We start from the raw sequence: 271,504 nt of genomic DNA, 5'->3' as shown, positions 1-271,504 counted from the left end.
TTTTGTTTCTTTCCTGGTAGACCAAGCTGCACTGCCTTTGGTCATGCCTCTCTTCTCCTACCTTCAGTTTCGTGCTGGTTTTGCCTTCCCAAAGCTCAGTTTTAGCACCCAAATCCTGGCTCAGTCGCAGGCTTGACTGTGTTGCGTTTGGCAAGTCACCTACCCAGACACTCAAAGCTTGATGTTTCCCCTGTAACATAGGGACAATAATTTTTCAGAGCAATTATTAATAGACACATGTGAAGTGCCCACCTCCTGCCAGACACACAGTAAGCTGTTTTCGACCACCTACAGAAAGAAGTGTAAACTTGTCTTGATGTTGGAGGTTCTCCAGCATGTGGCCCTGGCCCATCTCTGGAGTCCTAACTCTCATTCCTTGCCCACATTGTGGATGGATATCCACTCACTGTTCCCTGGAAAGGTCTGTAATTTCCAAACTCAGTACAGTTGGCCATTGAACAACACAGGTTTGAACTGCATGGGTCCATTTCTATGTGGATTTCTGATCTACAGTGGGTCAGCACCCTTACCCCTCTCCTTCACACTGTTCAAGGGTTAACTATACTTTACCTGTGCCTTTCCCCCGGACAGGCATGCTCTCCCCAACATCTCTGATGATGTTTTTCTCCTTTAAGATGGGCTTAAGGGACCCATCTCTCACAGAATGTGCCTTTGGCCACATTTTCTGAGATTCCTCAGATCATTATCTATCCCCAAAAAAAACCTCTAAGTGGCTCAGGAGTGACACTGATTTGAATGATCTCTGTCCAGAGCATTGCCTAGCAAATGCTTGGTACAGCACAGATGACACTAAAATATGGTTAATTTGAATGACTAGTTCTTTCTATGCTAAATATTAGAGTAAGTTGTCTTTGGTTGAGTTATTGATGGATGTTCCTGTGCCCCAAGCTTTGGGGCCCCTTTGGAACATCCTCCTGTTTCCTTCAGCTCTTTCTGATGTTCTCCTCCTCCCCTCCTCATTATAGTCCCAACACTGGGCTGTCCCTGCCCCTTCTTCACACGCTCCCCTGGAGGCTTACCAATCAGAGTGTGGAGGGGTAGTTCAGCTCCTCTGAAGAGTTCTACTGCCAGTCTCTTTAGGGATGTGAATGGGGAGGGACAACATATAACAAAGGACAAAGGTCCTAGAATCTCACAGAGTTCTTACCTTTGTCCTAGACCAGTGCTGTCCAATAGGTCTTTCTGTGATGGTGGAAATGCCCTTTAACTGTCCAATACAGTAACCCCTAGCCACATGTGGCTACTTAAAATGTGGCTAGTACCACTGAGGAATCAAATTTTTACATTTAAATTTAAATAGCCACACGTGGGTAGTGGCTACCATACGGGGACAGTGCGGGACAAGACCTTGAGGAGTGGATACCCCAGTGGGGCTATGTCAATACAATATAATAAATACAGGCCCAGACGTGAGCACAGCATGCACAAGGGCACAAAGAAGGGGGAAACCCAACTTGGGGTGGGGTAAGGTGGGTGAGGGAAGTGTTTCTGGAACTGCCCCTTTCAATGAATTTTGAAGGATGAGTAGGAATTGGCCTGGGAAAGAAGGGCATTTGTCAGAGGGAGCAGCATATGAAAAGGCATTGAAGTGTGGGAATCTACAATGTATCAGTGCAATAAGGAGAAAGGAACAGGAGAGGGCAGGTCAGGGGATGAAGGCACAGAGGTGAGCAGTCCATGTATCTTCATTCCTCTGTTACCACAGGTTTTCTCACTTGGAGCCTCAGTAGGAGCTAAAGTAAGATCAAGGAATACATTGGGCCACATAGTGTCTCCAAGTCACCGTTTTCCCCATCGTCATTGATGAGTGTCTGGTGGAGAGATGTATTAAAAACAATGTAAATACCCTATTACTCCTCAAACTTTCACCCACCAGCTTTAGCATTTATGGATGATTCTCCAGGTAGCCTCATAGTGATTTTCAAAAATTCCTTTAAGTTGTATTAGTTGGCTTTCGACTGTAACAGAACACTCCCCTCTTCTACATTGATTTATTTATAGCCTCATGGACTCCTGGTTGCCTATTTTACTCAGTGGGTTATATATAACCCATTACTGTCATTCTTTATTTTGATGCTCATATGTCCCAGGTTTGGCCATCCAGAGGTGCTCCGAGCTGGCGCCTGTGTCCTTTTGGCAAGGCCTCCTCTTTCCTCGAACACTTGCTGTTTTCTGGCACCAGAAGATGTTCCAGGCCCGCCTTGTACTTTTCCTGCTCCAACCCTGGCATCAGTCATTTTTTTCCAAGAAGTCCTGGTTCTTTGGATTAAGAATGGCACTTAGGAACCAATATTTGGGCACTAGGTATTATAGCCGCTTTCAGAGTTGGCTTTTTTTTATTTGAAAAAGTTTGAGCATCTATTGATGATTTTTTGACTCCATCATTCCTTTAAGAAAGAGTTTTCCCTCATTTTTATTTATTTATATCAGTGTGGAGTTATGGATTTTTATTTTATTCAATGAGTTATGACCTACTATTATAATTCATTTAAAATTATCATGTTAAATGTATATTTTATTGCATTATGTATGTATTAAGCACATAATACACATCTCTGCATATATATATATGTATATATATGGAGAGAAAGAGAGAGAGTTTATATATAGATATATGAGTTCACACAGACACCTTGATAAGCTTGAGGAGGCTCTTTTAATATAGGCTAGAGATAGTAAATGGCTCTCACAGGGGTAGACGATAAGAAAATGACATGGCGGGATGGGATGGATTCCAGAACTCTCTTTAGAGTCAGAACTCACAGCTGACACCTACTTCAGAAGTGGAAGCGACCTTATTTTACAACTCAAAAAAGGGAGGCACAACATCACACTCATCCAGTTCATCAGAAAACATGGAAAGAGTGAGTGCGGTCAAGAGCCCACCGATCCTTCTAATCACAGGCCCTCTCAGGGGGTTCGATGTTTCTGGGATATGATTCTTCATCTACAAAATGGATAAACTGACATATATTTCCCAAGACTGTTGCAAGGTGAGCTTCCCAGTTCCCATTCCATGAACACCTTACTGTGAGTGTTGAAGGGGAAGGGGGGGCACCATCTGAGACTTTTACAGGCAGAATCGTATGGCAGTTAGACTTCAGTTTGAATTCAGGCTCTGCCACTTACTAGCCATGTGACTTGGGTACGTTTATACTTCCCAGAGCTTCAGTCTCCTCATCAGTAAAACACGGATAACAACACCTATTTCATAGCACCTGGCCCTTGATGAATGGCAGTCATCATTATCTCTAATCTTCATAACTACCCTGTGATGAGGGAATTATAGCCCCTCATTGGATAAATACGAAAGTCAAGGCTCAGGGAGGTGAGGTACTTGGCAGGTCTCAGTGGGTGATTATCAGTTTCAGGAAAGCAGGGACCATGACTGCCCTGGCCACCATTATATTTCCAGGGCCCAGAAAAATGCCTGGTGCATGGTAGGAATTTAATAAGTATTTATGAATGAATGAACTGGATCGAACCTGATTGATGCTCTTTGTCCTTCACTGAGCTGCCTCCAGATGAAAAGGCTGAACTTCCTTCAGCCTTGGATTTAGCATATTCTCCTACCTTCTTCATTCTTTTCACCTTTCTCTTGCTCAGTTCTGTTTCTAGTGAGAGCAAATGACAGGAAGAGCATTTGACCAGGAGTTGACAACTTCCTGTGCAACAGTGGGCAAATTGTTCAATCTTTCTGGAACATGGTTCCTCATCTACAAAATGGGTCAACTGATGTAGATCTTCCCCAAGACTGTTGCAAAGATTAAGGGAAATAATTGGTATGAAAGAGCTATGTGGGCTGTTTGATGCTTACACATAGGAGAGGCTAGTGATTTTGCTGTTATTAGCATCATTTCCCCTAGCTTTCTATTTCTCATCCAGACAGTTATTCATTTGGGTCCTTCACCTGGAGGAAAGGGGCTGAGGTTTCTCCTGACACCTAGAAAACTAGAAATATGTCACACATATGTATGACTTGGGACAACTCTCTTCACAAGCCAAGTGAGGATAAAGATTCTAAACACTCAAAGGTAATATAAGGATTCAGGTGATAAATATATGAAATCACTAGGCACAGTGCCTGGAACAAAAGAAATTCTTAAAGAGATTTGACATATTAGTTGTTGACTTCCAGAAATAAAATTAAGTTAATGCATACCAAGAGCCTTTCTATGAGCCAGGTACTGTACAATAGTTCTGAAAGGTAGGTATTGTAATCCTCATTTAGTTCACAAGTTAGGACTTGCCCGAGGTCACATAATTAGAAAATGGCAGAGCTGGTGGGACCAGAAGTGGTTGGCCTTGTCTGACCCCAGAGTGTGAGCTCCTACCAGTGTGCCTTACTCCTGCAGATAAGCTGTCCTGAGCTCAATCCTGAAGCAGGCAGAATGATGTGCATAACTGGGACGTGGTATGTGATTATGAACAATTAACTCAGTGAAGGGAATGACACCCCCTTCAAACATATTCAACCATATAGCAGATGCTTAACACAGTATACACAAAATGTTTGCAAAGAGTTTATAAGATTGCTCAAAAATATATATTCATTTTTCTTTCGTTTACTCAACATTAATTTATTGCTTACCATGGCAAGTGTTAAGAATGTATAAGGCAACATTGTCCCTTGCCTTAAGGAGTTGAGTCTGATTGGAGGAAAAAATAAGCACTTAATTACCATGTATACAAGTACTCTGATATGTGCACAGCAGATGTTCAAACTGTATGCAGCAGGCCCACAACTGTTGGATAACAAAGATGATCCTCAAATGCAGTAGATCAGTAGATGCCTACGTATGGGCAAAGCACTCATTTGAAGTAGTTACAATAAACCTATTCAGAATCTGCTCCATGAACATGTACATAATAGGAGATGTACACACACTAGGTACTCAAATGCATACGACAGGGGCTATACACCATAAATACAATCCATGTATGCAGATGTTTTGTAAGTCCACTGTAGGCTCACAAATGCACAGTGTTTCATATGAGAGGGGCTGATAGGGGATAAATATGCTGTTGCTAAATAGCCAAAGTCAAAATATAAACAGGCTTATTTTGTAGGCGTAAGTACATACCACATGTGTGCACACAATAAAAGAGCATACAGAACAGTGGAAAGTGTTCATGAAAATGCTGACAGTGACTCAAGGTGGGAGATAAGAATGGAAGCCCCATCTTAGAGAGGACTTGATGCATAACCTTGGATGAAATAAATATTTCCTTCCTTCCATTGGGTCTCGGGAGTCTAAAAATCCATAACCCCTAGGGAGTGAGCAGCCTCCTGCCTTCCTTCCCTCAAAGCTCGAGGTATCAGTACCTAGAGCTGGGGGCTCCTTACATCTTGCCCCAAACTGCAGACTAGCAAAAGGGGTCGCTCACTACGGCTCACACGTATAGACCAAGGAGGATAGAATGTTGGGGCGGGGCTCCCTCCAGGGCTGAGGTCATCGAAGGAGGGGGTGTAAGTTTCAGCCTACCGCCCACCAACCCCTGCTCCTCTTCCGGTCTGTCCTCATACCGCGCATGCGCACCACTGGCCTTTAAACGTGCACCGCTGGTCCATCCGGAAAAAGGATCCGGCAAGTTAATTACAATCGTGCTCCTCCGCCGCTGGGAAGAACTATTTGATCTCAGTCTGGGAGCTACTTTTGAGTTGCCGCTTCCAACTAGGGAGCCCACGCCCGCCGATCCTGCTTGGTCCTCACGGGCTGAAGGCTTCCCAGGGCTCGGCCCCACCCCAGACCTACGGGGCTCGGAGGGACACCCCGCGGAGGGATCCGGTTTGTTGTGGTGTGGGAAGGGGGGAGGACGCTGACAAACCAAGATGGCGGCGGCGGCGGCGAAGGCCGCGGCGGCTGGGAGGTAACTGAGGTGGTGAAGGCTGCGGGAGTTGGGGGGCAGCAGCAGAGTTTGGGGGGAACGGAGCCGCATTGAGAGGCGGCGGCAGGAGGGCCGGCCTTTGCCTCTCGGAGCGCCGCACTCAACACGCCCCCTCGGCCCCCGGCGGGCGGCGGCTGCCCCGCTTAGGGCCTAGTCTCCGAGCCGTGCCTCGGTTTCCATCAGCGGCATCCGCCATGAGTCCTTAAGGGCCGCCCGAGCCCCCCCAGTCCTAGGGTCCGCCATGGAGCCGGGGTCTGACGACTTCCTCCCGCCGCCGGAGTGCCCGGTGTTCGAACCTAGCTGGGCCGAGTTCCGAGACCCTCTGGGCTACATCGCGAAAATCAGGCCCATCGCCGAGAAGTCCGGCATCTGCAAGATCCGCCCACCCGCGGTAAGGCTCGGGGTCGGGGGTCCGCGGCGGCGTGGCCGGGGATGAGAAACTAGGGTAGGCGGCGGGGGAGTCTTGGGGCGCGGGGCAGCCGGAGACGTGGAGAAATGGGGTGGCTGGGACCGGGGTGGATGCGGCGCGGGTGGGAGAAAGGATGCGGGGGCCAGGGGTCCTCGTGATGGGAGCCCCCCCCCCCGTGACCTGGGCCCAGAAACCCACACCCACTCCCGGCTCGCCTTTTCGGGATCACCCTGGTCAGGGGCCAGGCAGCGATGCCGAGGCGGCCGGGAGGGTTCACGGGGAGGCACACGCACATCTTTTCGTTGCCCCGGACCCCGCAGGCCAAGGCTGCTCGGAATGAGGCCTTCCTGCCGTCTACTGTCATCACTTCTCCTCGGGCAGGCCGTGTGTCGTAGTGGGAAGATGGCAGGTCTGAAAGGAGGCAGCCCCAAGTTCAAAGCCCCCCTCCGCAGCTTCCCAGCTGTGTGACCTTGGCCAAGTAACATCATCTCCCCAAGCCTGGGAAAGGAGGCCGATGAGTCGTTATTTCAGAAATTCAATTAAACTAGATAGCGTCTCTGTGCGGTAGGCGCTACCCAAGTGGTAATTACTGAGCCTGCGAAGGTGTTTGATGTAGTCATTGGTTTGCTCCTGTGTGAGTTGACTCATGTACACACACCCAGCCAGGCAAAGCCATCCATGATCATATCCCAGCCTGGTAGTCCAGGCAGGAATCGGCCTCCTGGGGGGGGGGGGGGGCTCTGGCTGGCTCCCCTAAGGTGGATTCAGGGAATCGTCGCCTTCTCCTAGTTGACAACACCATCCGGGCCTTTCCTGCACGTCACCCCTCCCCGTACGTGACTTCTATGGCGAGGCCTGGACCAGTCGGTTGGGGGTGGGGTATGGGTCCCTCTCAGAGGATTTCTACTCTGCTGTGTCCCAGGATGTGAGAGGCCCCAGAGGATAGGGTATTCTTGGCCTCGCACACAGAATGGAGCGACGGAAGCCTGCCCCCTTTGGAACATTCGATTCCCAGAGGTCAGCGACAAAGGGCATATCTTTGCTCCTGGGCCTGGCTTCAGGCCAGGAGAAGGCCCCCGAGGGCCGGGCTAGTCTGGCATGGTGGAGAAATGACGATGTGTGTGTTCAGCCAGCCCTCGGGATCCTGAGGGCAGGCATCGAGCTGGTCTGGAATAGGGTGTTTTTGAGTAGGTGTCTCGGGCTGAGACGGGTTGGGAGGTCGCGCTGCCACCTGAGGCGGGCACCACAGGCCTCCTTATTCAGCTCTGGCGTTTTCTGGTGCGGTGCCACAGATCTAGGCTGGTTTCAAATGGATCCTCTGGGAGGTGTTGGGTAAACGCATTTCTTCCTTGTTGGAGCCAGGCCACAGATCTCTGAGGTATCCTTGTCCGTGGCGAGGGAGCGGCCACGAGGAGGGAAAGGTCAGGGAGGCTAGCAGAAAGGAGAAGCGGGAGTGCTGGGCAGCCTGGAGGAGGCAGTGTCTGACGCAGGGGATAGCCGAGGCCTGGATTTCCATTTTTCTGTCTTGGATTGATCTGGGCAGCCAGGCCTTGAGCACGAGTTGTTATCCTTCCTTGGGGGGCAGGGGGGAGAGTAGGAAGGGGCAAAGTGACCTGTCCCTAGTGTGTGTGTGACATGGAGGTGTCCTTTGTCATGTTTCTCTCCTGCACCTCCACAGTGTGCTTCTCTCCAATCCAGGAGACCTACTCGGGTTTTGTTTGTTTGTTTGTTTGTTTGTTTTTGTTTTCCTTCCCCTAGGGCTGCCCCTAGGCTATCTTTAGGCAGCCAAGCCTTCTGGCTGGAATTCGAAGCACTCACTCCAGTGGTGCTTGGGCCCAGGGTGGGAACCTGTGTGCGGGTGGGCGGGCGCTGGGAAGGGACGGTTTGCCTGGGGAGGGCTGATCTGGGCTCTGAATTGCTAGACAGGCAGCCACTGCTTTGGGGGAAGATGGGGTGGAGGAGAGTGTGGGTTCCCAGGGGAGCTTGAAAGGGCATTGCTGACTGCGTCGGGGAGCCAGCCCCTTTAGCGCCATCCTGATGACACTGCCATACGGGTGCTTGGCCCACGGGAGTGGGGGGCTGAAGGCAGAGTGGGGAGCTAGCTCTTAGGTCCCAGGCAAAGCCAGGCAGAGAGGCTTGCTGGGCCTCCCCCACAGCTCCTGCTCTAGAATTTCGGTTCTGCCATTTCCTGTCAGCTTGCTTGGTGGTGCTTTTTCTTATCTAGAACTCACTCCGCAGGAAGAAGGGTGCCTGGAGGGTGGAGGGGTGGGGGGGGTTCTGAGCGCCTTTCTACCTGGGTGACCTCCGTGGAGGGGAATGCCCTGCTGATGGGAAGCGTGAGAACATGGGAGTTTATCTGGGCTTGAGCCCTAACATTTTAGCCTCTTTTTAAATTTTAAAAAATATATATATATTTTATTGATTTTCTTGCAGAGAGGAAGGGAGAGAGAGAGAGAGCTAGAAACATTGATGACAGAGAAACATCGACCAGCTGCCTCTTGCACACCCCCTACCGGGGATGTGCCCGCCACCAATGTACATGCCCTTGGCCGGAATCGAACCCGGGACCTTTCAGTCCGCAGACCGACGCTCTACGGCTGAGCCAAACCGGTTTCGGCCTCTTTTTAAATTTTATTTAGGTACTTTTTTGCCCCTGCTTTACTGAGCCCCAGTGTTTGCTGCCTGCTTGGGGAGTTGGGGAGAGTGTGTGTGGATGCAAGTAGGAGGCCCCTGACCCCTTTTCTGTTCTTTTACTGTCCCTCTCCCCACTTCCATATGGAGGCATGTGTATATGAGTGCTGGTAGGCTGGTGGAGTGCGAAGGTCCTTGGACTGGCAGTCAGAAGACACGGGTTCTAGTCTTGCTTCTACCACAAACGCAGCACGTGATTTTGGAGAAATCCCATTTCTTTGCCATTCCTAAAAGGAGGGCATTGGTCTAGGCTCCTCCGGGTTTTCACCACCCCAGCAGGAGCCAGGGCTTTGGGGAGGAGAGGACAGCATGGGAGGGCATGGGGAGAGGGTTGTCCGCAGCCACTTTTGGGGCAGGACACAGCAAGCCCCAACTTGGCAGGGCAGTTTTATGATCTTTCTCTGGCTTCCCTTTGCCCTGACACCTCCCACACCCAGCCTCTATAGTTGGGCATCCCTGCCCTGACACCCTCTCTCACCCCGGGCTTCCTCCCCTGCCTCTGCCTCTGCCTCTGCCTCTGCCTCTGCCTGGACCCGGCAGGTGTTTGGTAGAGCAGTGTTTTTCAACCTTTTTTGGGCAAAGGCACACTTGTTTCATGAAAAAAATCACGAGGCACACCACCATTAGAAAATGTTAAAAAATTTAACTCTGTGCCTATATTGACTATATATAAAGTAATTCTCTTGAATAGGAATCAAATAAACACAAAGAAAGTATTTTATAATTACTTTATTATGAAATATTAAGTAAACAAAATAGTGAAAAATTATAAAATTCTTGTCTTGTCTGCACCTACGGCACACCAGGCAACATCTGTGCCGTGGAACAGCGGTTGAAAAACGCTGTGGTAGAGGACCCAAGGAACCTTCTAGGTGAGCGAAGCACATTCTTGCTCCCTGTTCCTTGCAGTGCCTGTCTCAGGCCCTTGAAACCGAGAGAACAGACATTAAAGCCCAGACCTTAAATCCTGCCCGAATCAGGGCCGATCTAATCAGGGCTGATCTACCTGCATGTGTCCTCGGTGGCGGCGTCAGCCGGAGAGGTCACACCGCCATGGCACCTTTGAAGAACATTTCCATTTGGAAACCAGTTTAATTTGCCATATTGGCCTTGTGAGGAAGCTGGGGCAAGAGTTCACATTCCTGCCTTACAGATGGGAAAGCACGTACAGGGAAGGAAAGGCCTATAGCTATTAAGTAAGTGGGGCTGGAACATGAACCTAGGTCTTCCGACTGCGAATCCTGTGTGCTTTCTAGTACTTTCAGACGGAGTGGCCTACAGCACGTGCCTAGGGGGTGAAGGGTTCATGTGGATATAGGGACAGTTTGGGGTCAGCTGTTTGGGGCTCCATCTAGTTCTTGAAATCCTAGCACACTATACCGTTAGCAGGGACTGGGAGAAGTTTCCCATGGCCTGTGCATGTATGTGCAAAGTATGAACTTTAGGGGCTACCAAGGCCCTGCTATGAGTTCTGTGTGTGGTGTAGTGGGGTAGGTGCTTGCAGGTTAAAAGGTCTGGGAAGGTGCGAACGGGGTGTTGAGCTGCTTTCGGTGCCCTCTGGTCTTGTTGGAATAACCCAACCCCCTTTCCCCTCTGTGTCCCCTCAGGACTGGCAGCCGCCCTTTGCGGTAGAAGTGGACAACTTCAGATTCACTCCCCGCATCCAGAGGCTGAATGAACTAGAGGTGAGTGGGGTTGGCAGAAGGGATACCTAGCTCTGCCCCTCTTCCCTCATGCCTCCTCTGGCTCAGATATGGCTTTTCTTTTCTCTCCTGGGAAGTTGCACGGCGGAAGCTTTAGGGCTTGGAATATAATCAAGAACATGGGCATTGGGCATTTCTGATCTGGTGGCCCAAAGGCTGGGGATATCCCCCTTCTCATAAGGGTTTGCTACTTCCGAGTTCCCCTGCCAATCCCTTCCCCTACATCAGGGGTCCTCAAACTTTTTAAAGTGGGGGCCAGATCACGGTCCCTCAGAGAGCTGAAGGGCCGGACTATATGAACTACTAATTCCTACTATAACACCTCGGCTGCGCTCACTGCCCAAAAAACCTGGTGGGCAGGATCAGACTCCTCTGCGGGCCGCATGTGGCCCGCGGGCCGTAGTTTGAAGACCCCTGCCCTACATGGTTCAACAGAAGGGAAGTGTGGGGCTGGCTGAGACCCTTTCTTTTTTTTTTTTTTTTTTTTTTTTTAAATATATTTTATTGATTTTGTACAGAGAGGAAGGGAGAGAGAGAGAGAGAGCCAGAAACATCGATGAGAGAGAGTCATCGATCAGCTGCCTCTTGCACACCCCGTACTGGGGATATGCCCGCAACCAAGGTACATGCCCTTGACCGGAATCGAACCTGGGACCCTTCAGTCCCCAAGCCGACGCTCTATCCATTGAGCCAAACCGGTCCCGGCAGGCTGAGACCCTTTCTTGCTTGGACAGCTGAAATGTGGTTTCGTTATCCAACCCATTCACAGCCCCGTGCTTCGTGCTCTCCTTCCATGGTGCTTGATGAGGTGGTGGTTGGGAACAACACAGAAACTTGTCTGTGTGGAGGCTAGAGTGGGTACAGATCGGGGCAGTGGGTCAGGCAGGTAGTCTTTTCCCTCTGCTTTTTGCTCTGTTCAGGAAGTCCAGGCCCTTTGTATGGTAGGTGAGGTTTTCCACTAAGGGCTTGGGACTGTTCAAAGGTAAATGAGAATGGTTGCCCTGAAGCCAGTTCCAGGTAAGATCCTGGAGTCGCCCATGGAGGACAGAGGTGAGAAATATGCTCCCTCCCCTCTCCTTCATTATTGTGTATCCATAGGCCTTATTAAATGTCCTGGGGAGTATTAGTCCCAACTGAATACCCATGACCTAGACCCTTGTTTTCTAGACCATGGTTCCTCAGCCTTGGCTCTATTGACATTTTGGCCCAGGTAACATTTTTTAAAAATATGTTTTTATTGATTTGAGAGAGAGAGAGAGAGAGAGAGAGAGAGAGAGAAACATCGAAGAGAGCGACACATAGATCGGCTGCCTCCTGCACGCCTCCCTCCGGGGAATGAGCCTGCGACTCGGGCATGTGCCCTGAACAGTTGTCAGTTGTCAAACTACGACCTCCTGGTTTATAGATCGACACTCAACCATGCTGGCCGGGCATCTCTTGGTTCTTTAGGCCATTCTGTCTCTGGCGTGCACTCTGACCCTTAAGCTGCCATGGAACAAGTTTCATGGTGCATAAGAAAATGTCAGTTGCTCTTTCGGAGCCTTCATTCTCTGAACATGCCTGGAGCTTAGATGAAATTCTGGAGTTTCCAGAAGGCCTCATTGTTCCTCTCATAAGTCCATCGTTCTGGGGTGAATGGACTGGGCACTTATTTTATTCCCCTTTTAAAATTAAAAGATAGGGATCCGGAGAGTAAAATTGATTTGCTCAAGGCTGTTTGGCACATTAGTAGCAAAGGAAAAGCTGAAAGTTTTATTTGACATTGAGACCTCCCTCCCTTAGTAAATATGACATTGCAGCATTATATAAGATTAAAGTAACATACAGCATATTGATACATTTATATATTCCAATATGATTTCTGATGTAGTGGTGTTTATCACATTACATATTGGAGCAGTGGTTCCCAACCTTTTTTTGGCCATGCCCCACCTAAACATCTCTAAAATCCTGATGCCTGCTCCCCCGCCCCTCCAGTGAACTCCTGCCCTGGCCAGTTTGGCTCAGTGGATAGAGTGTCGGCCTGCAGACCAAAGGGTCCCAGGTTCAATTCTGGTCAAGGGCACATACCTTGGTTGCAGGCCCCTTCCTGGCCCAGGCCCTTGTCGGGACGCATGCAGGAAGCAACCAATCGATGTGTTTCTCTCACATCGATGTTTCTCTCCATCTTTCCCTCTCCCACCCTCCCTAAAAATCAATGGAAAAGTATCCTTAAGTGAGGAGTAACAACAACAGAAAACTCCTATTCACATGGAGGAAGCCTAAAAGGCCATTAACTTGGTCTAAACAAGCTTCCAAAGAAATGGCGTCCATGAAAGAGGAAAAATAAAGGAACGAAAGGGTAGTTGAAGAACTGAGGAAGAAATCACTAAGAAATAGTTTAAAAAGAATAATATGAAATGATATGAAAAAATAGCAAAGTTTCAAAACATAATAGCGAACTGAAATGCATAAGTATATCACAATATATATTTATACCAGAGGCCCATTCACGTAATAGGCCTTCCTTCCTCCGGCTGCCGGCACCTGTGTTCCTCCTGGACCCAGACCTTGGCTCTGGCCACCGCCTTCTCGGAGTGCCGCTCCTATAGCGCGCTCCCCATCATAGCAGGCATCCTGTGCAGCCCGGCCACCCCATGCCTGCATGCATGCTGCCCAGAGGCCCGGAGTGGCAGGGCCACCGCCATGTTTGTCAGGTTAATTTGCATACTCCTGATTGGCTGGTGGCGTTGTGAAGTGATGGTCAATTTGCATATTTCTATTTTATTAGTGTAGATACTCTATATGAGGCCCCTAGAACCATAAGAAATGCAAAAAAAAAATCACTGTTAATAATTCATTCTCGAATTGCCACCCCTTAAAAATCTCCATTGTGTCCCATGTTGGGAACCACTGTATTAGAGTGCTTTAGCATCACACTGGCATTACAGTCTCTTGTAATTTGAGGACGCGGGTTCTCTGTAGAAGAGAGGATGCTACTCCTCCAGCCCTGTCAAGGACATTGAGAAAGAGTGTATGTAAAGCTTTGGCTGACGTGACCCATCCCTCTCCGTTTTGGGACCTGGGGCTTAGCCTATGGACTAGAAGGTGGCAGAGATGAGAGAGTGGTGGGCTCACCAGTGCTTAGAGTTTGAGACCCACTGGGCCCTGGGCAGTGGGCTGCTCTGTCCCCTCCGTCCTCTAAGATGAGGCCGGAAGACAGGAGTCAAGTGAAGGGTCAGCCTCTCTGAGCCATTTCTTTTCCAGGCCCAGACGAGAGTGAAACTGAACTACTTGGACCAGATTGCCAAATTCTGGGAAATCCAGGGCTCCTCCTTGAAGATTCCCAATGTGGAACGGCGGATCTTGGACCTCTACAGCCTCAGCAAAGTAAGAACAGGTTTTTCTCAGACCCCCTCCTTACCCCACACCTCAGTATCCTTGGTGTTCTGGGGCCTCCCTTGGCTTGGATATTGGGTCTCTAGGCTGCAATGGCAGGGGCACAGCCTGGTAACACATAAGCTCTCAGCAGAACTTCTGGGCACCTCTTGCCGCAATTTGAGTCTTCGTGGTGGTGGTAGGAGGAGGGGTAGCCCCCGACGCCGTGAGGGGCTGGAGTTGTCCTCCTCGCCCTTCTTGCGGGCCTGCTCGCTCATGTACATACACACAGCACCTCCACGTCCCTCCCTGCTTGTCCCTGCAGATCGTGGTGGAGGAAGGTGGCTATGAAGCCATTTGCAAGGACCGTCGGTGGGCCCGGGTGGCCCAGCGCCTCAACTACCCACCAGGCAAAAACATTGGCTCCCTGCTACGCTCCCACTATGAACGCATCGTTTACCCCTATGAGATGTACCAGTCTGGAGCCAACCTGGTGGTAAGGATGCCAGGCCGGGGTGGAAGGAGGCTTCCCCCTCAGACCCCGATTGTCACACTTGCTCTTAACGCAACTGGTTCAGTGGACTAGAGACCCGGAAGCTAGACTCCACTCTTTTCCAGCGGCGCCCGTTCTAGCCACACTGCCCAGGGTCAAGGTCCTGGAGTTATCCGCATGGCCAGCCTGCTCTCTGTTATGTGACAAGGTTTTAACAGATAACGGAATTCAGAGGAGGGAGAGATCTTTGGGGCTGGAGAGGTCTGGGCAAAGATGGAGTCTGATTTCGTTGGGGAGATGGTTGTGGGGAGGTGGCTAGAAGGAAGAACGGCATAAGCAAAGAATGAAAAGAATTCCCAGAGGGTATGCTGGTGCCCGTGGTAAACACCAGCGGAGCAGGGCCTCGCACGCGGGTCAGGGAGGTGCAGCCACAGCATCGGCTGCCACTGGGTAAGGGTAGAGGAAAACCTTGCTGTTGAGGGCTGGGACCCCGTGCCCTGACCTCTCCCCCTTCCTTCTCGCCAGCAGTGTAACACACGCCCATTTGATAATGAGGAGAAGGACAAAGAATACAAACCCCACAGCATCCCCCTGCGACAGTCTGTGCAGCCTTCCAAGTTCAACAGCTATGGCCGGCGGGCCAAGAGACTGCAGCCTGACGTGAGTACTTCCTTTCCGGTCAGGGCTCTGGAGCCGAGAGGCCTCTCCTTTCCCCTGGCCACGCCTCTGGTCCCTGTTCCACTGGCCCTTCTCTCAGTTCTCCGGCTCTGAGCAGTCGTGTGTCTCTCTTTGAATTCACTCTTGCTTTTCCCTCCCCTCTCCGCTGAGCTTCTGAGTTGGGGCTCGATCTGTTCAGACAGTATCTTTTCTATTTCTGCCCTTCTTGGTTCTTTGCCTGAGTCACTCCGCTCATAGGGGCAGAGTTTCTTTCTCCTTATATCTGTATCCCAGCTCCAGGCTGAAGCTTATGCCAGGTGTTCTTCTCGGCACTGGGAATACAACAAAGAACCAAGAGACTGTCCCTGGACTCACCAAGGCACATACTTTAGAATCATATTAGTCACTGCCATTTATTGGTAGTGCCAGACACATTAGATTTCTTTTTTTTTTTTTTTAATATATTTTATTGATTTTTTTACAGAGAGGAAGAGAGAGGGACAGAGAGCTAGAAACATCGATGAGAGAGAATCATCGATCAGCTGCCTCTTGCACACCCCCCACTGGGGATGTGCCCGCAACCAAGGTACATGCCCTTGACCGGAATCGAACCTGACACCTTTCAGTCTGCAGGCCGACGCTCTATCCACTGAGCCAAACCCGTTTCGGCTAGATTTCTTTCTTTATGTAATCCCCAAACCTTGTAACTTTAAGGTAGGCGTTAACATTCTCAATTTTAGAGGTGGGGAAGTTGGGGTCCTATGTTAATTCATTTCCAAGAGAGGGCTGAGGAGAGAGCTCAGTTAACCCCTGTCTCCAAAAAGCAGCTCTGAACTCGTGCCCCGGCCTGCCCATGCTTCAGCCCCTGGCATAAGCTCAGATGATCTATCCTCTAAGCCAGCGGTCGCCAACCTTTCAGACCTCATGGACCACTGGTGGTCCGCGGGCCACCAGTTGACGACCGCTGCTCTAAGCTATTGTTCTGTTAGGATGGGGCATTCTTGATTCATTTCCTTCCTCCTTCCAGCCGGAACCCACAGAAGAAGACATCGAAAAGAACCCGGAGCTGAAGAAGCTGCAGATCTATGGGGCAGGCCCCAAGATGATGGGCCTGGGCCTCATGGCCAAGGACAAGACTCTGCGGAAGAAAGGTGAGGCCTCCCAGGGGCAGTGTGAAGGACGGCCTCCCCTGGGAGAGAAGGTAGGGCCTGATTGCTCACATCCGTTCCTCAGAGCTGCTCTGCTCTCTCCCAGATAAGGAAGGGCCTGAGTGTCCCCCGACTGTAGTGGTAAAGGAGGAGTCGGGCGGGGACATGAAGGTGGAGCCGGCCTCACCCAAGACCTACCTGGAGAGCAAGGAGGAGCTGAGTCACAGCCCAGAGCCCTGCACCAAAATGACTATGAGGCTGCGGAGGAACCACAGCAATGCCCAGTTTGTAAGGACCGGCCCTGGCTTCCTAACGCTTTGCTTCTTGTCCCGGCAACAAGCATTTCCCTAACATGGCGCTGGCCCCGGTTGCACCAAGCAGAAGCGCAGGTGTGGTGGGCCCTGCCTTTAATTGGGGAAATAGAGCCAACTCACATGGAACAGGAACCAGTAAAGGTGATCAGATACTGTCAACATGCAGCACAGAAAGGGTCCAGAGGCTAAGCTCATTCCCGTGCGTGAGCCAGTCCCTGCTGACGTCTAGCCTTGTTCCCCAGTGCTGCTCCCTCCCTCTGGTACAGCCACACCAAACCACTCGTAGGCATGTTCGTTTTTCCCCCCCCGACACACCGTGCTGTCTCCTTTCCCATCCGTGGCACATATGCCGGTTCTCCTGCCTGGAAAATGTGCCCCTGCACTCTGCCCGCTGCAGCTGGCTTTCGAGTTTCGGTTTGAGGTGTTGCCTTTTCAGCAAAGTGCCTCCTTATCTCTAGCTGATTGGAGTGCTTCCTCCTCCAGCTCCCACAGTCCCCTCTGTGGGCCGCTCTTGGCAGTTTCTGCACTGCCCTTGAATTTTTTATTTTTGTTGGTTTTTTTGTTTCTTTTTTGCCCTTGAATTTTTATGAACCCGTACCTCTCGGGTACTGCATGCCTCTAGAGGGCAGATGCCACGTCATATGCATCACTGACCTGCAGAGTCTGCCTTACTGGCGAACACACAAGTGTTGATTGAATGAAAAAAGGGGCCGGGGGGATTGAATGAGAAAGGCTCTGCTTTCATTACCTGACCAGTGGATGTGGGGAGGTGGCGCATGCGTACAGTTGAACTCCAGGCTGAGCATGACTGCCTGTACAGGGCCGTGAGGGATCCAGCTAGCGAGCGCTGCAGCTTTTCTATTTTTAGCAAGAGTGGAAGGGGTGGGGGTGGGGAAGACACATCAGCGTGAGAGAGAGACACCAATTGGTTGCCTTCCCCCAACCCTCCCACACACACACACACATATTGAGGCTCCAGCCGATTCCCCTTGACCAGAATCAAACCTAAGACCCTCAGTGCACGGGCCAGTGTTCCCTCCACTGAACCACACCGGCTAGGGTGCAGTGCAGCTTTCTGATGGAGTCTGCCGGACCCGGGGCCCTTCTGGAGGAGTCCGCTGTGTGAAGGCCGGACAGGGCTTAGGTGGCTGAACTGCTGCCTCCCTCCCCCGGCAGATTGAGTCGTATGTATGTCGGATGTGCTCCCGAGGGGATGAGGACGACAAACTGCTGCTGTGTGACGGCTGTGATGACAACTACCACATCTTCTGCCTGCTGCCGCCTCTGCCCGAGATTCCCAAGGGCGTCTGGCGGTGCCCAAAGTGTGTCATGGCGGTAAGGCCCTCCCAGCCGCAGCCCACGCCTGCCTCCTCGGGTAGCTTTGCCTCCCTTCACCTGGCTTTATTGTGAGCAGCGTCCTAGCTGCGCCACAGGCTTCTGATTCGGGTCCCTGGGGAGGGGGCTAGGCTGTGCAGAGCCTTGGGAAAATGAGGAGGTGGGGACAGCTTTCGCTCGTGTCTTCCAGGAGCTCCCAGGCCACGTGGGGAGAGTCCTCATTAGACAGATTGTATGTAATGGCATGTAATCAAATGCTAAATTGTGTGTTAGAAACTCGGAGGCGTAGAACTTCTGAAGAGAGGAAAATGACTAAGGGTAGATGTCAGGATTGACATATGGAAGACGAGCATGAAGCAAAAATTGTTCTTTTGATTTCCAAGCATTTTATTCTTTTGTTCTTTTAGAAAGCGTGGAAAATAGACAAATTACCTATCATTTTCATCACTTAGACACAACCATTGCTAATAGGCTGGTATATTTTCTTCTCGTCTTTTTGCCGTTGCATTGGGGAACTTACTGTATATTTTGATGTTACTTTTAATCATTTTTCTGTATTATTTATTCATAGGTATGATTTGTTTTTCTTATAGGGGGCGCATGATATGGGTATAATATTTGTTTTCCTTCTGTTGTGATAATACAATCAATTTGCAGTAATACAGACTTTCAGTAGAAAAGGTGGGCAGGACTTCTAGACTAGGGAGTAGATGTAAAAAATGCCAAAGCAGGAGTGTATGGGGAGAAGGTACCCAGTGCAAGGGGGGCAGGAAGGAGAGCAGTGAGGGCCAAGCAGCCTACAAGGCCCACCAGGTCTGTTCCACGAGCTTCCTCCCCTCATCCGAATTCTCTGCTCCTCCCATTTCTCTCTGGCTGTCTGGAGAGCAGATGCTGATCGTCTCTCTAGCCTTATCGCAGGGACTCAGCTGAGGTCACAGAGACCAGGTGTGCAAGCTCACGCACATGCACACGTGCACACATGCACACCCAGACGACGGAGGAGGCCAGGGCAGTGCGGAATGAATGGCCTCGGTAGCGGTGGATCCCTGTGGGGAGGAGTTTGGATACCAACAGTATCCCAGGCGGCCAAGATTCTCAGCTCCGCTTGGCTCCGTCAGTGGTTGTGGGCCAGTGGGCCAGACTGACACGTACTCCTCAGAGGCGAGAAGAGTATGTGTCTGGTTCTGGGATACACAGGCCTCTCATCTAAAACCAGGACTAGGTACACAGTGAGGCCGACCGCCATCCAGTCTTCTAAGAAAATCTGAAGGACAGGAACGGTGTAGGTTTTGGCACTGTGAAAGCTAGTGCCTTTGTTTTCCGTCCTCCAAGCTACTAGAATATTCACCGCTCATTTCCCAGGCCTTTAGTTCCAATCTGGGCATTAAAAAAAGCTTTCCTAAACATGCTGTATAAACGTGTATTTTATTTATTTATTTATTTAAAAATATTTATATTGATTTCAGAGAGGAAGGAAGAGTGAGAGACAGGAACATCAGTGATGAGAATCACTGATCGGTTGTCTCCTGCGTGCCCCCCACTGGGGATCGAGCCCGCATGTGCTCTGACTGGGATGTGCTCTGACTGGGAATCGAACCATGACCTCCTGGTTCATAGGTCAACAATCAACCACTGAGCCATGCGGGCCAGGCTAAACCCATATTTTAGCTCGAGAGAGAAAAAATCGTGGCAGAAGACATAGATAGCATATTGAGGTCAGAGCCCATGGTTTAGATAGTAAAGCACTCAAGCAGGAGAGGAGCAGAAGCGCGGCAGTGAGCAGGTGAGGAGTGAGAAGGCTCGTTGAGCTGCGGTGCTAGGAGGAAAGGCGGAGCTGTTCAATGAAGCTGCCGCGGAAGCCTTGGGTGCGGACCCAGGGCTGTTCTCCCTCCCTGCCTCTGCCCTATTCCAGCTCCGATCTGGAGACTTCTCCACCTCTCTGCCCCTCCCTCGGTGACATGCTCTCCTTTGGGTTTCAGGAGTGTAAGCGTCCCCCTGAAGCCTTCGGCTTTGAGCAGGCCACCCGGGAGTACACTCTGCAGAGCTTTGGCGAGATGGCCGACTCCTTTAAAGCCGATTACTTCAACATGCCCGTGCACGTAGGTGACGGAGGACGGGGCCAGTGTCAGGGCTAGGGTCGTGGGTGCTGGCGTGTGACGGCCTTCACTCTCCCGGGCCAGTGGGGCTAGGATATGACGGGCCCCGGTCATTCGCTCCCCCTGCTCCCCAGATGGTACCTACAGAACTCGTGGAGAAGGAGTTCTGGCGGCTGGTGAACAGCATTGAGGAAGACGTGACGGTTGAGTATGGGGCTGACATCCATTCCAAAGAATTTGGCAGCGGTTTCCCTGTCAGCGACAGTAAGCGTCACCTAACCCCTGAGGAGGAGGTGAGTGGATGACTCATGGGTATACGTGAGCTCTGTGAGCTTAGGCACGTCCTTTGGTGTCTTGGAAAGACCCGGTGGCTCTGAGGGGTTTACATGAGATGAGATGTGTGGAAAGATCATAGCCTGGTGACTGGCATGGCATCTCCAGTCATGAGATTGGCTGATTCCTTGTCCGAGGAATGAGGATAGTATCTACATTACACATCTGTTATAAGAATCAGATGGGAAGATGTGTGACATGGGTGCCTGGCTTGTTCATAAAAAGCTCAGGGAGTAGATTGCATGTGCCGAAAAAGATGAGGTCCAGATCCTGCATCAAGGGAGGGTGCCTTTTGCTTCAGAGCAGGGGCTTCTAACTTGTAGGAGAAGACCTATGCTATTTCTTAGATGTTTCCAGAAGGTCTGTAACCTCAAAAGTAGCATTCCCTGGGCTGAAGATCTCAGTTCCTTGTCATCACCCTCATCCCCTTCCCACAAATACTTCACCTGACAGGAGTACGCCACCAGTGGCTGGAACCTGAATGTGATGCCAGTGCTGGAGCAGTCCGTACTGTGCCACATCAACGCAGACATCTCCGGCATGAAGGTGCCCTGGCTCTATGTAGGCATGGTCTTCTCAGCTTTTTGCTGGCACATTGAGGATCACTGGAGCTACTCCATTAACTACCTCCACTGGTGAGTGGGGAGCCGGGGACCCGGGAAAGCAGGCTGGACGCCCTCAGGACCATGGACGTGACCACTCTCTCTATCCCCTTTCCAATCGGATAGGGGTGAACCGAAAACTTGGTATGGGGTACCCTCGCTCGCAGCGGAACACTTAGAGGAGGTGATGAAGAAGCTGACACCTGAGCTGTTTGATAGCCAGCCTGACCTCCTCCACCAGCTTGTCACCCTCATGAACCCCAATACCCTCATGTCCCATGGCGTGCCGGTGAGTGTCCAGGGGTGGGAATGGTGTAGCGATGTCCTCTGTGGTGGTGGTGGTCCTTGTCTGGAATCTCCCCCTCCCCCTTTCTCAGTCCTGTTGTATCTTCATCGGGCTATCGGTCTGACGGTTCTCATAGGACCAAAAATAAAAACGTTCAGATACACAATGTGATGGTGAGCCTTCCGGGCCACGTGTTTGAGGGCAACACCTTAGGGATGGCTTCTTATCACATCTGCATTCCAGCCAGGGCAAGAGGGAAGTGGGAAAAGGACAGGGAAAGATAGGTGTCTTTACTTTTAAGGGCAGGCATAATTTCTATGCATCTCCTGTTAGTCACAACTTAGTCACGTGGCCACATGTAGCTGCAGGGAAAACTGGGAAATGCGATTTTTGTTCTAGATGCTTACATACCAGCTACAATTGGAGGTCGTGTTACTATGAAAGAAGGTGAGAATATCAGGGCACAGCTAGCAGTTCTCTGCCGCACTTTCCATACTGTAGTAGCCCTTGGGGTAGTGGGTAGGTCTTTTTACTTATTTACCAGGTCTGAGGTTCAGTGGTGGCAATTCTTTTGCAATATATGTCTTATCAAATCGATATGTTGTGCACTTTAAACTTACACAATGTTTTATATTGTGTAAAATATAAATTTTTTTTTTATATTTTGTTTTATATCTCAATAAAGCTGGGGTGTAAGGTAACCTTTTTTAAAAAAAGTGGCTAATATCTTTCAACATTAAAAGAAAAAAAAGTTGAACCCAGAGTCCTGGCTTATACTATCCTGTGGGCCTCTCCTCTCCTATCAAACATTTTGCTAGGTGTAAGCCTGGCTTACCTATAAGAGACTATATCCCTGGGAATGTCCAGCATTAATTGGCATCAGCTGGTTTTCTGGTGTGGATCTTAAAACAGCCTGATGAACAGTCCTGTAGGAACAGGGATTGGTACATTCACCACCTTTGCTTTGGGTTTTATCCTATACTCCCTTCTCCCTTCTCTCTTCTCTTCCCCACCCTTACCCACCTTGCCACTTAATCTAATGCGTGGGGTATGGTAGGCAATCAGTATATATTGAATCAACGTCTCCTTGAGATCCCTGGATATCAGTGCAGTAAGTAGGGCTTTGGACTGGGGCAGTGGTTTTCACCCAATTTCTTCTTGCCTTCACCTTGTTTTGATGTACTTCATACCCTTTGAGTAACATTTTTGATTATACATCGGAGTGGTCTTTAACCAAGGATTGAGATATCTAGGGAATTAGAGGAAGCGTTCTACAACAGTTCAGGCAACCTTCCTCTGCTTAGAGGTGGCGTATCCTTTTCCACCTCCACCTCACCCCATGTAAGAGTTACTGGAGTTGAGATGCCCAGTTGATCAAAGGCCTTCCAGTTCTCTTCACAACTAGACATTGGGTCTGACCTTTCCTCAAACCTGGCCTGCTATGTCAAGGACAATTATAAAAGTAGAGGTGGATTCTCCTAAGGATTCAGACAGCCAAGATACATATATAGCTCTGGCCGGTGTTGGTCAGTGGATTGTGTTATCTTCCCTTGCACCAAAAGGTTGCTGATTTGATTCCTGGTCAGAGCACATGCCCGAGTTGTGGACTCGGTCCTGATAGGGTGCACAAGGTAGCCATTTGATGTGTTCGCACATCGATGTTTCTCTCTTTCCCTCTTCTTTCCCCTCTAAAAAAAAAAGTCAATTAAAGAAATCTTTAAAAAAAGATTCATATATAAGTAGCTGTTTATTTCTTACCTCTTTTTTAAAAACTTTATCACAGACCTTTAAGTCTGTGCTTTCTGCTCCCCCAGCATTTTCCTAGCTCATGGCAGTATCCCTCAATCCAAGGCATCTATGGTTTTCCTATTCTCGTATTGGCAGGCTGCAGTGTAGCCAGTTGGAGCTCCCCCAGAGCTATCTTTAGCCTTCCCCCTCCTTCCTCTTTGGTGAGAAAAGGCCATTTCTTTTTATAGATATATATATAGTATAACTATTATTTTCATTATAAAAGAAACATGCCCTCTTCCCAAAAAAAGTGTAAATAGAGAGGCCATCCTTATTTCCTTCACATTTTATGTTTCCATCTTGTTTTTTCTATGTAAATTTTGACATAGCAATAAGTGTGCAGATTTTATACAATAATTTCTTTTGTAAGTTTAATGACCTAGAATGGCACTGTCCAGTTTGGTAGCTCCTAGCCACCTGGTGTTACTGAGCACTGGAAGCATGACTAGTCCTAACTGTAATGTGCTGAAAGTTAAAGCACTCTGGATTTCAAGACTTAGTACAAAACAATATCTCACTAATACCTTTGTATACCAGTTACACATTGAAATGATAATATTGCAACTATATTAAGTTAAATAAAATATATTGAAATTGCATCTGTTTTACTTTTTAATGTGGCTACTAGATAATTTAAAAGAGCATATGTGGCTGGTATTATCTTGGACAGTGCAGGACTAGAACAATTTTTGCTTCCTTACTATAAACTGTTTATAACCACCTTTTTAAAAATAACAAGTCTTGCCCTGGCTGGTATGGCTCAGTTGGTTGGGCCTCATCCAGTTCACCAAAAGGTCACCAGTTCACTTTCTGATCAGGACACATGCCTGGGTTGCAGGCTCATCCGCAGTAGTAGGAGGCAGCCAATCGATGTTACACTCTCACATCGATGTTTCTCTCCCCTTCCCTTCCTCTCTCTCTAAAAATCAATCAATCAATAAAAAATACCATCTTTTTAAAAAATAGCTTTCTTGCCGAAACCGGTTTGGCTCAGTGGATAGAGCGCCGACTTGGGGACTGAAGGGCCCCGGGTTCGATTCCGGTCAAGGGCATGTACCTTGGTTGCGGGCATATCCCCAGTGGGGGGCTGTGCAAGAGGCAGCTTATCAATGACTCTCTCTCATGACTCTCTTTCATTGATGTTTCTAACTCTCTATCTCTCTCCATTCCTCTCTGTAAAAAATCAATAAAATATATTAAAAAATAGCTTTCTTGCAGTACAATTTACCTACCAAAAATTCACACATTTTAAGTGAACATTTGAGCAAATTTACAGAGTTGTGTTACACCATCACCCCAATCCAGTTTTCGAACATTTTTATCACCCCAGAAAGGAACTTCATGCCCATGCCCTTTTTCAGTCTCCATTCTAACCCCTAGTCCCAGACAACCACTGATCTGCCTTCTATTTCTACCGATTTGCCTTTTGTAGACAGTTCATATAAATATAATATGTGGCCTTTTGTGTCTGGCTTTTTTCACTTAGCATAATATTTTCAAAGTTCATATTATGGCCTGTGTCAGAACTTTTCTTTTTATAATGGAACTAGAGGGCCAGTGCATAAAATTCATGCGGGGGGGACCGGGTGCGCGCAGTCCCCACAGCTGGATCTGTGCCCTCTCGTAGTCCAGGACCCTTTGCTCCTTACCTAAGCCGGCAGTCGGACATCCTTAGTGCTGCTGGGAGGGAGGAGAGGCTCCCACCACTGCTGCTGCGCTTGCCAGCCATGGCTAAGCAGTACTTCCCCTGTGGGAGCACACTGACCACCAGGGGGCAGCTCCTGCATCGAATGTCTGCCCCCTGGTGGTCAGTGCATGTCATAGCGACCAGTCTCTCTCTCTCTTTTTTTTTAATATATATTTTATTGATTTTTTACAGAGAGGAAGAGAGAGGGATAGAGAGTTAGAAACATCGATGAGAGAGAATCATCGATCAGCTGCCTCTTGCACACCCCCTACTGGGGATGTGCCTGCAACCAAGGTACATGCCCTTGACCGGAATCGATCCTAGGACCTTTCAGTCCGCAGGCTGACTCTCTATCCACTGAGCCAAACCGGTTTCGGTGCGACCAGTCTTTCTGGTCGTTCCACTGTAACTATCGCTTAGGCTTTTATTTTACAGATAATTTTCCATTATAGGGTATACCATGTTTTGCTTACCATTCAGCAGTTGATGGACATTGCCAAAACGAGAGGGTAGGTTGAGACAAAGAGTCGGGAGCATTAGGTTCTATTTTTGGCTCTGCTATTTGAGACTTCTCTGGGACTCAGTTTTTCACATCTTCATTTTTAAAAAAAATATATTTTATTGATTTCGTACAGAGAGGGAAGGAGAGAGATAGAGAGTTAGAAACATCGATGAGAGAGAGTCATCGATCAGCTGCCTCTTGCACGCTCCCCACCGGGGATATGCCCACAACCAAGGTACATGCCCTTGACTGGAATCAAACCCGGGACCCTTCAGTCCCCAAGCCGACGCTCTATCCATTGAGCCAAACCGGTTTCGGCAGTTTTTCACATCTTTAAAATAGGGCTGGAACTAGATCATTCAACAGATATTGCTAGAACTCCCTCCGGTCATTACCCTGAAGGTAGATAAACCAGTCCCTCCCTATGGGTATGCACAGATGGGTGGAGGTGAGTAACAAGTAGGAATAAAAAGTCGGAGGTGCTACAAAAGAACAACGGACTGGGTCCTTAGGAAGGCGGTCACAAAGGCACAAAAGAAAGACTGGAAGGAAGGGGAAGTTTGCCTGTCTGGCCATGGCTCTCTCACGTGGACATAGGGATTCAAGTGAGGGCTTCTCGGTAGGGTCAGATTGGCATTTTTTGGAAAATTCTAGTGGTTGGTAATGGGGCCCAGTGCTATAATACAGGCAAGAAATGCTAATGTTGCCTCTAAGTAAGGATAGATTTGAGAAGAAAATGTATTGGATGGGGGCGAAGGGGCTTGATGCGATACCTGAATAAACATGTAGGTGTTTTCACTAATGGGTAGATTCAGTATTGTTAGGATATTAATTCTCTCCACGTGAATCTAGAATCCTAGCAGAGGAATCGTTGGATTGAAGATATAAATATCTTAGGTTTTTAATATTAGCAGTTTTGCTTTCTAAAGAGTAGAGGTTATTTGTCCCCACATTGACACTGTACCTATTTCACTTTGTCTTTATCAGCATTGAATATTCATCTTAGAAAACTTTATGAGACTTCTCAGTAAAGATGGTGAATTAAACATAAAGATGGATACTTCCATTCTATACTGAAACTCCACTAAAATAGCACAGAGGGTTTTTATTTCAGGTAAAAAACAAAAACAAAAAAAACAAAAAAAAACAACGTGGAAAAACAAGAGAAGAAGACAATGATAAACAAAATGATTGAAACTAGAAAATGAACTAACCTGATTTATACCTCACAATCCCCCAAAAGTTTAATAATTGACGTCACCAGGTATTCTGGGAATAAAGAGAATGAGGTGAAAATAAGGATTGGTTCATGTCTATATAAGAAGCTGTGATATATCCTTCCATTCTGCGCAACTGGAAATACAACCCTCCTCACTCCAGCAACAGACTCGAAATTTAATTTTGAAGAGGTTAAAATAGATCTCTGGATTGAGATGTTCTATGTACAGTTGAGGGTGGAGGTACAGTGACAATGATAAGTCTTATTGTATACAGCAGGGGTCTTCAAACTACGGCCCGCGGGCCACATGCGGCCCACAGAGGAGTCTGATCCGGCCCGCCAGGTTTTTTGGGCAGTGAGCGCAGCCGAGGTGTTACAGTAGGAATTAGTAGTTCATATAGTCCGGCCCTCCAGCTCTCTGAGGGACCGTGATCTGGCCCCCACTTTAAAAAGTTTGAGGACCCCTGGTATACAGCCTGCATTCCGCAGTTCTCAGCCATAATCCTCTACTTGGCTCTCAGAACACTGCAGTCACACTTTTTGCCTTCAAGAATCTGGCCCAAAAGGAAAGACCTAGAGTTTCCCAAACTACCGTGTTTCCCCGAAAATAAGACATCCTCCGAAAATAAGACCTAGCGCATGGGAAGATAAGACATCCCCTGAAAATAAGACCTAGCGCAACTTTGGGAGAAAAAATTAATATAAGACACTGTCTTATTTTCGGGAAAACAGGGTAAATGGCTCAGCCAGATCACCCTACAATGAAGTTCACAGTTGACAAACTTAACAACTATGTTTTCAGAGTTTCGATTCATTTTTTTTTTCATTTCTTAAATAGAAGTAGCCACAAATTAACGCACAATCAAGGAAACTGTAGAAAACAAAATGGAACCAAATAGGAAAAAAGCAACTTAGAGAAACAGCGTAGGCAGGGAGAAGTAAACTTTAAAAAGGTAAAGAAAATTAACATAATTAGTAACTTTAGGGATGAGGATATATTGCAAACGAAATAAGGACAATTACTATTTTAAAAGAGGATACAGAGAACAAAAAAGAGCTCTTGGAAATTAAAATTATGCTACAAACTGAAAAAATTTTTATTTTATTTTTTTTTCATTTTCAAAACTTGAATGTCAAGAGCAAAACTCTGGCTATTAAATAATAACAAAACAATGCCAATGCAAAACAACAATATGAGAAATCAGAACTATGGACATATTAACATTTTTAGCTACCAAATGAAAGAAAGTCTCTTTTGCTGCTGGCGTATATTTACTCAAGCCCTTGGACTTGGCTGCACAAGACTTTGCAGAAGACTGGAAGCTTACAGACGCTAGCATGAGCAGGAACATGGTTGAAAAGTCGCTTCCACTTCTTGCTTTTCCACAATCTGCTGCACTTAGTCGTTTTCTTCAGATGACCCCATGTTGGCACCTCAGTCCCTTGTGTATCTTTCCGTTTTCTTCTTCCCCTTTGCTGTCATCGGGCAACTCTCAGTCCTTTTGAGTGAAGGGACACAGGAGCTTCTCTCGGTACTTGTGGTGACAGACGTAACACTCTGGCACCTGGATTGGCTACATTGCTCCTTCTCTTGTTGCCTCTTTGGGCCCACGTTGGGCGCCAGAATTCGGGGGCCTGGTGCGGCGGGGGCCAGACGTGGTGGGGATCTCCTTTTTCCGCGTCCTGCACGGAAAGAGAGATGAACAAACCAGTTCTAAGTGGAGGCGGCCAGGGATTGAGAAATATTAGAAATAGAGAAGACACAGAGATAGATTTTAAGCTGGGAGCTGGGTGGGCCACCATACTGTCGGCTGGAGAGGCAGGAAGAAGACGACTGAAAAATAAATTTAAATAAAAAAACATTAGAAGATGAATAGTTAAGGAAATCTCCCAGAAAAAAAAAAAGTAGGAAAAATGTAGAGAGAATTACAGAATTTATTTAGGAGGCTCAATAATTAAATAGTAGGAGTTCTGAAAGGAAAATACAGAAAAACTGAAAGGATCAAACTGTTAATGAAATAATTGAAGAAAATGTCCCTGAACTGAACGACTGAGTTTTTGGAATCAAAGGGCCCACCCAGTACGTGAATGAAAACGGACCCACACCAAAGTATATTTGGTGGATTTTCGTATTAAACACTGGGACCAGAAAAGCCCTACAAGCTTTCTGAGAGAGAAAACAGGTTTAAGTCAAAGCATTAGTGATCAGAATGGCACCAGACTTTTCAAAAGTAACACTGGAATCTAGAAGACTAGAGCCATGCCTTCAAATGATTTTCAATTTAGGATTCTATATGCAATTTTTTAAAAAAAAGCTCTTCCCGTCATTTCTCAGTAAGCTAGAGAAGAGAATGTGCTCCAGCACAGCAAAGGAATAAACCAAAACCTAAGAAAGAGGAAACCTCGGGGTCTGGGAACACAGGTGATCCTTCACAGGAGAGTGATAATCCAGGAAGGACAGCTGGTCCAGACTGGAACAGATCATAAGTCTCCATGAGAGACTACAGAAATGTGAAAACTGATAGCAGAGTTGGACACTTGTCCAAAAGCTAGGGATTAAATTACTGATACATGCGTAGAAAATTCAGCAAATTGAGATGTAGGCTGAGGCATGTCGTTCGGTATTAAAATGCCAGAATAAGAAGAGGTGATGGTTGTTGGCTCTGGGGAGGAGAATGGCAGGGTCTGCTGGTTTTATAACGGACGTCGGAGAACCATTTGAAGCTGCATCTATGACTGATAATAATGAAAAGACCTTGACTAGCTTAATGAAAGGTGACATTTTAAATTTTTTAAAAAACTACTGCTGAGCTTGAAATATTTTGGTGCGTACAATTCTTACTTTTGACTCCAATCTTCCTGTCACCTGTCAACACAAAACCTTGAGAGCCCAGAGACCAATGGTCAGTCCTCCCAGCGGGTGAGGGTCTGGGGAATCTGTTATCAGACTGTGTTTCCCGAGGCTTTCCTTGGTCTCCATAAGGACCCTGCACGGAGATCAGGTTTCTGCAGACCTGTCTCAGTGACTCTGGCCTTCCTTCCTCAGGTTGTCCGCACTAACCAGTGCGCAGGAGAGTTCGTCATTACCTTCCCTCGCGCTTACCACAGTGGCTTCAACCAAGGCTACAATTTTGCCGAGGCCGTCAACTTTTGCACTGCTGACTGGGTGAGTCCAAAGGGTGGTAGGCTGGAAGGGAGCAGCAGGAGGAGGGTTATGGGGAAGCTGAGGCACCGCGGTCTCCACGCTTAGCCAAACTCCACCTTGAACCTGTCCGCAGCTGCCCGCTGGGCGCCAGTGCATTGAGCACTACCGCCGGCTCCGTAGATACTGTGTCTTCTCCCATGAGGAGCTCATATGCAAGATGGCTGCCTGCCCAGAGAAGCTGGACCTGAACCTGGCAGCAGCCGTGCATAAGGAGATGTTCATCATGGTTCAGGAGGAGCGGCGTCTGCGCAAGGCTCTGCTGGAGAAAGTGAGTGGTGGGGAGAGTGCCCCGGAGCAGATACCCTGGCATGGCAGAGTTTTGAACTAGAGGCCTAGTGCATGAAATTCGTGCACTTGGGGGGCCCTCCGTGCCATCTGTGCCCCTTCGCAGTCCCAGAGCCCTAGAAGGACGCCTGACTGATGGTTTAGGCTAGGGGTGTCGAACTCAATCAGAGAAGGGGCCAAAATCTAAAATCCAGCCTAAATCGCGGGCCGAATGGTTTACTGAACAGTCATAAACTGACAATGTCATAAACTGACAGCGGAGTGCAGTGATGACAGCGCAGTGCGGGCCACATTGCAAGGCCTGGCGGGCCGGATTTGGCCCACGGGCCTTGTGTTTGACATGTGTGCTTTAGGCCCTAGCGCTGCTGCAGAGGTGGGAGAGCCTCCCACCACTGCTGCTGCTCTCACCAGCCTTGAGCCTGCCTGGCTCAGGGCTTCTGGCTGAGCAGCACTCCCCCTGGAGCGCACTGACCACCAGGTGGCAGCTCCTGCATTGAGCATCTGCCCCCTGGTGGTCAGTACACGTCATAGTGACTGGTTATTCCACCGCTTGATCGATTTGCATATTAGCCTTTTATTATATAGAATGTTTTTATTGATTTCAGAGAGAGGAAGGAAGAGAGAGAAACAATGATGAGGAAATCATTGATCAGCTGCCTCCTGCATACCCTCTACTGAGGATTGAGCCCACAACCCCGGGCATGTGCCCTGATGGGAGCGGGGGTGGAGGACGCGGGGGGGGGGGGGGGGGGGGATGATTTAAACCAGCAACCTCTCAGTTCATGGGTCAGCACTCAACCAATGAGCCACACCGGCTCAGTGCTTACCTTTGTGAAAGCTGTATAGATTGATGTATATTAAATAACTGAGCCATAGCGGTGCTAGTATAGCTGTTCTTCATTATTATTTAAATAACCCAGCAAGGAAGGCTGGCATATGCTGATTGGCTGGATGACCTTTTCAAGTCACTTAACCTCTCATAGTCTCACTTTCCCACTCTGTGAAATGGAAATAAACACTAAACTTACAAGGTGGTAAAGCATGAGTAAGGTGATTTATGTCAAAGCATCTGTAGTAATAGCATCTGTGGCATTTGCGGTGTAGCAGCTGCTATTATTGGTAATATTAACACATGAAGAAAATGGTTGAAATATGGAACACTTCTTAGGAAATGCCATTTTATTACATTCAGATGGTTTCATAGCTCACGCTGAGGTGAAATCACCAAGTGGAGGGTAGTCCTCCTCGAATAGATTTCTCATAAGCATGTGTCAGTTGTGTGTGTAGATGAGTGTAGTTTAGCTGCCTTCTTAAAGTGCCACACTTCCCAGTTGAATTGTTTGTTTTTTGTCATTGAGTTGTATATTTATATCTTTGTATATTTTGAATATTAATCCTTTATCAGATGTATGGTTTACAAATATTTTCTCTCATTCCGTATGCTGGCTTTTCATTTTGTTTTCTTCTAGGAGTTTTATGGTTTTAGGTCTTCTGTTTATGTCTTTAATCTATTTCAAGTTACTTTTTGTGAGTGGTGTAAGATAGGGTCCAGTTTCATTCTGTTGCATGTGATTATCTACTATTCCCAGCACCATTTATTGAAGAGACTATCCCTTCCCCATTGAACAGTCTGGGCTCCCTTGTCAAAAATATTAGTTGACAGTGTATCTGTAGGGGTTTATTTCAGGGCACTCAATTCTGTTTCATTGATCCATGTGTCTGTTTTTTATGTCAGTACCATGCTGTTTTGATTACTATAGCCTTGTAGTATAGTTCAAAATCAGGAACTGTTACCTCCAGCTTTGTTCTTGTTTCACAAGATTGCTTTGGCTATTTGGCTCTTATATGGTTCCACTTATTCTAAGTGTTAAGATACTTTTCTAAGTCATTAGTTACTTTTATCTTTGTTAATCCTCTTAACAACCTAATGAGGCTCCTACCATTATCTCCATTTTATAAGATAAGGAAACTAAAACTTAATAGGTTTAAATAATTTATTCAAGATAACACAGCTAATAAGTGGCCAAGTGGGATTTGTAATATGCACTGGACATCATATTTTATGTAAAGATTAGGTGCTAAAGAAATAGAAGATTAAAAGCTGTTAAGAATCCAAATGTCCCTTTAAAACCCCTAAAATTGCCCATAATGGCAATTATCTTTCGTTTCCTCCCACAAAGCCAGCTTGTCCTCCATATTTTTGAATGGATTGCTTTTTCTTCATCTGAGCAACAGATGAAGTCATTGCTTATTAGGTTTGGAAGCCATGTTGTTTTAAATAAAAATTATATCTTTAAATAGTGGAGACGGGCACAGGTTTTATTTCTGAGACTTTTGTATGTGCACGCAGTGAGTCCTGCCTGCTAAGCCTTTCTCCTGCCTCCTCCCATGCCGAGCCACCTCTCTGGTGCCTTGGTTACCCCTTTCCTTATGTTCCCCCACCCAAAAGGCCCTTATAGCTGATGCCCATCGCACCCCACTGATCTTCCCCTCGGCCCTCTGGTCCCCCAGCTGTGAGAGTCTAGACTTCACAGAGGCAGGGTGCTTCTCCCCCCCTCCCCCCCCCCCCCCCCCCGCCCCCGGCTCTCGGCATAGCTTGGTTTCCAGCACGGGGCTCAGTGGTGGCTGACATGGGGGCCCTGTTCTGGTTCCATATAATATGCGTGGGTCGCACTGCCCCCAGGGCATCACTGAAGCTGAGCGAGAGGCTTTCGAGCTGCTCCCGGATGATGAGCGCCAGTGCATCAAGTGTAAGACCACGTGCTTCCTATCAGCCCTGGCCTGCTACGACTGCCCCGACGGCCTTGTCTGCCTTTCCCACATCAATGACCTCTGCAAGTGCTCCAGTAGCCGGCAGTACCTGCGGTGAGCCGGGGGGCCTACCTGGAGGAAGGGGGCCGAGGAGGGAGACGCAGAGCGGGGCGCGAGGTGCTCTTCTCTGGCCTCTTCCTCCAGGTATCGCTACACCTTGGATGAGCTCCCTGCCATGCTACATAAGCTGAAGGTTCGGGCTGAGTCCTTTGACACCTGGGCCAACAAAGTGCGAGTGGCCCTGGAGGTGGAGGATGGGCGGAAGCGCAGTGAGTGATGGGGGGGTCGGAGGGACTCCACAGGCAAGTTCTACTCCCTTTTCTTCTGTGCCCGCCCTCTCGCTCTGCCTGCACTCAGTGCCGCCCGCTCCTTGCCGCTCTCACTCTCTCCCCAGGCCTGGAAGAGCTCCGAGCCCTGGAGTCCGAGGCCCGCGAGCGGAGGTTCCCGAGCAGCGAGCTGCTGCAGCGACTCAAGAACTGCCTGAGCGAGGCCGAGGCCTGCGTGTCCCGGGCGCTGGGCCTGGTCAGCGGCCAGGAAGCTGGGTATGGCATGGCATGGCGAGGTGTTGGGCGCGCGTGGCACCTGGGAAAAGAACTTTGAGAAATGGACTCTGAGTGCCACTGGGCAGGCAGCAGCAGGCAACTGACAAGTTCGAGGTGGCCTGGGAGGTGATGGGGCGGGGGATGGGGGGAGAGGGGAGCAGAGAGACCATGCAATTAGAATTGTAGACCGAAGAGGATCTTGGTCCCAAGAAAGCTAGAAATGTTCCTTTTTTTCAACACCTGGGGGGATCTCAGACAGGCCGAGGGGACATGTGGGCAGGGAGGGCCTGTGGGAGGGTTAGGGGGGTCTTGAAGCATAAGCCTGACAGCTCCCAGTGGAAGATGTATTGAAAAGTCCAGCTGCTGAGACCATCAGTGAATTTGTAAGCACCCCCTTCTCAAATATATCCTATATTCCTCTCGTTGTTAACCCTCAGAACAGCCTAGTGAGGGTGGTACTGTTATCTCCACTTTAGAAGCTAAGGCAGCGCGTGTTCTCGTCCTATGAATGCGTTTGTATCTGAGAACCCCCTCCCCCGGGGCAAGCTGAAGCCTGAGAGATCCAGGTGGGGGTTGGAGGACAAGTGTCAGGTCTCCGCACAGACGCGGAAGGAGGGGACGTGAAACCCCACATGTGAAACCTCGCAGTCCCCACAGGGTAGCCGATGTCCAGATGACCTTGGCCGAGCTCCGGGCCTTCCTGGACCAGATGAGCAACCTGCCGTGTGCCATGCACCAGATCGGGGACGTCAGGGTAAGCAGAGGTGGTCTTGGGGTGCCACCGAATGCCCGGGCAGGTTGGGGGGCCTGGGCCGCAGGCCACGCTGGGCCCCCTTAAGCGTCACTGTGGCTGCCTCCTAGAGCTGGGGCGTGAGGGGCAGGCTGCAAAGTCAAGGGCAGGTTTCCTGGTGGAGGTGAAAGAGGACAAGGAGGAAGTACGAGGGTGTTTGTGAGCCTGGGGAGCGGAGTCAAGTTCAGGAAGGCAGAGAGTGGGCTAGAGAGAGCCATGGGCACTGGTGTGAAGGGAGGGGCTTGTGAGAGGGCCAAGCATAAGCGAGCGAGAAGGGGGTCCCGGTGCTGTACCTCAGAGCCCTCTGGGGACTTAAATAAGCAGAGACTCCTCCCCAGCCCTGATTACAAATCTTGGGGCGGAGCCCAGGAATCTGCATTTTAAACAGATCCCCCGAGGGCATTCAAATGGGCAGTGAGTGTCAGGGACCAGTGTCTCGGGGCACGGCGAGGGCAGTGAGCCCAGCCCATGCTAGGTTGTCCTCCCAGCACTACAGGTGGCACCAGCTGAAGGCTGTGCTCCTCCTCTGTGTCCCGCAGAGTGTCCTGGAGCAGGTGGAGGCCTACCAGGCTGAGGTGTGCGAGGCCCTGGCCTCCCTGCCGCCCAGCCCCGCGCTCCTGCAGGCCCTGCTGGAGAGGGGGCGGCAGCTGGGGGTGGAGGTGCCGGAGGCCCAGGAGCTCCAGCAGCAGGTGGAGCAGGCGCGATGGCTGGACGAGGTGAAGCGCACGCTGGCCCCCCCAGCCCGGAGGGGCACCCTGGCTGTCATGCGGGGACTGCTGCTGGCGGGTGCCAGCGTCGCCCCCAGCCCTGCCGTGGATAAGGCCCGGGCCGAGCTGCAGGAGCTGCTGACCATCGCCGAGCGCTGGGAGGAGAAGGCCCACCTCTGCCTGGAGGCCAGGTGAGTGTCCGGTGCTGGGACCAGCCTCGTCCCCCTCTGCCCTTCCCCGCCTTCGAAGTTGTTAGAGAAGCTGAAGGTGATTCCTATGGGTGGCCTTGGGTGCCAGGCTCCTGTGTGGGTGTATTGACTCTCCTTCCCTTTTCGTTCTCTATCTGATTTAAAAGAACAAACCTCCGTATACACATAGAGGCAGATAGTCTTGTGGGGAAGCAGAGGTGGACAGTCGCATGTACGGAGGAGTGCCTCTGCAGGCTGACGGTGCACACGAGCACAAGCACCGACAGGCAGACGGACACACATGGGTAGGAAAACATCACACACAGGGCAGCCTGACAAGACACAGCCCAGGTTGTGTGTGCGGGCCCCGCCGGCAGTGACTGGCAGCTACCCGCAGGCATCATACATGGGGCTCCCGCCGCTGTATCTGGTGCTCAGGCTGGACTTCCGGTCAGACAGACCACCCCTGCCTGAGGCCTCTCTCTTCCCTACCTTCAGGCAGAAGCATCCACCAGCCACACTCGAGGCCATAATCTACGAGGCAGAAAACATCCCTGTTCACCTGCCCAACATCCAGGCTCTCAAGGAGGCTCTTGCTAAGGCCCGGGCCTGGATTGCTGATGTGGATGAGATCCAAGTGAGGACCCTGCCGCCTCCCCCTCCCCCTCCCCCTCCCCCTCCCCCATACATTGGGCAGCGGGTGGGGTCGGCTCAGCCAGAGAGGGGAGCAGCTGGCACTCTGTGAAGAGGCTAAAGGTGCTCAGTGAGCAGCCTGAAGAGGGCTTGCGAGGAGAGAGGAGGCTGATGAGGGTGGGAATGGTGGGAGCAGGGCGAGGAGAAGAGGCAAAGCGTGATAAAAAGCACTGGTGGGCCTGGGGGCGGACTGGATGCGTGGGGGCTGAGCCAGTGGCTGTAGGAGTTTCGAGGGAGAGCCACGTGGGTACAATTGTCTCAGGACGAGCCCTGTTTTATTCTGCCGCCAACTGTGAAGTCCGCTCCGTCTTCCTGGCTCAGGCCGGGCACAGGGCAGCATCCGCAGCTGTGGGCACGCTGAGCTGAGCTCTGTCTCGCCCCTGTCCCAGAACGGTGACCACTACCCCTGCCTGGATGACTTGGAGGGCCTGGTGGCCGTGGGCCGGGACCTGCCCGTGGGCTTGGAGGAGCTGAGGCAGCTGGAGCTGCAGGTGCTGACGGCACACTCCTGGCGGGAGAAGGCCTCCAAGACCTTCCTCAAGAAGAATTCCTGCTACACGCTGCTGGAGGTGAGGGGCCCGCCCCGCTTCCCCGCCTCCGGCCTGGCTGGCGGGAGAAGGACATGGGGGGTTGGGGGAGTTCTGGGGCGGGAAGGGGGTGCAGGGGAAGCCCATCACGCCCCCTCTGCCTGCCTCAGGTGCTCTGCCCATGTGCAGACGCCGGCTCGGACAGCACCAAGCGCAGCCGGTGGATGGAGAAGGAGCTGGGCTTGTACAAGTCCGACACCGAGCTGCTGGGGCTGTCTGCACAGGACCTCAGGGACCCGGGCTCCGTGGTAAGGGGCTGGGGCCGGGTGGGGAGAGCTGGGGGCCACGGGGAGACCACCTGTGCCCTGGGCATAGTTCCCCTAGCTGGGGGGTGTTCATGGCATCAGGCAAGGGAAGGGCTGCTGACCTGCTCTCCCCCGTCCTGGGCCTGGCGCTGCAGATCGTGGCCTTCAAGGAGGGGGAGCAGAAGGAGAAGGAGGGCATCCTGCGGCTGCGACGCGCCAACTCGGCCAAGCCCAGTCCCCTGGCGTCGTCGACCTCGGCCGCCTCGGCCAGCTCCCTCTGCGTGTGCGGGCAGGTGCCAGCCGGGGCGGGCGCCCTGCGGTGTGACTTGTGTCAGGACTGGTTCCACGGGCGGTGCGTGTCGGTACCTCGCCTCCTCAACTCCCTGAGGCCCAGCCCCCCCTCCTCCCCGCTGCTGGCCTGGTGGGAGTGGGACACCAAGTTCTTGTGCCCGCTGTGTATGCGCTCCCGCCGGCCGCGCCTGGAGACCATCCTGGCCCTGCTGGTGGCCCTGCAGAGACTGCCCGTGCGGCTGCCCGAGGGTGAGGCCCTGCAGTGCCTCACGGAGCGGGCCATCAGCTGGCAGGGCCGCGCCAGGCAGGCTCTGGCCTCTGAGGACGTTTCCGCCCTGATGGGACGGCTGACGGACCTGCGCCAGCGGCTACAGGCTGAACCCAGGTCCCCGGAGCCCCCCATCCTCCTCCCTTCAGCCCCTGCCTCTGACCCTCTCAGAGAAGGCAGCGGCAAGGATATGCCTAAGGTGAGCCGCCAGCCCGGCTGTGGTCCCCAGATTCCTTTTGCCAGCCCCGCCCCTACGTGGGCTCCAGCCCTGGGCCTGATCTCTGACCTTCCACCCCCCTTGGCCCGCCCCGTCTGCCCCGTTTTATATTCTGTCCCGATTCCTGGACTGTTCCCTGCTGGCAGCTAGTGTCTGCCCTTCCACTCCAAGAAGGGGGGTGGGGGGGAGGATCCCAAGTGTCGGGTTGTGGGGGAAGAACCGAGTCTGGATCCCCAGTTACCACTCCCCGCTCTCACCCTCCCTGCCAGGCCCAGGGGCTGGAGAACGGAGACAGCGTGACCAGCCCCGAGAAGGTAGCCGCGGGGGAAGGCTCAGGTAAGAGAGGTAGGTGCAGAGGCGGCCAGGCGGGCACTGCACGTCGGCAGGCTGAACCACGCGGTCCTGGGCTCGGTGGTGGCGGGGGGGCGGCGGTCAAGGGCAGCCTCTAACCCAGCCTGTCTCCACACCCACCCAGACCTGGAGCTGCTCTCCTCGCTGTTGCCGCAGCTGACCGGCCCCGTGCTGGAGCTGCCCGAGGCAACCCGGGCCCCCCTGGAGGAGCTCATGCTGGAGGGGGACCTGCTGGAGGTGACCCTGGACGAGAACCACAGCATCTGGCAGCTGCTGCAGGCCGGGCGGCCTCCAGACCTGCAGCGGGTCCGCACGCTTCTGGAGGTGAGGACGGGACTGGGGGCAGGGCCAGGAGGTCAGGCCCGGCAGCCAGGGAGCCCAGGCCTGACCACTGGCCCACACCTCTTTCCGCCCATCTGTGACCACAGCTGGAGAAGGCAGAGCGCCATGGGAGCCGGGGCCGGGGCCGGGCGTTGGAGAGGCGGCGGCGGCGGAAGGTGGATCGGGGTGGGGAGGGTGATGACCCAGCCCGAGAGGAGCTAGAGCCAAAGAGGGTCCGGAGCTCAGGGCCAGAGGCCGAGGAGGCCCAGGAGGAGGAGGAGCTGGAGGAGGAGACGGGGGCTGAGGGTCCTCCCCAACCCCTGCCCGCCACTGGCAGCCCCAGCACCCAAGAGAACCAGAATGGCTTGGAGTCGGCCCCAGGGGCCAGTTCGGGCCCCTCCGCCCCTTTCTCCACTCTGACTCCACGGCTGCCCGTGCCCTGCCCGCAGCAGCCGCCTCAGCAACAGTCGTGACAGTGGCTGAGCCTGGCACAGACCCCGACAGAGACCCCCCTTGGCCTCAAGGATCCTCTTTCTGACCATCAAGCCTGCTTCTTGGGAGGTGGGCGAGTAGGGGGGATGGCCACCCCCCACCCCAGCCCACCCCCGAGTCCCTTGACTTTTATATTCTGACTCCAAGGTATTGTTCAGACCTCAGCTCCTGGGGGCCGGCCCCTGGAGTCCCCCTCCCTGGTAGCCTCTAACCAGCATTCCCAGACACCTGAGGCAGATGGACAGATGGACGGGCAGGGGGACCGGGGGTGGCTGAGGCTGGGCCAGCACCATTCCAGAGACAAGGCCAGTGCATATGCAAACTGGGGGACTCTCCTCTCCCTCACCCCAGTTCCAGCCCTGGCCAGGCCAGGCTACACTAACCTCCCCTCCCCCTCACTCTCCCCTTGCCCTTCCTCACTCTCCCCTCGCCTTCCCCCCCTTCTCCCCCCTCCCCTGACCGACCCACCCAGGAGGAGGAAACCACACAGCTGTGCTCAGAGTCTTTTAACTGATTCGGCGGGAGCCCCCAGGGCTCCGCCATCTGAAGAAAGCTTTTGGTGCTTGTCCTCACAGCCACCGGCCCTTCCCTCCCCTTCCCTCCCCTCCCCTCCCCTCCCCTCCCCTCCCCTCCCCGCCCCGTCTCCTTTCCTCCTCCTGGGTTCCTGTTGTATTGAAACAAGACCGTTGGTGTGTAATTAATTTGTTCAAAAGCAAACAAAAAAGCAAAACACGAAACCTGGTTCCAGCCGAAGCCTATCTTAATTTTATTTTATTATTTTCCTCTCGTTAGAAATAAAACCCTTAGCAACGTTTTTTGGAAACATGTTTCTGAAGTGCGTTTCTCTTCGGAGGGGAGAACAGTGAGTCCTCCATCGCCCGTCAGTGGAGCGGCTGCCGGGCTGGCTGCGGGCTCTGGAACGGAGTTCCACCAGGTTCTCCTTACCTGGAGGCAGGACAGCCCGAGTCTCCCCTCAGCCCCAAGCCAGTGTCCCCACCCCCGCAGGCGGCCCCGCGCCTCTCGCTTAACTCCCGCCGCTGTCTGCCCCCCTGAGCCCCAGAGTGATTTTTTTGGCTTTCTTGAGGTCTTTACGCACCCTAAAGTGTACCTGCTTTCAATGTACAATTCAGTAGATCAGAGGGATGTCGCTAAAGCGCAGATCTCATCGTGTCACTCTACTGCTTAAAACTGTCCGTGATGCTTCCTTGCCCTGAAGACCAAGGTTATATATATATAATCTCATTCTTTCTGGAATGCTTCCTGGCCAATCCATACGCCAGTCAGGGGCCCTGCCCTGCTTTCTCTCCGCCCTCAAGGGTTCCTTCTGCCCTTGAATGGGACTAAAGCTCAGATGTGTGGTCATTTGCAGCCTTGAATGCACTTTTGAGAAAACAGCTTTATTGCAATGTGATTTACGTACTGTGCAGTTCACCCACTTAAACTTGACAGTTCAGTGACTTACATTCCAGTTGTGCAACCGTCATCGCAAGAGATTTTAGAATTGTTTCATCATTCTGAAAAGGAATTCCACACTCCTTGGGCATCCATCCCTCCCCTGGTTTCCCCTTCCTAGGCCACCAGTAATATCTATGGATTTGCCTATTTTGAACATTTTATATAAATGGAATCATACAACATGTGATCCGTTGTGACTCTTCTTTCACTCTGCATGTTCGAGCGGAATCTACTGATGGCGTCTTTATGGGGGGGGGGGGGGCGCCAAGATGTTGTCCTTTTCTGGGCCCCAAAAGTGAAGGTGGTGGGCTGGGTCAGGGATCATCACGGGAGAGTGTTTGCATGTTTATGTGGGGCTTTGCATGCATGTCTTCTTAGGAGAGGCCCCAGCCCCTGTCGTGCAAGACCCAGATCAAATGTGACCCCTTCCAGCCCTGGCCATTTGGCTCAGTTGGCTGAAGCATCATCCTGCACACCAGAAGGTTGCAGGTTCAATCCCCAGTCGGCGCATATAGGAGGCAACCAATTGATTTTTCTCTCTAAGCTTGCATCCCTTTTATAAAGGGGGTCCTTGTCCCTCGAAAGGCAAGAACCACTTTGGTCCTAAATACCCTGTGTCCACTCTGCCCATGAGGATACAGAAGAGGAAGCCGGAGCAGTGGATCAGCCCACGAGCTTCCGGTCAGGCCTGCTTCCACCATGGCTGTTCCTCCTTGGGGGCGGGGCGCTGCACCTAGGGCTTAGAGGCTAAAGATGGATGCCTGCCTAGCCCGGGAGCCCAGCACACTGCCACTCTGGCCCTCCTCGTAGGAATGCTCAGTGGGCTCTCCGCTCCACCTGTCTGCTGATGGAACCTGGTGTGAAAGCACTCTCTTCTGGCAGCTTTGATTGATGGGAGGGCTGGGCTCAGGGCTGCCTCCCTCCATCTAATTGGGGGGCCCTGGGCTGGACAAGTAAGGGAGGCAGGGACCCCTGGACAATTGTGTCCTGGACCCAGTTTGACCCCAGACCCCAGTTCAGGGGAAAAGGCTGCCCTTTTGCCCACCTATATGGGATTGACTCTGAAAAGGGGGTTGGAGGAGATGACTTCAGAAGAGACAGGCGTGAGAGCTGAGACAGGGACCAGAAGTGGCCTGATGGGAGGAAGAGGGCGCCTACAACCTGGGGCAGTTCCTGGCTGGAGCACTACTGAGTATGGGCCCAGTTTCCAGCCTTCCCACCTAACACTGCCCTCGCCTCGGGGTATGCACCCCATGAGCCCTGCAGGAGAGGCCCTAGCCCCCATCGTGCAAGACCCAGATCAAATGTGACCCCTTCCAGCCCTGGCCGTTTGGCTCAGTTGGCTGAAGCATCATCCTGCACACCAAAAGGTTGCGGGTTCGATCCCCAGTCAGGGCACATATAGGAGGCAACCAATTGATGTTTCTCTCTAAAATCAACAAGTGAATCTAAAAGTCGAGTGAATTAAAAATCTGAGGAACAGAATAAACTGGCGAATATAATAGAATCAGGAGCATAGAATGGGAGGGGATTGATAATTCTCAGGGGGAAAGGGGTGTCTGTGTGGGGGGTACGGGAAGAGACTGGACAAAAATCATACACCTATGGATGAGGACAGCGGAGGGGAGGAAAAGGGGAGGTAAGGGCAAAGGGTGGGGTGGGGACCGGGTGGAAAGGAGCTATGGGGGGGGGGGAGGAGAAACAATTGTAATAATCTGAACAATAAAGATTTATAAGAGAGAGAGAGAGAGAGATCACTTATAACGACTCACCCCGAAGCCGCCTCTCAGGCCCAACCAACTCCTACCTTCCCCCTACCTAATGCCTCCACTGTGTCTTGTGGCATCTGAAACACTGGGACTAACAGTTCTGTCTCTCCCATCCCCAAGCTCCCCAAAGTGAGAGCTGCTAAAGGGAAAGCAAGGTCCCCACTTCCAGTCGGGGGCCTGCAGAGTCTTGGCTAAGAAGGGGCAGACCAGCCCTAACCGGTTTGGCTCAGTGGATAGAGGGTCAGCCTGCGGACTGAAGGGTCCCGAGTTCGATTCCGGACAAGGGCATGTACCTTGGTTGCGGGCACATCCCCGGTAGATGGTGTGCAGGAGGCAGCTGTCCCTCTCATTCCTCTCTGTAAAAAAAAAAAAAAAAATCAATAAAAATACTTAAAACAAATAAATAAAAATTAAAAAAGAAGGGGCAGACCAGAGCAATTGGAACCCCACACTGTGCATGTGAACTCTGTTGCATAAAGCTCATTGATAAGGGCGCTGCCCCATGGGAGTGGGGCATAGGGCCTAAAGTCTATGGTCACTGGGGTCCTGGGGTCCTGAGCTTGTTGTGATTGAAGAGGGGTTGGGAGGGAGAAGGACAGAGTCCCTGCTCCTGGGACACTCGGATTTCAGGAAAGGGAAGGGAGCAGCCCTTTGGGAAGCCCTCCTGGGTGCCAGTTTCCACGTGACATATTTGATGAAGTTCCTGTCAGACATGCAGGAAACAGGCTCCTTGAAAAACAGGCCCGGCCCAGGCAGAGCTGGGATTCCCACCAAGTCCCTGTGGACCTACAGCCTGGGCTGCATGACAGAAGGGGGCCACGGTCATCACCCTGCCCTCCAGGAAATCACTCACAGCAGCGCTCGTGCTGCTCTCTGCTGCGGCAGGTGGCTACTCCGGTGCTATGGTCAGGTGGGCCTTGTTAGGCCAAAGTCCGTATTGTTGAATTTGTGCATAACCTCCATGCCGGCCTATCCTCCTTATGTACTGCTGTGTAACAGATTATTCCAGAACCTTAGTGGCACAAGACAATGAGTATCCCACAGTTCCTGTAGGTCACAAATCTCGGCACAACGCAGCTGCGTTTCTATCTCAGGGTTTCTCATTCTGTCATCAACGTGTCAGCTGTGCTGCAGTTGTGTATCTCAAGGCTTGACTGGGAAAGGATCTGCTTCCAGCTTTACCTGGTTCTCCCAGAATTCAGTTCCTTACGGATTGTTGGACGGATAACCTCAGTTCTTTCTAGCTGTTGGTGGGAGGTCACCCTAAGTTTTTTTATAAAGTGGACCTTTCCATAAGGCACCAGAGAGCATGGCTGCTCGCTTCATCAGACCAATCAAGTGAGGAGAGAGAAATAGGAGAAGGGGGAGGGGAAAGTGAATTGTGCATCTAAGCTCTAAACCTAACCCTAATGCTAAACCTAAACTCTAACCCTAATCCTGAGCTCTAACCTCGAATGCTGACCCTAGCTCTAAGCTGTAACCCTAACCCTAAGCTCTAACCTGAACCCTAACGCTAAGCTCTAACCCTAATCCTAACCTAAACTCTAACACTAAACCTAACCTCGAACTCTAACCCTAATGTCTAACCCTAAACCTAAGTTCTAACCCTAACCCAAAGCTCTAACCCAAACCCTAACCCTAACGTCTAACCCTACACCTAACCCTAACCTCTAACCCTAATCTTAACCTTTCTAGGCGCACTGTGGCTGGCCTGCCCCACCTGTTCTACCCCATTGGGCACCTATTTCCCTGGGCCAGGCGCTGTTTCCCTGCAGCACAAGAAACAAGGAAGGGGGAACATGCTCGTTCCACAGAGAAGTGCTGTGCGAGGAAGCACGGGGTGACATGGAGGGCCAAAAACCCACAGGGACCTCACCTGGGCAGTCGTTCTGGATGGCCCAGTCCCTCTGTCCACTCCAGCTCTGCCGCAGCCCCATGGACCCCAGTGGTCCAGGACAGTGGACCGATCGCATTGAAATCCCACCACTTTTGCAATATTCTACTCATTAGAAGCGAGTCACTAGCTCCAGAGCACATTCAAGGGCAGGGGATTGATTACACATGGCTGTGAATACCAGGTGTTGAGCATCACCGGGGGCCAATTTGGAAACTGACTACTATAGTTCATTCTCTGACCCCCCCAGGATTCATGTTCCTGCCACGTGCAAACTGCATCCGCCCCTTCCCAAGGTCAGTCAGTCTCATTCTATTCCAGCACTGCCTCAAAGTCCAGAATCTCAGGGGTGAACAAGGCTCCTTGGGTGTATTCCTTAAGTGTGGCTCCTTCTGTACTATTTTTCTCCATCTGTAGATCTATGAAACTTAGAAAACGTAGCTGTCGCCGGGACCAGTTTGGCTCAGTGGATAGAGCGTCGGCCTGCGGACTGAAAGGTCCCGGGTTCGATCCCGGGCAAGGGCATGTACCTTGGTTGCGGGCACATCCCCAGTGGGGAGTGTGCAAGAGGCAGCTGATCGATGATTCTCTCTCATTGATGTTTCTAACTTTCTATCCCTCTCTCTTCCTCTCTGTGAAAAATCAATAAAATATATTAAAAAAGAAAAAGAAAGAAAACGTAGCTGTCCCCAACACACACGGCGTACAATGATGGGACAGGCACAGGATAGCTGCTATAGGCATTCCAGTTTAAAAGGTGGGAAATGGGAGACACAAAGGAGTCGCTGGTCTATAGCAATTCGGAAACCCCATTTGGCAAATGATGTTCCTTGATTAGGTTTCAAAGCTGGGGATAATTCTCCATGGCTCTTGGCTCTGCTTTCTGGGCTCTTGGTTCCACCCTCGGTATCTTTCTTTCTTTCTTTCTTTCTTTCTTTCTTTCTTTCTTTCTTTCTTTCTTTAATTTATTTTTAAATATATTTTATTGATTTTTTACAGAGAGGAAGGGAGAGAGATAGAGAGCTAGAAACATTGATGAGAAAGAAACATCGACCAGCTGCCTCTTGCACAACCCCTACCGGGGATGTGCCCGCAACCAATGTACATGCCTCTGGCCGGAATCGAACCTGGGACCTTTCAGTCTGCAGACCGACGCTCTACCGCTGAGCCAAACCGGTTTCGGCGTTATCTTTCTTTCTTCAGCCTGCAGGCCGATGCTCTATCCACTGAGCCAAATCGGTTTTGGCTGGTATCTTTCTTTCTTAAATATATTTTTAGTAGAGGCCTGGTGTACAAAATTTGTGCACTCGGCCGGGGGATGGGGGGCGGTCCCTCAGCCTGGCCTGTGCCCTCTCACAGTCTGGGAGCCTCACAATCAATTGCCCTAAAGAGGTAGGCCCTGTCGAAACCGGTTTGGCTCAGTGGATAGAGCGTCAACCTGCGGACTGAAAGGTCCCAGGTTCGATTCCGGTCAAGGGCATGTACCTTGGTTGCGGGCACATCCCCAGAAGGGGGTGTTCCAGAGGCAGCTGATGGATGATTCTCTCTCATCGATGTTTCTAACTCTCTATCCCTCTTTCCTCTCAGTAAACAATCAATAAATTATTAAAAAAAAAAAGAGGTAGGCCCTGCCCACCTGCTACAGCCTGCCCTCCTCCCCCATTGGTCATCCCCATTGATTGCCCTACTGATTGGTGGCCTGAGCCTCTCTCTGCGGGGCAATGGCACCCCACACCCCGGACCAATCACATCGCACCTGCCTTGGATGGCCTGGCCACCAATCAGTAGGGCAATCGATTTGCATATTATGCTTTTATTATTATAGATTGATTTTAGAGAGGAAGGAAAAGTGGGGAGAGAGATAGAAACATTAAAGATGAGAGAGAGCCGAAACCGGCTTGGCTCAGTGGTAGAGTGTAGGTCTGAGGACTGAAAGGTCCCGGGTTCGATTCCAGTCAAGGGCATGTACCTTGGTTGCGGGCACATCCCCAGTGGGGGTGTGCAAGAGGCAGCTGGTCAATGTTTCTCTCTCATCGACATTTCTAGGTATCTCTCTCTCTCCCTTCCTCTCTGTAAAAAATCAATAAAATATATATTTTTTAAAAAGAAAAAGAAAAAGAAATGTCCTTTAAAAAAATGATGATGAGAGAGAATTATTGATAGGCTGCCTCCTGCACGCCCCCTACTGGGGATCAAACCCAAAACCTGGGCTGTATTAAAGGGTCGCTGCATTAAAAAGGTTGAGAACCACTGGTCTAGAAGATCTGCCATCTTCAAAATGTGATTATTATAAAACTCTTAGAAGAAAACATAGTGGTAAGTCTTCATGACTTTGGATTTGGTGAGAGATACTTAAGTATGACACCAAAAGCATAAGCAACAAAAGAAAAAAATAGATATATTGGACTTCATCATAACACTAAACCTAACCTCAAACTCTAACCCTAATGTCTAACTCTAAACCTAACCCTAAACCTAAGCTCTAACCCTAACCCTAAGCCCTAACCCAAACCCTAACCCTAACATCTAACCCTACCCCTAACCCTAACCTCTAACTCTGTCCCTAACCCTAACCTTAACCCTAACCTTAATTCCACCGAGTGCACCAAATTAAAAACTTTGTGTACCAAAAAACATTATCAGGAAAGTAAAAAAAAAAAAAAAAAAAAAAAAAAACAGCCCACAGAATGGATGAAAATATTGCAAATCATGTATTTCATAAGGATTTACAATCCAGAATATATTTTAAAAAACTGCAATTCAATGACAAAAGACTAATAACCCAATTTTAAAGATAGACAAAATATTTGAAAAGACATTTCTCTAAGGAAAATATACAAATGGCCAACAAGAAAATGAAAAATTGCTCAACATCATTAGTTATTAGAAAATAAAAAATCAAAACCACAATGAGATACCACTTCACACCACTAGATGGCAATAACAACCAACACAACACCGAAAAAGATGTGAAAAAACGGGAACCTTTGCACATTGATGATGGGAATTAAAATGGTGCACCCACTGTGTAAACATTTTGGCAGTTTCCCCAAATGTTAAAGAGAAATACCATATGAACCAGCAATTCCACTCCTAGGTATACACCCGAGAGAATTGAAAACAAGTACAGATACTTGTACAGCAATGTTCATTGCAGCATTATCTACAAATAGCCAAAAGGTGGGAACGAGTTCATCAATAGATCAGTAAACAAAATATGGTATATACATATACTGAAATATTCAGCCATTAAAAGGAATAAAGTTCAGACACATGTTACAATGTGTGGATAAACTTTGAAAACATTATTCTAAGTAAAATAATCCAGACACAAGAGGACAAATAATATGATTCCACTTATATGAAATATCTAGAATAGGCAACTTCATATACACTGAGTAGCCAGATTATGATTTCTGAATCTAAAATAATCTGGCCACTCAGTATATATATATTAGAGGCCCGGTGCATGATATTCGTGCATGGGTGGGGTCCAGCCAGCCTGGCCAGGGGGAGGGGACATAGGTGGTTGGCCGGTCTGCCTGCTGGTCGAACTCCTGGTCGAGGGGACAATTTGCATATTAGCCTTTTATTATAGAGGATATACACTGAGTGGCCAGATTATTATGTGTTCAGAGGTCATCATCATCTGGCCACTCAGTGTGTATAGAAAGTAGCTTAAAAGTTACCAGGAGCTGGGGGAGGAGGTTATATACATGTCTGATCAGTGGGTTGCACACCTGTAACTAGTATAATACTGTAACATCAACTGTAATTGAAAAATAAAAATTGAAAAATCTGTGATGGCAAAGAATTGGAAGCAATCTGGATGGCCAGCCTTGGTGAGAAGATAAGAAAATTGAGAAGCTCTCACACTGCGGAGTGCTATGAGATAGTTGAGGTTGATGGAAGATCTACACATAGCCTCTTTTTTTTTTTTTGTCAGATTTTTTTTTCTCTCTTTTTTATTTTAATATATTTTATTGTTTTTTTTTTGCCCCCCTCCCTCCCTCCCACACATCCCCTCCCTCCCCAGAGTTTTGTGTCCATTGGTTGTACTTATATGCATGTATAAAAGTCCTTTGGTTGATCTATTATCTCCCCCAGATCTTCCTCCCCTCCCCGCTGTAATTTGACAGTCTACTTGTTGATATACTGTCTCTATATCTATCTTTTGGTTCATCAGTTTATAATGCTCTTTATTATCCACAAATGAGTGAGGTCATGTGGTGTTTCTCTTTCATTGATTGATAGCCTCTTTAATGTATCTTACAATATAGTGCTGTCATTATTCATGATATCCAAAAAGTGAGAACAGCCCAAATGTCCAAAACTGATCAACAGGTAAATAAAAGGTGGTAAATCCATACAATGGACTATTATTTAGCAATAAAGGGGGTGAAGTACTGACCCATGTGAAACTTGAAAACATTATGCTAAATGAGAGAAGTCATACTCAAAAGACCACATATTGTATGATTCCATTTATATGACTGTCCAGAGTAGGCAAATCTACAGAGACAGAAAGTAGATTAGTGGTTGCCTAGGAAGGCATTAGGGGGTGGGGGGAGACTGGAGGGAAATGGAGAGTGACTGCTAATGGGTACAGGTTTCCTTTTTAGGGTAATGAAAATATTTTATTTTTATTTAAAAATATTTTTAATTAATTTTAGAAAGAGAGGAAAGGAGGAGAGATAGAAATATCGACAGACTGCCTCCCGCATGCCTCCCGCATAACCCTGTGCATGTACCCTGACCAGGAATCAAACTGGGACCTCTTGGTGCATGGGATGACAATCCACTGAGTTATACCACCAGGCAGGTTGATGAAAATATTTTAAACTTAAATTGTGATAATGGTTGAACAATCTGTGAATATGCTAAAAGACACTGAATTGTACACTTTAAATGGGTGACTTCTGGGATATATAAATTGTATTTCAATAAAGCTGTTATATATACTACTAGGGGCCCAGTGCACAAATTCATGCACCTTGAAAGGAACTGTGGGCCCGAGAGGCTGCAGTGGGCACAGGTGCAGGTCTCAGCCCATGACCCAGCCTGGCCCCTCCTGCACAGTGCGCCCCCTCACCCCCCCTCATTTTGGGGCTGGTGCCATCAGTAGGTGCGAGCATTGGTGGCTGCTGCCCCGATCACTCCTCAGGAGCATGGGGAGGTGGAGAAGCCCTCAGGGGCAATCAGGGCCAGCAGCCGCCTCTAATACCCACTGATGGTGCCAAGTGTTCGGGACCAGCACTGGGCACCAGCAGTGGGTGTGAGCGGTGGCTCTGGCGCTGGCTACAGGTGCAAGTGCCGGGTGGGACCGTGGTGTGCAGGAGCAAAGAATTTTCAGTAATCACCAGAGGCTCTCCCCCATGACAGCGACAGTGACCAGCACTCTGCCTTGGTCTGGAGCCCCCACTCACCTGCTCCACCATCCTGCAGTGGCAACACCTACCATGTTCAGCTCACACCCCCTGGTGGTCAGCACACATCATAGCGACTGATTGTTCCATTGTTCAGTCTATTTGCTTATTAGCCTTTTATTATATAGGATGTATGTATATCTCAATAAAGTTGATATACATATAAACATAATGCTGATGTATAAAACATCACCAGTCATCTATCTAAACATGTTGCTGCCTCTTTGGAGAAACAATGATTCCAGGGATGGGACCAGAGAGTTAGGAACGGCTTAAAAATGAGAGAAACATGTCAAAAATACACAGGAGCCAACTAAAAGGATCCCCCAGTGGCCAAATCTGGAACAACTTGAGCAACAAAATAATTAATGGATGTAATAAATTATACCCATAAAATGAAATAAGAATTCATGAGCACATACAGCTATAAACGAATGAATGAATGCGGGAGAATTTAAAGTCTTCATTACAGTCAAAGTCTAACTAATAAAATCTAATAAATGTAGAAGAAATGGTGGAAACAGAAAATCACTATTTGGCAAACACCCACAGTAATAATTGTGTGAAGCATGAATCATCAGTGGGTGCTAAAATTAGTGGGTAATAGCTTGGGGAAAAACAGGATGTTTACTTAGATACTTTGACTCTCTCCTCACAATTTAGTGCATCACAAAGGTAAAAATAGAACTTGACCGTGGCAACACTACGTCACCAAGTGACGAGGGTTAACATAATCATCAATAAAACATATAGACATCATGTAACCTGTTATGATGAACTGAGAAATATGCATTGCACTGCTTCTGTGGTTTCTTGCCCAATATGCATAGCCAAAATGTAAACATGAGAGAGCATCAGAAAAGCCCACTTGAGGGATATTCTACAAAATAACTGACCAGTTCTCTTCAAAAGTATCAAGGTTATGAAAGACGGAAGGACTGAGGAACTGTAACAGATGAGAAGATACTAAGGAGGCATGACAACTAATTGTAATGTGGGATTCTAGGACAGAAAAAGGACATTAGGGGAAAATCTGGTGAAATCTGAATAAATGTGAAGGTGAAATTTTAATAGATTGATTAATAGTATTATATCAATGTTAATTTCTTAGTTTTGATCATTGTGCTATGATTATGTACAACGGTATCATTTGGGGAAGCTGGGTGAAGGGTATATGAGAATTCTTTATATTAGTTTTGTAACTTTTTAAATAATTGATTTCAGAGAGAAACGGAGAGGGAGTGAAAGGGATAGAAACATCAATGATGAGAGAGAATCATTGATCTGCTGCCTCCTGCATGCCCTCTGCTGGAGATCAAGCCTGCAATCCAGGCATGTGCCCCAGACTGGAATCGAACCCGGGACCCTTCAGTCTGCAGGCCGACGCTCTATCCACTGAGCCAAACCAGGTAGGGAATAGTTTTGTAACTTTTTATAAGTCTGAAATCATTACAAAACAAAAGGTTTAAAAAATTTTTTTAAATTAAAAGCACATATTGCTGTGTCACACAAGTAGGAAAGAGAAAATATACAAGATAACAACCTTAGATATATTACAAATACATGCAAACAAAATGTTATATATTTTAATATCAGCTTGATTCCCTGAGAATGGCAAATGGGAAAAAAGGGAATCAACCAACTAGTCAAATGATCATATGAAGAAACCTAATATGGATCCCAGAAGCTTTTTCTGGAGGAAGTGAGATTGGACTTGGACTTTGCAGGAGAGGGGAGGGACTTAGAGGAGTTACGGGTGGTCTGAAGAGGTAATAATGGCAAAATGTGGAAGAGAGTTAGATGGGGCTTGGAGGTAGTGCCAGGAGTCTGCCTTGGTCTAACCAGAAGGAACTGACTGGTCCAGAGGGTTGGGAGTTGAGGCTGGCTGTAGAGCACATGTGTCAAACACAAGGCCCGCGGGCCAAATCCAGCCCGCCAGGCCTTGCAATGTGGCCCGCACCGCGCTGTCATCACTGCACTCCGCTGTCAGTTTATGACATTGTCAGTTTATGACTGTTCAGTAAACCATTCGGCCCGCGATTTAGGCTGGATTTTAGATTTTGGCCCCTTCTCTGATTGAGTTCGACACCCCTACTGTAGAGGGACTCAGGTTGCCTTCGGGGCCAGTCTCCTCTCAGGCTATTTTATCCCCTCCTCTACTACCGGTGCACTGTTGGGATTGAGCCCTTTCCTGGTTTGGGGGCCTAATTCTCTTCTAAGGACCTCCCTGACCCCTGGCATCTGCTGTGCTGTCCTATAATCAGCTCCAGACAGGAGGGTAAGTAAAAGGCTAGGCTTAGGGTCAGACTGGACCAGGGGCTGATGCTTCCATTACTCTCTTTTTCCCCCAACTGTAGTCAGCATCACCATCTGGGCTGCCCTGCTGTGTGACTGGTGTGGTCACCTGGTCAATCTGTGGTTTGGCCTGGGACAACCCTGGTAGCCTCGCTGATTCCAAGGGGAGCCGAAAGGGACCCAGAAGTAGTGGGCACGTTGAGGGTACTCGGGGGGAGGGGAGGAAGAACTACCTACTCAGGGGCTGCTGAACTGTCTGCGTGTAAATCCTGCCTCCATCAATTGCCCACTCTGTGGTTTTTGGCAAATTACTTAATCTCTTACAGTCTCAGTTCCCTCATCTTTATATTGAAGGATAATAGAATAATAGTACTTACCACAGATGGTTATTAAGATAATTAAATGAGATTATACATTTAGTGTCTGGAATAAATTAAATTCTCAATAAACATTAGCTGCCATTATTATTACTACATTAGAGGCCCAGTGCACAAAATCATGCACCAGCGGGGTCCCTTGGCCTGGCTTGCAGGATCGGGCTGAAACTGACTCTCTGACATCCCCTGAGGGGTCCCAGATTGCAAGAGGGTGCAGACCAGGCCAAGGGGCACCACTGGTACATGATTGGAGCCGGGGAGGGATATAGGAGGTTGGCCACCTGGGGAGGGACTGCTGGAGGACTCAAGCGTATGTCCAGATCATCTCGCTCAGTTTGGATTGGCCAGAGCCCAGCAACAAGCTCACCTACCGGTTGGAGCATCTGCCCCCTAGTGGTCAGTACATGTCATAGCAAGCAGTTGAATGGCCTGAACATATTATTAGCATATTACACTTTGATTGAATGGCTGACCAGTCAACAGGGACTTAGCATATTAGGCTTTTATTACATTAGGCTTTTATTACATAGGCCCAGTGCACGGATGCTGCACCAGTGGGTTCCTTGACCTGGCCTGCAGGGGTCGGGCCAAAACTAGCTCTCTGACATTCCCCTGAGCAGTCCTGATTGCAAGAGAGTGGTTTTCGGGTGATATACCCCAAAATCGAGCTCCCTCCTCTCTGGTTCTGGGTGCATCACCTAAGAACTGAAGCTGCCAAATCACCACACCTCGGTAGCTCCTGTGTTGAGCATCTAAACCCTGGTGGTCATTGTGTGTCATAGCTATGAGTTGGACAGTCAAACGGTCACTTAGGCTTTTATATATATATAGATAGATAGATGTTCTCAGTCCTGGTTCTTGGGCTCCCAGAGCTGGAGCAAAACTACCTACAGCTCAGAAGAGATAAGTAGCGCCTAGCAGTGCCTCTGGCTCTGATTTGGAGGAGGTAAGAAGGTACTGTGAGGGTGAGGGAAAGTTAGCAAGCCTTTAATTTGTATAACTAGATAAACTATTTTCACATTTTAATACAAAAATGAGCATCTTCTGTGAATGTACATTTTAGTTTAAGATTTTATCAGGACTTTTCATTAATGACCTCTTCAAAGTCTTGATTCTGCCTAGTAAAGAGAAATGCTTTTTTTTCTCTCTCAAGTAGGTAAAAGGATAAGGATAATTTATGTTTTTTTTCCCCATTAGCCAGAATTTCTATTTCATTCTTAAAACCCTTTAAATCCAGTTGAACATTTTAAGTTTTTAGATGGCTATTCTTTCACCCGGGATATACACAGATGATACTCTAATCCTTTAATATTTTTTTTTATTACAAATGTTCCTTCCCCCCCCCCTCCATTGCTCTCCTCCACAAGGTTCCCACCCCACCCTCTGCCCTTTCCCCACCCCCCATTGTCCTCATCCATAGGTGCACAGTTTATGTTCAGTCTCTTCCCACATCCCCCTCTCCCCTTTTTCCCAAGAATCGTCAGTTCACTCCCCTTCCATACCTCTGATTCTATTATATTCAACAGTTAATATTGTTCCTCAGATTTTTTTTTTAATTTCCTTGGTTTTTAGATTCACTTGTTGATAGTTACATATTTGTTGTTCATAATTTTTATCTTTATTTACTTTCTCTTCTGAAAGAACCCCCTTCAGCAATTCATATAATTCTCGTTTGGTGGTGATGAACTCCTTTAGCTTTTTTTTTTTTTATTAGTGAAGCTCTTTATCTGACCTTTGATTCTGAGTGATAGCTTTGCTGGATAGATTATCTTTGGCTGTAGGTTCTTACTATTCATCACCTTGAATATTTCTTGCCATTCCCGTCTGGCCTGCATGGTTTCTGTTGAGAAATCAGCTGACAATCGTATAGGTGCTCCTTTATAGGTAACTACCTGCTTTGCTCTTGCTGCTTTTAATATTCTCTCTTTGTCTTTTGCTCTTGAAATTTTAATTATGATTTGTCTTGGTGTGATCCTCTTTGGATTCCTTTTGTTTGGAGTTCTGTGTGCTTTGGACTTGTAAGTCTAATTCTTTCACCAGGTGGGGGAAGTTTTCTGTCACTATTTCTTTCAGTGTTTTCGATATCTTGCTCTCTCTCATCTTCTGGGACCCCCATAATTATGATGTTGGTTCGCTTGAAGTTGTCCCAGAGGTTTCTTACATTATCTTCAATTTTCTGGATTCTCTTGCCTTCTAGCTTCTGCAGAGGAGTGTCTTCTGGCTCTTTATGTTCCAAATCTTTGACTTGATTCTTGTGATCTTCCATTCTGTTTTTAGGACTCTGTATAATATTTTTTATTTCAGACAGTGTATTCTTTATCTCTTGTTGATCCCTTATAATTTCTTGTTGATTCCTTATTAATTCTAGTTGATCCCTTTTCATATCCTCATAGGTCTTATCCATCTTTTCTAGGAAATTCTTGAAAAACCTTGTAAGTGTAGATTTGAATTCTATATCCAGTTGCTTTTTGTCCTCCATTTCTTGCGTTTGTGATCTATTTCGTTGTCGCATTTTCGCAGCTTCCCTGATGGGGCGGGGTTTCAGGGTGGAGCCTACAGCTTTGGCTTCCGTCAGCCCCACCCTATGCGGCTCCTGAGTCTCAGGGTCCTTCAGTACTCGCTGCAAGCGCCTCTGAGAGAAAGGTGCCCTCGATTTTCGCCTGCTACCAGTCTAGGCTTTCCCCCAATGAGCCCGGTATTGGGGTTCAGTTCAGTTGGAAGTGGAGTTGGAGATGGCGTTCAGAGCAGTCTGGAGCCCCTGTCTCCTTCGTGCCAGGGCAATCCCGCGGCACAGCCAACCGTCCCTTCTCTGCGCGCAATGTGCGAGCCTCCGGGACCTCCTTTCGCCGCTCCCCCAGGGTTCCGCCTTACAGCCCAGCTCCCTATGGATGAGCCTGGGTCCCCGGGGTCTGGCCTAGAACTGGAGCCCAGCACAGTCGGAGCGTTTATCTCCTTCCTGCTAGGGAAGGCCAGCCAGGCACTCAGCCTCCCTCCTCTCCGGCTCCATCCTCTCCGCGCGCCGCGTGTCTCCGTACCTTAGGCTTTTACAGCTCCTCTGCGCTTCCTTCTGGTTTTCTCCTTGCTTCTCGTTGTAGAATTTCCAGTCAGTCGACTTTCCTGTAGTTCTGGGTAATGTCCATTTTATATTTTAGTTGTATTTTATTGAAATTGTTGTGTGCGGCTGCAGCTAGGTGTTTACCTGTGCAGCCATCTTGGATTCTTCAAGTCTAATCCTTTAATATTTTTATGATCCAAATTATACCACCAACATTATGAAGAAAAACAACACTGAAAACTAACCAAATCAAAGCTGGTCTTTGAAAAGACTAATAAGGGAGAAGACCTCTGAAAAGAATGATTAAGAATGCCCTAACTGGTCTGGCGCAGTGGATAGAGCATTGGCCTGCAGATTGAAAGGTCCCAGGTTTGATTCCAGTCAAGGGTATGTACCTTGGTTGCAGGCACATCCCCAGTAAAGGTGTGCAGGAGGCAGCTGATTGAAGTTTCTCTCTCATCGATGTTTCTAACTCTCTATCCCTCTCCCTTCCTCTCTGTAAAAACATCAATAAAATATATATATTTTAAAAAGAGTGATCAAGAAAAAAAAACAGAGAAAATTTAAAACCCAACATACAGAATGAGAAAGTAGTAATAACTATAGACACTAAATTTTTAGAAAAACAAGTGACTCTTTTTAAAAAACATTTTTAAAATGTTGACATTGTAGGTGTTTTCCCTCCTTTGACCACTTCCACCCTCCCTCCCTTGGCCTTCACTAAACTATTGGCCGTGTCCATGAGATATACATACATGTTCTTTTTAAATCATAGAGGCAATTTCCAAGAAACCGTTCAACATGGGACTATACTTCTTTTTGAGGTACATACCTCTTTTTGAGCTATGAGGGCTTGGTCTTTTCCTCTTGTAGGGATACCAGTTTAGTCTCCTACTTTATCTTCTTTAAAAAATTAAATTTATTGGGGTGACATTGGTTATAAGACTATATTAGCTTCAAGTGTACAATATTATAATAATCTTCTGTATATTGCGCTGTGTGCTCATCACCCAAAGTTTAGTCTTTTTCTGTCACCATATATTTGACCCCCTTTACCCTTTTCAACCTCCCCTGACCCTCTTCGTCTCTGAGAACCTCTCTATTGGTTTTCAAGTTTTATTGTGAAACTAGAGGCCCAGTGCATGAAATTCGTGCGCAGGGGCGGGGGGATGTCCCTCAGCCCAGCCTGCACCCTCTTCAATCTGGGACCCCTCGAGGGATGTCTGTCTGCCTATTTAGGCCCGATCCCATGGACTCACAATCCAGGACTGCTGGCACCCAACTGCTCACCTGCCTGCCTTCCTGATTGCCCCTAACCACTTCCGCCTGCCAGCCTGAAAACCCTCTAATCACTCCCCTGCCAGCCTGATTGATGTCTTAACTGCTCCCCTAACAGCTCGTTTGCCCCCAACTTCTCTCCTCTGCCGGCCTGGTCCCTCCCAACTGCCCTCCTCTGCTGGCCATCTTGTGGTGGCCATCTTGTGTCCACATGGGGGCAGGATCTTTGACCACATGGGGGCAGCCATCTTGTGTGTTGGAGTGATGGTCAATCTGCAAATTACTCTTTTATTAGATAGGATGGGTTGATAAGCCAAGGGCTGCATTTGAAATCCTTCAGGAATGCTGAACAGAGAACACAGATGAATCTTTGGAGAAATGACCACTCAGAGGGGCCTTCAAAATCCTCCACCTGGGAAAACGTCCTGTAGCAACCATTTACTTGATTATAATACTATTTGCAGTATTCATGTGATTTGGTTTTGTACGGATTGATTTTGGACCAATCAGATTTAATAAGGTTCATCTTCTTTATCATATTCAGTATCCTGGTGCAGAAGGTAGAGGAAACTGTACTCCATGGTCACATCATTATCTTTGCTAAGTAGAATGTGTGTGTTATTTGTTTATTCGTACATCCCATTTTCTCATTCTCCAATCCCATTTCCAACCCTCTCCCTCCAGAGGCAGGTATTCTGGTGTGTTTATGGAGATTATCTTTGATTCTATGTATTGTACATAGTATTTGGTTTGAAAACTGTGTTTCTGTTAAAATTTTAAATGCACTGAACAGTTTCTAAAACTTTTATAGCTTAAGGAAGAATAATAAAACGCCCATCTACCAACAATGCTAAGAACTAGAACAAAGTATTTTTGAACCCTCCTATTTCCCTTCATATACCTCTTCCCCTGACCCAGAGGAAACCATTATCCTGACCTTGATGCGCGCCCTCTCTCGCTCGCTCTCTCTCTCTCTCTCTCTTTTTCTTTTGTTGAAAGTTCTGCTTCCTGTGTAAGTATCCCTAAACAATACATGGTTTTGTTTTGAAAACCCAAGTGGCAAGCACACTGCCTCCCCTCTTGCCCCCCCCCCCCCACTGGTTACTGAAGTGACTCCTAGGTGAAGCTGCTCAGGAGAGGAGGAGTGAACAGAACCCCTCAGTCATTGTCTGGCTTCAGCTTCCCGCAGGGTTTACAAGAGCCCCTTCTGGGAAGTCAGGGGGTGAGGTCACGCGAGATTCCAGGGAACTAACATGTGGTTCTCCCCAGTCAGTGCATCATCAGTGGGGCTGTTGTGTGGACCAGAATGAGTTGTCTGGTAACAATATGGGTTGACAGGGAGTGGACCCATCTATCTTCTTCTAATCTCCCCATAACCCACTCTGCCCCCCAAGAGTAGGTGACAGCAGGTCACTTCTGTGGGCTGAAATGCCTGTCTGCTCTGGAGCTAGGCTGCTGCTGTGCTTGGAGGGAGGGCATGCAGGAGCTGTGGCAGCACGTGGTCAAGGTTAGTTAAGTACAGGTGCTGTGAGGCAGGCTCACCTGGGTTAGCATTCTGTCCTCGGGTTAACAGACGACAGGTGGTGTTTTCTCCTTAGCGAAGAGCAGATACTAAAGAATGAATGTCATGGAGTGGGTGACCTAAGACAAGGGAATATACACTTTATTTTTTTCTTTCTCCCTTTCTTGTGTATTCCATATTATCCACACCCCCATCCCTCCCCAAGCCCTGCCATATAGGTATGTCTTTGAATGTGTTTATTTCACAAATATTTATTGAGCATCTACTAAATATTACTATGAACTGTTCTTGGCACCAGGGATACAACAACAGTGAACAAAACGAAAGGCCCTGCTTTGTGGCGCTTACAGTCTACTGGGGAGAGACAGACACTAATCACAATAAATAAATATGAAATATTTCAGGTGGTGATCGGTGTTTGGTAGAAAAACATAAGATAAAAAGTAAGATAAAGGGATAGACAGTGCTGGTGAATGAGACCAAGTTAGATACGCTGGTCAAGGAGGGAATTCTTCTCTAAGGAGATAACATTTGAGAATACTGGATGTGGGTGGGCAAGTCCTCAGATGATCTGGGTAGAAGAATGTTCCAGGCAGTGAGAACAAGTAGGCCAGCGTGGCTGGAGAAGAGTGAGGAATGGAGAGAATGACAGGAAATGAAGTCAGAGAGGGGTCGAGGTCCAGGATGTGTCGAGACTTTGGGGCCATGGTGGGGGCTATGGCTTTTATTCTGAGGAGCTGGGAGCCATGGGAGACTTTTGAGCAGAGGAGGGACATCATCTGATAGGGATTTTAAAAAGAATTTCAGGTAAGAATTAGTACTAGGCAAAGAAAAAACACACGTAACTATTAGGAAAATATAATAAAAAGATACACAACAAAGGATATATAATCAGAGTTACTATGTGGTTTAGATATGAACAATATTTACAATGTCATACTTATGCAAACAGTGATTATTGGTTGAACAAAAATCTTTAAAACAATGGGAGATGCAACCAGAAAGATGAGCAAGCAACAAGAGATTATTAGGAGTGAATTCGAACGTGAAATGTATGGAATGTATAAAAATGAATAATGCGACTGTTGAAACAAAAAACTCAGTGGAAAGATTACACAGCAGATCAGACATAGTTGAAGAGTTAATTGGTAAAAATCTGGAGACATTGCCCAGAATGAAGTACAGGATGATAAGAAGCCAGAAAACATTAAAAAAAAAAAAAAAAAAAAAGATGTCATGAGATATGGAAGATATAATGAAGAGGTAAAAAATATTACTGACTGGATTCTGACAAAGAAAATACATAAATAATGGGAGAGAGAAACATTTGAAGAAATAATGGCTGAGAATTTTCTAGAAATTATGAAAAAATAAATCCGGAGGCATAAAGCAAGTGCAGTTCTAAAGTAGAATAAATGAAAAAGAAATACATGCCTAAACATTTTAGAATGATACTGAAGAGCCCCCTGTATATCAGAGAGAGAGAGAGAGAGAGAGAGAGAGAGAGAGAGAGAGAGAGAGAATATCCTAAAGGTAGCTAGAATATAAGAAAACAAAAACACTTACAAAAACAGCAATTAGACTGGTAGCAGACTTCTAAATACCTATAACACTGTCTTTTAAGATGAGGATAAAATTACATTTACATATAACAAAGACTGGGACAATTTAACACCAAGAGACCTGTACTAAAAGAGCATTTAAACACTGTATTCATAATGAAGGAAAATGACTCCAGAATGATGGTCTGAGATGCGAGAATGTATGCATGTAAATTCAAACACTATGCATATAAAATAATACTAATGATGACGTAGAATTTATGAGGTTAGAAAAAAGAACAAACTCGGGACAAGAGAGAAATGCCTACAGTTGAAGGTTCCTGTGTTCTTGAAGAGGGAGGCTAATATACTGTTTAACTTTAGACCTTATAAATTAAACATGTGTGGTAAAATGTCAAGGATAACCACAAAAAGAATAGGAAAAATGTAAATTCCAAACAGTAGGGAGGAAAAAAATTGAATAAGAAAGCAAACACTATAAATCTTAAAGCTAAAAAAGCGAGCAAAATAAATAAGTAAAAATAAAGCATAGAAAAGATGTTGGTAGGAAACAGAAATAAAAAAGTATGATGGTGCCCTAACCGGTTTGGCTCAGTGGATAGAGCATCGGCCTGTGGACTGAAGGGTCCCAGGTTCGAATCCGATCAAGGGCATGTATCTTGGTTGTGGGCACATCCCCAGTAGGGGTGTGCAGGAGGCAGCTGATTGATGTTAATTGCTCATTGATGCCTCTAACTCTCTATACCTCTCCCTTCCTCTCTGTAAAAAAATCAATACAATTTATATTTTTAAAAAGTATGATGGTAGAAACAAGCCCAGATATATCACAGTAAATGTAAACAGATTAAACTTGCCCATTAAAAAACAGAGATCATCAGATTACCTTTTTTGAAAAAAGGTCCAGCGATATGCCATTCTCAAGAGGTATAATTAAATCATAAGAGCATGAAAATGTTGTAAAGTGAAAGGTTGGAAAATTATATGCCACATAAATCCTAATAAGAAGAAAAGCTTGTGTTGTTATATTAATATAAGGTAAAATAGACTTTAAGGAAAATGCATTATCAAGAATAGAGAGAGTCATTACATATTTATCAGGAATATATAACAATTATTCATTTGAATATTCCAAATAAAATATTCTCAAAATATATAAAAAATTTAAAAAGAACTGCAGGGAGAAATAGACAAATCCACCATCGTAGTTGAATATTAATACACCTCTTACAATTACTGCTATATAGTGACACCAAAAAATCAGTATAGATATAGAAAATTTGAACAATACAACAAGCTTGATAATAGACATATGTGGAACTCTGTAATCAACAATTAGAGAACATACATTCTTATAAAGCACATAGGAAACATTCAAAAATATTGATCACGTACTAAGCCATAATCAAGTCTCAATAAATTTCAGAATTGTTATCACACAGACAACATCCTCTGACCATAATGCAATCAAAATAGATTTCAATAACAAAGAGGTAAAATTTAAAAATCACCAAACACTGAGAAATTTGAAAACACACTTCCGTATAACTCACAGGTCAAAGAAGTAACCATGATGACGAAAATGTTAAAGTACTCGGAACCGAACAATAATGAAACAGGACATGTCTGAACTTATAGAAAAGCAGTATTTAGAGGGCAATTTATATCCTTAAATGCACAAATCAAAAAACAAGGAAGGCTGAAGATTAATGAGCTCAGTATCCAATATAAGAAATTAGAAAAAGAACAACAGAATAAATCCAAAAAATGTGGAAGGAAGGAGATCAAAAAAGATAAGAGCAGAAATTAAAGAAATAGAAAACAAAGACATAATAGAGAGAAGCAACAAAGCCAAAAGTTGGTTCTTTGAAAAGACTAATAAAATAGACAAACCTCTGGAGAGATTGATCATGAAAAAAAGTGAGAAGGCACAAATAACCAATAACAGCAATGAAAAAGGAGACATAACTACAGATTATATACAGTAGACAATCAAAAGTAAGGGAAGTTGATGCCAATAAATTTGAGAATGCAGACAAAACAGACCAATTCCTAGAAAACTGTAACTTACCAAAACTGACTCAGGAAGAAAAAGAAATCCTGAATAGTCCTCTATTAAAGGAACTGAAGCAGCGGTTAAAACTCTCTACCAAAAATAAATGAATGAATAAGTTAATAAGCAAACAAATAGCAGAAGGCAAAATTTTCTAGTTGATATGTAGATTACAGGTAAGTAAAGAGATACTGATTCCCTCAGCCCTAAAGGTGTCCATGTAGAACCTAAGGCAGTGGAGAGCCTAGGCAAGCTGCCTCTCTCTATGGGCAGCCTCCTATAGAGATCCTTAGAGGGTGACCCTTAGTGAAATGTGGTCTGACAAATGAGTAACATCCAGCACTCAGTTACTACTCTGTGGTAAGTGTATTAAGCAGGACCGAGGAGCTCAATCACATGGACAGCCTCTTCAGTAGACAGTTTCTGTAGTCTTCTGCTCACTGAGGACAAGGGACTTGTGGAGCTGCTGGAGGAATCTGTGTTCCAGTTGCCAAGAAACACCATACACAGCCAAGTTGTGACTAGTTGGGGTGGGGTTGGGTGCAGGAAGGCCAAGCAGGGGCTTCTAGAGAGTGTAGCTCCTGGTAGAAGCCCTGAAACTCTGTCTTCACGAATATCAGATACTTTTATTCATTTGCAGCTGATGAGCCCTTTTAATGGTGTCCAAGCTAGCTGCGGGGCTAACAATGATGGATGTTCTGCAAATAAGAGCTTCATCATTATTTTGAAATAATTTATATGAACGAGTTCAATTGTTTTGAAATCTAATTACATTATCACAAGAAATTTTAACAATATATTCGTCAATAAAACAAAAAGAAAAGCTGTCAGATACCATTTCAGTTGTTAAACATTTTTGAAGATTTTAAAAATTGGTTTTAAATACTTTATCAGCTATTTGTGCATAAATTTTTCTTGATTGTGACTACTGAAAATTTGAAAGAACACATTAAAAATTCTTGATCAGAATTTGGGTGTATCCATTTCAAGCATAAAACCTAATATAAAATAAACACTTTATGCAAGTAGTTTTCAAATTTCTCATTTAAAAATCTGGAAAGACTTCCAGTCAACAATTGTAATAATCTGAGCAATAAAGATTTAATTTTTTTTAAAAAAGACTCCCAGTCAAGGCACATAACTGGGTTGTGGGTTCAATCCCTAGTGGGGGCAGGTATGGGGGGCGACCAATTGATGTTCCTCTAGATTCTAGGACATCAATGTTTTTTCTCTCTCTCTCTCTCCTCCTTCCTTTCTCTAAACATATCCTCAGACAAGATTAAAAAATAAATAATTAAAACAAGAACTTAAAAAAAGTTGGCAGAGAACTCAGGGTCCACATACAGGGTGGGGCAAAAGTAGGTTTAGAATTTTAAGTGCGCAAAAGTTTATTTGTGTATTATTATTTTCCATATGAATAACTGTGACCCGCTCTTGCCACATTCTGTAATACAGGGAATACAGAATTCACAAGGGCAACAAGGAAAATAACATAACAATAACAACAACCACACATGCACAACCCATAACAACAACAAACTTTGAGGGTGGAAGAATCTGATACCAGAGTTGTTAGAGTATCTAAAATGACCAGTTTTTTACAAAAAACAACAACAACAACAAATGTGAGACATGCAAGGAAACAGTGAATTATATTACATACACAGGGAAAACAGCAGCCAAAAGAACATGTCCCCAAGGGGGCTGATATTTGGGAGTTAATCGACAAAGACTTTAAATTAGCTATTATACTCATTTTCAAAGAACTAAAGGAAACCATATATGTAGAATTAAAGGAAAGAATGAGAACAATGTCTTATAAAATAGAGACTATCAATAGAGATAAAAATCATAAAGAAGAACCAAATAGAAAATCTGGAGTGAAAAGTATAACTACTGAAATGAAAAGTACATTTTGAGGGGTTCTACAACAGGTATGAGCTGGCAGAAGAGAAGGGTGAAATTGATGAGAGGTAAATAAAGATTATCCATTATGAAAAGCAGAAAGAAAAAAGAATGAAGAGAAAGAAACAAAGCCTGACAGACCTATGAGACTACATCGGTGTACCAACATAAGTATAACAGGAGTCTCAGAAGGACAAGAGGAAGATAAAGGAGCCAAAACATCACAAATTTGATGTAAAATATTCTATACAACCTCAAGTAGAATAAACTCAAAGAGATCCATTCCTAGATACATAGCGAAACTGGTGAGAGACAAAAAGAAAATCTCAAATGCAGCAACAGGAAAATGACTTAATTGTGTATAAGAGAGCCTCAATAACATTAGTACCTGATTCCTCATCAGAAACCAAAGGACACAAGACTGTGTCACAGCATCTTCAAAATGTTGAAAGATAAGGTCTGTCAAAGGAGAATTCCACATCTAACTAAACTGTCCTTCAAACATGAAAGAGAACTTAAGATAAACAAAATTGAAAGAATTTGTTGCTAGCATTAGGCTGAAATTAGAGGACACTAAATGGTAACTTGAAGGTAACTACATGGGTATGAAAAAATAATTTTCAAAACAATTTATTTTCCTGCCAGGACTGGTTTGGCTCAGTGGATAGAGTGTTGGCCTGTGGACTAAAAGGTCCCGGGTTCGATTCTGGGCAAGGGCATGTACCTTGGTTGCGGGCACATCCCCAGTATGGGGTGTGCAGGAGGCAGCTGATGGATGATTCTCTCTCATCGATGTTTCTAACTCTCTATCCCTCTCTCTTCCTCTCTGTGAAAAATCAATAAAATATATATTTTTTAAAAACCACTTTATTGTCCTATCTTAAAAGATAACTGCATAAAGCAATAATAATAAAATTTGGTGATGGGTTTACAACCTATAAAGAAGTAATTTGCATGAAAAAAACTACAAAGGAGGGGAAAGGAAACAGAGATATACTGGAGCAAAGGTTTTTACAAACCACTGATAGTAAGCTAGAATTAGCTGAAACCGGTGTGGCTCAGTGGATAGAGCGTCAGCCTGCGGACTGAAAGGTCCCAGGTTCAATTCCAGTCAAGGGCATGTACCTTGGTTGGGGGCACATCACCAGTAGGGGGTGTGCAAGAGGCAGCTGGTCCATGATTCTCTCTCATCGATGTTTTTAACTCTCTATCCCTCTCTCTTCTGCTCCGTAAAAGATCAATAAAATATATATAAAAAAAGAAAAGAAAGTAAGTTAGAATTAATTCAAAGTAGAATGCCTCAAATTAAGATGTTAATTGTAATCCTCAGAGCAACCACTAAGAAAGTAACTAAAAAATATATATAGTTGGCAAGGAAATTAAAAAGTTAAGGTAGAAAACATCTACTTAACACAAAAGAAGAGAGGAATTAGAGAACAATGGAACAGAAAAGACATAAGACATACACAAGGCAAATATCAATCCTTCACAAACTCATAAAAAAAAGAGAAAAAACACTTCCCAGTTCATTCTATGCCGCCAGTATTACACTAACACCAAAACCAAAGACATCACAAGAAAACTACAGACCAATATCCCTTATGAATATATAGCAGATGTAAAAATCTTCAGGAAAATACTAGCAAACCAAGTCCAGCAACATAGAAAAAGTATTATATAACATGATGAATTAGGATCTATTTCAGAAATGTAAGGTTAGCTTATGATCTGAAAAGTAATCAATGTAATACACCATATTAATAGAATAAAGCGTAAACTCCACACAATCATCTCAATAGATGCAGAAAAGGCATTTGACAAAGCCCATTCATGGCAAAAGCACACAGAGAACTAGGAGAAGAAGGAAACTTGTTCAACTTGGTAAAAGGTAACACCCACAGCTAACATCATACTTAATAGAGAAAGACTCAATACATTATCCCTAAGATGAAGAACAAGATAAGGATACTTGCTGTCATTACTTCCATTCAGCACTGTACTGTGAAGTCTAGGGAGGGCAATTAGTCAAGAAAAAAACAAACAAAACCCACCCACATTCTGGTCAGGTAGTTCAGTTGGTTATAGCGTCATCCAGCTAGGCCAAGATTAAAGGTTCGATCCCCAGTTAGGCACATGCAAGAATCAACCAATGAATGCATAAATAAGTGGAACAACAAATTTCTCTCTTCTCTCTCTCTCTCTCTCTCTCTCTCTCTCTCTCTCTCTCTCTCTCTCTCTCTCTCTCTCTCTCTCCCCCTCCCTCCCTCCCTCCCTCCCTCCCCCCTTCCCCATCCCTCCCTCTTTCCTTCTCTCTCTCCCTTCCTCACTCTTTAAAATCAATAAATAGCCCTACCTTGCCGAAACCGGTTTGGCTCAGTGGATAGAGAGTAGGCCTGTGGACTGAAAGGTCCCAGGTTCGATTCCGGTCAAGGGCATGTACCTTGGTAGGGGGTGTGCAGGAGGCAACTGATCTGATGATTCTCTTTCATTGATGTTTCTAACTCTCTATCCCTCTTTCTTCCTCTCTGTTAAAAATCAATAAAAAATATATTTAAAAAATAATAATAATTAGCCCTACCTGGTTTGGCTCATTAGATAGAGCGGTGGCTGGGACTGAAGCGACCCAGGTTCAATTCTGGTCAAGGGCACACACCCCTGGTTGCAGGCTCGATCCCCAGTGTGGGGTGTGCAGCCAATCAATGATTCTCTCTCATCATTGATGTTTCTATATATCTCTCCCTCTCCCTTCCTCTCTGAAATCAACAAAAATATATTTAAAAAATAAAAATCAATAAAAAATTATTTTTAAAAAGCATCCAGATTGGAAAGAAAAAGTAAAACTATATTTGTAGATCACATGATCTAATATACAGTGAATCCTCAGGAATCCACTAAAAACTATTTGAATTAATAAACAAGTTCAGCAATGTGGCAGAATAGAAGATCAATAAATAAAAATCAACTATATTTCTATACACTAGCAATAAGTAATCAGCAAGTGAAATTAAGAAAATAATCCTATTCATAATAGCAGCCAAAGTAAAACACTTAGGAATAAATTTAACAAAAGTGAAAAACTTGTGTACTGAAAACTACAAAACACTCCCAAAAGAAATTAAAGACAATCTAAATTGAAAGACTTTTCATGTTCACAAACAGGAAGACGCAATGCTGTTCAATGGCAATGATTCCTAATTGATATATAGATTCAACACAATCCCTATAAAAACTCTAGCTGATTTCTGCAGAAACTTGGCAAACTGATCCTAAAATCCATATAGAAATAAAAGGGACTTAGAAGAGCCAAAACAATCTTGAAAAAGAACAAAGGTTGAAGATTACATTTCCTGTTTTCAAAACTTACTATATGCAACTATAGTAATCAACACAGTGTAGTCTGGCATAATGACAGACACAGATCAATAGGATAGAATTCAGAGTCCAGAAATGAATCTTTAAATTTATTATTTATGGCCAATTGATTTTTCACAAGGTTGCCAAGACAATTCAATGAGGGATAGAATACTCTTTTCAACAAAAGGTACTGGGACAACTAGATAGTCGCATGCAGAAGAATAAAATTTGGACCCCTACCTCACCACACACAAAAATCAACTCAAAATGTATCATCAACCTAAATGTAAGAGCTAAAAAATCATATAACTCCTGGAAGAAAACACAGGAATAAATCTTTGTGACCTTGGGTTATTGACTGGTTCCTTAGATATGACATGAAAAAGTCAAGTGACAAAAGAAAAATAGATATGGCCTGACCGGAGTGGCTCAGTTGTTTGAGCATCATCATCCTGTGCACCAAAAGGTTGCTGGTTCAATTCCTGGTCAGGGAATTTCAGGTTTGATCCCCAGTTGGGGAGTTTAGGGAAGGCAACTGATTGATGTTTCTAATATTGAGGTTTCTCTCTTTCCCTCCTCTCTCTAATCATGTCCTCAGGTAAGGATTAAAAAATAAAAATATAAACTTGACTTAAAATTTTAAACTTTTATACATCAAAAAACTCAATCAAGAAGGTGAAAAGTCAACCCAGAGAAAGAGAAAAGATTTGCATTTTATATATCCGATAAGGGACTTGTATCTAAAATACATAAAGAATTCTGACAACTTGCCCGGCTGGCATGGCTCAGTGGTTGAGCACCAACCTATGAACCAGAAGGTCACGGTTCAATCCCTGGTCAGGGCACAAGCCCTGGTTCTGGACTCGGCACCCAGTCGGGGAGGGGGGGGGGCGTGTGGGGCATGTAGGAGGCAGCTGATCAGTGGTTCTCGCTTATCATTGATGTTTCTATCTCTCTTTCCCTTCTCTCTGAAATCAATAAAAAAATATATTTTAAAAAAAAAAGAATTCTTACAACTCAACAATAAGAAGACCATCCCTTCCACTCTCCCTAAAAATCAATGGAAAAAAATATTGTCAGGTGAGGATTGAAAACACGTAGCTTAAGGAGGAGGAAAAGAAAGTGTTTGGGAAGGGCAATGAGAGTAAGGACACTGACCCCGGTCTCCTGGCCTCCTGGTCAGAGGGCTATGTGGAGCTGCTGGGGGAGCAGTAGGGGGGATGGACAATCAAGGGGTGTTTAGGGCATTTAAAAAAAAAAATATATATATATATATTTTTTTTTTATTATTGACTTTTTGTAGACAGGAAGGGAGAGGGATAGAAAGTTAGAAACATCGATGAGAGAGGAACATCGATGAGCTGCCTCCTGCACACCCCCCACTGGGGATGTGCCCGCAACCAAGGTACATGCCCTTGACCGGAATGGAACCCGAGACCCTTCAGTCAGCAGGCCGACACGCTATCCATTGAGCCAAACCGGTTTCGGCTCTGGGGGCATTTTTTAGTGTCACGATAGTTGGAGATCACTGGTGGCATTTAGTGGGCACGGACCAGCTGAGCATCTGCACAAGATAGCTCCACACGGCAAAAAATTGAACCCCATTCCATGCAACTTTACAAGATCCCACCAGACAACCATGTAGTAAAAATCCTGGTTATTCATTCATTTACTTAGTCATTCCACATTTACTGAGGAGCCTACTATGTGCCAGGCACTGTTTAAGGTAATAGGGATGTGTCAGGGCACACACACACAAATGTTGGCCCTTCTAGAGCTTACAATTGAGTGGGCGAGTCAGACAATAAAAATGTGAATTTTATATTCTGTAAGAGGGTGAGGAACACTGAGAAAAAACAGATCAGGGTATGTGCTAGTGGAGAGCTGCAATTTTAAGAAGGATGGTCAGGCCCGGCCAGTGTGGCTCAGGGATTGAGTGTCGACCCATGAATGAAGATGTCTCGGTTCGATTCCCTGTCACAGCTCATGCCCGGATTGCAGACTTGATCCCCGGTATGGGGCATGCATACAGGTGGCAGCTGACTGATGCTTCTCTCTCATTGATGTTTCTATCTATCTCTCTCCCTTCCTCCTTCTCACTCTCTCTCAAATCAATAAAAGCATATTAAAAAAAAAAAAAAGATAGAATAGCCCTAGCTGGTTTGGCTCAGTGGATGGAGTGTTGGCCTGCGGACTGAAGAGTCCTGGGTTTGATTCCAGTCAAGGGCACATGCCTGGGTTGCGGGCTCGATCCCCAGTGGGGGGCATGAAGGAGGCAGCCGATCAATAATTCTCTTTCATCACTAATGTTTTATCTCTTTCCCTCTCCTTTCCTCTCTGAAATAAAGATGTATTTTTTAAAAAAAGATAAAATGAAAAGGATGGTCAAGGTAGGCCTCATTGAGAAAGTGACATGTGAGTAGAGGCCTGAAGGAAGTGGGGCGTGAGTCTTATGCAAAAAAAAGCATTCTAGGCACAGGTGACGGCCCAGTACAAACCCCTGAGGCGGAAGTGTGCCTAACATGTTCAGGTAGCGTAAAGGAGGCAAGGATGGTTGGCACAGAGAGAGCAAGTGAGGAGAGAGGTGGGATATAAGCCAGGGAGGTTATGACGGCCACATCATGGATTCTAATATATACCGACTGTTCCAGACATTCTACAACTACATAAATTGAGGGAAGACTGCGCTATGTTTTGTTTAGAACTTTATGAAGAATCGCTCATCAACTAGGAAAATTGCATCATCCTACCTGCGGTTTCTGAGTCACCAATCAACACACATGTAGCTGTCACATTCCCAGGTTTAAGCATCATTAAATGCAAGACCATTTCATTATGACACCCTCATAGAATTACATCCCCGGCTTTACATACCACAACACATATTGCTTTATTATCAATTGCTCTCCCTTTACTTCTCATTTCTATTAGTTAGGGCATTATATTGGCTTGGGGGAATGAGGTGTGTAGATAGATTCTATTATCCATGCACTTCATTTCGGAATAGGGAAGGGGCATTTCAAAATATACACTGTCAAAATGGAGTGCTGGGGCCAACAGGTATGAGAACCTCTAAGGAATGGAAAGAAAACTCAGACTACTCAGAACCCCGGGTGAGAATGGAGGGGATTTATCTGATGCTTAAAGGTGAGCTCCAGAAGGCCTGGTCAGAGTGTCAGGGAGGGGGCAGAAGGGCTGTATGGGGGTGTAACTAGCAGACCCTTGGTCTTCTTGTGTTGACTAACACAATATAGAATAAAGGGCCTAGCCCTAACCGTTTGGCTCAGTGGATAGAGCGTCAGCCTGTGGACTGAAGGGTCCCGGGTTCGATTCCCATCAAGGGCATGTACCTTGGTTGCAGGCACATCCCCTGTGGGGGGTGTTCAGGAGGCAGCTGATCGATGTTTCTCTCTCATCAACATTTCTAGCTCTCTATCCCTCTCTCTTCCTCTCTGTAAAAAAAATCAATAAAATACATTTTAAAAAAAACATAAAAAGAAGGCAGGATCCCCTTTAAAAAAAAAAAAAAAAGAAAAGAAAGGAAAGAAAAGAAAAAAGAATAAAGGGCCCGATCCACTTTTTCCATTTAAGTTGCTCCTCACCCTGGGGTCTCTACCTGATTAACACAGGAGGCTGGGGAACAGAGGATCTCTCTTCAGTGAAGCCAGAAGCAGCCCGAGTCCAGGCTCCATCTCCCCCCACACACACACACACACACTAGAGCCCTCAGCTAAGTTCACAGTTGCTCTTAGGCCAACCTCATTGCTATAAACAATGCACCTGTAACCTATTTAAGGATAGAAAAGAGACAGGTGGAAAGAGGAAATACCATAACAGAGAAAAAGAACCAATGAGGGTAGGGGCAGAGACAAGACATGGAGTAAACAAAGCCAAAGACCAAGAGTGAGAATATTCTTCTCCATCACGACCGTCATTTATTGAATATTTCCTAGGGGCCGGGTGTTGGGCAAAGCGATGCACATGTACTGACTCAGGTGGAGATTATGAGACTCCCATTTGACAGATGAGGAAAACTGAGGCCCACAGCCCTGAAGCAGATGGTTCAAGGTCTCATGGCTAGCTTTAACAGGATTCAGCCTTCTAGGCCTGGGTTGTTGAGGATGTTGTTTAGAGAGGGAGTGATAGAGACAGACAGAAAGATGGAGATAGAGACAGACTGCGAGAGAGAAAGGCGGGGCAGAAAGCGAGGAGACTTACAGACACGCACGCAGACGATCACGTGAGCTGCAGACCTGCACAGAACGGTTTTCCAAGAGATGGGGGAAGAGGGGGCGCGGGAAGGCGGGCACGGGCAGTGGGCTACACAGGGTACTCACCTAGTCGCAGTCTGGGGTCGCAGGGGCCCTCGCCCTCCCTCTGCCACCTGCGGGATCCTCCGCCACCCGCTGACCTAGGGGTGAGAGGCCGCCCAGGTAAAAGCTCACCCAGGCCCCACCCCTCCCGTGCTCCCGCCCGGCCTCTTTCTCCCCCCAGGCCCCCGCCCACCACGGTCCTTATAGCCTCTCACCGGACACCCTCCGCCGGACACGCCACGCGTGAGCAGATGCCAGGAACCGGGAGCTGGATCTCGAGGATACCCAGGAGGTGTCCCTCCCGCAGGCTGAAGCACGAGCAGGATGGCTAGCCCCACCGCTACCTACGGCCGCGGGCTCCCATTGGAGGAGTACTCTCCTGTCGGCCCTGGGATTGGCTGGAGACGGAAACACTTTTTTTAACTCCCTCCCCCCCAGGCCCGGATCCAGGAGGAAGAAAACCCCGCCCCTTCGGGGGTCTTTGATTGGCTGATGAGCCAAGCTGGAAACACTCAGACTCTAAGCCCAAAGTGGGGCCTGGAGCGAGTCACCCAATGATCAGAGATCCTGACTTCTTCTTCTTCTTATTATTATTATTATTTTTTAATATTTTTTATTGATTTCAGAGAGGGGGGGAGAGAGAGAGAGAGCAAGAGCGAGAGCGAGACATCAATGGTGAGAGAGAATCATTGATCAGCTGCCACCTGCACGTCCCCTACTGGGAATCTAACTGTGACCTCCTGGTCCATAGGTGGATGCTCAATCACTGAGCCACACCGTCCTGGCGATCCTGCTTCGTGACATCTTACTCTGTAAGTCCTTTTGTATAAACCACTGCCCCCTTAAAAGACACGACACTGCCCCAAATTTCCTATAGCTCTACCTTCACTGCACGGGTTTCCGAGTTTGGTTTCTCTCACTCATAATGAGTGTACCTTAACTGGTTTGGCTCAGTGGATAGAGCATCGGCCTGTGGACTGAAAGGTCCCAGGTTTGATTCCGGTCAAGGGTACATGCCTGGGTTGCGGGCACATCCCCAGTGAGGGGTGTGCCAGAGGCAGCTGATCGATGTTTCTAACTCTTTATCCCTCTCCCTTCCTCACTGTAAAAAAAAAAATATATATATATATATATTTTTTTTTTTTTTAAAAGAATACTTGTCTTACACAGAGAGACTAGTGGTTGCGGGGGTGGGGGTGGAGGACTGGGTTTTTGAAAGATGGGAGTGGGGCATAAGAAATGTAGTCAACAATATTGTAATTAACTATATATGGTGTCAGATGGACACAAGATATATTGGGGTTGCCCTGGTCGATGTGCCTCAGTTGGTTGATTGGGGTCATCCCGTGCACCAAAAGGTTGCTGCTTTGATCCTGGTCAGGGCACATGACCAGTTGTGGGTTTGATCTCTGGTAGGGGGTATGAAAGAAGCAGCTGATCGATGTTTCCCTGTCACATTGAAGTTTCTCTCTCTCCCTCTCACTTCCTCTTTCTCTAAAAATCAATTTTAAAATCTTGAAAAAAGATTTATTGGGCCGAAACCGTTTGGCTCAGTGGATAGAGCGTCGGTCTGCGGACTGAAGGGTCCCAGGTTCGATTCCAGTCAAGGGCATGTACATTGGTTGCAGGCATATCCCCGGTAGGTTACACACCTGAAACTAATATAATATTGTATGTCAAATGTAATTGAAAAAGTAAAAGAAAATTTTAAATAAAAGTAAACAATTACAGTAAAGGACACAAAACCAACAAACAGACCACACACACACACACACACACACACACAACCACCCTTGTTTTAAACTCTCAGCTCCAGGAGAACAAAGACTCAGTCTGTCATGTCCCCTTGTTATCTATCATCCAGTTTAGTAGCAGGCATATAGTAGGTGCTCAATAAATGTTTCCTGGATGAATAATAGGATTCCTTCCTAACCATCCTGCACACCCCCAAATGAGGGAGCCAGTGCTGGCCCTTTGGATGACCTAAGAAGGAGGGATATTCCTGAATCTAGTTTTGGTTAAGTTTTGCCAATCTTTGGCTCACAGCAATGGGTGGCATTTTAAAGGAGATTCTGGGGACTTCCCGCCCAGGAGCAGAGCCCTCTGCCGCAGAGGAATGGGGTGAGCTGTGAAAGACACAAAGACATTTAGCTTTAGCATGGGAACAGGCCCTGGGGTCCTCTGGGTCCACAACTCCTCCTGGTTTCCGTTTAGGGTCCCAGCAAATGGAGCCTGTATTCTCTGGTCTTCAGCAAAGACTGTACTTTGAAGTTGGATGTGGCCTCAAAGACCTTCTAGAACAGTCCATTCATTTTGGAGGCCGAGATTGGGCAGGACCTGAAGCCATACCATATACACCAAGGAGTGAGAGCACAAGCAACAACGAGATGTCACGCTACCAGTGGTCGGCAAACTCATTAGTCACCGGAGCCAAATATCAACAGGACAACATTGACATTTCTTTGGAGAGCCACATTTTATAAACTTAAACTTCTTCTAACGCCACTTCTTCAACATAGACTAGCCCAGGCCGTGGTCTTTTGTGGAAGAGCCACACTCAAAGGGCCAAAGAGTCGCAAGTGGCTCTCGAGCCGCAGTTTGCCGACCACGGCTCTAGGCAAAGAACATCCTCTCCTCCCATGGCTCAGGCCAGGGCATGAGCACCCTGGATAACTACATTAGATCCCATACTTGGCTCCTAATAGTGCCTCTGACGCCAGAGGCCCTCTCTGACAGGGTGGGTGGAGCGGAGCCTCAAATTCCAAAATGAGGGCCTACAGATTTCATTAGGAAGACAGAGAGGAATCAGAGAGAAGAGTGTGACGAAGGCCAGGCTTCAGAGGTCTACTTTGGGGCTGGATTCCATCTTTTTAAAATATATATATATATATATATATTATTGATATTTTACAGAGAGAGAGAGAGATAGTTAGAAATATTGATAAGAGAGAATCATCGATCACCTGCCTCTTGCATGCCCCCTACTGGGGATGTGCCTGCAACCAAGGTATATGCCCTTGACTGGAATAGAACCTGAGAGCCTTCAGTCTGCAGGCCGATGCTCTATCCACTGAGCCAAACCAGTTTCAGCTGGATTCCATCTTGAGAACTTAGGCAGGTTGCCTCTCCTGGGCAGATGCCTAAGCTTGCAGATGGGAAAACGGAGGCCCTCTACAGAGCGTGAGGGAGGCATGTGAGGCAGAGCAGATTGAGGCAAGGGTGCCCAGGCCGTCTGTCACTCAGACTGGCAGGCATCTTCTCGCCAGGCTGACCTGGTCCTGGCCCACTCCAGGCCTTTGCCCCTGCTGCTTTCTCCCCCACCTGCTCACTGGGACTGGCTGCAGATATTGCCCGCAGTTGTCTCTTCCCTGTGGACAAAAGGAATGGACTGCTCTAGAAGGTCCTTAAGGCCACATCCAACTCTGAAATAGTCTTTGTCTTAACTCAGAATCCTACACTCTCCGCTCTAGCCCTGAGGCAAGATGTTCCCTTTTCTGGGTCCGAGTTTCCCCTCCCCTCTTCTGACAGTGCGGTGCCAAGTCAGAACTAGAGGCATCCAAGACCCCATGCTCTCCCCCAAATATTTATCGGAATCATGGAGTATGTTCAAGATCTGGTGTTCCAATCATTTCACAGAAGAGGCCCAGAGCGGAAGGGGCCTTGCCAAAGGTTCCACAGCAACCTGGGAGCCATCCCTGACTTCCCTCAATCCTTCTTTTCCCATAGCTAAAGCCTGGCAGCTTCTGCCAGTCCTGGTGCTGCCTGTGTGCTCATTTGGTGCGGACCTGGTACCTGTTTTGTGAAGCCGCAGCTGAGAAGACTCCAGTGCTCACCAGGACTGACCAAAAGCCCAAGGAAGGAGTCAAGACTGAGAGCAATGATCACATTAATTTGAAGGTGGTGGGGTAGGATGGCTCTGTAGTTTACACTAAGAGACACACACACTTAGTAAACTAATGAAAGCCTGTTGTGAACGCCGGGGTTTGTCAATGAGGCGGATCAGATTCCGATTTGACGGGCAGCCAATCAATGAAACAGACCCAGCTGGAAATGGAGGATGAGGATACATACAATCCACGTGCTCCAGCAGCACACAGGAGGTGTCCGCTAAAAAGAGAACCTGCTACTGTCCTCCAGAACTCTGTTCCTCCAGACCAAGAAGACATGCTCAGTTAGAAAACTGCAGTGTGGATACATTGCATCCTGACTATTATAGTACAGTATTCTCTGTTCTTTCATTTCCCCCTTCCCTGCTCCTTTATTGTACATCAAGTAGCTGATGTATGTGCACAAGCATTTGCATGTTAAACTAAATGGCCAGTGGTATGTTTTGATTGACAGCAGATGGAAATGAGATGGGGGGAAGACTGGTTCTGTGAAAATACCCCCTTTCTTTTTTTTAATTTTTATTTATTTATTTATTTAAATATAGTTTATTGATTTTTTTACAGAGAGGAAGAGAGAGGGATAGAGAATTAGAAACATCGATGAGAGAGAAACAGTGACCAGCCGCCTCCTGCACACCCCCCACCGGGAATGTGCCCACAACCAAGGCACATGCCCTTGACCGGAATCGAACCCGGGACCCTTCAGACTACAGACTGACTCTCTATCCACTGAGCCAAACCAGTTTCGGCAATACCCCCTTTGTTTAGTGGAAGCTCATTCAGCTCTTATCGCCTATTCAAGTTAGTAATTTTACTTCTCACTGTTTAACAACAAGAAGAACAACATAAAAGTCCTTGCATACCTCATTCCATTGGAGAATTTTAATGTTTTTCATTTATCTTTGTAAACCCAAGGACAGTTTAAAATAAATAAATAAATAAATAAATATTTTTTTATTTTATTTTTATTTTTATTTTATTTTTTACAGAGAGGAAGAGAGGGGGATAGAGAGTTAGAAACATCAATGAGAGAGAATCATCCATCAGCTGCCTCCTGCACACCCCCTACTGGGGATGTGCCCGCAGCCAAGGTACATGTCCTTGACTGGAATCGAACCTGGGACCTTCCAGTCCTCAGGCTGATGCTCTATCCACTGAGCCAAAATGGTTTCGGCAAGGACAGTTTTTATAACTTTCTTATACATAGCTGTTACATATAGGGCACTCTGTCTTTAAGTAGAGGTACATTACTCTAAAAGAAACGAATCCTAGGTAGTTTCCCCTTCATGGCCAGCATCTTGTTTAAATAAACTTCTTGTTTAAAATGGAAAAAAATAAAGCCTGTCAGTTCCAGCATCTTAAAAGCTCTCATAGCCCTAACTGGTTTGACTCAGTGGATAGAGCGTCAACCTGCGGACTGAAGGGTCCCAGGTTCGATTCCAGTCAAGGGCACGTACCTTGGTTGTGGGCACATCCCCAGTAGGGGGTGTGCAGGAGGCAACTGATCAATGTTTCTCTCTCATCGATGTTTCAAACTCTCTCTCTCCCTTCCTCTCTGTAAATAAATATTTTTTTTAAAAAAAAAAGCTCTCATAGAACAGACACATTTCTAGTGTGGGACAGTGCCAATTAGTTTATGGAGACACTTGGCCCTCAAGGCGATGGAGCATAACCCTCCATTCCCAAAGCATGAGCTACACTGAGTGGCTTCCTTCCAAAGCAGTGTGGAGTGGGGGAGCAATGTTACAGCTGAGAAACCGGACATACACTACCTCAGCCATGACAGCAAGGTTAACATGGACAGTAATAAGGCATATTGATAGCACGTACCCTTGATAAGATGCAATGAGAACAGGACTTTATTTTTGTGGTCTTCCTTCCCCGACCCCACAACCCCACTCCAATCATGAAGAAAACATCAGACAAATCCTAATTGAGAAAATTAGATAAAATACCTGACCAGTACCCCTCAAATGTTGATGACTCCAGGTCATTAAAAATAAGGAAAGTCTTTGAAACTGTTCATATCCAACAGAAGCCTACAGGGATGACTAAATGTAAGGTGGCATCCTCGAGCCGACAAAGGAAATTAGGTAAAAAAAATAAATATGACTAAAGTATGGACTTCAGTTAACAATACAGTATTAATACTGGTTTATTAATTATGACAGATGTACCGTACCAATGTGAGAAGTTAACACTAGCAGAAACTAGCTGTAGGATATATGGGAACTCTGTCTTACCCTAGCAATAATTCTGTAACTCTAAAATTTCTAAAATAAGTTTTAAAAAAACACATACAAAACCTGTATCCACCCCATCACACTTCTCAAATTGAGTTATAGCTTTATTCACTGATCTCCCTCCAATCCATTCTGCTGGCAGCCAGCAGAGGGCATTCTCTAAAACATAAATCTGAATCCTTCCAGCAAAATAAGGGCGTTGGATGGAAAGTTCTGGAAGTATATTACAGAACACTGACCCTGATTGTTACATTAGTTGTCATTATGATACAGAAAGAATCTGGGTGTTGTTTCCGGTGTCTGCTGAAATAAAATCACTGTATCCAAAATGTAAAACATCTCCCAGATAAAGCCTGCCTTTCACACCCCCAACTCCCAACTCTTCCTGCCCCCAACCAGACAGCTACATATTAATTTCTCTTTGCTTTGCAGACTCCTCGACCTGAGCCATCTTTTCCTGCCTTCTCTCCCAGACCCAGCTCCAGGGACCGTGCACCCCCTCCCCAAGACAGAGAGCACCCCTGCATTATCCACTGATGTTTTTTTCTACTTCATGTGAGAAAAATGGATCCCTCTGGCTCATTCCGCCCCCGCTCAGTTCACACTAGGCCCGGAGAAAGGTTTGACGCAAGATAAATTCAAAGATGAATCACTGGATAAATGGATGTTCTAGGGCGCAGAGCTTCTCCGCGCATGCGCAAGGGGAAGGCGTGGGAAGCTGTTTGATACCTGGCTGAGGCCACTGCAGCAGCCAGGGGAGGGAGGGGCTTCCTCAGCCTCGTCCTGCCATTGGTCAGAATGGTCCGCATTGGCCTGACGCCACAGCTCTGCAGTCCCCGCAGAGCTCGACCCCCCCTGCCCGCCAAATCCCCCCACCCTAACAACTCCATCTTGGAGGCCAGTGCGTAGATGGGCCTACAGAAAGGAGACTGCTGCTGGGAACTGGGCACCGGGCGGAACAAAAGACTCAAAGCAGCACTTTGAATTTGCTGGGAATTTTATTAGGATTACAGGGTTCACAGGGAATGAGCAGGGCTTCTGGGGGTGGGGGACAGAAACACCGCAATGGCGAAGCGGCCTTGCATAGACACCGATGCGGGCTAGCGGGCACAGCAGGTGGCAAAGTGAGGAGGAGAGAGACTTCGGACAACTGGGAGGCAGCAGCCCTCCCGGCTTCGGGATCAGGGGTGTTCACTCCACACAGCACGAGGAGGGGGGTAGAGGGGCCATGGCCAAGGCATCACAATAAATACGTAGCAGCACACAGAAGCCTGCGAGGGAGGGGGGCTGATAGGAAGGGGGAGACCCCTTTCCCTCCTCCCAAAATAAGAACTCTGCAATTACTAAACCATAAAAATAAACTTCAAACCCGTGTACGAACTTGATCACCCCCCAGAAGTGCAATGTGGAGCCTCAAGGCCCTAGCTGAGGGGGAGGGCAAATGGGGGGAGGGGAGAGGGACACAGAGGCAGTAGCCACAATGGCAAGGGTGAAAACATTTGTTTAGCCGGTGGTGCCCCTCTTACGGGGGTTGGCCCAAGCGTTTTGGACCGGAAACACCTCCTCCACGTCGGAGTCAGAGTCCCAGTCTTCTCCCATTTCTTCCTCTTCCTCCTCCTCCTCCTCCTCACTTCCTTCCTCGTCATCGGTGTCCTCATCTTCTGGCAGCACAGGGGAGAGAGAGGAAAAAACGGAAAATGGAGGGTGGTTAGACGGGCAGGTACATGTCCCTTCTAATGGAACATAGCCCCTAACTAGGGCGTCTGGGAGGCCAGGGACCATTTGCCAAGCACTTCTGCTTGGAGCAAGCAGCCAAGTGTGTGTGTGTGTGTGGGGGGAGGAAACAGGTAGAGGGGGCTCCTTGCCTCTGTCCTGTCAAGATGGATACATATCTGAAAGCAGCTTCTCCTCCTCCTGCATGTAACAATGTGTGTCTTCCTGAGTTGTGACTTCAGCTGAATAAACCTATTCATTCACCCCCAGGCAGTTCCCTCGCTCCTTCTCCATAATATGTTGTAAACAGGCCCAGTCTGTATTCTTCACCCAACCCCCCACCCCTGCTCCCACCCCAGGGCTGGGCAGAGAGTGCTGTTCATCCCACAGGAGGGAATGGGGCCAGCTACTGCCTCAATTTCCCCAGTCAAGCTGCCAATGTCCAGATTGAGTGTACTCACTTACTGCCTCCTTCCTTGGTCCCCCTGGGAGTCACCTGAAATACCATCTTTTCCCTCAAACCCCATCCTCAAAAGGCATTCTTTGGTGAGGAAAAAAAATATGGCTTCTGTGGTCAAGAAGCTTGAAAAATGCTGGGTTCCACGAAGTTTAAATAGGTTTCTTACAGCAGGACTTCTCAGAGCCTTTAAGGTGTTAATGTACATGTGACTACATGAAGATATTCATGTATGCAGTATTTTCCCTGACATATGCAACCATTGAACCTTTTTTTGTGAGAAGCAGCTTTCAGAACTGGTGAAGGGTCCTCAGAAGACAATTTGGGAAACTGTGCCCAACATATGCCTTTTCACCCTTCCAGGTCCTTGTTCATGTGATCGCTTTTCCTGAGAATGCCCCAGAACAGCCCTAAGACAAATTCAGATGTGTCAGTTCCTTTTCTAGCTCTCCCCTTCCTCAATTCTTGAGGTACAATTAGCTGTTCCCTCCTCTGGGGCTCACAGAGCACAATGTTCACTTTGCCCCCGGCTCCCCAAACAGGACCGGGAGTTCCCAGAAGGCTAGGGCTGGGTACAGAGTGTACTGAATTGTAATGTGTTTGCTGCTTTCTCTCTCTCTTTTCTCTCTCCCTCTCTACCAGTCCTTAATTTCCCACTGACTCTCTCCTATACCTCCCCCCTCCTCTTTGTATTTTGCAACCTACCTACCCATCAGCTAGAACTGAAACATATTTCGTTGGTTTTGTTACATTTGTAAATTAAATGTTCCTGGCCTTGCTTTGAAAGCTGCACAGATGCTTTTTTCTTTTCACCACAAGAGCAGACGGTGCTCACATCTCGATTCCCTGGTCCTGGCCAGCTTTGCCCTGAGGAAAGAAAAAGGAGGGAGGACAAGAGAGGGTCCAGCTCACCTTCCTCCTCATCTTCTTCCTCCAGTGATGATTCTTCTATGAAGACGTCCTGTAGCTCATCTTCATAGTAGCCCAGGTTGTTGATGTGAAGCAGACTCTTCTCAGGCTCTTCAAACACATTCTCATAGTAATCAAAGTCTCTGTCATCGTCGTCGCTGCCTTCATTGTCGCCTTCATTGCCGTCATCATCGCTGCCTTCATTGTCGCCTTCGTTGCCATCATTAAATTCATCATCGCTGGTCTCATTGTCTCTGAAGTCGCTGTCGCTGCTGCTGTCGTCGAAGTTGTTGCTATAGCCGCCACCTCTGGAGCTCTCACCACCATACACGTGCTCATAGGCGCTGTCATTGTTTCCGATGGTGAAGTGGTGGTCTGAGCTTTCACACTCAAACACGCTCTCACTGTCACAGAAACTATCACTGAAGTCAGTAAAGTCATTGTCCGAGGTCTCGAAGCAGTCGGTGGTGTCCATGAAGTCAGAGATCTTGACGTCGTGAACAGTCTCATTGTCATCGGTGATGAAATCACTGTCTGAGGTATCGCCAATAATTTCTTGCATCAGCTGATAGTCGTCGAAGTCATCCATGATCACCACCTCATATCTGTCTCTCTTTTTAATTTGGGAAAACCTATGGTTGAATATAAGTTTGGGGGGGGGGAGGGAGGGACAAGATAAGACACTGAAAGAGGGGAAGTAACTGGGGAGGCAGTAAGCTACAAAGTCTCAAGCTAGGGTGGGGAGAGTCCCATTTCTGCCCCTGACTATATAGCCTAAGGTCAATCACACCCCATTTCTGGGCAACATTCGCCACTGGTAAAACATATTGGACTGAAGTGTCTTAAAGGTGTTTTGGCTTTATAAACCCTGTGGGACACTAAAACATCACCTCTCAGCCTCCAACCCCCATCACCTTTCTCTCTTGTCGTGCTTCTTTCTGTGTGCTCTGTAGCCGCCTACTCCCATCATGTAGTAGCGCACAGGGTTGACCCACAGGTCGTTCTTGATAATCTGTTGAAAGAGGGGAGAAAGGAGAAAACAGAGCTGTGAGTACAAGCCCCAGAGCCTGCTCCTGGCACCTAGAGGTGAGCCCAGAAAGGCCTTCTCAGGAGGGACCCCACCTCAGCAATCCTGTCGGCCTCTGGCAGGCTGTGATTTGAGAACCAGCTGAAGAAGCTGTAGTTGGTGCCCAGGTAAGCTTGGGGTTCCTGGCCCCGGTGCCAGCGGATTGGGGTGGAGTGAGCCACCAGCCGGCCTGGGGAGAAAGGAAGCTGTGGAGAAGGCACTGGGCAAGGGGAGTCGCGGGTCCCATGGATTTGCCCTGGGGACTGTCTCTTACCTGATCGGTTGCATTGGAACTCCTTGACAATCACCGTATTTGTGAAATAGGGGTTTGTCTGGAAGTACAGCTTCATTTTGTAGCCCATGGAGATGTGTCTGAGATCCTGCACCTGCTCAGGGTGGGGGTAATGATGGGATCACCACCCCACCATCCCCCCACCTCACCTTCAAGGACCAGATTCCTTGACTGGTCTTAGGAAAAACGGCTTTGGCCTGACCTGCAGGTTGGTCAAGTAGCGGAAAATGTCTTCGTCGCGTGGACTGATCATGACTGAAATTTTGGGGTGGTTGAGGAACTGCGGGAGGGAGCGGTTTAGGTTAAGGAGTGACTAACCTTTGAGAGGAGGGAGGGAAGGCCAAGCAAGTCAGGTCAGGCAGGGCAAAGCAAAAGAGAAGCTGGAGCAGAAATCCTCCTGTGTGCATTTGATGTGTGTGGAACAGTGGGTACTTTATTTCCATGATACCATGTAGTGAGAGCTTGTTTATGCTTTGTAAAACCTCTGTAATAGGTGGCCTTGCCATGGCTCTTACTTGTTGTGTCTGGGTGCTGAGGGTCTATGTCCATGTGATGTGTCTCTGGATGCTGAGGGCTTGTGTTCACAAAACATTGTATGTCAGGAGGCTGGCGGCCCATATCCAAGTAATGCTATATCTGGTTGTTATGGGTCTTTATTCAAATGATGTTATGTGTCTAGATGTGAGGGGTTCTATCCAAATTAAACTGGGTACTGAGGGTCTATGATCATGAATACTTTGTACGGGAGTGTCAAGGATCTGTATCTATTTAATTCTATTAGTATGTTAAATCCATGTTCCTAACATGTTGCATGTCTGTATGTGTGTCCCTCAGAGATGGGGTTATCACCAGTAGTGAATGGGATTTTTTTTACTCCCCTTTCCTTCATTCAACTCCAGGATTAGGCTCTCCATAGCATCTAAGCAGACACCCAGGCTTGAAGGGTTTATTTTCTGTGTGCCCCTCCCTCCTCCCTTCACCATCTATGGTCCAATGTTTCTGCTCTGTGCCCCTCTTCCACCCACCCCTTTTCACTGCCTGTGAACCATTTCTTTCTATTTTTTAGTTATTTTTTTCCAGTATTGCATGTAGTATTACATATGTATGATCCATTTATGTTATGTGCTTCTTCCCCCTTTCCCATCTGTGATTCAGTTTTTATGTCGTGTGGCTCCTCCTCCCGCCCCCGCCCCCCCTCCCCATCTCCAATCCAGCTTCGCTGATGTCTCGCCCCCCTCCTTCCGTCCCTCCTCCACCAGACGTAGTCATTCAATCGAGGCCCGCCCCCACACTTTCACCCCGTCTCCCTCCCCCCTCCCGCCCCCCTCCCCCCTTTCTGTCATGGGCCCGCAGCCCATGGATTTAGGTATCAAGGATACTGCTTTGACCCAGAAGCCCGGGATGTGCTGGATGATAAGGTCTCTGCGCTCCAGGAAGGGTCTGCGCATCTGGATGAACTTGCGCTTGAGACGGAGAAAGGCCTTGCCAGCCTTAATATTCACCGCCTCCAGGTCTAGCTGAATGCCCTCCAGGGCCTGCAGGATGTACTGGAGCTTCTCGGGATTGACCTCCCTGCTGGGCTTCTTCACCTTCCTCTGCTTCCTCCTCCTCCTCCTCCTCTTCTTCCTCACATTCTCCTTCACCTCCTCCTCATCATCCTCCACTATGATAATGGCCTCTTCCTTCCCCGGCAGCCCGCCTACCACCTGGTACTCCCGCCCCCCTAAGCTACAGGTATTGAAGGCCTGCCCGCTATAGCCGCTGGTCTCAGGCTCGGGCTCGGGCTCGGGCTCCGTCACCTGAATATCAATCTCCACGCTCCCCCCGGCCACCTCCTCAGCAGAGTATGCTTCCAGGCTCTCTGAGGTAGGGGGCGCCTCCCCGTACCCCGCCTCGAAATCGGTATCCCAATAGGAGCACCCGGCGCCCAGGGTGAAGTACGCGCGCACTCCCCCCTCCTCCAGAATGACATAGGGGGTCGGCGGGGGCAGAGAGGGGCCCAAGCCCGCCCCCCTCATGTCAGCCAGCACCTGTGCCGCCTCCGTCTCCTCCTGGAGCCTCGGGCGCTGCTCCGGCGGAGGCAGGGGCAGTCGCATGAGCGGCGGCGGCGGCGGAGGTGGCGGCGGCGGCGGCGCGTCATCCCGAGACGGCTCGGAGCTGCTGAGGCGGCGGGCCTTGGCGGGAGGCCCCTCGTCAGGGCGGTCCATGGCGACTGCGCTCGGGGCCCCGGCGCTCACCGCTTCTCTCTCTCCCTCAGGCCGCCGCTTCCCGTCGCACCTGAGGCGGAGCGGCCGCGCCTGGACGCCACCAGCTCCGCTCGCTCGCGCCTCCGCTCTGCGACCCCTCCCGCGGCGCCCGTCCTACTCCCTCCGCGCCAAGCGCGCAGGCCCCGCCCCTCGTGACGTCAGGGGCCTGTCCCGCCTCGCCATTGGCTGCCCGCTGCCGAGGCGGCGCTGGCGTGCGCGAGACCACCGCCCGCTCTCACGCAATCTGCTTGCCAACACCGCCCCCCTCGACGCGTTCCCATTGGCTGCCCTCGGCTCTGCCAATCAGGGGGCTGTCGCCCCCGCGCGACCGGGGAGAAAGCTGAGGGGCGATTGGCTGAGGGAAAAGCCTGGGGAAGAAACCCCTTTCCCTCACCCTGCCAACGTTTCGGCCAATGGGAAACGTACCAGTGGTTCTTTTTTATTTTTTTTATTTTTTATTGAATCAGAGGGGGGGGGGAGGAGGGAAGGGGGGCTTGAGGTAAAGAACGCCATACGTTCTACGGATGTATTATAAAACCGTACCCCTGAAAGCGTTGTCATGTTATTCATCAATGTTAACCAGTGGTTCTGACGATCAAAAAAATCAAAACAAAAAAATAAAGGCAGGCGCTGAGCAGGTCGTGCTCAAATCAAATCGGAGAGCCTCGCTGTCGTTCATCCATCCCCCCCTCTTCTCCTCCCCTCCCCCCCTTTTCCTTGCCGCAGGCAACTACGCACTTCTTAAATCTGCCTGGTCTCAGGCCCTGCCCCCAGCTTTTGCCAGGCCTCAGACCCCACTGAGGCCCCTGTGAGGCCCCTGGGGGCTCGGGTTGCTCTAACCCTGAGCCGGGACTTGAGTGGAGACCTAGGGACTTGGATTTGAGGCCAGGTTTGGACGTGGCAGTTTTCCATCTCTGCAAAATGGCTCTAGACATAATCACGCACACAGAAAATAAATAAATAAAACGGTAACATCTGTGCGTCATGAACATGTAACTCAGTTCGTAGGCTAGATTTTTCTAGGGCTTTCTTTTCCATGGACTCAATACATCTTCCCCTCCCTTCCTCTCCCTTTCCCCAGTATATACTGGATTATTTAATTGTATTTGAAAAAAAATATTTTTTGGGGGGGCCAGACGGACAGGTCTCTGATGGGGCATGGTTCTGGCTCTGGTCAGGATTCAAATCAGGGGTTTATTTCTCCACTTTGTGACTCTCTGAGCTTCGGCTTCCTCTCCTCTAAATGAGATATCCTTAAAGAGAAGTGGAGGAAACTACCCATTGTAGCCTTGTTGTAGTAGAGAACTGGAAGCAACCTAGAGCCCCATCTCCAGAGGGATGGGTAAGGAAAATGTGATATGTGTGTATAAGATGACCACTAGAATGAATTAGATCTACATACAGCAACATGGCTGGATCTCTCCAAAACAGAATGTTGAGTGAAAAAAGAAACAGAACAAGATTTATAGTACAATACTGTTTATGTAAATTAAAACACATAACAATACCATATATTTTTTTCACAGATACACATATATGTAAATAAACACATGAATGGTGGTTTGGAAAGACGTATGTTAAATACACGAGAGTGGGTGCCTATGTGGGCGGGGGGATGGGATCAGGGATGGCTGATGGAGGGGACAGAACAAACCAAAATAAACAAAGGGCTTCGCATGGATCAATGATGATATAGCCGTGCCAAGAACTGAGGAGTACGGTCAACTCAATTCTGTGCACCTGAGAGAATAAGTAAATAAATAATAATTGAGTGCCCAGGCAACAGTCTGGCTGGGTAGACCTCCAGGCGTGGGTTCCCTCCTGTGACATCCCTCACTCTGAATTTAGCCAAAGCTTAATAAAGCCCCAGCTGCATAAAGCAGACCTTTCAGAAGATCTCCCATCCCAGACCGAGCAGGCCCTCCAGAAGCCATTACTTTGTGGGGGGCATTTGCTAACCCATCAGCTCTCCCCAAGTTGGATCCCCAATTCCTAGTCCCCATTCTCCATGGCGGCCCAGTTTCAGGAACACCTTGTTTGGGTTTTGGAGAAGAGACTGATTTGGGAGGTTGAAAGTGCTACTTGGGGGCTCTTTGGGGAGAGAATGGGGTTCTCAAGTATTTTGTCTGCCATGTTCAGAACCTGTGCCAAGGGAGGAAGACCTGATGAGATGGGAATCTTCCTCTTGCTATATACATATGTACTTTTCAAGTTCTATCTCTCCGGCCACTCGACTTCCTGCTGCCGCAGGCACATACTGTAGTTTGTCTCCTCTCAGTTAGGTGCATACATGTATGTGTGTGTGCATGCCATATATGTCTCCACATACAGGCATTTACTCACGCATGTGTACCAGGCAGGGGTGCCTCCCCATACAAAGTCACACAAACACACCGTCTCACTCAATCATACCTCCCCACATGTGGTCATGCAGACAGGACACATGGACACACAGACGCACACAGACAGACACGCACACACAGTCAGAAAGAGAAAACATCCAATATAGCATTGTTCATTTCAGTTTTCCATTTACAAAATCCAATGGTGAATCCAGGCAGTTAGAAAAAAGAAATGGAGGAAAACCCTCCTGAATGTACCCTATCTACCCCACCCCCGTGGCCCCCCCACCCCACCCCCTAGAAAAGGCACCCCCATCACTATCACTGAGAGAACAGGTACCCTCCCCACCCCCAGCCTCTCAGCCACTCTGGCCTGCCTTTCCAGGACAACTCCACAGCCAGGCTCATTAATGTCTCTCCTGCCTAGAGTGCCCTCCCCATTCTTCTGGGGTCAAGGCTTAGGACTTAGGGTTTCAGTAGGGAAGGAAAAGGGGGTGGATAAATACAGATCTGCCCCGCCCACAGAGAACCTGGGTGAGACCAGGCAAAGGAGTGCCAGCTTGGATCCCCAGGCCACAAGAACTGTCCTTGGGGTGATCCCAGAGTGGACTCTGCCCTGGGAGGGAAGCTTGGGGTCACCCACCTGGGGAATGTGGCTACAGTCTGTTCCACGTTGGGAGGCGGTAAGGGCGGAGGGTGGCAAGTTGGGAGCTGAGGGCCCAGAAGTCCAAGGGCAACCACGGAAGGGCTTGAGGGCCCTGAGGCTTGGAGAGGACAAAAAGAGGTCACAGAGGGATGGATTCAAATCCTCTATGAGATACCAAGCCCCTCCCCCCAAAAAAACAACAACAACAACAACAATTTTCATCTTTCGGAGAGTAGCATGAACCAGGAGACAATTCTGGGATTGCATTCCGCTCTGATGCCAGGCTCTCAAATCCAGCTACTCTGGGGAGTTCAGCTCTCTCCCTATACTTTCCTGGGGGCTTGCTCCTGCCTGTATGGCACTCACATCAGCCCTTGTGGAGCTGGAGTGGATTTCCACCCTTAGAAAGAGGAGTTGGGGGCTGGGGATCCAGGAGGCAGCTCTAGAGAATACTGTCAAACTCCAGGCGTGCGGCTCACATCCTGCCCTTCACTAGCCTGTGCCCATCCGGAGGGCCCTTCTCCCGCCCCTCCTGGCTTCTCAGATGCTCAAGAAACACTTGGGATGTCTGGACATGGGTAGCAAGAGGAGACTGGGCGTGAAACCAGAGTTAGCCTAAAACAACATTGCACACGACATAGCAATTAAACATCCCTGCTCCCTGGGGACCCTGCACCCCTTTTGGTCCCCCTTGTCAACAGATCAGCTTCCCCCTAAATATCCAGGCCTTGCTAGAGGACTTGGAAGGGGAGGGTGCATGGGAGCAGAGGGGGCCGGAAGAGCCCTTGGAAGTCTATTTTACAGGACAAATTTCCCCATTCTCGACAGTGTCAGAAGGAGAGACATTAAAGCAAGAAAGCCCGACTCCTCAGCTGATAGTAGAAAAACCTGCACTTTCACGTTTGTTTTCTTTTTCTGAAGAGAGAGAGAGAGAGAGGAGAGAAGAGAGAAGAAAGAGGAGAGAGGGGGAGAGAGAGAGAGAGAGAGAGAGAGAGAGAGAGAGAGAGAGAGAGAGAGAGAGAAAGAGAGATTGTAGAAGTGGAAAAGGAGGCAGCAGAGACAGGCCCTAGAATTAGAAACACCTCTTTCCCGGTCCCCCACCCCTAGGGAGGTGTTGGCAAAGGTGCCCAGATTCCGGGTGGTTTGAGGGGCTGGGGCTGAAGCTCAGAAAGAAAGGCTCCTGCATGGGGCCCTACCCCTCCCTTTCTGTTAGCCCCATGGTAGTGGCCATGACCTTCTCCCTGTCTGTCTGCCTATCAGCCTGCTTCACATGACACAGTAGGGTTCTCTGGGAGCCGGGGCACCTCCTGTGCCCCAGCAGGGGGCGTGAGTCCTCAGGCACTTCTTGAGGTCCTTGTTGAGCAGGAAGCAGACGATTGGGTTGACGGCAGCTTGGGCGAAGCTCATCCAAACAGCAGTGGCCAGGTAACGGTGGGGCACAGCGCAGGCTTTAACAAACACTCGCCAGTAGCAGGCCACGATGTAAGGTGACCAGAGGAGCAGGAAGAGCAGTGTGATCGCATAGAACATGCGGCCCAGCTGCTTTTCACCCTTGACCTCGTCCATGCCCAGCAGCCGCCGGCTGGCTGCATGCCCATTCTGCCGGATACCCAGCAGGGTTGGTGGCATGGGCCCACGGCCAAAGCCAGCGATCCAGTTGGCAGCAGCCTGGCCGGTGGCCCCGGGGCCATGGAATGTCCAGTTCTGGCTAATGGCTGGCACCATCTGCACCGGCTTCATCTTGCGGTGACGATACTCAAAGAGGAGCAGTTTGCCATAGACAGCATGTGTGGCTGCCATGAGCACGGCCAACATCAGCATGAAGCCCAGCGTGTCATTGGCCTTGAAGTAACGATGCTCAAAGATGCACTGGTCCTCCTCGCGGATAAACTTGTAGGTGCCCACGTCGAAGACGGGTGGGAAGGCCATGGCCACAGACAGGGTCCAGGCCATGCAGATGACGGCTGCACATGTCCAGAGTGTCATGCGTTTGGCATAGAAGCGGTGGTGGGCGATGGCCATGTAGCGGGTGACGCTGATGCAGAACAGCATGAAGGCCGCATGGAAGCAAAAGAGCACAGCCATAAAGGCCACAATCTTGCAGCTGAGCGCGCTGAAGGTCCAGGAGGAGCCGTGGCGCACGGAAGCCAGCACAAAGGGAAAGCAGACGGCAGAGCGGATGCCGTCGGCCAGGCACAGGTCCAGGAGAAAGTAGTAAGGAGCCTTGTGCAGGGCACGCTCCTTGAGCACCAGCAGGGACAAGATGGCGTTGCCCGCCAGGCTCACGCACATGATCAGTCCCAGCAGCACCAGCTTGACGTAGGCCGATGCTGATGGTGGGGACAGAGCACCGCTCACCTCCTCGGGCTCGCCAGTGGTGTTGGCCATAATGAAGGGCAGGGGCTGCTCCCAACCCTATGGAGTCAGCCAGTCTGGTACTCGATGGGCTCTGGGGGACTCCATCAGTTGTCCTGCTGGGCTGCACCTGCAAGTGGGGGGAGTGGGAGAGACACAGACACAGACACAGAGAGATGAGGGTAAGAGAGAGACAGAGAGGAAAAAACACACAGAGGCACAGAGAAGGAGTGAGAAAGGATAGGCAAGAGAGATGGAAAATGACAACAAAGATAGAAATGGATAAAAAAATTGAGACAGAAATGGAGGGGATGAAAAGAGAGACAGAAAAGGGGAAAGAAGAGGGAGAGGGACAGAGAGGGAGAGGGACAGGGAGATAGGGGAGAGGAAGAGAGAGGGAGAAGGGAGAGAGGGAAGGAGAGGGAGGGAGAGAAACAAGACAGACAGGGAGAAACATGGAAAGAAAAAGTGAGGAAGAAACAGAAGGGGCAGTGTTAGCGTGTCTGTGTAGCCACCCCTGCTTACTCCCCGGCTGGTGTCAGGCCCTGGCCCTGGCCCACTGATGCTTCTACCCCATCCTTGCTGAGTGAGGACACTTCATATCTCTAGGTTTGCTATGCTGATGGGTGTGTGAGGCAGGGATGTTGATGTGGCTCCCCCCCCCCCCTTTTTAAAAAACAAACAAACATATTACTGATTTCAGAGAGGAAGGGAGAGGGAGAGAGAGAAACATCAATGATGGGAGAGAATCATTGATCGGCTGCTTCCTGCACACCCCACACTGGGCATCGAGCCAGCAACCCAGGCATGTGCCCTGACAGGGAAGCAAACTGTGACCTGCTGGTTCATAGGTCGATGCTCAACCACTCAGCCATGCCAGCTGGACTCTTCCCCATAGTATTTATTGCCATCCATAGTAAGATTTTACATTGCAATACAGCACACACACACACACACACACACGTGTGCACACACAGCTGAATCAAAAGTTTCACATCTATGTCTAATATACTCTCAGTTTCTACTCTGTTTCATTCTTTTGGTTGTTTTTGTTTTCTTGTTAATACTGGTGGCCACTCATTAAATAGGTGTATTTATTCATATCAGCAAGTGCTTAGCCTGCTTAAGGAGCAGTGCGAAAACCAGTGTGGTTGGAATAGGGCAGGTGAGGGAGACAGTGATAGAAAGTAAGGCCGTAGAGGTGTCCAAGGCCAGGTCGTGGAGGGCTGTGGGTGATGATGAGGACTTGGGTTTTTAGTTTAAGTAAGGCAGAGAGTGTGTGAGTATAAAGATGTAAATATGCTTGTGTGTATTCCTTCATTGAAAAAACATTTATTTCCCTGGCTGGGTAGCTCAGTTTGTTAGAGCATTATCCCAATATGCCAAGGTTGCGGGTTTGATTTCCAGTCACAGCACATATAAGAAGCAACGAATGAAGGCATACAGAAGTGGAACAACAAATCTATCTCTCTCTCTCTTCTCTATCTATCATCTATCTATCTATCTATCTATCTATCCATCTATCTCTATCTCTATCTCTATCTCTATCTCTCTCTCATAAATAAAATGTTTTCTTTAAGAGAAACCATTTATTGCCGAAACCAGTTTGGCTCAGTGGATAGTGTCGGTCTGCCGACTGAAGGGTCCAGGGTTGGATTCCGGTCAAGGGCATGTGTCTTGGTTGTGGGCACATCCCCAGTGGGGAGTGTGCAGGAGGTGGCTGATGGATGTTTCTCTCTCATCGATGTTTCTAACTCTCTATCTCTCTCCCTTCCTCTCTGTAAAAAAAAAAAAAAAATCAATAAAATATATATTAAAAAAGAGAGAAAGAGAGAAACCATTTATTGAGTATCTATTGTATGCCAGGCATGGTGGATGCACCTGTGAATGAGAAAAGGATCCCTGCCTTGTGGAGCTGACATTCTGGATTAAAAAAAAAATACATGGATGAAGTATAGTAAGTCAGATGATGGTAAATTCCTACAAACAAAAAATGAGGAAAGGGGGATAGGAAGTGTTAGGGGTATGGGAGATGCAATTTTTGATGAGGTGGACAGGGAAGGTTTTATAGAGGTGTCATCTGAACAAAGATCCGAAGGGGGTGAGAGAGTTACTCCTGTGGATATCTGGGGGAAGAGAAGTCCAGGCAGAGGGAACAGCAGAGCAAAGGCTCTGAGGTGGGACCACAGATGGTACATTTGAAGAGGCACAGGAGTCACTGCGGGTGGAACAGAGTGAGTAAGGGGCAAGTGATGTGAGGTGCAGTCAGAATGATGGCTAGGCCAGATCATGTAGGCATGGTGAGAGCTTTGACTTGTATTCTGAGTGAGATGGAAGCCATAGGAGGGGTTGTGAGCAGAGGTCAGATATGCGATGGGGATTGAACAGGATCCTGGTTGCTGCTATGAGGAGCACAGACCATGAGGACAAGTGTGGAAGTTGGGAGCCTAGTTAGGAGGCTCTTGCAGTAATCTGGGTGAAAAATAAGAGCACCCATGTCTTTTGCCCTGCTTTAGTTCATTTTTCCCCCCTAGAATTTATCTCTTTTTTAAAATAAATATATTTTTATTGATTTCAGGGTGGGAGAGGGAGAGAGAGATGGAAACATCAATGATGAGAATTGTTGATCAGCTGCCTCCTGCACGCCCCCTGCTGAGGATCGAGACCACAACCAGGGCATGTGCTGTGACCAGGAATCTATGATAATCAGGACCTCTTGGTTCCTAGGTTGACACTCAACCACTGAGCAATGCCAGTCAGGCTAGTATTTATCTCTTTTAACACACTGTATTAACTTACTTAAAATTCTCTTTATATGTTTTTATTAATTTCAGAGCAGAAGGGACAGAAATATAGAAGCATCCATGATAAGAGAGAATTATTGAGCAGTGGCCTCCTGCACATCCCATACTGGGAACCAAACCTGCAGCTCAGGCATGTGCCCTGCCTGGGAATTGAATAGTGACATCCTGGTACATAGGTCGATGTTCAACCACTAAGCCACGCTGGCCGGGCTTAATTTACCTTTAAATTTTGCTTTAATGCCTGTCTCTCCCTATGAGAACAAAAGTGGTCCAGGGCAGGGCATATAGACTCTCACACTCTCCAATTGACTGAGGGAAGAAATGGGCTAACGGCTCAGGGAGGGCTGCCTGGAAGCATCCAAGTGGGATTTGCTGAAAGAGCAGCCGATTGATGATTCTCTCTCATCATTGATGCTTCTATCTTTCTCTCCCTCTCCCACCTTGAAATCAACAAAAATATATTTATTTTTAAAAAGTGATACATTCTAGCCGAAGCCGGTTTGGCTCACTGGATGGAGCATCGGCCTGCGGACTGAGGGGTCCCAGGTTCGATTCCGGTCAAGGGCATGTACCTTGGTTGCGGGCACGTCCCCAGTGGGGGGTGTGCAGAGGGCAGCTGATCGATGTTTCTGACTCTCTATCCCTCTCTCTTCCTCTCTGTAAAAAAATCAATAAAATATATTTTAAAAATAAAATAAAATAAAAAGTGATGCATTCTAGGAAAAGAACTAAAGCAGGGCAGTGCCTGAGTGGGAGAGCAGGATCCTGTTGAATCCCTAGTCATCGCATATCCGACTTCTACTCACAGCCCCTCCTATGGCTCCCATCTACATGATCTGCCTAGCCATCATTCTGATATCCACAGGAGTAACTCTCTCACCCCCTTCGGATCTTTGTTCAGATGACACCTCTATAAAACCTTCCCTGGGCAGGAAACAGGAAGAATCCTGGCTGGGGCAGAGGATGTGGGGTGTGATAAGATAACAGGGAAGGTTCAAGAGGAAAGTTGGCAAGGCAGACACCGGAAAAGATCAGAGTTACTTTTGAGGCTGGGATGAGCTTGAGATTGGGGAAGGCGGAGTTTGAGAGGGTGTCTTTCTAACCCCTCCTCTCCCAGGAAAAAGTCTCCCATCTGCACTGTTTTCCAGCTCAGTCCAACCTGGCCTGCCACAGCTCCCCGGGGCCAGGCTTTTTTTATGGCACCTGGAAATCTCAGAGCCAGTGGCAATAAGCCACAAGAAGGTGCTGGGGCAGGGACGCAGGGGAAATGGGTTGACAGGTCCCTTTCAGCGGGCCCTCAAAGCCTGATAGTTCCCATAGAACTGTGGACCGGCCAACAGACAGCTGGCTCTGTGTAAATGTGTACACACACACACACACACACACACACACACACACCTACCTTAGCCTTGAGAGGAGACAGGGTAGGAAGTTAAAGAGACAGAACTGGAGTTTAAGAGAGAGTCAAAGAGACACACGGAGTAAGAGAGAAGAGAAAGAGATAGGAGCAGAGAGAGACAGAGATAGCGAAAGGTGGGGGGAGAGAGCCAGAGACAAAGAAAGGGGAGACAGCCTTACACACAGAGGAAGAGAAAAACAGAAACAGAAAGGGAAAGAAGAGAAAAGGAGAGTGAGACCACAGAAACAGAGGTACATAGAGAGGAAAGGAAAGAGTGGGAGAGACAGAGGAGAGAGAGAGAAAAATGGAAACAATGGGTTACATTTGGTCAGAATGACCAAACCTGCAACTCAGGCATGTGCCCTGCCTGGGAACTGATATGATAGAGATACAAAAATAGAGGGAGAGCCGAAACCGGTTTGGCTCAATGGATAGAGCGTCGGCTTGGAGACTGAAGGGTCCCGGGTTCGATTCCGGTCAAGGGCATGTACCTTGGTTGAGGGCATATCCCCAGTAGGGGGTGTGCAAGAGGCAGCTGATCGATGACTCTCTCTCATCGATGTTTCTAACTCTGTATCTCTCTCCCTTCCTCTCTGTACAAAATCAATAAAAATATATATTAAAAAATAGAGGGAGAGAGACAGAGATAGAAAGAGATAGAATAAAAAACAACAGAAACAGAGTCAGGAATGGAGGGATGTAGAGAGGGAGGGAGGGAGATAAGTAGATATTGAGGTAGAGAGATAGCAGGGGAGGGATAAAACCAGGAAAGAAAGATTTAGAGAACTAGAGATGGGGTGGGGGAGTGAGAGACAGATGAAGAGAGGGGATGGAGATAGAGGCAGAGAAAGAGAGAGGCAGAAATAAAGATACACAGAGTGGGAGACAGGGAGACATACGAAGACCAAGAAGGCGGATAATGTGTACACAGTTCAGAATGAAAACAAAAGCAAATGCTAAACGAAAACAAAGGGGGAAAAACAATAGCAGCAAAGGAACAAAACCCTGGTGTTGCTTGGAAAGCTGGGGCAGTTGTATAAATCACCGAGGAGAGGGTTCTTCTGAGCATAGCCCCAACCTGGTGCCCACAAGCCTTTAGACGCAGGTACACAAGATACCTGCACACTCACAATGACACGCAGCCTACTGCAATGGAGACCCATGGACAGCAACCAGCTCGCACATAGGGACATTGTGCCTAGACACACACACACACACACACACACACACACACACACACATATGGAGGGTGTTCCACGTACATTGCCTCAGTCGCACACGTACTGTGTACCCTGCCTAAATGCCAGTGCTTCGTCCTCAATGAAGGCGTTACTGCCCCCTAGAGGACATTTTCGAAATTTGTCGGTGCATTTTTTATTGCCACCATGCTAGGGTGTAGGGTATTATTCTAGCATTTAAGGGTCCCAGGTAAGGATACTGGCGATCCAGTGATGTGCATGGCAGCCCCACGCAGCCAACACATTGTCTCGCTTCCCCTGGGACTTTGGGTTTGTAATGAACCGAATCTAGAATCTACCTCTGTTTCAGAGAGAAACACAATCCCCCTCGTTTTTAATGTACAGTAGGTCCTCGAATAAGGTTTCATTCAATGTCATATGGTTGTAACGTTGATCAGATGTGTTTAGTGTTTAGGAACTTAACTCCGGTTGACATCAATCAGCCTGTGGTAAAACTGGTTTTGCTATACGTCATTTTGCTACAGTTTCAAGAACCCATTGATGGCCAAAACCGGTTTGGCTCAATGGATAGAGTGTCGGTCTGTGGACTGAAAGGTCCCAGGTTCGATTCCGGTCAAGGGCATGTACATTGGTTGCGGGCGCATCCCCAGTAGGGAGTGTGCAGGAGTCAGCTGGTCGATGTTTCCCTCTCATCAATGTTTCTAGTTCTCTATCCCTCTCTCTTCCTCTCTGTAAAAAATCAATAAAATATATTTACTAAAAAAAGAACCCATTGATGACGTTAAGCGGGGATTTACTATACTTAGGAGTGGGGCTAAGTTCACAGGTGACTATATTCTGTTTGTGGAGCACTTTCCTTGAGCTGTTCACTATTTCAGAAAAATCTCAGCCCTAAGCTTCTGCCTGTCATTTTTATGCAGTTTCTGCAAAGGGCAGCTTCTGATTTCCCCCTTCTCCTGAATCCAAATAATCACTGTAAGATGCCTCTAACTACTTCATCGCATCTTCTGGGGAGGGTTATGGCCAAGCACTTACACACTGAAATACAAATTATTTTCTTATAAACCACTTTCCTTGTATTTCTTATTTATATGTACTAGAGTTAATACAATATGACTATTGTATAAAATACTATGTGGATTTTGTTTTGAAATTATATGTGGAGAAAGATTATATTATTTAAGAACTTCATTACAGATAGTAAAGGGGCATTGCAAAATGTTATATAAAAGAGGGTGTTGGGTATAAGAGGGCTGAGAATTACAAACACAGACACACTCACACATATACTTGTGCGATGGTTCATAAACCCACAATTATAAACCCCCAATACACACACACACACACACACACACACACACACGTGCACTCTCAAATCCTGACAGATACACACATTTAAACCTACTCACTGTCACACATAGACTCATATATCCCCTTTGTATCAATATACCTGATTATTCAAATCCTCTCACATATTCAGACAAGCTCTTGCAACACAGGTATGCAAACAGTGGCATACCTATATCATCACATATACAACCACTATTACACACATTCACATTCAACTTCAAAGTCACTTACATAGGCCACCATACTCACATGCACTTGACACACATACACACAAACACAAAGAGAAAAACTGCCCATGTACACAATCAGACTCACAGACATCTGTGCACACACAAACTTGCTCCCAATACAGATACACTTACATGATATACATATCCTGCAACAGGTATAAACCAAGAGGTAGTCCTGCACATGTGTAGACAAGCCAAACCCTGCACACACAAGTGGAAACATTAGCAGATCTGCCAGGCTGGTGGGTACTTGCCCCAGCAGGAGGCCAGAACAAGATGGGGCTCTCGTTCATCTTCTGTGAGGTTTCCCCCTAAGTGTATATATGTTTGTTTTTCTTTTCATTTGATCTCATTTTTATTGTTTCACAACTCTTTTTCCTACAGAAATACAAGGGTTGTGTGATTGTTGCTGTTATTACTATTATATGGTATTAGGTTTTCCTAAGAGGAATATAATTAGCTTGGTAATTTCCTTCGCCGTTGCTTTGTTATAAAAGAAATTGTGTTCTTCTAGAACATTTGAAAGAAGAAAAAAAAGTAGAAAGAATCCTGTAATGAACCTCAGTTCACCTATCACCCAGATTCACCAATAACCTCACACACTGCCCCTACTTACAGAATATTCTGAAGCATATCTATTATAACATTTCATTCATAAGCATTTTAGTATTTCTAAAAGAACACGTTTAAAAACATTAAAATAATACAAGTTTTTATTATTTCTTAGAGTATTCGTTTACTTGCTATTGGCTTTTAATACTAACAAGTAGCCAAATCTGATTCTTGATGGGATTTCTTAATTAGTTATGATCTTTTGTGTTTAGGTAAAAATATTTGTCAGTGAATGAATGAAGCCTGACTGTAATTGAATGCAATTGATTCATTAAAGGGAAAGCTAGGCTTTTATGGCTGTTTCAGGGTGATGCTTTCTGAAGACTGCAGAAGACCTAAAATGTGTTTATTGAAAAACTCAGTTTTCAGAAGTCCAAAAGCTCAGCTGACCCCTTCAATATTTTATTTTATATATTTTTAGAGAGAGTCGAAGGGAAGGGGAGAGACAGACAGAGAGACATCAAAGTGAGAGAAACACATGGATTGGTTGCCTCTCTCATGTGGCCTGACTGGACCGGGATCAAGCCTGCAGCTGAGGTACATGCCCTTGACTGGGAATCAAACCCAAGATCCTTCAGTCTGCAGGCCAATGCTCTAGCCACCGAGTCAAACCAGCTGGGGCTCATCAATGTTCTATCTATATTCAAGTAAATTTAATTGTTAAGATTTCCCCCCCATCGTGATGGACTTTTTTAGTAAAGCTGGAAAATCAGGAGACTCATAGGACAAACACAGGAATTTCCCGTCCCAAAAAAATCCAGGATGTCCCTAATTGAAACAATCTACTGAAGATTGTCTCAAATTTGCAATTAGTCCTTTCTTTCTCAGCCTAAATGTCTGATTTGTGTGGAAAAGTTATCAAAAGAAACCCCATTTCTCAGTAGGCTATGTTGGTCAACTGACTACAGAACATTAACACACAGAGAAAGATCTAGACTTCTTAAAGCAACTGGAAGTGCAAATTAAGAATCCAGGCTCATTGACACTGAGTGGCGATTATTATGATCTTTGAACGCATTATAATCTGGCCACTCGGTGTATGTATGTATGTATGTATGTATGTATGTATGTATATTAGAGGCCCAGTGCATGAATTCATGCATGGGTGGGGTCCGGCCAGCCTGGCCAGGGGGAGGGGACATGGATGGTTGGCCGGCCAGCCTTATAGTCGAATCCTATATAATAAAAGGCCAATATGCAAGTTGAGGGGACAATTTGCATATTAGCCTTTTATTATATGGGATATACACCAAGTGGCCAGATTATTATGCGTTCAGAGATCATCATAATCTGGCCACTCAGTGTATGAGATGGATTAGAACATTTTTAGATAGAGCTCAACCAGCTAGTGACAGGGTTACATGATTAACAAATAAACCTAAGATGCCCCTCTTAGTAGAATCACACATGTTAGCAGTCTGCCAGGAAATTGTCTACACTATATTTGAAACCCAGGAGGTAAAAATAGGAAGGGGACAACTTTCAATTATTGCTATTAGGAGATAGTGTGGACAGGTCAAAGGACATCAAGATGACATTAACCCAGAAGACTATTGAATCAAAGAATTTTCATTTTACATTGATGCTTCTCTGGATGTTAATTAACTGTCTTGGTTCATAGAATTAGTTAGAAACCCTGAAGAGAAATGCAAAAAGCATTGAGAAAACTAAGGTTGAAATATTCAAAGTGATACATATTTTGAAAGATTGTGGGAACTGCATAAGTCTGTGGACTGGTGCTGTTTTTGTGATGGCAGGAAGTTTATGTCTGGAATTTGTTCTGAAAACACCAAGATTCATTCACCGAGGAGCCCTTACCTTATAAAGCTTGCCTGTAGCCCGCAGGTGTGGGTCAGTGGTTGAACGTCGACCTTTGAATCAGGAGGTTAGGGTTCGATTCCCGGTATGGATGCATGCCTGCATTGCAGGCTTGATCCCTGGTTGGGTGTGTGCAGGAGACAGTCAATCAGTGATTCTCTCTCATCATTGATGTTTCTCTCTCTCTTTCCCTCTCCCTTCCTCTCTGAAATCAATAGAAATATATACTGAGTGGCCATATTATTATTATCTCTGAACTTATAATAGCCTGGCCACTCAGTGTGTGTGTGTGTGTGTGTGTGTGTGTGTGTGTGTGTGTGTGTGTGTGTTTTACAGGCCCAGTGCATGAATTTGTGCATGGGTAGGGTACAGCCAGCCTGGCCAGGGGGAGGGGACATGGGTGGCTATCCAGCCTGCCTGCTGGTTGAACTCCTGGTCCAGGGGACAATTTGCATATTAGCCTTTTATTACATAGGATGTACACTGAGTACATAATAATCTGGCCACTCAGTATATATATTTTTAAAAAGTTGCCTATAGGTTTAATGTCCACTGTAAATGATACGAGGTGAATCTAATTAAATTCAAAGCACCACCCACCTGCATGTCAGCTTTCTGTGAAGCAGTGGGATTAGTACATCCTTCTCTATTGCTTTAAACCTAAGTGTGTAAGGATTTGGTAAAAGATTTATGAGCCAAAAGAAGTTTCAGCATTTCTTTGTGAATGATTATCCCTTTGCAGATTGCTTACTGGTTTAAACAAATGGCTTTTTGAGCACATGAATAAAATTATATAAAAATTTTTATGATGCTAAAAAATATGTAAAGGTGTACTGACAAGGTTGCTTTTTTTAAAGTACAATGACAAGGTTTATGGATTTGAAGCCAAACTTCAACTTAGAAGCAGTAAGGTCAAGTATGGCTCCCTGGGTGATGGTTAGTTAGCATTAGAAGCTGAATACTAAAAAACGACTTATTAAGATGAGTGGAGTAATGTCTGTGTCTACTTAAGGGGAAAGCTTCATGATTATTTTTGAAATACTCAAAATGAAAATTTTCTGTTGGATTCAAAACTTATGAGCATTCATTGCAAGAAATTTCAACATTACATTTGACTGAAAGAAAAGAAAAAGACATTAGATTTAAAGAAGGATCCCTTTGAAGCATAAAATTCAAAGACTACGAATTATCCAAAGTTGCTTATTGATGAGAAAGTTTTACTAATTAAAAACATACTATTCAAAAAATAGAAAAAGAAAGAAAGAGAGGGGGGGGGAGGGAAGGAAGGGGGGAAGGAAGGAAGGAAGGAAGGAAGGAAGGAAGGAAGGAAGGAAGGAAGGAAGGAAGGAAAAATACTATTTGACCATTTGCTGCCACCTGCTTAATGCAAGCAGTTTCCTGTTGTTGGTAACTACCAAGAGATAGAAGCGATCATGTAGCTATTTCGGGCATAAAACCTAGGTCTCTGCCTGGCCATGGCAAGAACAAGTGAGTTATCAAAGGGAGGTGAAAAGAGGAGGCACGAACAAACAATTGTTCTATTTCTCTGGAAAGATTGGTATCATCAGCCATATTCAACACTAGAAACTACATCTGATGCTTCAAAAATGGTACTTGATGACTCGAAAGCTCATGCCTTTGAGGTGAGCTTTGCTGGCTTGCGGAACTATGCATCTATGTTTCAGACATTCAAGCTAATTATTGAGGGCATTGGGGCAAATTGTGCCTGAGCATCCTCCATGGAATGAATCTTACCTTCAACAATATGCCTTCCAAGGAATGGCAGGCCATGATGGAAGCTTATATCCATGTCAAAACTGGTCATTTTAATTTATTTGGGGTGTGTGTGTGTGTGTGTGTGTGTTTACCAAGAAACAAAATAACTTGATGTAGAAGATTTATGCTCAGTACCAAGTGATTTACCAGTCACGATAAAAATGACCATAAATGAATTTTAAGTGGCCATAAAATCAATCATGGCCATCATGACCAAAGTCTCAGAAGAATGTTGACCACTACTAATTTGCATGAGGGAATAAAAAAGTTATAGTTCCAGCCAAAACTGTTTGGCTCAGTGGATAGAGCGTCGGTCTGCGGACTGAAGGGTCCCAGGTTTGATTCCGGTCAAGGAAATGTACATTGGTTGCGAGCACATTTCCGGTAGGGGGTGTGCAGGAGGCAGCTGGTCGATGTTTCTCTTTCGTCGACGTTTCTAGCTCTCTATCCCTCTCCCTTCCTCTCTGTGGAAAATCAATAAAATATATTTTTAAAAAAGTTATAGTTCCAGAAGTGAGGCAAGTGTTCTATGAGAAAATTTCATTTCAAAGTTGTAATCAAATTTTGTAAATTCCCTAAAACTTTGCATTTTTGTTTTTCTTACCAATTTGTACAATATCAAGAAAATGTTAGGATTTTCTTTTCATCAAACCCCAGTACCCCTAAATTAAATCCTCTTCAGTTTACTCCAGTGTGCCATACACATATTTCACCTTCTCTGTGTGGTGGGTTACTAATGCCCCAGCACATTACATCGAATCACATTGCATAGACACACTGGCATACACAGACAGATACATGTACACAGGCACATACACACATGGAGATTCAAATTTGCATTCCCATTCAGACTTATATGAGCCGATAAGTGCAGTGAAGTGCTCTCACATACTTACACCCTTCCATAGAAATATAGGCCTAGGCAGAGACACGGTCACCATTCACATGGACACACATGCAGACACATACACCTACAAATCAAATCGTATGGACCCACACGCTGTCAGATGCAGTCATGAATGCACAGAACTGACATTCAGACACAGGCAAGTCCTACTCACATCCTCCAGATCCAGGCCTTTCTCCACCTTATGCCCTTACACTAAAGGATTAAAACCCACTCTCTTATACAAACCCTGCCCTCCCACACATACACATACACATACACATACACATACACATACACATACACATACACATACACATACACACACAGTATAAAAATCAGCCCTGGCACATATGTGCACAGTACAGACATGCTTGCATATACATGCACACTGCTAAGGCTTACTGCTACATACACAGAAGCAGGCAGGCATGGGGAGCAGTGCAGACTCATGCATTTACACCCACTGAGCCACTGATGCTTATAAACACAGAAAGGAACAAACACTCTGATGCACACACCCATTCACACCTACACATACATTCACACAACACAGATATACGTATCCTATCACATGGCCAGATAGGAACAAATCTTTTACACACACACACACACACACACACACACACACACACACACCCTACATCATCACATATAAGCATGGATACCAATATTCTTACATTTACAGACACAACAGAGATTCACAAGTACACATTTACATCCTAACCACTACAAACGTGTTTACATATTCAGATCAAAAGATACTCTCATACATCCACACACACATATGCAGGCACATCAACAATGAAGGTAACACCTGCACTCACATGGACACAACACTGCCACAAATACAGGTGTGTGCACTCATACACCAGATATCTGTGCACTGACCCCTGCCATTATCCTACTAGACACACACTTCCTTCCTCATACATCCACAGTTGTAAACACACACTGGGACACATAAAATACAAACCTACTTCTATGTACAAACACTCATATATACACAGGATCTGCTCATTCTGTCATACATGCACATTGATACAGATGTAGCAAATGTACACACAGAAACAATCCCATTCACACTCCCAGGTGGACACATAATGTTACTTACACATCAGCACATGTAATAATTACAGCACCTTATTTGGCACAGAGGACTCGTTATGTGCCAGGCATTGTCCTAAGCACTTTTCAAATATTAACACATCCAATCCTCCCCCTCGGAGACAGGCTGTATTATTATCCTTACTTACAAATAAGAAACTGCAGCTTAGTTGAGGTTCAGTGACTTGCCCAAAGCTGCACAGCTAAAAAATGGCAGAACTAGGATTCAAACCCAGAGTCTGGCTCCAGAGACCTTGCAGATTCAACTTATTCTTGTGAAGAAACGCATTCACCTCATGCACATATACACACACCATCCTAGCACAAGCATGTGCACACACAAGCCATGTACCAACATGCTCAGGTACAGACGTACACACATACACATGTATGTGGTCACAGACACTCCAGCAGAGGTATAGATGCCCTAGGAAAGACACACACACACACACACACACACACACACACACACACACACACACACTCCCATACTATCAAACACACAAAACACCCAGATATACCACCTACACAGCATCCAGATAAGTCTATACTCACATACAGATACACCTGCATCCTCAGGTACTTCCCCACCCAAATACACCAAACTCTTATACAAACTAACCATATTTGCTCACAAGCACACCCCCTGACCTAGTTATGCTCACACTCACACACCCTGCACAGATTTAGCTATACACTCTCTTTCATATACCCAGATAACCTGATCTCTTTCTTGTATGCCATCCAGAGAGAACCCCACATATCCTGTTTAAATATACCCATCTCATACACCCTGATCCAGCTAGGTGCACATTCTCTTTCTCACACACACTATTCACATGCACTCCCTTTCACACACACACTCAATACTGACACAGCTACACTCTTGCACACATCCCATCTCAACATACCCACTCTTATACACATACACATCTCAAATACACCTAGTTACAGGCACTCCACCCAGATACAGCCACACTTACACAAACTCCAAACTCAGTATATCCACACTCTCACATACAACATTAAGATACACTCGCATGCTCCCCCCAACCAAGAGCCCTCATATCCGCCCCAAGCACACCTACAATCTCTTACAGACATTATCAAGACACACCCAGCCGAAACTGGTTTGGCTCAGTGGATAGAATGTCAGCCTGTGGACTGAAGGGTCCCAGGTTCAATTCCAGTCAAGGGCATGTACCTTGGTTGTGGGATGTGAAAGAGGCAGCTGATCAATGTTTCTCTCTCATCGATGTTTCTAACTCTCTATCCATCTCCCTTCCTCTCTGTATATATATAAAAATAAATAAATAAAAAATATATTTTAAAAAAAAGACACACCCAAAATGAGACACATGCCATTCAAAGACACTACATTTATACACACCCTACCCGGATACTCACATTCATAAATTCCCAACCCAAATAAATCCACACACAGATACCCACCTACATATAATCCAGAAACACCTATTCACACACAAATCCTATCCATATACATCCAGAATTTCTCATGCTCTTTCTTTGGCTCTTTCGTTGTCTCTCTGTTTCTGCCTGTCTTTCTCTCACCCCTCCTCAAACACAGCTCCAGTCACATGGCTCTACCCAGATCCATCCACCCTCTCACACACCATTCAGATTCCTCCCATATGGACCATTGAGATATAATCACTCCCCACACACATCATCTAGATACATCCCACTACTGTCTAGATACATCTGCATTCACACACATATCCCACTGAGATACATCCAACTCTCATACATGCCATCCAGGTGCACCTCTCCAGACACTCCACTGCCTAGATACATCCAACGCTCTCAACCCCTCAACACCACCCACACACACTCCAAACACAAGCTTCCCACCCAGATATGCCCTCAAACTCTCTTTCACACACACCATCCAGTTATACACGCACTCACATACATACCCAAGTACATACACACCCAGATACAAAACCAAAGCTCTCACAGCACGCCATCTACATTACCTTAGCACACACTCTGCCACCCAAACATACCTGTGTTCTCAACCACCCGTCATCCAGATATACTCACATTCAAGCACATTCCCTCAAAACACACCCACATACTATCTCACACATAGCCCAGATGTACCCCCCCATCATCCACTCACACCCCAGATACACCCACTCACACCCCAGTATACCCACACTCACTCCAACCCAATTAAACCCAAACACTTACACCCCATCCAGATACACTCACACACTCCTCCTACCAAACACATCTGTGCTCTCAGACCCCCACCACACTCAGAAACACCTACTCTCTTACACATACACACAATCCAGATCCTCCTCCTCCTCTTAATCACCATCATCTAGAATACTCACAGTCCATACACACAATGCAGTTACACCCATATTCTCTCAATACACCCCCACACACCATCCATAGTACCCTCCAATTATATACACATTCACATACGCCCCCATCCTCACCAAGATGTGCCCAAATTCTCTCTATAACACACATACACCTTCTAGATATACTACATCATACACTTTCCATTGCCTAGCTACACTTGTGCTCTCACCCACCTACACACCATCCAGGTATGCTCTCACAGGATGAATTTCCCCATCCTGTTACACCCATACTCTCTCATACACATACTCTACCCAGAAATACCCACATCTTTTTACACATACAACACAGATATATCCACATACATATCATTCAGCTACTCCCACTCTCTCTTGCATCATCCAGATACATCCATCCTCACGTACCCCACAAATATACACATCCTTACACATGTTCCCACCCAGCCACACCCTATCTCTTAGTCATATAATACTCTACCCAAATAGGCTGATACTCTCATAGTACCTCACAAACACACCATTTGTGTACATCCACACTCACACTCATCCTTCCCAAATAAAGGTTTCCCCTCTATCCAAAACTAGAGCATTCCTATGAAACCTTTTGTAAGCCAAAATGGTGTAAAGTCAGAAGTACCTCCCACTTTCTGAAAGTTTGTGTTATGCCACTTTGCTTTTATGATAAAAGCTATTCCCTTACTAAAATAGGTCTTGCATGAAAGGGAAATGGCTTAATGAGAACATTTGGAAAGCGGGGTACACCTGTATACCCAAATATCACACATATACACTCTAACCAGAAACACCAAGGCTCTCTTACATACACACAATGCAAATACTTCCTCTCTTCCTCTCCTTCTGCCTCCCTGCTTTCCCCAGATATACTTTCACTTACACATACACATTCACATTCACATCTAGATTTCTGCCTGGATGGCATAATTTGGGTGCTCTTTGTGAAAATCATTTATATAGACAAGTATATTCACACACATTCATGCATGAGTGTACTTACACATATAAATACCCAGGTGTGTACATGCTTGTCAATGAGATGATGTATTCATATACAAACATTCTAACACACATAGACTTATACACACAACTGAGCATATCCACATGTACACCTGTGAGCATATCCACATGCACACAAACTTGTACAGCATTCATTTCTCTATGTACACAATCAGACATGGAGACCTAAATATACTTAAAAACACACAAAAATAACAGATGTGCACACCATGTATGGTCCCACATGTTCATACATCCATATGAGAAGTATGTAAACAAAAGAAGATTCATTTACACTTACTTTTCCAGATAGACTTGGACACAAAGGTATGTCCACACACTTGCACACAGGGAAGAACAATCACATATTCACACATACTTGTACATCTGCAAAAGAAGAATTGGTAACACTCATCACGACACACACATGCTAAGTCGTCCTCATACACACAAACACACTTATAGGCCAATAGTGACATGGACACACATTCATTTACACTGTTCCAAAACATATATTCTAGAACAAATGATGGTATATAAGCACAACACACATATGCAAATAGAACTGTGAAAACTGGTACATTCACATATTTGTACATTCAGCTAGGTACACACACAAGCATATTCACACACATGCATATACTTAGATGTGTATGGACACAGGAAACGTGCATGGACACAGAAAATATTTAATGTACAAAATATTCACTCAAATGCACACACAGTCAGATGCTCACACATACTAACATAGACACATATATACATTCAGTCACATATCCACATTTACGCTTAGAAATTCAAACAAAACATGAGACATGTGCACTCAAGTGTTATGAAATGTAGTTATTCAAGCATACCACAATCAGACATGCATTCACACATAACAGCGTACCCACAAACAATGAGACATATACACAAATTCATCTATTCACCTTGCACACAGTCTTTTGTGCATATACATACAGGTGTACACCTCCCCCAGCCCTACCCACCCATATATAAAGTCAAATGTGCACAAACAAAATATATTTCCATGCACAAAACATGTATTCACACACTCTCCCTTACCCACACAATTAGCTCTCATTATACTAAAGTGGCCATCTACACTAACATCTCTCCAATCAGATGTAAACCCATAGAGCTGTCTACAAACAAAATGTACTAAAGCATGCCCATAGACATATATACAATTAAAAATATTGGAGAATCTACATGGATATTCACATACATACACATGAGGCCTACTCATACATATACATGGCAGACACACCCATATAGAAGCACACACATATCCAACCATACATGCATGGACATATACACATGCCTTACACGCACAAACATACCATTTAGATGCACCTACACACATATGCACACATGGGCACATACAGATAAACACAATCAGATACAACTAGGCATTCACCTGTTTGGACATGTAGTCCCAGGCATTCTGAAACCCTCACACTCACACACGCACACTCAAAGACAAATTGATGCCACACACATACAACCAGACATTCAACAGGCTTATTGACTCAGAGCAACACGCCCTCATCCAGACTCAGAATGAAACATGCCCATTTGCTTACCCAGACAGACATGCAAAGTCATACCCATTCCCCTATACACACACACACACAAGCCTACCCAAACATGCACACAATTGCACACACCTTCACGTGACCTGCTCACAGATACAGACTCATACACATTCACAGTGCTCATGAATAGACACACAAACACTAACAGACTGCACACAGCCATATTTTCAGTTGCACATACACACTCACACTGAGGACCAGATGCCTCCGGACCGCAAGCTGGGTCCTTTCCCTTCTGCACCAAATGCATCTTCAGAAAAGTCTACTCTAGACCTCAAAGCCCCACCCTTCCCTGCCCCCACATAGGGCATTTTCTGGGCCTCAGGCTTTCCCATCCTCCTCCTCCCCAGCCTTGAGGACCCTTCTCCAGCCACCACCCAGTGTTCCCCCACATCTCCACACCCAGAAAACCAGCCAGCAGATCCCACTGTTTCCCCAGCCCAGGCTCTAGGTTAGCAACTCTCTGGGTCCCGTCCCCCACAGGTCTGACTGCTGCATGGGCCACACCCCAGCTCTACCCAAAGCCCTGAGATCTCAGAAGCTTCAGCCTTGTCTATAGGCCATGCCAACCACTGACCACAGGCCAAACTCTTGCCAAGTCTCCCCTCAACAGGGAGACGCATACATCACCAGGGCCAGGAATGCTGCAGGCTGCAAGCCAGGCCTCTGCTAGATCATAGGGGGGAGGGGGCAGCTCAAGCCTCTGTGTGTGTGTGTGTGTGTGTGTGTTTCTGCAAAGACAGGGGACAGGGCATGTGCAAGAAAAAAGGAACCTGGAATGGGGTGGGGACAGGAGGCAAAAGCTTTGCCCACAGCCACCACTGATCACTCCCTACAAATGAGGAGCTATAACACAGCTGATCTGCCTCCACTCTACTACTCCCCACATGCCTACCTGCTGCCCTCTCCAGATCTCTACCAAGACCCTGGAGAAGAGGTGTCAGTGTCTCCCCTGAATAATCAATAACAACAGTAATCATGAATAATCAGCAACAGTATTGACTATGAGCTCTGCTGGCAATGCTTCAGAGCCACTTCTATACACATCTTTTCTTTCCATGCACCAACTCAGTTAGTCACTGCACACACCCATGATGGAAGGATTACCAGTCTCATTGTCAGATGGGAAAACTGGGGTTTAATAAGGGGTTCGCTTTCACTAAAGTTGCAGTTTGGGGAAGTGCCCCCTGGAGAATCTATACTCTCCATGTACCAGGCTTTCTTGCCCCTCCAGACATAGAGAACACTGGTCACTATGCACAAGGCTATCAGATCTTGGGGTCCCAGACACAACATGCATGTCTGAAACAAAGACAGACAGCCTTGTGATGGAGGCTGGGGTCCACCCTGTGGGGACAACCACGCTATGTCTGGCCCCTGCAGGTGGATGTGTGGTGTGGTGGTTGTGCCCACAGAGCCATCAGACAGCCTAGGGCCTGGAAATGCTCCCCACCCCCACCTCACCTTCCTTTTAGCCCTACAGTGTGGCTTCCTCCCCCTATCTTGGGAATCGCAGCAATATTTTCGGTAGTGAGTGAGCAAAAGTCTACTACCTGTGGGGAGAAACAGGGGGGGGGGGGAAAGGGAAGGAAGGAATGGAGGGAGGGAGAGAAGTAGAAAAGGAGTGGGGGGTGGTCTGGGCTGGGAGCAGCTTCTCTATCATGTCTACCCACTTGCCTGCTCACACAGACACACACCCTGCATGCAGGCTACGGAAGCTGGAGGAGAGTAGAAGAGGAGGGAGAGGGAGAGGCAGCAGCTGCAGGAGGCTGAGCCTGCTCAGGGTGCAGGCATTGTGAGGAGAGCACCACCGGCTCCCAGGCATGCCTTCCACAGCGAGCACACAAGGAAATGTTAGCACAGCTTCTTGTCTGAATGCGACCATGATGATAACGGACCCCGTGCGGGGGAAACAGGTGGTGGTACCCTTTCTCATGGGACATTTGGGATTCGGAAAGATGAGGATGGCTAGAGGAATCTCCAGGCTTGGGTGTCCAAGTAGAAAGATAGAGAGAGAGACTAGAGACAGAGAGTCACTGCATGCATCCTTCCACCTACCTGGGCTCCTCTCAGCAGGGCTGTCTTGGAATCCAGGGAGGGAGCTCAAGCTGTCTCGCCCAGGATAAATCACATCCCAGGCCACATTGTGGGACCCTCCGTGATCTGGCGGCCACTGACACTCCTGCTTCTGTTGCCGTGGATACAGCTGGGCTGGTCTAAATCGCAGACATCAGGGGAAGCAGGCACCGGCAGGGTGCACTGAGCAGGGCTGGGGGTGTTGGGGAACACCAGGTGGGCAACACACAGCCTTGGGGTGCCCAGCTAGCTGGCAGGTGGGGGTCCGGGCAGGTGCTTCCCCCACTGCACACTCCCACCCCCATCTTCATGCCACCGCCAAGCTGGGAGGGGGCCAGCGCTGGCCCCTGCTGCCCGTCTGCCCGTCTGGCTGCCGGTCCCTCCGCCCCCCCCCCAACCCCCCCTGTCTGCCTGCTGGCCGCCGCCTTTTGTCCTCAGAAGACACAGTCCCCGCGGAGCCTCTGCCAAGCCTCTAGCAGATGCTCAGGGTCCGGGGCTCCTCCCTGGGAGCACTTGGGCCATGGCCTGGGAGAGCCCCAGGTTGAGGGGGCTCTCATCCAGGTTCCCCCTGCTCCCTGGGCCTGGCGGGGATGGGGAAGAGGTGCAGGTCCACAGCCAGAGGCAGCAGCAAAGGTGGTGTTGGGGAGGGGATGGACGCCAGAAAGGGGGGTTGGGGTGGAGAGAGAGGCTGGCCTGAGAGCTGTGTCCCGGGTTTCAGATCCGGGTTGAGGAGGGTGGCTCAGAGCATCCGAGGGGGGGTCCTGGTGCAAAACGGGGGCACCACGGGCCTGCCGGAGGGACCCTCCAGGTCCGGGAACCACCGCGGCGCCCACAAATCCAGGTTCTAGGATTCCGGGACACTCAGCCTGAATAGAGCATCAACCGGGAGCCCAGGGCCCTCAGCTGGACCCCATTCTGGCTGTCCGTCCCCCCTCTCCTCGATTTGCAAGGTCCCTACCTCAGGGGCGGGCGGAGTAGGGAGGAGGGAGGGAGGCAAGGAGAGAGAAGGAGGGAAGGAGGGAGGCTGAGCCGGCAGGGAGACTCCCAGCCGCCAGCCTGGTCCTCCCTGGGGCGGGGCGGGGAGGGGGGGGGGCTGGGGAGGCCGGGAGCAGCCTGCTGGCTGGCTGGCCGACTGGGTGGGGATGCTGGCGTGGCGGCTGTGCTGCCAGGACAATAGCTGGCTGGGGAAGTCAGACTGGGCTTTTCTGAGATGCTCGAGAGAGGCATGCGTGGAGGTGGGGAGAGGTACCCAAGAGGCTGATGAGAGAGGAACTCTCTGGGGCCTACAAGTGCAGAGGAGATAGGGGTGGGGTTCTGGGGTTGGGGTGTGGAAGTTTTCCAAAGGCGTGGGGATGGGAGGAATGCCGAGAGCTCTGAGAGGTGGGGTAGGTAACCTTATTTAGAATGGGTTCTATGGGCATTTTCCCAGCCAAGACCTGCAGGTGGGCTGGGGGTGGGGGTGGGGTGGGCAGGGCATGGAATGCTGCCCAGCTCTGTACAATCCCTCTCAAGAAATCTCCAGTGCCACCCTTACCTTCTTGGCACCCGTACCTAAGTCCATGTTCCAGGACAGCAGAACGGGGCAGGTGAAGAGACAGTCTGGTAGGCAGAGATTTGAAGACAAGGAAAATATTTCTGACCTGAATGGACTAAATTGGGACCAAATGATGCCACAGTGGATCCCCTAATAGCTTTCAAGAATCCCAATTCTCTCAATATAAGCAATTTTACTTCCTTTCTCCCCCCACCCATTGGTTCACCCACTTTTTAAACATGCTTTATGCTAGGCCCCAGGGTGGTTACTGACAAACAGGTGAATCAGACTTGCTCTCTGCCCTCAGGAAACCCTTGCTTTGCTACCCAACTGTGGTCCTGCAGCCCAACTGCATCTAAATCCCTTGGAGGTCCCCAGGCCTACTTCCTAGAAGTACTCATCTAGCAGGTTTGGGATGAAACCCTATTTTGACAAGGTCCTCAGGTAGTAGCTTTTATGCCCACTGAAGTTTGGACACCATACTTGGAAGGGGGGGGGGGAACCAATGAGTCCAAGATAAATTCACAATGGAAATTAACATTTATTTTGAATTGGCAGTTAATCAAAATATTACATCTGAAAGCCTGTGGAAACTCCTCAGGCTGTGCTTAGAGAGACATTTATAGGCTTACACTTATATATTATTATTTAAAAATATATGTTTTTATCGATTTTTAGATAGAGAGTAAGGGAGAGGGAGAGATAGAAATATCGATGAGAGCCGAAGCCGGTTTGGCTCAGTGGTAGAGCGTCAGTCTGCGGACTGAAAGGTCCCAGGTTCGATTCCGGTCAAGGGCATGTACATTGGTTGCGGGCACATCCCCGGTAGGGGGTGTGCAAGAGGCAGCTGGTCGATGTTTCTCTCTCATCGATGTTTCTAGCTCTCTATCTCTCTCTCCCTTCCTCTCTGTAAAAAATCAATAAAATATATTAAAAAAAGAAAGAAAGAAATATCGATGAGAGAGAATTAGTGATTGGTTGCCTCACGCATGCCCCCTATTGGGGATTGAGCCTGCAACCCAGTCATGTGCCCTGACCAGGAATCAAACTGAGAACCTCTTGGTCCATGGGACGAGGTTCAATCCACTGAATCACACTGGCTGGGCTCTACATTATTATTATTTTTTTTAATCTACATTATTTTTATATGAAAATCTATCTCAAGAAGTTAGAAGCAACAAATTAAACTTAAAGAAAGTAGAGGAGAAAAAATATCAGAGATAAGAACAGAAATCAATGAAATAGAAAAAGAGAACTATAGCAGAGAGACTCAACAAAGCTAAATGTTTTTCTTTGAAAAAAGAAAAAAAGAAAAAAAAAAGATAAATGCCTGAGACTGATCCAGAAAAAAAATATGTAGAAAGCACATAACTAGTATGAGAAACACTACAGGGGTACTGCAATACAGGTCACAGATACATTAAAATACATGAAGACAGTATTAAAAAGAACTTTATACCTTCCATTTAGAAAATTTTGATAAAATGGCCGAAACCGGTTTGGCTCAGTGGATAGAGCGTCAGTCTGCGGACTGAAAGGTCCCGGGTTCGATTCCGGTCAAGGGCATGTACATTGGTTGTGGGCACATCTCCGGTGGGGGGTGTGCAAGGGGCAGCTGGTCGATGTTTCTCTCTCATGGACATTTCTAGCTCTCTATCTCTCTCCCTTCCTCTCTGTAAAAAATCAATAAAATATATATATTTTAAATTTTTTTGATAAAATGGAGAAAATGCAATTCACTAAAACATAAGAAAAAGTTAAATCAGAACAGTCCTATAACTATTAAGTTATTATTGAATTTATATTAGAAAGTTTTCCACAAAGAAACATCCAGAGGCTGTCAATGGTGCACTCTACAAAATATTTAAAGAAAAAGATAACACCAATTTTCTAATTTTGCACAAAATTTTCCAGGGAGTTGGAGAAAAATTATGCGATCATTTCAACAGGTGCAAAAAAAAACGCATCATGACAAAAAAAAAAAAAAAAAAAAAAAAAAAAAAAAAAAAAAAAAAAAAAAAAACTTAGCAAACTTAAACTTGCAATAAATATGTGGGAAAGTCCTTAATGTAACAATACATTATCAAAAAAAAAAAAACACACCTATAGCAAATATCATATCTAGTGGGGAAATGTTGAATGCTTTTCATTTAAGATGGAAATGAGGCTAGGATGCCCACTATAGTGACTTTTATTTAAATTATACTAGAAGTCCTGGCTAGTGCACTAAAGCTAGAAAAATAACTAAAAGACATGATGATTAGAAAGGAAGATATAAACATTCAACTTCATTTCTAGGCAATGAAATATGATATAAAATCACACTCACTAGAGAGACTAAAAAGGATAAGATAATGCTGAATGTTGGTGAGAATGTGGAGTGGCTGGAACTCTCATACAATGCTGATGAGATTATAAATTTTAAAAATATATATTTTATTGATTTTTTTACAGAGAGCAAGAAAGAGGGATAGAGAGCCAGAAACAACGATAAAAGAGAACCATCTATCAGCCGCCTCCTGCACACTCCCTACTGGGGATGTGCCTGCAACCAAGGTACATGCCCTTGACAGGAATCAAACCTGGGACCCTTCAGTCCTCAGACCGACACTCTATCCACTGAGCCAAACCAGCTTCAGCAAGATTATAAATTGATATAACCTTTTTTAAAATATATATATATATTATTGATTTTTCTTACAGAGAGGAAGGGAGAGAGATAGAGAGCTAGAAACGTCGATGAGAGAAACATTGACCAGCTGCCTCTTGCACACCCCCTACCAGGGGTATGCCCACAACCAATGTACATGCTCTTGACCGGAATCGAACCTGGGACCCTTCAGTCCGCAGGCCGACGCTCTACCACTGAGCCAAACCGATTTCGGCTGATATAACCTTTTGGAAGCTGTTCAGCTATATCTACAAAAGGTGACCGTATATAAGCCTCATAACCCAGCAGTCCTACTCCTAGGTATATGCCCAACAGAAAGCTTATGTCTATCAAAACATATGAAATAATGTTCATAAAAGCATTATTTGTAATAGTCCAAACTGGAAATGACTCAAATGCTATCAACAGAAGAATGCTAAATAAGTTTTGGTATAGTTGCATAGTGGAATACTATACATTGACTAGAAAAAATGCATCACAACCACATACAACCCTAAGGATGAATTCCATAAATATTGTACTGAGCAAGATAAACCAGACACAGAAGAGCACATACTATATAGTTCCACTGAGGTAAAGTTCTAGACCAGGTAAAACTAATCTAGGGTGATACACATCAGAATTGTCTTTGGGGTCTGAGTAGAAGGTCTAAGAAGACTTTCCAGAATGCCGGAAATGTTCTGTTTCTTGATTTTTGAAAATTTTGATAAAATGGGGAGAATGTAATTCACTAAAACATAAGAAAATTTAAATCAGAACAGTCCTATAACTATTAAGTTGTTGAATTTATAATTAAAAAGTTTTCCACAAGGAAACCACTAGAGCAGCGGTGCTCAATCTGTGGGTAGCGACCCCTTCAGGGGTCAAATGACCCTTTCACAAGGGTTGCCTAAGACATCCTGCATATCAGATCTTTACATTATGATGCATAACAATAGCAAAATGACAGTTATGAAGTAGCACCCAAAATAATTTTATGGTTGGGGGTCACCACAACGTGAGGAACTGTATTAAAGGGTTGTGGCATTAGGAAGGCTAAGAACCACTGGTCTAGAGGCTGTCAATGGTGCATTCTACAAAATATTTAAAGAAAAAGATAACACCGATTTTCTAATTTTGCACAAAAATTTCCAGGGAGTTGGAGAAAAATGATGTGATCATTTCAACAGGTGGTTACTTAGTAACAATTCATTGAGAGCTGTGCGCTTAGGCCTGGTGTACTTTTCTTTGTGTGTATTATACTGCAAGGAAAAAAAAATGTTTTAATGAAAATGTCAAGTAAGTAAATTGTTTCATCCTAAGGGGAGGCAAAAGTGGCAACTGGGAGCTGTGGGAGCTTAGGGATTCAGGGGCCATGTGGGCAGAGGTAGGGGGAAGTGGAAGGGAATTGCAAGATGTTTAAGAGGCAATGCAGTGTAATGGTTAAGAACATGGACTCTGGCTCCAGATTGCTTTGGTTTTTAATCCATCCCTCTTCCTCTCCTTTCCACTCAAGTTCCTTCTCTATTAAATGAGGTCATAATAGTGCTTACAGTAGAGAGCTGTGAGGATATATGAGGTAATCTTTGTAAAGTGTTCATAATAATGTCAAGCCATATAATGAGTACCAGGCACATCTTGATTAAATAAAAATGATGCCTACGTGAGTGAAACAGCTCATACAAAAGCTTGGGGGTGGGATGAGGGTTCCAGAAAGCCAGATGTTTCTGGCAATTTGTTGTGGCCTGAGGGAGGCACGCTCCTCCGGTGCAGGCCAGACCCTAAATGACAGGCTCAGGATCTCAGGCTATTTTTCTATATTTGAGACTCCTGCTATTCTTGGTTTACCCTCAGTTAGCTTCCAACCCACGTCCTTCTAAAGCCCCTGGGAGAAAGGATTGCTCTGGTGAGAACCTTGGGATGGCAAGGAGTAGCAATGAGGAAGGGAGGGCAGCAGAGGCCAGCTAGACTCAAGCCCTTCACCCCACCCTCCTCTCTGAAGCAACCTTCTTCTCTTGACAGGAGGAAGAAAGGGTTCTGGGAAAAGGCTTGTCTCTGTGAGATATGCACAATGAAACCAATAGGCAGAGCTGCAGCAGGAGGAGAGGGGGGAAACTGAGTCATGCATTTGTAGCCACAGTCCCTTATTTTGTTTTTGGTTTTTAATATATTTTTTATTGATTTCAGAGAGGAAGGGAGAGGGAGAGAGATAGAAACATCAGTGATGAGAGAGAATCATTGATCGGCTGTCTCCTGCATGCCCCCCCTCCACTGGGGATCGAGCCCGCAACCCAGGCATGTGCCCTTGACTGGAATCGAACCCGGGACCCTTCAGTCCACAGGCAGATGCTCTATCCACTGAGCCAAACCAGCTAGGGCAGTCCCTTATTTTGAACCAACATTCTAGAAATGGAAAATCCTTGGTTCCCTTTTGCCTCTGTCCCACTATTTACCCCCCTGTACAGTGGGGAGATGAGCCCATTTAGAGGATTTTAAAAGTTCCTTATTTCTTCCTGTTTCTTTCTCTGAAATGACAGTACTGCACCACCTTTGTGAGGCTACTGTGTTCTACTTAACCAGTCCAGGTTGCACTGCATTGGGAGAAAGAGTGCCACGTTTTAGCATTCAATTAGGCTTAAAAAAAAAACACAACAACAAACAAACAGAACATTTTCGTGTGAAATGTAATATACAGATAGAAATGTGCATAAGCTTTATACATGCAGATTCACAAATAATTCACAAATAAACTATATACCCATGTAACCACTGTCCAGCTTGTAACTAGAACCCAAGTTCAGCTGCCTGCCACCACAAAAACCAAACTCATTAGACAGATGCTAGAGAAAAAAGAAAGAGATTTCTTCAAATGTTGGACACCCGAGGAATGGGGAACTCTTGTCCAAAAGCTCCTCTCCACATGTTGATGCAGACAGAGGATTTTATGAGAAGGGAGAGGGGAAACGGAACAAGGAAATCAAAGGGAGAGGTTGAGAGGTTCTCTAAGTGCAGGCCAGCACAATCCTTTCTGATAGGGATCTCAAGTGGTGGTCTGCTGTGCATCATCCTGGTCTTTGACATTCTGGTTTTATGGTTGAAGATCAGCAATTCTCCTAGAGCTGGGATGACTAAAGGTCAGAGTCTGTATTTTCCAAAGTTAATTCCTAGGATTCTTATACAAAATGCTGTTTATCTACAAGCTTCGTATTATTCTCAGTAAGCATTTGCAGAAACAGTATCAAAAGATGGTGGGGTGGGTTACAATTCTCTGCTGTCACAAGCTCAAGAAATAGGTATTAACAATATCCAGAAGCTCATAGATTAAATATTCTTTTAAAAATATTTTTATTGATTTTTTACAGAAAAGAAGAGAGAGGGATAGAGAGTTAAAAACATCGATGAGAGAGAATCATCATCGATCAGCTGCCTCTTGCACACCCCCTACTGGGGATGTGCCCGCAACCAAGGTGCATGCCCTTGACCGAAATCGAACCTGGGACCTTTCAGTCCGCAGGCCGACGCTCTATCCACTGAGCCAAACCGGTTTCGTCAGATTAAATATTCTTTTATTTAAATAACAAAACAAAAGACTACATTTCAATCATAATGCATGTCCCAGATTGGTGTCTCAACAGCTGAGAATGTTTAGTACACTTCTCACCCATGTTTAACTGTCATAGTTACTGAATCTAAACAAGGCTTTTACTTTAAGCTTGAATAAAAATGCTTCTTTCCAACTTATTCTGGAATTTTTCTTAGTCGGCCCTGTCATTCTTTCAACAAACTATTTTTTTTTATTATGAACATTTCAAACACACAAAGCAGAGAGTAGTAGCATGAACAAACACATCCACCACCACCATGATTGGACAAGAAATAAGATTCCACCATGTTTGTTTCATCAATTCCATTTTTCCTTTTGTTGCAGTATTTCAAAGCAAATCCCAGTCACCATATTGTGTTCCTATATAATTAAACATGCATTTCTTAAAAAGAACATCTATAATAATAAAAGAGTAATATGCTAATTAGACCAGACGTCTTCCAGACATCATTCTGAACTTCCTTCCTTATGAAGCTGTGGCCGGAGGGAAGCCAGTCTGGGTCCCAGGTGCCTGCCAGCGGCTGGAAAAGGGAAGCCCAGGTCCCTGGTGCCAGAATGAAGCTGGTGCCGGCAGCCAGGGGAAGGAAGGCCTACTCTTGCACAGATTTTTGTGCATTGGGCCTCTAGTAATTTAATAAAACCACTATGACATTACACTTAAGCATAATTATGTCTAATAATGTCCTTGGTAATGTTTAATAATAAGCAAGTCCACAATTACCCAGTTGTCCTCATAATTAAATGTCCGTTTTTCGGTATTACACACACACACACACACACACACACACACACACACACACACACACACATATGAAAATGCTAATTGACCATACATTCGCTATGCCCACAGCCAATCAGAGTGAGTATGCAAATCAACCCAACAAAGATGGTGGTTAATTTGCATGAACTGAGAGAGGAGTGAAGATTGAAGACAGCATAAAAGGAAGAGGGCAGAAAAGCAGAAAGCAAGGTGGCTGCCAGAGGGAAAGCGAGGGCGGGGCTGCCGTTTGCAGGAATCTTCCTGCAACAGGCCCCTAATATATATATATTGCATTGTTTGATGTCTGTTAAGGGTCCCTTAATCTAGAGCAGGTTTTTTCTTCTCAGTTTTTGTGTCATGCCCTTGACTTGTTGCAGTTATGCTATAGAAGAACTCATCTCCTGAATTTGTCTGTTTGCTCCCTTGTGGTATCATTTAACATGTTCTTTACTCCCATCTTTCCTGGATATGGAAGTTAGTGCTGAGGACTCTATTGCATTCAGGTTATTTATTTATTTATTTATGTGTGGACATGTGTATGTATTGTATGTATTTTTCAAGAACACTTCATAGGTGGTGCTGTGACCTTCCTATTTCATCACACCAGGAAGCATATAATATCTTGTGGTTCTGTTTTGTTTTTTTTAATATATTTTTATTGATTTTTTTACAGAGAGGAAGAGAGAGGGATAGAGAGCCAGAAACATCGATGAGAAAGAATCATCGATCAGCTGCCTCTTGCACACCCCCTACTGGGGATGTGCCTGCAACCAAGGTACAGGCCCTTGACCGGAATCGAACCTGGGACCTTTCAGTTCGAAGGCCGATGCTCTATCCACTGAGCCAAACCGGTTTCAGCGGTTCTGTTTTTAATGATGTTAAGATTCATCACTGGGTTATGGTGATAATTTCCAGATCCCTTCATGGAAAATTTCCCCATACACCTTTCATCTATTGATGATTATTGCCTGAATCAGTTATTTTATTAGGACTTAAAAAGTGGTAATTTTTCTAAAATTTTTATCACTTTCCTACATTTATTAACCAGAATTCTTATGTAAGTAAAAGCTTTCCTTCATCAATTCAGGCTACCCAAAATACAGTTCACACCGGGAAGACAAGGTAAAGATATAATGCTGTCATTACAGATGCCAATATTAGAAGATTAAATTGATGCCCTGTGGGTCTAAAGTTTCAAATGAGGTTCTTCTTGTTCTTAGTGTCATTATGAACTCATGGATTTTTGTTTAATTTTTGTTTTTTAAAATCCTTACCTGAGGATATGTTTCCATTGATTTTTAGAGAGAGGGGAAGACAGAGAAAAATATCAATGTGTCTCTCACATCAATTGGTTGCCTCCTGCATGAGCCCCAACCAGGACCCGGGCCGGGGAGGAGCCTGCCACAGAGGTACGTACCTTTGACAGGAATTGTACCTGGGACCCTTGTGTCCGCAGGCCGGTGCTCTACCCATTGAGCTAAACCGTCTAGAGCTATATATACTTCTATAATACATAATACTTATACTTTGCATTCTCCCTTTCTGACTCAGAGTTAGTGGACTGGATATGCTGTTTTATACTTTCTGCAAGCGTCTATCGAGTGCTTATTATGTTCCCAGCACTGTGCTAAGGTACTCAGGCAAGAGCAATTCCACTTATCACCATGTTCTAGTGTGTTTTTCAGCATTACAGTTAATTAGGGCTGCTGCTCTTATCTCTGTCTCTCAGAAGACAGTGCTCCTGGGTGTCGCTTCAGTGCAAGTTATCTATCTCCCTCTATCTTGCAGTGAGCACTGACAGTGACAAACACTTGTCTCTCAGCATGTCAAAAGAATAAACATATTTTTAATTACACAAGTAATGCATGAAAGCATGCACATTGCAAGATGCCTGAATGACACAGAAGTGTGTGGAATAACAAGCCATGGCTTGCCTTCTCTCTCGCCCAATCCCACTGAACTCGACTGAAGCAATTATTCTTTTGGTGATTGCCAAATGGTGATTTTCTAATTCCATTATTCCTTCTACGTTACTTCATCTACAATAAAGAAGCGCTTTCTCTTCTCCTCCATTTATGTATTCATTCATTTATATATTTAGTTTTGTCATGTGGGTTTGTGGATTCTTCCTTTATTTAATGGGTTATAAACTGCTACACTCATTACTTATTTCGATGCCAAAATTGTCCCAGAATTTCACAAATGGAGTCTTTCAAGCTCGCTTTTGTGTCCTTTTCATAAGCCCACCATTCTTTGAGCACTTCCTTACTTTCTGGAACAGTGAGTTATTCCAGGTTCTTCTTTTTAAAAAAATATTTTTTAATTGATTTTTTACAGAGAGGAAGGGAGGAGGATAGAGAGTTAGAAACATTGATCATCTGCCTCCTGCACACTCCCCACTGGGCATGTGCCTGCAACCAAGGTACATGCCCTTGACCGGAATCGAACCTGGGACCCTTGAGTCCACAGGCCAACGATCTATCCACTGAGCCATACTGGTTAGGGCTCCAGGTTCATCTTGTACTTTTCCTGTCCCAGCTCTGGAATCAGCCATTTCTCTAAGAATCCAGCCTTGGTTCCTTTTGTAGAGATACCAAGATATAGGCACTAGGTGTGTTCAAATGCTCCAACCAGGAAGTCATTGTTTTTAGGCAACCTCGGTGGGCAAAGCTTATATGCATTTATTTTTTTAAAATATATATTTTATTGATTTTTTACAGGGAGGAAGAGAGAGGGATAGAGAGTTAGAAACATCAATGAGAGAGGAACATCAATCAGCTGCCTCCTGCAAACCTCCTATTGGGGATGTGTTCACAACCAAGGTGTATGCCCTTGACCGGAATCAAACCAGGGACCTTTCAGTCCACAAGCCAATGCTCTATCCACTGAGAAAACTGGTTAGGGCGCTTATATATTGTACATTTCTACATACACATATACACACATTATCTATCTATCTATCTATCTATCATCTATCTATCTATCTGTCTATCTATCTATCTATCTGTCTGTCTGTCATCTACCTAACTCTGTATCATCTTAAAAATGAGTTCATACTGGTACTCCAATTCTAATCCCAAACCACAAGGTTCATTCTAGCCTTCCCCCTTTCCCTTCTCTGACCGTGAGAAACCAGATTATCATTACCCACAATATATTTACTTATTTGTTCAATATTAGGATATGCATTCAGTAGTTTCAGAACTGCCGGCCCATACCACTGTGAAAAATAAAGGCACTAACTAGGATTTAGTATTTGTTTATAGTCCTTTTTGTTTTTTCCCCTTCAGTGTAATGTTATTCATTTGAAATAGTCTCATTTATTTTGTTTGTATTCCATTTAGTTCTTCCTCCATCCTTGTTGATTGACTGATTATGTAAAACATCAACATGATTTTAAAAGTCAAAACTATATAAAAATTATACCCAGAGAAGTGTCATTTGCCCACTCCCTATACCCCATTCTCATTCTCTAAACCTTTTCTCCCCATCCTCTGTTGATAGTAAATCTCACTCATTTCTAGTTTACCCACACTGTGTTTCTTATTGCACGAATGAACATAAATATTTTTAATTTCTACTTCTTTCTTACACAAAAGATAATGAACTGCAGATAATATTGCACTTTGCTTTTGTACTATTTTCTTTACAAATATGTACTGAAATATATGTATTTATAAAAACATTTTAATGGTAAAATAGAATACGTGGTATTGGTGTCTGGTGTCCGTTCCTTCTGTGCCCAGCCTGGCTACTGTCGCCTCCTCATCCAACCCCACTGGAACCTGCAGGCCCCGGACTAGGACAGGGAACTGGGAATGGGTGGCAGCAGACATGTCCCCTTTCCCAGGGGCGCTGAGGGCCAGCTCCCTCCTTTGGGGGCCAGCGGCCAACCTCCAGCAGTCCCTCCACACCATCCCTTCACGCCCACGTGTCCCATCCCTCTCCCCAGCTGGCCAACCTCCAGCAGTCCCTCCACACCATCCCTTCACGCCCACCCCCACTAGCAGGGCCCAATTGGCCCTGATCACTAGCCAGGCTTAGGGACCTCACCCATGCACAAATTCATGTACTGGGCCTCTAGTACATATATTCACTTTTCAAGAATAATTATAATTTGTTTTTTTAACCTTTTTATTAAATTGGGGTGACATTGGTTAATCAAATTCTAATTGCAAGTATATAGAAATGAAGTTTACTTTGAATATAGACTTTTATTTTGTAAGCTTGCTATACTTGTTTGGTGGGATTTTTATAGATTTCTTAAGATTTTCTATAGAAAATAGAGTTATATGTGAAAAAGGCAGCATTTACTTATTCCTTTGCAATCTGAATATTGTTTATTTCTTTTTCTTACCATAGTGGAAGGGTTAGAACCTCCAGTACATTGTTGAAGAGCAGTGGGGTTAGACATTCTTTCTTTATGGTTAATCATAAAGAGAAAGCATTCAGTCTTTCTTCCATAGCGTATGATGCTGGCTGTAGGTTTTTCAAAGATATTCAATATCACTAATCATCAGGGAAATGCAAATCAAAACCAGAATAAGATATTACCTCACTCCTATTAGGATGACTATATATAACAAATGCTAGAGAGGATGTAGAGAAGGCAACATCCTTGTACAGTGTTGATAGGAATATAAACTGGTACAGCCACTATGGAAAACAGCATGGAGATTCCTAAAGAAATCAACAACAGAACTATTATATCATTCAGCAGTCCCATTTCTGCATATATATCCAAAGGAAATTAAATCACTATCTTATAGAGATATCTGTACTCCTCTGTTCATTGCAGCATTATTCACAATGGTCAAGGTATTGAAACAATTTAAGTGTGTGCCAAAAGATGAATGAATAAAGGAAATTGGAAATGTGATGTATATCTCACTCACACACACACACACACACACACACACACACACACACACACACTGAAATATTCAGCCTTAAAAAGGAAGTTCTGCTATTTGTGACAACATGGATGAACTTGGAGGCCATTATATGTGGCATCACTTTATGTGGAACCTAAAATCAGAGAGTAGAATGGTGGCTGCCAAGAGGTGGGGCTGGAGTGGGGGAAATGGGAGAGGCTGGTGAAAGGGTATAAATTTTCAGCCAAAACCGGTTTGGTTCAGTGGATGGAGCGTCAGCCTGCAGACTGAAAGGTCCCAGGTTTGATTCTGGTCAAGGGCATGTACCTTAGTTGCGGGCACATCCCCAGTAAGGGGATGTGCAAGAGGCTTCTGATCGATGATTCTCTCATTAATGTTTCTAACTCTCTATCCCTCTCTCTTCCTTTCTGTAAAAAATCAATAAAATATATATTTCTTAAAAGAAAGGGTATAAACTTTCAGTTATGAGGTGAATAAGGTCTAAGGATCTATAATTGAATTTGTTAAGAGAGTGGGATTTGGATATTCTCACAAAAAACAGAGTTAAGATGTGAGGTGCTGGATGACATGGTGGGATCACTTTTACCATGTACATTTATGTCAAATCATAACATTGTGTATGTAATTTAAATAAACTACAATTTCATTTATCAGTTATACCTCAATAAAACTAAAGAATGTTTTTATTCCTTTTACTTGATTCATATATAACATATATCTACAACTTATCACGATATATTTTAAGTAATATTATACCACTTTGAAAAAAGCATATGAATTCTATTTTATTTTATCCTCACCTGAGGAGTGAGGAAATTTTTCTGTTGATTTTGGAGTGGAAGGGAGGGGGAGGGGAGAGAAAAAGAAGGAGGAGGGGGAGGAGAGAAAGAAAGAGAGAGAGAGAGAGAGAGAGAGAGAATGAGAGCTAGATAGAGAAACATTGATGTGACAGAGACATCCACTGGCTGGCTGCCTCCCACACATGCCCCACCTGGAGGCCAGGATCAGAGCTGCAACCTAGGCACATGGCCTTGACCGGGAATCTAATCCTCCACCCTCTCTAGTGTGCAGGCTGACTAAGCACTGAGCCACGATGGCCAGGGCTAGAGTATAAGAATTTTAAACTAATTCCATTTTACTTTTTCCTTTTATGTATGCTATAAACCCCACAACATATAATTATTTTAGGCTTAAAGTACTGTCAATTTTTAAAGAAGGAAATCTTATCTTTTGTGACAGCATGGATGGACCTAGAGAACATTTATGTTAAGTGAAATAAGCCAGTCAGAGAAAGACAAGTACTATCTGATTTCACTTATATGTGGAATCTAGTGAACGAAAATAAAGTAATGAACAAAAGAGACTCAGAGATAAAGAGAACAGACTGGCAGCTGTCAGAGGGGAGGGAGGTTGGAAGACTGTGTGAAAAGGTGAATGGATTAAGCAAAACAAAACGAAACACAACAACCACCCCAACAATTCAGACACAAACAGCATGGTGATCGCCAGAGGGAAGGGGGGAAGAGGAGGGGGTTGAAAAGAGTAAAGGGGGGATAAATGCTGGTGTAAGATTTGACTTGGGGTGGTGAACACACAATACAATATACAGGTGATGTATTCTAGAGTTGTACACCTGAAATCTATAGAATTTCATTAACCGATGTCACCCCAATAAATTCAATAAAACATAAATAGGATGCTTTATATTTACACACGTTTATCAGTTCTGGTGCTTTCTCTTTCTTGGTACAAGTCCTAATTTCCATCTGATATCATTTTCATTCTGTCTTAAGGACTTTGAAAACCATTTTTTTTTTTATCATGCAGGCTTGCTGATGAATTCTTTGAGCCTTTGTATTTCGAAAACTTCGTTATTGAAAATTATTTAATATCAGTTTTCAATTTTTATTTGACAATTCTTTTCTTGCACAACATTAATGATGCTAATTCACTGTTTTCTAGTTCCCATTATTTCTGTTACATTTTATCTTTGTTCCACCTTACATAATGAGTCCTCCCCCGGCCTCCACTTTGGCTGCTTTTAAATTTTTCTCTGTCTCTGTGTGTGTGTGTGTGTGTGTGTTTGCAGCTTTTAAACATTTTCATTTTAATGAGCTTTGATTTTGTTTTTTATCCTTGGGAATCACTGAGCTTCATGCATGTGGGTTTACAGTTTGCATTAAATTTGAAAAAGAATTTCTGTAGATATTTTAAAGAGCTTATTGATTTTGAGAGAGAGGGAAGGGAGAGAGAGAGAAACATCAATGTGAGAGTGAAACATCAATGGACTGCCTCCTGCACACCCCCTACCTGGGATGGAGCCCACAAGCAGGGCATGTGCCCTGACTAGGAATCAACCAGCAGCCTTTTAGTGCAACAAATGATGCCCAATGAACTGAGCCACACCACTCAGGACTCTGTAAATATTTTTTGTCCACCTCCCTTCAGCAACTTCAATGTATATTAGGCTACTTGAAGTTATTCCACAGCCCACTGTAGCTCCATTCATTTTTTAAAAATATATTTTATTGATTTTTTTTTACAGAGAGGAAGAGAGAGGGACAGAGAGCTAGAAACATCGATGAGAGAGAATCATCGATCAGCTGCCTCCTGCACACCCCCTACTGGGGACGTGCCCGCAACCAAGGTACATGCCCCTGACCGGAATCGAACCCGGGATCTTTCAGTCTGCAGGCTGACGCTCTATCCACTGAGCCAAATCGGTCCTGGCTCCATTCATTTTTTAACAAAACGTTTGACAGAAGTGGGTATAACGCTGTCCTGGTACCCCAGCCCCCGTTCGGGCCATACTCGACACCCTTTTCCTGACTTCCCAGAGGGGCCGCTCCCCTCCCATTTCAACCACCTTCATCTACGTCAGATTTGAATAAAAGGGGAGCCAGCGGCCAGGACAAGGGTTTGGCCATGGGACCAAGAAGAATAGGAATTCAACCCCGCTCTGGGCGGTCCACCCGCTGACTGCAGTTATGGGGCAGGATACAAAACTCCAGAGGAGGGCAGGGTTGGCCAAACCATGGCCGATCCCAGGAATCAGCCACTTTCAGAACCACTCAGCCTCAGAGCCCCCATCCCTGGGCCGAACCTGCCCTGCCTACAGGGACGTGGTGGTGACTGCAGACAGTGGGGACTGCAGCACCCCAGGCCTCTCACCCACACAGTACAGAACAAAGGTTCCTTGTCATTGCCCTCACAACCTTTCTGAGCTGAGATTTGAGGCTCTGTGTTCCTGGGGGCAGCCTGTAGACCCTGTGGGGAGACATGTGACACCTATGACTGAAGGAGCCCTGTGGCCTCAAGGGCCATCCGGGGAAGATGTGTTCAGGTGAAAGGGGCCGGGGGTGGGGCTCTTCCTTGGAACAAACTGGGAGCTCCTCCTCATACATCAGTGACTGAGCCACTGGCCTCCCATGGCTCACTCAGAGTCCGTCCCAAGTCCTCACATGGCCCAGAAGGCCCTATGCGTCCTGTCCCCATCACCTCTCTGACCTCAACTTCTACCTCTCCCTTCATCATCGGTCTCAGCCACAACAGCCCCCACCTCACACACCTTAGCCTGAGTTCCACTCCCACTTCCGCACTGGCCCTTACCTCCGTCTGGGATGCTCTCCTCTAGGTGTTAGCTCAAATGTCACCATCTTAGAGAAACTTTCCTGGGCCATGCTATCTAGAAACGCTCCCTTCCCATTTAATTTTTTATCATAACCATTAACAACACCTGACAAGTGGCTTGCATTTTTCTGCTTTCTGTTCTAATAGAATGACAGCTCCAGGGAGAGGGGGGGTCAATTTCTTTCTCTTAAAAAAAATGTATATATATATGTATAATTTTTTTATTGATTTTTACAGAGAGGAAGAGAGAGGGATAGAGAGTTAGAAACATCGATGAGAGAGAATCATCGATCAGCTGCCTCTTGCACACCCTCTACTGGGGATGTGCCTGCAACCAAGGTACATGCCCTTGACCGGAATCGAACCTGGGACCTTTCAGTCCTCAGGCCGATGCTCTATCCACTGAGCCAAACCGGTTTCGGCAGGTTCTTTCTCTTTCCTCACAGCTCGATTCCTAACTCCCATTATAGTGCTTGACAGAAGCTGGAGAGAATGAATGTGAAGATGGAAAATAAATGACATGGAAGGAGCATTGCTAAGAAAGTCACTGAAAATAGAGTCGGAGCCTAACAGGAAAGCGGGCCCCATGCACACCCCGGGCCTCAGAGCTGCAGTGAAGGTGCTAACCTGATGCTGAACAACCTCTGTAAGAACACACATGGGCAGTGCCTCCTTCTTGTAGTTGGTGCCTTCTTCATGTGCATATTGTGACGAAGCAGCTTTGCTAACTTAGCCAACTAGGGTTCATTTGCATGAAAGAATTACACTTTGTGAGAGATGCAAATCAAAACAACAATGCGGTACCATCTCACACCTGTCAGAATAGCCAACAACAACAAATCAACAAACGACAAGTGTTGGCCAGGTTGCAGAGAAAAAGGAACCCTCGTGCACTGCTGGTGGGAATGCAGACTGGTGCAACCACTGTGGAGAACAGTGTGGAGTTTCCTCAAAAAACTGAAAATGGAACTCCCATTTGACCCAGTAATCCCACTCATAGGAATATATCCCAAGAAGCTAGAAACACCAATCAGAAAGGATATATGCACCCCTATGTTCATAGCAGCACAATTTACAATAGCTGGGATTTGGAAACAACCTAGGTGCCCATCAGCAGATGGTTGGATCAAAAACTATGGTATATCTACACAGTGGAATACTATGCTGCCATAAAAAAGAAGGAATTATCATTTGCAGCAACCTGGATGGAATTGGAGAACATCATGCTGAGTGAAATAAGCCAGTCAATGAAAGAGAAATTTTACCACATGACCTCACTCATTTATGGATATTAAAGAACATTATAAATTGATGAACCAAAAGACAGATATAAAGACAGTAAAGCAACAAGCAGACTGTCAAATTACAGCGGGGAGGGTAGGGAGATCTGGGGGAGATAAGAGATCAACCGAAGGACTTGTATACATGCATATAAGAACAACCAATGGACACAAAACTCTGGGGAGGGAGGGTATGTATGGGAAGGGGGGGGGCAATGTTAAAATATATACACAGATAATAATTAATTTAAAAAAAATAAAATAAATTGAAAAAAGAATTACACTTTGTGTGGTTTGCTTTGTAAACCCCAACTTTCTTTGTTCTTTCAGCGTGCGGTTTGGGTCGCTACCTAGATCCGCATGTCCGGGGTGGCAGCTCTTTCTGCTCAAACACATGCTTTCTGTCTCTGATTGAGCCTGAACCTCTCCTTTGATGAACAAATGAATGAGAGAATGACCAAATAAATGCAAAGTTGTGGCAAGAGGCATAGCTAGACATGCCAAGGTTTCCTCTAGGGAATATGCTCAGGGGTGACAAAATGGTGACAAAGCCTGTGTCCTACCTCACTAATAGTGTCCTTGGGGCCTCTGGGAGATGGCCCCTTCCCTAACAAAACCAAGATCCTGCTGTCCTGCGGTCCTTCTGTCCGTCTCACCTATCACTAACAGTTAAGGACGAGGCCTGCCCCTCACCAGGCTTCTGGCCCAGTCAGGAGCTCTAGCTGTCCTGCCCCTTGGGGGACTTTGGCTGCACCAGCCCCCCTTTCCTTCCCACCCCACCCCCCATCTATTCTGCATCCCCAGGGAGGCACAAGCCCTCTCAGTGCCCAGCTCACAGGGAACGCTGGTCCCGCCCCCGTTATGCTATTGCCCGCTGCGGGAGGTCAAGTTCAGTTCCGCAGACTTCTTAAAGAGTGCAGGACTGCAGCGGACTGGGGGTTCTCATCCTGACTGCCCAGCTTAGTGGTCCATGAGCATCTGCATCGAGGAGCTTTCCCGGCTCCCACCACCAAGGGGCGCCAGAGGGGAGCGTTCCTTCTGGGCTCAGGCAGGACCAGCCACTCCGGGAGCTACCTGGTCTGCAGCTGCGCCCCTCGTTTTCTCCTCCCGAGCTCCACCCCTGGGTCTGACGCGGTCACGTCCAGCCGTCCAGCCGGGCCGGCTACTGGGTGAGCGATTGCTTCCCAGCGCCGAGGGCGGGCCGGGCCATGCTGGGCGCTGATTGGCCTCCGCCAGCCTGAGGCTGGAAGCCCTTCCAGGGCGCGGCCGGCTGCGGCTGGACCTGGTCTGGGCCTCTGCTCGCTGCCCAGGTCCGCTGGCGGTCCGCCCGCCCGCCCGTCCGCCCGCCCGTCGGGGGCAGCGAGGGGTCGCAGCGCCGGAGCTGAGGGTGAGACATGTGCGCGAGGGCCGTGCTTGTCAGAGCTGGACTGTGTGCAGCTGCACCCGCACCGCCGCTGTCCTCGCTCGGCCTACGTGGCCGCCGGGTCAGCAGCGGAGGGGGCGGGGGGAGGGAGGGGGAAGGATCGGTGCCTGAGGGGACGGGCTGTCCCTGCGGCCTCGGTTCGCCTCCGCTCCATCACCAGCCTGGTGGGCGCCTCGGGCACCGCAGCTTCGGTCCTGCAGATGCCCCCGCTGAGGACCAGGGAGGGGCCTCGGACAGCTGTGTGCCTGCCTGGGCGGTCAGGTGCCAGGCTCTGGGATCCGCGTTCTGCAGGAGACGCCCAGGTGCTGTCTGGGCGGGTGCTCTCTCCGGGCCTTTGGGGGCTGAGTAAAGGGGCTGTTGGAGTGGATTTGTGCCCCCGGGGGCTAAGCTCTCCTGGGCTTGGTGTGCCTGTGCACGGTGTGCGAATACCTGGGGGCATCTGTGCCCGGGGAGGGAGATCTCTGTGGGGGGGGCGCAGCCCCAGGTGGGAGGTCTCCCAGCAGAGCTGGAGCTCCTGATGGGCCAGAGCCTGGTGTGGGCTGGGCCCCCAGCTGGGACGGCCCTGAACTGGTTGTGGGTGGAGAGGTTTCACCTTAAGGTGTGCAGACCCTGAGCTGTTTGGGGTCTGTGTCCTGTGGTCTGTCTGGGGGCACGATCTGAAGGTCATGTGGTGTTTCTGCGGTGTTTGCACTTCTGCCTTCTGCTTGTGCCGTCCTGGTATTAAGGGGAGAAGGTGTCTGCGTGCTTTGGGAGCTGTCTCTAGGACGTGCAGTGTCGGCAGTGTAGGTACCTGGGCTGAGGACGCTGGTCTTTCGGGGACGGATTGTCCCAGTGGGCACGGTCCCTGCTCTGGGGGGGAGTCAGTACCTCCAGCTGTGAGCTCTTGGACAGAGTTTTGGAATCCGCTGTGGGTTGTGTTCAGCGAGCTGTACGAGTCTCTGGCTCCGGTTCCCAGTTCAGTCTTTGTTCTTTTTGGTTGTGAGGGAGGTCTCTGTCCAGGAACTGAGGGTGTTGGAACCTGGAGGCTGTGATTCCGAAGCCTGGAGCCCCAAGGCCTGGCTGTGAGTCTGTGGGCAAGTCCCTTGTCTCCTGAGCCTCGACATGGATCATAATCAATACAGTGAGCCCAGTGCCCATAGCAGAGCGATGTGGGTCAGAGCCCGGGTCACAGTCCGACTTCAGAGCCCCGCCTAGGTGCCCAGGCCCTGTTCTGGGAGTTGGGGGTCCAACGGGGGAATAATTGGCAAAGTCTCTGATTTCACGGAGTCGGTCAGTAAGTCTGTAACATCTGTGAGAGTGAGGAGTGTTAAGGAGAAGGAAAAGCCAGGTGAGGGGGAAGAGCATTTTCTCGGGGTGATGGGGAAGGTCTCTCTGGAAAGGGGCTGCTGATGGGGCAGAGACTGGGCGGGAGGGAGGGAGAGGCCGTAGATGGCCTGAGGGAAGAGCAGGCCAGGCACAAGGAACAGCAAGGGCAACAGTGCTGAGGGGGAACGCGGCGTGTTCCTACAGGTCCAGGAGTCCTGTGGCGCTGGTCACGCCCTCACGGCTGGGTTATCACACGGCGCTCCTGGGAGGTGCCTGGTGCAGCAATCTCTGTTCCTCCTCCAGCCCGTGAGGGGGTTGTGGTCACGCTCATCCTCCAGACCAAGGACCTGAGGCTCCAGGGAGTGGCTGTGGCCGAAACCGGTTTGGCTCAGTGGATAGAGTGTCGGCTTGTGGACTGAAAGGTCCCAGGTTCGATTCCGGTCAAGGGCATGTACCTTGGTTGCAGGCATATTCCCGGTGGGGGGTGTGCAGGAGGCAGCTGATCAATGACTCTCTCTCTCTTCGATGTTTCTAACTATCCCTCTCTCTTCCTCTCTGTAAAAAAATCAATAATAAAAAAGAGGCCGTGAGCGTGCTCTCCTGCTCACACCTGAAATTGCTGAAAGAGGAGGAAACATTCAAGTCCAGCTTGAGAGGCAGAGGGTTTGAGGGCAAGAGCTTCAGGGAGGACACCATCACTCTAAAGGTCAGCCAAGCGGCTGATGCGAATGATAGTGAGGAATCACACCCAGGATAACCTTTTTCGGCTCCATGGAGGGGAGAAAGTTGTGGATGAGAGAGGAGAGGGCAGAGGAGAGGGGCAGGAAAGGGCAGCTGGGGACCAGTGAGAAAAAGGGCAGGGGCTTCCCAGTGCTGCCATGCTTGGGCCGATTCTCCTTGAGTAACTGATTGTCCTAAGTTGTGTTCACCTTTTCCGCTCCCCTCCTCTTTGTCCCACGTCCCTTCCCTTTTGGGCCAGAGCAGTTCTGTCCTGCAGCTGCTATCACAGGGGCGGCAGAGCTGGGTAGCACCTTGGGGGGCCAGAGCCCAGCACCTGGATTTGCCCAGGCGGAGGAGGATGGCCCTCTGGGCTGGGTGCTGGAAGGTTAGCTGGCTTCGGGATACAGTGCTGGGGATGGAGGAGGTCCAGTGCAGGGGATGCTTCGGCGCCCTCAGCGTGTGAGGAGGGCTCTCTGTGGGGAGGGCTGGCTCATAAACGTCGGGACCCATTACCTCGGGGAATGTACAGGGGCAATGGGAGCCATGACTCTGCTTTAGAAAGGGGAGTTCCCAGTGGGGGAAGGAAGCAAACTCAGCGGTGTTGTGCTGCAATCAGAGGCCTCGATGTAACTCATCGTTTTCAGTGTGTGTGCACACGTATGCAAGAGAAAGGTGATAGATATGATGCATATGTTTGTGTGAGTGCGATTGTGTACATACGTACATTCCAGTACTGTTGGTTACAGCAACATTCCAATGGCAGTAGTACACCTAGCCCCAGGTCCTGACTTCTATTTCTTTTTTTCTCATTTATTTATTCATTTTTAATAAATCTTTATTGTTCAGATTATTACAATTGTGCCTCTTTCCCCCCCATATCTCCCCTCCACCCAGTTCCCACCCTACCCTCTGCCTTTACCCCCCACACTGTCCTAATCCATAGAACCATAGATCCATGGGTGTACGATTTTTGTTCAGTCTCTTCCTGCACCTCCCACACCCCTCTCCCCCCAAGAATTGTCAGCCCACTCCCTTTCTATGCCCCTGATTCTATTATATTCAACAGTGTATTCTGTTCATCAGATTTTTTATTCACTTGATTTTTAGATTCACTTGTTGATAGATGTGTATTTGTTGTTCGTAATTTTTATCTTTACCTTTTTCTTCTTTTTCCTCTTCTTACAGAATACCTTTCAGCATTTCATATAATACTGGTTTGGTGGGGATGAAGTTCTTTAGCTTTTTCTTATCTGTGAAGCTCTTTATCTGCCCTTCAATTCTGAATGATAGCTTTGCTGGGTAGAGTAATCTTGGTTGTAGGTTCTTGCTATTCATCACTTTGAATATTTCTTGCCACTCCTTTCTGGCCTGCATAGATTCTGCTGAGAAATCACCTGATAGTCATATGGGTGCTCCCTTGTAGGTAACTAACTGTTTTTCTCTTGTTGCTTTTAAGATTCTCTTTGTCTTTGCCCTTAGCATTTTAGTTATGATGTGTCTTGGTGTGGTCCTCTTTGGATTCCTTTTGTTTGGGGTTCTGTGAACTTCCTAGACTTGTAAGTCTATTTCTTTCACCAGGTGGGAGAACTTTTCTGTAATTATTTCTTCAAATAGTTTTTCAGTATCTTGCTCTCTCTCTTCTGGTACCCCCATTATTCAGATGTTGGTATGCTTGAAGTTGTCCCAGAGGCTCCTTACACTATCCTCAGATTTTTGGATTCTTTGTTCTTTTTGTTTTCCGGTTGGGTGTTTTTTGCTTCTTTGTATTTCGAATTGTTGACTTGATTCTTGCAATCCTTAGTCTGCTGTTGGATCTCGGTATATTATTCTTTTTATATATTTTTTATTGATTTCTTTCAGAGAGGAAAGGAGAGAGAGAGAGAGAAACATCGATGTGAGAGAAACATAGATCAGCTGCCTCTTGCACACCTCCTACTGGGAATGTGCCCACAACCAAGGTACGCGCCCTTGACCAGAATCGAACCTGGGACCTTTCAGTCCACAGGCTTCTATCCACTGAGCCAAACCAGTTTTGGCTGTATATTATTCTTTATTTCAGTCAGTGTATGCTTAATTTCTAGTTGATCCTTTTTCATATCCTCAAGGGTCTCACTAAATTTATCAGCCTTTTCTAAAAAATTCTTGAAAAACCTTATAACCGTGGTTTTTGAACTCTATGTCCAGTCATTTGTTTTCCTCCATTTCTGTCATTTGTGACCTGTATCTTGTCTCTGCATTTTGGCTGCTTCCTTGTATTGATAGAGTGGTTTTGTGTACTAGGTGTCCTATGGGGCCCAGTGGCTCAGCCTCCCCAGTTACCTGAGGTGAACACTCTTGGTGAACCCCTCTGTAGACTGCGTGCATAGTCTTGTAGTTAAGCCTTGATCATTGTTGGTATCACTTAGAGGAATTGACCTCCAGGCCAATTGGTTGTGAGGATCAATTGTGTCTACTATGGGAGATCTTCTGTGTTGGAGGCACCCTTATGAGACAAGACTTGCTTAAGTGGGGTTTTGGTGCTGAGTCTGCCCCCTGAGTGTGTCCCAATGGATCTGAGGAGTTGTAATCTGTATGATCCCACTCTGATCACTGGGTACACTGGCTCTTGGATTTCCAAGGAGGTGCTAATTTAGCCTCTGTCTGAGGTCACCCAGCTGGAGCTAAGGATAGATCTACAGATTCCTCTTCTTTGTTTGGGGTTTGGAGGTGCCCACTTGAGGCTCAACTGTGAAGCAATGCAAGCTGCTGTGGGGCCTTGGGACTTCTTTTGGATGTTCTGGGTCTTTCTGACCCAGCAGCAGTTTGTGAGATAATTTTAGACTGCAAAGGGCCAGGCCATTCATATGCAAAGGCCTCTGCACACAGCTTGGGTGGGCTGGTCTCAGGGAATCAATAGGATGGAGCAAACAGAAATGGCTTCTGGTCAGCGCTGCCCTAAGAGGTCTGGGTCTCAGTGTCCCATGGTAATCACTGCAAGCACCTCTGAGAGAAAGCTGCCCTCAAATTTCAACCGATGCCAAACAGTCCAATTTCTCCCCGTATGAGTATGGGTCCCCAGAGACTCACCCAGAACTGGAGTTCAGACCAGTCGGGAGCTTTTGTCTCCCTCCTGATTGAAAGAGACAACTACTCAGTTGCCAGCCCTTTCCATGTGCACGCCTCCGTACCTCTGCACTTTACTTTCACACTTCCTGAGTCTCAGTGTGCTTTTCTCCTCCCTTCTAGTTGCATAATTTCCACTCGGCCAGCCTTCCTGTGTTTTGGATGATATCCGTTTTGTCTTTTAGTTGTAGTTTTGAAGTGGTTGTTCGAGGCAGCAAGTTCAGGTGTTTACCTATACCGCCATCCTGGTGTTTTCCCCCCAGGTGCTGGCTTCTAAATACGATTCTATACTAAATGATTGGTGCCAGCACTGCGGGACTGAGAGGATGAAAGAATCTGGCTCAACCTGTGGTGCCAATATTTACAATAAGAGTAAGGTCAAAGAATGGTGAGGAGATGTCAGAGGGCACACAGATGGCTGGAAGGGATGGCCACTTGACAGGGTGGGGGCAATTTTGTTTTATTCAATTTTGAGTTATTAACATTTAACATGTGTAAGTTTAGAGTGTACAGCATGATGATTTGATACACATTTATATCAAGAAATGATGACCACAATAAGGTGTGTTAACATCTCCATCCCCTCACATAATTACCATTTTCTGTGTGATGATAACATTTAAGGTCCACTGTCTTAGCTACTTTCAATATACACTGAGTGGCCAAATTATTATACGTTCAGAGATCACAATAATGTGGTCACTCACTGTGTGTGTGTGTGTGTGTGTGTGTGTATAAAAGATATATATTAATTTATTAATTAGAGGCCCGGTGCATGAATTCGTGCATGTGTGGGGTCTGGCAAGGGGGAGGGGACAGGGGTGGTTGGCTGAGGGGTGCCTGATGGTTGAACTCCTGGTTGAGGCTGAGAGGATGGGGATAATGGGTTCCCTAATCTCACTTCATGGGTCTTACCTGTTCCGGGAGAAAAGCCTGTGCCAGTCTGGGGTCTACACTGTAACCTTCTGTGCCTACCTCCATCCGCCGGCCGTGCAGAGAATGGATAAGAGATAAAGTGCACCTTCCTTCAGGAGGAAGGCCAGTGGGGTGGTGATGTCTCCTCAGAGGTCCCCTGCCCTGCTGTCAGCTCTCATGTTCCTTATGTTCTCTGCCTCAGAGGCTTCTGATCGGTCTCCTCAACCGTGTTCTCACGGGAAAGACTCGGTACATTAAAGACCGCTGCCTTGCCCTCGGCTCTCGTGTTCCTTTTGTTCCTGCCTCGGAGGCTTCCGGTTGGTCTCCTCGGCCGTGTTCTCACCAGAAAGACTCGGTACATTAGAGACTGCTGGCTACCAGAGGATTTAATGATGTTCTGAGAGCTTCCCGGCAGGGTAAGACCTCGCCGTCTCTAGGGCGTGTGGTGGCAACACGTGGTGGCGTCCCTGGTGTGGATCGCGGGGTGCGCATTTTCACGTTCCCCATTCCCACGATGTGCACAGCTCGTCTGGGAACGAGTGGGGCGGGCCACGGTCTTGTCCTGCTCCAGGCTTCCCTGTCCGGCGTGAGGGTGGAGAGTGACCACCGTCTGGGCCTCTCCGATGCTCGAGCCCGAGGCAGGACACTCAGGCCAGCGGCGGCCGTGCTGTCAGCTGCACGAAGGAGGCTCTCAGAGCGGCACTTCCACAAAGGGTCCAGGTTCCCGTCCTGTCCAGCTTCCGCCTAAAGGATTTCCGATGCCATCCGCTGTCTATGGACTGTGCAGTCCCCTGCTCTAAAGTCAGTCTGTGTTCCGTTTGCCGTGAATGGAAACCCTTTGCGTGGCCATTGGCTCTGAGCCTTGATGGAATAAACCCTCAGCACAGTGAGGGTCGCACGCACAGGCCCGTGGCTCCGCACATGCCGCTGGGCGACACTGAGCATGTTCGTTAACGGGAGTGCATGGAGAACTGGTTGGCGGTAAGGTAGCATTACCTCAGCACAGCCGTGGGCGGCCTCCACGGCCCATCTGGTAACTGAGTCGGTTGCCAAGTGACCAGCGGGCGGGGTCGTGCGTACAGCGTGGGTACCCTGGACAAAGGGACGCGTCACTCGGGGTGGGATGTGGACTGGGATGGGGAGAGATGGCTCCACGCTATTCGGAATGATGTGCCATTTGAGAAATATGCATTGCTGTGTCTGGTACTGACTCTGGACCTTTTCCAAAGGACTTTACCGCTTAGATTTCTGTAAAAGATGTTGGACAGTGCACACTATTTCACCCGGGAGTTTGCGTAGTTTACGGTTTCGCATAAATGAGTCACTCGCTCTAAGTTGTTGCTTTTGCATATGTAGAGTTGGAAGTAGCGATACCATATTGCCCCTTCCTATCTGTTGGTCTGCTGGAAAACCACACTTTCATTCCTCCTACTGGTAACTTGTTTCCCTCTCACCAACTAGAGGTTTATTAATCCTTTCCAAGAACCAGTTCTGATGTAATTGAGTTCATTTGTTCTGTTGGAAATTTCATTCATTTCTGTTCTTATTTTTACTAAAATAAATTTGTGCTACAGTAAATTTTTATTCCCATAGTCTTGACCAGCCTATACGAACAACCAATTAGGATGTAGGTTAACATTAAAAGGGTGGGTCAGGCCTGCCAACATAACTCAAGCATTGAACATCAACCTATAACCCAGGAGGTCACGACCCTGTCAGGGCACATGCCTGCATTGTGGGCTCCATCCCCAGTGGGAGGGGGGCCTGCAGGAGGCATCTGACCCATGATTTTCTCTCATCATTGAAGTTTCTCTCTCTCCCCATCCCTTCCTCTGAAATCAATAAAAGTCTTTTTTTTTTTTTTAAATACCAGGGTGTGCCAGCATGGTGAAAATACTTAGAACTAGTAGAAGTCTACTTTCTGAAAGTCTGGGGGTGCTTACAAGGAGAACACCTGTTATTCACATTGATTGCTGTTAACATTGTGGCTGGGAACCAAAACCGGTTTGGCTCAGTGGATAGAGCGTTGGCCTGTTGACTCAAGGGTCCCAGGGTCGATTCTGGTCAAGGGCATGTACCTTGGTTGCGGGCACATCCCCAGTAGGGGGTGTGCAGGAGGCAGCTGATCGATGTTTCTAACTATCTCTCTATTCCTCTCCCTTCCTCACTGTGAAAAATGAATAATATATATATTTTTTTTTTTTTCATTGTGGCTGGGAACAGTCTTTAACAAGTCCGCAGGGCATTTCTGTGCCCGCCATTGTGCTTTCCAGGTCCCATCTGGATGAGTGCTGGACGCTTTTCTAGACCCCTGCCCGGGAGCCATCAGTGTCAGGAGGTGGTGGGGTGTGTTATCCCGGGTAACACGCAGAAGGATCCGGGGTTGGGCTCACTATTCTCCCCACGTACAGCTTGGAAACACGGGGGGCAGGGAGGGTGAACAGTGCTGGCTTGCTTGCTTCTTTCACCACGTGTGGTGCAGTCTGGGCTCATCGGGCCTTTGAGAACCTTCTTCGCCTTCCTGTCCAGACCCGAGGGCGCCCGGAGCCGAGGACAGGGACCACGCCTCCTGGGTCCGCTCCAGGACGCAGCTTGGTGAGGATGCCTACATCTTCCCTGATGGCCCAGAAGAGCCTTCCCGCAAGTCTCCGCAGCCTCTCCTCCTGCCTCTCGGAACTGCCAATGGGGGGCTCAGTGAGGGGGCCCCAGTGCTGGCACCGCCTGCCCTGCCCACCTGGCAGAGGGACTGCTCCAGCAGCAGCACAGAGGGGGGACGCCCTGCAAGAGGGCCGTGAAAGGGTCAGCATCCCCTCGGAGCGAGAAAGCTTTCTCGGACCCTGAGGTGGAGACACGGTGCTCCCGCCCACGTATCGGGCTCCGGGGGAAGCCAGAGCCTCGTCCTCAGGAGGTGGGGATCGGGTTCGGTTTAGGCGTGACTGTGGGCACTGCCGGGGGCGGATGGTGGTGGCTGCCTGGGGAGAGGAAGGGGGCCCACCTCCTCCCTCCCGGGAAAGCCTCCTGCGGGCCCTGTGGGCTGGGGCTCAGCCTGGGTCCCAGACGGCACGGCCCGCTGCCATAGGGCTGTCCGGCAGCAGCAGGGGAGGACAAGCACCACCTGGAGGGGGGCAGGAAAGCAGAAGAATGTTCCAGAGGCTCCTCGAACGGCGGTTGAAGGACAGCTGACTGTGGCGCCTCACCTGACCGATGCCGGGCGGGCTGCTTTTGGGGCCGAACCGTAAGCAGTGGGCGAAGGACTCACTCATCCAGCTTGTGACTGAAAGCCTTTCAGCAGGAGCGCTGCTGGACCCCAGGAGGGACCTGACCGTCTGCCAGGAAGGGGACTGCCCTCAGCATTCGGAGGCCGGGAGGCTGTGCAGCCGTGGTGCTCAGCTCCTGAGTCAGCACTCCGTGATGCAGCGGTCACTTCACGCCGGGCTCTGTCTCCCCCTACGTGCTCTCCTGGGACAGAAAGGTCTGCAGTGTGAGGGCCCTGGCCATGCCCGTGCGTGTGCTGCCACTGCATCAACGGCCTCCAAGCAGCAGCCCTGGGCCTGCTCGCAGGCACGTGTGCCAATATGAGATTGGTCTCACGAATCTCTCAGAAAAATGATGAGGGGAAACTGGACGGGCACGTGCAAAAAATAAGCTAGACCACCAGCTTACACACACACAAGAGTACACTCAAAGTGGACAGAGCACTTGAATGTAAGACGAGAAACCATAAAAATCCTTGGAGAAAGCATAGACCGCAATCCTATCAGACACCTCACTTAGCAGTATTTTCACTGCTACGATACACTGGGCAAGAGAAACCTGGGAAAAACAAACAAGTGGGACTGACTGCGTCTAAATAAAAAGCTTCTGCACAGCAAAGAAACCGGGATCAAAATCACTGTGAGCACGTTGTATGGGAGAACATATTTGCCAGTGATACATCTGATAAGGGGCCAATTTCCAAACTATATAAAGTTCACATGTAATTCAATGAAAGGAAGACAAAAACCATAAAAAAAAAATGGGCAGAGCACCTGAGTAGACACTTCTCCAAAGAGACCATGGAAATGGCCGAGAGACACATGCAGAAATGCTCAGCATCGCTAATCGTCAGAGATGCAACTAAAACAATTGTGAGGTATCACCTCAGCCTGCCAAATTGGCTACCATCAATAACCAGCAAACGACAAGTGCTGGTGAGGATGTGGAGAAACAGGAGCCCTGGTCCAAGCACTACACAAAACAGTGGAGTTTCCTCAAAAAGTTAAAAATGGAGGCAGTGGGCAGAGATCTCTCGGAGGTGTGTGAAGCCAGCGGCCATTACTGCGGGACTCAGAAACCAGACCCTCGTAGGGAGGGGCTGACCAAAGCTTGTCTGCACCACCCAGAGACTCTGCCCCATCCAAGCGGAGCACAGAAGCCCTTCCAATGGCTAGCTTTCTCGTTCGCCGCAAATAGGACTCTCCTAGGGAGGGACAGACAGGAATCCAAAGCTTGTCTGTGCGTATACCAAAGAGGTGCGCACACCTGCAATCAATCTTGCGGGATTCACCAAGGCTTGTCTGTGCCACCCAGAGACTCTGCCCCATTCAAGGGGAATACAGAAACCCTCCTAGCTGAGACACTTCTGATCCTCATAGCTAATTGGCTTGGAGATCAACGCTTCCCAGTGATAACAACAACAAGCAAGGCTTAACGACGAGTCTGCACACACAGCCCACAAAGGGCTACACCAAGACTGTCCACCTCAGGTAACTGGGAGGCTGACTCACTGAACCATATCGGACACCTTACCACACAAAGCCACCCTACCAACTCAGGGAAGCTGTGAAAATGCCAAGACAAGGAAACAGATCACAAACAAAAGAAATGGAGGAGAACAAATGACTGGACATAGAGTTCAAAACCACGCTTATAAGGTTTTTTAAGAATTTCCTAGAAAAGGCCGATAAAATAAACGAGACCTATGATGATATGAAAAGAGATCAACTAGAAATAAAGAATACATTGTCTGAAATAAAAAATATTATACAGAGTCCTAAAAACAGATTGGAAGATCGCAAGAATCAAGTCAAAGATTTGGAACACAAAGAGCCAGAGGACACTCCTCCACAGAAGCAAAATGATAAGAGAATCCAGAAAGTTGAAGATAGTGTAAGAAACGTCTGGGACAATTTCAAACGAACCAACATCAGAATTATGGGAGTCCCAGAAAAAGAGAGAGAGCAAGATACCAAAAGAATAGTGGAAGAAATAGTGACAGAAAACTTCCCCCACCTGGGGAAAGAAATAGACTTACAAGTCCAGGAAGTGCACAGAACCCCAAACAAAAGGAATCCAAAGAGGACCCACCAAGACAAATCATAATTAAAATCCCAAGAGCAAAAGACAAAGAGAGAATATTAAAAGCATCAAGAGAAAAGTTGGTTGTTACCTATAGAGGAGCACCCATACAATTGTCAGCTTGATTTCTCAACAGAAACCATGCAGGCCAGGCAGGAATGGCAAGAAATATTCAAGGTGATGAATAGCAAGAACCTACAGCCAAAAATACTCTACCCAGCAAAGCTATCACTCAGAATCTAAGGCCACATAAAGAGCTTCACCAATAAAAAAAAGCTAGAGGAGTTCATCACCACCAAACCACAATTATATGAATTCCTGAAGGGGGTTCTTTAGGAAGAGGAAGAAGATAAAGATAAAAATTATGATCAACAAATACGTAATTATCAACAAGTGAAACTAAAAGTCAAGGGAATTAAAAAACCTGATGAACAATATTAACTGGTGAATATTATAGAATCAGAGGTGTGGAAGGGGAGTGAGCTGATGATTCTCAGGGAAAGGGGGAGTGGGGTGCGGGAAGAGCCTGAACAAAAACTGTGCACCTATGGATGAGGACAATGGGGGGGTGGGGAAAGGGCAGAGGGTGGGGTGGGAACCTGATGGAAGGGAGAAATTGAGGGGGAGGGAAAGGAACATTTGTAATAATCTGAACAATAAAGATTTATTTTTTAAAAAAAAGTTAAAAATGGAACTGCCATTGGATCCAGTGATCCCACTTCTAGGAATATATCCTAAGAATCCTGAAACACCAATCAGAAAGGATATATGTACCATGTGTTCATAGCGGCACCATTTACAATAGCTAAGATCTGGAAACAGCCTAGGTGCCCATCAGAAGATGAATGGATTTTTAAAAAGCTTTGGTACATTTACACAATGGAATACTATGCAGCAGTAAAAAGAAGGGTCTCTTACCCTTGAGACAGCATGGAGGGACCTGGGGAGCATCATGGTGAGTGAAATAAGCCAGTCAGAGAAAGACAAGTATCACATGATCTCACTCATGTGTGGAATGCAATGAACAAAATAAACTGACATACAAAATACATCCAGAGACATGAAAGCATGGAGCAGACTATGGATCCTTGGAGGGAAGAAGGGGGAGAGATCAAAGAACTTATATGAAAATACGAATAAACCACGGACACAGACAGTAGTGGGGTGAAGGGCTGAGGATCAGCAGGAGTGGGGAGGGGGCCATGGGGAAAAGGGGGGGGCACCTGCAAGACATTTTTAAAAATATATTTTATTGATATTTTACAGAGAGGAGGAAGGGAGAGAGATAGAGAGCTAGAAACGTCGATGAGAGAGAAATATCGACCAGCTGCCTCTTGCACACCCCCTACCAGGGATGTGCCTGCAACCAATGTACATGCCCCTGACCAGAATCGAACCTGAGACCCTTCTGTCTGCAGACCGACGCTCTACCACTGAGCCAAACCGGTTTCGGCCACCTGCAATACTTTTAACAATAAAGAGACAGTGAAAAGGCAGTGTGGAAAGGGGTGTGGGGTTCACCGTTGGTCTTTGTGTGCGCCATTATGAACGGGACCCACATGCTGGGACCGGTTCCCTGCTCCCTGCCACTGAGTGGCTTTGCCCCTAGGACAGTGGTCGGCAAGCTGCGGCTCTGTTTACTACTGAGTTTGCTGACCACTGACCTAGACTCTCGATTCCAATAATTACAGGCTGTTGTTGTCCCTTGTGAGTAAGCCCCTATCCCAGTGGTCAGCAAACTCATCAGTCAACTGAGCAGCAAACCGCAGCTTAGGAGACGTATGTGGCTTGCGAGCCGCAGTTTGCCGACCACTGCCCTAGGGGGAGTCAGATGGATAACTTCCTCCTGGGACCCAATGAAGCTACAAATTAAAGGAAGCTAACTGTAGAACTGAGGTTTCTTCACCCACACTGGCTGGTTCTTGGTCAGGTCTGTGACCACCACCTTGAAGTCCCAGAGCGGCAGATCCCAGTGTATCAAAGGAGCAGGTTGACGCCTTCTTGCTTCTTGCCGGGTGCCCGGGTGGGTGCAGGGGAACAGCAGCTGCCTGCCTGCTGCAATGGAGGTACTGCATGTCATGGAGGTACTAAGCGTCATGGAGGCATTAAGCCTCATGGAGGCACTAAGCCTCATGGAGGCACTGAGCGTCATGGAGGCACTGAGCGTCATGGAGGCACTAAGCCTCATGGAGGCACTAAGCCTCATGGAGGCACTAAACCTCATGGAGGCACTAAGCCTCATGGAGGCACTAAGCCTCATGGAGGTACTAAGTGTCATGGAGGCACTAAGCCTCATGGAGGCACTAAGCGTCATGGAGGCACTAAGCGTCATGGAGGCACTGAGCGTCATGGAGGCACTGAGCGTCATGGAGGAACTAAGCCTCATGGAGGCACTAATCGTCATGGAGGCACTAAGCGTCATGGAGGCACTAAGCGTCATGGAGGCACTGAGCGTCATGGAGGCACTGAGCGTCATGGAGGAACTAAGCCTCATGGAGGCACTAATCGTCATGGAGGCACTAAGCGTCGGGGTTGGGGCAGAATGCCTTCTGTGTCAGGAGGCATGAATGATTAAATCTATTCCCCCACCACCACCTGATCCTCATGGGGAGGGGACCCTGTTCGCTGAGTGAAAATAAACTCTGCTTGCTGCCCATGTGCTTGCAGGTGGGCCCAGAGCCGTGCACACACGCCCGCGTCTACAGACAGAAGAGGCTGGAGGGCAGGTACGGTCATTGGATCCTGAGGCTCTGATCGCAGCAGAGGGCGGGGGCCCAGGGTCCGGCCAGCTGGTCTCAGGGCCCCAGGGCAGAGGGTCATGCAGCCGGGCTTGTCCCTCCTGAATAGCAGGCTGCCTTCCGCCTGGCCGTTTGGGGTGGGGTGGCGAGCCGGCCACCATGGTGTTTCTCTGTCGGGGAGTCTTTCCTGGGAGCACACAGTGTGGCCACGCTGCCCTTTGCCCGCTGACTCCCTCCTTCCCCAAGGCCCATCGGAGCAGGATTCTGAGGTGGGAGGGCTGAGGCGGGAGGGCGGGCCATACTATGGAGAAGGCAGCCCAGGCCCAGCTGGCAGAGCTCAGAAAGAGATGGCCTCACGCGGGCAGCCACGCCAGCTCAGTCCTGCCAGCCACATCCCCGTGTGCCCTCTGCAGGTGTCCGCCCCTCCCCTGCCCCGCCCTGCGTGCTCGCTGGCTGTGGGCAGGGGGAGGGGGATGGCAGAGCCAGGCCCTGCCCTGGACAGTGACCTTTTCTTGGGGAGAGACCTGACACCCAGTCGGTGGTGGAGAGCCTCCTGGGCCCTGAGAGGCCTGGGGGCAGGAGACCGCGGCTGGAAGGACCAGGGTTGGGGAGGTGCCAGGGGCTGGCTGAGGGGGTGCTCCGACCGACCTGTCCCCACGGGGGCGCACCGAGAAGGAAGGGGCCCGCAGGGGGAACGGGGAGTCAGCAGACACCCCCTTCTGTGCACACCTAAAGGCCTGTCCTCGCACCCCCGGTGGGCACAGCAGAGACCCGGGGCCACGTGTGAGACGGCGGACGGTCCATGGGACAGCCGAGGGGCCAGAGCCTGATGTGCAGGCACATCCAGCGGGTCAGGCTCCAGGCTGGACCTCAGGGCACCGGAGCGGAAATGCTGGGGAGAGCGGGTGACCTCACACACGAGCCAGTGTTTCCAATGCCCAGAGACGGTCCATCTGGAGACGGAAACCGGGGCCAGCGGCCAGCCGGGGCGGTCAGGGAGGGGGGCTGCGTTGCCCAGGAGCACGGGTCTCCGTGGGGGTGGAGATGGTCAGCAGCCGGAGCGAGGGGAGGGCGCACAGCCCCTCACATGTCCTCCAGGCCCTGACTGCCCACTAACGGTCAGGCCCCCCATAGGTGGCTACCAATGCCTGCGCATGTCCCCCCGTGGAGGCCGAGGGCAGCCATTGCTTTCCTGACAACAAGGACCCCTGTCTGCCTCTTCCGTGCCCTGTGTGCTGTCCACACCCCTGCCTCCTGCAGGCCCTGGATGCTGCACCAGAGGCGGCCCGTGCAGAGCCAGAAGAAAGCAGGTGCATGTGCAGGTGAGTGTGCAGGTGAGTGTGTAGCCTGCCTGCGCCCCTGTGTGCGGCTGGTACCCCTGCGTGTGGCTGTGTGCGGCCGGTGCCCCTGTGTGTGGCCGGTGTCCCTGTGTGCGGCCGGTGCCCCTGTGTGCGGCCGGTGCCCCTGTGTGCGGCCGGTGCCCCTGTGTGCGGCCGGTGCCCCTGTGTGCGGCTGGTGCCCCTGTGTGGCTGGTGTCCCTGTGTGTGGCCGGTGTCCCTGTGTGCGGCCGGTGCCCCTGTGTGCGGCCGGTGCCCCTGTGTGCGGCCGGTGTCCCTGTGTGCGGCCGGTGCCCCTGTGTGCGGCCGGTGTCCCTGTGTGCGGCCGGTGCCCCTGTGTGCGGCCGGTGCCCCTGTGTGCGGCCGGTGTCCCTGTGTGCGGCCGGTGCCCCTGTGTGCGGCTGGTGCCCCTGCGTGGCTGGTGTCCCTGTGTGTGGCTGGTGTCCCTGTGTGCGGCCGGTGTCCCTGTGTGCGGCCGGTGTCCCTGTGTGCGGCCGGTGCCCCTGTGTGTGGCTGGTGTCCCTGTGTGCGGCCGGTACCCCTGTGTGCGGCTGGTGTCCCTGTGTGCGGCTGGTGTCCCTGTGTGCGGCCGGTGCCCCTGTGTGCGGCTGGTGCCCCTGCGTGGCTGGTGTCCCTGTGTGTGGCTGGTGTCCCTGTGTGCGGCCGGTGTCCCTGTGTGCGGCCGGTGCCCCTGTGTGCGGCCGGTGCCCCTGTGTGTGGCTGGTGTCCCTGTGTGTGGCTGGTGCCCCTGTGTGCGGCCGGTACCCCTGTGTGCGGCCGGTGCCCCTGTGTGCGGCTGGTGCCCCTGTGTGTGGCTGGTGTCCCTGTGTGTGGCTGGTGCCCCTGTGTGCGACCGGTGCCCCTGTGTGCGGCTGGTGCCCCTGCGTGACTGGTGTCCCTGTGTGTGGCTGGTGCCCCTGTGTGCGGCTGGTGGCCCTGCGTGGCTGGTGCCCCTGTGTGTGGCTGGTGCCCCTGTGTGCGGCTGGTGGCCCTGCGTGGCTGGTGCCCCTGTGTGTGGCTGGTGCCCCTGTGTGCGGCTGGTGGCCCTGCGTGGCTGGTGTCCCTGTGTGCGGCTGGTGCCCCTGTGTGCGGCTGGTGGCCCTGCGTGGCTGGTGCCCCTGTGTGTGGCTGGTGCCCCTGTGTGCGGCTGGTGTCCCTGTGTGCGGCTGGTGCCCCTGTGTGCGGCTGGTGTCCCTGTGTGCGGCCGGTGCCCCTGTGTGCGACCGGTGCCCCTGTGTGCGGCTGGTGCCCCTGCGTGACTGGTGTCCCTGTGTGCGGCTGGTGTCCCTGTGTGCGGCTGGTGGCCCTGCGTGGCTGGTGCCCCTGTGTGCGGCCGGTGCCCCTGTGTGTGGCTGGTGGCCCTGCGTGGCTGGTGCCCCTGTGTGCGGCTGGTGCCCCTGTGTGCGGCCGGTGCCCCTGTGTGCGGCCGGTGCCCCTGTGTGCGACTGGTGCCCCTGTGTGCGGCTGGTGCCCCTGCGTGACTGGTGTCCCTGTGTGTGGCTGGTGCCCCTGTGTGCGGCTGGTGGCCCTGCGTGGCTGGTGCCCCTGTGTGCGGCCGGTGCCCCTGTGTGTGGCTGGTGCCCCTGTGTGCGGCTGGTGGCCCTGTGTGCGGCCGGTGCCCCTGTGTGTGGCTGGTGTCCCTGTGTGCGGCTGGTGTCCCTGTGTGCGGCTGGTGTCCCTGTGTGCGGCCGGTGCCCCTGCGTGGCTGGTGTCCCTGTGTGTGGCTGGTGCCCCTGTGTGCGGCTGGTGCCCCTGCGTGGCTGGTGTCCCTGTGTGTGGCTGGTGCCCCTGTGTGCGGCCGGTACCCCTGTGTGCGGCCGGTGCCCCTGTGTGCGGCTGGTGCCCCTGTGTGTGGCTGGTGTCCCTGTGTGTGGCTGGTGCCCCTGTGTGCGACCGGTGCCCCTGTGTGCGGCTGGTGCCCCTGCGTGACTGGTGTCCCTGTGTGTGGCTGGTGCCCCTGTGTGCGGCTGGTGGCCCTGCGTGGCTGGTGCCCCTGTGTGTGGCTGGTGCCCCTGTGTGCGGCTGGTGGCCCTGCGTGGCTGGTGTCCCTGTGTGCGGCTGGTGCCCCTGTGTGCGGCTGGTGGCCCTGCGTGGCTGGTGCCCCTGTGTGTGGCTGGTGCCCCTGTGTGCGGCTGGTGCCCCTGTGTGTGGCTGGTGTCCCTGTGTGTGGCTGGTGCCCCTGTGTGCGACCGGTGCCCCTGTGTGCGGCTGGTGCCCCTGCGTGACTGGTGTCCCTGTGTGTGGCTGGTGCCCCTGTGTGCGGCTGGTGGCCCTGCGTGGCTGGTGCCCCTGTGTGTGGCTGGTGCCCCTGTGTGCGGCTGGTGGCCCTGCGTGGCTGGTGTCCCTGTGTGCGGCTGGTGCCCCTGTGTGCGGCTGGTGGCCCTGCGTGGCTGGTGCCCCTGTGTGTGGCTGGTGCCCCTGTGTGCGGCTGGTGTCCCTGTGTGCGGCTGGTGCCCCTGTGTGCGGCTGGTGTCCCTGTGTGCGGCCGGTGCCCCTGTGTGCGACCGGTGCCCCTGTGTGCGGCTGGTGCCCCTGCGTGACTGGTGTCCCTGTGTGCGGCTGGTGTCCCTGTGTGCGGCTGGTGGCCCTGCGTGGCTGGTGCCCCTGTGTGCGGCCGGTGCCCCTGTGTGTGGCTGGTGGCCCTGCGTGGCTGGTGCCCCTGTGTGCGGCTGGTGCCCCTGTGTGCGGCCGGTGCCCCTGTGTGCGGCCGGTGCCCCTGTGTGCGACTGGTGCCCCTGTGTGCGGCTGGTGCCCCTGCGTGACTGGTGTCCCTGTGTGTGGCTGGTGCCCCTGTGTGCGGCTGGTGGCCCTGCGTGGCTGGTGCCCCTGTGTGCGGCCGGTGCCCCTGTGTGTGGCTGGTGCCCCTGTGTGCGGCTGGTGGCCCTGTGTGCGGCCGGTGCCCCTGTGTGTGGCTGGTGTCCCTGTGTGCGGCTGGTGTCCCTGTGTGCGGCTGGTGTCCCTGTGTGCGGCCGGTGCCCCTGCGTGGCTGGTGTCCCTGTGTGTGGCTGGTGCCCCTGTGTGCGGCTGGTGCCCCTGCGTGGCTGGTGTCCCTGTGTGTGGCTGGTGTCCCTGTGTGCGGCTGGTGTCCCTGTGTGCGGCCGGTGCCCCTGCGTGGCTGGTGTCCCTGTGTGTGGCTGGTGCCCCTGTGTGCGGCTGGTGGCCCTGCGTGGCTGGTGCCCCTGTGTGCGGCTGGTGGCCCTGCGTGGCTGGTGCCCCTGTGTGCGGCTGGTGTCCCTGTGTGTGGCTGGTGGCCCTGCGTGGCTGGTGCCCCTGTGTGTGGCTGCGTGTCCCTGCGTGCGGCTGGTGGCCCTGCGTGGCTGGTGCCCCTGCGCGGCTGGTGCCCCTGCGCAGCGCCCTCGGGCGGACGTGGTGGTCAGGTCGCAGTTCCAGTCCAGGCAGGCTCCACCGTCCAGCCGGCATCTGACAGTCCACTCCGGGCTTTGCTCTTCCTCACGCCGCCCGCAGGCCCAGCTCCCGTTTCCCTGGCAACCACCTCCCTTAGCCTCAGCTCTGATGACACAGGAAGGCGCTCAGACAACGGGAGGGCGCTGTCCCCCTCACCCAGGGAGGGCGCTGTCCCCTCACCCAGGGAGGGCGCTGTCCCCCTCACCCAGGGAGGGCCCTGTCCCCCTCACCCAGGGAGGCCCTGTCCCCCTCACCCAGCGCACCGCCCCCGCCCGCACCCAGGGGGATACACTGCCCCTTTCCGCCAGCCGAGCCTTCTCCCTGCTCCACCGCCTGGTGTGGGGCAGCCAGGGCACCGCATGGCACAGCTCCTCCTCAGTCCCAGCAGCAATTCCGGGTTCGAGGGCAGGGCAGTCAGTGTGCACCCTCCTCAGTCCCAGCAGCAATTCCGGGTTCGAGGGCAGGGCAGTCTGTGTGCACCCTCCTCAGTCCCAGCTGCTGTTCCGGTTTGAGGGCAGGGTAGTCAGTGAGCACCCTCAGTCCCAGCGGCGGTTCCAGGTTCGAGGGCAGGGCAGTCAGTGTGCACCCTCCTCAGTCCCAGCGGCTGTTCCGGTTTGAGGGCAGGGTAGTCAGTGAGCACCCTCAGTCCCAGCGGCGGTTCCGGTTTGAAGGCAGGGTAGTCAGTGAGCACCCTCAGTCACAGCAGCGGTTCCGGGTTGGAGGGCAGGGTAGTCACTGAGCACCCTCAGTCCCAGCGGCTGTTCTGGGTTCGAGGGCAGGATAGTCAGTGAGCACCCTCAGTCCCAGCGGCGGTTCCGGGTTCGAGGGCAGGGCAGTCAGTGTGCACCCTCCTCAGTCCCAGCAGCGGTTCCGGGTTCGAGGGCAGGGCAGTCAGTGAGCACCCTCAGTCCCAGCGGCGGTTCCGGGTTCAAGGGCAGGGCAGTCTGTGTGCACCCTCCTCAGTCCCAGCGGCGGTTCCGGGTTCGAGGGCAGGGCAGTCAGTGTGCACCCTCCTCAGTCCCAGCAGCGGTCCCGGGTTCGAGGGCAGGGTAGTCAGTGTGCACCCTCCTCAGTCCCAGCAGCGATTCCGGGTTCGAGGGCAGGGCAGTCAGTGAGCACCCTCTGTCCCAGCGGCGGTTCTGGGTTCGAGGGCAGTGTAAGCAATGTGCAGGGACACCTCTCCAAAGGCAGGACACATCACACCGAGTCAGCAGGCGTGGCTGCTCCGTCCGGGGTCGGATTTGAACCCGGGACAGGGAAGGCACTGGGCCCTCAGGCTTCCCCACCACAGCGGTGCCTCCCCTGTCGGATCCTCTGTTTGTAACACTTACATAATAAAAAAAATACCTAACGTATACAGCTCAAAAATAAAGAAACAAAAGAACAGGTGCTGGTCCCCCCCTCCCGCCCTGAGGCTGAGTCAGCAGGTCTGGGCTGGGCCCCTGCAGGAGCCTTGGTGACCCCCTCTCCCCTGGAGGCCCAGACTGCTGCTGTGGAGAAGGCCATCCTCCCGGAGGAGGCCTGGGCCTGGAATGGGAGAGTCCTTCCGAAGACAGCGGACCCTGCTGACCTGCTGCTGGCCCTCAGCCCACCGGGCACGAGGGAGGAGGAAGCCTGGGCCTGGAGATGGGAGACCCGTCCTTCGGAAGAAGGCGGTGCTCCTCCTGACAGCCCATGGGCATGAGGAAGGAGGAAGCCTGGGCCTGGAGATGGGAGACCCGTCCTTCGGAAGAAGGCGGTGCTCCTCCTGACAGCCCATGGGCATGAGGAAGGAGGAAGCCTGGGCCTGGAGATGGGAGACCCGTCCTTCGGAAGAAGGTGGGCTCCTCCTGACAGCCCACAGGCACGGGGAAGGAGGAAGCCACGGTCCAGGTATGTGTGTGTTAAAGCCGCCTGTCCTTGTGGTCCTGACCAAAGCTGTGAGGTTAACACCTAGCACTCGCTAAGCAGACAGACAGGTAGTCCTCAGATTCCGTGGGACCACCTATGTCTTTTTGAGGTGACTTCGGCAGCTCCCGTCCTATCTTATAAAGGGGGGATGTGCTAATTGACCCTCACACCGCCGCAGACATGGTGGCGCCCACAGCCAATAAGGAGGGAATATGCTAATTGCTGACCCCCCTCAAAGATCATGGCACCCGCAGCCGATAAGGGCGGCATATTCTAATGGACTACCACATCCTCAAAGATGGTGGCACCCACAGCCACAATATGGCAGCACCCAGCCCCCTCAGCCCAGCCAGAGTGGCAGGAGCACTGCTCCACACACCTACCTCTGGAGTCCCCTAGAGCCCTCAGCTCCCAAGCAGCCCATGGCTGGCACGAGGCACTGGCAAGTCTTGGATGGCAGCTGCCCAGTTACCCAGGGCCAGTCCGAGGCACAGGCAAGGCTCAGTGGCGGCTGCCAGCTACCCAGGGCCGGCTGAAGCCTATGCAGCGGGCAGTGGCAGCAGCAGAGGTGTGATGGGGTCTCCTCCCGCCCTGAAGTCTCCTGGACTGAGAGAGGAGGCAAGCCAGACTAAGGGACCCACGCCCTCACAGTGCATGAATTTTCATGAGCTGGGCCTCTAGCTTATTTATTTTTAAAAAGTTGCTTCATTTTGACATGTGTACATATGTGCTTTATGTTTTTTATTATTTATTTCCCACAGGTAAAGGTCAGGAATGGCTACCTTTCTTTTCATTTGTTTACTGTTCCACTTCATTCCTGTGGTGTCTGTGCTCCACGTGAGTGACGTAGGCGCCTATGCGGTTGGGTTCCCACTTGCGGCGACAATCGTTTGCATCGAGCGGTGGGAGCGGGCCTCGACGTGGCCGGGGACCTCTGTACTGCGTTTATCCCCTGTCACGGCCCCTGAGCTTAGTCGCTTTAACGGTGTGTGAGGCCGTGCACAGAGGCCGTCTGGGGCGGAGCACAGGGCTCTGTGGGAATGGCCGCCACAAGCTGAGACGTTGCCCGTCCATGTGGCCCGACCAGCTGTCGGGCTTCCCCTGACATCGCTGAGTGGCATTGTCATGCTTCATTGCCCTGATGTTTTCACGTTCGTGCGTGCTCTTCTCTGGGACAGACCAAGCAGGTCAGACGTTGATGCTGAAAACGGAAGGTGAGCCGAGCTTGTTCCAGGCACAGCCATGGACACGTCACGGCCAACCTTCTCCTCCAGCCCCGAGGGCACTGCTGCTGCGCCCTGCTCCCTGGAGGTCAGACGGTGTCAGCTCCTGGAGAAGGTGAGCATCTGGGTGCGTCGGGAACGCTACAGGGGCAGGTTCTCCTGGTGCTTCCTGTAGGGCCAGCCCAACCAGGACAGAGTCTTGTCCGTGACTGGGAAGACGGAGCCTCACGGGGCATTTGCACAGCCTGTGGGAACACGGGGACCCTGGTTTGGCCTTTCCAGAGCAGGGCCAGGGAGGCATGGGGGAGTGGGCTCACACCGAGTGGCGCCCCGAGGACTGAGGTGTAAGGACACGGGTACATGGCAGGGCCGCCCATGAGACAGGGAACTCTGGTTTGGGGCCATTGGTAGAATGGCGGGGCTTGGGCGCCATCTGAGGGAGGTGCCACAGGTCTCGGCCTGAGGGGCGCTGCGGTCCCATGGAGACCCCTCAGGTAGGCTTGGTGATGCAACAGGCTGTGGGCACTCGGGGTGCAGATGGAAACAGATGGGGGCGGGGGAAGGAGGATGAGAAAGGAGAGCGCTGTGAGGACAGAAAGTGCCTACTGTGTCCGAGGCAGCCTTGGTACTTGGTTTGGCGACATGAGCGCCTTGGAGAAGTTACAAGGGCCTGCTCCCAGGTGGGGGACGTGAGGAGATGAGAGGTGAGCAAACACACGGCTCCTGGAGCCTGCACTCCCCAGAAGCTTGGCTTCAGGGAACCGAGACCTGGCCGTAGCCGCAGAGGGGGGTGCACTGAGGGACGCGCTGTGAGGGTGTGGCCCCCGGACAAGAGGCGGGAGCACAGGACGCAGTCCCAGGCCCTGAGGACCCTGAGGCGGTGCAGGGGTGACTGTGAAGGAGACATTGGAGGGGCCTGGGGGGGGTGAAGGTGAGGCGTGCACAGCAGGGTTCAGGCAGCACTGGGTCTGCGGGAAGACTCCATGCTCACTCCTGCTCCCGGCCTCACCGCTGTGGCCGTGGAGCTCTGTGGGGGGAGTGACAGCAGCTTCCGAGTGAAAGCCGCCATCATCCATCAGGGAGACCGAGACTGGGTGACCCAGCAAGGGGAGAGAACTGGACCGTTTGGGCACAGGTGCGTGAGAGGGCAGCTGTTATATGGAGGACCAGACAGCCGGCCGGTGATGGGGGCAGGGGGTCCAGGGCTTGGGTTGGGGTGATGGCGGCAGCTGGCGTCATGGGCCTGAGTGGCCACCGAGCTCAGACAGAGGGCTTCTCAAAGACATTCCCTGTTTCAGGACCAGAGCGGCGCAGGGAGCCAGGAGAGCTGGGCAGGTTTGCCTGGCTGGGACCTGATTGGGGTGATGTAGAGCATCTGTCAGTCTCGGGCCTGCACGTGAGGCTGGCCCGGTCACTCCCACCTGCGGGTGAGGAGGCTGTGCTCGGGGCCCTGAGACGAGGACCAGAGGGCGCCCTGGGTCAGCAGAGAAGAGCTCCCTGTGGGTCTGGCGGGGGGGCGGGGTGTGTGTCTCACAGACCTCACAGCGGCCTGGCGGCTGGTCAGAGTGCAGGCAGAAACATGAGGCGAGGCTGCAGCATCTTCCTGAGGCCACAGGCCCAGGCCACCCCGGGTAACTGGCAGGACCTCTTAGGTTTGGGGGCACAGGGTCCAGTCCCTGAGTGTCTGCCATTGCTACCTGGCCACGACCCGCAACCTAGAACTCAGGTCTCTGTGCAGGAGCCGTGTTCTTCCCAGGCTCCTTCCCCCGTTTGGGAGGTGGGGCCGTAGGAAGAGCTGAGACACATGGGGACGGGGGATGAGGTGGACCGCGACTGGAAACGGAAGACCCAAGCCCTTCCTGCACACGGGCCCTTCAGCCACCAGGCAGAGACGGCAGGATTCCGGAGCTTCTTTGGGACACGTCCCTGGTTTCCACCTGGGAGACTAGGGCCTCAGACCCCTTCTGTCCCCTTAAGAAGGAGGGGACGGGGTAGAGGGGACGGTTCTTTGAGCTGCGAGAACCACAGGATCCCAGGGACAGGAAGCTGCCACAGGCACAGTTTGTGACATTCACTTGGTGGCCGGGCAGGACTCCGTGGGCGCTCCCTGCAGGACTCGGTGGGCGCTCCGGGCAGGACTCGGTGGGCGCTCCGGGCAGGACTCCGTGGGTGCTCCTCTGTGGGAAACGCACTCTGGGGGCCGGCGGGCACCTGAGTGGCCCAGAAGGAGCCCTGGGACCTGCCCTGTCAGTCACTGGGAGGGCTTGTGGCTGCTCTCCCTGGACAAAAGGCAGGGCCTGAGCTCTGGCCGGGATGTGTAGGGACCGGGGGCAGGTCCCCCAGGACAGCGGGCTGGGCAAGACCTCCTGGCAGACGCTCTGGGGCTGTGCGCAGCCCTGGCGGTCCTCCCCCGTCTCTGCTTCTGTGGGCCCTGCTCCCGGGGGCCTCCCCTCAGGGAGGACGGGCACGGTTCACCCAAGAGGAATGAGGAGGAAAACCGCGCCTTCTCCCCACAAGAGGCTGACTGTCTGTGCCTTCCCAGGCTCCCTCTCCTGGCTCGGAACCCGGCTCTGCAGCCCAGCTCCAGGACGCCGAGTTGACGTGATGGAAGAGAAGGAGCCCAGCGTGGCCTGTGGAGGCCGGGACGGCCTGCAGGAGACCCGGCTGCCCTCGGTGGCACCCTCACCAGCTCCTGCCCTCGGTGAGTCTGTGCGGGCCTCTCCTCCGGCTGGGATCTGTTTTAGGATCCGTCTATGGCAGGCTACACGCTGTCCTGGTCAAAGGCAGGAGGAGGCCAGGCCCCCAGGTCTCCTCTCTCAGGGACCGACTGGGAGGTGGGCTCAGGGCAGCCTGTGGGCAGGCTGGGGCAGGCGTGCTGACATCCCCTACTCACATGTGCTGCTCTGCCGGCACTGGCCCTCTGGTCTGTGTGTTCTGCGTGGCTGTGCTGGTCTTCACCAGCAGTGCCGCCTCTGAACAGGTGTGTGAGGGACAAAGGCCCCGGCCCTTGCTTCTGACCTGCTGGCTGAGCTAAGATGCAGAATGGGAGTGGTCCGGGTGTACAGATGCTCAGGGACCTCAGTGAGAATGCTCGCTCTCGGGTCTCTCCTCCACATCTCCCTTCCTCCCACATGGGGAAGGAGCCTGTGTGCCTGTGAGTCTGTGATGATGGGGAGGGGGAACCAGGACGCACCTCTGTGGCTCACAGCGCCCCAGGTGGTCTCTGTGGGAAGGACACCTCTTTACATTTATTTTTCCTCACAGTTCACATTCAGTATGGCTTGGTATTAGTCGCAGGTGTGCAGCCTAGAGCCGGTGTTGGCAAACTGCGGCTCACGAGCCACATATGGCCCTTTGGCCCCTTGACAAAATACCACGGCCTGGGCGAGTCTATTTTGAAGAAGTGGCGTTAGAAGAAGTTTAAGTTTAAAAATTTTCTCTCAAAAGAAATTTCAATCCTTGTACTGTTGTTATTTGGCTCTGTTGACTAATGAGTTTGCCGACCACTGGCCTAGCTGTCAGACAATCATGGACTTGACAAAGTGTTCTCCCCAATCTCCAGCACCTTCCTGGCACCACACACACTCATTACAGCATTTTGAAGTATAATTCCTGTGCTGTACAGTACAGCACCATGACTCTGTTGTAACGGCCAATTTGTACTTCTCAGTCCCTTCCCTTCTTCACCCAGTCCCACCCCCCCTCCTTGACAGCCATCCTTCTTGTTCTCTGTGTCTGAGTCTGTTTCTGCTTTGCTTTTTCATGTGTGTTTTGCTTTCGATTCCGTATGTGAGTGCAGTCCAAGGTAGTTGTCTTTCTCTGACTTATTCCTCTGAGCACAACACCTTCTGGGTCCATGTATGTGGAGCTTCTCTGCGTCTTGACTCACCTCCCTTGTCTGAGCTGTGCTCCTTCCCCGTCTCTGCTTCTGTGCGCCGTGCTCCTGGGACTGCAGCGGACACTCTCCTCTGGGGCTTGTCTGTCATGCTGACTGAAGACTTCACACGCTCTGTCCAGGTCAGTGGCATACTGTGCAATGTCTGCCTTGTCCCAGACAATGTGAGCACCGTGGCCACATAACCCTCCCCTCAAAAACACTAAACACAACAGAATGACCAAGAATGCAGTGGTCCCAGGTGGCCAATGTGACCGACTGATGAGTTTCCTGAGGTGAGTACGAAAATGGGATTGTGGGTCAGAAACTATGAGAATTAGCGGTGGCCTTGAGTAGACGATTACAGTGGAATGATGGGCAAAATGAGTCGTATTAAAGGGGGTGGAAATGGTCTCAGGAGAAGCTGAAGCAGTTTGGCTTTCAAATGAAAAGCTGCAAAATGACGCGTGGGACAGAGGTTGGGCTTCCCCCATTGGGTGTGGGATGGTCCAGTGAGCAAAGAGCAGGTGACACTAGGAGACGCCTCATAAGCCCAGGAGCGAAGTCCCTGAGCAGGTGCGAGGCACGGACCCCGAACACAGGTGGCTGGCTGCACTCCGGAGCAGTGTGCTCAGGGGAAGCGGACAGGGTCACCGAAATAACAGGTCCACAGGGTTTGGGAAACACTGAGAAGCTCGACCTCATGGCACCTGTGTGCGGCTGGCAGTCGAAGGGGAGGTCACTGGGATGGAGCAGGACTGCTAGTGAGGGAGGTAGTGGTGTAGGCAGAATGCGAGGGAACGTGACAGGCAGTGCCCGCTGGTTACACAGTTACATAAACAGTTCACTAAGGTTTGTATTTTTCTCATCGAAGCTCAGGTACAAGCAGGGCTGTGTCCCTATGGGGCACAGAGGAGAGCAGCAAGGGTGGTGAAGGGAGCAGGAGAGTTGTGTTGGGGCGATTGTGTACCCGGGGTGGGCTGGGTGGGAAGAGGCCCGGTGGAAGGCGGAGGAGGCTGTGGGCTCTGCAGGGAGACACCAGAGAGGGTCAGGGCTGTCTAAGCAGATGCAGAGGAAGGGAGGGCGCTAGACCTCCAGGGGAGGGTGTTGAAGTGGTAAGAGAGGGGAATGCTAGAAAGGACATCATGGAGGGCCCTGCGCTTCCTGGAACCCGGCACGACCTTGGGCAGGGGGATGCTCGGCTGGGCGGCGGGAGCGCTTCTGAAGGGCAGCGGGGCCCCAGGTTGTCCGTGCCGGGCTCCTGTGCCCTGTGGCCCCGGGGGTTTTTGAGGGTGAGGGCTGAGAGGACCGAGGGCCACAGGAGACCAGTGTGTCACAAGTTGGGGCAGCGGTAGGGTGCTGCCAGGCACAGGTACAGGCCTCCTGGTGGGCGGAACAGCGGCCAGGGCCACAGAAATCTCCAAATGCCTGCCGGGTCCCCCAGCTGATAGTTTGCAGCTGGATCCAGACTCAACTCCAGCAGGTGCTGGCAGAGAAGCTAGCAGAAACCTCACTGCGCACCAACACGCATGCCCAGAACCCGCCAATGAGCGCGCAAATCCGGCTCTTGCTTATGTCATTCCTGTGCGCCTGTTCCATTGGTCTCTGTGTTTAGGCTACAGGTCTCCATGTTTAGGATACAGGTCTCCGTGTTTAGGGTTCCGAGGGCCACTTCCCCCGAGTTTTTCCGCGGTCCCTCCATTAGGGACCCTCCTCGCGATCCGGTCAGCCTTCCCGGGCCTGGTCCCTCCGTCTCCCCCGGCCCCTGGCAGAAACCACGGCTGTTCCTCCACAATGCCCCCCCCCTCCGTTTCTCTGGCCAGCAGCCCTTTCCGTGGGCACTGTCTTCCCACACCGAAAGAGCTAGGCAGCTCTTGGGGCCCAGTTGTTCCTTCAGTGGCCAGTGTGCAATTTCCCTCTGTGAACAGAAACACGTCGTTTTTCAAATGGACTCTTCTACCAAGGTCCTTCCTAGGTTACTTAGCAATTTGTATTCATGCTCCCCAGAAGGCCATAGTCACGGGCTTTCCCCAACTTGCTTTTTTAAAAAAATATATATTTTATTGGTTGTTTACAGAGAGGAAGGGAGAAGGATAGGGAATGAGAAACATGGATCAGCTGAGGATGTGCCCGCAACCAATGTACATGCCTTGACCGGAATTGAACCCTGGACCCTCCACTCCATCCACTGAGCCAAACCAGTTAGGACTCCCCAACTTTCTTTGGGTTTTATGAGCTTTTTTCAATATAGTGTTCAATAATGAGTCACTCAAACCTCACTAGGAAATGTTTAGGAAACATAATAAAAATAAAATAATTCAAACCACAGTCCCATCTCCCAATATTGACCATTAACAGTGTTTTGTGATCAATTTCTTAGAGACTGTTCATCAAACACAAGGAGCATTTTATTTTATTTTATTTTTTATTTATTTATTTTTTTAAACACAAGGAGCATTTTAAATATACTAAGGCTCATTTTGCATCAGGACTTCAGCCTCCTCTTTTTAAACTCAGTTATTTCTTTTGGAAAGTCATTTGTAGATTTTTAGTTTTACTACTGAACAAATAAGGGAGATATACTGCAAACTACTGAAAATGTGTATAAGTCTGAAGTTGAAGATGCAGTGAACTATGATCCAGAAGCAGCACAGTCTGTGTTTGAGAGCAGGGGCTGGAGTGCAGGTAGGCTGCACTCTTTAAAAATATATATTTTATTGATTTTTTAATTTTTTAATTTTTTTAAATAAATCTTTATTGTTCAGATTATTAGAAATGTGTTCCTCTTCCCCCCCCCCACAATTGCTCCCCTCCACCAAGTTCCCACCCCACCCTCTGTCCTTTCTTCATCGCCCATTGTCCTCATCCATAGGTGCACATTTTTTGTTCAGTCTCTTCCCGCACCCGCACTCCCCTTTTCCCCAAGAATGCTCAGTCCACTCCCCTTCCATACTTCTGATTCTATTATATTCACCAGTTAATATTGTTTATCAGATTTTTTAATTCCCATGGTTTTTAGTTTCACTTGTTGATAGTTACATATTTGTTGTTCATAATTTTTATCTTTATCTTCTTCCTCTTCCTAAAGAACCCCCTTCAGCAATTCATATAATTCTGGTTTGGTGGTGATGAACTCCTTTAGCTTTTTTAAATTTTTTTATTTGTGAAGCTCTTTATCTGGCCTTCGATTCTGAGTGATAGCTTTGCTGAGTAGAGTATTTTTGGCTGTAGATTCTTGCTATTCATCATCTTGAATAATTCTTGCCATTGTCATCTGGCCTGCATGGTTTCTGTTGAGAAATCAGCTGACAATCATATGGCTGCTCCTTTATAGGTAACTACCTGCTTTTCTCTTGCTGCTTTTAATATTCTCTCTTTGTCTTTTGCTCTTGGGATTTTAATTATGATGTGTCTTGGTGTGGTCCTCTTTGGATTCCTTTTGTTTGGGGTTCTGCGGACTTCCTGGACTTGTAAGTCTATTTCTTTCCCCAGGTGGGGGAAGTTTTCTGTCACTATTTCTTCCAGTATTCTTTCAGTATTTTGCTCTCTCTCTTCTTCTGGGATCCCCATAATTCTGATGTTGGTTCGCTTGAAATTGTCCCAGAGGTTTCTTACACTATCTTCAACTTTCTGGATTCTCTTATTTTCTTGCTTCTGCAGAGGAGTGTCCTCTGGCTCTTTGTGTTCTAAATCTTTGACTTGATTCTTGCGATCTTCCAATCTGTTTTTAGGACTCTGTGTAATATTTTTTATTTTAGACAATGTTTTCTTTATTTCTAGTTAATCCTTTTATTTCTAGTTGATCCCTTATTATTTCTAGTTGATCCCTTTTCATATCCTTATAGGTCTCATTTATTTTATCGGCCTTTTTTAGGATATTATTGAAAAGCCTTATAACAGTAGTTTTGAACTCAATGTCCATTCTTTTCTTTTCCTCCATCTCCTTTCTTTGTGTCCTGCCTCTTTTCTGCATTTTAGTTGTTTTCCTGATTTGATGGAATAGTTTTGTGTTAGGTGTTCTGGTAGAGCCCAGTAGCACAGCCTTCCCAGTTACCTGTGGCAGACCGTCTTGGTGTAGCCCTTTGTGGGCTGTGTGTGCAGTCTTGTTGTTAAGCCTTGCTTATCACTAAGAAGCATTGATCTCCAAGCCAATTGGCTGTGAGGATCAGCAGTATCTCAGCTAAGAAGGCTTCTGTACTCTGCTTGGATGGGGCAGAGTCTCGGGGTGGCACAGGCAATCTTTGGTTCCCTGTCAGTCTCACCTTAGAAAACTCCTGTTCGCGGTGAGTCTCACCAGATTGGTTGCAGGCTCACGCACCTCTTTGGTAAAGGCGCAGACAAGCTTTGGATTCTGGCCAGTCCCTCCTTAGAGAAAGCCAGCCTCTGGGAGAGCTTCTGTGCTCAGCTTGGATGGGACGGAGTCTCGGGTGGTGCAGACAAGCTTTGTTTTCCTGTAGGCTCCTCCCCAAGTCCCGCAGTAATGGCCTCTGGCTTCATACACCTCTGAGAGATCTCTGTCCGCTGCCTGACAGTCTGTCCTCTCCCTGATTGGGGCTGGCTATCAGAGCAATAGGGTGGTTCTGTTTTCCTCTCTAACAAGAAAGCCAGCCGCACATTAGCTGTCCGCCCTCTCCACGTGCCTGGAGTAAGCCAGGAGCAAACTCAGCCCGGCCTGGCCTCTTCATGCGCCAGGAGTACGCCCGCAGCAATCTAGGCCAATCCTCTCCGCGTGCCAGGAGTAAGCCAGCGCCTTTTCGCGTGTACAGTTCTCTGTACCTTCAGTTTCTGAGGGTCGGCGTGCCTTCTCTCTCCTTCCCAGATGGCAGAGCCTCCTCTCAGCTAGCCGTCCAGTGCTTCAGGGCAATGCCTCCCGTTTTCCAGTTCTAAATTCAAATTTGTTGTGGTAGGCTGCATTTGCGTGTCTACCCTATGCCACCATCTTGGTTTCTCTTTTATTGATTTTTTTTACAGAGAGGAAGGGAGAGGGATAGAGAGCTAGAAACATCGATGAGAGAGAAACATTCACCAGCTGCCTTCTGCACAGCCCCCACCAGGGATGTGCCCGCAACCAAGGTACATGCCCTTGACAGGAATCGAACCTGGAATCTTTCAGTCCGCAGGCCGACGCTCTATCCACTGAGCCAAACGGTTTCGGCCACTTCATAGAACTTTTGTTCTACAACGCATCCTTAAGTGATTTGGTGCAGTGTTTAAAAACTAGCCAGCCTTGCCGAAGCCAGTTTGGCTTAGTGGATAGAGCATTGGTCTGCAGACTGAAGAGTCCTAGGTTCAATTCCGGTCAAGGGCATATACATTGGTTGCGGACACATCCCCAGTAGGGGCTGTATAGGAGGCAGCTGGTAGGTGTTTCTCTCTCATGGATGTTTCTAGCTCTCTGGCCCTTTCCCTTCCTCTCTGTGAAAAAAATCAATAAAATATATTTTTAAAATAAATAAATAAAAATAAAAACTAGTCAGCCTAGCCGGCCACCTTAGAGGGTTGGTTTGGGTCATGTAATGAGTGTCTGGGTGCATAAAGAATACAGGGAATTCTTATTTATGGGCCCAATGAATGACATGCTATTGGGATTGGGAACATGGTCACCTGACAGTGGGCAGTGTGTATGAGGCTAGCCCCGTGGTCAGCAAACCGCGGCTGTCGAGCCACACGTGGCTCTTTGGCCCCTTGAGTGTGGCTCTTCCACAAAATACCACGGCCTGGGTGAGTCTATGTTGAAGAAGTGGCGTTAGAAGAAGTTTAAGTTTAAAAATTTGGCTCCCAAAAGAAATTTCAATCCTTGTAGTGTTGCTATTTGGCTCTGTTGACTAATGAGTTTGCCGACCACTGGGCTAGCCTGATCTGACTGCAAAGGTCTGTCTCTTCCCCAAGTCCTGCTAATGCTGCTTTGGCAGGCCTCCCATAACTGAAGAAAGTCATATAATTTTTTTAACCAAAGTTTCATTTTACAGACCAACGTACACAAATAATCTGAATGCATTTATACTGACAACTTCTTTCCCATAGAACTTCCTTTCACTGGACATGCAGTTCTTCCCTAATATTTTCTTCCTGTAGTTCTCCTGGAGGGCCTTGGGGTGGGGCTCCAGAGAACTCCCTCCAAGTTCAGGTTCTACCATCCTTCCCTAATGATTCTCTCTAAGCCTCTCTTTTCTGGGCCTGCTGTTTCCACAGTTTTAAGGAGAGTCAAGTATGGGAATTCATTCCAGGAAAGGGTTAATTTGCTTCGACAGAGTTTGATATCCTGAGGTCTACATGGTCTCTCAGATTTCCTTTATGCACAGACCCGCAGACAGGAAAGGGAGAATGGAGAGGAATGAAATGATAAATATGAATACACTGGGCCATCTCAGGACCACCACACACTAAAAATAAACTCAGCCCTAGCAGGTTTGGCTTAGGGGATAGAGCATTGGCCTGCAGATTGAAGGGTCCCAAGTTCCATTCCAGTCGAGGGCACATGCCAGGTTGTGGGCTCAATCCCCAGTGGGGGGTGTGCAGAAGGCAGGTGATCTATGATTCTCTCTCATCATTGATGTTTCTCTCTCTCTCCCTTTCCCTTCCTCTCTGAAATCAATAAAAATATATTTTAAAAATAAAAAATAAATTCAAAGCTAAGGTTCCCAACACTGCCAAGTTACTATACATGTTCTTATTTTTTCTAATATATTTTACTTATTTTTTTTTTTTTTTTTTTTTTTTTTTACAGAGGAAGGGAAAGGGAGAGTCAGAAACATCGATGAGCTTTAGCCAGTTTGGCTCAGTGGATAGAGTGTCAGCCTGCAGACTGAAGAGTCCTGGGGTCGACTCTGGTCAAGGGCACATGCCAGGTTGTGGGCTCGGTCCCCAGTACGGAGCATCTCTCTCATCATTGACGTTTCTATCTCTTCCTCCCCTTTCTTCTCTGAAATTAAAAATATATATATATATAATTTTTAAAAAGAGCCCTAACCGGTTTGGCTCAGTGGATACAGCATCAGTCTGCAGACTGATGGGTCCCAGGTTCGATTCTGGTCAAGGGCATGCACCTTGGTTGCGGGCACATCCCAGTCAATGTTTCTAACTCTCTCTCTCTCTCTCTCTCTCTCTCTCTCTCTCTCTCTCTCTCTCTCTCTCTCTTTTAACCAGAAACCTATATTTTTATTTTTTTAAATAAATCTTCATTGTTCATATTATTACAAATGTTCCTTTCCCTCCCCCCTCCATTGCTCTCCTCCACCAGGTTCCCACCCCACCCTCTGCCCTTTCCCCACCCCCCATTGTCCTCATCCACAGGTGCACAGTTTATGTTCAGTCTCTTCCCGCACCCTCACTCCCCTTTTCCCTGAGAATCGTCAGTCCACTCCTCTTCTATACCTCTGATTCTATTATATTCACCAGTTAATATTGTTCATCAGGTTTTTTAAATCCCTTGGCTTTTAGATTCACTTGTTGATAGTTACATATTTGCTGTTCATAATTTTTATCTTTATCTTCTTCCTCTTCCTAAAGAACCCCCTACAGCAATTCATATAATTCTGGTTTGGCAGTGATGAACTCTTTTAGCTTTTTTTATATGTGAAGCTCTTTATCTGGCCTTCGATTCTGAGTGATAGCTTTGCTGGGTAGAGTATTTTTGGCTGTAGGTTCTTGCTATTCATCACCTTGAATATTTCTTGCCATTCCCGTCTGGCCTGCATGGTTTCTGTTGAGAAATCAGCTGACAATCGTATGGGTGCTCCTTTACAGCTAACTACCTGCTTTTCTCTTGCTGCTTTTAATATTTTCTCTTTGTCTTTTGCTCTTGGAATTTTAATTATGATGTGTCTTGGTGTGGTCCTCTTTGGATTCCTTTTGTTTGGGGTTCTGTGCGCTTCCTGGACTTGTAAGTCTATTTCTTTCCCCAGGTGGGGGAAGTTTTCTGTCACTATTTCTTTGTTTCTAACTCTCAATCCCTCTCCCCTCCTCTCTGTAAAAAAAAATCAGTAAACATATATTTTTTAAAAAATAAACATCAATGAGAGAGAAACATCAATCAGCTGCCTCCTGCACACACCCCACTAGGGATATGCCTGCAACCAAGGTACATGCCCTTGACAAGAATCGAACCTGGGACCCTTCAGTCTGCAGGCCGACACTCTGTGCACTGAGCCAAACTGGTTAGGGTGCTATACCTGTTCTTATAGTAATGAAAAGATTATCTGAAAGAAAAACTTCCATCTTTTTAAAGTAAATGTATTTTTGCCGTCTTATTCAAAAAAGTGCTCTGTACCTGTTATAAGTACAATGACTGCAGAATTACTAAAAAATGAAACTATAGAAATTCAGTTCTTCTTTTTTTTTTTTTTAGCTCCTTGAATCTTCTACAAAATATCATTTCCAAAGAGCAAGTCATAATTTTTCCTATACTTGTTAACTAATGGCATGTGTGGTTATATTATTTTGGCACAGACATCCTTTGTTTTTAATCTAAGAATGTAGGGAAATTCTATTTTTCAAAAAATATATTTTTATTGATTTCAGAGAGCTAGAGAGAGGAAGATAGAAACATAAATGACAAGAAGGAATAATTGATTGGCTGCCTCCTGCACGCCCCACACTGGGCATCGAGCCTGCAACTGGGCATGTACTCTTTACTAGAATCAAAACTGTTACCCTTGACCAGAATTGAATCAGGGACCCTTCAGTCCACAGACTATCTATTGAGCCAAATTGGCTAGATCAGTGGTCAGCAAACTCATTAGTCAACAGAGCCAAATATCAACATACAATGATTGAAATTTCTTTTGAGAGCCAAATTTTTTAAACAAACTATATAGGTAGTAGGTACATTGTTATTAACTTAATTAGGGTCCTCCTAAGCTGGCCTTTGCTAAAACTCAAGGGGCCAAAGAGCCGCATGTGGCTCATGAGCCGCAGTTGGCTGACCACTGGGCTAGAGCAAGAGACGTTTTTCTGGCCTTGTTGTTTTTTACATTTTGAGGGTTACAGGAACTAAAAACAAAAGATACAACTAGGAAGAGAATAAAAGTTTAAAGGGACAGAGCTTGAAGCAAGGAAAACTGGGATTTATTTTAATTAATCTACATTGTCTCCTCCTGGACAAGGTGAAGTCATGGAAAACCTGAAGAGCTTTCATCAGTTGATACTTATTTCAACCTTTATTGTTGAGAGTATTACTGAGGTCCTCCCTTTATTTCCCCATTGCCCCTCCCACTGGCATTCCTAGCTGCCATCAAGGTTCACCATCTTATTATCTGTGTCCATGGGCAATTATATGACATATAGATCAGGGAACAGAACAGAGAACCCAGAGGTCGACCAAAGGCATTATGGTTAATTAATATTTAACAAAGAGGAAAGCGCATACAAGGGACTAAGACAATCTATTCAGCATTTGGTGTTGGGGATAGTGGGCGGGTCCAGGCAAAAAAGAAAAAAAAGAAAAAGAAAAAGAAACTAAACCACCAATTTACAAAAAAAAAAGAATAAACTCAAAATACATAAAAGACTTAAATATAAATCGTGATACCATAAAAATCCTAGCATAACACATAGGGAGCGTAATATCAGACACCTGGAATAGCAAAATTTCCCCCCAAACATCCCTAGGGTAGGAGAAAAAGCACCACCCCCCCCCCCCCCCTTAAAGGGTAGGGCTGCACTGCGCAGTCTCTGAAACAAAGCACCATTTTTTGCAGAAAGCGTGCCCTGCCATTTTTTCTAAGCAGGAAGGGCGGGGGAGGAGGTGAGCAGCTCGGATGCATGGAGCAACACTGCCACCTGCTGGCCAGAGAAACGGAACGGGAGCAAACACACAATGAAAATGTCATTTCCGTGATTTCCCTGCGCAGAGCCCGGGAACACGTGACTGAACGCGAACCGGACTACGAAACATCACAGACACTCACAGCACACGCCGAGTGGCTCCAATAAAACAGCCCCAACAAGGCCCCTTTCCTAGTCCCGCCCTAAGAGCCATAGGAACAAAGACAGGATGTCCCTTGGCCCGTACCGGAAGCTCCCGGGGGCGCCGCGCACTGATTGGCCAGTTCTGCGCACGCGCAGGAAATGCGGGTGAGGTCCCTGCCAGTCTTCCAGCCGCACAGGTTTCCCTGTAGACAGCGTGGGAACTTTGGGCCGAGGGAACTGAACAGTGATGTCCAGGTGCTGTGACCCAAGAATGGCAATCTCCCCACCGCCTCATGTGCAGGACAGTTAACCAATGCTCTCGCCATCCTCCTCCTGCTCCCCCTGTCCCTAGCAATGACAGCTCTTCTGTACCACAGAGTCAACCCTCACAGGAGACCACTGCCTCTCACTGTCACCCTCTTCCAACCTCCATGACGACCTCACTCCCCGGCACCCTCTTCCATTCAGTGGAGAAGACAGCAGCAGTGAGGTGACTTCTCACAGGTTCCCAAATCCATCGCCCAGGCTGTTGCCCTGACGGTCTCTGCCGCACCGAGCACACCTGCCCTGACTGCAGCCAGCCTCACCTGTGCCCGGGCTGCCATGTCTTCCCCTGCTCATACCACCCCTCCTCCCTCCCGGACCCTCACTGAGCAGGAAGGGAGAGGAACCCAGGGAAGCTACAGAGCCTGCACGTGGCTTCCAAGGAATCACGGTGTTAGAAGCCAGGCTGTTTGCTTTTCAGTGCGTTCATTATTGTTCCCCAAACAAGAGGGCACGCCCCCAAGGCAGGCAGCAGACACCCCTAAGACCCTGGGGGCACTGAGCACAGACAGTGCTCCAGACGTGGCCCGGGCCTCAGAGGGGATGCTGAAAGTGAGGGTGGAGGACCAGGGGTTTCAGGGAGCGCTGGGTCCTCACTCCTGCTCCCATTCCTCCTCCTGATCTGAGACCAAACCTCAAGCAGCCTCTGGCAGCGACCTCACTGGGTTCCTGCTCTCACGCCCCAAACCCTGCCATCTGAGCGCAGCACGAGGTCCTGTTAGCAACTTACCTGATTCCCCTGGACTTCTAAGCCCTGTTACTGTGCTTCCGAGAACTGCACTAGAGAAGTAGTCTGCTTGGGGATTTGTGAGCAGGTTCTTTCCAATTTACTGATATCTCTCACCTGCGCGTTTGACACCTGAAGCGGGGCAGGGGCAGGGGAGCGGATATTGGGAGGGCGGGGCGGTTAGACCTGGCTGGGCAAAAGTGGTTACAAAGCTAACTTCAGTTTCTGTGGACAGCAGAGGGCAGTGGCGCATCGTGCTCCACACCAGGCCTCCTCTCCCCCGCCCTTTGTGCCTGAAAAAAGTGACTTGAGTCTTCTCTAAATTGGAAGGTACTTTCCCTGTCCCAGCAGCCTCAGCTGCCTTAGAGACCCCCTGCACTCCATTGCTGCCTCAGGAGCTCACAAGTGAAAACTCATACACACACCTCAGAACTTTACCTTCCAGACTGCCTTCTCTTAAAAAAAATATATATATATATATTTTATTAATTTTTTACAGAGAAGAAGGGAGAGGGAGAGAGAGTTAGAAACATCGATGAGAAACATCCACCAGCTGCCTGCACACCCCCCACTGGGGATGTGCCCGCAACCAATGTACATGCCCTTGACCCGAATCCAGCCTGGGACCTTTCAGTCCGCAGGCTGACACTCTATCCACTGAGCCAAACCGGTTTCGGCCAGATCGCCTTTTCCTCTCACCTGCTGCCAGGGTGGTCAGCAGCACTTCTGCTTCTCTGCAGCGGGTCCTAATTGGCTTTCCCCAACTCCTTGTGGGTTTTATCGGCCTTAATGTATATGCTGCAGGCCCAGTGCACGGGATTCCTGCATGGGGGAGGGTCCCTCAGTCCGGCCTGGGCCCTCTTGCAATCCAGGACCCCTCGGGTAGGTCCCTAGGCCTGGCCAGCCATCAGGGCCCATTAGGGCTTTCCTTCCCCAGGCTGCCAGCGGCTGGCCCCGCCCCCGCTGCTGCCATGGCTTGTTCTCTGTGCAGAGCTGCCCCTGTGGGCCACAGGCATGGGGTGCGATCCCTTGGCAGGCCTGAGCCTCCCTCTGCAAGGCAGTGGCTGGCCAGCCTTGCACACCACAGCACAGCTGCCTGGTGGCCTGGGCCTCCCTCTGAGGGCAATGGCGAAGCAATGCCAGGGCCCCAACCACTCTTCTTTGTTTTCAGTGTATTTTTATCGATTTTTTACAAAGAGGAAGGGAGATGAAGAGGGATAGAGAGCTAGAAACATCACTGAGAGAGAAACATCAATCAGCTGCCTCCTGCACGCCTTTCTGCCCCCCACACCGGGAATGTGCCCACAACCAAGGTACATGCCCTTGACTGGAATCAACCCTGGGACCCTTCAGTCTGACGCTCCATCCACTGAGCCAAACTGGTTAGGGCTTCCCGGACCAATCGCATCGCACCCGCGTGGCTGGGCAGGCCAGTGTATGTCATGGTGTGGTCGTTGGAAGGTCTTCCGGGTGGTCGTTCTGTTCTCCGGTCCTTTGATTGGTTTGCACATTGTGCTTTTATTACTATCGATGATTCCATTATGGCCGTCACTCACACCTCCCTGTGGAACATGAGTGCAGAAGGATAAAATATAATAGTTATTCAGCCCAGGGTCCCATCCTCCAATACTGACCATGAACAGAGTTTTGTGGTCAGTTTCTTAGAGGGGGTTCGTCAGACACCAGGTGTGTTTTAAATGCAGTGAGGGTCCTTTTCCATCAGGACTTCCCCCGCCCGTTGGTACACCCGGGTGTACCTTTTGGAAAGTCGCTCTGTTATTTATGTGACTGAGGAATAAGGGCGGCAAGGCACACTGCAGATGCTGAGAGTGTGTGAGTCTGCGGTGGAAGGCGCAGTGCCTTGTGGACCAGAAGGAGCACCGTCTGTGTGTGAGAGCAGGGCGTCCGCGGGGAGAGCAGGGCGTCCGCGGGGAGAGCAGGGGCGTCTGTGTGTGAGAGCAGGGGGTCCGCGGGGAGAGCAGGGGGTCCGCGGGGAGAGCAGGGGGTCCGCGGGGAGAGCAGGTGGTCCGCGGGGAGAGCAGGGGCGTCTGTGTGTGAGAGCAGGGGGTCCGTGTGTGAGAGCAGGGGGTCCGCGGGGAGAGCAGGGTGTCCGCGGGGAGAGCAGGGGGTCCGCGGGGAGAGCAGGGGGTCCGCGGGGAGAGCAGGGGGTCAGCGGGGAGAGCAGGTGGTCCGCGGGGAGAGCAGGGGGTCCGCGGGGAGAGCAGGGGGTCCGCGGGGAGAGCAGGGGGTCAGCGGGGAGAGCAGGGGTGTCCGCGGGGAGAGCAGGGGGTCCGCGGGGAGAGCAGGTGGTCCGCGGGGAGAGCAGGGGTCCGCGGGGAGAGCAGGGGTCCGCGGGGAGAGCAGGGGGTCCGCGGGGAGAGCAGGGGGTCCGCGGGGAGAGCAGGGGGTCCGCGGGGAGAGCAGGGGGTCCGTGTGTGAGAGCAGGGGGTCCGTGTGTGAGAGCAGGGGGTCCGCGGGCGAGAGCAGGGGCGAGAGCAGGGGGTCCGCGGGGAGAGCAGGGGCGTCTGTGTGTGAGAGCAGGGGGTCCGCGGGGAGAACAGGGGGTCCGCGATGAGAGCAGGGGGTCCGCGGGGAGAGCAGGGGGTCCGCGGGGAGAGCAGGGGGTCTGCGGGGAGAGCAGGGGGTCCGCGGGGAGAGCAGGGGGTCCGCGGGGAGAGCAGGGGGTCCGCGGGGAGAGCAGGGGTCCGCGGGGAGAGCAGGGGGTCCGCGGGGAGAGCAGGGGGTCCGCGGGGAGAGCAGGGGGTCCGCGGGGAGAGCAGGGGTCCGCGGGGAGAGCAGGGGGTCCGCGGGGAGAGCAGGGCTGTCCGCGGGGAGAGCAGGGGGTCCGCGGGGAGAGCAGGGGTGTCGTCCACGGTGAGAGCAGGGGCGGCAGGGCAGGCGGCTGCCCTCTGCCCTCACCACCCAGAGCAGAACCAGCACTCAGCCGTGCTCAGGGAATACTGGGAGATGCTTTCCAATTTTACTTTCCTGGTCTGTTTCCTCATATCTGTATAACCCACTTTTCCCTAGAACTTGTTTATCACACACAAAGAGTTTTATACTTGGTGTTGTATTCTTTCATTTGGCCCTGTCCACGTCAGCATTTTCCCATCTCATTTGCATTTCTTTTTAAAAATATATATTTCATTGATTTTTATTTATTTATTTTTTACAAAGGAAGGAAAAGGGATAGAGAATTTGGAACATCAGTCAGATGCCTCCTACACACCCCCTACTGGGGATGTGCCCGCAACCAAGGTACATGCCCTTGACCGGAATCAAACCTGGGACCCTTCCGTCCACAGTCTGAAGCTCTATCCACTGAGCCGAACTGGTCAGGGCCATTCGCATTTCTTTTTCTTTTCTTTTTCTTTTTCTATTCTTTTTTTAAAATATATTTTATTGAATTTTTTACAGAGAGGAAGGGAGAGGGATAGAGAGCTAGAAACATCGATGAGAGAGAACCATCGACCACCTGCCTCCTTCACAACCCCTACTGGGGATGTGTCTGCAACCAAGGTACATGCCCTTGACCAGAATCGAACCTGGGACCCTTCAGTCTGCAGACCAACATTCTATCCACTGAGCCGAACTGGTCAGGGCCATTCGCATTTCTTTTTCTTTTCTTTTTCTTTTTCTATTCTTTTTTTAAAATATATTTTATTGAATTTTTTACAGAGAGGAAGGGAGAGGGATAGAGAGCTAGAAACATCGATGAGAGAGAACCATCGACCACCTGCCTCCTTCACAACCCCTACTGGGGATGTGTCTGCAACCAAGGTACATGCCCTTGACCAGAATCGAACCTGGGACCCTTCAGTCTGCAGACCAACATTCTATCCACTGAGCCAAACTGGTCAGGGCCATTCGCATTTCTTAAAGTCCCATCGTCTGACCGTGGCCAGGTGAGCTCATGCGACAGATGCTGGTGAGAAAGCAAAGGGGTCCATGGCGGGTGGGCCTCCTAGGAAGAGCCTCTTGTCTCAGAGCCCTTCCCCCGTGAGCAGCTCAGAGCAGGCAGAGAATTTACAAGGAGAGAGAGGAAGGCAGAACAAGGACACCAGGGCAGGGGTGTACGTGGAGACCAGCACGGCACACGCCGATAAGCATCTGGAGACCGGTCCAGGATGGTCTGGAGTGCGTCACGCCGGTCCTCAGCGTGCAGGCCCCGGGGCTGGAGGTCAGCAGGTCTTGGGAACTGGGAGGCTGAAGGCCACACTCTGCGTGTTTGCAAGTCAGTTCCCAGGGTCCTTACACAAACACGCTGGTTACCTACCAGCCACATTACAGAAGGAATGTCGGCAGGATGGCGGGAGGGTTACAACTTCCTTCTGTACATCCAGTGACTCCCATCTGAGGAATTTCCTTTACACCCGGAGGGAACTAGTGGAGGGGGATGTGAGGGCTCATCTCATCTCCGTGGGATTTGTAAACTCCAGCCCCCACCGGACAGGCTCAGGGAGCGGTGGGCCTCCCGTGGGCCAGGCCAGTTGGGAGAAGACCCCACACAAGTGGCTTTCGTGCAGGCCTCGTGTGCCAAACCCAATGGTGGGACAAGCCGGGTCCGGGGAAGCCACCTCTGTCCTGGGAGCCTTGTCAGCACCTCCTTCTTTGGAGTCAAGCCCTCTCTCACCTGCCCTGGCCCCTGCCATCTGTTCTGCAGACCGTTCTGTTCCCACAGGCCTGTTCTTTCTTGGTAAACTCGGCCTCTGTGTGGAGCTTAAATAATGTCCATGCTTGGCGACCTTCTGAGTCGGAATCTGCGGTGGAACATTTAGGTGAGAGAAGCCAGAGCCACGTTGGAGGGAGAAGGTTAGAGAGGAGCGCCTGCGGGTACTAGTGTTACTGGTCCGTCACACAGAGAGAAGGCCCACTGGGCCTGGGAGGAGAGACCCTCTGATGTGAACCTTCGTTTGCTTTGGGTCCTCCCTGAGTAGGGAGTTGGGCCGGGGATGGAATTCGAAACCAGGGATGAAAACAGCAGCACAGGCAGGTTAGGAAGGGCTGGTCAGATTTGTACCGAAGAGTGAAGCCACGCAGGGGGAACAGATGACCCTCTAGATCTGACCACATAAAATACATGTGTCCGCGCATCTGACAGCCACAGGCATACCCAAAAGGCAAACAGCAACAAACCACACACACAACAATGACACCAGGAAAAGGATTGGCACCATGTATGACAGAATGGGGTCTCTTTCTGGACATACAACTGTCACAGGAAATGTGCTGTGTATTTTCACAACACCAATAGGTGCTGGTGTGAGTGTGAAGACACAATGGGGGGCAAGCCAGTGGATCTGTGTTTCCTGCATCGGCACCGAGCCTGTTCCGTGTTCACACTTCAATCCAGAGCTCTGCTTCCCAGTATCTACACTAAACAGTCCGAGGCGGTTAAACATGCTTGCACAAACACACACCTTCCACGTTTCGGGGGACAGTCTTTGAGGAAGGCATCCATATCATATATGTCTTCCTCGTTGATTTCCCTCCAAGTCACATTGAGTCTTCCGCCCACAAAGCAGACGTGGCCAGCGGAGGTCACTGCTGTGTGTCCACCACAGAACGTCTCTATCACACGTGATGGCGTGGTTTACAGACGCTGTGAAATGGTTGCCACAGTAGGTTTAGCTAGCATCCGTCTTCTCTGCTCACAAAATATTGCAATAAAGAGAACATATAGATAAAAAGAATGTTCTCCCTGTGGTGAGCATCCTTAGGATTTATTCCCTGAACAGCCTCGCTATGTATGGAACAGCAGTGCTGGCTGCAGTAATCTGTTGTACATTATTTCCCTGGTCCTTTTTGATCTTATAACTCAAGTTTCCACCTTGTGATCACCTTCTCCAATTTCCCTTTCCCCCACCTCTGCCTCTGGCAACCACAAGTCTGAGCTCCTTTTCTAGGGCTTTTCTTTGTTTCAGACCCCACATATAAGTGAAATCATACAGGGTTTCTTCTTCTCTGAAGTATTTCCCTTAGCAGAATGCCTTCCAGGTCCATTTATATAGTTGCAAATGGCAGGATTTCTTCCTTTTAATGGCTGAATAATATTCCATTGTGAGTGTGTGTATGTGAGTCTGTGTATGTGTGACAGATTTTGTCCACTCATCCATCAGTAGACACTTAGGTTGCTTGCTTATCTTGGCTATTATAAAAGATAATGCTATGAACATGCGTGTGCACATACCTTTTCAAGCTTTTGTCGTCTTTTTCTTTGCTTTTATTTCTGCATATATTCCCACAAATAGAAGTGCTGTACAATAAGGTACTTCTATATATAATTTTTGGTTCATCCCACATAATGTTTTTATAGTGACTGTACCAATATACGTTCCCACCAACAGTGCACGAGGCTACCCTGTTCTGCACATCCATGCTAGCAATCTTCTGTTCCTTTTCTTTTATAAAAAATTGAGAAATAGTTCATATGCAATTATTACATCAGTTTCAGGTGTACAACATACTCGATATTTATATACATTTATCAGGTGATCACCACACCAAAGTCTAGGACTGATCTTTATCTTCTTGCCTTTTTGGTGGCAGACACATTAATGGGCATGAAATGACATTTCATGTGGTTTTGATGAGCATTTCCCCAATGGCTAGAGAGCTTGAGCATCTTTTCATGGACTTGTTGGCCTCTCCTATAGCTCTGTTCGGGTCCTTAGCTGACTTTTAAACCTGGGTTACTTGGATTTTTGCTAATACTTTGGTGAGCTCTTTCTACAGCCCGCATATCAATCCCTTGTCACATATGTGGTTAGCAAAGGTTTTTTACCATGCCTTAGGTGGTCTTTTCACTTGGTTGATGGTTTCTTTTGCAATGGGCAGTCTTTTCTTTAGCTCTTGAAATACAGACGTGAGCAAAAACATGGGAAAAATATAGCCCTGGTCTAAGGGAATATTACAGGTCAGGGGTCATTTCTGTCTCCTACCTCAACCTTTAAATATAATTTTAACTCTTTTAGACTGTGTGTACTTTTGAGGAAGAGGAAATGAGTTTTAATGTGTTCAGATCTTTGCAAGTGATTTTTTCCAAAAGGTAACTGACATGAAAAATCTCAGTTGGATAAAAGATGCTGAGGTCATCCAGTTTCGCTCCTGGTTGAGGACTGACGCATGAAACAAGAGATCACAGTTCTTCATAGGTGGGATTCCAGGCAGGGCTCTTGGCCTGGTTTCAAGCTAGATGGCCAGTAGGAGCCACACAGGAGACAGCTGACTCTGAAGTTTCTCTCTCATTGATTTTTCTATCCCTCTCCCTTCCTCTCCAGAAAAATCAATAACAACGTATAATATTTTTATAAGAATGTTGAAGTAATGCAATATGAATGTCCTGTTTACAAAACATCTAAAAGTATGAAAAACCACTCAGAAAATTCATCACTAAGTATTATTAATGGCCATTGATGGGTGATGGGACTGTGGTTTAGATGATTTTATTTAATCAGTCCTCCAAATTTGGACAGTGAGGTTTGAGTGACTAATGTATCTGAAAAACATACTGATGAAGGGTCAAAACAACTGGGGAAAACCATTGAAGCCCATTCAGAGAAGGAGAAATAAAAATAGCAGAACCTGGAGGCACAATCTTTCCACCAAAGACACCCCCTAAGGTAGCAAGGAGGCCTCAAGATCAGCCAGGCCCAGGCAATCTGAGAAGCCAGGCTCCATTTTGTGGCAGAGAAATGAGTCCTATCCTTTTCCCCGAGCCATTTTTTCTGAGCAGGACGGGCGGGGGAGGAGGGAGTAGTTGGTGTGCGCGGAGTCACACTGCCACCTACTGGCCAGAGAAACTGAATTCCATCACAGGACAACAGTCATTTCCGCGAATCGGGGATCTGTGGCTGGATGGGAGGAGAACCAGGGAACTACCACAGGAGGGGGCTGCGAAACATCACAGAAAGTCGCGGAGCGCGCACACACACACACACACACACACACACACACACACAAAGTCGCTGGACACTCAGAGTTTACAGAGAAAGGACCCCAGTAACATCATTTTCATAGTCCCGCCCTCGGAACCATAGCAACACAGGCAGGAAGTTCTGACGCTCCAGCAGGAAACGGTTAAAACGATGCTGCGCATCGATTGGCCTGTCCTGGCTATGCGCTCTGATTGGCCAGTTCTGGGCATGCGCACTGAGTGGCCTATTCTGGGCATGCGTGCTGAACGGCCTGTTTTCGGCATGCGTTCTGATTGGCCACTTCTGGACGTGCGCGCTGATTGGCCAGTTTTGGGCATGCGCACTGATTGGCCTGTGCTGATCATGCGCTCTGATTGGCCAGTTCTGAACCTGCATGCTGATTGACAGGTTCTGGGCATGCGCACTGATTGGTCATTTCTCCATATTTGCACTGATTGGCCAGTATTGGACATGCGCACGAGGTCCCAGTGAGGTGCCTGGCAGCCTGCAGCTGCAGGTGCTGGAGATTTCCATGTTGACAGTGTTAGGATCTCGGGCTCAGGAGCCTGATCAGTGATGTCCGTCCGGATGCTGTGGTCCGACGGCCGCGGCCACCCCACATGGGCAGAACCCTTACCAACCTCGCCACCCTCTCCAGCTGCCCCCTCCCTAGCCGGGAAGACCTCTTCCTATGACAGGCGCAGCCCTCCCGCCTGGAATCCACCCCCTGCTCACCTCCATGTCCAGGAGCCTGACCCGGTCAACCGGAGCTCGCTCCGGCAGGGCTCGCTGCTGCTCCCCATGTTGTGTCTGCCTCCCCGTAGTCTACCCGCCCTGGACAGCAGGGAACCCAGCGCCTCTCCGGGATGCCCCCTCTAGCCTTCCCTCCCTGGTCACTTCCGAGCACCTGCCCTGGGAACCAGCGTTCTACCCTGATGCCTCTGCTCAGAGAGCCCTCACCTTTCGGGGCGTCTGGTGTGAAGGCCACAGCCCTCCTCACCGTCCACCCACGTGAAGGCTCTCTAAGCGGAGGCAGCAGAGGAGGGGGCTGGACAAGCGGGACAGGGTTTTGAGGTGCAGGGGTGGAGAATGCTACAAAAGGATAAGATGGAGGAGCGCGCGGTGCCCTGAAGCCCGGGCTTGACCGTTGGGTGAGGTGGGGGGGAGTGGGGGCACACAGGGTGGGAAGCGGAGAACCTCCCTGAGGATGTCTGGGCTCTGCGTTGACCCGGTCTGGCTCATGGGCCCGAGGTCCCTGAACGGTTCCAGGTGGTGATGGCCAAGGGAGAACTTTCCCAGGACTGGACCGTTCAAGGCTAAGGGGAGGGCCTGGAGGATGAGGAGGAGGGCATTGGTACGGATGCCACAGGAGGGGCCTGGGGAGCCTGGGCAGTCAGCGGAGAAGACCTTGACAACACAGGTCCTATTCGGAAGCTGACAGGTTGCAGCCTAACCCTGGACAGTGGGTCAGGGGAGACTGGCTGGGCCGCCCTGGCCAGCTCTGCGCATGCCCGGAAGCAGCCCCCGGAAGCGCGGCCGCAGTCCATGGGCACAGCTGCCGGGTCGCCCGGATTTCAGTCCCTGCAGATGTAGCTCGCTGGGAGGACGCGGGGAGCAGACCCCGCTGGGGCCTTCGGGAGGGCTCTTGTCCTCGTAGAGATACCGGTGTCATCCCTGTGGGCGTCAGCAGCCGGGCGGCCTCCGACCCTGTACTTGGCGCCATCATACAAGGACTTTCCCTGCAGCGAGCGGCCTTTTCCGTTTCTCTGGCCACTAGGGGGCAGTAGTGCATCACGTTTCAAATCAGGCTGCCTCTCCCCCGCCCTTCCTGCTTCAAAAAAATGGCCCGTCTTTTCCATAATAGGAGCGCCTTTGTAGGCCTCAGCAGCTGCAGCTGCCTAAGCAGCCTCCCTCCCTCTATGGCTCCTTCAGGGGATCAGGGGTGAAAGTTCTAATCTGCAGACTAAATTGCCTTTCTTCTAAACTGCTGCCTAGGTTGCTTAGCAACATCTATTCCTGCTTCTCATTGGCTTTCCCAACTCATTTTGGTTTTATGGGACTCTGACTTTATACTTCCCTTATGCCATAAGGCTTATGGCAGTCACTCTAACCTCACTGTAGAAAATTTGGAGGGTAGATTACATATAATAAACTCATTCAAATCACAGCCTCTCTCCAATATTGACCATTAAGAGTGTTTTGTGATCAGTTAGAGATTCTGCAATAAACACAAGGTGCACATAAAATATACTAAGGTTCTTTTTTGCATCAGGACTTCAACTTCCTCCTTTTTAAACTCAGTTGTGCCTTTTGGAAAGTTGCTCTGTTAGTTATGTGACTGAGGAATAAGGGAGGCAAGGCGCACTGCAGATGCTGAGATTGTGTGTGAGTCTGAGGTGGAAGATGCAGTGCCCTGTGGACCAGAAGCAGCACCGTCTGTGTGTGAGAGCAGGGGCGTCTGTGTGTGAGAGCAGGGGGTCCGCGGGGAGAGCAGGGCGTCCGGGGGAGAGCAGGGGGTCCGCGGGGAGAGCAGGGGGTCCGCGGGGAGAGCAGGGGGTCCGCGGGGAGAGCAGGGGCGACCGTGGTGAGAGCAGGGACGGCAGAGCAGGCGGCTGCCCTCTGCCCTCAGCACCCAGAGCAGAACCAGCACTCAGCCGTGCTCAGGGAATACTGGGAGATGCTTTCCAATTTTACTTTCCTGGTCCTTTTTCTTTGTGCACACACACACACACACACACACACACACACACACACACACACGCTGGACTGAGGGGCACCCCCGTCTGCCCCAGTGCACCAATTTCATGCACCGGGCCTCTTAAGTGTGTGTGTGTGTGTGTGTGTGTGTGTGTGTGTGTGTATTTCATCTTTTTCTAGTCCTTGAGTATAATATACAGTTTTCAACATGGTTTTAATGTTTGTTTTTTCTTTAGGCCCCTTTAAGCCTTTCTCTATTAGGGGTGTCGAACTCAATCAGAGAAGGGGCCAAAATCTAAAATCCAGCCTAAATCGCGGGCCGAATGGTTTACTGAACAGTCATAAACTGACAATGTCATAAACTGACAGCGGAGTGCAGTGATGACAGCGCGGTGGGGGCCACATTGCAAGGCCTGGCGGGCTGGATTTGGCCCGCGGGCCTTGTGTTTGACACGTGCTCTACGTCATTAGCATTTCTTAACATCTGATTTTCTGATCCAGGCCAGGTCAGTGGACTAAGTGAAAGCCATTTATAGGTTGTTGTGGCACACTCAGGACAGAACCCAGGTCTTTCCAGTTTCAGCCCTGTTTCCTTCTGGTATAAAAGTTCAAGTGCAACTTAAGTGGATAAGAATGGCCTTGGTGGAGAGGATACATCTCTCATTGTTGCTCCCTGTTTTCATCAGCTGTCAACACGTTGGGAATCTTTCCAGAAGGATCCTGCCCTGGAGCGTATTCAACCTGGTAGAACTTCAGTTCTGCAATGCACCTAAGGTACTTTGGTCCAGTGTTTAAAAACCACAGTCACCATAGCCGGCCACACTGGAGGGTTGGTTTGGGTCATGCAATGAGTGTCAGGGTGCATAAAGAAGAAAACACTGGCCCTAACTGGTTTGGCTCGGTGGATAGAGCGTCGGCCTGCAGACTGAAAGGTCCCAGGTTCAATTCTGGTCAAGGACATGTACCTTGGTTGCGGGCACATCCCCAGTAGGGAGTGTGCAAGAGGCCGCTGAATTTATTTTTCTCTCCCTTCAATGTCTCTATCTATCCCTCTCCTTTCCCTTCTGTAAAAAATCAATTAAAATTTTTTTAAAGAAGAAACACTGCCCATGAACTAAAGGGCCCAATGAATGATATGCTATTCAGAATGGGAACATGGTTACCTGACAGGGGGCACTGTATATGAAGCCAAGATCTCTCCCTCCCCTAGTCCTGCTAACACCTCTGATGCTGCTTCGGAAGGCCCCCCATAACTGAAAAATGTCCCGCATTTCTTACCAATGTTTCATTTTAAAGAGTAGTATGCAGTGGAGGGGGGAAGAAATGAGGAACCTTTGTAATAATATGAACAATAAAGATTGATTTAAAAAAAAAAAAAGAGTAGTATGCACCCATAACTGAACTAATTTATACTGACAACTTCTTTCCCAAAGAGGCTTCTTTTTTCACCTTCTTTTTCTACGTGAAATGGGAGAGGGAGAGGGTGGCTACTTTTGATCGGACATGCAGTTCCTCCCTAAGATTTTCTTTCTGTAGGTCTTCTGGGAGGGCCTTGGTCCTTCTGGGAGGGCCTTGGTCCAAAGCTCCAGAGAACGCCCTCCCAGTTCCGGCTCTACCAGCCTTCCCCATTTCCCTTCCCTAGTCTCTTTGCTTTTGAGGCCTGCTGTTCCCTCAGTCTTAACAAGTCAAAGCCCTACCCGGTAGCTCAGTGGTTAGAGCACTGGCCTTCTGACCGAAGGGTTTCAGATTTGATTCTTCTTCCTTCTTCCTTCTTCCTTCTTCCTTCTTCCTTCTTCCTTCTTCTTCTTCCTCCTCCTCCTCCTCCTCCTCCTCCTCCTCCTCCTCCTCCTCCTCCTCCTCCTCCTCCTCCTCTTCTTCTTCTTCTTCTTCTTCTTCTTCTTCTTCTTCTTCTTCTTCTTCTTCTTCTTCTTCTCCTTCTTCATATTAGGTTTTTATTATATAGGATCCATCATCTCACATCACTCCAGTTTCGTCATTTTGATTATATAACTCCTACAATTACTTCCTACTGAGAGCTTGAAATTTGGCTATGGAACCAATAACATTTTCTTTCATTGTAACTAAAATGGTCACAAGTGGCCAGTGGCTACCATCTTGGACAGTGACGCTTTAGGAATATAGCTTTCTCATCTAAAAGACACACACATATACACATACACATCTAGCCACCTGGCTGAGGCTTATGCCCATAAAGTTGGTGGAAAGAACAGAGAGTTTTCAAATTCAATCGCATGCTATTTTTGTAATTAGCTCTCTGTCAATTCCAAGGAATCAATTCAGGTTCTTTGTGCTCCTCTTGGCTGGGGCAAGAGTTCAGGCTTCATAATACCTGACAGAGATGCAAAGAGGATGGAACAGTCTAGCAGCCCTGAGATACTGCACGCCCAGCCTACCTCGGTAGGAGACCACTGGAACATTTGTCACTCAACTTCTCCACGTCACCCTGTCTAGGAACATGACAGGAAGCCTCGGGTTTGATTCTGGTCAAGGGCATGTACCTGGGTCATAGGCTCAATCCCTTGCCCCCCACAGGAGTGCGTGTGCAAAGCAACCAGATAATGTGTGTCTCTCACCGCTCTCTATCCTAAAATAAATAAATAAATAAATAAATAAATAAATCAGCCGAAACCGGTTTGGCTCAATGGATAGAGCATCGGACTGCGGACTGAAAGGTCCCAGGTTCAATTCCAGTCAAGGGCATGTACCTTGGTTGCAGGCACATCCCCAGTAGGGGGTGTGCAAGAGGCAGCTAATCGATGATTCTCTCTCATTGATGTTTCTAACTCTCTATCCCTCTCTCCTCTTCTTTGTAAAAAATCAATATGAAATATATTTTTAAAAAATCAATAGGAAAAATATCCTCAGGTGATGATGATGATGATGATGATGATGATGAGAGAAAGAGAGAGAGAGAGAAAAAAAGTCAAGCTATGTTATTCATTGAAGAGGAGGGCGCATCTAGGAAAGGTTGTGGCGAGAGAGCCTCTGCTCCTAGTACAGAACCTCCTCTTTTCTCTTGTCTGTATTGGAATTCATTCTGGGAAAGGGTTAATTTGCTTTGACAGAGTTTGATATCCTGTGGTCTGCATGGTCTCTCAGCTGTCCTCTGTGCTCAGTCCCGCAGAAGCGAAAGGGAGAATGGAGAGGAATGAAATGATAAATCTGAATAGACTGGGCCATCCTCAGGACCACCACACACTAAAAATAAACTCAAAGCTTAGGTCCCCAACACTGTCAACTTACTATACCTGCTCTTGTGTTAATGAAAGTATTATGTGAAAGAGAAACTTCCATCATTATAAAGCAAATGTATTTTTGCCCCTTTATTCAAAAGACTAGACCAGTGGTAGGCAAACTGCGGCACCACATGCTGCTGGCGAGTCGAAGTTTGCAGCTCTGTTGACTAATGAGTTTGTTGACCACTGGACTAGACTGTTCCCTTATATAAGTGTGTAGACTGCAGCATTATTTTAAAAAAATGAAACTTTATAGAAATTTGAGTCCTTTTTTATTTTTGGCTCTTCGAGCTTTCTATAAATTATCTTTTCAAAATAGCAAATCAAACTTTTTCATATATTTGTTAACTAATGGCAAGTGTGGTTGTATTATTTTGGCACAGACATCCTTTGTTTTTAATCTAAGAATGTAGGTGAATTCTTTTATTAAAGTATATTTTTTTTGATTTCAGAGAACAAGGAGGAGGGAGAGAGAGACAGAAACATCAGTGATGAGAATCATTGATGGGCTGCCTTGTGCGCTCCCTCCACTGGGAATTGAACTCAAAACCTGGCCTGTGCCCTGACCAGGAATTGAACCATGACCTTCTGGTTCATAGGTTGTGAGGTTCAACCACTGAGCCACGAAGGCATGAAATTCTTTAGTCGTCCTAAAATTATGATTCCACAGCTTGTGCTCTTGGCTGCTGAGATGCATTGAGAATGTGCTATGTATTAGGCACTCTGATAAGTCCTTTGTATGTCGTATGGTGTCATTTATGACAGAAACTTTATCTGTTAGGTTAATATAATTATCCCCATTGAACAGATGAGGAAGAACATTGCTACATAGAGAGATCACTACTCAGGGGGTCTAACATGAGGCCTATGATGACCGAGGGAAGAAGTTACCCTGGAATCTCATGATCAGGAACACAGGTGCCTTCAAATGCTTGTATCGTCCCAGTGGTGACTGTAAATCATGAGCTGGACCTGTAGAAGTTTTTGCTTTGGATGCTTAAAAATTGGGGTCAAATTAGTGGTAGAATTTATGTAGAAAAAATCTAGTAAAAGTGATTCAAGTAGATGCTAACGGCTTCATTCAGCTGATGTTTGTTTCTGTAAGACCAGGTAACTCTGAGCTGAAGCAGAAGGGATGTTGTACAGGGGAAGGGGACGAGAGGACCATGTACAGGGAAAGAAGACAGGTTTGAAAGGCTGGGAATTGGTTGAACTTGCCTGTTGCTTGGATACTTGGCGCAATCCCATGTAGCATCAGAGTTCTTTCAGAGATGTTTTGGTAGACTTTATTGTTTTTTACATTTTAGGGTCATAGGAGCTAACAAAAAAATACAGCAGGGCAGAGGGGAAAAAGTTTAAGGGGGAAGGGCTTGAAGCAAGGAAAACTGGGGTTTATTTTAATTAATCTACATTGTCTCCTCTTAGACAAAGGGAAGTCATGGAAAACCTGAAGAGCTTGCATCAGTCCCTTCTATTTTATTCCGTATTTATTGTTGAGAGTATTACTGAGGCCCTCCCTTTATTTCCCCTTGCCCCTCCCACTGGCCCTGCCCTCCCCAGGGCTTCACCATCCTATTATCTGTGTCCATGGGCAATGTATACGGCATATAGATCATGGGACAGAACAGAGAACCCGCAAGTCGAGCCAAGGCATTACGGTTAATTAATATTTGACAAAGAGGCAAGAGCACACAATGGACTAAGACAGTCTATTCAGTAAATGGTGCTGGGAAAAGTGGACAGGTCCAGGCAAAAAAACTAAACTAAACCAACTTACTCCACACACAAAATGCACAAAAGAGTTAAAAATAAGCCATGAAATAATAGAAGTCCTAGAATAACATGTAAGCAGCAAAATCTCAGACTTCTCACAGAAAAAAACTTTCGCGCATATATGGTTAGGGCAAGAGAAACTGTAAAGGATAGGGCTGCACTGCGCAGTCTCTGAAACAAAGCACCATTTTTTGCAGAGAGCGTGCCCTGCCATTTTTTCTAAGCAGGAAGGGCGGGGGAGGAGGTGAGCAGCTCGGATGCATGGAGCAACACTGCCACCTGCTGGCCAGAGAAACGGAACGTGAGCAAACACACAGTGAAAATGTCATTTCCGTGATTTCCCTGCGCAGGGCCGGGGGACACGTGACTGAACGCGAACCGGACTACGAAACATCACACTCACAGCACAGGCCGAGGGGCTCCAATAAAACAGCCCCAACAAGGCCCCTTTCCTAGTCCCGCCCTAAGAGCCATAGGAACAAAGACAGGAAGTCCCTTGGTCCGTACCGGAAGCTCCCGGGGGCGCCGCGCACTGATTGGCCAGTTCTGCGCACGCGCAGGAAATGCGGTGAGGTCCCTGCCAGTCTTCCAGCCTCGCAGGGGTTTTCAAACTATGGCCCGCGGGCCACATGCAGCCCCCAGGGGAGTCTGATCCTGCCCGCCAGGTTTTTTGGGCAGTGTGCGCAGCCAAGGTGTTACAGTAGGAATTAGTAGTTCATATAGTCTGGCCCTCCAGCTCTCTGAGGGACCGTGATCTGGCCCCCACTTTAAAAAGTTTGAGGACCCCTGGTAGAGGTTTCCCTGTAGACAGCATGGGAACTTTGGGCCGAGGGAACTGAACAGTGATGTCCAGGTGCCGTGACCCAAGAACCGCTGCTGTGTGCCAATCCCCCCGCCATCTTCCCACTACTCACCCTCCCTCCGTCTCTAGCCATTACAGAGTTCTTCCTCTGACACAGGCTCAGCTCATTCCTGGGAACCTCAAGGTCCAGGAGCCTGACCTTGTCAACCTTGACACAAGAGGTTTTACTGTTCCTTCTCTTGTGTCCACCTCCTCATAGTCATGCTCTGGACATCAGGAAACCCAGCGCTGCTCTGTGATGTCCCTTCCAAGCATGGCCTCTCTGATCACCTCTGCACACCCTGGTAAACCAGCTCTCTTCCTTAAATGTCCCTGTTAGATAGCATTCAATCTTTAGCGAATTTCAGTCTGGATCCGACAGCCCTCCTCACCACCCAGCAGGCCCCTGCTTACCCGAATACATAGGCCTATAAACTCCCCATCTTACATCCCTCTCCTGCTCCTTTCTCCCCTCCAAACTCTCCTGCTGAGCCCCAATAAGGGACACATCCCGGTATGTAAGCACCTGAGCACTGATGACAAAAATACCAACTTCACTGAATTGTTTATCTTATATCCACCACCAGGAGACCACTGCCTCTCACTGTCACCCTCTTCCAACCTCCATAACTACCTCACTCCCCGGCACCCTCTTCCATTCAGTGGAGAAGACAGCAGCAGTGAGGTGACTTCTCACAGGTTCCCAAATCCATCGCCCAGGCTGTTGCCCTGACGGTCTCTGCCGCACCGAGCACACCTGCCCTGACTGCAGCCAGCCTCACCTGTGCCCGGGCTGCCATGTCTTCCCCTGCTCATACCACCCCTCCTCCCTCCCGGACCCTCACTGAGCAGGAAGGGAGAGGAACCCAGGAAGCTACAGAGCCTGCACGTGGCTTCCAAGGAATCATGGTGTTAGAAGCCAGGCTGTTTGCTTTTCAGTGCGTTCATTATTGTTCCCCAAACAAGAGGGCATGCCCCCAAGGCAGGCAGCAGACACCCCTAAGACCCTGGGGGCACTGAGCACAGACAGTGCTCCAGACGTGGCCTGGGCCTCAGAGGGGATGCTGAAAGTGAGGGTGGAGGACCAGGGGTTTCAGGGAGCGCTGGGTCCTCACTCCTGCTCCCATTCCTCCTCCTGATCTGAGACCAAACCTCAAACAGCCTCTGGCAGCGACCTCACTGGGCTCCTGCTCTCACACCCCAAACCCGGCCATCTGAGCGCAGCACGAGGTCCTGTTAGCAACTTACCTGATTCCCCTGGACTTCTAAGCCCTGTTACTGTGGTTCCGAGAACTGCACTAGGGAAGTCGTCTGCTTGGGGCTTTGTGAGCAGGTTCTTTCCAATTTACTGATATCTCTCACCTGTGCTTTCACATCAGCAGCTGGGCAGGGGCGGGGAGAGAATATGGGGGGGGGGGGAGTCTTCCCTCACCAGCTCCTGCCCTCGGTGAGTCTGTGCAGCCTCTCCTCCGGCTGGGATCTGTTTTAGGATCCGTTTACAGCAGGCTACACGCTGTCCTGGTCATAGGCAGGAGGAGGCCAGGCCCCCAGGTCTCCTCTCTCAGGGACCGACTGGGAGGTGGGCTCAGGGCAGCCTGTGGGCAGGCTGGGGCAGGCGTGCTGACATCCCCTACTCACAGGTGCTGCTCTGCCGGCACTGGCCCTCTGGTCTGTGTGTTCTGCCCGGCTGTGCTGGTCTTCACCAGCAGTGCTGCCTCTGAACAGGTGTGTGAGGGACAAAGGCCCCGGCCCTTGCTTCTGACCTGCTGGCTGAGCTAAGATGCAACATGCGAGTGGTCCTTATTCTCCTTGACTCACCTCCATTCTGAGGTGTCTCATTTCTGACTGCCACCGCTTCTGTAGATTGCTCCCCCTTTGATTGGAACATATGCTCTCTCCTTGTTCTCTCTGATGTTGACGCAAGATGACCCATATTTATGCTGCTCAATGCGGCATACTGTGGAATGTGTTCCTTGTTGAGAACAACAGGAGTTGAAAAAGAGGAGGGGTAGAGTCCTGATGCAAAAATAAACCTTAATATATTTAAATGCCTGTTGTGTTTGATGAAAACAATCTCTAAGTATCTGATCACAAACTATTCTTAATAGTTAATATTGGAGGTTGGGACTGTTGTTTGAATCACTTTATTATATTTTATCTGCTCCTCTTCATCCCCCTCACCCCCCAATTTTGGACAGCGAGGTTTCAGTGCCTGCCATAACTGAAATATACACTGAACTCAGCATATATCCTATGTAATAAAAAGCTAATATGCAAATTGCCCCCTCCACCAGGAGTTTGACCAGCAGGCAGGCCGGCCAACTGCCCATGTCCCCTCCCCCCTGGCCAGGCTGGCCGGACCCCAACCATGCACGAATTCATGCACCAGGCCACTAATATATATATATATATATATATATATATATATATATATATATATATATATATTTATATTTATATTTTGAGTGGCCAGATTATTATGCGTTCAGAGATCATAATAATCTGGCCACTCAATGTATATTCAGAGTCCCATAAAACCAAAATGAGCCGAAACCGGTTTGGCTCAGCAGATAGAGCATCAGCCTGCGAACTGAAAGGTCCCAGGTTCTATTCCGGTCAAGGGCATGTACCTTGGTTGCGGGCTCATCCCCAGTAGGGGTTGTGCAACAGGCAGCTGATCAATGATTCTCTCTCATTGATGTTTCTACCTCTATATCCCTCTCTCTTCCTCTCTGTGAAAAATCAATAAAATATATTAAAAAAACACACACACAAAAAAAAACAAAAAAAAACAAAATGAGTTGGGGAAGCCAATGAGGATCCCCTTGTGAGAAGCAGGAATAAATGTTGCTAAGCAACCTACCAGCAGCTTAGAAGAAAGGCAATTTGAAAAACAAAGTGTTCAGTCTGCAGATTAGAACTTTCACCCCTGATCCCCTGAAGGAGCCATAGAGGGAGGGAGGCTGCTTAGGCAGCTGCAGCTGCTGAGGCCTACAAAGGCGCTCCTATTATGGAAAAGACGGGCCATTTTTTTGAAGCAGGAAGGGCGGGGGAGAGGCGGCCTGATTTGAAACGTGATGCACTACTGCCCCCTAGTGGCCAGAGAAACGGAAAAGGCCGCTCGCTGCAGAGAAAGTCCTTGTGTGATGGCGCCAAGTACAGGGTCGGAGGCCGCCCGGCTGCTGACGCCCACAGGGATGACACCGGTATCTCTACGAGGACAAGAGCCCTCCCGAAGGCCCCAGCGGGGTCTGCTCCCCGCGTCCTCCCAGCGAGCTACATCTGCAGGGACTGAAATCCGGGCGACCCGGCAGCTGTGCCCATGGACTGCGGCCGCGCTTCCGGGGGCTGCTTCCGGGCATGCGCAGAGCTGGCCAGGGCGGCCCAGCCAGTCTCCCCTGACCCACTGTCCAGGGTTAGGCTGCAACCTGTCAGCTTCCGAATAGGACCTGTGTTGTCAAGGTCTTCTCCGCTGACTGCCCAGGCTCCCCAGGCCCCTCCTGTGGCATCCGTACCAATGCCCTCCTCCTCATCCTCCAGGCCCTCCCCTTAGCCTTGAACGGTCCAGTCCTGGGAAAGTTCTCCCTTGGCCATCACCACCTGGAACCGTTCAGGGACCTCGGGCCCATGAGCCAGACCGGGTCAACGCAGAGCCCAGACATCCTCAGGGAGGTTCTCCGCTTCCCACCCTGTGTGCCCCCACTCCCCCCCACCTCACCCAACGGTCAAGCCCGGGCTTCAGGGCACCGCGCGCTCCTCCATCTTATCCTTTTGTAGCATTCTCCACCCCTGCACCTCAAAACCCTGTCCCGCTTGTCCAGCCCCCTCCTCTGCTGCCTCCGCTTAGAGAGCCTTCACGTGGGTGGACGGTGAGGAGGGCTGTGGCCTTCACACCAGACGCCCCGAAAGGTGAGGGCTCTCTGAGCAGAGGCATCAGGGTAGAACGCTGGTTCCCAGGGCAGGTGCTCGGAAGTGACCAGGGAGGGAAGGCTAGAGGGGGCATCCCGGAGAGGCGCTGGGTTCCCTGCTGTCCAGGGCGGGTAGACTACGGGGAGGCAGACACAACATGGGGAGCAGCAGCGAGCCCTGCCGGAGCGAGCTCCGGTTGACCGGGTCAGGCTCCTGGACATGGAGGTGAGCAGGGGGTGGATTCCAGGCGGGAGGGCTGCGCCTGTCATAGGAAGAGGTCTTCCCGGCTAGGGAGGGGGCAGCTGGAGAGGGTGGCGAGGTTGGTAAGGGTTCTGCCCATGTGGGGTGGCCGCGGCCGTCGGACCACAGCATCCGGACGGACATCACTGATCAGGCTCCTGAGCCCGAGATCCTAACACTGTCAACATGGAAATCTCCAGCACCTGCAGCTGCAGGCTGCCAGGCACCTCACTGGGACCTCGTGCGCATGTCCAATACTGGCCAATCAGTGAGCATACCGAGAACTGGCCAATGAGAGCGCATGTTCAAAACAGGCCAATCGGTGCGCATGCCCAGAACTGGCCAATCAGCGCGCATGTTCCGAACTGGCAAACAGAGCGCATGCCCATGACAGGCCATTCAGTACGCATGCCCAGAACAGGCCAATCAGAACGCATGCCGAAAACAGGCCATTCAGTACGCATGCCCAGAACAGGCCAATCAGTGCGCATGCCCAGAACTGACCAATCAGAGCGCATAGCCAGGACAGGCCAATCGATGCGCAGCATCGTTTTAACCGTTTCCTGCTGGGGCGTCAGAACTTCCTGCCTGTGTTGCTATGGTTCCGAGGGCGGGACTATGAAAATGATGTTACTGGGGTCCTTTCTCTGTAAACTCTGAGTGTCCAGCGACTTTGTGTGTGTGTGTGTGTGTGTGTGTGTGTGTGTGCGCGCTCCGCGACTTTCTGTGATGTTTCGCAGCCCCCTCCTGTGGTAGTTCCCTGGTTCTCCTCCCATCCAGCCACAGATCCCCGATTCGCGGAAATGACTGTTGTCCTGTGATGGAATTCAGTTTCTCTGGCCAGTAGGTGGCAGTGTGACTCCGCGCACACCAACTACTCCCTCCTCCCCCGCCCGTCCTGCTCAGAAAAAATGGCTCGGGGAAAAGGATAGGACTCATTTCTCTGCCACAAAATGGAGCCTGGCTTCTCAGATTGCCTGGGCCTGGCTGATCTTGAGGCCTCCTTGCTACCTTAGGGGGTGTCTTTGGTGGAAAGATTGTGCCTCCAGGTTCTGCTATTTTTATTTCTCCTTCTCTGAATGGGCTTCAATGGTTTTCCCCAGTTGTTTTGACCCTTCATCAGTATGTTTTTCAGATACATTAGTCACTCAAACCTCACTGTCCAAATTTGGAGGACTGATTAAATAAAATCATCTAAACCACAGTCCCATCACCCATCAATGGCCATTAATAATACTTAGTGATGAATTTTCTGAGTGGTTTTTCATACTTTTAGATGTTTTGTAAACAGGACATTCATATTGCATTACTTCAACATTCTTATAAAAATATTATACGTTGTTATTGATTTTTCTGGAGAGGAAGGGAGAGGGATAGAAAAATCAATGAGAGAGAAACTTCAGAGTCAGCTGTCTCCTGTGTGGCTCCTACTGGCCATCTAGCTTGAAACCAGGCCAAGAGCCCTGCCTGGAATCCCACCTATGAAGAACTGTGATCTCTTGTTTCATGCGTCAGTCCTCAACCAGGAGCGAAACTGGATGACCTCAGCATCTTTTATCCAACTGAGATTTTTCATGTCAGTTACCTTTTGGAAAAAATCACTTGCAAAGATCTGAACACATTAAAACTCATTTCCTCTTCCTCAAAAGTACACACAGTCTAAAAGAGTTAAAATTATATTTAAAGGTTGAGGTAGGAGACAGAAATGACCCCTGACCTGTAATATTCCCTTAGACCAGGGCTATATTTTTCCCATGTTTTTGCTCACGTCTGTATTTCAAGAGCTAAAGAAAAGACTGCCCATTGCAAAAGAAACCATCAACCAAGTGAAAAGACCACCTAAGGCATGGTAAAAAACCTTTGCTAACCACATATGTGACAAGGGATTGATATGCGGGCTGTAGAAAGAGCTCACCAAAGTATTAGCAAAAATCCAAGTAACCCAGGTTTAAAAGTCAGCTAAGGACCCGAACAGAGCTATAGGAGAGGCCAACAAGTCCATGAAAAGATGCTCAAGCTCTCTAGCCATTGGGGAAATGCTCATCAAAACCACATGAAATGTCATTTCATGCCCATTAATGTGTCTGCCACCAAAAAGGCAAGAAGATAAAGATCAGTCCTAGACTTTGGTGTGGTGATCACCTGATAAATGTATATAAATATCGAGTATGTTGTACACCTGAAACTGATGTAATAATTGCATATGAACTATTTCTCAATTTTTTATAAAAGAAAAGGAACAGAAGATTGCTAGCATGGATGTGCAGAACAGGGTAGCCTCGTGCACTGTTGGTGGGAACGTATATTGGTACAGTCACTATAAAAACATTATGTGGGATGAACCAAAAATTATATATAGAAGTACCTTATTGTACAGCACTTCTATTTGTGGGAATATATGCAGAAATAAAAGCAAAGAAAAAGACGACAAAAGCTTGAAAAGGTATGTGCACACGCATGTTCATAGCATTATCTTTTATAATAGCCAAGATAAGCAAGCAACCTAAGTGTCTACTGATGGATGAGTGGACAAAATCTGTCACACATACACAGACTCACATACACACACTCACAATGGAATATTATTCAGCCATTAAAAGGAAGAAATCCTGCCATTTGCAACTATATAAATGGACCTGGAAGGCATTCTGCTAAGGGAAATACTTCAGAGAAGAAGAAACCCTGTATGATTTCACTTATATGTGGGGTCTGAAACAAAGAAAAGCCCTAGAAAAGGAGCTCAGACTTGTGGTTGCCAGAGGCAGAGGTGGGGGAAAGGGAAATTGGAGAAGGTGATCACAAGGTGGAAACTTGAGTTATAAGATCAAAAAGGACCAGGGAAATAATGTACAACAGATTACTGCAGCCAGCACTGCTGTTCCATACATAGCGAGGCTGTTCAGGGAATAAATCCTAAGGATGCTCACCACAGGGAGAACATTCTTTTTATCTATATGTTCTCTTTATTGCAATATTTTGTGAGCAGAGAAGACGGATGCTAGCTAAACCTACTGTGGCAACCATTTCACAGCGTCTGTAAACCACGCCATCACGTGTGATAGAGACGTTCTGTGGTGGACACACAGCAGTGACCTCCGCTGGCCACGTCTGCTTTGTGGGCGGAAGACTCAATGTGACTTGGAGGGAAATCAACGAGGAAGACATATATGATATGGATGCCTTCCTCAAAGACTGTCCCCCGAAACGTGGAAGGTGTGTGTTTGTGCAAGCATGTTTAACCGCCTCGGACTGTTTAGTGTAGATACTGGGAAGCAGAGCTCTGGATTGAAGTGTGAACACGGAACAGGCTCGGTGCCGATGCAGGAAACACAGATCCACTGGCTTGCCCCCCATTGTGTCTTCACACTCACACCAGCACCTATTGGTGTTGTGAAAATACACAGCACATTTCCTGTGACAGTTGTATGTCCAGAAAGAGACCCCATTCTGTCATACATGGTGCCAATCCTTTTCCTGGTGTCATTGTTGTGTGTGTGGTTTGTTGCTGTTTGCCTTTTGGGTATGCCTGTGGCTGTCAGATGCGCGGACACATGTATTTTATGTGGTCAGATCTAGAGGGTCATCTGTTCCCCCTGCGTGGCTTCACTCTTCGGTACAAATCTGACCAGCCCTTCCTAACCTGCCTGTGCTGCTGTTTTCATCCCTGGTTTCGAATTCCATCCCCGGCCCAACTCCCTACTCAGGGAGGACCCAAAGCAAACGAAGGTTCACATCAGAGGGTCTCTCCTCCCAGGCCCAGTGGGCCTTCTCTCTGTGTGACGGACCAGTAACACTAGTACCCGCAGGCGCTCCTCTCTAACCTTCTCCCTCCAACGTGGCTCTGGCTTCTCTCACCTAAATGTTCCACCGCAGATTCCGACTCAGAAGGTCGCCAAGCATGGACATTATTTAAGCTCCACACAGAGGCCGAGTTTACCAAGAAAGAACAGGCCTGTGGGAACAGAACGGTCTGCAGAACAGATGGCAGGGGCCAGGGCAGGTGAGAGAGGGCTTGACTCCAAAGAAGGAGGTGCTGACAAGGCTCCCAGGACAGAGGTGGCTTCCCCGGACCCGGCTTGTCCCACCATTGGGTTTGGCACACGAGGCCTGCACGAAAGCCACTTGTGTGGGGTCTTCTCCCAACTGGCCTGGCCCACGGGAGGCCCACCGCTCCCTGAGCCTGTCCGGTGGGGGCTGGAGTTTACAAATCCCACGGAGATGAGATGAGCCCTCACATCCCCCTCCACTAGTTCCCTCCGGGTGTAAAGGAAATTCCTCAGATGGGAGTCACTGGATGTACAGAAGGAAGTTGTAACCCTCCCGCCATCCTGCCGACATTCCTTCTGTAATGTGGCTGGTAGGTAACCAGCGTGTTTGTGTAAGGACCCTGGGAACTGACTTGCAAACACGCAGAGTGTGGCCTTCAGCCTCCCAGTTCCCAAGACCTGCTGACCTCCAGCCCCGGGGCCTGCACGCTGAGGACCGGCGTGACGCACTCCAGACCATCCTGGACCGGTCTCCAGATGCTTATCGGCGTGTGCCGTGCTGGTCTCCACGTACACCCCTGCCCTGGTGTCCTTGTTCTGCCTTCCTCTCTCTCCTTGTAAATTCTCTGCCTGCTCTGAGCTGCTCACGGGGGAAGGGCTCTGAGACAAGAGGCTCTTCCTAGGAGGCCCACCCGCCATGGACCCCTTTGCTTTCTCACCAGCATCTGTCGCATGAGCTCACCTGGCCACGGTCAGACGATGGGACTTTAAGAAATGCGAATGGCCCTGACCAGTTTGGCTCAGTGGATAGAATGTTGGTCTGCAGACTGAAGGGTCCCAGGTTCGATTCTGGTCAAGGGCATGTACCTTGGTTGCAGACACATCCCCAGTAGGGGTTGTGAAGGAGGCAGGTGGTCGATGGTTCTCTCTCATCGATGTTTCTAGCTCTCTATCCCTCTCCCTTCCTCTCTGTAAAAAATTCAATAAAATATATTTTAAAAAAAGAATAGAAAAAGAAAAAGAAAAGAAAAAGAAATGCGAATGGCCCTGACCAGTTCGGCTCAGTGGATAGAATGTTGGTCTGCAGACTGAAGGGTCCCAGGTTCGATTCTGGTCAAGGGCATGTACCTTGGTTGCAGACACATCCCCAGTAGGGGTTGTGAAGGAGGCAGGTGGTCGATGGTTCTCTCTCATCGATGTTTCTAGCTCTCTATCCCTCTCCCTTCCTCTCTGTAAAAAATTCAATAAAATATATTTTAAAAAAAGAATAGAAAAAGAAAAAGAAAAGAAAAAGAAATGCGAATGGCCCTGACCAGTTCGGCTCAGTGGATAGAGCTTCAGACTGTGGACGGAAGGGTCCCAGGTTTGATTCCGGTCAAGGGCATGTACCTTGGTTGCGGGCACATCCCCAGTAGGGGGTGTGTAGGAGGCATCTGACTGATGTTCCAAATTCTCTATCCCTTTTCCTTCCTTTGTAAAAAATAAATAAATAAAAATCAATGAAATATATATTTTTAAAAAGAAATGCAAATGAGATGGGAAAATGCTGACGTGGACAGGGCCAAATGAAAGAATACAACACCAAGTATAAAACTCTTTGTGTGTGATAAACAAGTTCTAGGGAAAAGTGGGTTATACAGATATGAGGAAACAGACCAGGAAAGTAAAATTGGAAAGCATCTCCCAGTATTCCCTGAGCACGGCTGAGTGCTGGTTCTGCTCTGGGTGGTGAGGGCAGAGGGCAGCCGCCTGCCCTGCCGCCCCTGCTCTCACCGTGGACGACACCCCTGCTCTCCCCGCGGACCCCCTGCTCTCCCCGCGGACAGCCCTGCTCTCCCCGCGGACCCCCTGCTCTCCCCGCGGACCCCTGCTCTCCCCGCGGACCCCCTGCTCTCCCCGCGGACCCCCTGCTCTCCCCGCGGACCCCCTGCTCTCCCCGCGGACCCCTGCTCTCCCCGCGGACCCCCTGCTCTCCCCGCGGACCCCCTGCTCTCCCCGCGGACCCCCTGCTCTCCCCGCAGACCCCCTGCTCTCCCCGCGGACCCCCTGCTCTCCCCGCGGACCCCCTGCTCTCATCGCGGACCCCCTGTTCTCCCCGCGGACCCCCTGCTCTCACACACAGACGCCCCTGCTCTCCCCGCGGACCCCCTGCTCTCGCCCCTGCTCTCGCCCGCGGACCCCCTGCTCTCACACACGGACCCCCTGCTCTCACACACGGACCCCCTGCTCTCCCCGCGGACCCCCTGCTCTCCCCGCGGACCCCCTGCTCTCCCCGCGGACCCCTGCTCTCCCCGCGGACCCCTGCTCTCCCCGCGGACCACCTGCTCTCCCCGCGGACCCCCTGCTCTCCCCGCGGACACCCCTGCTCTCCCCGCTGACCCCCTGCTCTCCCCGCGGACCCCCTGCTCTCCCCGCGGACCCCCTGCTCTCCCCGCGGACCACCTGCTCTCCCCGCTGACCCCCTGCTCTCCCCGCGGACCCCCTGCTCTCCCCGCGGACCCCCTGCTCTCCCCGCGGACACCCTGCTCTCCCCGCGGACCCCCTGCTCTCACACACGGACCCCCTGCTCTCACACACAGACGCCCCTGCTCTCCCCGCGGACCACCTGCTCTCCCCGCGGACCCCCTGCTCTCCCCGCGGACCCCCTGCTCTCCCCGCGGACCCCCTGCTCTCACACACAGACGCCCCTGCTCTCCCCGCGGACGCCCTGCTCTCCCCGCGGACGCCCTGCTCTCACACACAGACGGTGCTCCTTCTGGTCCACAAGGCACTGCGCCTTCCACCGCAGACTCACACACTCTCAGCATCTGCAGTGTGCCTTGCCGCCCTTATTCCTCAGTCACATAAATAACAGAGCGACTTTCCAAAAGGTACACCCGGGTGTACCAACGGGCGGGGGAAGTCCTGATGGAAAAGGACCCTCACTGCATTTAAAACACACCTGGTGTCTGACGAACCCCCTCTAAGAAACTGACCACAAAACTCTGTTCATGGTCAGTATTGGAGGATGGGACCCTGGGCTGAATAACTATTATATTTTATCCTTCTGCACTCATGTTCCACAGGGAGGTGTGAGTGACGGCCATAATGGAATCATCGATAGTAATAAAAGCACAATGTGCAAACCAATCAAAGGACCGGAGAACAGAACGACCACCCGGAAGACCTTCCAACGACCACACCATGACATACACTGGCCTGCCCAGCCACGCGGGTGCGATGCGATTGGTCCGGGAAGCCCTAACCAGTTTGGCTCAGTGGATGGAGCGTCAGACTGAAGGGTCCCAGGGTTGATTCCAGTCAAGGGCATGTACCTTGGTTGTGGGCACATTCCCGGTGTGGGGGGCAGAAAGGCGTGCAGGAGGCAGCTGATTGATGTTTCTCTCTCAGTGATGTTTCTAGCTCTCTATCCCTCTTCATCTCCCTTCCTCTTTGTAAAAAATCGATAAAAATACACTGAAAACAAAGAAGAGTGGTTGGGGCCCTGGCATTGCTTCGCCATTGCCCTCAGAGGGAGGCCCAGGCCACCAGGCAGCTGTGCTGTGGTGTGCAAGGCTGGCCAGCCACTGCCTTGCAGAGGGAGGCTCAGGCCTGCCAAGGGATCGCACCCCATGCCTGTGGCCCACAGGGGCAGCTCTGCACAGAGAACAAGCCATGGCAGCAGCGGGGGCGGGGCCAGCCGCTGGCAGCCTGGGGAAGGAAAGCCCTAATGGGCCCTGATGGCTGGCCAGGCCTAGGGACCTACCCGAGGGGTCCTGGATTGCAAGAGGGCCCAGGCCGGACTGAGGGACCCTCCCCCATGCAGGAATCCCGTGCACTGGGCCTGCAGCATATACATTAAGGCCGATAAAACCCACAAGGAGTTGGGGAAAGCCAATTAGGACCCGCTGCAGAGAAGCAGAAGTGCTGCTGACCACCCTGGCAGCAGGTGAGAGGAAAAGGCGATCTGGCCGAAACCGGTTTGGCTCAGTGGATAGAGTGTCAGCCTGCGGACTGAAAGGTCCCAGGCTGGATTCGGGTCAAGGGCATGTACATTGGTTGCGGGCACATCCCCAGTGGGGGGTGTGCAGGCAGCTGGTGGATGTTTCTCATCGATGTTTCTAACTCTCTCTCCCTCTCCCTTCTTCTCTGTAAAAAATTAATAAAATATATATATATATATTTTTTTTAAGAGAAGGCAGTCTGGAAGGTAAAGTTCTGAGGTGTGTGTATGAGTTTTCACTTGTGAGCTCCTGAGGCAGCAATGGAGTGCAGGGGGTCTCTAAGGCAGCTGAGGCTGCTGGGACAGGGAAAGTACCTTCCAATTTAGAGAAGACTCAAGTCACTTTTTTCAGGCACAAAGGGCGGGGGAGAGGAGGCCTGGTGTGGAGCACGATGCGCCACTGCCCTCTGCTGTCCACAGAAACTGAAGTTAGCTTTGTAACCACTTTTGCCCAGCCAGGTCTAACCGCCCCGCCCTCCCAATATCCGCTCCCCTGCCCCTGCCCCGCTTCAGGTGTCAAACGCGCAGGTGAGAGATATCAGTAAATTGGAAAGAACCTGCTCACAAATCCCCAAGCAGACTACTTCTCTAGTGCAGTTCTCGGAAGCACAGTAACAGGGCTTAGAAGTCCAGGGGAATCAGGTAAGTTGCTAACAGGACCTCGTGCTGCGCTCAGATGGCAGGGTTTGGGGCGTGAGAGCAGGAACCCAGTGAGGTCGCTGCCAGAGGCTGCTTGAGGTTTGGTCTCAGATCAGGAGGAGGAATGGGAGCAGGAGTGAGGACCCAGCGCTCCCTGAAACCCCTGGTCCTCCACCCTCACTTTCAGCATCCCCTCTGAGGCCCGGGCCACGTCTGGAGCACTGTCTGTGCTCAGTGCCCCCAGGGTCTTAGGGGTGTCTGCTGCCTGCCTTGGGGGCGTGCCCTCTTGTTTGGGGAACAATAATGAACGCACTGAAAAGCAAACAGCCTGGCTTCTAACACCGTGATTCCTTGGAAGCCACGTGCAGGCTCTGTAGCTTCCCTGGGTTCCTCTCCCTTCCTGCTCAGTGAGGGTCCGGGAGGGAGGAGGGGTGGTATGAGCAGGGGAAGACATGGCAGCCCGGGCACAGGTGAGGCTGGCTGCAGTCAGGGCAGGTGTGCTCGGTGCGGCAGAGACCGTCAGGGCAACAGCCTGGGCGATGGATTTGGGAACCTGTGAGAAGTCACCTCACTGCTGCTGTCTTCTCCACTGAATGGAAGAGGGTGCCGGGGAGTGAGGTCGTCATGGAGGTTGGAAGAGGGTGACAGTGAGAGGCAGTAGTCTCCTGGTGGTGGATATAAGATAAACAATTCAGTGAGATTCACCAAAACCGGTTTGGCTCAGTGGATAGAGCATCGGCCTGCGTACTGAGGGGTCCCAGGTTTGATCGTGGTCAAGGGCACTTACCTTGGTTGTGGGCACATCCCCAGTGGGGGGTGTGCAGGGGACAGCTAATGGATGTTCGTAATTCTCTCTCTCCCTTCCTCTCTAAAAAATCAATAAAGTATATTTACAAAAAAACAACAAAAAAACCCTTCATGCCTGAGTTCATGTACCATACATTAAGATGAAAAAATTCAGTGAGGTTGGTATTTTTGTCATCCATGCTCTGGTGCTCACATACCGGGATGTGTCCCTTATTGCGGCTCAGCAGGACAGTGTGGAAGGGGGAGAGGCATGTAAGAGGGGAGTTTATAGGCCTATGTATATGGGTAAGCAGGGGCCTGTGGAAGTGAGGAAGGTTGCTGGGTTCTAGCTGTAGGCCCCCATGATGATGAAGGTTATTTAAGCAGAGAGATTAGAAGGAGGGAGCTGGTGGAGCCTTGCATAGTGGAGACGTGTTGACAGAGGGGAATGCTAGAAGCGGACATCATGGAAGGACAGGTGGTTTCCTTTGGCTCAAGGCATGATCCTGTGTGTGGTGATGCTCAGGTGATCAGATGGAAAATAACCCGAGGTCAGAGGCTCCATGGTTGTTGACCCAGTTAGGGTTCCGGGCCCTGATATCATTAGGAGGTTTGTCAAGAATGAGGTCTGAGAGCAGGTAGGTGGTAGTGCCAAGGTACTAGCCAGTACAAAGGCTAGGGCAGGCACAGGGTGAGCAGGGACCCCTAAGTGAGGCGGCTTGGGCAGTCAGGCCACAGGACCTGGACATCACAGGTCCTGTCTATCAGCTGAAAGTTTGCAACAGGTTATCCGGGTAAACATCTACCTGAGAGAGGCTCAGAGACTTCCCCTACCCTCTCTTTCCCTCCAAAGGCAGGACTAGAACCCTCCAATGGAAACGCAGCCCTGGATCCTCTGGGCTGGGCTCTGGGACCAGACACTTTAGTCTATCACTCAGGTTCCGAAGGTGGGACTATGGAAGAGGTGGTGCTGGTGTGATTTCATACGGGTCTCTTGGGCTAATGTCTCCTTTTTCTGACCATCACTGTCATTAGGTATGTTTTTTGAGACATTCTCTGTCCTGTTATTTTGGAAATCTAGGGAAAAATTGAATTTTCTAGCAAGAATCATGGCTTTGAGTTTCTCTGGTCAGCAGGTGGCAGCATGGAGCCATTACGTCTTCTCTCCCCCCTCCTTTTGTGTTTGGAAAAAATGCTGGCAGCCATTTCTGGAAGAATGGCTCAATTGTTTCTGCACAGGAGCTGGCCGGTTCCTTCCTGGGGCTGGACTGTCCCATTCTTGGCAGTCCTACAGAAAATGAGGTGCCTTGGTTCCTTAGCCTCAAGTATTTCTCATTCTCTGAATGGTCTTCTCATTGGCTTTGACCCGTTTATTTTTGAGTTGGCCTAAGCACTCAAACCTCAAAGTAGAATATTTGGAGGACTGATAACATATAATAAAGTAACCTAAACCCCAGTTTTATCACCCGCCAATGACCATTAATAATTTGTAATCCATTTCTTTAGAGGTCTTCCCATCCATAAAGGTGAATTGCTCACAGAAGGAGATTCTTACTACATTGTGATTGCAACATCTAGTATTAAACTCAGGTTTTTCGTGTGCATTAGCCGTTCTAAGAATCATTTGTAAGGACTCGAATAATTTTTATTCCTTTTTCTTTTTTTCTTTTTTCTTTTATTATTTTCTTTTATTTTTTTATTCCTTTTTCTTCTTAATAGTCTATATAGTCTTAAAGAGTGAAAACGCAATATTTTTAAAAAATATATTTCATTGATTTTTCACAGAGAGGAAGAGAGAGGGATAGTTAGAAACATCGATGAAAGAGAAACATTGATCAGCTTCCTCCTGCACATCCCCTACTGGGGATGTACCCACAACCAAGGTACATGCCCTTGACCGGAATCGAACCCGGGACCTTTCAGTCCGCAGGCCAACGCTCTATCACTGAGCCAAACCAGTTTCGGCAAAACGCAATATTTGATAATGGAGATAAAAAGCAGAAATAAACCGTGACTCCTATCTCAAAGAGAAACATCATACTGTTACCTTCTGAAGGCCGGGAGCTATCATTTTGGCTTTGTTTTTGCTTAACATTGTATTTTCAACATAGGAAATCCACTTGTTTTGTCTGTCCTCCAGCATCCCCATTTTAAGGGCCAACCGCTCCCTGCTTCTGTTCAGTGGGCCTGGGAATTTACAGAACCCACTGAGATTTACCATTTAATGACTCCATTATTTTCTCCTCAGGCTCTAAGGGAAATTGGTCTGATTTTAGCCACTTAAAAAGACAGAAAAAAGACAAAGAAGTGTAGTCACCCACATCCCAAGCACTTTCAACATGTTTGCATGTCACTTTCATTTTTACAGCCATTGTTAAGTTTTTATGGTTGGTAGTATACCATTCCCGTATTTTCTTGAAATTCAACTTTTCTGGTACTGAGCCAAATGTTTCTTGCACTACTCCTAAACAGTTTTTGAAATATATATATATATATATATATATATATATATGTATATGTATATATACACACACACATACACACACACATATATATAAAGGCCTAAGCAACCATCGCAACTAAATGGACAACCAAGCAGGCTGCATGGGGCGACCAGGCTGGCAGGGGGGTTAGTGAGGGGTGAGCAAATGACCAAGCAGCAGGCTGCATGGGGACACCAGGCCCACAGTGGGGGCAGTTGGAGGTGACCAGGCTGGCAGGGGGGTTAGTAAGGGGTGACCAGGCTGGCGGGGGTGGGGGGCAGTTAGGGTAAGGTGACCAGATGTCCCGCTATTGGTGGGACAGTCCCGATTTTTTAACAATTTGTAAAGAATCTTTCCAAACATTGGGACTTTTTAAAAACGCCGCGGGATGCGGGACAAATTGTTAAAAATCGGGACAGTCCTGCCCAAAGCGGGGCATCTGGTCACCTTAAGTTAGGGGTGACCTGGCTGGTGGGGGGCAGTTGGGGGTGATCAGGCCAGCAAATGGGGGGGCAGTTAGGGGCAATCAGGCAGGTGAGCAGTTAGGAGCCAGTGGTTCCGGATTGTGAGAGGGCAGTTAGACATCCCTGAGGGGTCCTGGATTGGAGAGGGTGCAGGCAGGGCTGGTTGATGGGGGAACTCCCCCCCCCGCCATGCATGAATTTTGTGAACCGGGCCTCTAGTAAACAATAATGGTATGAAAACTGTAAAAAAAAATCTATACCCACAGTTTAGACAATTTGCCTTGCATAGGATCCTACAAGTTGCTACATTCTTTTACCCAGGAACCTAAGTCAGAAAATCTGATGTTAAGAAATGCTTATGACATAGAGAAATGATGACACACAAAGAGGCAAATTAAAAAAGAAAGCAAACATGTAGAAAACTGTTTGTACATTATAATAATTTAGGACTAGCAAAGGATGGATTTTAGATATTAAAACACACACACACACATACACACACAACAGCCGAAACTGGTTTGGCTCAGTGGATAGAGTGTCAGCCTGCAGACTGAAAGGTCCCAGGTTCGATTCCGGTCAAAGGCATGTACATTGGTTGCGGGCACATCCCCAGTAAGGGGTGTGCAAGAGACAGATGATTGATGTTTCTCTCTCATCAATGTTTCTAGCTTTCTATCCCACTCCCTTCCTCTCTGTGAAAAATGAATAAAATATATTAAAAAACATGAAAATGTTCTCTCTTAAAAAAAAGAGATGGATTTTAGATATATACAAAAAAACAAAAACAAAACAAAACAAAACAAAAAAACAGCTGAAACTGGTTTGGCTCAGTGGATAGAGCATCGGCCTGTGGATTGAAAGGTCCCAGGTTCGATTCTGGTCAAGGGCATGTACCTTGGTTGCGGGTACATCCCCAGTAGGGGGTGTGCAAGAGGCAGCTGGTCGATGTTTCTCTCTCATCAATGTTTCTAGCTCCCTATCCTCCCTTTCTCTCTGTAAAAAAAAAAAATCAATAAAATATATTTTAAAAAATCACAAGAGTAAAATTGGAAAGCATCTCTCAGTATTCCCTGAGCACAGCTAGGTGCTGGCACTGCTCCAAGTGCTGAGGGTAGAGGGCAGCCGCCTGCTCTGCCGCCCCTGCTCTACCATAGGGATGCCCCTGCTCTCACACACGGAGGGTGCTGCTTCTGGTCCACAGGCCTCTGCACCTTCTGCCTCAGACTCACACACTCAGCCGTCTGCAGTGCGCCTCCCTTATTTCCCAGTCACATAACTAAAAAGAACGACTTTCCAAAAGGCCTACCCAGGTTTACCAAGGGGAGGGGGAAGTCCTGATGCAAAAGGACCCTCACTATATTTAAAACGCACCTGGTGTCTGATGAGCAATCTCTAAGAAATTGATCACAAAACACTGTTAATGGTCAATATTGGGAGATGGGACTGTGGTTTGAATTACTTTATTTTTATTATGTTTCCTAAACACTTCCTAGTGAGGTTTGAGTGACTCATTATTGAACACTATATTGAAAAAGGCCCATAAAACCTAAAGAAAGTTAGGGAGCCCCAACCGGTTTTGCTCAATGGATAGCGCGCCTGCCTGTGGAGTGGAGGGTCCAGGGTTCCATTCCAGTCAAGGGCATGTACCTTGGTTGCAGGCACATCCCCAGTGAGGGGTGTGCAGGAGGCAGCTAATCGATAATTCTCTCTCGTCAATGTTTCTAACTCCCTATCCCTCTCCCTTCCGTTCTGTAAAAAATCAATAAAATATATTAAAAGAAAAAAAAGTTGATAAAAGCCTGTGACTATGGCCCTTGGAAGAGCATGAATAGAAGTTGCTAAGGAAGGTAGGAAGGACCTTGGAAGAACAGTCTAATTGAAAAGCCAAGTGTTTCTGTTCACAGAGGGAACTGCGCCCTGGCCACTGAAGGAACAACTGGGCCCCAAGAGCTGCCGGGCCCTCCCGTGCGGGAAGACAGTGCCAGTAGCAGTGGCGGAAAGGGCTGTGGGCCTTTTCTCAGCTCCGGTGTTTTTTCCAACTCCGAGAGGCGGGGGAAGAGGGAGGCTGGCGGCGCACGGCACTCTGCTGCCCTCTGCTGGCCGGAGGAACCGCACCCTCCTCCTTCCATGGCGGAGGAGAAGCCGTGGTTTCCGCCCGGGGCCGGGGGAGCCGGAGGGACCAGGCCCGGGAAGGCTGACCGGGTGGCGAGGAGGATCGCCTAATGGAGGGACCGCGGAAAAACTCGGGGGAAGTGGCCCTCGGAACCCTAAACACGGAGACCTGTATCCTAAACACAGAGACCAGCGAATCAGGCGCACAGGAATGACGTAAGCAAGAGCCCGTTCTGCGTGTTCATTGGCGAGTTCTGGGCATGCGCACTGACGCACAGTGCGGTTTCTGCCAGCTTCTCTGCCAGCACCTGCTGGAGTTCACTCTGGATCCAGCTGCAAACTATCAGCTGGGGGACCCGGCAGGCATTTGGAGATTTCTGTGGCCCTGGCCGCTGCTCCGCCCACCAGGAGGCCTGTACCCGTGCCTGGAAGCACCCTACCCCCGCCCCAGCTTGTGACACACTGGTCTCCTGTGGCCCTCGGTCCTCTCAGCCCTCACCCTCAAAAACCCCCGGGACCACAGGGCACAGGAGCCCGGCATGTACAACCTGGGGCCCCGCTGCCTTTCAGAAGCGCTCCCGCCGCCCAGCCGAGCATCCCCCTGCCCAAGGTCGTGCAGGGTTCCAGGAAGCGCAGGTCCCTCCATGATGTCCTTTCTAGCATTCCCCTCTCTTACCACTTCAACACCCTCCCCTGGAGGTCTAGCGCCCTCCCTTCCTCTGCATCTGCTTAGACAGCCCTGACCCTCTCTGGTGACTCCGTGCAGAGCCCACAGCCTCCTCCGCCTTCCACCGGGCCTCTTCTCACCCAGCCCACCCCGGGTACACAATCGCCCCAACACAACTCTCCTGCTCCCTTCACCACCCTTGCTGCTCTCCTCTGTGCCCCATAGGGACACAGCCCTGCTTGTACCTGAGCTTCGATGAGAAAAATACAAACCTTAGTGAACTGTTTATGTAACTGCGTAACCAGCGGGCACTGCCTGTCACGTTCCCTCGCATTCTGCCTACACCACTACCTCCCTCACTAGCAGTCCTGCTCCATCCCAGTGACCTCCCCTTCGACTGCCAGCCGCACACAGGTGCCATGAGGTCGAGCTTCTCAGTGTTTCCCAAACCCTGTGGACCTGTTATTTCGGTGACCCTGTCCGCTTCCCCTGAGCACACTGCTCCAGAGTGCAGCCAGCCACCTGTGCTCGGGGTCCGTGCCTCACACCTGCGCAGGGACTTCGCTCCTGGGCTTATGAGGCGTCTCCTAGTGTCACCTGCTCTTTGCTCACTGGACCATCCCACACCCAATGGGGGAAGCCCAACCTCTGTCCCACGCGTCATTTTGCAGCTTTTCATTTCAAAGCCAACTGCTTCAGCTTCTCCTGAGACCATTTCCACCCCCTTTAATACGACTCATTTTGGCCATCATTCCACTGTAACCGTCTACTCAAGGCCACCGCTAATTTTCATAGTTTCTGACCCACAATCCCATTTTCGTACTCACCTCAGGAAACTCATCAGTCGGTCACATTGGCCACCTGGGACCACTGCATTCTTGGTCATTCTGTTGTGTTTAGTGTTTTTGAGGGGAGGGTTATGTGGCCACGGTGCTCACATTGTCTGGGACAAGGCAGACATTGCACAGTATGCCACTGACCTGGACAGAGCGTGTGAAGTCTTCAGTCAGCATGACAGACAAGCCCCAGAGGAGAGTGTCCGCTGCAGTCCCAGGAGCATGGCCCACAGAAGCAGAGACGGGGAAGGAGCACAGCTCAGACAAGGGAGGTGAGTCAAGACGCAGAGAGGCTTCACGTAAATGGACCCAGAAGGTGTTGTGCTCAGAGGAATAAGTCAGAGAAAGACAACTACCTTGGACTGCACTCACATACGGAATCGAAAGCAAAACACACATGAAAAAGCAAAGCAGAAACAGACTCAGACACAGAGAACAAGATGGATGGCTGTCAAGGAGGGGGGGTGGGACTGGGTGAAGAAGGGAAGGGACTGAGAAATACAAATTGGCCGTTACAACAGAGTCATGGTGCTGTACTGTACAGCACAGGGATTATACTTCAAAATGCTGTAATGAGTGCGTGTGGTGCCAGGAAGGTGCTGGAGATTGGGGAGAACACTTTCTCAAGTACATGATTGTCTAACCGCTAGGCCAGTGGTCGGCAAACTCATTAGTCAACAGAGCCAAATAACAACAGTACAAGGATTGAAATTTCTTTTGAGAGAAAATTTTTAAACTTAAACTTTTTCTAATGCCACTTCTTCAAAATAGACTCGCCCAGGCTGTGGTATTTTGTCAAGGGGCCAAAGGGCCATATGTGGCTCGTGAGCCGCAGTTTGCCAACACCGGCTCTAGGCTGCACACCTGCGACTAATACCAAGCCATACTGAATGTGAACTGTGAGGAAAAATAAATGTAAAGAGGTGTCCTTCCCACAGAGACCACCTGGGGCGCTGTGAGCCACAGAGGTGCGTCCTGGTTCCCCCTCCCCATCATCACAGACTCACAGGCACACAGGCTCCTTCCCCATGTGGGAGGAAGGGAGATGTGGAGGAGAGACCCGAGAGCGAGCATTCTCACTGAGGTCCCTGAGCATCTGTACACCCGGACCACTCCCATTCTGCATCTTAGCTCAGCCAGCAGGTCAGAAGCAAGGGCCGGGGCCTTTGTCCCTCACACACCTGTTCAGAGGCGGCACTGCTGGTGAAGACCAGCACAGCCGGGCAGAACACACAGACCAGAGGGCCAGTGCCGGCAGAGCAGCACCTGTGAGTAGGGGATGTCAGCACGCCTGCCCCAGCCTGCCCACAGGCTGCCCTGAGCCCACCTCCCAGTCGGTCCCTGAGAGAGGAGACCTGGGGGCCTGGCCTCCTCCTGCCTTTGACCAGGACAGCGTGTAGCCTGCCATAGACGGATCCTAAAACAGATCCCAGCCGGAGGAGAGGCCCGCACAGACTCACCGAGGGCAGGAGCTGGTGAGGGTGCCACCGAGGGCAGCCGGGTCTCCTGCAGGCCGTCCCGGCCTCCACAGGCCACGCTGGGCTCCTTCTCTTCCATCACGTCAACTCGGCGTCCTGGAGCTGGGCTGCAGAGCCGGGTTCCGAGCCAGGAGAGGGAGCCTGGGAAGGCACAGACAGTCAGCCTCTTGTGGGGAGAAGGCGCGGTTTTCCTCCTCATTCCTCTTGGGTGAACCGTGCCCGTCCTCCCTGAGGGGAGGCCCCCGGGAGCAGGGCCCACAGAAGCAGAGACGGGGGAGGACCGCCAGGGCTGCGCACAGCCCCAGAGCGTCTGCCAGGAGGTCTTGCCCAGCCCGCTGTCCTGGGGGACCTGCCCCCGGTCCCTACACATCCCGGCCAGAGCTCAGGCCCTGCCTTTTGTCCAGGGAGAGCAGCCACAAGCCCTCCCAGTGACTGACAGGGCAGGTCCCAGGGCTCCTTCTGGGCCACTCAGGTGCCCGCCGGCCCCCAGAGTGCGTTTCCCACAGAGGAGCACCCACGGAGTCCTGCCCGGAGCGCCCACCGAGTCCTGCCCGGAGCGCCCACCGAGTCCTGCAGGGAGCGCCCACGGAGTCCTGCCCGGCCACCAAGTGAATGTCACAAACTGTGCCTGTGGCAGCTTCCTGTCCCTGGGATCCTGTGGTTCTCGCAGCTCAAAGAACCGTCCCCTCTACCCCGTCCCCTCCTTCTTAAGGGGACAGAAGGGGTCTGAGGCCCTAGTCTCCCAGGTGGAAACCAGGGACGTGTCCCAAAGAAGCTCCGGAATCCTGCCGTCTCTGCCTGGTGGCTGAAGGGCCCGTGTGCAGGAAGGGCTTGGGTCTTCCGTTTCCAGTCGCGGTCCACCTCATCCCCCGTCCCCATGTGTCTCAGCTCTTCCTACGGCCCCACCTCCCAAACGGGGGAAGGAGCCTGGGAAGAACACGGCTCCTGCACAGAGACCTGAGTTCTAGGTTGCGGGTCGTGGCCAGGTAGCAATGGCAGACACTCAGGGACTGGACCCTGTGCCCCCAAACCTAAGAGGTCCTGCCAGTTACCCGGGGTGGCCTGGGCCTGTGGCCTCAGGAAGATGCTGCAGCCTCGCCTCATGTTTCTGCCTGCACTCTGACCAGCCGCCAGGCCGCTGTGAGGTCTGTGAGACACACACCCCGCCCCCCCGCCAGACCCACAGGGAGCTCTTCTCTGCTGACCCAGGGCGCCCTCTGGTCCTCGTCTCAGGGCCCCGAGCACAGCCTCCTCACCCGCAGGTGGGAGTGACCGGGCCAGCCTCACGTGCAGGCCCGAGACTGACAGATGCTCTACATCACCCCAATCAGGTCCCAGCCAGGCAAACCTGCCCAGCTCTCCTGGCTCCCTGCGCCGCTCTGGTCCTGAAACAGGGAATGTCTTTGAGAAGCCCTCTGTCTGAGCTCGGTGGCCACTCAGGCCCATGACGCCAGCTGCCGCCATCACCCCAACCCAAGCCCTGGACCCCCTGCCCCCATCACCGGCCGGCTGTCTGGTCCTCCATATAACAGCTGCCCTCTCACGCACCTGTGCCCAAACGGTCCAGTTCTCTCCCCTTGCTGGGTCACCCAGTCTCGGTCTCCCTGATGGATGATGGCGGCTTTCACTCGGAAGCTGCTGTCACTCCCCCCACAGAGCTCCACGGCCACAGCGGTGAGGCCGGGAGCAGGAGTGAGCATGGAGTCTTCCCGCAGACCCAGTGCTGCCTGAACCCTGCTGTGCACGCCTCACCTTCACCCCCCCCAGGCCCCTCCAATGTCTCCTTCACAGTCACCCCTGCACCGCCTCAGGGTCCTCAGGGCCTGGGACTGCGTCCTGTGCTCCCGCCTCTTGTCCGGGGGCCACACCCTCACAGCGCGTCCCTCAGTGCACCCCCCTCTGCGGCTACGGCCAGGTCTCGGTTCCCTGAAGCCAAGCTTCTGGGGAGTGCAGGCTCCAGGAGCCGTGTGTTTGCTCACCTCTCATCTCCTCACGTCCCCCACCTGGGAGCAGGCCCTTGTAACTTCTCCAAGGCGCTCATGTCGCCAAACCAAGTACCAAGGCTGCCTCGGACACAGTAGGCACTTTCTGTCCTCACAGCGCTCTCCTTTCTCATCCTCCTTCCCCCGCCCCCATCTGTTTCCATCTGCACCCCGAGTGCCCACAGCCTGTTGCATCACCAAGCCTACCTGAGGGGTCTCCATGGGACCGCAGCGCCCCTCAGGCCGAGACCTGTGGCACCTCCCTCAGATGGCGCCCAAGCCCCGCCATTCTACCAATGGCCCCAAACCAGAGTTCCCTGTCTCATGGGCGGCCCTGCCATGTACCCGTGTCCTTACACCTCAGTCCTCGGGGCGCCACTCGGTGTGAGCCCACTCCCCCATGCCTCCCTGGCCCTGCTCTGGAAAGGCCAAACCAGGGTCCCCGTGTTCCCACAGGCTGTGCAAATGCCCCGTGAGGCTCCGTCTTCCCAGTCACGGACAAGACTCTGTCCTGGTTGGGCTGGCCCTACAGGAAGCACCAGGAGAACCTGCCCCTGTAGCGTTCCCGACGCACCCAGATGCTCACCTTCTCCAGGAGCTGACACCGTCTGACCTCCAGGGAGCAGGGCGCAGCAGCAGTGCCCTCGGGGCTGGAGGAGAAGGTTGGCCGTGACGTGTCCATGGCTGTGCCTGGAACAAGCTCGGCTCACCTTCCGTTTTCAGCATCAACGTCTGACCTGCTTGGTCTGTCCCAGAGAAGAGCACGCACGAACGTGAAAACATCAGGGCAATGAAGCATGACAATGCCACTCAGCGATGTCAGGGGAAGCCCGACAGCTGGTCGGGCCACATGGACGGGCAACGTCTCAGCTTGTGGCGGCCATTCCCACAGAGCCCTGTGCTCCGCCCCAGACGGCCTCTGTGCACGGCCTCACACACCGTTAAAGCGACTAAGCTCAGGGGCCGTGACAGGGGATAAACGCAGTACAGAGGTCCCCGGCCACGTCGAGGCCCGCTCCCACCGCTCGATGCAAACGATTGTCGCCGCAAGTGGGAACCCAACCGCATAGGCGCCTACGTCACTCACGTGGAGCACAGACACCACAGGAATGAAGTGGAACAGTAAACAAATGAAAAGAAAGGTAGCCATTCCTGACCTTTACCTGTGGGAAATAAATAATAAAAAACATAAAGCACATATGTACACATGTCAAAATGAAGCAACTTTTTAAAAATAAATAAGCTAGAGGCCCAGCTCATGAAAATTCATGCACTGTGAGGGCGTGGGTCCCTTAGTCTGGCTTGCCTCCTCTCTCAGTCCAGGAGACCTCAGGGCGGGAGGAGACCCCATCACACCTCTGCTGCTGCCACTGCCCGCTGCATAGGCTTCAGCCGGCCCTGGGTAGCTGGGCAGCCGCCACTGAGCCTTGCCTGTGCCTCGGACTGGCCCTGGGTAACTGGGCAGCTGCCATCCAAGACTTGCCAGTGCCTCGTGCCAGCCATGGGCTGCTTGGGAGCTAAGGGCTCTAGGGGACTCCAGAGGTAGGTGTGTGGAGCAGTGCTCCTGCCACTCTGGCTGGGCTGAGGGGGCTGGGTGCTGCCATATTGTGGCTGTGGGTGCCACCATCTTTGAGGATGTGGTAGTCCATTAGAATATGCCGCCCTTATCGGCTGCGGGTGCCATGATCTTTGAGGGGGGTCAGCAATTAGCATATTCCCTCCTTATTGGCTGTGGGCGCCACCATGTCTGCGGCGGTGTGAGGGTCAATTAGCACATCCCCCCTTTATAAGATAGGACGGGAGCTGCCGAAGTCACCTCAAAAAGACGTAGGTGGTCCCACGGAATCTGAGGACTACCTGTCTGTCTGCTTAGCGAGTGCTAGGTGTTAACCTCACAGCTTTGGTCAGGACCACAAGGACAGGCGGCTTTAACACACACATACCTGGACCGTGGCTTCCTCCTTCCCCGTGCCCGTGGGCTGTCAGGAGGAGCCCACCTTCTTCCGAAGGACGGGTCTCCCATCTCCAGGCCCAGGCTTCCTCCTTCCTCATGCCCATGGGCTGTCAGGAGGAGCACCGCCTTCTTCCGAAGGACGGGTCTCCCATCTCCAGGCCCAGGCTTCCTCCTTCCTCATGCCCATGGGCTGTCAGGAGGAGCACCGCCTTCTTCCGAAGGACGGGTCTCCCATCTCCAGGCCCAGGCTTCCTCCTTCCTCATGCCCATGGGCTGTCAGGAGGAGCACCGCCTTCTTCCGAAGGACGGGTCTCCCATCTCCAGGCCCAGGCTTCCTCCTCCCTCGTGCCCGGTGGGCTGAGGGCCAGCAGCAGGTCAGCAGGGCCCGCTGTCTTCGGAAGGACTCTCCCATTCCAGGCCCAGGCCTCCTCCGGGAGGATGGCCTTCTCCACAGCAGCAGTCTGGGCCTCCAGGGGAGAGGGGGTCACCAAGGCTCCTGCAGGGGCCCAGCCCAGACCTGCTGACTCAGCCTCAGGGCGGGAGGGGGGGACCAGCACCTGTTCTTTTGTTTCTTTATTTTTGAGCTGTATACGTTAGGTATTTTTTTTATTATGTAAGTGTTACAAACAGAGGATCCGACAGGGGAGGCACCGCTGTGGTGGGGAAGCCTGAGGGCCCAGTGCCTTCCCTGTCCCGGGTTCAAATCCGACCCCGGACGGAGCAGCCACGCCTGCTGACTCGGTGTGATGTGTCCTGCCTTTGGAGAGGTGTCCCTGCACATTGCTTACACTGCCCTCGAACCCAGAACCGCCGCTGGGACAGAGGGTGCTCACTGACTGCCCTGCCCTCGAACCCGGAATCGCTGCTGGGACTGAGGAGGGTGCACACTGACTACCCTGCCCTCGAACCCGGAACCGTTGCTGGGACTGAGGAGGGTGCACACAGACTGCCCTGCCCTTGAACCCGGAACCGCCGCTGGGACTGAGGGTGCTCACTGACTGCCCTGCCCTCGAACCCGGAACCGCTGCTGGGACTGAGGAGGGTGCACACTGACTGCCCTGCCCTCGAACCCGGAACCGCTGCTGTGACTGAGGAGGGTGCACACAGACTGCCCTGCCCTTGAACCCGGAACCGCCGCTGGGACTGAGGGTGCTCACTGACTGCCCTGCCCTCGAACCCGGAACCGCTGCTGGGACTGAGGAGGGTGCACACAGACTGCCCTGCCCTTGAACCCGGAACCGCCGCTGGGACTGAGGGTGCTCACTGACTGCCCTGCCCTCGAACCCGGAACCGCTGCTGGGACTGAGGAGGGTGCACACAGACTGCCCTGCCCTTGAACCCGGAACCGCCGCTGGGACTGAGGGTGCTCACTGACTACCCTGCCCTCGAACCCAGAACAGCCGCTGGGACTGAGGGTGCTCAGTGACTACCCTGCCCTCCAACCCGGAACCGCTGCTGTGACTGAGGGTGCTCACTGACTACCCTGCCTTCAAACCGGAACCGCCGCTGGGACTGAGGGTGCTCACTGACTACCCTGCCCTCAAACCGGAACAGCCGCTGGGACTGAGGAGGGTGCACACTGACTGCCCTGCCCTCGAACCTGGAACCGCCGCTGGGACTGAGGGTGCTCACTGACTACCCTGCCCTCAAACCGGAACAGCAGCTGGGACTGAGGAGGGTGCACACAGACTGCCCTGCCCTCGAACCCGGAATTGCTGCTGGGACTGAGGAGGGTGCACACTGACTGCCCTGCCCTCGAACCCGGAATTGCTGCTGGGACTGAGGAGGAGCTGTGCCATGCGGTGCCCTGGCTGCCCCACACCAGGCGGTGGAGCAGGGAGAAGGCTCGGCTGGCGGAAAGGGGCAGTGTATCCCCCTGGGTGCGGGCGGGGGCGGTGCGCTGGGTGAGGGGGACAGGGCCTCCCTGGGTGAGGGGGACAGGGCCCTCCCTGGGTGAGGGGGACAGCGCCCTCCCTGGGTGAGGGGACAGCGCCCTCCCTGGGTGAGGGGGACAGCGCCCTCCCGTTGTCTGAGCGCCTTCCTGTGTCATCAGAGCTGAGGCTAAGGGAGGTGGTTGCCAGGGAAACGGGAGCTGGGCCTGCGGGCGGCGTGAGGAAGAGCAAAGCCCGGAGTGGACTGTCAGATGCCGGCTGGACGGTGGAGCCTGCCTGGACTGGAACTGCGACCTGACCACCACGTCCGCCCGAGGGCGCTGCGCAGGGGCACCAGCCGCGCAGGGGCACCAGCCACGCAGGGCCACCAGCCGCACGCAGGGACACGCAGCCACACACAGGGGCACCAGCCACGCAGGGCCACCAGCCACACACAGGGACACCAGCCGCACACAGGGGCACCAGCCACGCAGGGCCACCAGCCGCACACAGGGGCACCAGCCACGCAGGGCCACCAGCCGCACACAGGGGCACCAGCCACACACAGGGACACCAGCCACGCAGGGGCACCGGCCGCACACAGGGACACCAGCCGCACACAGGGACACCAGCCACACACAGGGACACCAGCCACGCAGGGGCACCAGCCGCACACAGGGGCACCAGCCACACACAGGGACACCAGCCACGCAGGGGCACCGGCCGCACACAGGGACACCAGCCGCACACAGGGACACCAGCCGCACACAGGGACACCAGCCACACACAGGGGCACCGGCCGCACACAGGGCCACCAGCCGCACACAGGGGCACCAGCCACACACAGGGGCACCGGCCGCACACAGGGGCACCAGCCACGCAGGGCCACCAGCCGCACACAGGGGCACCAGCCACACACAGGGACACCAGTCACGCAGGGGCACCAGCCGCACACAGGGGCACCAGTCGCACACAGGGGCACCGGCCGCACACAGGGGCACCGGCCGCACACAGGGGCACCAGCCGCACACAGGGGCACCAGCCACGCAGGGCCACCAGCCACACACAGGGGCACCGGCCACACACAGGGGCACCGGCCGCACACAGCCACACGCAGGGGTACCAGCCGCACACAGGGGCGCAGGCAGGCTACACACTCACCTGCACACTCACCTGCACATGCACCTGCTTTCTTCTGGCTCTGCACGGGCCGCCTCTGGTGCAGCATCCAGGGCCTGCAGGAGGCAGGGGTGTGGACAGCACACAGGGCACGGAAGAGGCAGACAGGGGTCCTTGTTGTCAGGAAAGCAATGGCTGCCCTTGGCCTCCACGGGGGGACATGCGCAGGCATTGGTAGCCACCTATGGGGGGCCTGACCGTTAGTGGGCAGTCAGGGCCTGGAGGACATGTGAGGGGCTGTGCGCCCTCCCCTCGCTCCGGCTGCTGACCATCTCCACCCCCACGGAGACCCGTGCTCCTGGGCAACGCAGCCCCCCTCCCTGACCGCCCGGCTGGCCGCTGCCCCCGGTTTCCGTCTCCAGATGGACCGTCTCTGGGCATTGGAAACACTGGCTGGTGCGTGAGGTCACCCGCTCTCCCCAGCATTTCCCGCCCCGGTGCCCTGAGGTCCGGCCTGGAGCCTGACCCGCTGGATGTGCCTGCACATCAGGCTCTGGCCCCTCGGCTGTCCCATGGACCGTCCGCCGTCTCACACGTGGCCCCGGGTCTCTGCTGTGCCCACCGGGGGTGCGAGGACAGGCCTTTAGGTGTGCACAGAAGGGGGTGTCTGCTGACTCCCCGTTCCCCCTGCGGGCCCCTTCCTTCTCGGTGCGCCCCCGTGGGGACAGGTCGGTCGGAGCACCCCCTCAGCCAGCCCCTGGCACCTCCCCAACCCTGGTCCTTCCAGCCGCGGTCTCCTGCCCCCAGGCCTCTCAGGGCCCAGGAGGCTCTCCACCACCGACTGGGTGTCAGGTCTCTCCCCGAGAAAAGGTCACTGTCCAGGGCAGGGCCTGGCTCTGCCATCCCCCTCCCCCTGCCCACAGCCAGCAAGCACGCAGGGCGGGGCAGGGGAGGGGCGGACACCTGCAGAGGGCACACGGGGATGTGTCTGGCAGGACTGAGCTGGCGTGGCTGCCCGCGTGAGGCCATCTCTCTCTGAGCTCTGCCAGCTGGGCCTGGGCCGCCTTCTCTGCAGTACAGCCCGCCCTCCCGCCTCAGAATCCTGCTCCGATGGGCCTTGGGGAAGGAGGGAGTCAGCGGGCACAGGGCAGCGTGGCCACACTGTGTGCTCCCAGGAAAGACTCCCCGACAGAGAAACGCCATGGTGGCCGGCTCGCCACCCCACACCCAACGGCCAGGCGGAAGGCAGCCTGCTGTTCAGGAGGGACAAGCCCGGCTGCATGACCCTCTGCCCTGGGGCCCTGAGACCAGCTGGCCGGGCCCGGGGCCCCCGCCCTCTGCTGCGATCAGAGCCTCAGGATCCAATGACCGTACCTGCCCTCCAGCCTCTTCTGTCTGCAGACGCGGGCGTGTGCGCACAGCTCTGGGCCCACCTGCAAGCACACGGGCAGAAAGCAGAGTTCATTTTCACTCAGGGAACAGGGTCCCCTCCCCATTAGGATCAGGTGGTGGGGGGGATAGATTTAATCATTCATGTCTCCTGACACAGAAGGCATTCTGCCCCAACCCCGACGCTTAGTTCCTCATGACGCTCAGTGCCTCCATGACGCTCAGTGCCTCCATGACACTTAGTACCTCCATGGCATGCAGTACCTCCATTGCAGCAGGCAGGCAGCTGCTGTTCCCCTGCACCCACCCGGGCACCCAGCAAGAAGCAAGAAGGCGTCAACCTGCTCCTTTGATACACTGGGATCTGCCGCTCTGGGACTTCAAGGTGGTGGTCACAGACCTGACCAAGAACCAGCCAGTGTGGGTGAAGAAACCTCAGTTCTACAGTTAGCTTTCTTTAATTTGTAGCTTCATTGGGTCCCAGGAGGAAGTTATCCATCTGACTCCCCCTAGGGCAGTGGTCGGCAAACTGCGGCTCGCAAGCCACATACGTCTCCTAAGCTGTGGTTTGCTGCTCAGTTGACTGATGAGTTTGCTGACCACTGGGGTAGGGGCTTACTCACAAGGAACAACAACAGCCTGTAATTATTGGAATCGAGTGTCTAGGTCAGTGGTCAGCAAACTCAGTAGTAAACAGAGCCGCAGCTTGCCGACCACTGTCCTAGGGGCAAAGCCACTCAGTGGCAGGGAGCAGGGAACCGGTCCCAGCATGTGGGTCCCGTTCATAATGGCGCACACAAAGACCAACGGTGAACCCCACACCCCTTTCCACACTGCCTTTTCACTGTCTCTTTATTGTTAAAAGTATTGCAGGTGGCCGAAACCGGTTTGGCTCAGTGGTAGAGCGTCGGTCTGCGGACAGAAGGGTCTCAGGTTCGATTCTGGTCAGGGGCATGTACATTGGTTGCAGGCACATCCCTGGTAGGGGGTGTGCAAGAGGCAGCTGGTCGATATTTCTCTCTCATCGACGTTTCTAGCTCTCTATCTCTCTCCCTTCCTCCTCTCTGTAAAATATCAATAAAATATATTTTTAAAAATGTCTTGCAGGTGCCCCCTCCTTTTCCCCATGGCCCCCTCCCCACTCCTGCTGATCCTCAGCCCTTCACCCCACTACTGTCTGTGTCCGTGGTTTATGCGTATTTTCATATAAGTTCTTTGATCTCTCCCCCTTCTTCCCTCCAAGGATCCATAGTCTGCTCCATGCTTTCATGTCTCTGGATGTATTTTGTATGTCAGTTTATTTTGTTCATTGCATTCCACACATGAGTGAGATCATGTGATACTTGTCTTTCTCTGACTGGCTTATTTCACTCACCATGATGCTCCCCAGGTCCCTCCATGCTGTCTCAAGGGTAAGAGACCCTTCTTTTTACTGCTGCATAGTATTCCATTGTGTAAATGTACCAAAGCTTTTTAAAAATCCATTCATCTTCTGATGGGCACCTAGGCTGTTTCCAGATCTTAGCTATTGTAAATCGTGCCGCTATGAACACAGGGTACATATATCCTTTCTGATTGGTGTTTCAGGATTCTTAGGATATATTCCTAGAAGTGGGATCACTGGATCCAATGGCAGTTCCATTTTTAACTTTTTTAAAAAAAATAAATCTTTATTGTTCAGATTATTACAAATGTTCCTCTTTCCCTCCCCCTCAATTTCTCCCTTCCATCAGGTTCCCACCTCATCCTCTGCCCTTTCCCCACCCCCCCATTGTCCTCATCCATAGGTGCACAGTTTTTGTTCAGGCTCTTCCCGCACCCCACTCCCCTTTTCCCTGAGAATCATCAGTCCACTCCCCTTCCACACCTCTGATTCTATAATATTCACCAGTTAATATTGTTCATCAGGTTTTTTAATTCCCTTGACTTTTAGTTTCACTTGTTGATAATTACGTATTTGTTGATCATAATTTTTATCTTTATCTTCTTCCTCTTCTTAAAGAACCCCCTTCAGGAATTCATATAATTCTGGTTTGGTGGTGATGAACTTCTTTAGCTTTTTTTAATTTTTATTAGTGAAGCTCTTTATCTGGCCTTCGATTCTGAGTGTTAGCTTTGCTGGGTACAGTATTTTTGGCTGTAGGTTCTTGCTATTCATCACCTTGAATATTTGCCATTCCTGTCTGGCCTGCATGGTTTCTGTTGAGAAATCAGCTGACAATCATATGGGTGCTCCTTTATAGGTAACAACCTGCTTTTCTCTTGCTGCTTTTAATATTCTCTCTTTGTCTTTTGCTCTTGGAATTTTAATTATGATGTGTCTTGATGTGGTCCTCTTTGGATTCCTTTTTTTTGGGGTGCTGTGTGCTTCCTGGACTTGTAGTCTATTTCTTTCCCCAGGTGGGGGAAGTTTTCTGTCACTATTTCTTCCACTATTCTTTCAGTATCTCGCTCTCTCTCTTCTTCTGGGACCCCCATAATTCTGATGTTGGTTCGTTTGAAATTGTCCCAGAAGTTTCTTATACTAATCTTCAACTTTCTGGATTCTCTTGTCATTCTGCTTCTGTGGAGGAGTGTCCTCTGGCTCTTTGTGTTCCAAATCTTTGACTTGATTCTTGCGATCTTCCAATCTGTTTTTAGGACTCTGTATAATATTTTTTATTTCAGACAATGTATTCTTTATTTCTAGTTGATCTCTTTTCATATCATCATAGGTCTCGTTTATTTTATCGGCCTTTTCTAGGAAATTCTTAAAAAACCTTATAAGCGTGGTTTTGAACTCTATGTCCAGTCATTTGTTCTCCTCCATTTCTTTTGTTTGTGATCTGTTTCCTTGTCTTGGCATTTTCACAGCTTCCCTGAGTTGGTAGGGTGGCTTTGTGTGCTAAGGTGTCCGATATGGTTCAGTGAGTCAGCCTCCCAGTTACCTGAGGTGGACAGTCTTGGTGTAGCCCTTTGTGGGCTGTGTGTGCAGACTCGTCGTTAAGCCTTGCTTGTTGTTGTTATCACTGGGAAGCGTTGATCTCCAAGCCAATTAGCTATGAGGATCAGAAGTGTCTCAGCTAGGAGGGTTTCTGTATTCCCCTTGAATGGGGCAGAGTCTCTGGGTGGCACAGACAAGCCTTGGTGAATCCCGCAAGATTGGTTGCAGGTGTGCGCACCTCTTTGGTATACGCACAGACAAGCTTTGGATTCCTGTCTGTCCCTCCCTAGGTGAGTCCTATTTGCAGCGAAAGAGAAAGCTAGCCATTGGAAGGGCTTCTGTGCTCCGCTTGGATGGGGCAGAGTCTCTGGGTGGTGCAGACAAGCTTTGGTCAGCCCCTCCCTACGAGGGTCTGGTTTCTGAGTCCCGCAGTAATGGCCACTGGCTTCACACACCTCCGAGAGATCTCTGCCCACTGCCTCCGTTTTTAACTTTTTGAGGAAACTCCACCGTTTTGTGTAGTGCTTGGACCAGGGCTCCTGTTTCTCCACATCCTCACCAGCACTTGTCGTTTGCTGGTTATTGATGGTAGCCAATTTGGCAGGCTGAGGTGATACCTCACTATTGTTTTAGTTGCATCTCTGACGATTAGCCATGCTGAGCATTTCTGCATGTGTCTCTCGGCCATTTCCATGGTCTCTTTGGAGAAGTGTCTACTCAGGTGCTCTGCCCATTTTTTTATGGTTTTTGTCTTCCTTTCACTGAATTACATGTGAACTTTATATAGTTTGGAAATTGGCCCCTTATCAGATGTATCACTGGCAAATATGTTCTCCCATACAACGTGCTCACAGTGATTTTGATCCCGGTTTCTTTGCTGTGCAGAAGCTTTTTATTTAGACGCAGTCAGTCCCACTTGTTTGTTTTTCCCAGGTTTCTCTTGCCCAGTGGATCGTAGCAGTGAAAATACTGCTAAGTGAGGTGTCTGATAGGATTGCGGTCTATGCTTTCTCCAAGTGTCCGATAGGATTGCGGTCTATGCTTTTATGGTTTCTCGTCTTACATTCAAGTGCTCTGTCCATTTTGAGTGTACTCTTGTGTGTGTGTAAGCTGGTGGTCTAGCTTATTTTTTGCACGTGCCCGTCCAGTTTCCCCTCATCATTTTTCTGAGAGATTCCTGAGACCAATCTCATATTGGCACACGTGCCTGCGAGCAGGCCCAGGGCTGCTGCTTGGAGGCCGTTGATGCAGTGGCAGCACACGCACGGGCATGGCCAGGGCCCTCACACTGCAGACCTTTCTGTCCCAGGAGAGCACGTAGGGGAAGACAGAGCCCGGAGTGAAGTGACCGCTGCATCACGAAGTGCTGACTCAGGAGCTGAGCACCACGGCTGCACAGCCTCCCGGCCTCCGAATGCTGAGGGCAGTCCCCTTCCTGGCAGACGGTCAGGTCCCTCCTGGGGTCCAGCAGCGCTCCTGCTGAAAGGCTTTCAGTCACAAGCTGGATGAGTGAGTCCTTCGCCCACTGCTTACGGTTCGGCCCCAAAAGCAGCCCGCCCGGCATTGGTCAGGTGAGGCGCCACAGTCAGCTGTCCTTCAACCGCCGTTCGAGGAGCCTCTGGAACATTCTTCTGCTTTCCTGCCCCCCTCCAGGTGGTGCTTGTCCTCCCCTGCTGCTGCCGGACAGCCCTATGGCAGCGGGCCGTGCCGTCTGGGACCCAGGCTGAGCCCCAGCCCACAGGGCCCGCAGGAGGCTTTCCCGGGAGGGAGGAGGTGGGCCCCCTTCCTCTCCCCAGGCAGCCACCACCATCCGCCCCCGGCAGTGCCCACAGTCACGCCTAAACCGAACCCGATCCCCACCTCCTGAGGACGAGGCTCTGGCTTCCCCCGGAGCCCGATACGTGGGCGGGAGCACCGTGTCTCCACCTCAGGGTCCGAGAAAGCTTTCTCGCTCCGAGGGGATGCTGACCCTTTCACGGCCCTCTTGCAGGGCGTCCCCCCTCTGTGCTGCTGCTGGAGCAGTCCCTCTGCCAGGTGGGCAGGGCAGGCGGTGCCAGCACTGGGGCCCCCTCACTGAGCCCCCCATTGGCAGTTCCGAGAGGCAGGAGGAGAGGCTGCGGAGACTTGCGGGAAGGCTCTTCTGGGCCATCAGGGAAGATGTAGGCATCCTCACCAAGCTGCGTCCTGGAGCGGACCCAGGAGGCGTGGTCCCTGTCCTCGGCTCCGGGCGCCCTCGGGTCTGGACAGGAAGGCGAAGAAGGTTCTCAAAGGCCCGATGAGCCCAGACTGCACCACAGGTGGTGAAAGAAGCAAGCAAGCCAGCACTGTTCACCCTCCCTGCCCCCCGTGTTTCCAAGCTGTACGTGGGGAGAATAGTGAGCCCAACCCCGGATCCTTCTGCGTGTTACCCGGGATAACACACCCCACCACCTCCTGACACTGATGGCTCCCGGGCAGGGGTCTAGAAAAGCGTCCAGCACTCATCCAGATGGGACCTGGAAAGCACAATGGCGGGCACGGAAATGCCCTGCGGACTTGTTAAAGACTGTTCCCAGCCACAATGAAAAAAAAAAAAATATATATATTATTCATTTTTCACAGTGAGGAAGGGAGAGGAATAGAGAGATAGTTAGAAACATCGATCAGCTGCCTCCTGCACACCCCCTACTGGGGATGTGCCCGCAACCAAGGTACATGCCCTTGACCAGAATCGACCCTGGGACCCTTGAGTCAACAGGCCAACGCTCTATCCACTGAGCCAAACCGGTTTTGGTTCCCAGCCACTATGTTAACAGCGATCAGTGTGACTAACAGGTTTTCTCCTTGTAAGCACCCCCAGACTTTCAGAAAGTAGACTTCTATTAGTTCTAAGTATTTTCACCATGCTGGCACACCCTGGTATTTAAAAAAAAAAAAAAAGACTTTTATTGATTTCCGAGGAAGGGAGGGGGAGAGAGAGAAACTTCAATGATGAGAGAAAATCATGGGTCAGATGCCTCCTGCAGGCCCCCCTCCCACTGGGGATGGAGCCCACAATGCAGGCATGTGCCCTGACAGGGTCGTGAACTCCTGGGATATAGGTTGATGTTCAATGCTTGAGCTATGTTGGCGGGCCTGACCCACCCTTTTAATGTTAACCTACCTCCTAATTGGTTGTTCGTATAGGCTGGTCAAGACTATGGGAATAAAAATTTACTGTAGCACAAATTTATTTTAGTAAAAATAAGAACAGAAATGAATGAAATTTCCAACAGAACAAATGAACTCAATTACATCAGAACTGGTTCTTGGAAAGGATTAATAAACCTCTAGTTGGTGAGAGGGAAACAAGTTACCAGTAGGAGGAATGAAAGTGTGGTTTTCCAGCAGACCAACAGATAGGAAGGGGCAATATGGTATCGCTACTTCCAACTCTACATATGCAAAAGCAACAACTTAGAGCGAGTGACTCATTTATGCGAAACCGTAAACTACGGAAACTCCCGGATGAAATAGTGTGCACTGTCCAACATCTTTTACAGAAATCTAAGCGGTAAAGTCCTTTGGAAAAGGTCCAGCGTCAGTACCAGACACAGCAATGCATATTTTTCAAATGGCACATCATTCCGAATAGCATGGAGCCTTCTCTCCCCATCCCAGTCCACATCCCACCCCGAGTGACGCGTCCCTTTGTCCAGGGTACCCACGCTGTACGCACGAGCCCCGCCCGCTGGTCACTTGGCAACCGACTCAGTTACCAGATGGGCCGTGGAGGCCGCCCACGGCTGTGCTGAGGTAATGCTACCTTACCGCCAACCAGTTCTCCATGCACTCCCGTTAACGAACATGCTCAGTGTCGCCCAGCGGCATGTGCGGAGCCACGGGCCTGTGCGTGCGACCCTCACTGTGCTGAGGGTTTATTCCATCAAGGCTCAGAGCCAATGGCCACGCAAAGGGTTTCCATTCACGGCAAACGGAACACAGACTGACTTTAGAGCAGGGGACTGCACAGTCCATAGACAGCGGATGGCATCGGAAATCCTTTAGGCGGAAGCTGGACAGGACGGGAACCTGGACCCTTTGTGGAAGTGCCGCTCTGAGAGCCTCCTTCGTGCAGCTGACAGCACGGCCGCCGCTGGCCTGAGTGTCCTGCCTCGGGCTCGAGCATCGGAGAGGCCCAGACGGTGGTCACTCTCCACCCTCACGCCGGACAGGGAAGCCTGGAGCAGGACAAGACCGTGGCCCGCCCCACTCGTTCCCAGACGAGCTGTGCACATCGTGGGAACGGGGAACGTGAAAATGCGCACCCCGCGATCCACACCAGGGACGCCACCACGTGTGGCCACCACACGCCCTAGAGACGGCGAGGTCTTACCCTGCCGGGAAGCTCTCAGAACATCATTAAATCCTCTGGTAGCCAGCAGTCTCTAATGTACCGAGTCTTTCCGGTGAGAACACGGTTGAGGAGACCTATCAGAAGCCTCTGAGGCAGAGAACATAAGGAACATGAGAGCTGACAGCAGGGCAGGGGACCTCTGAGGAGACATCACCACCCCACTGGCCTTCCTCCTGAAGGAAGGTGCACTTTATCTCTTATCCATTCTCTGCACGGCCGGCGGATGGAGGTAGGCACAGAAGGTTACAGTTTAGACCCCAGACTGGCACAGGCTTTTCTCCCGGAACAGGTAAGACCCATGAAGTGAGATTAGGGAACCCATTATCCCCATCCTCTCAGCCTCAACCAGGAGTTCAACCAGCAGGCACCCCTCAGCCAACCACCCCTGTCCCCTCCCCCTTGCCAGACCCCACACATGCACGAATTCATGCACCGGGCCTCTAATTAATAAATTAATATATATCTTTTATACACACACACACACACACACACACACACACAGTGAGTGACCAGATTATTGTGATCTCTGAACGTATAATAATTTGGCCACTCAGTGTATTGAAAGTAGCTAAGACAGTGGACCTTAAATGTTATCATCACACAGAAAATGGTAATTATGTGAGGGGATGGAGATGTTAACACACCTTATTGTGGTCATCATTTCTTGATATAAATGTGTATCAAATCATCATGCTGTACACTCTAAACTTACACATGTTAAATGTTAATAACTCAAAATTGAATAAAACAAAATTGCCCCCACCCTGTCAAGTGGCCATCCCTTCCAGCCATCTGTGTGCCCTCTGACATCTCCTCACCATTCTTTGACCTTACTCTTATTGTAAATATTGGCACCACAGGTTGAGCCAGATTCTTTTATCCTCTCAGTCCCGCAGCGCTGGCACCAATCATTTAGTATAGAATCGTATTTAGAAGCCAGCACCTGGGGGGAAAACACCAGGATGGCGGTATAGGTAAACACCTGAACTTGCTGCCTCGAACAACCACTTCAAAACTACAACTAAAAGACAAAACGGATACCACCCAAAACACAGGAAGGCTGGCCGAGTGGAAATTCTGCAACTAGAAGGGAGGAGAAAAGCACACTGAGACTCAGGAAGTGCGAAAGTAAAGTGCAGAGGTACGGAGGCGTGCACATGGAAAGGGCTGGCAACTGAGTAGTTGTCTGTTTCAATCAGGAGGGAGACAAAAGCTCCCGACTGGTCTGAACTCCAGTTCTGGGTGAGACTCTGGGGACCCAGACTCATATGGAGAGCAATTGGACTGTTTGGCATCGATTGAAACTTAAGGGCAGCTTTCTCTCAGAGGTGCTTGCAGTGATTACCATAGGACACTGAGACCCAGGCCTCTTATGCAGTGATTACCATGGGACACTGAGACCCAGACCTCTTAGGGCAGGGCTAACGGGAAGCCATTGCTCTTTACTCCATCCTGTTGATTCCCTGAGACCAGCCCACCCAAGCTGTGTGCAGAGGCCTTTGCATATGAATGGCCTGGCCTTTTGCAGTCTAAAATTATCTCACAAACTGCTGCTGGGTCAGACAGACCCAGAAGATCCAAAAGAAGTCCCAAGGCCCCACAGCAGCTTGCATTGCTTCACAGTTGAGCCTCAAGTGGGCACCTCCAAACCCCAAACAAAGAAGAGGAATCTGTAGATCTATCCTTAGCTCCAGCTGGGTGACCTCAGACAGAGGCTAAATTAGCACCTCCTTGGAAATCCAAGAGCCAGTGTACCCAGTGATCAGAGTGGGATCATACAGATTACAACTCCTCAGATCCATTGGGACACACTCAGGGGGCAGACTCAGCACCAAAACCCCACTTAAGCAAGTCTTGTCTCATAAGGGTGCCTCCAACACAGAAGATCTCCCATAGTAGACACAATTGATCCTCACAACCAATTGGCCTGGAGGTCAATTCCTCTAAGTGATACCAACAATGATCAAGGCTTAACTACAAGACTATGCACGCAGTCTACAGAGGGGTTCACCAAGAGTGTTCACCTCAGGTAACTGGGGAGGCTGAGCCACTGGGCCCCATAGGACACCTAGTACACAAAACCACTCTATCAATACAAGGAAGCAGCCAAAATGCAGAGACAAGATACAGGTCACAAATGACAGAAATGGAGGAAAACAAATGACTGGACATAGAGTTCAAAAACCACGGTTATAAGGTTTTTCAAGAATTTTTTAGAAAAGGCTGATAAATTTAGTGAGACCCTTGAGGATATGAAAAAGGATCAACTAGAAATTAAGCATACACTGACTGAAATAAAGAATAATATACAGCCAAAACTGGTTTGGCTCAGTGGATAGAAGCCTGTGGACTGAAAGGTCCCAGGTTCGATTCTGGTCAAGGGCGCGTACCTTGGTTGTGGGCACATTCCCAGTAGGAGGTGTGCAAGAGGCAGCTGATCTATGTTTCTCTCACATCGATGTTTCTCTCTCTCTCTCTCCTTTCCTCTCTGAAAGAAATCAATAAAAAATATATAAAAAGAATAATATACCGAGATCCAACAGCAGACTAAGGATTGCAAGAATCAAGTCAACAATTCGAAATACAAAGAAGCAAAAAACACCCAACCGGAAAACAAAAAGAACAAAGAATCCAAAAATCTGAGGATAGTGTAAGGAGCCTCTGGGACAACTTCAAGCATACCAACATCTGAATAATGGGGGTACCAGAAGAGAGAGAGCAAGATACTGAAAAACTATTTGAAGAAATAATTACAGAAAAGTTCTCCCACCTGGTGAAAGAAATAGACTTACAAGTCTAGGAAGTTCACAGAACCCCAAACAAAAGGAATCCAAAGAGGACCACACCAAGACACATCATAACTAAAATGCTAAGGGCAAAGACAAAGAGAATCTTAAAAGCAACAAGAGAAAAACAGTTAGTTACCTACAAGGGAGCACCCATATGACTATCAGGTGATTTCTCAGCAGAATCTATGCAGGCCAGAAAGGAGTGGCAAGAAATATTCAAAGTGATGAATAGCAAGAACCTACAACCAAGATTACTCTACCCAGCAAAGCTATCATTCAGAATTGAAGGGCAGATAAAGAGCTTCACAGATAAGAAAAAGCTAAAGAAGTTCATCCCCACCAAACCAGTATTATATGAAATGCTGAAAGGTATTCTGTAAGAAGAGGAAAAAGAAGAAAAAGGTAAAGATAAAAATTACGAACAACAAATACACATCTATCAACAAGTGAATCTAAAAATCAAGTGAATAAAAAATCTGATGAACAGAATACACTGTTGAATATAATAGAATCAGGGGCATAGAAAGGGAGTGGGCTGACAATTCTTGGGGGGAGAGGGGTGTGGGAGGTGCAGGAAGAGACTGAACAAAAATCGTACACCCATGGATCTATGGTTCTATGGATTAGGACAGTGTGGGGGGTAAAGGCAGAGGGTAGGGTGGGAACTGGGTGGAGGGGAGATATGGGGGGGAAAGAGGCACAATTGTAATAATCTGAACAATAAAGATTTATTAAAAATGAATAAATAAATGAGAAAAAAAGAAATAGAAGTCAGGACCTGGGGCTAGGTGTACTACTGCCATTGGAATGTTGCTGTAACCAACAGTACTGGAATGTACGTATGTACACAATCGCACTCACACAAACATATGCATCATATCTATCACCTTTCTCTTGCATACGGTGCACACACACTGAAAACGATGAGTTACATCGAGGCCTCTGATTGCAGCACAACACCGCTGAGTTTGCTTCCTTCCCCCACTGGGAACTCCCCTTTCTAAAGCAGAGTCATGGCTCCCATTGCCCCTGTACATTCCCCGAGGTAATGGGTCCCGACGTTTATGAGCCAGCCCTCCCCACAGAGAGCCCTCCTCACACGCTGAGGGCGCCGAAGCATCCCCTGCACTGGACCTCCTCCATCCCCAGCACTGTATCCCGAAGCCAGCTAACCTTCCAGCACCCAGCCCAGAGGGCCATCCTCCTCCGCCTGGGCAAATCCAGGTGCTGGGCTCTGGCCCCCCAAGGTGCTACCCAGCTCTGCCGCCCCTGTGATAGCAGCTGCAGGACAGAACTGCTCTGGCCCAAAAGGGAAGGGACGTGGGACAAAGAGGAGGGGAGCGGAAAAGGTGAACACAACTTAGGACAACCAGTTACTCAAGGAGAATCGGCCCAAGCATGGCAGCACTGGGAAGCCCCTGCCCTTTTTCTCACTGGTCCCCAGCTGCCCTTTCCTGCCCCTCTCCTCTGCCCTCTCCTCTCTCATCCACAACTTTCTCCCCTCCATGGAGCCGAAAAAGGTTTTCCTGGGTGTGATTCCTCACTATCATTCGCATCAGCCGCTTGGCTGACCTTCAGAGTGGTGGTGTCCTCCCTGAAGCTCTGGCCCTCAAACCTTCTACCTCTCTTGCTGGACTTGAATGTTTCCTCCTCTTTCAGCAATTTCAGGTGTGAGCAGGAGAGCACGCTCACGGCCTCTTTTTTTATTATTGATTTTTTTACAGAGAGGAAGAGAGAGGGATAGTTAGAAACATCGATGAGAGAGAGAGTCATTGATCAGCTGCCTCTTACACTCCCCCCACAGGGGATATGCCTGCAACCAAGGTACATGCCCTTGACCGGAATCGAACCTGGGACCTTTCAGTCCACAAGCCGACACTCTATCCACTGAGCCAAACCGGTTTTGGCCACAGCCACTCCCTGGAGCCTCAGGTCCTTGGTCTGGAGGATGAGCGTGACCACAACCCCCTCAGGGCTGGAGGAGGAACAGAGATTGCTGCACCAGGCACCTCCCAGGAGCGCCGTGTGATAACCCAGCCGTGAGGGCTTGACCAGCGCCACAGGACTCCTGGACCTGTAGGAACACGCCGAGTTCCCCCTCAGCACTGTTGCCCTTGCTGTTCCTTGTGCCTGGCCTGCTCTTCCCTCAGGCCATCTATGGCCTCTCCCTCCCTCCCGCCCAGTCTCTGCCCCATCAGCAGCCCCTTTCCAGAGAGACCTTCCCCATCACCCCGAGAAAATGCTCTTCCCCCTCACCTGGCTTTTCCTTCTCCTTAACACTCCTCACTCTCACAGATGTTACAGACTTACTGACCGACTCCGTGAAATCAGAGACTTTGCCAATTATTCCCCCGTTGGACCCCCAACTCCCAGAACAGGGCCTGGGCACCTAGGCGGGGCTCTGAAGTCGGACTGTGACCCGGGCTCTGACCCACATCGCTCTGCTATGGGCACTGGGCTCACTGTATTGATTATGATCCATGTCGAGGCTCAGGAGACAAGGGACTTGCCCACGGACTCACAGCCAGGCCTTGGGGCTCCCGGCTTCGGAATCACAGCCGCCAGGTTCCAACACCCTCAGTTCCTGGACAGAGACCTCCCTCACAACCAAAAAGAACAAAGACTGAACTGGGAACCGGAGCCAGAGACTCGTACAGCTCGCTGAACACAACCCACAGCGGATTCCAAAACTCTGTCCAAGAGCTCAGGTACTGACTCCCCCCCAGAGCAGGGACCGTGCCCACTGGGACAATCCGTCCCCGAAAGACCAGCGTCCTCAGCCCAGGAACCTACACTGCCGACACTGCACGTCCTAGAGACAGCTCCCAAAGCACGCAGACACCTTCTCCCCTTAATACCAGGACGGCACAAGCAGAAGGCAGAAGTGCAAACACCGCAGAAACACCACATGACCTTCAGATCGTGCCCCCTGACAGACCACAGGACACAGACCCCAAACAGCTCAGGGTCTGTACACCTTAAGGTGAAACCTCTCCACCCACAACCAGTTCAGGGCCGTCCCAGCTGGGGGCCCAGCCCACACCAGGCTCTGGCCCATCAGGAGCTCCAGCTCTGCTGGGAGACCTCCCACCTGGGGCTGCGCCCCCCCCACAGAGATCTCCCTCCCCGGGCACAGATGCCCCCAGGTATTCGCACACCGTGCACAGGCACACCAAGCCCAGGAGAGCTTAGCCCCCGGGGGCACAAATCCACTCCAACAGCCCCTTTACTCAGCCCCCAAAGGCCCGGAGAGAGCACCCGCCCAGACAGCACCTGGGCGTCTCCTGCAGAACGCGGATCCCAGAGCCTGGCACCTGACCGCCCAGGCAGGCACACAGCTGTCCAAGGCCCCTCCCTGGTCCTCAGCGGGGGCATCTGCAGGACCGAAGCTGCGGTGCCCGAGGCGCCCACCAGGCTGGTGATGGAGCGGAGGCGAACCGAGGCCGCAGGGACAGCCCGTCCCCTCAGGCACCGATCCTTCCCCCTCCCTCCCCCCGCCCCCTCCGCTGCTGACCCGGCGGCCACGTAGGCCGAGCGAGGACAGCGGCGGTGCGGGTGCAGCTGCACACAGTCCAGCTCTGACAAGCACGGCCCTCGCGCACATGTCTCACCCTCAGCTCCGGCGCTGCGACCCCTCGCTGCCCCCGACGGGCGGGCGGACGGGCGGGCGGGCGGACCGCCAGCGGACCTGGGCAGCGAGCAGAGGCCCAGACCAGGTCCAGCCGCAGCCGGCCGCGCCCTGGAAGGGCTTCCAGCCTCAGGCTGGCGGAGGCCAATCAGCGCCCAGCATGGCCCGGCCCGCCCTCGGCGCTGGGAAGCAATCGCTCACCCAGTAGCCGGCCCGGCTGGACGGCTGGACGTGACCGCGTCAGACCCAGGGGTGGAGCTCGGGAGGAGAAAACGAGGGGCGCAGCATCAGACCAGGTAGCTCCCCGAGTGGCACATCTTGCCTCTGAGCCCAGAAGGAACGCTCCCCTCCCGCGCCCCTTGGTGGTGGGAACCGGGAAAGCTCCTCGATGCAGATGCTCATGGACCACTAAGCTGGGCAGTCAGGATGAGAACCCCCAGTCCGCTGCAGTCCTGCACTCTTCAAGAAGTCTGCGGAACTGAACTTGACCTCCCGCAGCGGGCAATAGCATAACGGGGGCGGGACCAGCGTTCCCTGTGAGCTGGGCATTGAGAGGGCTTGTGCCTCCCTGGGGATGCAGAATAGATGGGGGGTGGGGTGGGAAGGAAAGGGGGGCTGGTGCAGCCAAAGTCCCCCAAGGGGCAGGACAGCTAGAGCTCCTGACTGGGCCAGAAGCCTGGTGAGGGGCAGGCCTCGTCCTTAACTGTTAGTGACAGGTGAGACGGACAGAAGGACCGCAGGACAGCAGGATCTTGGTTTTGTTAGGTAAGGGGCCAGGGGCCAACTGTGGGCTCCTCACTGGCAGTTACCACCACCACCACCTGTGGTGTCAGTCACTAAGCACATCTGAGTCACTGTCAAAGGAGAACAGGGGGACAGAGGGAACTGACCCCAAGCTGATCTTGCTTTTGTTGTTTCTGTAAATAATAAACTCTGAATGCACTTGGGTTCACTGTACTCTAATAAGCCCAATCTATGGAATGGTGAGCTGACGACAATTTCAGTAGGTAACCTGGTGGCCATGTCAGCCTGGTGCCCTGCTACTTAAGCACAGCCTGACGAATTGACACACAGACTCTGGTCTTGAGTTGTATGGTGTTGCATGATCGGAATATTGCCTTATTTTCTTTGGCATCAAACACAGCAATGAGCAAAGGGTTAAGCACATACCATGACTCAGTGTAACCTTGTCAGACCCCAATTATTTCTAAACCAACTGTAGAGTCGATGCCAAGTCCCACACCAGCTACACTGCTATTGCATCAATATATTTCTTAAGTAAAATACATTACTAAACTCAAATTCATTTAGGAAGGTATGCATATACCCCTATTAGAAATTCAAACCAGTATCTCTTGCTAGAGATGTAATTATAAAGGTAAATAAAATATTTGAAAGTTGAATATTAAGTCAAATTATTTAGTTTAATTCCTACTTCATGCTGACATTCGTTATAGTGACAATTTACTGTACTAGCACACATTGTGCATTTCTCTTTTAAAATAAATAACAGACCTAAAGTATATAATTACTTTCCCACCATCATGCAGTTAGGATGTGTCAGAGACAGGACTGAAACTCCTGGTTATTTCATGACATAGCCTATAAGGTGACAAGAGTAGGTAGAACCAGAGTTATTTTGCTTCAGCAAGTACCCCTGGTTCTGTTCCCTTTTATTCTACCCAGGCCCAAGTGATTTCATCCATTGTCTGATGGAGCCCAATATATATTAAAAATTAAAATTCTTACCAGACTAGGATTGGATGAACTTCACAGTTCCATGTTCTTATCAGGAATAAGACAGCTTGGTACACTAATCCTGATTCTATTAACCTTGTACTGGCTCGGTCTTTCCATTGTTATGAGAAAATGAAAAAAAGGCATTTTTTAAAACAGCAGAAATAAATTTGACAGCAATAAAAAATGATTGGATTGTGCATAATGAAACTTAGAAATAACCTTTTGGAAATAATAAGCATGTGTAGCAAGATTGCTGGAGAGAATACCAATGTATGAATATGTCTGCTTTAGAGACCTGGTGCATGAATTTGTGCATGGTGGAATCCGGCCACCCACCCCAATGGGGGCTGATCGGGGCTGGTTGGCCCCACTGTGCGCGTCGCGTCATAGCGACTGGTCGTTCCATTATTCTGGTCATTTGGCTTTTATTTATTTATATTTTTTCCCTCATTTTTAAAAATTAAGGTATTATATGTGTACATACCTTACCAATCCCCACCCCACCCCCATTCCCATACATGCCCTCCCTCCCCAGAGTTTTTCGTCCATTGGTTATTCTTATATGCATGCATACAAGTCCTTCAGTTGATCTCTTATCTCCCCCATATGTAGATATGAAAGCTCAATTGGAGTATAAAACGTCAGAAAATGCTATAATTTTCAATAGTATCAAGTACTTGGGAATACGCTTCACTAAAAATTTGCAAGATGCCTTGGATAATGCTGCAAAATTTTATTGAAAAAACTTTTAACAGTGAATTTGTGTATTCTTATCCAATATAAGAATAATCTGGGTGTCTTGAGATCATCTTCCTTTAGATGGGTGGGTTTCCTTCCCCTGCAAGAGAAACATAACTGTTGGGAACGTTGCTTAGTCTCATTACCTTTAGATGACATTAAAGGTACACAAAGGACAAAGTTTAGCTTTTATAAGACAGACTTCCACACCTCCATTTTACCAATATTGACATCACTCTTTCTATTGGTACTCGAAAACAAATAGACTATTCAAGCTTAGAGCACAGGAAAGGAAATAAACCTATTTTTAAATAGGTTTTAAATAGTAAGCAAAAAAATGTGTAGACTTTCTTTTTGAAAAAATCTGAACACCATCCAACAGAAAACCCCTAAGACAGAAAAGATATGTACAGAAATGCTTTGATTTGAAATACTGTTCTGAATATAGGATAGCTAAAACAGAATTGTCACATTTATTCCTGCCTATGTGAAGTAAACAGATAGGCCCACTGCCCTTGCTTCCTCCTTACGGTGCAGAAAAGCAGAAATGTTTCTTGGGCTCATTTAGCCCTTATGCCATTGTTTAAGTAGGGTAATAACCATGTGTCCTCAATTCAATCTGTAGTCCTAGTATAATTATGGATGTCTTATGAATTTTGATTTGTATAATAACTTTACAGTCACACTAGTTTTAACTCATTATCATCATTTTTGACAACAAAACATGAAGCTCATATATTGGATGCCTTTTATTAAGGGGGGAAAAAAAGAATGGAGAGAGGGAGGGGAGAGGAAAAAAGGAAGAATAAGAGAAAGAGAAAGATCTAAGCCAAAACAACTTTTGTTTCTCAAAGTAAGTGCTTTGAAAAAAAACTTTACTGAGGAATAATTACCAAATATTATTGAATATATTGAAAGAGTAAAACATGGTGTATTTGCTTTATGTATGCATGGTGGCATGATCACCAAGGTAAATGTATGTCATTAATCCATTCCTCACCTCAAGTAGCTAACACTTATTTTTGTGGTGAGAATGATAAGGATCTACTTTCATGAACTTTCAAGTATACAGTATCATATTATTAACTTAAAGAGCTTAGGAGGGACAACTCTGAACCAATCTCTGAATTTCTCCCATGGTATCTCTGTTGTTTAGATATTCAGCTGCTACTGGGATATATTATTTAATGTATATAAGTTTTCCTAGTATATTAACCATTTCATCCAAATTTTGAAAATATTAGTGTTCAAGAATGTTTTCACAGTTATATATAATGCTCAGTATTTGTTAGTGTCTTCTTTGTGTTCCTTATGGGTACACTTGGGCTTCTTCCTTTCTTCCCCCCAGATTATGTAAAATAATGGATACTTTTCACACCTTTTGTTTCAGTGTCCTGAGGCCCAATACCTAATTTCTTCACAAGTGTTTTAAAAATGAGCAGTCTTTCTCATTTATCAATTAAATTATAGATTTCTTCTTCCATAGATTTATACTTTTATTATGTATCTCATATCTTATCCCTTAGATTTATTCTGTTGTACTTTTTTCTTAATTTTTTATTGGATGGTCATGAAATTTATTATCTATTTAGAAACATATACATTAAAAGGCTATGATCTGCCATGGTCAGGAAACTTCGTTTGTTGGAGTGTTGTCCCAATACGTCAAGGTTGTGGGTTCGATCCCTGGTCAGTGCTCATACAAAAATCAAGGAATACATAAAGAAGTGGAACACAAATCATTGTTTGTCTCTTCTTTCCCTCCTCCCTAAAATCAGTCAATAAAACATTTAAAAAGGCTATCCCCTTCCTGTGAATATATTTTAACCATGTATAACAGGCTCCTGGAGTAGTCTAAGAACTATCCCTAATGTAAATAGTCTAATGAAATGTTTAAGTACTGTAAAGTAAAAACGTTTAGAAGACAAATAGAAGATAAAATCTTCCTAAACTCAAAGCACTCACTTTAAATTCAGAATCCTTTGTAACTAATGGTCAGCAAAACACATAATTACATTCTTTAAAAAATATTTTTATTCATTTCAGAGAGGAAGAGAGAGAAAGAAGCATCAGTGATGAGAGAGAATCACTGATAGACTCCCTTCCGCACGCCCCACACTGGGGATTGAGCCAGCAACCTGGGCATGTGCCCTGACTGGGAATTGAACCATGACCTTCTGGCTCATTGGTTGACACTCAACCACTGAGCCATGCGAGCTGGGCAGATATTACATTTTTAATGCATAACTTACCTGCTTCCGGCATGTAAACAGGCTCCGGTTTTGGTGATATCTCCCACTTGTAACGAGTTTCATCTTCATCTTCAACCCAAATCTCTGGCTGAGGCAGGTCGGGGAGATCAATTGCTGGTTCAGGCACTTAAAAAAGAAGTTATCCTTTTCAGCATCAATCATACTCTAGATGACTACTCAGGAATTAGTAAGGTTATAGTTTTTGAACTACTCTTACCAACAGATGTTTCCATGAAGAAAGGTATAACATGCCACATTTGATATTGTTAGGGGTGATATCATATTTTCCACATTTTTATTAGGGACAATATCTCACTAAGACTGACAGTGGTGACAGGGAGCATGCTTCGCATAGATATCCTACTTACACCTTTCACATCAGTGACTGCCTGTACATGTTCTGTTTGATCCAATTAAAAAAACTGAAACTATACAATCTCTTGCCATTTCATGATTTAGACATTTGAGGCTTCAATGAGGAAAAAATTTAAAATGAAACTGTTTTCTAAGAGCCAGAAAGAATTCAGAATTTGAAAAAAATCTGACAACAGATAAATAAGTTATGAAAACAGAATATGTTTATTTTCATTGTATTCTATGCAACAAAAACAGAGAATGCAAAAAGCAGCTTTGAAAAGTTTTTTAGTATCTCTGTGACTCACTATTTATATAAGAGTAAGGATGGATTTGGAAGGTAAGGGATTCTCTAAGAATTACACAAGTTATATTAAAGGTGGTACTAGAATCTATTACAGTGTCTAGAATATTTATAGAACCTCATATTTATTACAAATGCATTATGTATTTGTTAAATCAGAAAATATGGAAGTATTTAAAAGTTATTAGCTTATAGTACTTATATTCAAAACAAAATGTTGTTTTCAAACTTATAATTTAAAATGACTTTGAACTTAATTGTTTCTATAACTGATAGTCTATAAGTCTGTTAATCAGGCTTTTAAAAAATATATTTTATTGATTTTTCACAAAGAGGAAGGGAGAGGGATAGAGAGCTAGAAACATCGATGAGAGAGTTACATTGACTAGCTGCCTCCTGCACACTCCCCACCGGGGATATGCCCGCAACCAATGTACATGCCCTTCACCAGAATCGAACCTGGGACCTTTCAGTCCACAGGCAGACGCACTATCCACTGAGCCAAACCGATTTCGGCTGTTAATCAGGCTTTTGAAATTTGACCTACTTTTCAAAAATCTTTAGATGTGAGCCCTGTTATTAAAGTAACAGTGTGTTACCTCCATATTATTAGAGATATCATTGTGAGAAACAGAATACACATTTAATTACATTCTTCATGTATAGCATACCTCTTTCTGGAATGTTACTGGGTTCCAGTTTGCCTAAAATCTTGTACTTAACACCACTGCTCTCACCTCCAGTCTTTGGCTGATCCTGTTCCTGGAGAACAGCTTCCGGGTCAGGGCCTTAAAAAAGTTATCAATTTTCACAGTAAACATAAGTTGATTACTAAGTAATGACTGAAGTTGTAGCCCTTGAACTTCCAATCTTATCAATTGTTTTTTTTTTTCAGAGCAGAAGCTTACAATATACCACATTTGATATAATTTTAGAGGTATTTATATAGCAGGGACCACATTTTTATTAGGGAGAGCTACTCAGTAAGGGTGACAGGGAATATGATTAGCATAGGTATCTTACTCAGACCTCCTTAGTATTAGTGATTTCCTGAATTCTCTCTACCTGATCAGACATAGAAACTAGATTATTGCTTGCTATTGCATGATTTACTCATTTGAGGCTTCATTGGGAAAAATATTTAAAATGTAATTGTTTTCTAAAAGCCAAAATAATTCAGAATTTGACAGAATCTAAGTCATTATCTTAGTAGCAATAAAAATCTCAATTCAGATGTAACCATATGACTAAAGAAGATATTTTACGACAAGGAAAAACACAGTACCTTGGTATGCTTTTTATTGCATCCAAAAGAACCAGATCATGCAATTATCAGCATTGAAAATGATTTTAGTATATCTGATTTGATTCACTATTAATATGAGTAAGATTAGCTTAGAAGTTGAGCGATTCCCCCAGATTCACACAAATTATATTACAGCTGGTATTAAAATCTACTTCAGTGCCCAGCATAGTTCATACAAACTGGTATTTATTACAAATGTGTTATGTATTTGTTAAAGGTAGGAATTACAAAAGTATTAGAAAATTATTTGCTTTTGGTTAAAGTATATATATCCCCAAAGTATGAAAATGTTTTCATTATTTTATAATTCAATATACTTTGATCTAATCTGTTTCTTTCTTTAAAAAAATATTTTTATTGATCTCACAGAGAAAAGGAGAAGGAGAGAAATAGAAACATCAATGATGAGAATCATGGATCAATTGCCTCCTGCACACCCCCTATTGGGGATCGGGCCCACAACCAGGGCATGTGCCCTTGACTGAAATTCAACCTGGGACCTTTCAGTCTGGAGGCAGACGTTCTATCTACTGAGCCAAACCAGTGAGGGTCAATCTATTTCTTTATTTGATAGATCATATATCAGGCTGTAAGGCTTTGGGTTCTGAACTACTATTCAAAAACCTTTATGAGTGAACTCTATTGAAGTGACACTATGGTACATTTGTAGTGCCAAACATATAACTGTGGAGAAGAAAAACCACTCAAAATGTTCTAAGAAGAACAAATGAAAATGAAAAACTAATGTAAATGTTTGTATTTAAAATTATACAGTTTCCTCTGATTTAGCAAGGATTCCATTTTTTTTTCTTTTTATTTATTTATAGGGCCTAATGTTACAGGAAGGCCATAGTATCCTGCCACCTGTCAAGAATAAGCCCAAGTTGCTTTTGGATAAGAATAAGCCCAAGTTGCTGAAGAGCCACTTTTCAGGTCCCCTGCTCTCTTCACACACAAGAACTGCATTTTGTAAAAATAAATATATATTTTATTGATTTTCCACAGAGAGGAAGGAAGAGGGATAGAGAGCTAGAAATGTTGATGAGAGAGAAACATCAACCAGCTGCCTCCTGCACACCCCCTGCCTGGGATGTGCCCGCAACCAATGTACATGCCCTTGACCAGAATCGAACCCGGGACCTTTCAGTCTGCAGACCGACGCTCTACCGGAAACCATTTTGGCTCAGTGGTAGAGCTTCGGTCTGCGGACTGAAAGGTCCCGGGTTCGATTCCAGTCAAGGGCATGTACCTGGGTTGCGGGCACATCCCCAGTAGGGGGTGTGCAAGAGGCAGATCAATGATTCTCTCTCATCAATGTTTCTAACTCTCTATTCCTCTCTCTTCCCCTCTGTACAAAAATCAAAAAAATATATTAAAAAAAAACAACACCCGATTTCGGCAAGAATTGCATTTTCAATGACACTACATAATTACTGAAAGAAAAGGGAAAATTCAGAGCAAAGGACAGCACATACACGAAAACTCTAAAATCTTCACATTTTCACCAAATTTCAAGGACATGGTTGCATTGCTTTTTTATGTTTTCTTTCCAACAGCTATGGTTTGTCAAAATACATGATGGACAGATAGAACCCCTGCCCCCCACAGGCAGTCTTCTTACCTTCCCCTTCACCTTGAACCTCAGGTGCTCCTGCTTCTGCTTGCTCTTCCTCAGGTTTAACATCCTGACTCTCAGTAGGTGGCTCCTCTTGTTTTGGTTTTTTATCACTGGGCTGCTGGTCCTAGGGGTGTGTGCGTGCATAAATGGAAGGTTTTGCTGTTAATACACGACAATAATAACCATATACATAATATACACTCATGAATAATCACGAATAAGAATAAAGGCATTTTAGATATGATATATTTATTCTTAATATTGTTTCTCTCCCCTCTGCCTGGTTCCTTGGAGAGGAGCTGCCCACAAGGACTTCTAAAGCTGAAGTTTTTTTAAACTCTCCTGGGATGGATGTGGGCAGTCTGTGTTAATAAGCATGAGAAAGGAGCCACAGGGGGTATTTCCACTGGCAATGCCAGAGAGCAAACCTCCTGGATCAAGGTTTCCTTTCTCAGCAACCCTTCTGGGCCAATGTTACTCCCTTATCAGCTCGAAAGCTATATATAATTTTTTATTTTTATTTATTTTTTACAGAGAGGAAAGGAGAGAGATAGAGAGCTAGAAACGTCGATGAGAGAGAAACATCGACCAGCTGCCTCCTGCACACCCCCTACTGGGGATGTGCCCCCAACCAAGGTACATGCCCTTGACCGGAATCGAACCCGGGACCTTTCAGTCCTTAGACCGACGATCTACCACTGAGCCAAATCGGTTTCGGCCAGCTCGGAAGCTTTTAACACTATACCTAGGCATTCAACAAAACTTACAGGAAAATACATTTCTATAATAGACAGTTCAAATATCAAAGCACTCACAACCACTGGTCCAACTTGCTGTTCAGACTCTTCCTCTTCTACCATGGTACTCCAATCAACTTTTGATGTTAATTTCCGACTCATATTTTACACTGGAATAGAACAATTTGATTAGGAAAATGTATGTAAGGGGGTAACTATATCACTTCCATGGCAAAACGATTATTTCTTTTCATTTTTAAAAAAAACTTTGAACGCACTCATAAAGTAAATGCACAGGCTTCCCGGTGATACCAAATACAGGGGCTTGCCAAGCCACGTAGGCAATGGCCATGGTGCCTGCCGTCACCTCAAGCAGGTGACAAAAGCCCACGTTTGCTGTCACAATGGCTTCCCCTTGACGAAGACATTCAGGACAATAATGCTTAAAGCACACTGAGTGAGCACTGCTTTGCCCGCTCCGGGGATCAGCCCATTTCCCTCCAGTCAGTCCAGGAGGAGCGCACAGGAGGGCTCCGGGCCGCCATGCCGCCTGTGCTGCTTGGCACTGTCAGGAGGCACAGGGACCAGGTGCCATCCAGGGGCTGTGCCCCTGTCTCCCTGGGGACTCTGCTGGGGGCGCTGCACACCTCGGAGGGGGCGCAGCTCCAGGCCTCAGTGGGGCGGTCCCTCAGCATGGCCGTGTCTAGGCCTTTCCTTCGCCGCCCGCCTCTCCCCCCCTTCCCTGCGCCCCAAGGAGGACCGTGGATTGTGTTCTGTGGGCCGTTCCAGGTCCCTCCATGGCCCAGACACCCCAAATACTGTCCCCCAAACCCTTTACCTGCCCCCTGCCCTGGTGGGCCCAGCCCCTCCTAGTCCGGGTCACGCCAGGACTTCCAGGGCCATGGCGGCCATGATGCCTGAGAGGACAGAGGCGCTGCCCTCGAGGCCCTTCCTCCTAGGAGGCCACAGACCCTGCAGCTCCGCCTCCACCCAAACCCGCGGGCCTTCTCCTCACACTCTCCCATAGTTAAAGTCCCGGAGGGCAGCTCTGTGGACCTACCAGGTGAATGTGAACCAGCGAGAAGGAATCAAAATGGAAGGAACACGGCCGCCTGTTGCGCAGTTCTCCTCAGGGAACTGGGACAGCAAAGCGCATGCGCAGCAACCGACTTGGGGGAAAGGCGCATGTGCGGAAGTGGCCTTATATGGAATTGAACAGTCTGAACTGTGCAGCTCTGGGCATGCGCAGCAGTGGGCGTGGTCTGAAATGCGCATGCGTGTATATGAGCATGGAAGCTCACTTGTTCACCTCATACAGTAGTTGAGGTTTCCGTGCCAAGGCTACAAAGCATTGCAATCTCTAGGTCAGCCCTGGTCAAGAAAAAGGCTTGAAATGTGTTTTTTCTCTACCCCCACCTTTCTTATTCTTTGAAGAACTTTTTGGACAGACACACTAAGTGTAATCTTAATGGAGAACGTGTCTCAAAAACATGGCCGTTACAGAAACGTATTTTAATAACACGTTTACGCGTATCACTGCCTTCTGATTCTGGGTTTTGTGTCATGCATACAAGGAATTCGCTCACTTCCATAAATTAAATACATTCACCTCTGTTTTCTTAACTTCTTTGCTTGTGTTACCACGCATACATCTCCAGAGGGTAACCGTTTTTCTGAACATACCTGTGGTCACTCGGTCAGTGTATGGTTTACCAATACCCTTAGATAACGGTGCTAGCATTTAGGCTCAGTCCTCTGTCGCTTGCTGTGCAGTAGTACTGCATCCTGTACTCCACTTCCCAATCACCATACCAACAACTTTCTAAACAAAGATCACTTACAGCCTATCACTACCGTAGTCATGCACAACATCCGTTTTCATATATAGAACAATTTTAGAAGTTTTCACATTGAGAAACAAGAAGGATTTCTAGCTTAGAAGTTGAATCCTTAAGTCTGTTTTGAATGGGATTCAATGACTAATTTTGTGTACACTGTTCCAACTTAATTGTGAGGATTGAATTAGGTGATACATACAGGGAATCCAGCTGAGAGGTGGTAATGAATAGTATATGCTCTATAAGTGTGACTTCTTATTCCTATTATGAAAGATCTCAACAAATGGAGCTATTGTTATAAGTACATAGCTAAGCATGTGGTCAGGTCATTCATTACCATGTAGGAGATTAAAATTATCCAGGCAGCCGAAACCGGTTTGGCTCAATGGATAGAGCGTCGGCTTGGGGACTGAAAGGTCCCGGGTTTGATTCCGGTCAAGGGCATGTACTTTGGTTGTGGGCATATCTCCAGTAGGGGGTGTAGAAGAGGCAGCTGATTGATGACTCTCTCTCATTGATGTTTCTAACTCTCTATCCCTCTCTCTTCCTCTCTGTACAAAATCAATAAAATATATTAAAAAAATAAAATTATCCAGGCAAATTAATAGAGCCAAGACTTTACCTTACTGGGTGGACAAAAATAACAAGGTGTGTGGCCCACCAGCTGTGAGTTTGACATGCTTGGCAAGATTGATGTCAGCATACAACCAGGAGTGGGTAGTTTTCAAGTGACAGCATCATTAGAGTTATCTAAGAGGGAAGATGAGCATCTCACAAAAGCTGAAGTGACAGGCACATTGAAGCATCCCCTACTGCTCCTCCGGTGTAAGTAGGCTATGATACTGAAAAATGAGATGCCACTCATAGAGCTGATCATGGGAAAGCCTATTGCTCCTCTGTTTTCAGCCTTGAGGAGATTTGCATTCCAGAGAACAGATTTTTAAAAAATATATTTTATTGATTTTGTACAGAGAGGAAGGGAGAGAGAGAGAGTTACAAACATCGATGAGAGAGAGTCATCGATCAGCTGCCTCCTGCACACGCCCCACTGGGTATACGCCCGCAACCAAGGTACATGTCCTTGACCGGAATCGAACCCAGGACCCTTCAGTCCCCAAGCCGACGCTCTATCCATTGAGCCAAATTGGTCTCAGCCAGATTTGTTTTTTAATGTATCATTTCATTTGAAGTGGCTAGTGTACCTTTGTGCCAAAGTCCAAGAAAGAGAGTTCGTGAAATAAAATGGCTTAATGAGGTCCTTCGTAAACATCCTAACAAAAGTATTAAGATGTAGTTTATTCAGAATAATATATCATGACCAGCCTCTCTCCAAGAAATACAAGATTTTTTAAATATTGAAAGTTATCTATATAACTCACAATTTTAACAGATTAATGGAAGGAAAAATCCTATGACCAATTCAACAAATACACAAGTGTCTGATGGAAGTCAACATATACTTAAGCCGAAACTGGTTTGGCTCAGTGGATAGAGCGTCAGCCTGTGGACTGAAAGGTTCTGGGTTTGACTTCAGTCAAGGGCATGTACCTTGGTTTCAGGCACATCACCAGTGGGGGTGTGCAGGAGGCAGCTAATCGATGTTTCTCTCATCAATGTTTCTAGCTCTCTCTCTCCCTTCCTCTCTGTAAAAAGTCAATAATATATATTTGATTTTATATATATATATATAAATCAATATATATATATATAATAGCTGCTTCATATATTTGTGTATATATATACAGATATATGAAGCAGCTAATCATATATAAATATATAAATATAAATATATATATGTGTGTGTGTATATATATATATATATATATATATGAAGCAGCTAATCGATGTTTCTTTCTCATTGATATTTCTAGCTCTCTCTCTCTCCCTCTCTGTAAAAAAATCACACACACACACACACACACACACACACACACACACACAAATACTCAAGATTAAAATTCTTACCAGATTAGGATTGGAATGGAACTTCCTTTACTTCACACTGAACATAGAAAAATGTAAATTTTTTTTCTATTTCCCATTAAGAATAAGACAGCTTTAACAAACTAATCCCAATTTTATTAGCATAGTACAAGGTGGGTCAGGTGTAAAAAGCAAAAAGGAAACAAAGTCATATTTAAATAATTCTCACCAGAGGATATTTGTTACATTATTTTTTAGACATTTTGGAATGGTGAGAAACAGGGGTAAGGGAAGGAGAGAGGGAGGGAGGGAGGGAGGGAAGGAGGGAGGGAGAGAGAGAGAGAGAGAGAGAGAGAGAGAGAGAGAGAGAGAGAGAGAGATTGATTGAGGTTGATTGAGATTGATTGCCTGCCTGCCTCATGCGACTCAACTGGGGTAGGGGATAGAACCTACAATCTGGTAAGTACCCTGGATGTGTAATCCATTCCAAGACCCAGAAATCTATGTACCCACACTCTGTCCACTGAGCTAAACCAGCCAAGGTAGTATATATATTTTAAAAATCCTCACCTGAGGATATTTTTCAGTTCATTTTTAGAGAGAGTAGAAGAAAGAGGGAAAGACAGAGAGAAATATCCATGTGAGAGAAACACATCGATTGGTTGCCTCCTACATGAGCCCTAACCAGGGCCCAGCTGGGAGGAGCCTGTAACCAAGGTATGAGCCCTTGACTGGAATCAAACCCGGGACTCTTTGTTCCACAGGCTGTTGCTCTATGCACCGGCTAGGGCTTAGGTAGCATAATTCTTAAAATAGCAAAGAAAAAAATCTGTCAGCATTAAAAAATAATTGGATTACACATTATGATACTTAGAAGCTATCTAGAGATACCGTTTTAGAAAAATTAAGAATACATAGCAAGGTTGCTGGAAAGAATACCAATGCACTAATACACTAGTGGTCAGATTATTATGATCTCTGAACACATAATAATCTGGCCACTCAGTGTATATCCTATATAATAAAAGGCTAATATTCAAATTGTCCCCTCAAGTTCCTACAGCAGGCAGGCCCACCAACTGGCCATGTCCCCTCCCCCCAGCTAGGCTTGCCGGACCCCACCCATGAACGAATTCATGCACTGGGACCTAAATTAAACACACACACACACACACACACACACACACACGCTGAGTGGCCAGATTATTATGTATTCAGAGGTCATAATTATCTGGCTACTCAGTGTATATCTGCATATGAAAGTTCAATTGGCATAATGTCAGAAAATGATATAATTTTCAATAGCATGAAAGTTTTGGGAATACGATTCACATAAGATTTGCAAGATGCTTTGGATAATGCTGCAAAACTTTATTGAGAGAACTTTAACAGTGAAGTATCCAACATAAGAATAATCTGTGTGTCTTGAGATCATCTTCCTTTAGACGGGTGGTTTTCCTTCCCCTGCAAGAGAAACATAACTGTTGGGAACATTCTTCAGTCTCATTAGATTTAGATGACATTAAAGACACACAAAGTACAAAGTTTAGATTTTATAAGACAGACTTCCACGCCTACATTTTACCAATATTAATTAATCACACCATTCTTTCTGTTGGTACTCAGAAACAAAAAGACTGTTCCAGTTCAGAGCACCGGAAATAAAATTAACCTATTAAAAGGTGGTTGTAAATATAAGAAAAATCTGAACACATTCCAACAGAAACCCACTAAAAGAGAAAATAAATGTACAGAAATGCTATTCTGAATATAGGATAGCTAAAACAGTGTTGTCACATTTATTCCTGCCTATGTGAAGTAAACAGAAAGGTTCTTATTGTCTTTACTTCTTCCTTATGGTGCAGAAAAGCATAAATGTTTCTTGGGCTCATTTAGTCTATATGCCATTGTTTAAATAGGATAATACCCATCTGTCCCCAATTCCATTTGTAGTTCTAGTGTAATTTTAAGTAATGCCTTTCTCACACTGTATGAGTTTCAATGTGTATAACCCCTTCTACAATCACACTAATTTTCAGTATCATCATTTTTATATCGAAATATGAAGCTTATTTATAGAATGGTTTTCAGCAAGGCAGAAATAAAAACAAAACACACACACACACACACACACACACACAGAAAAGCAATAGACAGATGGAGAATTATGGATATGGGAAGAATGGTAGAATGAGAAATATACCTAGAAAACCCCCCCAAAAACCCCTTTGTTTCTTAAAGTCATTACTTTCTTTCTTTTTTTAAAAAATATATATTTTATTGATTTTTCACAGAGAGGAAGGAGAGGGACAGAAAGCCAGAAACATCCATGAGAGAGAAACATCGACCAGCTGCCTCCTGCACACTCCCCATGGGGTATGTGCCCGCAACCAATGCACATGCCCTTGACCGGAATCAAACCTGGGACCCTTCAGTCCACAGGCCAATGCTCTATCCACTGAGCCAAACAGGTTTTGGCTAAAAGTCATTACTTTCTAAAACTTTTACCGGCCCTAGTCGGAGTGCGTTTATAAGGCAACTAATTGAGATGTTTCTGTCTTTCTCTATCTTTTCCACTCTCTTTGTAAATTATAAAAATTTATCAACTTAAGCAGTAAATATGCCACACTGGATATGATTACAAAAGATATGATTAATAGTACTCCTATTTCTATAAGGGACAGTAACTCATTAAATCCAACAGTCATGACATTGAGCATGATTAGTTATTACTTGACACTCTATCATTCAATCACCTGATGTTTCATGGGGAAATGGAAAAATGCAATTGTTTCTAAGAGCCAGAAGAATTCAAAATTTGACAGAATCTAAGAACAGTTATCAATGTCTACGTATAGAAAAAGAAACATCAGTGAAGTGTTTACTCATTATTTTAGCAGGGATGAGATTTCAGTTCAGATGTTAACATGTCACTAAAGAAGATAATTCATGCCGAGGATCCAGGATGGCTGCACAGGTAAACATCTAACCGCAGCCGCACACAACAATTTCAATAAAATACAACTAAAATATAAAATGGACATTACCCAGAACTACAGGAAAGTCAACTGACTGGAAATTCTACAACGAGAAGCAAGGAGAAAACCAGGAGGAGGAGCGGAGGAGTTGTAAAAGCCTAAGGTACGGAGACACGCGGCGCGCGGAGAGTATGGAGTCGGAGAGGAGGGGGAGGCTGAGTGCCTGGCTGGTGTTCCCTAGCAGAAGGAGATAAAAGCTCCGGACTGTGCTGAGCCCCAGTTCCGACTGCTCTGAACCCCAGTTCTAGGCCAGACCTTGGGGACACAGGCTCAAACAGAGGGAGCCTGGGCTGTGAGGCGGAACCCCGGGGGAGCGGCAAAAGGCAGAGCCCTGGAGGCGCGCACATTGCGCGCAGAGGATGGACTGTTGTCTCTGCTGCCAGATTGCCCTAGTGGGAAGAAGACAAAAGCTCCAGACTGCTCTGAACCCCAGTTCTAGGCCAGACCCTGGGGATCCAGGCTCATACAGAGGGAGACTGGGCTGAAAGGCAGAAACCCGGGGGAGTGGCGAACGCCACCTCCAATCCCACTTCCAACTGAACTGAACCCCAGTAACAGGCCCATTGGGGGAGAGACTAGACTGTTTGGTAGCAGGCAAAACTTGAGGGCACCTCACTCTCAGAGGTGCTTGCAGCGAGGACTGAAGGATGCTGATAAATACAGAGACTCAGGAGCCGCATAGGGAGTGGCTGACGGAAGCCAAGGCTGTAGGCTCCACCCTGAAACTCCGCCCCATCAGGGAAGCTGCGAAAATGCCGAGACAACGAAATAGATCACAAATGAAAGAAATGGAGGACAAAAAGCCACTGGATACAGAGTTCAAAACCACACTTATAAGGTTGTTCAAGAATCTCCTAGAAAATGCCGATAAACTAAACGAGACCTATGAGGATATGAAAAGGGATCAACTAGAAACAATAAGGGATCAACAAGAAATAAAGAATACATTGTCTGAAATAAAAAATATTACACAGAGTCCTAAAAACAGACGGGAAGATCGCAAGAATCAAGTCAAAGATTTGGAACACTAAGAGCCAGAGGACACTCCTCCACAGAAGCAAAATGATAAGAGAATTCAGAAAGTTGAAGATTAGTGTAAGAAACTTCTGGGACAATTTCAAACGAACCAACATCAGAATTATGGGGGTCCCAGAAGAAGAGAGAGAGCAAGATACCAAAAGTATACTGGAAGAAATAGTGACAGAAAACTTCCCCCACCTGGGGAAAGAAATAGACTTACAAGTCCAGGAAGTGCACAGAACCCCAAACAAAAGGAATCCAAAGAGGACCACACCAAGACACATCATAATTAAAATCCCAAGAGCAAAAGACAAAGAGAGAATATTAAAAGCAGCAAGAGAAAAGCAGGTTGTTACCTATAAAGGAGCACCCATATGATTGTCAGCTGATTTCTCAACAGAAACCATGCAGGCCAGACGGGAATGGCAAGAAATATTCAAGGTGATGAATAGTAAGAACCTACAGCCAAAGATAATCTACCCAGCAAAGCTATCACTCAGAATCTAAGGCCAGATAAAGAGCTTCACCAATAAAAAAAAGCTAAAGGAGTTCATCACTGCCAAACCAGAATTATATGAATTGCTGAAGGGGGTTCTTTTGGAAGAGAAAGTAAATAAAGATAAAAACTATGAACAACAAATATGTAACTATCAACAAGTGAATCTAAAAACCAAAAAACATCTGATGAACAATATTAACTGTTGAATATAATAGAATCAGAGGTATGGAAGGGGAGTGAACTGACGATTCTTGGGGAACAGGAGAGATGGGATGTGGGAAGAGACTGAACATAAACTGTGCACCTATGGATGAGGACAATGATGGGTGGGGAAAGGGCAGAGGGTGGGGTGGTAACCTGGTGGAGGAGAGTAACGGGCGGGAGGGGGGGGGAGAGGAACATCAGTAAGAATATGAACAATAAAGATTAAAAAAAAGAGAAGATAATTCATGACCAGTCATTAAGGAGAATACCATTGTATTCTGTCAAACACAACTAGAGAATCAAGGAATGAGAATTGAAAATTAATGGACAACAGGGGAGTGGGGGCATATATAAAGAGGGGTTTGGGCTGAGAATGGGGGGATGAGGATAATTATGTGATACCATAATCAATACAATTAAAAATAAATAAATAAAGTTGCCTAAACTACAATTAAAAAATAATGTATTTATTTGAATTCTATATGTAAGTGTAAATATTGGTTCTGCAATTCAGGGCTCTCTGTACTATCTAAAGCAATCTACAGATTAAATGCAATCCCTATAAAAATACAGATAGCATATTTCACAGATATAGAAGTAATACTCAAAAAATTTATAGGAAACCAACACCCCCCTGCCCCAATACTCCGAATAGCCACTGTAATTCTGAGAAAGAAGAAACTTGGAGGAATGACAATACCAGATATCAAGATAGACTACAAAGTCGTCATAATCAAAGCATCCTGCTACTGGCACAAGAATAGATCAATGGAACAAAGAGATTCTCCAGAAATTGACCCAAGTAATTACACCTGATTATTATTTGACAAAGGCAGCTAAAACCTACAATGGAATCTACACAGTTAATTTAATAAATGGTGCTGGAAATATTGGGCAGATATATGAAAAAAAATGAAACCAGATCCCCAACTTATACCATACCAAAGAATAAACTTAAAATGGATAGAATAGTTAAATGTAAGTTGTGAAACCATAAAAATCCTAGAAGAAACCAAGGGCATCAAAATCTCCGACATTTCTTGCAGCAATATATCTGCAATATTTTTACATCTCCTAGGGCAAAGGAAACTAAGATGAAAATAAACAAATGGGACTATATCAAAATGGAAAGCTTTTCAACAGCAAAAGAAACTATCAACAAAATGAAAAGGAAGCCCAATGCATGGGAGAACATATTTGGCAATGATACATCTGATAAAGGATTAGTATCCAAAATATACAAAGACATCATACAACTTAACAAAAGAAAGATAATGTAATAAAAATTGGGCAAAGGACCTAAATAAACACTTCTCCAAAGTGGACCTATAGCTGGCCAAGTGATATTTGAAAACATGCTCAAAGTCACTGATCATCAGAAAGATTCAAATTAAAATGACAATGAGATATCACCTCACACCTCTCAGAATGGCTACCATCAACAAATCAACAGATGACAAGTCCTGGCGAGGATATGGAGAAAGGGGAACCCTAGTCCACTGCTGGAGGACAGGCAGACTGGTGCAGCCATTATGGAAAACAGCATGGAATTTCCTCAAAAAATTAAATATTGTACTGTCATTAGACCCAGTGACCCCACTTCTAGGGATATATCCTAAGAAACCAGAAACACCAATCAGAATGTATGCACCCTTATATTCCTAGCAGCATAATTTAGAATAGCTGGAGTTGTAATCAGCCCAAGTGCCCATCAGAAGATGAGTGGATAAAAAAAACCTGTATTATGCTAAGCGAAATAAGCCAGTCAGAGTAAGACAAGTATCACATGCTCTTATATGTAGAATCTAATGAACAAATTAAACGGATGACCAAAATGGACCCAGAGACACAGAAGCATAGAATAGACTGGGGAATCTCAAATCAAAGGTGGGGGAGGATGGGTGTTCAGTAAGTGATCAACCAAAGAACTTGAATGTATATATTCATAATCTATGGACATAGACAATAGGGTGGTGAAGGCCTTAGGAGGGGTGTGCTAGAAGGTGTCAATAGGTGAAGAATCAGGGCAAATGGAATAGTTTTCAAGTTTTCAACTATAACAATTTAATTTAATGCAAGAACATAAGAACTCTCCCATGATTTTACCAATTATATTAGAGATTGTACTAGAATCTACATCAGTTTCTCAACATATTTCATACAGCCATATTTATTACAAATGCATTATATATTTGTAACTGCAGAAATCATAAGGGAATTCAAAACTTATTAGCTGTTGTTTAAAGTACTTTACTCCAAAGAAAATGTTTTCAAATATTGGGATTCAATTTGGCTTTGAACCAGTGTGTGTCTTTATCTGATTATTTATAATCAGGCAGTCATTCATTTGGGGTCTGAATTACTGTTCAAAGTAACATTACCTGTGAAGTTTATACATGTATCAATATGTAATCTCTGGTCATTAAAGGTATGATATTGTGAAAATCTGAAAACACGTTAATTGCATTCTTAATTAGTAATATACCTGTTTCTGGCATTTCGATGGGCTCTGGATTTCCATAAGCATGCCCGATGACATCAGGATCATCTCCACCCTCTGGTCCAGTCACTGGTTTGGCCTCAGTCCCTTAGATAGAAAGGTATCAATTTCAGCAAACATGACATATAAATTAGGAAATGTTAATATTAATTTATGCTTTTTTTTAATATGAAAAAAGCCTGTAATCTGGTGTGATAATATGTGTGATAGAAAGGTGCACTTAACTGTCAAACAGTTCCAAACCAGTGGTCAATGACAATGGGTGTTGGGGGCATGAGTGGGATGGGAATGGGGGATTGGAGTGGGGGGGTTGAGGACAAATGTATGATACCTTAATCAATAAAGAAATGAAATAACAAGAAAGGTACACTTCAGATCCTTGTTTTTTCTATACTATGAAACTTATTGTAAACGACAATCTGAAGATTAACCACAAGACATGTACATTTTCACTAATATTTGAAGAGAGCATCTGCCATCAATGAAATCTGAAGGGTACATTATGGATATGATTTTTATTACAATTAAAATATCCTCTCTAATAAAGAGGGAATATGGTAATTGACCATCACACCCTCACAAGTTGGCAGCACCCACAGCCAATAGAGAGGAAATATGATAATTGACTGCCACACCGTCACAAGTTGACAGTACCCACAGCTGTAAGATGGTGGTACATAGTCCCTTTAGACCTGCCTCCCCCACCTGTCTCCCAGTCCCATTCCTGCCTCACCCAGTCCCCATAACATCCAGCCTCATCCATTCACAGTCCCCCAATACCCTCAATCCCACAGGGGAATGTAGCTGGGGGTAATCAGGCTTTTAGGGAAGGCAATTGGAGGTAACTTAACAGGCTAGGCGATGATCAAGCTACCATGGAAGCAGTTAGGCATCAATTTGGCTATAGGGGGAGTGGTTAGGGGCCTATCATGCAGGTAGGCAGGTGACTGATTAGAAGTCAATAGTCCCAGGTTGTGAAAGGGACCAACAGCATTCAGACATTCCACCAGGGGTCCCAGATTGGAGAGGGTGCAGGCTAGGCAAGAGGGACACCACCTCAAGCACAAATATCATGCACAGGGCCTCTAGTAATTATATAATATCAAGTAAACAACTTACAATTACATCTAAAGGTACTAAAACAAGAACCACAAAGCCTGAAGTCAGAAGAAAGGAAATCAGAGAGACCAGAGTGAAAATTTACAAAATACAATATAAAAAGTAAGTAAAAAGATGAGGGGATTAGCTAAAGAACATATATGCATAATCAATGGACACAGTCCATAGATTGGTGAGGGCCAAGGGAAAGAGATCTGGGAGTGGGAGTGGTGGGCAAAAGCAGGGGAGTGGGACACCTGCAATAATGTCAAAATTTAGAAATTTCAATAGCCCCTGATGCCTTGAACATGCATGTGAACAGCAGAGCCTTACACATCAGCCCTAGGCTGTGAGACTGCTCCAGCAGCCTCGGAAGCAACCATTGTCTGGGACATTACGAGGAGTAGCCAGCCTATAACCCCATGAGGAACAGTCACCACGTGTGACCTCATGAGGAGCAGATACTGCCCATGGTCATGAAAGCATCCCCTGCTGTGAGACCACATGGGGAGCTGTTGCTTCCCCTGACTGCCTGAGGAACATCCACCACCTGTGATGTTATGATCTGTAACCAAGCTCGCTATTGACGCTTCAGGACCCGCACAATTTGACACCTAAATCCTTCAGTCAGAACAAAATTGGGGATACAGTAGAACAACTCCCAAAGGAAAGAAAACAGGAATTGCCAAAAAAGGAACTAACTGAAATGGAGGCATGCAATATGTCAGAAAAAGAATTCAGAATAGCTATCATAAAATCATACATAATAGGCAAAAAATAAAACCTTTTTGCCTAAGAACAGGAATAAGACAGGGCTTCCCACTCTCACCACTCCTGTTTGACATAGTACTGGAAGTACTAGCCAAAGAGATCAGACAAGAAGAAGAAATAAAAGGCATTGAAATTGAAAAAGAAATAAAATTGTTCTTTTTTACAGGTGACATGATAGAAAACCCAAAAGATGACAAATAAGACTACTAGACTTCATAAATTAATTTGGCAATGTATTAGGATATAAAATTAATACTCAGAAATCTAAGGCTTTTTTTTTTTTATATACTAATAATGAACACAGGAGAAACTAAAAAAAAAATAATCCCATTTACCATTTCAACAAAAAAATGAAGACACCTAGAAATAAACTTAACCAAGGAAATAAAAGACCTGTACTTGGGAAAAAATAGGATGTTAAAAAAAGAGATATCAGAAGACATGCACAAATGGAAGTATATATCCTCTTCATGGATTGGTAGAATCAACATAATTAAAATGTCCCCACTACCCAAAGCAATCTATATATTCAATGCAATCCCCATTAAGATATCAACAGAATATATCACAGACCCAGAACAAACTCTCCAAAAATTCATCTGGAATAAAAAATAATGTTAACTAGCTGCAACAATTCTGAGAAAGATCAACAAGGTTGGAGGGATCACAATACTTATTTCAAGCTGTATTACAAAGCCACTTTTCTCAAAACTGCCTCATATGTGCACAAGAACAAACATATATACCTGTGGAACTGAACAGAGAACCCAGAAATCGACTGAAGGCATTATGCTTACTTTTTGAGAAAGAACGTACAATGCAGGCAAGACAGTCTCTTCAATAAATGATGTTTGGAAAATTGGACTGATACAAGCAAAAAAAAAAAAAAAAAAAAAAAAAAGAAACTAGGCTAGCAATTTACACCATGCACAAAAATAAAACTCAAGATGGATAAAGGATAAAGTGTAAGATGGGAAAACATAAAAATCTTAGAAGAATCTAAAGGCAGCAAAATATCAGACATATGTCATAGCAGTATCTTTATTGATACAGCTCCCAGTACAGTGGAAAACAAGGAGAAAATAAACAAATGGGACTAAATCAAAACAAAAAGCTTCTGCACTGCAAAGAAACCATCAATTAAAATCCATTGCATTGATGAACGTATTGGACAATGTTATCTCTGATAAGGGATAAGGGATTAATTTAAAAAATTTATCGGAAATTCATAAAAAAGGAAGATTAACAATCCAATAAAAAATGGACAAAGGACCTAAATAAGACCTTTTTCCTAAGAGGACATACAGGGAGCCAAAAAAACATATGAAAACATGATCAAAGTTTACTAATCAAATAAAAAAGAAAATGTGGCACCACCTCACACCCATCAGAATGCCTGTCATCAACAAAGCAATAAATGAGAAGTTCTGGTCAGGATGCGAAGAAAAAGGAACCCTCGCCTTCTCGCCGAGCGCCACCAACATGGTGTTCAGGCACTTCGTGGAGGTTGGCCGGGTTGCCACGTCTCCTTTGGGCCTCATGCGGGAAAGCTGGTCGCGATCGTAGATATCATCGATCAGAACAGGGCTTTGGTTGATGGACCTTGCACTCAAGTAAGGAGAGACAGGCTATGCCTTTCAAATGCATGCAGCTCACTGACTTCATCCTAAAGTTCCCACACAGTGCCCACCAGAAGTATGTCTGACAAGCCTGGGAGAAGGTCGATATCAATACAAAGTGGGCAGCCACAAGATGGGCCAAGAAGATCGAAGCCAGAGAAAAGAAAGCCAAGATGACAGATTTTGATCGTTACAAAGTAATGAAGGCAAAGAAAATGAGGAACCGAATAATCAAGCTTGAAGTTAAGAAGCTTCAAAAGGCAGCTCTCCTGAAATCTTCTCCCAAAAAAGCACCTGCTTCTGCTAAAGGTGCCTCTGCAGCTGCAGCAGCTGCTGCAAAAGTTCCAGGAAAAAAGGTGACCGCTGCAGGCAAGAAGGCTGCAGCCCAGAAGGTTCCCACTCAGAGACCCGCAGGCCAGAAGACAGCACCTCCAAAAGCTCAAAGGGTCCGAAAGCCCCAGGCCAGAAATCACCTGCTGCTCCCAAGGCATCTGGCAAGAAAGCATGAGAACACGAGGGGCTGCTATAAATGTATAATAAAGATTCTATTTAGAAAAAAAAAAAAAAAAAAAAAAGGTACCCTCTTGCACTGCTCTTAGGAATGCAGACTGCTGGAGAACAGTATGGAGTTTCTTGAAAAAGTTAAAAATGGAACTCCCATTGGACCCAGTAATCCCACTTCTAGGACTATATCCCAAGAAATCAGAAACACCAATCAAAAAGGACACATGCACCCCTATGTTCACAGCAGCACAATTTACAATAGCTAAGATTTGGCAATTGCCTAATTACCCATTAGCAGAAGAATGGATTAGAAAACAGTGGTACATCTATACAAAGGAATAGTATGCTGCTATAAAAAAGAAGGAACTCTAACCATTTGCTATAGTATGGATGACCAGAACATTATGCTTAGCGAAATAAGACAGTCAGAGAAAGATAAAGATCCCACGATCTCACTCTTTTGTAGACTATAATGAGCAACAATAACTAATGAATAAAAATACAGCCAGAGAAAACAATATTTCAGAATATAATGGAAGGAATCCTATTATTTGGAGATTTCTTAATATTTCCTGCAACTTTTGTGATATTATCTTATGTAAGTCAGTTTTGGTAATATTATTATATTTCAAATCTTTTTCTCTTGAAATACTAATTATTATTGCATGTCATACTATCATATTTAAAATCATTTCTCTTTAAATATTGTTTGTTGCATGTAACATTATACTTAGAAGTAGTTCCCATCGCATGATATAGCATGCACTAGGCAGCCTGCATTTTCTACGGGAGCCAGTGGGAAATGCAGTGTGCTGCTGGGAGCGGAACTGCTTCCATGGCAGTCATGTGGCTTCTGCAGGAGCCAGGAGGGAGCTGCGCTATTTCTGAGGGAGGAGGCCCTCCATCTCCTGTCCTGGCCTGTGCGTGGCAGCGAAAGCTGTGGGCTGCCCCCCCTTTTTCACAAAGTCCATGGATGCTCTGTGCTCGCTGCCCAGACACCCTCCGCAGGGCCAGGGCAGAACGCCTGCCTTGTTGCTGCAGAGATGAGGCAGGCGTTCCCTCAGAGCAGTAATTCTGTCTGCTATCAGAGGCTGCCCGGACAAGAGAAAGGAATCTGGTGGGGCTGAGGGACTTGGCACCGCCATCTTGTGGCTGTGGGCACCATCATCTGAGTGATGGGGTGACAGTTAATTTGCATATCACCCTTTATTAAATCAGTTTTTCTTGAAATACTAATGTTTGTTGCATACTACATTATCATATTTAAAATAGTTTCTCTTGAAATATTAATTTTTATTGCATGTAAATGGCTAATTATTATGTATCTGCAATCTGGAAATATATTAATTCTGTATTCTATAAAAATAACAAATTAAATAACTAGTTAGATGTACATGGTATATGTAATGTTCCATAAGTAAGTGTCATTCAGTAGAAAGTAATATAGAATTATTAGTGAGAAATAGCAGCATTTTGGTATTACAGTGAGAATAAAGAAAGTAAGATGGTAATAAATTGATGGACTTTGTTGTCAGGCTTCTTGTGCAAACCTCTTAAGGCTGAATAGCTAAAATAATCCAAAGCACGAATTATGTAAATAATTCACTACCGGTGCCTGATAAAAATGACATATATGTAAAGAAAATAATTTCCGTTTCATAATAATTTGAAGGTAAGTCTCATTTTGCTAATATTAAAAGATCAGGAACCACTTTTAAAGGTCACTTAAAAACCATATGCATATAATGACATGTATGCCACTATTCAGAATGATTCAGCTTTTACCAGGTATACCATATGAACATGTCACTCAAAGGAAAGAGAGGCCATCATCCTCCTTTCTGAGGTCTTAACCTGCGTCACTGAACTGCATCTCATCCTGGGTCAGTACTGAGCTACCTGACAGTTCAGACACACTTGAGGATTTAGCATTTTATACAATCCCTTCCACTATTTCACACACCAACATAGGTGGTGGAAAGAACACACACCTTGCAGTAAAGTGTAACTTATATCTCAGTGGGTCAGGTGCGCAGCCTCAGTTTTCTCACTTACAAAATGGGGCTACCATTTTATACAAATAGGCTTGGTTTCCGGCGTTCTACTCTGGGTGACTTAGCTCTCGGTACCTGCTGATGAACATTGCTGATGAACAATGACTGAGAAGACGCACAATGTTCTATGAAGAAGCAATTAAAATAGAAAATCAATACACATTTCTGTAGTCAAATCTATACCGTTAATTCTGGTTTTGGAAGGATTGTGCTTTCAACAACATAACATAAATCCTAAAGATAAAGAGAAAACTCATAGTGAAAGAGCCTGCACTGCTGTAAATGATAACATCTTAAAATTTTTAGGAAAATTTTGCATTGCCCTTTAAAATTAGACTAGATGCCTGATGAGCAAAAATTTTTGAAAAACATAATTCTGTAGGAGGCGTCCTTAGGCCTGTCCTGTGATCAGGGCCAATCAGGTTCTCTGCCACACCTCCTCCTCCTTCCCAATCTGCCTCCATGCTGCCAACCTGTGGTTCTCTCTTCCTTTCCTTTGCCATCTGTGTCTGTCCCCACCCACCCCCAGTTCCCTGTCCCAGCCCAGGGCGTGGCTCTGATTGGTTGACTGGGACCTGCCAGCCTGGGGTAAGGACCAGGAAGTTAGCTGGTAGGCCTCATAGGCAACTGGGTCTTGCTGGCTGGGGGAAGCTCCTGTGTTGAGAGTCTGTCCCTTGGTCGTCGGTTCTCGTCATAGTGACCACTTCTTCCGGGTCATTCCATTGTAAGCGTCACTTGGTGTTTTATATAGATGTATTTTAACTGACTTCAAAGTGGAGAGGAGAGACATAGAAACAATAATGAGGGAGAATCACAGATCTGCGACTTCCTGAAGGATGGAGCCTGCAAACTGGGCATTTTCCCTGACCAGTAATTCACCCATGATTCCTAGTTCATAGGTTAATGCTCAGCCACTGAACACACCAGGGGGCTGCGAAGCATTTTTTTTTTTACTTACTTTACAAACGGGACAAATAAAGAATACATGATGGACAGAGAGACCCCCTCCCTCCACAGGCACTTTTCTTCCCTTCCCCTTCACCTTGAACCTCAGGTGCTCCTGCATCTGCTTGCTCTTCCTCAGGTCTAACATCCGGATTCTCAGTGGTTGGCTCCTCTTGTTTAGGTGTTTCATCACTGGGCTGCTGGTCCTAGGGGAGTGTGTGTGCATAAATGGAAGGTTTTGTTGTTAATACATGACAATCATAACAATATACATAATATACATTCATGTATAATCACGAATAAGAATAAAGGCATTTTACACATGATATATTTATTCTTAATATTGTTTCTCTCCCCTCTGCCTGGTTCCTTGGAGAGGAGCTGCCCACAAGGACTTCTAAAGCTGGAACTCTTTTAAACTGTCCTGGGATAGATGTGGGCAGTCTGTGTTAATGAGCATGAGAAAGGAGCCATAGGGGGTATTTCCACTGGCAATGCCAGAGAGCAAACCTCCTGGATCAAGGTTTCCTTCCTCAGAAACCCTCCTGGTCCAATGTTACTCCCTTATCAGCTCACAAACTTTTAACACTATACCTAGAGGTATTCAACAAAACATACAGGAAAATACATTTCTATAATAGACAGTTCAAATATCAAAGCACTCACAACCACTGGTCCAACTTGCTGTTCTGACTCTTCCTCTTCTACCATGGTACTCCAATCAACTTTTGATGTTAATTTCCGACTCATATTTTACACTGGAATAGAACAATTTGATTAGGAAAATGTATGTAAGGGGGTAACTATATCACTTCCATGGCAAAATGATTATTTCTTTTCATTTTTAAAAAAAACTTTGAACGCACTCATAAAGTAAATGCACAGGCTTCCCGGTGATACCAAATACAGAGGCTTGCCAAGCCACTTAGGTCATGGCCATGCTGCCTGCCATCGCCTCAAGCAGGTGACAAAAGCCCACGTTTGCTGTCACAATGGCTTCCCCTTGACGAAGACATTCAGGACAATAATGCTTAAAGCACACTGAGTGAGCACTGCTTTGCCCGCTCCGGGGATCAGCCCATTTCCCTCCAGTCAGTCCAGGAGGAGCGCACAGGAGGGCTCCGGGCCGCCATGCCGCCTGTGCTGCTTGGCACTGTCAGGAGGCACAGGGACCAGGTGCCATCCAGGGGCTGTGCCCCTGTCTCCCTGGGGACTCTGCTGGGGGCGCTGCACACCTCGGAGGGGGCGCAGCTCCAGGCCTCAGCGGGGCGGTCCCTCAGCATGGCCGTGTCTAGGCCCTTCCTTCGCCACCCGCCCCCCCCCTTCCCAGCTCCCCAGGAGGACCGTGGATTGTGTTCTGTGGGCCGTTCCAGGTCCCTCCATGGCCCAGACACCCCAAATACTGTCCCCCAAACCCTTTACCTGCCCCCTGCCCTGGTGGGCCCAGCCCCTCCTAGTCCGGGTCACGCCAGGACTTCCAGGGCCATGGCGGCCATGATGCCTGAGAGGACAGAGGCGCTGCCCTCGAGGCCCTTCCTCCTAGGAGGCCACAGACCCCCAGCTCCGCCAACACCAAAACCCTCGGGCCTTCTCCTCACACTCTGCCATATTAATTCAACTCCCGGAGGGCAACTCTGTGGACCTACCAGGTGAATGTGAACCAGCGAGAAGGAATCAAAATGGAAGGAACACAAACACCTGTTGAGCAGTTCTCCTCAGTGAACTGGGACAGCAAGGCGCATGCGCAGCAACTAATTTGCCTTAAAGGCACAGGCGCGGAAGTAGCCATGTATGTTAAAGAACAGTTTGAACTGTGCAGCTCTGGGAATGCGCAGCAGTGGGCGTGGTCTGAGATGCGCATGCGCACGTATGAGCACACAAGCTCACTTGGGCTGCTCATACAGGAGTTGAGGTTTCCCTGCCAAGGCCACAGAGCATTGTAATGTCTAGGTCAGCCCTGGTCAAGAAAATGGCTCGAATCATTTCCCTACCGCGAATCATACTTACTCTTTCAATAACATTGTGGATAGACATGGTATGTTTAACCTCCATGGAGAATATGTTTCATAAACAGGGCCGTGACAGAAACGTATTTTTATAACATGTTTACAGGTATACTTTGACGAAACACTGCCTTCTGATTTTGGGATTCGTGACATACATAAAGGAATTCGCTCACTTCCATAAATTAAATACATTAACCTCCCCTGCGCTCACATTTTCTTAACTTCTCTGGTGTGTGGAAGTGGCCTTATATGGAAATGAACAGTCTGAACTGTGCAGCTCTGGGCATGCGCAGCAGTAGGCGTGGTCTGAAACGCTCATGTGCGGATATGAGCATGGAGGCTAACTTGGGCTCCTCATACAGGAGTTGAGTTTTCCGTGCCAAGGCCACAGAGCATTGTACTGTCTCTGTCAGCCCTTGTCAAGAAAACGGCTCGAAGTTTGTTTTTTGCCTACCCGGAATCATTCTTACTCTTCAGAAACTTCGTCGATAGACATGCTAAGTATAACCATCAGAGAGAATATGTTTCAAAAACATGGCCGTGACAGATATGTATTTTAATACTATGTTTACTCATACACTTTGACGAATAACTGCCTTCTGATTCTGGGATTAGTTTCATGAATTCAAGGAATTTGCTCACTTCCATAAATTAAATTTATTCACCCGTTTTCTTAACTTCTCTGCTTGTGTTACCGGGCATGTATCTCCAGATGGTTACTGTTTCTCTGAACATACCTGTGGTCACTCGATCAGTGTATGGTTTACCAATACCCTTAGATAACGGTGCTAGCATTTACGCTCAGTCCTCTGTCACCAGTACTTCAACCTGTACTTCTCAATCACCAGACCAACAACATGCTAAACAAAGATCACTTATAGCCTATCACCACAGTCATCATGTGCAACATCCGTTTTCCTGTATACACTTTTACAAGTTTTTACATTGAGAAACAAGGATATCTAAGTTAGAAGTTGAATCCCAAAGTCTGCTTTGAATGGGATTCAATAACTAATTTTGAATACACTCTGTTCCACCTTAATTGTGAGGATTGAAGTAGGTGATACATGTATGGAACCCAGCACAGAGAGGTTGTAATGAGTAGTATATACTGTATAAATGCGATTAATTATTCTTATTATGGAAGATCTCAAGAAATGGAGCTATTGTTATAAGTACATAGCTGAGCATATGGTCAGGTCATTCATTACCATGTAGGAGATTGAAATTATCCAGGCAAATTATTAGAGCAATGACTTTTACCTTAGTGCGTGGACAAAAATAAACAAGGCGTGTGGCCCACCAGCTGTGAGTTTGACATGCTTGGCAAGTTTGATATCAGTAGACAATCAGGAGTGGGTAGCTTTCAAGTGACAGCATCATCACAGATATCTAAGAGGGAATATGAGCATTTCATAAAAACTGAAGTGATGGGCACATTGATGCATCCCAGTTCTGCTCTTGTGCTGTGAGTAGGCTCTGATACTAAAAAATGAGATGCCACTCAGAGCTGACCATGGGAAAGCCTATTGCTCCCCTGTTCACAGCCTTGAATAGACTTGCATTCCAAGGAACAGAAGATTTTTTATTTATCACTTCATCTGAAGAAACTAGTGTCCCTTTGTCCCCAAATCCAAAGATAATATGTGAAATAAAATGGCTTAATGTTGTTCATGAGGTCCTTTATTAATATCCTAAATATAGTATGAAAATGTAGTTTATTCAGAAGAATAACATATCATGACCAGCCACTCTCCCTCCAAGAAATATAGGATTTTTTAAACTTAGAATGTTATCTATATAACTCACCATATTAACAGATTAATGGAAGGAAAAATCCTATGACCAGTTCAAGAAATACACAAGTGTCTGATGGAAGTCCACAAATACTCAAGATTAAAATTCTTACCAGATTAAGATTGGAATGGAAATTCCTTTTTTTCACAGTGAACATGGTAAAATGTTAAACATTTTTCCATTTCATATCAAGAATAAAGCAGCATTCACAAACTAATCCCAATTTTATTAGCATTGTACTGAGGGTGTTGGTTGTAAAAATAGAAAAGGAAACATAGGCATATTTAAAAAAAAAATCCCCATTAGAGGATAATCCTTACATTGTTTCTTTCAGACAGCGTGGAGGGGTTGGAAACAGGGTTGGGTGTTGGGAGAGAATAAGTGAAACACACATAGAGCCTTCACCCTGGTAAGTACCCTGGATGGGTAATCCATTCCAAGACCCATAAATCCACGTACCGACACTCGGTTCACTGAATTAAACCAGGCAAGGTAGTGTAATTTTTTCTTTAAATCCCAAACTGAGTTTATTTTTCAGTTCATTTTTAGAGAGTGGAAGAGAGAGGGAAAGACAGAGAAATATCCATGTGAGAGAAACACATTGATTGGTTGCCTGCTGCATGAGCCCAGACCAGGGCCCAGCTGGGGAGCAGCCTGCAACCAAGGTACGTGCCCTTGATTGGAATCAAACGTGGAACCCTTTCGTGCACAGGCTGATGCCCTATGCACTGGCTGGGGCCTCGGTAGCACACTTTTTAAAATAGCCAAGAAAAAGTCTGTGAGCATTTAAAAATAATTGGATTACATATTAAGAAACTTAGAATCTATCTAGAAATAAACTTTTAGAAATAATATGCATACATAGCAAGGTTGCTAAAAAGAATACCAATGTAAAAATAACACCGTGTCCATATTATTATGTTCTGTGAACACATAATAATCTGGCCACTCAGTGTATATCCTATATAATAAAGGGCTAATATGAAAATTGTCCCTTCAACCAGGAGTTCTAGGAGCAGGCAGGCCTGCCTACTGGCCAGGTCCTCTCCCCCTGGCCAGGCTGGCTGGATCCAACCCATGCATGAATTCACACAGCAGGCCCTAATATAAGCGTGTGGGCGCGCACACACACACACACACACACACACACACACACACTCTGAGTGGCCAGATTATTATGCATCCAGTGGTCATAATAATCTGGCGAGTCAGTGTATATCTGCACATGAAAGCTCAATTGGAATATAAAATGTCAGAAAATTATATAATTTTCAATAGCATCAGGTTTTGGGAATTAGCTTCATAAAAGATTTGCAAGATCCTTGGATAATGCTGAAAAACTTTATTGAGAGAACTTTAACAGTGAAGTATCCAACATAAGAATAATCTGTGAGTCTTGAGATCATCTTTCTTTAAACGGATGGTTTTCCTTCCCCTGCAAGAGAAAAATAATTGTTGGGAAGATTCCTTAGTCTCATTAGATTTAGATGACATTAATGATACACAAAACACAAAGTTTAGTGTTGTTTTTTTAAAAGATATTTTATTGATTTTTTACAAAGAAGATGAGAGAGGGACAGTCAGAAACATCGATGAGAGAGAATCATTGATCAGCTGCCTATTGCACACCCACCACTGGGGATGTGCCCACAACTAAGGTACATGCCCTTGAACAAGTCGAACCCAGGACCCTTCAGTCCACAGGCCGGAGCTCTATCCACTAAGCCAAATCGGATTGGGCCCAAAGTTTACCAATGTTGACTAAACACACCACTCTTTCTATTGGTACTCAGAAACAAAAAGGGTGTTCCAGTTCAGAGCACAGGAAATGAAAGGAACTTATGAAAAGGTCGTTTTAAACAGTAAGAAAAATCTGAACACATTCCAACAGAAATCCACTAAGAGAGAAAAGAAACGTACAGAAGTGCTTACATTTGAAATGCTATTCTGAATATAGGAGAGCTAAACAGTATTGTGACACTTGTTCTTGCCTACGTGAAGGAAACAGAAAGGTCCATACTGTCTTTGTCAAGTAGGGTAATAACCAGATGTCTCCAATTTCATTTGTAGTCTTAGTGTAATTTTAAGTAATGTCTTTCTCACACTGTATGAGTTTCAATGTGTATACCTCCTTCTACAATCACATTAATTTTAAGTCAGTTAAATCATTTTTTATGTCAAAACATGACGCTCCTTTATAGAATGATTTTCAGCAAGGCAGAAATAAGAACCACAAGAAAACACACACACACATACACACACACACACACACACACACACACACACACACACGCATAAAGAAGAAGCAATAGACAGATATAGAGTTATGGAGATGTGAAGGAAGAATGGGAAAGTGAGGAAGATACCTAGACAAATAAAAACTTTTGCTTCTAAATGTCATTACGTTCTAAAACTATTACTGGCTCTGGTCATAGTGCATGCAGGAGGGAACTAATTGAGGTGTTTCTCTCACGTCCATGTTGCTCTTTCTCTCTCTCTCTGAAAATTATATAAAATTATCAATTTGAGCAGAAAATATGCCACATAGAATATGATTATAAAAGATTACATCACAGTGCTCCTATTTTTATAAGGGACATTCACTCATTTAATCGGACAGTGTTGACAGTGAGCTTGCTTAGCATAGGTGTCTTACTCACAACTTCCCTGAGCATTGATGATCGCCTGCACCCTCTCTATCTGATAAGAGAAACTAAAAACTGGACTATTTCTTGATACTCTACCATTCAATCACCTAATGCTTCATTGGGAAAAGGATTAAAAATGCAATTGTTTCTAAGAGCCAGAAGAATTAAAAAGTTGACAGAATCTAAGAACAGTTATCAATGTCAACATATAGAAAAAGAAATATCAGTGAAGTGTATACTCATTATTTTAGTAGAGATGAGATTTCAGTTCAGATGTTAACATGTGACTAGGAATATAATTCATGACCAGCCATAAAGGAGAATATCACTGTATTCTTTCAAACACAAGTAGAGAATCAGGGAATCAGCATTGAAAATTAATTTAAGATATTTATTTGAATTCAATTTTTATGTAATTGTAAATATTGGTTCTGCAATTAAGGACTCTCCGTACTACCTAAAGCAATCTACTGATTAATTGAATCCCTATTAAAATACAGACATCATATTTCAAAGATCTAGAAGCAATACTCAAAAAGTATATATGAAACCACCCCCAGCCATACTCCGAATAGCCACTGTAATTCTAAGAAAGAAGAAAGTTGGAGGAATCACAATACCAGATATCAAGATAGACTACAAAGCTCCCATAATCAAAGTTGCCTGCTAATGGCAAAAGAATAGATCAATTGAACAAAGAGAATCTCCAAAAATTGACCTAAGTAATTACACCCAATTATTATTTGACAAAGGCAACAAAATCCTAAAATGGAGTCAACACAGTTAATTTAATAAATGGTGCTGGAAATATTGGTCAGATATATGCAAAAAATGAAACCAGATCCCCAACTTATACCATACCCAAAAATAAACTCAAAATGGACAGAATAGTTAAATGTAAGTTGTGAAATCATAAAAATCTAAGAAGAAACCATAGGCATCAAAACCTGTGACATCTCTTGCAGCACTATACCTGCAATATTTTGATATCTCCTGGGGCAAAGGAAACTAAGGTGAAAATAAACAAATGGGATTATATCAAAATGGAAAGCTTTTGCATAGCAAAAGTAACCATCAACAAAATGAAAAGGGAGCCCAATGTATGGGAGAACATATTTGGCAGTGATACATCTGATAAAGGATTAGTATCCAAAATGTACAAAGACCTAATAGAACTTTACAGAAGAAAGACAATCTAATAAAAAACGGGCAAAGGACCTAAATAGACACTAAACCAAAGTGGACTTACAGATGGCCAAGAGACATTTGAAAACATTCCAAAGTCACTGATCATCAGAAAGATGCAAATTAAAATGACAATGAGATACCACCTCACACCTCTCAGAATGGCTACCATCAACAAATCAACAGATGACAAGTCCTGGCAAGGATGTGGAGAAAGGGGAACCCTAGTTCACTGCTGGAGAACAGACAGACTGGTGCAGCCATTATAGAAAACAGCATGGAGTTTCTTCAAAAAATTAAATGTTGTACTGCCTTTTGACCCAGTGACCCCACTTCTAGAGAAATATCCTAAGAAATCAGAAACACCAATTAGGAAGAATGTACCCACTGTTGTGTTCCTAGCAGCCTAATTTATAATAGCTGGATCTGGAAACAGCCCAAGTGCCCATCAGAAGATGAGTGGATAAAAAAACCTGTATTATGCTAAGCGATATTAGTCAGTCAGAGTAAGACAAGTATCACATGAACTTATTTATATGTAGAATCCAATGAACAAAATAAACAGATGACCAAAATGGACCCAGAGACACAGAAGCATAGAACAGACTGGGGAACATCATAGTGAAGGTTGGGGAGGGTGGGTGTTCAGGAAGTGATTAACCAAAGAACTTGTATGTATATGTTCATATTCCATGGACACAGGCAATAGGGTGGTGAAGGCCTTGGGTGGGGGTGTGCAAGAAGGGGTTAAAAGGGGAAGAATCAGGACAAATATAATAGTTTTGAACTATAAAGTTTTAATTTAATGAAAGAAAGTAAGTACTCTCCCATGATTTCACCAATTGTATTTGAGATGGTACTGGAATCTACTTCAATTTCTCAAAATTTTTCATATAGCCAATATTTATTACAAATGCATTATGTATTTGTAACTGCAGAAATCATAAGAGAATTCAAAACTTGTTAGCTGTTGTTCAAAGTACTTTACTCCAAAGAAAATGTTTTCAAATATTGGTATTCAATTTGGCTTTGAAGCAGTGTGTTTCTGTATCTGATTATCTATAAGTGAGGCAGTCGTTCATTTGGGGTCTGAATTACTGTTCAAAGTAACATTGCCTGTGAAGTCTATCCATGTATCAATATGTAATCTCTTGTCATTAAAGGTATGGTACTATGAAAATCTGAAAACACATTAATTACATTCTTAATTAGTAATATACCTGTTTCTGGCATTTTGATGGGCTCTGGATTTCCATAAGGATGCCCGATGACATCAGGATTATCTCCACCCTCTGGTCCAGTCACTGGTTTGGCCAGTTCTTGGTTATCAGCTTCGAGGGCAGTCAGTTAGATAGAAAGGTATCAATTTCAGTAAACATGACATATAAATTAGGAAATGTTAATATTAATTTATGCTGTCATTTATATGAAAAAAGCCCATAATCTGGTGTGATAATACGTGTGATAAAAAGATGTGTGTCACTGTCAAAGAGTTCCTAAAAAGTGTTCAAGGACAACAGGGGGAAGGGGTCATGAGTGGGGTGGGCGTGGGGGATTTGATTGCAAGGTTGAGGAGAAATACATGATACCTTAATCAATAAAGAAATGAAAAAAGAAGAAAGGTGGACTTCAGATCCTTGTTTTTCTATACTATGAAACTTGTTGTAAATGACAATCTGAAGATTAACCACAAGACATGTTCATTTGCACTAATATGTGTAGAGAGCATCCACCATCAATGAAATCTGAAGTGTACATTATAGATAGGATTTTTATTATAATTAAAATATTCTATTTAATAAGGAGGGAATATGCTAATTGACCATCATACCCTGACAATCTGGTGGCAACCACAGCCAATAAAGACAGAATATGATAATTGACTGACTCACCTTCACAAGTTGATGGTATCCACAGTCGTAAGATGGAGACGCACAGTCCCTATAGACCCACCTCATCCACCTCAGTCCCCTAGTCCCCTCATCCCTGCCTTACCCAGTCCCCACAAAATCCAGTGTCATCCAGCCACAGTCCCCCAGTACCCTCAGCCACACAGGGGAATGTAGCTGGGGGTAATCAGGCTGGCAGGGAAGGCAGTTAGAGGCAACTGAACAGGCAGCAGAGGGCAGTTGGTGACAATCATGCTAACAGGGGAGCAGTTAGGCATCAAATTGGCCACAGGGGAGTGATTAGGGGCTTTCCAGGCAGGTAGGCAGGTGAGTGATTAGAAGCCCACATTCCCGGGTTGTGAGAGGGATCACCAGCATTCAGACCTTTCCCTAGGGCCCCCAGATTGGAGAGGGTGCATGCTAGGCAAGAGGGACACCACCTCATGCACAAATATCATGCACAGGACCTCTAGTAATTACATAGCAAGTAAACAACTTACCATCACATCTACACATACTAAAACAAGAACCACAAAGCCTGAAGTCAGAAAAAAGGAAATCAGAAAGACCAGAATTAAAATAAACAACAAAGCATTTAAAAAGTAAATAAAAAGATGAGCTAAAGAACATATATGCATAACCGATGGACACAATTAGTAGATTGGTGAGGGCCAAGATTAGGGGATCTGGGAGTGGGAGAGGTGGGCAAAAGCAGGGGAGTTGGACACCTGCAATAATGTCAATGTTTAGAAATTTTAATACCGCCGGATGCCTTGCACGTGCATGTGAACAGCAGAGCCTTACACATGAGCCCTAGTCTCTGCGACTGCTCCAGCAGTCAAAGATGCAACCACTGTCTGGGACAGCATCAGGAGCAGCCAGCCTACCACCCCTGAGGAGCAGCCTCCACGTGCAACCTCATGAGGAGCACACACTGCCCATGGTCACGCAAGCAGCCCCTGCTGTGAGACCACACGAGGAGCAGCTGCTGCCATGACTGCCTGAGGAACAGTGAAGTAGCCTACACACCTGTAAATGATACAATCCTAAAATTTTCAGCCAGTTTCCAGGAAATTTTTGCATTGCCTTTTCAAATTAGAATAGATGCCTTTTGCACAAAAATTTTTAACAAACAATTCTTTGGGAGGCATCCTTAGGCCTGGCCTGTGATCAGGGCCAATCAGCTTCTCTGCCACTCTCCCTCCTCCTTCCCCCTCTGCCTCCATGCTGCCTTTGTGTGGTTCCCTCCCCCTTCCTTTGCTATCTGTATTTGCACCCACTCTCCCCAGTTCCTTGTCCTAGCCCAGGTCATGGCTCTGATTGGGTGACCGGGACCTGCCAGCCAGGGGTACAGACCAGGAAGTTGGGCATTACCCCCATCAGTGACTTGGGCCTGTGGGCCTGAGGAAACTCCTGTGTTGAGCATCTGCCCCTTGGTGGTCAGTTCTCCTCACAGTGATCAGATATTCCTGTCATTCCATTGTAAAGGTCACTTAGGGTTTTATATCTATAGATGAATTTTGACTGACTTCAAAGTGGATAGAAGAAACATAGAAATAATAACGAGAAAACCAAGATGGCGGCCTTGGTAAGCACCTAAGCTGTTGCCTTGCACAACAATTTCAAAACAACCACCAAAAGACAGAACGGACATCATCCAAAACCCCAGGAACCCTGTCTGAGTGGAAAAATCTACAACTAGAAAGAAGAAGAGCCTCATGGATCAGGGGAGCCGCAAAGCGTTGAGGTAGAGAAACATGTGTGCCGAAGAAGGGCGGCTGAGTTACTGGCTGGCACGAGGTGAAAGGAAGCCCCTGACTGCACTGCACCCCAGGTCCGACTGCACGGAACCCCAACCCCGGCCGAAACCTCGTGGACCCAGGCTCATATGTGTGGAGTCTGGACTGTAGAGAAAAGCACCCAGAGACTCAGAGAGTGGGCGACTCAGGGGAGCCAGGAGCCACAGCGGGCAGGGACTAGAAGTGTCTGTGTATGAGGGAGTGTGTGCACAGAGGTCTAAACGTGGATTGCTGTGGCCGCTCCACAGCAGAAGGAATCAGAAGCTCCTGACTGCAATGGGATTAAAAATCCCCAATTCCGGACTAGCCCCTGGGGCACCCATGCTCTTGCAGGGGCAATTAGGGCTGTCAGGCGGAAACTCGGGGGGAGCTGCGGAAGGCAGAGATCTGAGGCGGGCGCACCAGGGTAGGACTGATGGTAAGCCAAGACTGTCGGCTCAGCCCTGAGACTCCGCCCCATCCAAGCTGAGCACAGAGGCTTTTGCAATTTTTCTAGTCTGATCCCGTAAGACTGTCTCCAATACAGAAAGTATCCCAGCACAGATACAGCTGAAACATCCAATTGGCCTAGAGGTCAATTTCTCCCAGGGTTACCAACGAAAATCAAGACTTAACTACAACAAGGCTGTACACGCAGTCCACAAAGGAGAACATCAAGAGTGTTTACCTCAGATAACTGGGGAGGCTGACCCACAGGGCCATATAGGACACCTACACACAAAGACATTCTACCATCTCAGGGAAGCAGCTAAAATGCTGAGACAAGGAAACAGATCTCAAATGAAAGAGATGGAGGGGAATAAAAGTTTGGATATAAAATTCAAAACGACGATTATAAAGTTTTTCAAGAATTTCCTAGGAAAAGCAAATAAATTTAATGGGACCCTTGAGGATATGAAAAAGGACCAACTAGAAATTAAACATACACTGACTGAAATGAAAAAATATTATACAGAGACCCAACAACAGACTAGAGGAACACAAGAATCAAGTCAAAGATTTGGAATACAAAGAGGCAAAGTTCACTCCTCTGGAGAAGAAGTAAAGAGAATCTAGAAAGTTGAAAATAGTATAAGGTGTCTGTGGGACAACTTTAAGCATACCAACATCAAATTATGGGGATGCCAGAAGAAGAGAGAGTGCAAGATACTGAAAACCTATTTGAAGAAATAATGATCAGAAAACTTTCCCAGCCTGGTGAAAGAAATAGACTTACAAGTACAGAAAATGCACAGAACCCCCAAAAATAGGAATCCAAAGAGGACCACACCAAGACACATCATAATTAAAATGCCAAGGGCAAAAGACAAAGAGAATCTTACAAGAAGCAAGAGAAAAACAGTTAGATACCTTTAAGGGAGCACTTTAATGTCAGCTGATTAGATACCTTTAATATCGGTTGATTTATCAACAGAAAGTATGCAGATGGAAGTGGCAAAAAATATTCAAAGTGATGAATATCAAGAACTTGTAACCAAGATTACTCTACCCAGCAAAGTTATCATTCAGAATTGAAGGGCAGATAAAGAGATTCACAGATAAGAAAATGCTAAAGGAGTTCATCACCACCAAAGAAGTATTAAATGAAATGCTGAAAGGTATTTTTTAAGAAGAGGAAGAGGAAAGAAAAGATAAAAATTATGATCAACAAATATATATATCAACAAAAGAAGAAAGTTGGAGGAATCACAATACCAGATATGAAAATAGACTACAAAGCCCCCATAATCAAAGTAGCCTGCTACTGGTACAAGAATAGATCAATGAAACAAAGAGAATCTCCAGAAATTGACCTAAGTCATTACACCCAATTAATATTTGACAAAGGCAACAAAATCCTACAATGGAGTCAGCACAGTTAATTTACTAAATGGTCCTGGAAATATTGGTCAGATATATGCAAAAATGAAACCATATCCCCAACTTATACCATATCCAAGAATAAACTCAAAATGGGTAGAATAGTTAAATGTAAGTTGTGAAACCATAAAAATCTTAGAAGAAACCATAGGCATCAAAACCTGCGACATCTCTTACAGCAATATATCTGCAATATTTTGATATCTCCTAGGGCAAAGGAAACTAAGGTGAAAATAAACAAATGGGACTCTATCAAAATGGAAAGCTTTTGCATAGCAAAAGAAACTGTCAACAAAATGAAAAGGGAGCCCAATGCATGGGAGAACATATTTGGTAGTGATACATCTGATAACGGATTAGTATCCAAAATGTACAAAAACCTAATACATTTTTACAAAAGAAAGACAATCTACCCTATTTTCCGGCGTATAATACGACTTTTGAAATGAAAAAAAGTAAATCGAAAATCGGGAGCAAAAGACCAAAATTGCACAAAAATTACCTGCAGATCTTGATGGCAAAGTAAGTCTTTTCTTTGAAGGAGGCGGGTAGTCTTATAAAGCGAATATAGGCCTAAACCTATGTTTTAACTGTAAAATTAGGGCGTCATCTTATACGCCGGAAAATACGGTAATAAAAAATGGGCAATGGACCTAAATAGACACTAATCCAAAGTAGACCTACAGATGGCCAAGAGACATTTGAAAACATTCCGAAGTCACTGATCATCTGAGAGATTCAAATTAAAATGACAAGGAGATATCACCTCACACCTCTCAGAATGGCTACCATCAACAAATCAACAGAAGACAAGTCCTGGCATAGATGTGGAGAAAGGGGAACCCTAGTTCACTGCTGGAGGACAGGCAGACTGGTGCAGCCATTATGGAAAATAGCATGGAGTTTCCTCAAAAATTTAAAATATTGTACTGCCTTTTGACTCAGTGACCCCACTTCTAGGGATATATCCTAAGAAATCAGAAACACCAATTAGGAAGAATGTACCCACTCTTGTGTTCCTAGCAGCCTAATTTATAATAGCTGGATCTGGAAACAGCCCAAGTGCCCATCAGAAGATGAGTGGATAAAAAAACCTGTATTATGCTAAGCGATATTAGTCAGTCAGAGTAAGACAAGTATCACATGAACTTATTTATATGTAGAATCCAATGAACAAAATAAACGGATGACCAAAATGGACCCAGAGACATAGAAGCATAGAACAGACTGGGGAACATCATAGTGAAGGTTGGGGAGGGTGGGTGTTCAAGAAGTGATCAACCAAAGAACTTGTATGTATATGTTCATAATCCATGGAAACAGGCAGTAGGGTGGTGAAGGCCTTGGGTGGGGGTGTGCAAGAAGGGGTTAAAAGGGGAAGAATCAGGACAAATATAATAGTTTTCAACTATAAAGTTTTAATTTAATGAAAGAAAGTAAGTACTCTCCCATGATTCCACCAATTGTATTTGAGATGGTACTAGAATCTACTTCAGTTTCTCAACATTTTTCAAATAGCCAATATTTATTACAAATGCATTATGTATTTGTAACTGCAGAAATCATAAGAGAATTCAAAACTTGTTAGCTGTTGTTCAAAGTACTCTACTCCAAAGAAAATGTTTTCAAATATTGGTATTCAATTTGGCTTTGAAGAAGTGTGTTTCTGTATCTGATTATCTATAAGTGAGGCAGGCGTTCATTTGGGGTCTGAATTACTGTTCAAAGTAACATTGCCTGTGAAGTCTATACATGTATCAAAATGTAATCTCTTGTAATTAAAGGCATGATATGAAAATCTGAAAACACATTAATTGGATTCTTAATTAGTAATATACCTGTTTCTGGCATTTCGATGGGCTCTGGATTTCCGTAAGCAGGCCCGATGACATCAGGATCATCTCCACCTTCTGGTCCAGTCACTGGTTTGGCCAGTTCTTGGTTATCAGCTTCCAGGGCAGTCAGTTAGATAGAAAGGTATCAATTTCAGTAAACATGACATATAAATTAGGAAATGTTAATATTAATTTATGCTGTCATTTATATGAAAAAAGCCCGTAATCTGGTGTGATAATACCTGTGATAAAAAGATGTGTGTCACTGTCAAAGAGTTCCTAAAAAGTGTTCAAGGACAACAGGGGGTAGGGGACATGAGTGGGGTGGGCATGGGGGATTGGAATGCGGGGTTGAGGAGAAATACATGATACCTTAATCAATAAAGAAATGAAAAAACAAGAAAGGTGGATTTCAGATCCTTGTTTTTCTATACTATGAAACTTGTTGTAAATGACAATCTGAAGATTAACCATAAGACATGTTCATTTGCACTAATATGTGTAGAGAGCATCCACCATCAATGAAATCTGAAGTGTACATTATAGATAGGATTTTTATTATAATTAAAATATTCTATTTAATAAGGAGGGAATATGCTAATTGACCATCATACCCTGACAATCTGGTGGCAACCACAGCCAATAAAGAGAGAATATGATAATGGACTGACTCACCTTCACAAGTTGATGGTATCCACAGTCGTAAGATGGAGACACACAGTCCCTTTAGACCCACCTCATCCACCTCAGTCCCCTAGTCCCCTCATCCCTGCCTCACCCAGTCCCCACAAAATCCAGCGTCATCCAGCCACAGTCCCCCAGTACCCTCAGCCCCACAGGGGAATGTAGCTGGGTGTAATCAGGCTGGCAGGGAAGGCAGTTGGAGGCGACTGAACAGGCATCAGAGTGTAGTTGGTGACAATCATGCTAACAGGGGAGCAGTTAGGCATCAACTTGGCCACAGGGGAGTGATTAGGGGCTTTCCAGGCAGGTAGGCAGGTGAGTGATTAGAAGCCCACATTCCCGGGTTGTGAGAGGGATCACCAGCATTCAGACCTTTCCCTAGGGCCCCCAGATTGGAGAGGGTGCAGGCTAGGCAAGAGGGACACCACCTCATGCACAAATGTCATGCACAGGACCTCTAGTAATTATATATCAAGTAAACAACTTACCATCACATCTACACATACTAAAACAAGAACCACAAAGCCTGAAGTCAGAAAAAAGGAAATCAGAAAGACCAGAATTAAAATAAACAACAAAGCATTTAAAAAGTAAATAAAAAGATGAGCTAAAGAACATATATGCATAACCGATGGACACAATTAGTAGATTGGTGAGGGCCAAGATTAGGGGATCTGGGAGTGGGAGAGGTGGGCAAAAGCAGGGGAGTTGGACACCTGCAATAATGTCAATGTTTAGAAATTTTAATACCGCCGGATGCCTTGCACGTGCATGTGAACAGCAGAGCCTTACACATGAGCCCTAGTCTCTGCGACTGCTCCAGCAGTCAAAGATGCAACCACTGTCTGGGACAGCATCAGGAGCAGCCAGCCTACCACCCCTGAGGAGCAGCCTCCACGTGCAACCTCATGAGGAGCACACACTGCCCATGGTCACGCAAGCAGCCCCTGCTGTGAGACCACACGAGGAGCAGCTGCTGCCATGACGGCCTGAGGAACAGTGAAGTAGCCTACACACCTGTAAATGATACAATCCTAAAATTTTCAGCCAGTTTCCAGGAAATTTTTGCATTGCCTTTTCAAATTAGAATAGATGCCTTTTGCACAAAAATTTTTAACAAACAATTCTTTGGGAGGCATCCTTAGGCCTGGCCTGTGATCAGGGCCAATCAGCTTCTCTGCCACTCTCCCTCCTCCTTCCCCCTCTGCCTCCATGCTGCCTTTGTGTGGTTCCCTCCCCCTTCCTTTGCTATCTGTATTTGCACCCACTCTCCCCAGTTCCTTGTCCTAGCCCAGGTCATGGCTCTGATTGGGTGACCGGGACCTGCCAGCCAGGGGTACAGACCAGGAAGTTGGGCATTACCCCCATCAGTGACTTGGGCCTGTGGGCCTGAGGAAACTCCTGTGTTGAGCATCTGCCCCTTGGTGGTCAGTTCTCCTCACAGTGATCAGATATTCCTGTCATTCCATTGTAAAGGTCACTTAGGGTTTTATATCTATAGATGAATTTTGACTGACTTCAAAGTGGATAGGAGAGGCATAGAAATAATAATGAGAAAAACCAAGATGGTGGCCTTGGTAAGCCCCTAAACTGCTGCCTTGCACAACAATTTCAAAACAACCACCAAAAGACAGAACGGACATCATCCAAAACCCCAGGAACCCTGTCTGAGTGGAAAAATCTACAACTAGAAAGAAGAGCCTCATGGATCAGGGGAGCCGCAAAGCGTTGAGGTAGAAAAACATGTGTGCCGAGGAAGGGCGGCTGAGTTACTGGCTGGCACGAGGTGAAAGGAAGCCCCTGACTGCACTGCACCCCAGGTCCGACTGCACTGAACCCCAACCCCGGCCGAAACCTCGTGGACCCAGGCTCATATGTGTGGAGTCTGGACTGTAGAGAAAAGCACCCAGAGGCTCAGCGAGTGGGAGACTTAGGGGAGCCAGGAGCCACAGCGGGCGGGGACTAGAAGCGTCTGTGTGCGAGTGAGTGCGTGCACAGAGGTTTGAACGTGGATAGCCGTGGCCGCTCCACAGCAGAAGGAATCAGAAGCTCCTGACTGCAATGATATTAAAAATATTTTACAGAGACCCAACCCAATTCCGGGCCAGCCCCTGGGGCACCCATGCTCTTGCAGGGGGAATCTGGGCTGTCAGGGGAGCTGCGGAAGGCAGAGATCTGAGGCGGGCGCACAAGGGTAGGACTGATGGTAAGCCAAGACTGTCAGCTCAGCCCTGAGACTCCACCCCATCCAAGCTGAGCACAGAGGCTTTTGCAATTTTTCTAGTCTGATCCCGTAAGACTGTCTCCAATACAGAAAGTATCCCAGCACAGACACAGCTGAAACATCCAATTGGCCTAGATGTCAATTCCTCCCAGGCATACCAACGACAATCAAGACTTTTTTTTTTTTTTTTTTAATAAGTTTTTATTTTTTCATATTATTACAAATGTTCCTTCCCCCCCCTCCCCCACCATTGCTCTCCTCCACCAGGTTCCCACCCCACCCTCTGCCCTTTCCCCTCTCCCCATTGTCCTCATCCATAGGTGCACAGTTTATGTTCAGTCTCTTCCCACGCCCCCCTCTCCCCTTTTCCCCAAGAATCGTCAGTTCACTCCCCTTCCATACCTCTGATTCTATTATATTCAACAGTTAATATTGTTCATCAGATTTTTTTAATTTCCTTGGTTTTTAGATTCACTTGTTGATAATTACGTATTTGTTGTTCATAATTTTTATCTTTGTTTACTTTCTCTTCTGAAAGAACCCCCTTCAGCAATTCATATAATTCTGGTTTGGTGGTGATGAACTCCTTTAGCTTTTTTTTATTAGTGAAGCTCTTTATCTGGCCTTCGATTCTGAGTGATAGCTTTGCTGGGTAGCTTATTTTTGGCTGTAGG

General features: G+C 48.2%; 4 protein-coding genes, 2 long non-coding RNA genes and 2 pseudogenes across 27 annotated transcripts; 4 read left to right on the top strand and 4 right to left on the bottom strand.

Moving 5' to 3' along the window:
• Positions 1-5,649: 5,649 nt before the first annotated feature.
• On the top strand, positions 5,650-40,160 carry KDM5C (lysine demethylase 5C). 14 transcript variants are annotated; one of them, XM_084871001.1, is made up of 27 exons: positions 5,652-6,301; positions 10,618-10,695; positions 13,960-14,082; positions 14,396-14,566; positions 15,089-15,223; positions 16,248-16,371; positions 16,475-16,656; positions 17,859-18,017; positions 19,997-20,116; positions 20,248-20,406; positions 20,900-21,081; positions 21,175-21,337; positions 29,577-29,696; positions 29,809-30,003; positions 32,704-32,885; positions 32,976-33,100; positions 33,226-33,373; positions 34,022-34,127; positions 34,703-35,061; positions 35,557-35,695; positions 36,141-36,320; positions 36,449-36,586; positions 36,739-37,341; positions 37,629-37,704; positions 37,835-38,034; positions 38,139-38,207; positions 39,316-40,160. In XM_084871001.1, exons 1-27 carry the CDS (start codon positions 6,152-6,154, stop codon positions 39,319-39,321), a joined length of 4,392 nt encoding a protein of 1,463 aa, XP_084727127.1. In that variant the 5' UTR covers positions 5,652-6,151; the 3' UTR covers positions 39,322-40,160. The 14 variants fall into 14 exon arrangements, with proteins under 14 accessions (XP_084727129.1, XP_084727137.1, XP_084727133.1 ...); XM_084871000.1 differs by having other exon boundaries at positions 16,454-16,656; XM_084871011.1 differs by having other exon boundaries at positions 5,651-6,301; positions 15,092-15,223; positions 37,629-37,695; positions 38,139-40,160.
• Positions 40,161-60,888: 20,728 nt separating this feature from the next.
• On the bottom strand, positions 60,889-71,095 carry KANTR (KANTR integral membrane protein; the record flags this gene model as incomplete). The annotated part of the gene is made up of 3 exons (XM_084870027.1): positions 70,994-71,095; positions 70,803-70,876; positions 60,889-61,904 (listed from the first exon to the last, which is right to left on the bottom strand). Exon 3 carries the CDS (start codon positions 61,117-61,119, stop codon positions 60,889-60,891), a length of 231 nt encoding a protein of 76 aa, XP_084726153.1. The 5' UTR covers positions 61,120-61,904; positions 70,803-70,876; positions 70,994-71,095.
• Positions 71,096-74,373: 3,278 nt separating this feature from the next.
• On the top strand, positions 74,374-74,889 carry LOC311615541 (small ubiquitin-related modifier 2-like; annotated as a pseudogene). The gene is made up of 2 exons: positions 74,374-74,394; positions 74,505-74,889. The product of its transcript is annotated as a small ubiquitin-related modifier 2-like (transcript).
• Positions 74,890-77,887: 2,998 nt separating this feature from the next.
• On the bottom strand, positions 77,888-83,701 carry TSPYL2 (TSPY like 2). 2 transcript variants are annotated; one of them, XM_084870179.1, is made up of 7 exons: positions 82,725-83,701; positions 81,548-81,625; positions 81,328-81,439; positions 81,110-81,243; positions 80,902-80,999; positions 79,991-80,619; positions 77,888-78,569 (listed from the first exon to the last, which is right to left on the bottom strand). In XM_084870179.1, the coding sequence occupies exons 1-7, from the start codon at positions 83,550-83,552 to the stop codon at positions 78,412-78,414; spliced, it is 2,037 nt and encodes a 678-aa protein (XP_084726305.1). In that variant the 5' UTR covers positions 83,553-83,701; the 3' UTR covers positions 77,888-78,411. The 2 variants fall into 2 exon arrangements, with proteins under 2 accessions (XP_084726305.1, XP_084726304.1); XM_084870178.1 differs by having other exon boundaries at positions 77,888-78,566; positions 82,725-83,688.
• A 3,906-nt stretch (positions 83,702-87,607) lies between these two features.
• On the bottom strand, positions 87,608-110,113 carry GPR173 (G protein-coupled receptor 173). Its single transcript, XM_084871123.1, has 2 exons — positions 109,146-110,113; positions 87,608-89,064 (listed from the first exon to the last, which is right to left on the bottom strand). Exon 2 carries the CDS (start codon positions 88,965-88,967, stop codon positions 87,846-87,848), a length of 1,122 nt encoding a protein of 373 aa, XP_084727249.1. The 5' UTR covers positions 88,968-89,064; positions 109,146-110,113; the 3' UTR covers positions 87,608-87,845.
• An 18,667-nt stretch (positions 110,114-128,780) lies between these two features.
• Positions 128,781-191,308, top strand: LOC311615758. Of its 4 annotated transcripts, XR_014793796.1 has the most exons (7): positions 128,781-129,000; positions 142,986-143,044; positions 144,191-144,366; positions 147,859-149,670; positions 150,867-151,026; positions 153,454-153,612; positions 189,410-191,308. It is a non-coding gene; the product is annotated as an uncharacterized lncRNA (long non-coding RNA). The 4 variants fall into 4 exon arrangements; XR_014793798.1 differs by lacking the exon at positions 189,410-191,308 and having other exon boundaries at positions 149,276-149,670; positions 153,454-155,764; XR_014793799.1 differs by lacking the exon at positions 189,410-191,308 and having other exon boundaries at positions 153,454-155,764.
• Positions 191,309-198,384: 7,076 nt separating this feature from the next.
• LOC311615756 lies at positions 198,385-212,300 on the bottom strand. 3 transcript variants are annotated; one of them, XR_014793792.1, is made up of 5 exons: positions 212,112-212,300; positions 210,804-210,979; positions 207,737-208,214; positions 206,380-206,956; positions 198,385-203,952 (listed from the first exon to the last, which is right to left on the bottom strand). It is a non-coding gene; the product is annotated as an uncharacterized lncRNA (long non-coding RNA). The 3 variants fall into 3 exon arrangements; XR_014793793.1 differs by lacking the exons at positions 210,804-210,979; positions 212,112-212,300 and having other exon boundaries at positions 207,737-210,185; XR_014793794.1 differs by lacking the exons at positions 210,804-210,979; positions 212,112-212,300 and having other exon boundaries at positions 206,380-206,539; positions 207,737-210,185.
• A 36,961-nt stretch (positions 212,301-249,261) lies between these two features.
• On the top strand, positions 249,262-249,923 carry LOC311615739 (large ribosomal subunit protein eL14-like; annotated as a pseudogene). The gene has a single exon. The product of its transcript is annotated as a large ribosomal subunit protein eL14-like (transcript).
• The last annotated feature ends 21,581 nt before the right edge of the window (positions 249,924-271,504 follow it).

This window comes from Pipistrellus hanaki (genome assembly GCF_964339955.1).
Source record: "Pipistrellus hanaki genome assembly, chromosome: X".
NCBI lineage: Eukaryota > Metazoa > Chordata > Mammalia > Chiroptera > Vespertilionidae > Pipistrellus > Pipistrellus hanaki.
The sequence above is the reverse complement of the archived record's forward strand: the minus strand, read 5'-3'. Positions and strand labels throughout refer to the sequence as shown.

Bases quoted from the DNA above. Each gene is read 5' to 3' on its own strand.
- KDM5C (XM_084870998.1), top strand. From the start codon at position 6,152: ATGGAGCCGGGGTCTGACGACTTCCTCCCGCCGCCGGAGTGCCCGGTG. The intron at 16,372-16,453 runs GTGAGGCCTCCC...TCCGTTCCTCAG, and splicing joins CAAGACTCTGCGGAAGAAAG to AGCTGCTCTGCTCTCTCCCA. The intron at 33,101-33,225 runs GTGAGTGATGGG...CTCTCTCCCCAG, and splicing joins GGAGGATGGGCGGAAGCGCA to GCCTGGAAGAGCTCCGAGCC.
- TSPYL2 (XM_084870179.1), bottom strand. From the start codon at position 83,552: ATGGACCGCCCTGACGAGGGGCCTCCCGCCAAGGCCCGCCGCCTCAGC. The intron at 81,626-82,724 runs GTATCCTTGATA...TCCCTCCCGCAG, and splicing joins CGGGCTTCTGGGTCAAAGCA to TTCCTCAACCACCCCAAAAT. The intron at 81,000-81,109 runs GTGGGGTCCCTC...CTCTTTCAACAG, and splicing joins AGGCCGACAGGATTGCTGAG to ATTATCAAGAACGACCTGTG.
- GPR173 (XM_084871123.1), bottom strand. From the start codon at position 88,967: ATGGCCAACACCACTGGCGAGCCCGAGGAGGTGAGCGGTGCTCTGTCC.